This window comes from Saccopteryx leptura, chromosome 1 (genome assembly GCF_036850995.1).
Source record: "Saccopteryx leptura isolate mSacLep1 chromosome 1, mSacLep1_pri_phased_curated, whole genome shotgun sequence".
Classification (NCBI taxonomy): domain Eukaryota; kingdom Metazoa; phylum Chordata; class Mammalia; order Chiroptera; family Emballonuridae; genus Saccopteryx; species Saccopteryx leptura.
Window position 1 is genome coordinate 150032711 of NC_089503.1, and position 224736 is coordinate 150257446.

Consider the following 224736-nt stretch of genomic DNA (forward strand, 5'->3'; position numbering starts at 1 on the left):
GTTCCTAAACCTATAGCTCTCACAGGCTCAGCCTGACTTCCCGTGGTGCCTCCTGTCTCCCCACGTTGATGTCACAGGTCCTGGTTCTCAAGTGGTTTCAGAACTCCTGCTGAGCCTTGTTCCCCAGCCCAGACAAAACAACAGTTCTCACGGTTTAAGCCAGGGGTCTCAAACTCGCGGCCCGCCGAACAATTTTGTACTGATACTTTTTTTGTTTTCAACTACAGTGAGAAAAGTGTTGCGTAACAGTTGCCTTTTGTAGACCTAGTGCGGCCCGCTGAACAGCTGTGATCTTGCTCTGCGACCCACATGCTGAGTTGAGTTTGAGACCCTGGTTTAAGCTTTTCTTTTTTTAAAGTAATATTAAACATTCCTTCTAAGCTTTCAAAATATAAACAGAAAACGCAGTACAGCAAACTCTGCTCTATATCCATGTTTAAGATTGGAGCTTTAGCCTGATAGTAAACAAGAGTGAGAAAGGGGAAACTGAGGCAGGGAAGGAGACAGGAAGGCACTGCTGAGTCAGGTAACTAGCTTGTGTCCTGTCCATGCGCACGTAGCTCAGCGTGGGTGACCTGGAGACACCTTAGAGGGCTGCATGCTTAACAGCTTCAGACAGTTCTGTCTCCACTGAGGGGGGGAAAGCTACCTTTATCAAGTCCAACATTTATTTTTTTTAGATTATAGCTCTTTTGTCCCAACTGCTAAAGGTTGGAAAGAGAAGGCATGGCATTGTGTTAGAAATCTGGGTATTCAAAACCTGGTTCTTTTACACTTGTTCTTTCTAAGAGAATGTCATTTTGCATGTCAGAAAACAAGCTGGAATAGTATCATTCTTGAACATTTTTGTGTGAGAATCACCTCACGATGTATGTAGTTGATGAAATTGGAGCCTTAGTGGAAGAACCTGGTGAGGGAGGTCAAGGAGTCCTCCCACAAAAGTGGGCGGGAGGAAAAAAGTCCAGATAGAACGTTTGTCACTCCAGCTTCCACTTCAGCCAGAGCTAGGGATGGCCCTTCCAAGCCAAAGGGATAAGCGAGCAGAAGTTCATCCCCCAGGACACTTGTTCAAACACTAAATGAAACCCCTTTGGACTCAGGCCAGGCCCCCTTGGCTAGAACAACCCAAGGTTGTTAGTTCCAGTAAGGCAGGTACACTGTCCCAGAGGCAAGGCATGCATGTCAGTACCCTGTCCCTAGAGGGCGCTGTTCCCCAAGTTTCATCTCACGGGATTAAAAACCTGTCTACCAGTGATAGCTTGTAAATGGATCAATATAAGGTTCCCTGAAATTGGTTCTGTATGCTTCCAGGGAGGGGATCATACTTCTAAATGAATGGCCTAAATGAGAATATTTAAGTAAAAAAAAAACATACCCAAAGGGGCCCTGGCTGGTTGGCTCAGCGGTAGAGCATCGGCCTGGTGTGCGGGGGACCCGGGTTCGATTCCCAGCCAGGGCACATAGGAGAAGTGCCCATTTGCTTCTCCACCCCCACCCCCTCCTTCCTCACTGTCTCTCACTTCCCCTCCCGCAGCCAAGGCTCCATTGGAGCAAAGATGGCCCGGGCGCTGGGGATGGCTCCTTGGCCTCTGCCAGGCGCTAGAGTGGCTCTGGTCGCGGCAGAGCGACGCCCCGGAGGGGCAGAGCATCGCCCCCTGGTGAGCAGAGCCTTGCCCCTGGTGGGCGTGCCGGGTGGATCCCGGTCGGGCGCATGCGGGAGTCTGTCTGACTGTCTCTCCCCGTTTCCACCTTCATAAAAAAAAAAAAAAAAAAAAAAAAAAAAACATACCCAAAGGCCCTGAGATTCTAACAATGGAAAACTATTCTTCAGAAGCATCAAAAGAAAAGGCAGCCACTTGGCTGTAGGTCAGGGCCGGCATGCATTTTGCCTGATTAACCCATACTTCCTAAGACTGGGGTTGCCCAGCGGTGTCATAGCCCCAGAAGGGACCTCTCAGAAACCCCAAGTTCCACATTCAGAACTGTGGCCAGAAGTGCCCATGCTGCGGGGTGCGGGCCATTTCCTGCACACCCCAGGCATTTCCCCATCACCTGCTGCGGCCTCTTGTGGGTACAGGGTGTGCCAAGGTGAACAAACACATACCATCCATGAGATGTGCCTCTCGGGCCATCAAATCCTCAAAATAATCCTTGTGGGGTCACTATCAGAACCATTTACGGACTCATAGGCCCAGAGAGGTGGAACCAGCCAGGTCACATGGCTGACCAAGAACAGAGTGGGTGGGATTCCAACTCTCACCTGACCCTAGCCCCTGTGCACAGTTGCGCCCAGCGCTGTTCAGCTGGCATGCCCGAGGCCAGCTGGGACAGCCAGGCACTTGCTTCCCAGACCCTGCCTTTTTTTTTTTTTTTTTTTTTTTGAATCTGCATCCTTGTCTCTACACTGCCATCTAGTGCCCACAAGCTTCCCATACCCAACTGCCCACCTACTTCATAGTGCCCTTACCAACCTGCACTGCCCGGCTTCTCCCAAGCACACTAACACTGCCCGCCCCTGGCTCACACACAGCTCCCTACACCCAAAAGGGAGGGAACTGTGTCTTTCTCTCCTGAGCAGGATGCATTTGAACACAACCACAGTCTCATTCTTTAGACAAAGGAAAGATCCCCTAGTCATGGGATCTGGCCCACTGCAGCAGATGACAAAAGATGTATGGACTGTGCACCTTCCCTGAGGGCTCAGGTCACCCTCCTCCTGTCCCAGGTGGGTCAGCCGCCAAGTGCACACCTCCAGCCAAGCCTGACCACGTCTGGGGCTTCTTCACGTGGCTCCCACCATGCCCTGTCTGTCCACTGGGGGCAGCCTCGGCGGCAGAAAGGGCCCACAGCTGCCCAGCTCTTCAACTCCTCAACCACAGTGACCACACAGGCTTTCCTAGCTCCCCCACCTTCCCTGGCCCTGCTGTGCCCTGTGGCAGCCTCATACAGCCTCCACTCCAAATACACACTCTCTAGCTCAGGGGTCTCAAACTCGGGCCTGCGGGCCGCATGCGGCCCGCCCACCAATTTTGTGCAGCCCGCAGACTGGCCTGCAGACTAATCCACGAAGTTTGATTAGTCTGTGGGCCGCACAAAATTGGTGGGCGGGCCGCGAGTTTGAGACCCCTGCTCTAGCTTCTTGAGGATTCTTTGTCATTGATTTTTTGACAGTTTCATTACAATGTGCCTCAAAGCAGGAACTAAAGAAACCCACAAAAATGTGGAAATCAAACAAAACACATCTAAAAAATGACTGGGTCAAAGAAAAAATAAAAGCAGAGATCAAAAGACACATTTAGATAAATTAGAATGACAACACGACATATCAAAATTTCTGGGATGCAGCAAAAGCAGTAATAAGAGGGAAGTTTATAGCATTACAGGGTTATATCAAGAAACGAGATCCCAAGTAAACAACCTAACGTCACATCTTAAAAGACTAGAAAAAGAACAAAGGCAACCCAAAGTCAACAGAAGAAAGGAAATAGTAAAAATCAGAGCAGAACTATGAAATAAAGAATATAAAATAAAGAACAAAAGGCTATAGAAAAGATTAATATAACAAAGAGATGGCTCTTTGAAAAGATCAATAAAATTGACAAATGCCTGGCTAAGCTCAATAAGGAAAAAATAGAAAGGATTTATATAAATAAAATCTGAAATGAAAAAGGAAAAATTACCACAGTCATCATAGATATACAAAGGATCATAATAAAATACAATGAAAGATTATATGCCACTATAATTCAACAATCTATAAGGGATGGATAAGTTCCTAGAACTATACAATCTCCCTAGACTGAGTCACAAAGAAGTGGAAAACCTAAATAGACCTATAAGCAGGGAGGAAATAGAAACAACTATCAAAAACCTCCCCAAAAATAAAAGTCTAGGACCAGATGGCTACACTAGTGAATTCTATCAAACATTCAAAGAAGATTTGGTACCTATCCTTCTCAAAGTCTTCCAAAAAATAAAAAAAGAAACAATACTCCCTAATACATTTTATGAGGCCAATATAACCCTGTTATCAAAACCTGGAAAGGACAATACAAAAAAGAAAGAAAGCTACAGACCAATACCTCTAATGAATACAGATCAAAAGTCCTAAACAAAATACTATCAAATCAAATACAATACATTAAAATAATAACATATCACTATCATATGAGATTCATTCCAGGAGCACAAGGATGGTTCAACATATGCAAATTGATCAATGTAATACAACCACATCAACAAAACAAAGGACAAAAATCATGATTCTATCAATCGATGCAAAAAAGGCATTCAATAAGATACAACATCCATTTATGTTTAAAACACTTCATAACATGGGTATAGAAGAAAAGTACCTTAACATAATAAAGACCAAATATGACAAACCATCAGCCAATATCATACTCAATGGTAAAAAATGAAGACTTTTCCTCTAAAATTTGAAATAAGGCTGCCCACTCACCTCTCTTATTCAACATAGCTCTGGAAGTTTTAGCCAGAGCAATCAGGCAAGAGAAGGAAACAAAAGGCATCTCTATCAGGAAAGGAATCACTTTTTGCAGATGACATGATCCTGTATATAGAAGATCCCAAAGATGCTACCAAAAAACTATTAGAAACAATAAACATATACAGTCAAGTTGCAGGATACAAAATCAACACTACTCAGCCATAAGAAGTGATGGCACAGTGACATTTACAACAGGTATGGATCTTGAGAACATGCTATCACATGAGATTAGGTGTGATGCTGCAGACATGTCTGAGAGACATCCTGTGGACAGGGAGGGAAGCCTGCGGCTCTCGGTCCCAGGACAGCAGGCCACTGCTCCCTCCTCAGCACCAGCAAGCTTCTGTCCTTGGGTCACCAATGGATTGGTTTCAGGGGCCTATGCCCATGCCATATCCCCGCACCTACGAGCTAGGGAGGGTTCCAGAGTGTGTCTAGACAGGGACCTGACCCAGGGTGTCTCCAGGCAACCACTAATGGCAAAGAGCTGAGAAATACCCGGTTTCCTCCTTTAAGACAAGTCAATACCACTGCCTCATCAATACCTGCCTTCATCCCTCATTCCTGTATCCCCACATCATTGTCTCACTTCCCGAGAACACTGCCCCGTGACTGCAGCCCCATCTGATGGGTGAGGGGGCAACAGGGGAACTCCTGCCCCAGACATGCCCCAGGTTCACAGGACCAGCCCGGTTCACACCCAACGCCAGGTCAACCCTCCCAGTTACACAGATAGACAAGCAGGATGAACAAAACAAGCAAGGGTGCTCCTTAGAAAAAGCATCGGAGGTGCACAAACCCGGCCCCAGTACTCTGACCCATGTTTACCTCATCTGTAACAACAACCAGGCAATGGAGCCACCTGGAAGAAACAGACCAGTTCCCCAAAACACCCCCTCCCGAGACTGAGTCATGAAGAAACACGGTTGGAACAGACCAGTTTATCAGGACGGAGACTGAAGCGGTCATCAAAGACCTCCTGGCCAGCAAAGGTCTGGGGCCAGATGGCCTCATCGTGAATTCTACCGAACGCCCAGAGAAAAATTAATACCCGTTCTTCTCAAACTCTTCCAAACAGCTGAAGAGGAGGAAAGGAAGACAAACCTTGTTTTACAAGGCCAGTATTACTCTGGATTCCAAAGCCAAACCAGGACGCCACAGGAACAGAACGTCCCAGGCCCATCTCCCTGGTGAACAGAGATGCAAAGATGCCCAACTGAACGCTGGCAAATGAAATCCAGCTACCTAGCAAAGAGAGGAGGCACCATGACCCAGTGAGATTTATTCCAGAGACGCCAGGCTGGTCTGCATCTGTGAGTCAGTCACTGCGACCCACCACAGAAACAAAAGGCAGGGGGAAGCCGTTGGGTCGTGTAAGTAGATGCAGAAAACGTAATCAAGGAGGCAGCGGGCCAGTGAAGGACCTAATGATGCAGAGTAGTCAGCAGGCGATCAATGACCAGGTGTAGTGGTGTTGGTCAAATAAGTTTGTAAATATGATATATTTATATATGTTTGCTTGCTTATAGTTTGCATTGGATGTGAGGGACAGGCTGTAAGCAGGCTGGGTCCTTATAGCCTAAGGCTTAGTAGTTTTAAGACTAAGCTTTTCCACACACCCTTGACTGTTACATGATGTGGGGTGGTGCACTCTTATGAGGAATCCAATTTATGCCTCAAATAAGTGGCTTTGTATCAGAGACTTCCTTGTTTGTATATTGGATTAAAGGTTTTGATTTCTACACTTTAAAATGGGACAGAGGAGCCCATGCTGGGAGAGAGCAGAGAAAAGCCAAGTGAAGGAGAGGGGAAGCAACCAAGATGTCTAAGTGCTGAAGGAGAAGCCAGTTTGTGCAGAGAGAAGGAGATGGGGAACAGAGGTGAATAAGGCTGGTGAGGTAGAAAGTTTTGATTCTAGGAATACTCAGATGAGTCAGTGGCTTTGGGAGCCCTGAATGGAAAGGGAAGTGTTTTCCCACTGTGTGTATTTCTTGCCCGCTGGATGCAAGCTAGGATTAAAGCTAATGGCCCACCAGTTCTTGGCTCTGTTGTTTCATTACCATCTGTGTCTGAATCAGATGTGAACCTGCACAGGCCAGGCGGCTGTAACAGTGGCTGTGGCTACTGGCTTTACAGGTGGATACATGGGAGGGGAGGCCGAATTGGGGGCAGTCACGTCAGGTGTCCTCAAAAGTGTGCATGGAGGGGTCTAGAAGTGAGGGGGTTGCCAGGCTGGAGGCCCAGGCTCAAGCACCACAGCCAGGGGAGGGGGCGCAGGTCTTTCGATTTCTTACAGATGCATCAGGAATCCCTTTCCAAGATCAGAGAATTCCGAGCCAGAGGAGACCAGGGAGAAGTACGGAGGCCAAGACCCCGTGGCCCGAGCCCCCATCACGGTCTGCAGAGAACTTCCCCTGTCCTTCCCCTGGGGCAGAGGTCCCCAACCTTTTTTGGGCCACGGACCGGTTTAATGTCAGAAAATATTTTCATGGACTGTCCTTTAGGGTGGGACGGATAAATGTATCACGTGACCGAGACAAGCGTCAAGAGTGAGTCTTAGATGGATGTAACAGAGGGAATCTGGTCATTTTTAAAAAATAAAACATTGTTCAGACTTAAATATAAATAAAATGGAAATAATGTAAGTTATTTATTCTTTCTCTGCAGACCGGTATCAAATGGCCCATGGACTGGTACCAGTCTGTGGCCCGGGGGTTGGGGACCCCTGCTCTGGGGCACAGGAACCCTCCTTATGCCTGAATTTACCCTCTCACCAAGTCTCCAATCCTGATCTGGGCACCTCACTCTCCACCATCCCCTCCTCTCCTGCCCTGCCCCACAACCCAGTGTCCCACTCCAGCACTCCTGCAGTGATACCTTCCTGTCCGCAGGAACCCACAGGGGTCAACAGCCAACACCTGCCTCCTTCCCTCCCAGTCAGCTCTGTCTGCCTTCCTGCCCCCACACCTCCCCCTGCTGTCTCTCCCCTGCAAGTCCACCCCCTGAATGAACCCATTATTGGCCTCACTGTCTCTGAGCCAAACGTTTTGGGCTGACCGGCACCAGGACCGGCCAACCTCAGCGTCAACGCATTCATCACAGCAAGACAGTTTCTTACGTCCCCTTCACGACCAAACTTCCCCGTCCTTCACTCTCCTGTGACATGAGCCTGCCCCACATTCAAGGTACTACACAAACTAACCGTGTACACCAAATCCTGCTACATGAACCGTATAAAACATCATCAGCCCCCGATCAGCAGCGGTCACAGGGCGCTTACTCTGTGCCATATGACCCCCCCCCCCCGGAGGCGCCATTAGCGGTTCCATGATTTCCCCCACTTTATAGAGACTGAGGCTGGGGAGGCTGGGAGCTCACGCAAGGCCACAGGTGAGCAGGCCACAAAGCCGGCACTGGAAACAGGTCCCTCGGTAACGCTTGGGCTCAGGACCACCAAGCTCTCCCCTAAACTCAGGGTCCGTTTGGCTCTCCAGGGCCTCCAGGGGACTAGGAGCTGACGACCTCTGAGGAACACACAGCCCAGCACCTGGCGCTTGTTAAAGAAACTTGTGTTCAGTGTGAACTGTCTGGTCCTGAGCCGTGTGTCCTGTGGCTGGCCTCCACACACACAGTCAAAAGTGCCTGCGAGACTCACAGGGGGTGTGCTGGGGGAGCCCTTGGCAATGGCCGAAGGGTTAAGAGTGGGAAGCCCAGGCCCTCCTCATAGCTGGACACCCTTTGGGGTCCCGGTCACTTACCTGCAGAAGCCCCTGCAGGGTCAGGCTGCGCTGCCCTCCAAGACTGCATAGGAAATCCCAGCTGACTTGGCTTCTCCCAGAGGGCTTCGGTGCTCTAAGCTTGTGGGCCTGCCCTCTCCTGGGGGGTGGGGCACAGGTCTGCAAGGGGGCCCAGGTGATGTCAGGAAGTCTCCCTGGAAGGGTCAGGCTCGCTCACCTGGCTCCAGTTTACCAAACTGAGAAAGGGCCGTCGGGCCGCCGTCTGTGCACCCCACTTAACAGCCAGGCTCCGCTGGAATGTGGGCCGGGGTGGGGGGGGCACAGCTGGATCCTATCAGCCCCACGGCGCCGCCCACTTCTCTGCCGGGAGGAGCTGAGCCAGCCCTCCACCTGGAACCCCTGCCTCCACAGAACCAGCCTTGCCCATTGACTTCACGTGCTGTGTGAATGGCCTTGGCCTCCACAGCGGCTTTGCAGTCAGGGCTCTTGGCGGAGATGTCTAACACTGCCCCCAGGGGCTGGGTCCAGAGGGAAGGATGACAGTGGGCAGCAGAAGCCTTGGGTTTTATTGTGTTGTGCTGTTTGGTAGTGGCTCTTTTTAGACGTTTTTATGGGTTGTTTTTTTTTTCCTTTGGTGGTGGTTCTGTATTTTTTTTCTCCGGTGGGGGGAGATGTGCCAAGGGGACGGGGTTCTAGGAAAGAGAGAGGCGTGAAAACTGAGATGGAAAATATTTCTTCGGGTGTAAGAGACACTGGCTTCGGACAGAACATTCCTCTCCCTTCGGTGAAAGTGTGAAATGTTCCTGGAAGCCGCTGCTCACGGCCTCCCAGAACGGTCCGCCTTGGCAACTGCTGCCTCTCCGCCGGGAACCGGCACCAGCAAGCCTGCATCTTCCCTGGAACTCGCATATTTTCCGGAAAGACGGCCCGGATGTGATAGGACATATCTTGGGAGCAGCTGGACTTGCCTGCTGACTCACACAGAGAGAACATTTACTCCCGTGTGTAAGCCAGGATTTATGAATGATCTGGGAAGGCAGCTAGCTGGGCGCTTCCTCCCCGCTGTGGGTTGCTTCCTGTGAAAACACATTTGTGTGCGACTAAAGTCGTGGTGTGGACCCCCCCCCCAGCATCCCCGGTTGCCCACTAACTGGGGGGGCTTTCACGGAAAGCTGAGCCAGCACTGGCCAGAGCCCCTTGCTAACCCTGGGGTTCTGAACAGAGAGGGAAGTGCCCACCCGGGAGCTTGCTCTTGTGGTTCTGATGGGCAGCAGCCAAGGGCACCCCCAGGCTGGCTCTCTCTGCACCTTCTGCTGGAGCCTGGCCCTCGGGAGGACGAAGTGCCCCACAGGACAGGGGCCTGGCCCTGCAGCACCTCGACTGCTGTATCTGCTTCTGGGGTGACCCTTGCCATGCCCCTGGGCCTCAGACAGGGCTACTTCGTGAGCGGTGGACTGTTGTAAGGTACCAAAGGCTACAGAATTAATATTAATATTTTAGGAAGCTTAAAGAACATTTTTTAATTTGGGCTAGGCATGCAGAGAGATTTTATAAATGATCTCTGTACTTGAGTGATTAGCATAAAACCAAGATGGCCAATGGCTGTGCTGTAAATGCAGAGGGGAAGGAGATTTGGATTCTCTGACCTCCCCCACATCTATAAGGAAGCAAGTGAATAGCTAGCCAGGTGTAGGGAGAGAAAAATTAAAATAAACCTTTTCTTATACTAATGGGCTATTTACAGGCATTTGTCCCTATGGAAACTACCTCTCCCCTCCTGAAAGCATGTAGTTACTGTAGGTATCTCTGGACAAAGGAATAGCAAATGAACACTAGAAATTATAGGAATGTCTTTTAATATATAAAGTGACATTTTTACCATTGTGTTACCTTGTAAGTTTTAATGTGAAGAAACATCTTTTTATGAACCCTATAGACAGATGTTATAAACTTGCTAATGAATTCTGTCCCATCCCCCCTCCCTTCATCCTTTTCCCAAACCTGTATAGGAGAAAACAAAGGTTATAAGTTTATGCTGTGATGTCAGGCTTTTTCCCCACCCATGCATAATTAAGGGTATATAACCAGCCCCTAGACTATTATAGATGCACACAATTTGGGACTGCCCCGTGTAAGCTATATGCGGCCAGCATATTTAATAAATTTCCTCCTTTAATAAAACTCTTCAAAACTTATCTAGACTGGGTGTCTCTACGTGAACTCGATGAAATGAGGTACAGTGCCTTTCAGAATATGGGGTGCAGTACTTTCTAACAGGATGACACGGTCTCTGCCTGGGCTCGGCTCCCATCTGGGCCCCCTGGACTCTGGTCTCAGAGACACAGAAGTGGATACACACTGTCCTCTCAGGAGAAAGCGCACAGATGGCCCACAAGGCTCTGGCTGGGGCCCAGTGAACAGAGGGAGACATGTTCGGGTACTTGAGAGGCCTGGCTGGTGTTTTAGCTGTGTCCCCAAATTGTCTGCTTGGAAGTGCTTGCTCTCTGTAGCTCTAGAAAGTTCCAGCAGTGGAACTCTGGCTGGGGAAGCCGCTGGGCGCACGTGGCTCGCTCTGACCTTGGCCTGCCCGCAGGCTGGTCGGGGAGCGGCAGCAGGGGCCAGAGGGGTGAGGGCCAAGGAGCACTCCGTCCCCTTCCTCATGAGAGGGACGTCACCTGGGCATGTTCACAGGCTGAAGGCAGGGACCCATCTGGGAGAGGCAGGGAGGGTGGACGAGAGCAGGGCCACCTCCACGTCTGAGACCGTCCCAGGAGCCGGCCTGAAGGGCGGGGACACCAGCTGGGGGCACATCCTCCATGAAGTGGGGACCACATGACCCACCGAGAGCGGCAAGGGGTCCTGTGAGGGAAATTGAGGAGCTGGAAGGAGTTTGAAAAAGCTGCCAAGAGGAATGAGAGAGGCAGCTGGCGGGAGTGGGGGGCGAGGTCCGGCTGGGTCCCAGATGGAGGCAGTTCCCTAATACCTGGCCACCTGGAGCCAGGAATCTTCTGACCTCTCCCAACGTCCGATGCTTCATTCTGGTATCATTTTTAACACTAGAGCAGGTAAAATGCTAAAACAGGGATATTATAACAGAGCATAAGAGTGGTTTCACAGCTTTATTATTTGGAAGGTCAGACACACATGCCGTTAAGGAGAAGCGTGTTAAAGGCTAATCAGTCCCGTTGCAGTGGTCGCATTTCCTGACTCCGCCTGGGCATGCACAACCTCATGCACATGCTCACATGCTGCGCGCAGGAGTGACAGGTGCGGGGAGGAGACCACAGCCTTCCGAGGTGCTCCGCTGCCTCCCTCCTGGCACGGCCCCCGCTGCAGCAGCCTGGCTGCCACGTCCAAGTCCAGGCCTTGGGGCACCTACCTGGCACCTCACCCCATACCCAGGGAGGGACAGGACAGAGAATTCCATTCCTGAAAACTAGGTCAGCAGAGCCAGGCTCCAGGGTCCCTGAGGCCACCATCTAGGCTTGCTGGCCGCCCTTCGTGCTGCTATGGTGTCAGATCCCCCGCCTGTCCCACAGTCGTGCCACCAGCGTGGACGCAAACCTCGGACAGGACGGCCCTGCTCCTGAGAAACCATTCCTGCTGACCCCCATGTCCAGTCAAGGCCGCTGAGGGAACGGGGACTGCTAGTGACCTCGGTCACGCTCTGCTCTCTGGCCCCTCTGTGAGACACGGACCGCACCACACTTTGCTTACAGCCCTTGTCACTAAGTAACATCTACGCAAAACACACAAAACACATCGGTGTGAAACTTCCCTTCTAAAATGCCCCGCAAGGTCCACCTTTTATATAGCCCAACGGCAAGGTCCACGGAGTGCCCGAAGTCCTGCCGGGTACCTCCCACGTCCGGCTCTCGGTGCCCGGGAGGGAGCATAGAGGTAGAAGTCAGCAGGCAACACGCAGACAACAAAACACGGGTGGGGGAAGCTCGGCTTCCAAGTGATTTCAGCAACACAGACCACGATGACGGTTCACTCATGACGCCCAACCAACAGACGAAACCAGTTGCAGTCATAACAGCTGATGCTCAAAAGAACAAAAAGGTGCCTCCACCGTCTCTGGTGGCCCTGTGTGTCGGTGCAGCTCGTTTGGGGCACAGCTCTGCCACGTGTGACACTAACCAGAACACCTGCAGCAGGTGTGACACCATCCCTGGAAACAGCCCCCCAGCATTAGGGCAGAAGTGGGGATGCTATGGGGTTGAATCCACGTCACTTGCAATGATATGAAAGTGCACGTGGGTCCACAGACCATGTGGGGGGTGAGTTAGGAACAGCGTGGGTGACGGCTACTGAGGAGATTTTGTTGTTGCCATGCTGAGTCCAAAACCGCGGTCCACCCTGGTCGCTGAGTCACAACCACGGCTCGTGCTCAGGGGCCAGGACAGTGAGCTCAGCCAGCATTTCTCAACCTCACTAAGCACCACTGACATTTTGGGCCAGAAGATGCATTGCATGAGGGCCATCCTGAGAGTTGCCAGCCCCAACCCACCTGGGGCCAGCAGCACCCTGCCAACGCCTCCAGGACTGTCCACTGTCAGGGAGGGCAGAGCGCAGGATCAAAACCACTGATATAAGCGATCAAGAGCTACCAACCGTCCCCTTAGCAGTGGCAGGGACAGGAAGCGTGAGGACTGGGGGAGGGGGCAGAGTGAGTGCCCTTCTAATAGGAACGGTTCCTGAATATTCAGTTAGAAACACGAAAGGATATAGTTGCTCATTCCAAGTTAAAATTCTTTGTGGGCCAACACAGTGCAGGAAGCCCTGGAGTCTGCGGGCTGCACGGGGTCAGAGGACTGTTTCTGCTCCGGGCTGATGGTGTGTGAGGAGCTCCAGCCCACGGCTCCACCCTACCTTGATGGGAGGTGGCCCGGGGGTCCTGCCTTGTGGGGGAGGCGGCCCGGGGACTGCCCAGGAGTCTGAGCTCCATACACTTTCACATCCTTTGACATTATTCTTCCTTTGATTCTGTTTCCAGTGTTTTAAAACCTCAACAGTGTTTCAGGCTCACGGGCTCTGCAAAAACTTGGCCCGGTAGCTGGCTTGCAAACCCTGGGCCGCAGTGCACCTGCCGGGGCAGTGACAGGGCAGTGATGGAGGGGCAGTGACCGGGGCGGTGATGGAGGGGCAGCGACAGGGCAGTGATGGAGGGGCAGCGACAGGGCAGTGATGGAGGGGCAGTGACCGGGGCGGTGATGGAGGGGCAGCGACAGGGCAGTGATGGAGGGGCAGCGACAGGGCAGTGATGGAGGGGCAGCGACAGGGCAGTGATGGAGGGGCAGTGACCGGGGCAGGGCAGTCACTGGGGAGGCTGTCGTGGAGACAGGATCACCCTGCTGGCCCGGGGCAGGCAGACCAGTGGACATGGGCTTTCCCCACACAGGGACGAGTGGCCAAGGAGAGCCGTGGGGGAGCGGGGACCCCACCTGACCTTCTCCTCCATCACCTCCCACCCTCTCTGCCCCTCACACTGCCTCCTGAGAAACCAGATAGGAGGTGCACCTCTATGTTCACCAGACTGGCTTCCCTGCCGTTCCTGTAAAAGTCTCTGGTGTTTTTGTGAAAGAAAGGCCACTCATAGGACACCACCAGCGCTGTCTGCACGGCTCCCAGCCCCAGGAACCGGGGATTTTATCAGTGTCCAGTGACCTGGCGAGAACACACATTTTCCTGTTGTGTCCCCTCGATGTCTCTGACGAAAATAGAGAACGCATGACCGTCCTCAGCCACAGAGGTCTGACCCAGGATGCTGGGAAGGGGGCAGCACATGACTGCACCCAAGCACAAGAAGGTCCCCAGCAGCCTCTGCGTCCTGTGACTCTGCTCTGGACTGCTGGGCGTGGCCGCAGAGCCAGTTCCTGGGGTTCCCAAGGAAACTGCCCCCTCACAGGCGGGGAGGCTGATGTCCAGGAACAAACCCCCGCCCCTGGCATCCATCTAGAACAAAATAGCCCCAATTTCCAGCTCCCAAAGGCAGCAAAGTAAATATGGAACATGATTAGAGGAAGTGCTGGGAAGGGGAAAGGAATGAAAAGAAACAAGAAAAACAGGAAGAGCTAGGGAGACAGAAGCTGCTGGGAGAAAGTGGCCAGGCCAGGGGGGGAGGGAGGGCAGAGAAGGGAAGGGTGGGGGGCTTCGAGGGAGGGACAGGGAACCGCTGCGTCTCTGAAACCCCCTCACGGAGCCCCTGGGACCCTTTCTCTCTGCCCAGTCATAGGACCCCTGGAGTCTAGCTCCCAGAGCCTCAGCCAGGGGTGCACAGCCAATGCGGGGGGCACTACATCCAGGCACACTCTCCCCACCCCCCACTGAGCACAGAATCTGAGGAGGTCCCCAAGCCAGAGGTGGGCAGAGGGTCACAGGAAAGAGAGAACAGTGTGGCCACAAGGTTAGACCTCCCAACCAGTTCACAATCAGTGAGAAGGGCCCGCCTGGAACTGTGGGGGTTCACACTTGGGAGTGGCTGTATCCCTCAGTCCGGGTCCTTTCTACTCCCAGGCCAACGGGCAGGTCTGCAGAGTCTCCCCCAGACCTCCCCCATTCCCTGATCACCAGCCATCACTGCTCTATGGGTGAGGAGAGAGGGGAGTTTGGGGTGCTGCGGGCACTTGGGATTGAATGAGCACAGAACTTCGGGAAGCAGCCCTGCTGGCTTGTGCCCTCAGTTGGGATGCAGCAACTGGCTGAGGAGAGTGGCCAGGGACTCCGCAGGGCAGGTGTGTGTGTGTGGGGGGGGGGGGGGGGTCACAGGCTCCACTGACACCCTCGTGCTCAGAATCAGTCCCACAAGGGACGGAGGTCAAAATCTCGAGCAGGACTGAGTTGCAAATCAAACACTCAGAAATCACTGCTGTTCTGCAGTTACTCCCAAATGTTAGCGGCATGGGCCAGACACTCAGTTTAGTTACAAGCCCATGTCCACTTTACCAAGACGGTAAAGCGATGCTTCTGCACATCTGCACTGGTGGCCCAACTCCTCAAACTCTCCTAGAAAAAATGCCACCAGCCTTCTGGCTGGCACATGCCAGTTCCCCACACCTCAGCTGCCAGTGGCCCGAGGAGTCACAGCCACACGTTAGGGAGTCATCTGACAGCACTGTGGTCAGGGTCCAGCCTGGCTCTAGTCGTAAGTTTTGGGTCTGAGCAGCTGAATCCTGCTGTCGGTGCTTGGGCTCAGGGCTCCCTATCACAGTGTGGTGCTCGGCTGGGGCCAAGGCAGGAAGTCCTGCTGTTGGGCAGCCAAGTTGTCCACCACAGCATTCCTGGCACTCAGCTGCTTCTGGGCAGAGGCTCCGAGGGGTGTGTCCGGTCAGCTTCCTGGGCTCTGAGTCAGCTGTGGGGTCAAGCACAGAAGCCTCTGAGATGTTGGGTGTCTTTCTACTCCATGCTTGAGTGCAAGACAGAGGGACAGAGAGGCCTCCCAGTCAGTGTCCTGGGGTGGGCAGTGGCAGGCAGAGGGGGCAGACCTGCTGGCCCGCTCTACAGCCTGTCCCCAGTGCCCTGCGGAAGTCCACCCTCGGTCCTCGGTTCCCCAGCAGCCGCGTGCTATGAGCTAGGAGCAGGAGTCCTGCATGGGGGTGCTGCTGTGGTCACTAGAGACTTAATGAGGGTGACGAGGAGGCCCAGGCCACCGTCAGGGAGGCTCTTCACCTCCTGCCCCCATTTGAGGGACAAACAGAAGAAAGATGTCAGGGCTAACTCAGAGGTGAGCCCGGAGCCCAGGGGAGGCAGAAGAGAGACACTCCCTGACAATCAGACTGCCCAGGTGCCACCAAAACAGCTGTCCTCTGGCAACCTGGAGAAGCGCTCCTGGGACTCTGAGGAGCAGCCCCAGCTGTGACCCCAAACCAGTTCCTAGAGAAGGCAGATGTGGCCATTGTCCATCTGTCATGGGCCCACAAGAGCGTGTTAGCTGAACAAAAGGAACAAGTGGCTTTCCCTGTGCCCAGGGCTCGGGCTCATCCCGTCCCTGCCGCTCAAGCAGGTCACCCCTGGCCACCCTGGCCATTGAGAGGCAGGCGAGACTTCTAACACGAGCAGGGTGTGGGATGGCCGGGCTGTGATGTCACCTCTCTGCAAGAGTCACCTACCCAGACACAGGGACTCAAGCCGTGGTGGCATCTATCAATAGATTTCCCTCTTGGCTTGGCCTGGAAGTTTTTCCGACACAAGAAATTCTCGGGTCGTCACCGAGTTTTTCAAATACGGGTTTGGTGCTTCCTCCACACCGAGACCGGCCGGCCCCACACTCTGCGCGGGAGAGACAAGCTGCTCTCGGGCTTCGGGCCTTCCAGAGCCCAGGGGCTGGGACTTCCGGGCTGGGATCTCTGTTGAAGCGGGGGGCTCCATGAAGCTCTTTGTGGGGGGACAGTATGGCCTGTAGGGGGAGGCCACATACTCATTCTTCTCCCCTCCCAAGTTGTTGTCCTGACCCTTCCCAGACTCCTCCGTGGAAACATCTTCCAGGAAGTTCTCGAAGTTCACCACCAACTTGTCAATAAGATCACGGGGGGCAGGACATGGTTTTAGCACCCCGTCTTCTGTGTTCACAGGGTTGTCATACTCCTTCAGATAGAGCTTCTCCTGGAAAAGACAAAAGGACACCCCAAGTGGTCACTTGGGAGGTAATATGATGTAACTGAAAGCTCTTAGGCTTGGGACACCCAGCGCCAGCCTGTGACCAACGCCCCCCCCAGTCCTCCCTGAGGGCAGAAGCGGATGGAGGCCCAGCACCCCCGCATGCCCTTCTGTGAGAGGTGGCAGGAGGGGCCACGTCCCGAGGGAGGACACACTGCATCCGAGCAGTTTCTCCCCCCAGAGCCCTCGGGGCTGCTTTCCACACAGTCCTCTGCTCACAGACCCCCCGCCGAGTGACCACACACAGTGAGACCTCTTACAGACGGAAAGCCTGTGTCCCTGACGACAAATGACTTGCCCAATGGTGCCAGGAACTCAAGGAGGCCCTAAGGCAGGGACGTCACCTTTGTCACCTTCGTGTTGCCAGCACCCAGCTGAGCACCGGACATGCAGGGAGTGACTAAGGAGTGCTTGCTCTGAGGCCAGACGGACGGATCGTTCAGGAAGCATTGAGAGAGTCCTGCCTAGGACTTCATTTACTCTCTCAGTAACTATTTTTTTTTTTTTTGCACATGCATGAGAGAGAGACAGACAGACAGACAGACAGGGACAGACAGATAGGAAGGGAGAGAAGAATCAATTCTTCACTGTGGTACCTTAGTTGTTCATTGATTGCTTTCTCATATGTGCCTTGACTGGGGGGCTACAGCAGAGTGAGTGATCCCTTGCTCAAGCCAGCAACCTTGGGCTCAAGCCAGCGACCTCTGGGCTCAAGCCAGGGACCATGGGGTCATGTCTATGATCCCACCCTCAATCCAGTGACCCCACACTCAAGCTGGTAAGCCTGCACTCAAGCCGGCTCGGGTTTTGAAGCTGGATCCTCAGTATCCCAATGCTCTGTCCACTGCGCCACCGCTTGGTCAGGCTTAGTAACTTTTTAATAAGTAGAAAAGTAAACAGGGTAATGCAAAACAGAGAAAGAAGAGAAATCAAAATAACAAAAGCCAAAAATAAGTAAAACTAACAAAAAATAGTCCATGTTAAAAAGAGACTTCTGAGTTGAAACAAGGCCTAATAGTAAAAATTCCTGCATCAAGAAATACTGGAAATAATATTTCAATGATAAAGGTTTAAAGGGTATAGTTGATCGAGCTTATCTTCTCTTACGCAAAAAAAAAAAATCAACCTTAAAATTTTCGGAACAGTTTTCAATGTAAAAACTTATGAAAAAAAAGGGTTTCTCTATTTGTAATTCACCAGGAAACCCCATTGCCAGTTAAAGTTTGAGGATACCTTTCCTCATCTGAGAAAAGCAATTTGAGGCAGCCTTCCCCAGCCCCCGGGGGCCCTGTGCGCAGCGGTGTCCCCTCGGGGTCTGCAGGTGGCCTCTCAGTTAACTCGGCTGTTTTTCAAAGGGCCTCAAAGAGCCTGGCTCTCTCGCTCCCTAATTAGACAGTCATGTTGTTAAGGGTAGGGCTGGTGTCTTTCTCCCGTGGCACCCTTTGTAAGATTGGTCCATGCCCTGCATACTCTGGGTCCTCGTGAGCCTGGTCCTTCCGTCCAAAAAATAAGGACCAAGTCGTCCCGGGAAGTCTGGTCCCCTGTCCCAGCTATTCCCGGGAGTTTCCACCCTTGGGCTCATTCTGCGTGAACTAAGCACAAAGCTCCCCCAGCACGGCCCCCACCGCCCACAGCCCATCCGCCCAGTGACGTCCTCCACAAAAAGACATGCGTGTTTACCTTGAGATCGTCTCCATGCCATGTGGCTAGGCTGCTTTCAGCAGGGTTGGGGACATCAGGCCAACACAGGTGCTTCAAGTTGCTGGGGAGAGATGAGGTTTTCAAACAGGAGTGAGTCCCAAGAAGCACTTTAGGGGGACGATACGGCCAAGCCGAAAGAGGGGGGGATTTGCTGGAGAGAAGTGTGTGGCTCCCTGCCCGATGAGGGCAAGCTCCGGCCACCTGCCTCAAACTGAGAAAGCGGAGCAGGGTGGAGGTGAACCGCAGGTCACCCCTGGGACGTGACAGAGAGAGGAGACCTGTTCCCCAGTAAAGCTTTTCCTACCTTCCCACTCTCCTACCCCTGCATCTGACACCAGACCACCCAGGGCCGTTTCAGTGAGATTTGTTCTCTGGGGAGAACAGTGCCCTACACCTTCTAAGCTACCCACACATTGGTGCCCAGATGCCCCAAGCGTGGTCCCCACCACCACTGGCAGCAGCGGCAGTACCCAGGTGCTTGTTAGTCATGCAAAGTGCTCAGGAATTTGTGCTGGTAAGTTGGTTACAGCTTGCATCTGGGAGCTGAGGTTGACCACAGCTAAGCACACCTGCTTGGTAGAGCTGGCCCACACCTGTGCCATTCTGGAAAGAGAGGGCCACCAGGGAAGGGGCCCTTGACCTTCAGGGCAGCAGGAGGCTCTCTGGGGAGAGAAAGCACAGGACCCTGAAGACAAGCGTCCATGCCCACAGTGGCTGGGCAGGCAGGACACACGCCCTGGCAGCCAGCCCTGAGATGCTGCACCACAGTGAGAAGCAGTCTGCGCTGAGCGCCCTGTCTTTACGGGTCCACAGCTCCCGGCCCTGCCTGGGGTGGGGCAGCTCGTGGCCTCGAGTCCTCTGGCTGCTACCGGGGTCCCCTCTAGTCTTGGAGAGAAAGGGCCTTCTCCCCACCTCTGGCCTCAGATGCCCAGCACTGCAGGAAAAACCGATGGGGCTGTTAGCATTCCCCTGACCTCCAACAGACTTTGTGGCAGTGGGGACAGAACTCTGTGGCCAGAACTCTGGTGAGCCACAGAGTATGGTACACAGTGAACTCAACAGGTATGTACCAAACAATGAAGGGACACCTCCCCCTCACCTGGGATGCCTCCCACCTGTTTCCAGTCCTGGCTCCGAGGGCACACCCTGCTGGCTCTAAAAACTCACTTGTGTTTTTGGGGACCATATGCCACCATCAGGGCGATGAGAATGATCAGCCCTCCTCCAACCAGAAAAGAGATGAGGCAAATCTCAAGGACACCTTTGGGAAGAGGAAGACAAACGTCAGCAAGCTGGTCAAGCTCTGCGCCTTCTCGGCAAAAAAATCGAAGGTTAATTTCTTTCTCCGGGAGCACCAGCAACACGTTCCTTCCTATTTTCTTTCCGTGCGTTCACGTTTATCCAGTTAAAAACAAAACAAAACTTGGTGTTCGTGCGCCCCCCCCCCCCCAGCTCTCCCTGAATAACACCGACAGCCACGTGCTCACGGGGCCAACCTCCAACGTCGTGCCTTCAGTGACTAGTTATCGAGCATGATGGCTCACCAGGCACTGTTCTGTCACAAACCAGCGGCCATGAGCTGGCACGATGAGGCCCTGCCCTCCTGGGGCCTTACGTCTAGTAGAAGGATTCTGACAAGACACAGCACAGACTTCTTTGAGAAGTGAAAGCTGAGCTCATGTGACATAGGAGAAGGAACTGCCACGCCAACATGAGAAAGCGTCCCGGGCAGAAGGGACATGGAATGCGGCAGCCGGAACAGGAGCAAGGTAAGGAACAGAAACAGAAGCGCTAAGCGGTAGGACACGAGGTCAGTAAGGGGCAGAGGGCCAGTCTGAAAGTGCTGGGAAGGAGTTCGGGTTGTATTCAAACACAGCAGAGGCCACTAGTGGGGCTGTCAGCGGGGGGCCCAGGGGTTACATCCTGGGACCAGGTTGGAGGGAGCGGAGCAAGAAGCAGAGAGATCTGTAATCCGCAGACCATGCGTAAGGCGCTCGTAGGCTCCTAGGCAGGTTCTCGCCTTCAGTTTGACGTCCGGAGAAAGGAGAAAATGTCATTGAATAGATAACACAGTTTGTTCTCCGTGTTGTGAAAACACAGCACGATTTTTTAAAATGCTAAGTGCTATTTCAAAAGAAACAAACAAAACTCCAACACAAAAACAGACCATGTTTTCTAAGTAAAAGCATCTTCTAAACTCACATTTCCCAGAACTGTAAAGCTGTTGTTTCTAGTCTTCCAAAAAGTTCTTTCGGGGGAGGGGGGGGGGGGAAGAGGCTTTAGAGAATACTTAAGGCAAACTGGTTTGAGCTGTGACCACAAAATTTATTTCTTCACTTTCAATGTCAAAGGTTGTTCATTCCTTAAAACAATGTTCATCAACACATCCTTAAAAATGTAACCTCTTTCACTCCAAGACTTGGGGAAATGAATAGGTTTCTGTCCCCCTATCCGACTCCTCCGCCATCTCCCTCCCCACCCTGCCTTCTGTCCCTCTTGAATGTCGCCCATAACCTTCAGGTGACACTGCAGTGCCTTTTACATTTCTGTTGTATTTAGGACATTTTTCTTGTTTCCTATTTTTAATGTAAAAGCTGGTAAGTAGGACATATTATGTACTCTTTAGCTTAAAAAAAATAAATAGAACTTCAAAAATAACGAGGTTAAGCCCTTTCTGGGGCCGACAGTGCTTGTCCATCCAAGACGTTTCCCTCCGAGGCTCCACCGTGCATTGACCTCTGGCACATGACAGGGGTGACTGTGACCTTGGGGACAGCCTTGAGGTGAGAGCTGGTTTGGGGCTGAGAGTGAAGTTGGCACTCATGTGAGCCCTGCTCCTCACAGTGCCACGGGGCCGCCCGTGAAAGAGGAACAGAGCGACCAGCCTCTCCGGATTCAGCCCTCGGCCCACGGCTCTCCCTGCCCACAGCTCGCCTGCACGCCACCAGGATGGTCAGTGGGCCCCAGAGCAGGTGGCTCTGCTCACTCAGGCATGGACCGCCCATTTGGTGCCCCCGCCTTCGGCAAACACCATCTCTTACCGACCCCAGAGAAGAGCCGAGGAGGCGTCGTACCAGGTCTGGAAGGAAATACTCACTGACTGACGACGTGTTGAAGTTTACCCCGGTGCTGTTGGCTCCCCCCATACGATTGCTGGCCATGACACAAACTGCGTAAGAGGTGCCTCGTGTCAGAGACTCCAGGTCATACTGCAGGACGCTGGAGCTGACCGTCTCGGCTGAAGGAAGAATACAGACGTCAGGCACCTCAGCCAAGTTCAGAGGACACTGCTTCCATAGTACAGAAACATGAATGTCAGAGCCAGGCTTAGCCATCTCAGACCCCAACCCCGCTGCCCACTCTCTCTTTAAAATTAGCTTTCAAGATGGATCGAAGACCTAAATATAAGACTCACACTGTAAAACTCTTAGAGGACAACATAGCGTAAATCTATGTGATCCTGACTTGGGCAATGGTTTCTTAGGTAGGAACTCAAGCACACGAGCAACCAAAGGCAGTAGGTAAAACTAAACTTCATCAAAATTGAAAAAAAAAAGCTTTTGTGCATCAAAAGACACTATCAGGGTGAAAAGAAAACCCACAGAATGGGGAAAATACTTGCAAATCATGCATTTAATAAGGAACTATATTCAGACTGTATTTAAAAATATCTCTTACAACTCAATAATTGGAAGACAAGCCAATTTAAAAATGGGCAAGGAGGTTGCAAAGACTTTCTCCAAAGGAGATACACAAATGGCCAACAAGCCCATGGAAAGATGCTCGACCTCATTGGGTGTTAAGAAAATACAAATCAAAACCACATTAAGACAGCACTTTGCACCCACCATGAAGGCCATAATAGTCTTTTAAACAGAATATAACGAGCATTGGTTAGGGTGTGGAGGAACTGGAACTCTCATACACGGCTTTAAAACGGTATAGCCACCGTGGAGATGTCTGGTGCTTCTTTAATAAGATATTACATATATCTCCCAAAGAATTAAAAGCAGGAATTCAAACATATCATATTTGTACACCGATGTTCCCTTCAAGACCCCATTATGCAATGTCCCTAGCAGCATTGATCCAGTAACCAAAAGGTGGAGACAGCCCAAATGTCCATCAACTAAGGAATGGGTAAACAAAAAGTGGACTATCCACACAACAGAATATTATCTGGCAATAAAAGGGAAGGAGGTATGAATGCACGCTACAACATGGACAAACTTCGAAAACACTACACCAAGGGAGAGAAGCCAGACAGAAAGGCCACATCCTGTGTGGTCCCCGTTATGTGAAATGTCCAGAGTAGGTAAGCCCGTGGAGACAGAAAGTGGTCCTGTGGATGCCAGGGACTCAGAAGAACACAACAGGAAGAGACTGATGGATGGAAACAGGGTTTCTACTTGGGAAGGAAGCAGGTGGTGGTGGTGGTGGTGGTACATGATATCATGGGTGTGCCCCCTAATCATGCACTTCCAATGTTAAGGTGGTACATTTTAGGTGACATGGATTTCATCACAACAAGAATACTAGCCCACACAAAACTCTAAGCCTCGCCCAGAAATAAAGATGGCCAGCAGATATTATGGATTTGAGAAAATAGTGCAACTTCTCAGGGGACAGCGGGAGTCTCGGCAAAGGGCCCTCCACTGAAGCAAGTGCCACCAAACGGGTGTGTCCACACCCCACACTTGAGTCCATCAAGCCCCATCTGGAATAATGGTCAGGAAGCTCCCAAGAAGTGAACCCGTTCCCAGCCCAACCAGGGCAAATCATATTAACTTCTCCGGTTCCTACAGGACTTTCAGGTATTGAAACTTCACTCCCAATGGATGCCAAAAATCTGAAGAGGTAGGTGCACTTGGCCCCTTTTTCAGGAGGCCCAAAGAAGCAAAGTGATGCTTGCAAAGTTGCAGGATACCAACCATGACAGCCAGCCTAATGGTAGGTCTATCCATCATCTCTATTTGGGGTCTTGGGTTGTTTTTGGTTTTTTTTTCAACTTGGCTATAAGCACACTTACAGAATTCCTTCCCATTCTCAGCTTCATAAAATATGGTGTAGTTGCTGATGAAACCATTCCTCTCACTTTTGGGAATCTCTTTCCATACGACAGTGGCTGTGTTCACACCAATGTTCACCACCTCAACCACGGGACCAGCTGTTGGCTCTTTAGAAGAAACGGGAATAAGTCATCAACGCTGAACCATGCCCAGCAGGTCCTGCCTCCACTGAGTGGTATTCAAGGTAAGAAGGGAGGAGGGAGCTGAGGAATCAGTTCTTCTGGGAAGACTGTTCTTCTCTGGAGTGATTTGTCTTGGATGGGGGGGAGGGCAGGGGGGACTTCCTTACAGACCTCTCCCTCTCATTTACACCCGGCTCGTCCATCCCGCCCGTCCCAGCGATTACCAAACAGATGACTTTCAGTGATGAGATATATCTTCCACTGTCGAGTCTGGAAGATGTTAACTTACAAAGAGATAAAAATGAAGTCTGAGACTCCTGCTAATCGCTACACAATCGGAAACAATCTTTTCGCATCTCTGACTTTGGGATGAACTCTGTAGGGTCCCTAACTTGGTCTTAACGTTATTTCTCCTTACAGCACCGTTTGTTCTCAGCTCCTTTGCAGCTTTGGACAAGTCATTTCACCTGTCTGAGCCCAGTTTTCCATTGTGTAGTGAGCGGCTTGGCCTTGATCTCTGACGTCTACCCTGCTCTGGGATTCGGGGACTATAACCACCACCGTGTCAAGCACACGTGGCCAACGGCACGTTAAAGGTGCGGCAGGGTGAGCACGAGCCTGCAGGCCCACAGCCCTGGCTGGCAGCTGGACAGGCCCCAGTCTCTCCTCTCCCCCACGGGACCCTGTCTGCACATACTGTCTTCTGTGGAGTAAGCCTGGACAGAATATGGCTCGCCCACTCGGTCTTGCAACATTGGGTACACAGAGATGTTATAGCACTGGAAGGGTGCTAATTTATCTGCAAGAGGGAGAGAAAGAGAGAGAGAGAGAGAGAGAGAGAGACAAGCATTAGGGGCAGAGTGAGGCTTGTGGAGAGAATACTAGACTAAGAGTCTTACCGAAGACTTAAAGAAGATAGTCTCTCTCTCTCTACATTTCTACATCTGGGAAACAAGGAAGTTAGGTTGGGTGGTCTTAAATACCTATTCCAGTTCTCACATTTTAAATCAACTCTTAGAACTAAACCCGTGCCACTCTGACGAAATGACAGAGCCACCAGGAAGGGGGACATCCAAGATCCAGGCCCTTCTCTGTCACCAGTTTTGTTGTGTGGCCTGGGGACTGACTGCCCACAATATGCCACCCTGAAGAACACATGTACCCTGAGGTCTGCTTCTTCTATCCACCTGCATCCCTGCACGAGTAGAATTCTTTATATGCATGAGCTTAGGTACTGAGAAAAGTCTGGGCTGAGAGGATCGGGAAGGCAAAGCTTCACTTGTGTGTCCTACAGGGATCAGGGACTTCTTTGTAGAGAAGTCTACTTCCTGCATCAGTCACCTGGGGAAGGGGCCCAGCTCTGAAACTGGCCGCCAGAGTGGCAGGGGGTCCCCTGGGTAGGACAGACAGGACAAAAACACTGGTGTCATACACATAATCGAGATATCGGGGGAGGGTGCTCTGATGGGGGGTTTCCTACCTGGAAAGAGGCATGCCAGAGCCTGGTCTGATACCCATGGCTTCCTGGGTGCACGTCACTAGCTTCTCAAATACTACTGACCACACTCGCCACTTTGAAGCCAACATAAATGATTTTAAAAATGGATGGAAACAAAAGGGAATCCCTACATCAGAAGGAGCTCATGGGGTCCCCATAGGCTACCTTTCTGGATTGTCCAATTCCTGGCCCGAGACACCGATTCCCAGGACAAGGCGGAGATCTCTGGGTCATCCGGGAGCCATTCCACTGTCCACGTGTCCACGTCCCAAGAAGAGCTTTCCCAGGTGACCACCAGCTGGTCCTGAGTGTGGTGGGTGTTCACGACCGTAATGAGCCGGAAAGCTGAAGGCAGAGAAAGAAAAAAGTTCCACAGTCACCCACCACATCGGCATCCGTCGCTGCCCAAGTCATGAAGAACTTCAGAGTTCAGGATCTCCACGGCAGTCCCCACCCCTGCCACCGTGGTGTTTCCACCACATTTATTGTCCCTTCTCCTCACACTCACCTTGGATGATGAAGTGCCTTTTGAATCTTTCCTTATCTCCCCAAAATTGACTCTCATGCAGTACTGATGGCTAAAAGGCCTTACCTTCCACAGGGGTCTTTAATGACAGCAGGCCTGAGGCCAAGAAGGCATCTCCACAGGTGGAATTTCAGGCCCCAGGAATTCTGTTAGCAGGGAAGCCAGGAGACGGTGACCCAAAAATCATATCAGGGAGGTGGCTTCAAATTCCACCTGTCTACACTGGCTGTAGATTCCTACCAGAATTGTGTCCACACCAGGAAGAGACAGACACATCCAGCCAAAGCACCTGCTGTGGACCAGTCTGTAAATGACAGCATTTTCTGCCTGCCTGGCGGAAACCTCATGTCTGCAAACAGGCCACAAGGATGCCTACAGTTGAACATATGGCTTCCAATCCAGTTTCTGGGAGTTGATCAGAACTAGAGATCTACCCTACTTTGCCAAGGTTCCGAATACGCAGAGAACTGCTGGGTGCAGCTGGGCAGAGAAGGGATGGTGCTCAGGTACAGGTGTGGCTCCCGCCCATCCACTCCTCACCACCACAATGCACCTTACCACGCACAACACACCAGATCCTTCAAAATCAGAAGGAACACCAAAGATAGTCCTGGACGAAAGCAGAAGAGGGGACGGCATCCCTCATGCATCCACAAAGCCCTCTGGAGCTGGAAGCCTGAGTCAAGTGTAGGGTTCTGATGGCCAGGAGGACTGACTCTGGCTATTTCTAGGCAGCACATCCCGCCAGCTCTGCTCTGCCTGCCGCCCTTTTTAGATCCTCTTCTCCAAGTGGGCCCTGATGAGCCCCCTAGCTGCTGGTCCTAGCAGCAGGGTCAGGTGAGTCATCAACCCAACAGGGTCGCTCTGAGGAAGAGCAACTGAGACGGGGGGGGGGGGGGGGGGAGCACGGGACATGAACCTGGATGAAGTTCAGGAGCCCGGGCCAGGAGCACAGCGCCAGAAAATCAGTCCGCTAATCCCTGGGGCTCCCGGCCCCCAAGACAGGCACACTACCAAGCGCTCCTGAACCTCAGCCTCACTATCTGTAAACTGGATCCGAGAGCATCCATTAGATGCAGCAGCCACTGACTAACCCAGGCCGTCTTAGCGCGGCGTGTGACACACACTAATGGACAAAGGACCATGGTTGTACTTAGTGATTGTTGTACCCACAACAATGATCACAACTGTTCTCTAGCTGACTCTGCTTTATTAAGCAAAATGCTATAAAACATGACTTTCTTGTATGTCTAGGACAGGAGTCTGTAAACTTTGTCAAGGGCCAGGCAGTAAATATTTTAGGTTTTGCAGGCTGATTGTCTCGGCCACAAAGGCTTGGCTCCGCCTTTGTTGGGATAGAAGGGGACACAGACAACGTGTAAGCAAACAGGAGTGGCGGTGTGCCAATAAAACCTCACTTATAAAACGGGTGTCAGGCTTGGCCCCTCCCCTGCAAGCTGCAGTTTTCCTGCACCTGACCTGCGCCTGTTATCACAGTGATACCCTGGTGCTCCTGACACTAAGCTAGTACCTGCAGAATTGGGAAGGACAAAAACCCTGTGGGAATTCAGCCTGGTTTTAGGCAGGACAGACAGACAAATAAAGTGGGGAAACCTATTGCCCGCACTTCCTTGAATAGGAATCAAAGAAGGAATTTTATACCTGAAACAGGATATAAAACAAGTCTGCCTAGGAATAGTAAAATGTGAACAAAAGTATAATGAGCAATTTATCGGCTAAGTGGAAATATTAGGAACTTTCCTAAGACGGTAGGAAGTGGAAGGGGGATGGGAAGAACACAGCAGCGTGAGCAAGGCAGACACGAGCGAGCAAACCGGGCTGGGACGAGGTGTGAGCGGCCCGAGCAGGAGGACCCCCAATGGGAGTTCCAGCCCCTGAGGCCTGATGGGCAGACCTGGCCCCGCCTAGGGCTCAGCCCATAGACGTTCCCTCAGACCAAAACCAACACGAGCTGCACATGAGCCTGCAGGCTGGTGACTCGCATCCCGGTATTTGTGAAGTCTGATTGTCAACACAGAAGGATTTGTTCCCAGGGAACGTGATAGCCAGGGGCTCACTCATTACCAGAGGACTGTGCCCTTCCCGTCAGCACCTAAGGAGTCTCTACCTCATTTTTGTTTTGACTTGAGATGCAGCAACCCTTGAGAGAAAGAAGGGGGACCACCCCTTGGCCAACGAGGCAGGCAGGCAGCCAGGTAAGTAGCTTACAATCTACTCACGCTTTTCGCTGACAGCCGGGATCCTCAGGGTGGCCACTGGAGACTGTCCGAGAGAATTGTAGGAGGCCACAGACACCCAGCAGGCCCTGCTGCCCAGATACAGGTCATAGGAAGTGGTGTTCACCGTCTCTGTGAGGTTAGTGCTGTTCTCTTGAAAGTACCAGACGCGGTAGCCAAGGGTTTTCTCCAGGACCGGGGCTCCTCTTGCCTTCTGAACACAGAGAAAACAGTTTATTGCCAAAAAAAAAAAAAAAGAAAGGAAGGCACCAAGCTGGTGAGAACTGGTGGGTCATGTTAAGTCTTCGATGCTAAACTTCTCTCCTGGCATAAATAACACACCCTGGCCCTGGCCGGTTGGCTCAGAGGTAGAGCGTCGGCCTAGCGTGCGGAGGACCCGGGTTCGATTCCCGGCCAGGGCACACAGGAGAAGCGCCCATTTGCTTCTCCACCCCTCCGCCGCGCCTTCCTCTCTGTCTCTCTCTTCCCCTCCCGCAGCCAAGGCTCCATTGGAGCAAAGATGGCCCGGGTGCTGGGGATGGCTCTGTGGCCTCTGCCCCAGGCGCTAGAGTGGCTCTGGTCGCAACATGGCGACGCCCAGGATGGGCAGAGCATCGCCCCCTGGTGGGCAGAGCGTCGCCCCTGGTGGGCGTGCCGGGTGGATCCCGGTCGGGCGCATGCGGGAGTCTGTCTGACTGTCTCTCCCTGTTTCCAGCTTCAGAAAAATGCAAAAAAAAAAATAACACACCCCACGTGGTGACACAAAACCGTCAAGGGTCGGAAGAGGGGGTTTGCTAGGGGCCCCCTTGGTAGTGACACTAACATAAGTCTAATTCCATGAGGCCACGCTAGAAGAAGCCTGAGCCCGTGTAGCCTGACACCCCACTGCCTTTCGGCGAGATCGTCTCCTCCGACCCACAGACAGAAGAATGTGAGCTAAGAAGTGGAGCCAATCCCAAGTCTGTTCTGGTCCTGGGCTGCCTCTTGCCTGGCAGCCCCCAGGGTTGGAGAGTTCCTGTGCTTGTGCCTCTCACCTCCACACCCCGTTCTGAGGAAGGAGCACCCCAGGTCCCCGGACAAGGCACCCCAGCTAAGATGGGCTGCGCTATCGGTCCTAAATCCTTGGTGAGAAGCCCCAGGGGACCCCAGGAGCTCCTAACCAAACTCTTCTTTCCAGCCTGAGACTTGAGACCTCGAGGCAGATGCCTCGCCTCAGGGTCAGCACGCTGCATCTTTATTTAGCTGGCCGCTCACTTTCGGTTCGGATAGCATGCACGCAGGTGGGGCAGAGGGACCGCAGGGGAGGCCCAGACAGGACTTGAGGAGTCGCCTTGCCCCACGGCCCCCCGAGCCTGGGAACTTCCTTCCCAGCCCCCATGACGTGAAGGGTCAGTCAGAAGAGCCTTGTCTCTCTCCCCACTCTCATTTCCTCTTTAAAATAACGGCTGTATCAGGTTACAGTTCACAGACCACAACACCCACCACATCACAGGGCACTGTGCCCTGGCTTTAGCCCATCCACAGAGTGATGCGGTCACCACCACTGTCTACTATGAACCAACTCTAATTCCTGGAAAACTTCCCTGTTGCAGCAAAAGAGAGTGTGGTCACCTGTGTCACCAGCTGCCTCTGGACAAACTGCCATGTAACCGGCCACCATAGGAGGTGGCTTTCTTCTCACCCCACCCCCAAAGAGATGTTGTCCCTCTGCCACTGAGGGCACCCCGCAGTCCTGGGTCAAAGCATGCTCTGACCCCGAAGTAAAGGGGAGTGGAACGTCACTTGGCAAAGCAAGGTGATGCCTCCATTTTCCAGGAGTGTTGAACTTGAACTTGCCCGGCCTTTCACAAGGGTTTTAAACAAGAAAAGAAAGAAAGACCCCAGAGTGCGGTCACCTTCCATAGCAGCCTCACGGACCGTCTCCCGTCCTCCTGGGCTGGTCGCAGGACTCTCCACAGAGCTAGGCCAAAGGGAGCTGCAAGGAACGAGAGGGAGGAAGAGTTGTCATGGAGACAGTGAGAGGTGACCAGGCCACCTTCGGAGGAAGTGCGGTTGGGGAGGACTTGCTGGACAGAGCCGACAGGAGCAGCGAGTGTTGCGCTGACCCGTGAGGTTTGAATTTCGTGACTGAAGGATTGGGATCGACCAAAGGTAAAATAATAATAATAATAATAATAAACTGCTCTTGGACCCGATGACATAATATAAGGTGAAAAAGAAAGACCCTATTGTAATAGAATTTGTTGCTCCGATCTGGGTGGATATGTGCCATCTCATGTTCTGTCAGGTGAAGCATCTACAAAGGTTGAAGCTAGAAGTGACAAAGATAAACGATAAAGAAATATATGTGATTTATACCATATCTACTTCCCAACAGGTTGAACCTGCACTCTTTCAATGTTAAAAGAGAAAACGTTAGAAAGAACTAAAGAAGAAAGGAACAGAAAAATGATCTTCACGACATCCCACATTTGAGCTCTTACTTGAACGCTGGTCTTCCCGGCGGGAAGGGTCACAAGCAATGTGATTGAGCCACCCATTTCTCTGGGCCTGAGAAAAACGGAACAGGGAACTCAATGCAGAGAGGCAGGTACTTTCTGGTTGTGTGGGCACTGGATTCATAAATGGGATTTATATTTTTGATCCTTTCAAAAACGCACAGCATGTGTAATTGCAGTTGAGCAAAAGCACGTTTCAAATGCGAGGGGATGAGTCCCACACGAGCCCTGCACTTCTCCAGCGAGCAATGTAATCTATGACAACACAGCTCACCTGTGTTAGCTTCTGATGACCTAACCACACAGGGACAAAGTTGACAAAAATGAGAGCAATTTACAGGTCACTTGCTCTTTGGACTCCTCTCTCAAGCAAGTTTTGGCAAGGAACAGATTACTGGCAATTTACAGTTGAATGTTCTGACATGCACCTTAAAATTTCCAAATGCTGAGCTTTTCATTAAAGAACGACCCCCCACATACACACACACTCCAGCCGTGAGTGGAAAGCTGAGAATTCCAAAGGAACGTCTACAAGGCCAGAGGCCTGTGACTTCGGACAAGTGAGGATGCATCTCTAATCAAAGCTGCAGCCGATGACCCCAGACCTTTTCTTGGGGAAGTCACATGCCTGAAGGTAATGTCATGAGGTCCGCGAAGAGCAGGTTTGCCACAACACCTCAACTATTGTAGCAACAGGAGACTGTTTGCAGGTATCTTTTGGACATCTGGTGACAGTGTCTTAAAGTGGAATTACTGAACTCCAACCAGAGAGAACTTCACAGAAAAATGTGCCAAAGGCTGATTAAGTCAGCAACCCCATCCTGTCGTGAATGGAGAGCCGCATTTCTACAATGACCCTTGCAGAAGACAAAGTGTGGGTAAGTCAGTCCAGCTGTCAGGCCCCAGGGAGATCTCCAGAGAGATCGTTGTAATTCCATGTAAGGAAGTGGGAACTGTCTAGGGGTCCCATGTGACTTCATCTGCATTCCAGGGAGATGTTATCTGACAAGCTCTGCCAGGAGTTTTCTGATCTCCCAGAGGTCTGTATTGAACAGAAAAGAAAGACACTATTCAACCTTCTCAGACAAGGAGCAGAAGGCCAGTTTCAGCCTGTCTATAAGCCCACCAAATGTGAGAGAGACCGATTTCCTCCCAGAACACAGGCTTGACACAAGGCTCCGAGGTTGCTAGACCCTCAATTGGGACCCACACAAGTGGAAGGGCTTGGACTCCATCTCTTCCTTGCAGTCTCTCTGTCCCACTGATGTGGAAGTCAGTCTCAGGGATAAGAATATTGAGTCAGGAGGAAAATCTAAAGGGAAAATGTTCATTATGATCCAGTCTCAAATATTCATCTTGAAGGTTAAGGCAAAAAATAAACTGATTATTTAAAATTTGATCATTCCAGGCCCTGGCCGGTTGGCTCAGTGGTAAAGGGTCGCCCTGGCATGTGGAAGTCCCAGGTTCGATTCCTGCTCAGGCCACACAGGAGAAGCGCCCATCTGTTTCTCCTTCCCTACTCCCTTCTCTCCCTCTCTCTCTTTCTCTCTCCCTCCTCCTCCCACAGCCATGGCTCCAATGGTTTGAGCAAGTTGGCCCCAGGCACTGAGGATGGCTCCATGGCCTCGTCTCAGGCACCGAAGTAGCTCATTTGCCAAGCAACAAAGCAACGGCCCCAAATGGGCAGAGCATCGCCCCGTACGGGGATGCCGGGTGGATCCCAGTGGGCACATGCAGGAGTCTGTCTCTCTGCCTCCCCACCTCCCTGTCTCTCACTTAATAAAAAAATAAATAAAAATAATATAAAATAAAATTTGATCATTCCACTCACTTGATTAGAAATATCAGCAAAATTCCCCTTAGCTTCATCCTAGAGGCAGCCATTTAGTTTTAGCAGACGGTGATGCTGAATAAGCTTAATTGCATATTTTCTTTTCACCCTGAGGCTGCCAAATTCTGCAGATGGGGTTCAAAGACAATGTCTTCCCCATAGCAACTTCCCACCAATGCAGCTTGGTGAAGACACTGCCTCACTTGCTTATAAGTCTTTGACACAATTGTTTCGGCCAGTGTTCCATTATCCATGGGTCACCAATGGACTTGAAGTTTAATCAAAGGGAAAAAGGTAGTAATTTTCTGTATTTGTGAAAGAACAAAACCAGATTTTTCCAAATCTGCCCCCACCCCCAAAATCTACATATTCAAAAGCCTCTACGGTTTAGACCTGTAGGGTAACAATTTGATGCTACGCTGTTTCTGGTATCACCCGGGAAGCAAACATCTCCGATGCTCTCTGGTAAGTACCCTGCTGAAGACCAACAGTGGGAATAGCAACTTTCGGCACCTGTCACTGAACTCAGCACCTTACCTGACGCATCGCATTTAATCCCTACAGCCCTAAAATTAGGAACACCAGGGTTATTACCTCCATGTCTGAGCCACAACGCGGTGAAGCCACTGCCTGACATCATAAGCTTCTAAGCAATAAAGCCCAGATGTGAACATAGCCTACGTGTCCTGCAGTAGATAGGTATATGTTTAAATGTGGATAAAAAACCCGGATAATCAACATGTTGAAATCCAAATGAAAATAGGGAAAAGAGATAGCATTTCAACTTAGAAATTTTCAAACAGTTGGAAAAGATTTGAGGGGCTTTGTACGAAACAATGGCATTTCGTTGTGAAATACGGAAACAAGTTGTTGACGAGGGGGTGGACATTAGGAATTTTTGAGGGTAGAAGGGTGTGCTTTCGTTCCTTTCCTCTGGGATCCTAAAAATAAATTAAAAAATGAAGAAAAAGAAAAGCAAAAGTTCTCCAGTGGTGACTTTGCTACATGGGTGTTAGTTTGATTTAATGAGCCAAGGGCACAGAGAACAAGAGGAGCATGTGCTGTTTTGCTCATTAATCTTAATTCAGCCAGGCGGCTGTAATCACAAACCACCAGCAACGCCAAGTCGGGTTTCCGACAGAAAATCCAGCAGGTAAGCCCGACAGGAGACAGTGAGACTGTGATAAGCGAACGGGAGACACGGAGCCAAAATGGGCCAGGAGGTCACCCAGTAGAGTGACAGCTACCCTACCCCCACCAGAGGGGGCCAGCTTAGCAGGTGGGCCAGGGGGCGCCTGCGGAGAGGAAGGGTAGAGAAGCTCCCGACTCTGGGACTGTGGGATTCCCGGATCCCCAGGGGCAGCCGTTGACCAAATGCACAGAGCAAGGCCCGGAGTGGACAAAAGGGATTTGCGGGGGGACCATCTTGCCTTCTTCTGCAGTGGCTCCCCTTGCTTCTTGACTCCAGCCACTCCAGAGCTCTGAATTCTGGTCTGCACATTGCAGAGCTATCGCATATTCCGTGAATGGCTGCAGCCCGGTGAGGTTGTATGTTGTCTGGTCTTCATCAAACACGTGTTTGGTGAAGTTGACTTCCATCTACAAGGCAGAAGAAATAACCTTGAGCTGGATGGGAGACCACAAGTTATCTTTCTATTTCTTCTTCATGCCCCAACCCTCTCTCACCTTTTCAGAACGGGTAGCATTCTATCGTAAAATTTAAAATATCTAATTTTTATAAATAAACCTCCAGGCTTGGCTGGGGACCATTTGCACCCAAATAGAACCCACGAACCACCCCTCACTCCCTGGCTCTACGCTTTGAGCTGATGTATGTAAGCAATCTTGCATTTCTCAAAGAAGCGAGGCAGAGTCTGGGGCCCAGGGTGGCCTGGGCCTCAGTTCAAACTCTGGGAGTGATGCCCATATCTGGAGAGGGGGCCTCACAAGGTAGTTAGTAGGTGAGCGAGACCTCCACGCCGTGAGGTTCAGCCTCATGTCATGGCCGAGACCCAGAAAGGGTACGTGACCGTGGATTACCTTGTTGGAAGAACCAGAATCAGCACACAAGACTTCCTTACTCCTGGACTCTCTCCCTGGACCCAAATCTTTCATTTCAAATGCTCGGTCTTTGGGTGACCGGTCAGGTTGCTAAAGGCCTCAGCAGCCTGGAGGCATAAATCCATTTTGACGCCCTTTGGGGGTTGGGGGGTGGGATAAATAAAGCAGTTCTTCCTAGACCTCCGTTTCCTCATTAGTACAGGGAGCCTGCTGCTTTGTATCGTCTCTGAAATCCCTTGTGGACCCAACCCTCCAACAGAGACCAAACAACTTGGCCATTTTGCTCTGAGACGGTCATGGCTGCCGCACAGGAACTCTCAGCCATCGGTTTATGTTAACTTCTGTTGCGCCGGTTGATACAAGTGCAGCGCAGTAACAGGCACAGCCGTCTGGTGAGCCGGCACCCGGGACACATGGAACTGGTGAGAGAAGGGAGCCCCGATCCTGCCTGTGTGCATGACAACTGAAAACAGGAACATGGTCGTGGGTTCCAGATGTCCACTTGGGCAGAATGAGGATGTGTGTCTATGGCAACAAGCTGAGCATCAGCTCCAGGTGACGGGGGTTGGGGGGTCCTCCTGAACTCGCAGCCCACAGAGAGGGCCTCAGAGCCAGGAAGCAGGACCAGACGGGAGGGCCGTTTTGCTGCTGAGTCCCAGGTTCCCTGAGCCCCCTGGGCCAGCCGCCCCTGGAGAGGCTGGAGGGGCAGAACAAGGCAGGGGACACAACTTGGGACAAGCCATTGTCTCTGGGCCAGTTGCCCTCTCAGCTCCCAGGGCTTATGGGCCCAGCCGGAACCAGACTAAGACCGTGAGGAGAACCCCAACCACATGTACAGCAAAATTAGGACAATAGTAATCTATAAAACACGTGCAAGGAAGTCTAACCAAGTTCTAGTTGATGTCGCATGCTTCCTGACATACAGAACATGCGTTTCTTAAATCTTTCGAATGCTGTGTCCTGCTCTGCAGTCCCCTGGGCCTGTGCGTGACCTGCTGGCTGGGTTGGCTCATGCTCCCTGCCTGGTGCAGCCCCAAGGACCTGCTCCTCGCAGCCATCCACCCAAGGGAAAGGCCACCCAGCCCGTCACACCAGCTGCCTCCGAGGCTCCTGTGCTTTGGCTCTTTGTCCAGGCCAGCTGCCTCCAGCCATCCGAGTCCAGAGTCAATAGATCCTTCAGCCTATACGCAGGCTGAAATCTAAAACTTCCACACCTCAATACAGACAATGGACTCCAACCAAACCATGACTTCATCGGGTGTGTTTCTAACAATCTGTACTTTGTGCCAAATTCAGCTCACCCGCGGTGTTTACGTCTGAAGAGATGAAACAGAAGTTTTGGTGCAATGCCCAAACCGAGCTCTGTCAACAGTCCTGAGCTCCTTCTGGAGAGCGTGCACGCGGCTCGCTCTGCAAAGGGGCTGTCCCATGAGAACAGAGCCACGGGAAGGCACTAAGGAGGTTGATAAAGGCTGGTCAGATGAATGACTGACCTCAAAGTCAGCAAACCTGGGCTCAGTTCTGCCACTTACACACCTTGCGATCTGGGAGAGGTGACTAAAGCTTTCTGCATGGCAACTTCCTAATCTATAAAAATTAAAAAAATAGCAGTGCCCCGCATATAGGACATGTGCAAAGATTAAACAGTTTGGAGTAGAAGAAAGCACTCCGTAACCCATACAGTGTTATACAAATATGAGTCTTGCTGTTATGGACATATTGGGAGTTTAGAATTAGTCTTCATATGGTTTAGTTTAAACAAACATTTACTGGGCACAAGCGTCAGGCAATGGGAAAACAAAGATGAGAACCAAGGTGTCTGTGTTCAGGGAGAGATGACTTAGAATGACCATGCGGGTGACAGAGGGTAAGCCCAGGCGCAGGCTCTCAGAAGGAGACGTGTCAGACCTCAATCCTGGCATGGCAAGGTGTGGGGCAGGAGGGGAGGGTGTTCCAGGTGGGGCACAGAAGAGAGAAGCAACATGATCCCATGGTCACTGGCTTGAGCCCAAAGGTTGCTGGTTTGAAGCCCAAGGTCACTGGCTTGAGCCCAAGGTCGCTGGCTTGAGCAAGGGGTCACTGGCTTGACTGGAGCTCTGCAGTCAAGGCACACATGAGAAAGCAGTCAATGAACAACTAAGGTGCTGCAACTATGAGTTGATGCTTCTCATCTCTCTCCCTTCCTCTTTCTCTCTCTCCCAAAAAGAAAAAAATGTTTTATTCACCCAAACTCACCACAAAGAGTGAACAGTCAGACCACACAGTGAGAGATCTTTGCAGCACACGTAACAAATTAAAGACTCATAAACAGAATGCACAAGGAACTCCTACAAGTCAGTTTTAAAAAATCAGACAGACTGTCCAACAGAAAAGAAAAATGTGGAAAAGGCTTAAATGAACAGTTGACAGAGAAGGGCTTCCAATGGCCAAGAAACTCAGGAGAAGGTGTGCAACCTCGTTAAAAGTCGAGTGTGTGCAAAGGAAAGCCATGACTGCACCTTGCTCCTACAATGGAACACGACACAATAGGAACAAGTGCGGACTCCAGCGTTACATGACGTGAATGAATCCTAAAAGCACAACAAAATGAGGGAAGGAGACAAAGCACCAAATGCATGGATTCGAATCACAGAATGTCTCAAACTATGTTGTTCAGGGAGACTTATGCTTGAAACTGTAACAGAAAGCAAAGAAGTAACTACCACGAAAATCAGAATCACAGCGAGCAATGATTAGGAGAGCTTACATTCTTAAGCGGACAATAATAACAATTTGTTAAATGCAATGTTTATGTTGTTGTGTTTACTTTTTTTGTGTGTGTGTGTGTGTGTGTGTGCGTGCGTGCGTGCTTGCATGTGTGTGTATTTTTCTGAAGTGAGAAGCGGGGTGGCAGAGATACAGATTCCTGCATGTGCCAGACTGGGATCCACCCAGCAAGCCCACTAGAGAGTGATGCTCTGCTCATCTGGGGCGTTGCTTCGTTGCATCTGGAGCCATTCTAGCACCTGAGGCAGAGGCGACAGAGCCGTCCTCAGCGCCTGGGCCAACTTTGCTCCAATGGAGCCTTGGCTGCGGGAGGGAAAGAGAGAGATAGAGAGGAAGGAAGGGAGAAAGGTGGAGAAGCAGATGGGCGCTTCTCCTCTGTGCCCTGGCTGGGAATCGAACCCGAGACTTCCACATGCCGGGCCAACACTCTACCACTGAGCCAACTGGCCAGAGCCATGTTCACTTTTCTAAATATGCATTAGACATCACAGTTTCATGTAAGGTTGGGAAAAGGAAACAAGGGAGTAGCCGAGCCTCAGAACCTCTGGCAGCCAACACAGCCAGACACAAACCAGGTAGAATGACAAAGTAAACCTCCCACTCTACATTACGTCTGTGTGCTCAGAATGGAAGAGGCCTATAGTAAAACGCTTCTGACCAAAAATGCCCAAAGGGGACCAGGAAGGAAAGGACTCACTATTTTCTGTCTCCTATGTCAGTGTAGAAAAGAACAACGTGATTCCAGGTCAACAAACGCTGTCCAGAACTTTCTTCTCTGCGCCCTCTGACAGAAACCTTATAATGGGACAACTTACCAAGTGGGTACTGTTCTCTGTTCTGAATCGGAGCATGTAGTTTAAAGTAGACGAGACAGGGGCCAACATAGGCCTTGTCCAAATCACTTGAACCATCCGTTTTGCGCCCGAAAGGCGTTTCACGCTTAAATTCCCAGGTGGCTCGGTCTTGACTGAAAATAAACGTCATATAGTTCTCATGTTTGCAAAACAGTCAGAAAGGGCTAATAACATCTGCCGCAAATTGGAAAATAAAAAAACCTAGGAAGGAGATGGTCGGCTGTAAGCAGGTGCATTAGGAAGGCAGGGGCTAGGTAACGCTGCCCCCCCCCCCATATCCCCAGTAAGTGTCCAAGGAGGACACAGTCTATGGCTTCTCTGTAAATCAGCCTCCTCTTGACTGGGTCAGGTATGCAGAGCAGAATGGAGGTAAGACAGAGGTCATGCCACCAGAAATGGGCTGTTCCCCTCCCTCGGCCTCTTCCCCTGACCCCCGGATGGGGGAGTGCCCCATGGAGAGCCTCTCTCCTTGCCTCTGAACACCACAAACATTCTCGTCCCAAATATCTCCCTTTGAAAATATGTATTTTTTTCCTAGTTATATATGTAACATATGCTTATTCAAAAAAAATTTATTTTAACATAGAAAAATACAAAGAAAAACTTTAAATTATCCATAATGCCATCAACCACAGATAACCATTATTAACATGTATTTTCAGGGGTTTTTTTCCTATGGAACTATTTGCATAGTTTTCAAACAAAATTGATAGTGTGCTAAATGAAGCCTTTCTCTGTGTAAATAACATTATGCAATCAGCATAGGCCCCCTTGCATTAACAATTCTGCAAAACATAATTTTTCTCAGTGTTCCATCATGTTCCATGTTATAAATGAACAAAATGTATTTGACCTTTTCTCTCTTATTGTCCATTCACAGTATTTCTAATTTTTTATGGTAAATCTCCCCAAGAACAGAGGCTGGGTCTTGATCACAAGGCCGAGGAGTTCACACCTGGCCCTCGGGAGGTACCAGATAGTTGTTAAGGGAGTAAATCAGGGATGCTGGCTGCATCTCTGCCTTCATCTCTGAGGCTCCTTAGATCCCCTTAGGACAGATGACTAAGAGAAAGGGTGTGAACAAATGCTAGGGCTGCTTCCATAGCCATTCTGCTTTCCAAAAAAGCTACGCTATTGCAGCTTCCATCAGCAGTGTGAGCAACCCGCCCACCACGCCCTCTCTGCTGCTCGCTGGGCCTGAGCGTGACTGGCTCTCTCATCTTCGCCATTCCTGAACGCTTTTGGAAAGCAACACCCTTGCTTAGATCCATGCAATTAAAAACATTGGGTAAAAATATTCAGAAAGCTCATTGTAGCTACTAAAAAAAAATTATGTATTATTTTAGCTGGACTAAAGGGTGGTCATCAATCCATGTGGCCACTCAGTGGGTGGGACGATCAACAGTAGACATGGGGAGTAATATTTATATGACTGATTTTTATTAAGCACTTGGTAAGTATTTTCTGAGAGGAATCAATCATTTGGCTGACTCCTCTCAACCACCTAACATTTATTATACTTATTTTTAAGAAGGTAAAACCTTTGAAGGTTAAATAACTTTCTCCTAAGAAGCCAAGCTAGGATTCATGCACACCCCTTCCAAAATCCCTGCTCTTACACATCCCACTAGACTGCCTCCAGTCAGAGTAGGCACAAATCCCTATTGTGGCTCTATTTAATCCTACAATGATATCACCAAGGAGATATGTGATTTCTACCCCGATTAAACATGGATCTCAGAATTGCTCATTAAGAACTGATGGATAGTGAGTGATGTCAACAAAATGATGGACAAGGAAACTCCGAAGTTTTTATTCCCCCATAGAAACATTAAAAAAACAAAACAAAAAAACAAGCAAAGACTGCTTCATCTCATCCAGTTGGAGTTCTGGAAACCCACCCAAGGTTTTCAGCAGCCAAGGGAATCCCTAGCCAAGAAAAAGTCACCTCCGAAGTGGCAGGAAATGTCTTGCTTGTCTTTGTCCTACCTCCACCCCACATGGCGGTGGTCTTGGTCTCGGGGAGGCAGAAACCCAGTTCCTACTTCCCTTCCTCAAACCAGAGAGAGCACAGCAGACCTTACAACATTCTAACCTCCTGAGGGAAGGATGGGAAACTTGGTCTTGGTTTTGTCTCACTTGATCTCAGGTAGAAAGAGGACCAGGCTCTGCTCATGGAAGCTGCAGGGAGTCACAGACCCACACGAGCCTATGGCAGGAGGTCATTGGTAGAGAATGGGTCATCCAAAGACCCGAGGGGAGGAAGACAGTCAAAACCACCGTATGTACAGAGGAACTGAGAGTGCGACGTGCAGGCCAACGCAAGGCGCACACTCAGAAAAGACCTGGGAAGAATTCAAGCTTCCGCTTGAGACTGAGCCTTGGCTCAGAGCAAGCCCCGCTCACCTACAAAGACCAGGGGAAGAGACTCTGGTTTCAAATGCCCAGTGTCAACAACAAAATCACAAGGCACACAAAGAAACAGGAAGCGATGACCCATTCAAAGAGACAGAATACAGTGACAGAAACTGTCCCCGAGGAAGCCTAGACACCAGGCTTACTAGGAAAAAACTTTTAAAACACCTGTCTTCAGTATGCTCAAAGAGCTGAAGGAAAACATGGACAAGAATTTGAGAAGATCAAGAAAACCATATACAACCAGAGTGAGAATAGCATCGGCAAGCAGATGGAAATTATAAAAAGGAGCCAAACAGAAATCCTGCAGCTAAAGACTACAATACCCGAAGTACAAACTTTGCTAGAGCAATAAACAATAGATCTCGGCAGGCAGAAGGGTCAGCAAAACATGAAAAGAGGACAATTCAAAGTGTTGAGTCTGAGGAGCAAAAAGGGGGAGGAAATGAAGAAAAATAAACAGAGCTTGAGGTACTTGTGGGACACTGAATTCCTTTCTTTTGCCTAAGAATGTGTGTCCCTTCCCCATTACCTCCTTATCCCACCGCCAGCCCCAGCAACCAACGCTACTGCCTGCCCCTGTGGGTTTCAGTTATAGAGTCTAAGCATAAGTAAGAGCACACTGTCAATTTCTTTCTTCTATCCTTCCATCCGTTCTTCTTTTCCCCTCCTTCCCTCTCTCCTTTCTTTCTTTGACAAGAAGACAAATCTTATGTTTATCCATTCCATGCAGCTACTATGTCCTTGATCTTTGAGTCTACTTTTGAGCCCACAGATAACTCTTTGAAGAAAAGAGTATAGAAAATAGCCAATAACGCTTACTGATGTTATTTAGGCGCCAACGTGTCACCTCAGATTCAACTGTGCCAGCCGCATTCCGTGCTTCCACTTGAATGGTGTAATTACCCGGGACTGTTATTGTTGGAGGGAGGAAAGAGCACCGAGCACGATTTTCACTTGGGCAGTCATGGCTGTCACTTTGTCCATTATCTCTGTGAAGGAAGACATGATTCAACACCAGTTTAGTTCAGCAGTTTGGAAACATCGCTGTTCTCAATGTATTAAAGCATGTGTTTGTTGGTTTCAATCTGGGTCTCTCTTGAGAATGGTATAGACCAGAAGTTGTTACCCTTCTCTCCAAATCCTCCTTCATCTCCACAGAGAGATTCAGGTTCACCTCACCCTGCCTGAATGAGATGCTATGAACCCTGGAGACCTCCCTGGGACCCTAACAAGCCCATCAAAAGCTTCACTTGCAATGCCTTTCCTATTGGTAACAAATAATAAACAGGTCCCTAGAATCCCAGACGCTGACCTTCAAAACTTAATACGCATGTATTTGTACATTTCAACCTGGGTCTCTCTTGAGAACTGTATAGACCAGAGGATTTGTTAAATAAATCATGGGGGATACATAAATAGAATTCAAAATGATAGTTTTTAATACATCTATATATATATATTGATATGGAAAGATGCCTAGACTCCATTATTGGTTAAAAAGAGCAGGGTACATGTTATATGCAGAATAATCACATTTATGTGAATTTATGGTACATATCTATGTAACTATTCTTAGAGGTATCTGGAAAGGTCCTCATCAAAATGTTAAAGTTTTTACCTTTGGTGATGAGATTTGGGGTGATTTTTTTTTTTTTTTTACTTTCTTTATATTTTTGAGATTGTATTTTTTTTACCATTGGTATATATTGTTTCCAGAAAACTCATTAACATGACAGATCATTCAAATCCTATCAAGCAGTGACTTCACGGAAACAAGCACAGGTATGGGCAGGACCCAGATGGGTGGTGTAGCTATGGTGCACATGGCTCTGGGATTATGCAGAGATGGGGATGACCAAGGACAAAGACGGAGGCCCACATCACAGGCACCGTGTTGGCTGAGGCAGGGCCAGGGAGCAGCGCTCGGACATACAGAATCGTGGAATTTTGAAAGCAGAAAGAGTGCCAAGGGTTTTCTATGGTTATGGGCAGCCAGTAGCCAAGATGTCACCCCGAAGCTGTCACAGAGAGCATGTTATTTCATAAGCCACTGCCTCTTCCCCTTCTCCTTGTACTTACCGGGTTCTCTTAACTTTGTACCATGTATTACTGGCTTCTTTCTCTGGACTCCAGGTACAGGTAAAATTTCTATCATGGTATAAGATGCAAGAAATGTTCTGGGGCTTAGCTGGCAGGGCTAAAAAACAAACAAACAGGCACAACAAACACGATCACTTCAGTCCATGAATAACATCACCAGCTTTGAGCGTTCTAATGGAGACAGGTGACCGGACGTCAGTCTGTCAGCTGCTCAATATAACCGTTCGTCCTAACCCAGGCCGTGGAAGGGACCTCACCCCATCTCGTCAATGATTCCCTTTGGAGAGCTTGAGTTCTACTTTTTCAACACTACTTTTCACCGTCTTACTCTAATGCAACATTTAAGAATATAAAAAGCTTATTAAAAACACCAGGCAAAGGAAAGCATCAGATGATAGACCCACTCTGGATAACTGGACAATGGGTGATGTGGTGAGAAGGCAAAAATGAAAGTGTTGAGTTATACCCACCCTTCAACCTTCAAGACCAGTAATTCCCCCCAGGAGGGGGTATAGTGGAGAGCATTTCTGAGGTGTCTCCAGCTTTATTTTCACTTCTTATCATTCCTGCCCATTGTAGTCCCCACCCAGTGACACCCATTCCTGCCCAGGAAAAGCAAGTACTACCGTTAAAACAGGGATCCAGACCCTGCGGAAGTCCAGAGGTAGAATTCAGGGGTGTAGGAACTTAAATGAGAAGACTTTTTCACCTTTATTTTTCACTAACCTCTTGTTGAAATTTATAATTTCCTTCCATCACAAATTTAGTCTACAGTAACATCATTGCTTGTGACTTTTTCACCATTAAAGGCAGTTTTTTTCATATTATATGTCAGTGGTTGTGGATACCTTGAAATATCAAACACTATTGTCACCATCACTAAATGGATGTAATTATTAGGTCTGCTTATTTAATGTGTTAATAAAGAAGCACATATAGTACTATGTCACGAATTTGTTTTTAATAGTTTGATAATGTCATTTCAATATATTTGGGTTCCTTTGGAATCCCATGTATCTTATTTCTATATTTACAACTACTATTTTCAGAAGCGGTCCATGAACTTCACCAGATGGCCATGCGGCTCACCTTACACTTGCACACAGTGAAGAACAAAGGGCAACGTCCTGCTCTGTGACTCAAACTTTTTTTGAACCTTTGCTAAGACCACAGTCTTAAGAAGCCAGCATTTTTGAGAGAGGAAGGCAATTTCTTAAGTTACCTTTACTATCAAAACAAAGCTATACTGTGGCTGGGAAAGAAGTCCCTAACAGACAAGAAGTATTTTTGCCCATCACTTCCAGCAAGTCAAATATTGGGGGTGGGCAGGCAGATAAAAACTCAGGCACAGCAAACAGCTCGGGCGTCAACATTCTTGGTGGAACAGTACAAACAGGCAGGTGAGACAGATGAACCAAGGTTACCTGAGCTGGTAGCCTATTTCTCCAGGCACAACCTGGCAAGTTACAAGCCTATAGTCAGAAGCTTCGTGTTGCACCCAGCACAGCCTCCAGCAGGGCACAGAGGTCCTAAATGCCCTCGCAGAGGGTGGGGGCAGTAGCTCTTTGGGTAAGCTCCGTACAGGTGAGTGTAGCATCAGGGACCCAGAACTCTGTGTCTCAGGTTGCGGGGATGGGGGGTATAGATGTGTAGGACTGGCCTAGACCTGGGGTTCTGTGCCCAGGGGACTTCAGAACCACAGACCAACACTGGGGCATGAACTTCAGGAGTAGTTGCCAGTCTGATGCACCACAGCCCAGCTGACCCTCAGGGGACAGCAGAGGAGGGGTCAGACCACAGCTGCAAGTCCAGAGAGCAGAAGGTAGCACAGGGCTTCCTCACATACGTTCACCAGCCCATGCCAGGACTCTGAAGCCACGTAAGCCCTGCTCTACACCCAGACACCATCTTGAGGAGCAGTGGGGAGCAGCCATTTACCCCAGGGAGACTGAATTAGTGGGGAAACCCCATAAACCAGAAGAACTGAGACAATGCTCACAAATGTAAATGCTACCCACGCCTTCCCCTTCTTCAGCCTGCCTGGCTTCCCAGGGAAGAGGAGACTTTTGAAATTGATCACTTTGATGATAGAAAATAAGGATGTTATGTTATATTTTCTGTGCATATTTCTTTCTTTCTTTCTTTCTTTCTTTCTTTCTTTCTTTCTTTCTTTCTTATTTTTTAGCTAGAGAGAGAGGGACAGACAGACAGGAAGGGGGGAGAAATGAGAAGTATTAACTTTTTGTTGCAGTTCCTTAGTTGTTCACTGATTGCTTTTTCATATGTGCCTTAACCGGGAGCTACAGCAGAGTGAGTGACTTCTTGCTCAAACCAGCGACCTTGGGCTTCAAGCCAGTGACTTTGGGCTTCAAGCCAGTGACCCTGTGCTCAAGCCAATGACCTCGGGGTTTTGAATCTGGGTCCTCAGCATCCTAGGCTGACACTCTATCCACTGTGCCACCACCTGGTCAGGAAATCCTGTATTATTTCAACTCTGTCCAAGGTTTTACCTTCTCCCATGGAAGCAGTAGGTAGTATAGACTTCCGGAATGGGTGGTATTCATTGTTGGGTTTAGGTTTAGGATTCTCAGATTTGCACATACATGTATATACTTGGTCTGTGAAGTGAGCACTGTCCACAGGGGTGACAGAACCACTGGGAATGACAAATAAGGGAAAGGGAGAGCCTGGTGCCTCCTCCTGTGCCCACCTTTCCAGCTCCTCCCCAAGCAGCTGCTCTCTGAGTTCTGCAGGTAAGCCTGACCCTGCAGAACCGACTGGTCTGCTCAGACGTCAGCGCCTTCCTATCTCTGCGACTCTCAGGCTGAAAGATGGCAAAGCGGCTGATCTTCGCGTTCAAATGCTTGAAACAACCAGAGTTAACGGGACCTGAGCCAAATAACACCCCATGCTACATGGAAATCAGCAGCTAGACCAAGTCACACATTCACAGAAGAGCCCACACAGCCCGAAACATTCCCTGGGAGTCCAGCAACTGGCAAACAGAACATTCACAGATTCCACACTTCACAACTTTCAGTGGTAATGTGCAAAATCCAAGAGGGTGAACCAAGGGTCAGCCAACGATGTCCCCAGAGGAACATCTTTCACACTGACCAATGCGTGCACACACATGTGGGCCTGTCGTTAGTCCTGTGGCCAAATTTTTAACAAATATTCATAACATGTTGGCCTGCCCCAAATCTGTCTTCATGAATCCTCATTACTCTAACTCTTAGCAGGATTTCAAAGTGGATCCTCTGCTGAAGAACAGAACACAAGGGGTTTTTGCCTCTCTTCTCAGAATAGCCTGCGGTCTCACACTGTGCCCCCTGTGGCCTCCCACACTCATGCTTTATTTGACTCCTCCTCATTCTCCCTTGCAACTGGATGAACCCGAAACCAGCACCAAAAACCAACGTAGGAATAGATCCTCTTGGTCCCAAGTAGACCCTTGTCGAACCTCCATACCTTCACGCCCCTGTTCCTCTCAAACACTCTCCTTAGCTCCTTCCAAAAGCTGGGTTAACAATATACAAAAGCCACAAGCTTTTGGACAGGACAGGAATCAATCATCTGGTTCCCAGAACTCTACGTGTCATCACCAGGTATCGGGAGACGAGACCATGGTTCTAAACATGATTTTTCCACCTGAGCTTTTTCAAAGGAGCAACATTTGTCTTGCCCTTGCTGCTTAGCATATGATGAAAGCAATGCTGTTACCAAAGCCACATGACAATGGTGTAGAGGAGGGTGCAATTCCAGTGCCTTCCACCCTCCTAGGTTGCCCAGCTGGGGCCTCAGATGATCAGACCAACAAAAGACAGATTTCAAGAGAGAAACATTTTTTTTTCATGCATGCAGAGTTCATCACGCAGGAGAAACCTCATTGAAGAGTAACTCAAAGACGTCGCTAGAACTTGGGTTCACACAGCATCTTAATAGAGAATGTCAGGACAAAGGAAAAGGAATTTAGGTTTTCAAGGATGGCAAACTGTGGGAAGGTAAATATATGGGGGAATCTCATACCATAAGGTTGGGTGTGCAGGTCAATCTTAGTCCCACTTTCTTTCTCTTTCTTTCTTTTTTTTTTATTTTTTAAATTTTTCTTAAGTGAGAAGAAGGGAGGCAGAGAAACAGACTCCTGCATGTGCCCCGACTGGGATCCACCTGGCAAGCCCCCTATGGGATGATGTTCTGCCCCTCTGGGGCCACTGCTCCATTGCTCAGAAACTGAGCTATTTTGAAGCCTGAGGTGAGATTATGGAGTGATCCTCAGTGCCCAGGGCCAACTTGCTCCAACTGAGTCATGGCTGTGGGAGGGAGAGAGACAGAGAGAGGGATAGGGGTAGAGAAGCAGATGGGCACTTCTTCTGGGTGTCCTGACTGGGAATTGAACCGGGACATCCTCATGTCAGTCCAATGCTCTACTGCTGAGCCAACAAGCCAGGGCTCTCTGCCTTTTTCATGGCCATGAAACTTCCCCAAGAGAGGAGATTTGTGGCAGCCATTATTTTTGCAGCAAAGTCTCTGCTTTAGTTCAATAAGGGAAGCTCCAGGAAGATTTCATTTCCACATCTATTGATTCTCATTTGTCTCCAGACCTAAATAACTTATGTCGAAGTGGCATGTTTGGGGATGGCATATTCTGATCCCCTACCCTGGTATTATAGAAAGATGTTGTAAAAAATAAAATAAGTGTTCAGCAATATTCCCAGTCCTCAACAATGTCTCTTCTTCCTGGACGTGTGGGAAGACCTTAGCTTCGCACCCTCTTGACGTTGCTCTGGCCATTGTTGTGAGAGGAGCGTTTAGTGTGAGGTCAGGATTGCCCCTTCTCTCCTCCCTCTGCCCCTGCACATCAAAAAGCCCATGTTGAGATGGTGGTATCTTAGGATGGTAGAGGCTCCTTCAGCTAGGCTCCTACTTACCCGGGTAGACATGGAGAGTCTGTCTGTCTGAAATACACAGCCTTCTCCAAACATCCAGGATTCTAAGACCTGGGGAAGGAATTCATTTCCACAGCAGCTTTTCCTCTTCGTCTCTTGTGTCCTCCTGACAATCTAATTCAGCATATCCAGCTCAGGTCATTTTAAACTTGTTATGTTACACATTAGGGGGTCGGAGGGAACTTGGATAGAAAGGAAACCAAGTCAGCAGACAATGTTAGGCTGCCCTTTTACTCTCTTGCTTGACTTGTGACCGGCACGTCCAGCCTCGGTTGTCTGGTGCAGTCCCTCGCCTGTGGGCTACCTTTACTTTACATAACGCAGCTGCCATGGCCGGCCGACCCTATCTGTCACCTGCTCTGCCTTCTCCTTCTTGGCACCCGTGTGCCCATGTTATATCTTATTAGACTTGCCTGCAGTTGGCGTATCCACCCGACCCCAGAAGACTGTCCCCAATTGAGTGTAAAATGGTGACAAAACAACAAAGCACACTCCCCTTCTGTTATCATTTTTACAAAAATCCAGTAGTGTCAGCAAGTACCCCTCAAGACTGTCGAGATCTTGGGAAATGAGGAAAAACCACGACACTGTCACAGAACTTAAGAGACTAAGGAGACGTGACAGTTCAATCCTGGAACAGGAAGAGAACATCAATGGAAAAACTAGCGAAACCCAAATAAAACCTGGGATTTAATCAATCAATATCTGTTTCCTAGCTTTGTCCAATGGTCTATGGTATTATAAGATATTAACAATGGGGAATGGATGAGGGTACATAAGGACTCCCTGGACTCTTTACAAATTTTCTATAAACCTAAAATTATTCAAAAACAGATCTGGGGGAAAAAAGGGACTACTAAAGGCTAGATTGACCATTCGCACACATCCATCCTTCCCTCACATCTTCAAACACTGCCAAAACTACATTCCGCTTCTGTTGTAGAAATAACTACTTCCTCTATTTGTAGCAATAAAAGGAAACGTCCATTAACATTTCTGGATAAAAGATTGGGAGAAAAGTCTTGCTTCTTGGAGCATTTCCCATGTGCAAGAGGAAAAGTGTTCAAAATCCAACAGCTGTCCTCCATCCCTCTTCAACCCTCTCTGCTCACGCCACTTCGGCGCCGTTGACAAGTCAGCGGTTTAAAAAGTGCCTTGAAGCAGAAGAACACGTCTGAGCAGATGTGAGGGAGGAATATCTGAGAAGGGAAGCCGGTTGCCAACTGGAGCCAGTTATGTTGTCGGTGGTATAAGTAAAATGTGGTAAGGAGACAGAGATAGAGAATAGAAAAAGACAAACGGAGAGAAAGGGTGAGTGAATAGAAACATGAGGCACACCATCCTAGAACTGTACGTGGACAGCTGGGATAACTGTTGATGTCTGAGCTGGCCGGGAGCAGCTAAGAGAGACAGAAACACAGGCCTGCCTGCCCCTACTGTCTGTGAGGCTCCTGAGTGCCACAGCCACACCCCAGGGGCAGAGGAGGGGCCCTACGCAGGGACAGAGGTCTGGAATGCATTCTCATTATCTGCGGGTCACATACACCCTCTTGTCAACCCCTGGCCATGACATGCGATGGACTGAATTATGTTCCGCAGATTCCTGTGTTAAGGCTCTAACCCCCAGAAGGTGACTGTGTATGAAGAAAGGACCTTTGAGGAGGTACTAGTTAACATGAGGCCATCAGGGGGGTCCCTAATCCCTTCTGACAGGTGGCCTTATAAGAAGAGGAGATTAAGATATACAGAGGGTCTGACCAGGTGGTGGCATAGAGCATTGGACTGGGATGTGAAGGACCCAGGTTCAAAACCCCAAGGTTGCTGGCTTGAGCACGGGCTCACCAGCTTGATTGCAGAGTCGCTGGCTTGAGGGTGGGATCATAGACATGATTCCATGATTGCTGGCTTGAGCCCAAAGATCGCTGGCTTGAGCCCAAGGTCTCTAGCTTGAGCAAGGGGTCACTCACTCTGCTGGAGCTCCCTGGTCAAGGCACATAAGAGAAAACAATCAATGAACAACTAAGGAGACCAAGGAGCCGCAAGGAAGAATTGATGCTCCTCATCTCTCTCCCTTCTTGTCTGTCTGTCCCTATCTGTCCCTCTCTCTGACTCTCTCTCTCTCTCTCTGTCACACACACAAAAAAAGACACACAGAGGGATGACCATATGAGGAAGCAGCAAGGTAGAGGTCCTCTGTGAGCCGAGGAGAGACATGTCAGGGGGACCAGCCCTGCAGGCACCTTGGTCTTGGACCTCCAGCCTCCAGAAAATAAGAACGTAGCTGCCTTGCTGTGGCAGCTCTAGCAGACCAGTACACTCTGTGATGCCCTCTCTACCTTCCTAGTGCCCAATCCCCACCATTGCCCCTTTGGCCTTAAAGAAAAATTTTAGTGTACGATGTAATCAAATGAATGTACCTTAGATCTACAAGTTCCTATATGGATATTAGGCCCATCGTCTTGAGTTGGACCACTGTTAGAGATGTGTGTTTTTTTATCATTTTCCTTTATAGTCGGGATTTAATGCAAATAATGTGAAAATTATACATTTTTTTTTGTTTTTATGTGTGTGTTTTTATATGAAGCCATTACACTTAACACAAAAACTACTGAAATAGCACTTTTCAGCCCTGGTAGAGCATTGGCCTGGCATATGGACATCCCAGGTTCAATTCCCAGTCAGGGCACACAGGAGAAGAGATCATCTGCTTCTCCACCCCTCCCTCTCTCCTTTCTCTCTGTCTCTCTCTCTTCTCCTCCTGCAGCCGTGGCCCGAATGGTTCAAGTAAGTTGGCCCCGGGCACTGAGGATGGCTCCATGGCCTCATCTCAGGCACTAAAATAGCTTGGTTGTTCAGCAGTGAAGCAATGGCCCAGATGGGCAGAGCCTCACCCAGTAGGGGGCTTGCTGAGTGGATCTCAGTCAGGGTGCATGCAGGAGTCTCTCTCTGCCTCCCCTGCTCTCACTTAAAAATAAAAGCAATAGAACTTATCATTACTCTAAAACAGTGAACTTTTTCAGGGGGCTCATATCTCCCTTTGAAGATATGCTAGGCCACCTTGCCAAGTCTGCACATACATAAACATACATCAACATGCACACTCACACACACACACACAAATTCAGGGAGTTCACAGAACTCTCCCGCTCTCAAGTTAACAATTCTTGTCCACGGAAGGCAATAAGAGTCACATCATCCATGGAATGGCACAGCCAACCTACCTGCCAGGCTGAATCCGCAGAGCACAGGAAGCACCCACAGCGCCAAGGTCCCCATGGTCCCCAAGTTCATGCAGGCAGGCGGGGGGGGTGAGCTGAAAATGTCAGCAGTCAAGGGTTAGTTTGTTCTCATCTCTTCAACAATTCTCTTTCCTGTGACCGATTCTGAGAGTGTTGGGAATGAGTCTTTCATTTATAAATCTTATTTTATACATCTGACTCTGGTCCCCTAGGTCCCTTTATAACTACTCCATCAACCCTCGTTGACATTTTACTTTGTCTGCAATTCACTCTGCTGGGTAATACGACAAGTACACTGATGGCCAGAACACACCCCAGGAGGGAAGCGCGGCAGGGTCCATGGATCCGAGCCTGTCCTCTGACCTCTGCCTCCATTCCCAGGCACAAACAGCACAAACATCATTTCCCCAAAGCACCGGGACATCTCACATCTCCACACTCTGCCCACACAGCATCTTCTGCCTAGAATGTCCTCTCCCCCATTCCTGGCAAATCCATCTACCCTTCCAGAGCCATATCAAGGCTAAACCCCTCCCTGAACTCCCTTATGGAGCGCTGGCCAGCAGGTCCCCTGTCCCCATCCCGCTATGTCTGCCGTCTATGCCTTTGCGCCTGTCACACTGGAGTGCATTGAGCAGTGTACCTGTTGGTTGCTTACACAGAGGCAGCGTCTGCACAGTGAGGCTTCCCCTCGCCCTCTTGGAAGGCTGAGTATTTAAGGCCGTGCCTGGTGCATGCAAGACATCCCAGATCATGTGTGGAATTAATTAGAACCAAAGGTTGTGTGGCTCCTCCTCTTTTCCCCAATGAGGCGGCGGGATAAGGCAAATGCAAAAGCAATACTTCATGTCAGGAAGAAATAAAATGATGCTGCATTTCATCTGCCAGCTCGTTATGAAAAAAGAAAGAGAGACAGAGACAGAGAGAGAGAGAGCTGTCAACAAAATTAATCATCAGCGAAACATTCACATGCAGCATTTCTGGGGAAAATCACAACCAGCAAATTGTCTCATATACAAACCCATCAAAATACTTGACTAATTAAAAATGCCTAGAGCAATAAAACATAATGAGAACCTGGATCTATATTAAGGAAAATACCATCCAAAACAATGAGAGACTGGTTGTGTAACAGCAGTAGTGATCACCTATTACTCAATACTGTAGCTATTCCCTCAAGAATGGACCATTTTCATTTAAATGAGTTCCAAACCTAAAGGGAAAAAATTTTAATTTGCAATGAAGAATAAGTGTGGGCTTTAACGAATAATTGTAACACAAATAGCATTTTTTAATATTTAATTATTCAGAATGTTGTCTTAATTTTCTCCATCTGTTAACCAGAAGACATGCTTTTACAAGTCCTAAAAGCATTGTGAGAAGGAAGGAGACCCAAACATGAAGACCAGACAAGCCAGGATGCTCAGTCTCTGTAATTAACTAAATGAATAACACCAGATGCTAAAGCTAAAATGGTGATACTGAGATTAGGTTTTGCATTTTGTTAATTTTGTCAGGCCCTGGCTGGGTGGCACATCATCCTAGCATGTGAGAGAGAGGTCATGGGTTCAACCCCCAGTCAGGGCACATATGAGGAGCAATCAATAAATACATAACTAAGCAGAATGACGAATTGATGCTTCTCTCTCTTTCTCTCTCAAATCAATGAAAATTAAAATTAATAATAATAAAATTTTATCAATACTAAATATTGCCTAAATTATTGGTATATAAAATATTTGTAATTGGTGGTAGCTATTGCTTGACTCCTTCACAATGAAAATACTCACCTATTATTTGTGAAATTAAAAAAAAAAGAAGCATGACCAGATGGTGGCGCAGTGGAGAGTTGACCTGGGATGCTGAGGACCCAGGTTTGAAACCGCAAGGTCACCAGCTTGAATGTGGGCTCATCTGGCTTGAGCACGGGCTCACCAGCTTGAGTGCGGGGTTGCCAGCTTGTGTGTGAGATCATAGACATGACCCCATAGTCGCTGACTTAAGCCCAGAGTTTGCTGGCTTGAGCCCAAGGTCGCAGGCTTGAACAAGGAGTCACTGACTCTGCTGTAGCCTCCCAGTCAAGGCACATATGAGAAAGCAATCAATGAACAACTAAAGTGTTGCAACACTGAGTTGATGCTTCTCATCTCTCTCCTTTCTTGTCTGCCCACACCCCCCCCCCCACTAAAAGAAAAAATCTTTGAAAACCTCAATAGTAAGTTACACTGAGAGACAATGCTCACCGTTGTGGTGGTTGAAGACTGTGGCATTCTAGAGGTTGGCAAGTCCTGCAGGCTGACCCTGGCACTCTCAGGAATTAGCTGGTGACCTCAGGTGTTGTCTTATGCATTCAGCATGGTCTAGCCACACATGAGCTGCTTAGACTAAAAAAGAGCCTGTCCCTACCTCCATTCTAGTGGTCTCTAACAAAGAGAAGGGGGCAGAGGGGGCAGCAAACTGCAGAGTGAGTCACTGCTGCTGACAGCTCTACGTCCTAGCCCTGGAGAAGGTCTGAGAAGGAGGAAGACTTGATCTACCTGCAGAGATGAGCATGGATCACTAGTAACTGCACCTGCCACCTGGTGAGTACTGTAACTAGAGTGGAGCACAGAGCACCTGAGGGGAGGGGTGACTGAGGGGAGCCAGCAGCACCGTGGGGGTGACAAACCCCCCTCCATTGGAACGCTCTCTGGGCCCCCCGGGCCCTTGCTCCCGACCCTCACACTCACTCACCAGACGACCACCACGGTGATGACTGTTGGTGTAAATGGGAACAAACGTGGGTGCCTCCCAGCAACTCAGAAATAAGTTCAATCAAGAGTTTATCCACACAGTCGTTGCACAGGGGCCACCGGAGTTGTCGGCGGGTGTGCGTCAATCAAGAGGTAGGCGGCACCCTGCAGCTCACTCCAACTGCAGCCAAGGACATTGGGGAAACCTGGAGAATCACCACTGTCGTGGACATGCAGGAATCTATCTGGCCACCCACGGCCTGAGTGGGAGGAGATGGGGCGAACGGAAAGGAGAGGTCGCCATGAATGTAAGACACCGATAGGGAAAAGACACCTTCGGCAGCATTTCTCCAGGACTATCTGTGGCAGGAAGGGACATTTCCTGTGCCTGGAGGGACATGCCACCATCAGACCTCACCACGGCTGCCAGGAAAGCCACCAAGCCATCACAGGCATGCCCTGAGTCACCAGCAGCTTTGAACAACTGACCTTCACTGAGAGGTCACTTCCCAGACATAGACAGTTTCTCCTCAGTGGGACCTCCCTCGGGTAGAGCATTCACGGAGTCCTAGAATTCCCCAGCACACTGTGGACATTCCCTGCTGGACAAAAGGGCTCTTCAAATACTCTGTGACGGCACGTAAGGAACAGTGGTGATTATCTTTAAAGGTGTGACCCAGGCATCACTACTGTGAGGAGCAAATGGCTGGACACAAACTCGGGCCATCACTGCCAGCTGTGGACACGTTAGCAACAGGGTGAGGGAGAAACCGGAGGCAGGGACACTGCCGGTGTCAGGCCATGCGAAAAACTTCAGCATGTTCATGTTCCCCACCTTCCCACACCACGTACTGCATCAAGTGACCAAAACCAAAGAACAGAGTGTGGCCGTGGTACCCTCTGGTAACCTCCCATCGCACACAGTCTCCGTGGGCTGTCCTGCGGCAGTTCAGAAGTTCCCCTTCAAGACTGCATCCTAGAAGCTGAGTCCCCTGAGAGCACCTGCATAAAAGTGCACCACTGTGCATTTGGCGAGGGCGGACCTGCTTCCACTCCCATTCCTGCATTTCTCCACCAACACACACGGATACCCTGGGGCCACCGTGCAGCGCAGGCATGGGCTCTTTAAAGGACGGGCCAAGGAGGAGGAGTGGATTCTAGAGACAGCGCTCTGTCAACCAACTCCAGGGCCAGCAAGGGGTGAGCTGCCAACCTGGGCCAGCCCCCCGCCCCCAGTCCTCACAGACCAGTCCGATCTGGTCCAGAGCGTTAGTTACTCTCACTGGTCCAGCCCAAGGGGACCCTGCTCTCATTCTCTGTTAAGTAATAACAATAATAATGATGACGGCCTTATAGTTACAAAGCACTTTCATATATATATTGTCTCGTTTGATGTTGGTCACCTTTGAGATAAACGAGGCAGATTTGTAGGTCGGCTCTCATAAAATTACTATTTTTATGTCAAAAAACAGTCAAATATTGGCAACTGCAGCCCAATGAACTAATAGCACCTTTCTTCTTTTGTAGGAGGAAACTGAGTATGCACCGAGCCCAAGGTGAGAGTAAGAACTATTCGCCTGGTGGCCGTTAATAACACTGTATTGTATATTTGAAAACTGCCAAGACGATAGATCCTAAAATTTCAAGAAAAAAAAAAAACCTGTAATTATGTCTGGTGAGGGATGTTAACTAGACTTACTGTGGTGAGCATTTTAAAATACACACAAATGTTGAATTACAACAGTGTACACCTAAAACTAATATAATGCTATACTTCAATTATATTTCAATTAAAAAAATAAATAGAGCTGTTGGATAATGACACTGAGGTTCAAGCTGTACCACATTCGGTGCAGCTGCCTCCCATGGAGAACATCTGGGACAGCTGTCAGCCAGGCTCGTACAAACGCAACCGTGAGGCCAACGGCTTCACAAGATCACACCCTCATAAAGTTGGGGTTTTTTATCTCTATTCAACAGATAAGAGGTTGAGGCTTGGCGAGGTTATCTGTAACCAGCCCAAAACTGGTACAGCTTTTAAGTGGCCCAGCTGGGATTCCAACCCATGGCTGTCTTATTCCGGCACCTGGACTCTTCCCGCCAAAATCAAGCAGCAGTTTTCTGCCCTCTCAGCCCTCCTGACAGCAGATACAAGGGCACAAAGGGTTCTCTTCTGCATCTCCTACGTCTGGTTTCCTCTAGCCTTGAATCTCCAGATGCACACTGTTATGTTCATGTGTTTCTCCAGCCCCTGACACACGCTGACCCCCGTGACCCCTCAGCCCCACGCCAGCGCTGTAAGACATCAACTACCCAAAGATGTAGGTGTCCTGCAGCCATCAACAACCCAGGAATAATCCAATGGTTGGTTCTGACCCTTAACTTCACTGAGTAAAGCAGAGAGAGCCCCTCACATAACAGAAAAGAGAGGCTTCCTCCTCAGGGATTCATGTAAGTGAGGGTGGCACTCACCTCCCTGTATCTGGCAGTGACCCCAAGATGTCCTGCTGGTGCGAAGGATCTGCATCAAAGGCGCCCTGTCCTGGACAGCAGGAGCCAGGACCCGGAAGGAGGGCGGCTGGAAGCGTCCACACAGAGCTGCGTGAGTGTTTCCTCTCTGCTCCTCTGGGGTTTGTTCTGGGCTTTTAAAGCTCAGCCCACCCTGGGCCCACTTTTAAAGCCCAGGGTGCCACTTACCCCACTCAGGCTGGGAAGTGGAGTGCATTATTGTTAAGTGCAGACACCGTTCTGCTTCTGTGAGGCTGCTCACAGCACGGGGGGGGGGGGGGGGGGGGGGGGGGAGTGCCTCCGGAAAGCATCATAAACAAGGAAGGCAAAGGCTAAACGTCAAATTTTCTATTCAGGAAAGCCTGTCAAACACGATCAGCCCTGAGATGGTGGGACTACACATCTTTAGCTTGAAGGGAGAGATATGCAGTCATGCAATTATTTCTAAACAAAGAAAGAGGCAAGAAAAGAACAGAATAGTGGCTGGCTCAGCAAAGAGGTTTACAGCTCTTATTTATGTCTAAAGAAGAGCACACTGAACTGAGAGGTGGGACCCCCAGCTAAACCATTCATTTTTCAGCTTATAACAATAATCTGGGATACTTCATAATACATGGACCCCTTCCTTACGATGTCTCAGGCTGAGTCCTAAGAACTTTAATTATCTCAATCTTCACAACAATCCGATGACAGAAGTAATATTTTTATTCCCACTTCACAGATGGGGAAACTGAGACCAAAACCATTGAGAAGCTTGTCCAAAGGTGGAGCCAGGAAGAGCGCCAAGGCAGCCTGACCCACAGTCTCAGTTTTCTATAACTCAAAGGGTTAAATCTGATGATTTCTGGGACGCCTTCGAGCACTCTAATTTTGTATCCCTTTGTTATTTTAAAAATCATGAAAAAAATTAAAAAGACTGAGAGATTATAATATGAAAGGGAAGAAACCCAACCTAAACTTTAAAACGAGATATATACTGCCCAGGTCCTGGCCAGTTGTCTAAGTGGTAGAGCGTCGACCTGGCATGTGGATGTCCCAGGTCGATTCCAAGCCAGGGCACACAGGAGAAGCACCCATCTGCCTCTCCACCCCTCCTCCTTCTTTCTCTATCCCTCTCTCTTTTTCCCTCCCGCAACCATGGCTCTGATTCAAGTACGTCAGCCCCAGGCGCTAAGGATGGCTCTGTGATGGCTCTGTGGAGTCTCCGCTTGAGGTGCTAAAAATAGCTTGGCTGCAAGCACAGCCCCAGATGGGGGTTGCCAGGTGGATCTCAGTCAGGGCGCATGTGGGAGTCTGTCCCTGTATCTCCCTTCCTCCCACTTAAAAAAAATGATATTTTACCCAGTCTCACATGTTTCATAAAAACTGTTGAAGGGTCTGCCTCATTGAAGGCAAGGAGACTCACAAAACTTTGAGAAGGGCCCAGAGCAGACAGGGAGGAACTTCTAATGACCTGGATTGGAGACCAGACAGAAGCATGCCCCCCCCCCCGCCCCTCAGCACCACAACTGATGGCCACGGCCAAAGCAAAAATGTGTTTGTGATGTCGAAAGCAAAGGCTGGACCCGATTATGGTGCTGAGTCTCCTTCTGGCTCTGAGTGGTGTCCACGATTCATGAACCATCACCCGTTACACAGTGTAAAAGTGAGCGGTGAGTCAGCAAGTTGCTGGTGTGAAGGCCACTGAAGAATTTTGGGGAACTCTGGATGGGTTGACTGGAGGAAAATGACTCACCAGAGCCATCACTCCTGTGGATGGAACCTCCCTGTTCCAGAAACAGATGTTGGGAAGAACTTCCACGCATACAGAGGCCAAGTCAATGCCAGGTCTCAAGGCTTTTAAATACTGGTTAACAGTGCTCCTTGGGGCCAATGTCACAGCCTACAGATTGGCACCCTCTGTGACCTGGCACAGTGAGAAGCCCAGGGGCTTCAGGCACATTAGTGAGCACACATGGCCAGTGCCCTGCAGGAGCAGTGAGAAATCATGGATGTCTCTGTTCCTCCTCCATGAGGCCCTCCTGAATGGCCACACCAGTGAGAGGGAGAAGCACTGTTTGGAGAATCATGTGCCTTTCAAGATTTGCTCCATGCTGATAATGCTCCCGGCATCCTCCTTTTATTGGTGATCTTTATCCCCAAATCGAAATGGTGTTTCTCCCTTCAAATATCACCTCTCTGATCTAACCAATGGATTGAGGGGTGACGGCAGCTTGAAAGGCCTTCTTACTCTCTGAAGGGGACCTGTGACCAGGCTGTCACTGCACCTGAAGAAGACACTGAGAAGACACTGGTGACACTCCGGAAGGGCCTTAACATCTATGACTGCATCAAGGACCTGGCTTGGGCTTGGGGTGATGTCTCCAAGGAGCTCATGACCAGTGTCTGGAAGAAGACCCTCAAAGGGTTTGTCTATGACTGCGAAGGACTGGCCAAGGATGAGGAGGCTGCAAAACTCAGCAAGACCATAGTTGGGATGGCAACCCACTTCACCCTGGTGTGGACAGGACGACCCCGAGGAGCCCTGAGAGGAGGCTCCCAGGGAACTGACCAATGAGGCGGCGTTGGAGCTGGAACAGGACTGCCGAGCTGGGGAAGAGGCAAGACAAAGGCGAATAGCAACAAAAAAGACAAGAAGAGCCCCTGGGAAAATTCAGCAGGGGTTTGACAGGAGCTTTTGCAGGTGCCCCAACGCTGAAGGGCTTTCCTGAAGGCACAGGGATGTTCACTGTGCACTGTCTGCTTAGAAGGAAACCTACAATGAAAAAAGAGAGACAAACCAAGCAAGCCAACCACGGACACATTTCTGAACAGAGTGACACCTCCTGACGCAGAGCCCCAGGACTGGTCCCTCAGGAGACACTATGCGTTGTTGTCATAGGAGATGACAGCTCTGTGCGTGTTGTTGCCCATGGAGACCTCCTAGTGGGACAGGGTGCGGAGGAGGAGAGTGATACTGAGATCATGACCCTGTGTAGCTTATGTCAATGTGTGGGTTTGTGTCGCAGTTTTTACCAACAACAAAAAAATGTTTAAAGAGTAAAATAAAAAAAGAATTAAAATTTTAAAAAGGTTGTAGAATGGACGTCCTGGGTTTGATCCCCAATCAGGGCACACAGGAGAAGCACCCATCTGCTTCTCTTCCCCTCCCTCTCCCCCTTCTCTACCTCTTCCCCTCCCGCAGCCAGTGGCTTAGTTGGTCCAAGCGTCAGCCCCAGGCACTGAGGATAGCTCGGTTGATTCAAGCATCGGCCCCAGGTGGATCCTGATCGGGGCTCATGCAGGAGTCTGTTTCACTATCTTCCCTCCTCTCACTTAAAAAGAAGTTTTTAAATTAAAAAAAATAACAAAGCTTATAGAATAAGACTATAAAGAAAGTAAATATTTTTGTAGAGAGGTTAAATATGTTTGTGTTTTAAGCTATGCTATTATTACAAGAGTCAGAAAGTTGAATTTATAAGTTTATAAAGGAAGAAAAACATTTTTTATACATCGTGCACCTAGTGCGCAGTGTTAATAAAGTCTCCAGTCATGAACAGTATATCCTGGCCTGCACCCCCCCCCACTGCTCAGCCCCTGATGCACCCAGAGCTGCGTCCGGTCCTGCAGGCTCTGTTCCTGGTAACCACCCTGTGCAGTGCACCATTTCCATCTTTCATTCCAGATTGTTCCTGGACCTTCTCTATGGTTAGATATGTTTGGATGCACAAACCTTAACGCTGTGTGACAACTGCCTATAGTACTCAGCACAGGCTTGCAGCCAAGGCTAGACCACACAACCGAGGTATGCAGTAGGTATGCCACCTAGGTGTGTGTGAGTGCCCTCGGTGGTATTTGCACAACGACGACACTGCCTAATGTGCACTTCTCAGCTTACATCCCCCCCCCCCGCCCGTGAACAGTGACACATGACTGGACACTTGGATAAAGCAACACTGAGGTTGGAGGAGAAGAAGCTTGACCCACGGACACAATTCAAGGTCAGGTTCTGGGCTGGGTACAGTGGAAACAGGGTGGAGGAAGGCGGAGGTCCCACCCAGGAAAAATTCACAGCATAAGTGGGAAAACAGACCTGTCAACAGGGTGCTGTCCACCCGAGGGGCCAGCGCTGGTGTGCGCAGGGCGTGCGTAGAAAGTTCCCGGAGACGCGGAGGAGTTGGCGCCGCCGCCCTGGGGAGAAAGGTCCCAGAGGGCCACTGAGAGGAAGGGACATCTCAGCAGCGCACTTTACTTGGAGACAAATGTACGGAATTACAGTGTAAAGTAACAACGTTCCTGGTAGAGACATGCAGGAGCCAGGCATTTCCTGGCACGGGGGATGGGCCCTGCAGCGCCTTGACCACACCTCCTGTCGTGGGTCCCCATCATGTTGGACCCTAGAAGGTACCGTGCACCCAGAACCTCAGCACATGACCTTATTTGAAAAGTGGTCTTCCCACATGTCACTGAGGTAAGGATCCCTAGATGTGCCTGTCCTGTATTAGGCTGGGCCCTGCAGCCAATGACCACTGTCCCTATCAGAGACAGAAGGGCCAGACACAGAGACACACAGAAGCAGAGACTGGAGTAGGTGTCCCCACCAGCAGCGAGGACATAGGCCTCATGCAGAGTCTCTGTCTCAGCCTCCAGAAGGAGCTGGCTTGATTTTGGACTTTTGGCCTCCAGAACTGTGTGAGAATACATGCCTGTGGTTAGCCACCGAGCCCTGACACCAGGTGACATGGGGCTCATGGGCCAGGCTGGTCCGGCAGCTGCTCTCACTTGGGAATGCAGGCAAGGCAGCTGGACAGCCGTGGACAGTGGAGCATCAGGTCAGGGATGCTGGCTGCCATGTGTCAGGTGTGCTGGAAGGAAGGTTAACTAGAGAGCGGAGAAGAGCAAAGGTGACAATCCACGTGATGAGGGACAGTCCAGCACCCGACTTCCCAGGTGCCGTGTGGCGCACTGCCTGCCCGCCGTGTCTAGAACATTGCCTATGGTATCGCTGGGACAACCTGTGGCTGGTCACAGCTGGATCGAGCTAATGTTTGCTCCTTGCAACCAGAGCATTCCTGGGGTCACAGAGAGGATTGTGAGTAACTTGGTTTTGAGAAAATATAAGGAGGTGGAAATAAAATTGTAATGAGTCAACACAAATCATTTCCAAGTGTCAACTGATCGGGGAAGAAAAGGTAACAGCTGGGAGAGCGCCCAACAAAAAGGCTTTCTGAATAAAAAGCAAGTAAGATTTCTTTTATAATTGAGCATATTGATGGTTTCAGTCCTCCGTCTAGATTTTCAAGTCCGGGGAGAGAGTACAGGGCTTTGGAAGATGGAGCAAGTGCAGTCTACTGACCGCCACTTAACCCCTCCACTTAATCCCTCCCCGGGCAGGGCTCCATCTCCCACCTGCCAGGTCAGTTGCAGGACCCCTCGTTCTGTGAACAGCGATTAGCATTCTCTGCTGCTGGGGAGGCTGTGTGTGTTTGGCCTGCTGGCAAGATGACAATGTCATCGTAAGGCAGATGACATTGGACAGTCATCTGCCATAAGGCAGGAATGGACAGTCTCTCCTCAACGAGACAAGGACAGGAGGGAGGACCACACGGGAAGGCTCAGGGCCGGCATTTCCCTTTGCCGGGGCAGCTCAGAGGGGCCACACGGAGCAGTCAGCGTTTGAGCTCAGCCCTGCAGGAGTCGTGGACAGAGGCACGGCAGCAGGACAGGGGAGCAGACACAGGGCACACCCCGAGATGTACGAGGTCCGAGGTCTGGAGGGGGACAGGACGGCGTCTGCAAGAGCAGCCTTCCCTCACCCTCCCTTCTTCCTCCCCGGTCCCAGTGGCCCTAACTCTGCAGGACCCTTGTGTTTGGGGCTCCTGCAACAGTGAGACACCCCTCACACCTGTGGGGTCCCATTGAACCCCCAACAGGTAGGCCATTCCATAGGGGGGAGTATATCCGACGAGTTGTTCTGGTTCAGACACTGCACATTGCAGTGAGCAATAGTGGCGCTTTCTGGTGGAAGTCTGGGAAAACCCACCCATTGCCCATGAAGCCAGGGCTGTTCTGGTTTTCTGAATACTGAGTAGTTAGGGATTTCCCAGAAATCAAATTCTGCTTTGCTACTTCTCTCTTTTTTTTTTTAAGGCAGTATCCATAAAATGAAGGCTTCCTGTCACCGTCATTTGCATTGTTGGTTAACCCAGGACTCCAGCCCCTGGCGGCTCAGCTGCGCACCTGCCAGGACTTGGAGTCCTGGGACTTGGAAGGCACGGCTGGGGAACACCCGGGTCCTGAAGTCCGTCAGCCAGGATTTCCACGGTCCTGTTCTCCATCCCAGCCGGGGTTGAGCAACTGCTCCTCCCTGACATGGAGTGGGTGAACTGCTGGCCGTGACACACTCATGAATCAAGCGGGGGACAGCGCACGACACCGCGGATGCACATCGGAAATATGTGGTTCTCATGAGAAAGGAACGCGGGGAGGAAGCCCCCAGAGCTATCGAATCAAGGAAGAAAGTCTGAGTGACACAACGCCCCGTGGCTGGAACACTCAACCAGTAACATCTGCGCAGTCCTCACAGAACAGTCCCGTCCTCCAAGAATAGAGAGTGTCCATTTTTCACACTGAGGGACAATTTTTTTGTAAACCAGATGTGTACAGCAACAAATTGTTTCCTCTTCAGAGCGACATGTGATGGGGATATACGATTTTTTTTTTTTTTTTCAGAATTTCAACCTTGATTGTTTTGACTTTGTTTTCTTTTAGTTTACATTTCTCAACTCCAAACCAGTGGATTCTGGGAAGGGCAGCTGGAGTATTTCCCCCATAGCTGACTATCCAGGCCACTGCGTGGAGATGAACATGGACCTTTTTGGAGCTGCCGGCCACAGGACTTGGAAGAGGCACCTCCCAACAAAGGCAGAGCACCCCCCATGGTCTCCAGAGCTTCACACTGAAGGCTCATCAGGAATAATTTTGGAAACACAGGTTTAGTTTTGGAAGACTGGCTTTCCCTCATCTGTTCAGCTAAGTTAGCTTATTTATTAACCACACTCTCAACCCTGCATACGTTAACATGGGAGTGATGATGTTTTAAACCACAGATATTCCTCAAGCACTTTCCCCAGGGCCAGGCAAGAAATCCCTGCCTTCCCAGAGCTCACCATCTGAACTCAGCACCAGCTGGACGGTTTCACTCGTCCATCTAGAAGTCCACAAGCCCCACGGGGCTGCTGAGTCCTTGAAAATTGACCCGTATTCATCTGAGTTTAAATTTAAAAACCAAGACAGGACTCCGCCACAGGAAAACTTTTAATGTATGTTTGGAATGACTCGGGTGTGTGAATCATAAATTATGATGCGTTTGTATATTTTATAGCATCTAAATATCGAGCAAGTATCTCCAATGAAAACAGTATCCAAATTGAGGGGTGGTTGAATTGTAAAATACACACCGGATGTCAAAGATTTAGTTCAAAAAAAAAAAACAATAATTTTTTATCACTTGCAGGTTGAAATGATACCTGAGATGCACTGATCATAGGGGCTCACATATGTGTTCCGTTGACAGCGCTGCTCCAGGGAAGTGCGGTGCCTGAGGAGCCCACATGCAGGGCTAGTCGGGTACCCCTCAGCTCACGCTCACTCCTTTCGGCCCCCTTCCTTCCTTCTTCCCCTGCTTTGCCTCCCGTCCTCTATCAGTGATGAGCACTGGACTCTTTAAGAGCTAGAACAACGAGGTGACGCAGGGTTTAAAGGATTCGAGGCAATCTTTCTCTTACAACTGCTTGAGGATTTTCATCACAAAACAACACTGCGATGATTATAGCAACTCCCAAATGTATCCAGAGTGCCTTCGGAGAAAACAGCTTGCTTGGCATTTCCCCACGGACAGGGTTAGGAGCCGTTTGCAAATAAGTCACACACACACAAAAAAAAATTGCTTGACCACCTTTTTAAATTTTAAAATCACAAGGTCCTAAAATATTAATGCTAAGACAAAGTGATTTGATTACCTGATTCTAAATTACATTTATTTTCATAAGTATCTGATGTCAGATAAAATTGTAACGGGGAAAAGCTTTCACCAAAGCATTTTAAAGCCATCATGAAATGGGTTTTAGAAAGTTATTATTACTTGGACTTCTGTGGTCACTCTCCAAATCTTACGGAATGCAGAGAATGGGAGGAAGGGTTAAGATCCTCTTAAGCACTTGACAGATTCCTTGCTCTTTGAAGCAGATCAAAGAGGTTAGTCTTTGTCATGACTCAGATGAGCAGAGAAACCCATGGTCTCCTCGGCCCTGGCACACCACAGGCAGGCTCCCGGGTAGAAAGCTGCATTTTCTCTCTTAACGTTAGATGTCAGGACGCTCGCAGCAGTGGGATGTGAGAACAGGTGTACATGCCGTTTTCTTGTCTGACCCAGCCCCCTCCTCCCTACCCCACCCCGGCTCTCCCCTTTCTCTGAAGGGCCGAAGAGGAGCACAGAGACCTTGCAGGCACGTAGCAAAGCCTGCAGAGCCACATGGTAGTGGCCTGGAGTCCTACTTCACTATTTGAGAGGCCACCTACCTGCTGGGACCACCCTCCTTGGACAGTCAGGTGAGCAAAAACATACTTCCATCTTGCTAAGCCACTGACGTTCTGAGGATTATAAAAGCAGCTAGTGTCACCCTAATAAATATAATCAGTGACCCAAACGACTGTAATTTAGCCTCAGAATAAGCCATTTTCATGACCCTGCTCCTGTCTTCCCACCATCCCTGGATCCTGTCTTCTTTCCACCATGCCCAAAAGCCTCATTTGCAAGACTGAGACCGGGTAGACAGGTGAATGGGCTAAGAAAGAAATAGCCCGCAGGCACATGGAAAGGTGCCCAACACCACTGATCGCCAGGCAAACATGAATTAAACCCACAGAGAACAGCTAGAATAAATACACCAGCAACAGCGGGTGATGGCGAGGCTATGGAGCCCTCACAGTGTGGGCTGCTGAGCTCAACAGTACAATCGTTGTGGAGAAGCTCTCTAGCTGCTTCTAATAAAGGTAAACACACCTGCACTATATGATCCAGCAATTCCTCTCCCAGGTACATATGCACCTGAGAGAACTGTGTGCTACGTTCACCAAAAGAACTGTAGAAGAACGTGGACAGGAGCTTTAGTCATACTAGTGTAAAAAAAAAAGTAAGCTCAAATGCATCCACAAGGAACTGGAAAAATAACCTGGTGCAGAATACTGCATCATAAAAAGGAGTGAACGGCTGATACACACGGCAGGGGTGAGTCTCACAGACATTATGCTGATCTAAAGCCAGAGACAGAAAATGGGTATACTCTGTGATGCCAAGTATATACATTTCAAGAACAGACCAATCTAATTTGTGATGATAAAAACTAGAACAGCGGTTACCTCTGGACAAGGGGTTAACTGGAAAGGGACCGGAGGGTGATGAACATGTTACACAGCCCTATGGTTAATAAGGGATACACACAGGTAAACATGTAAGGGCACGCTGAAGGTTTGTGCGTTTCATTATAGGTAAACTTTATTTATAAGGAAGAACATTAAAAAGTTAACTTCTCCCTCAGTACACAGTTAGTTAAGAGGCTGAGCCGGGGCTCCAACTCAGGCTAGCTGGAACATTTTCTCTACAGCAAGGTTCATTTCCCTACTGAATTCTCCACAGAGATGAGAAATCTCTGGTCCTGCTCTGCTTCCATGCCGGATTAGTATCACTCCCTCTGCAGATTTCATTCAAGATGTCCTCACTACGATAAACTAGAATTACTCTGGCACTGAGATGTCCTCCATTCTCCTTCAAATGCTGGTATTAACTCTGTGGCACTACACAACAGTCATTCTGTTTATAGAATTAAAATGCATTCTCGGAAGCTAGCTTTCCACTGTCCCAGATGACCGGTAACCCAGTAAGGTAATTCAGTTGAAGAACAAACATGCTGAGACGGCACTGTCTGACTTGTGCCTGCAGCTGCCCGGAAGAGCCTGGAAGAACCCAGCTGACGAGCACACATGGGTTTCCACGGATACGTCCCTAGGCGCAGAGCATCCCAGAGCTGATGAGCGACCCATAGGTGAGGGCAATGAATGAGCATCGCTTACACCTGCGGGGAATTTAGACTGGAAAGCCAACCTCTGCAGCTGCAAATGTGTTCTCTGGCTTCTCAACTCTCTTCACGTTGATAAGCAGCTACTGCAGTCATAGAATCAGACTTGCACATTAAAAGATGAGTGTGCCAAGCATTCTGACCACAAAGCTGCCTCCCCCAAATAGTACTTTATTGCAACTGCATGCATTCTGCATTGGGTGGAGACAGATACGGAAGGTGGGGGGGGGGGGGGGAGACTCTGTAATTGTCTCTTTTATATGTAAGCAAATCAGGCCTGAAGCTGGTCACTGGTTGTGCCAGGCACCCCACAAGTCAAATAAAACCCATGTTTGGGCTCCACCTGCCATTTATCGTGAAAAGTAATGCTCCCTCGTTACTCAGGAGTCCTCCTCCTGCACATATAAGTTTCTGAATATTTTAAAGTGTTATAATTTCTGTTACAATTTTTAACCCACCAGACAGTAATCACCTTCCCAGCTCTAAGACAAAAATTGAAATAAATATATCCAAGACTTTGGGATAATTCATATGTTCATATACTCAGAAGAGGAAGAAATGTTTTTTTATTCCCGAATGGTGAAAAAGAATACCACCAACAGAAGGCCCCAAGCCCGACAGACACGAGCTGATGGGGACAGAGCTTCCCAGGAATTCTCACACAACCCCCCCCAAAGGTAAATTTCAGCATGCTACTTTACAGACTTGACTGTCCTGTGCCAAGTCACAACAGAGCAGGTAATAATGAGTGAGTCACTAGGCAAAGGATTAGAAGTTTACCTGAGTCCCAGCCCCGGGACCCAGGTGCCAGCGGGCGTGCCAGGTCCGGCCAGGACCGTGCTGCTCCCCGTTCCCTCTGGACACAGGTCCCACGCGACAACCTCTGCCTGTCCGGCTCCCAGGCCCCTGGGGCAGGTCTGTGAGCGGGTTTTAGGGGCGCTAAGAAGTCCCCGAGCCTGGCACTGCTGGTCGTGCACTAGGATGCTAATGTGAGCATAGGGAGGCCAGCGGTGCTGCTCACCTGGTGCCTCCCATGAGCTTAGTGGGCGGGGTCTCTGTCCCAGCCAGTGGCCAAGCCCCTGCCCACAGCCAGCTGTCACTGGGTGGGGTCGCACGGGCGGGGCATAGGGACCACCCAGCAAGCCGCCTCAAGCCTCCGCCCTGCGCCCCTCCCTGCCCTGGAACTCTTGGACACTGTGGGAGGCAGCTGGGGCTGACTTGGAATACACAGGCTCAGGAGCTGGGAGGGGGCCCGAGGCCCACGGTGGGCCCAGCAGAGTCTGCCTGGCCAGCACCAAGCACCTGGCATAGGGCCTCAGGAAGATGCTGTGAACGCTGGACAGGTGCCCGGTGTCAGCACGTGTGCTCTGAGCACAGAGGAAGCTGTCGTCTCTCGCATTGGGGGACGACAGAGGGCCCTGTGCAGACACTGAGTGTGTGGGTGGGCAGGGTGGCCAGGCTGCCCCGCAGAGAAGCAGTGGCTGCACTGATCGGGGATCCAGGATGGCCGGGGATGGATGGAGCACAGTGCATTACCCCACGGGACGCCAGGCCACTCCTTACCGAAGTCCCAAATGCCCCGTGTGGGCCGAGCTGCATGTCCCACTCAGGAGAGGCGCCTTCTCTCAGGCCAGAGCCACTGACTGATGGAGTCCTGGGAAGCAAAGCTACACATTATTAGCATTAGCCAAGTCCCCATCCGCGACCTCTTCGGAGAGGGAGACCTTGATGCGCTCAGGGGCTGAGGGAAGCAGCAGTCAGCTGGGGACAGGTACCCACGTGTGACAGGTTGCTGGACTTCACTAGCACCAGCATCAGTACACATCCTACAGCTTATAAATGGAAGCCTTAAGATTTCTGGTGCCAAACACCAGGAAAACAAGTGCTCAATGTATAAAAAATAAAAAAAATCATCAGTTAGTTCCAGGGATTAGAAAGTCATCATGAAGCAGAACATTGCACTAGTAAGCAACAGTTGGAAAAAACAAAAGAAAATAAGGGACTCTTGGAAATAAAAACTGCTAAAAATAATAAAAGGATCAACAGTAAAATTCTACCAGAACATAAACAAGATGAAAAAAAAAGAACCCAGAAGAGATCATAGAGATTAAGCCTACAATTCCACCACCTGACTAGTAGCAGTTCGTGAGAGAGCAGAGAAAACTTTGGAAAAGGTTAGCGAAGGTTAATACAGAACACTCCCCAGAAAAGGATGTTCAGCCTCGCCCAGTGGGTACCAGCCGGCACGCCTGGCCCACTCAGGATAAAAGTCAAGAGCACCACCGCCTTTTGGGATCACACTTCCAGAAGACACGGACTTTGGACATAGGAAAGTGATATGGTGAAGAGGAAATGTTTCTTCTCCCAGCAAGGAAAAGAGAAAGAGCCCATACAGTACCAACTGCTCACAGAGGGGAGGGGAGGGTCCAAGTTTAGAGCACACCAGTACATGGGACGGTGTTAGTTTTCATTTGACCCTGACATAGTAATTCTCCCTGGAAACAGAGAGAGAGGTCATACACCTGAGGAACAGGAAAGGAGGCGTGTCAGACAGGATTCCTTAGCCCGTTTGGAGAAGAGGAATTACATGTGAACCTGCTGATGGAACAAGGGGGTGTCACGGTTATGGAGGAAAAGGCAAATGTTACCTCTGGGAATGCCAAAGGTTTACAGGTGTTGCAATGAAAAACCAGAAATAAGGGGAAAGCAAGGGTAGGTAGGGCTTTATCATCTCACTGAATATACTTCTATGTCACTGAAAGCTACCAAGCTTTTTTTCTTTTGCCTTTGTTTACTCTTTTTATTGTCTCTAGGTGGCATGATGGATGCTAACTCAACTGATTGCGGTCGTTTCATATATTATGCTGTATGCCGTAAATTTACACTGTGATGTATGTCATTCTATCTCAACAAAACTGGAAAAAACATATAAAGTTACCAAGAAGAGGGGAGTTCAACATTTACTTATCATACAGAAAGTCATAAGCAGTCCGTACTTGGGGAGACAAAAATGAAACACATAGTGGTCCCACCAGGAAGGGCAGAGGCAGCTGAATGTGGGACGTGGCACAGCCATCTGGACAAGAAGAGGTCAGGCATGCCCCTTCCTGTCTCTTTTTATTTTCTAATCCTATGTCTATAGCATTTTATTTTCTAACCAAATGTGTGTGTTACTTTGATATTGTTTGAAGAAATTATTCAAACCTAGATGTAAAGATGAGGAACATAATTGAATATGGTGATGTTTACAATTGAATTGCGATGAAGTGGGCTGTGTGTGATTTTATTTCCCCTTTTTACCTTGGTTTCAGTAATGTTGTGAGGGTAACCTGACCCAGCGGGGAAGGATTTTTAAAGCAATCAGGCTGAGGCCAGGAAGCTCTTTGAGGAAATGATTTAAAAAAAATAGAAGTGGCCTACAAATGATTTCTATAAACAAAACAAACCGGAAGAGAAAATGAAGATATTACAGTAACAAAGCAAACACCTCCCTCATTTGGCCTTTTCCAGAGGTGAGAGTATGACATGTGAGGTATTTCCCGTGTTTCTATCAGCTGAACTTCCCTTCTGGGTGCTCTGCTGTCCTGTGCGCACCTGCCCTCCGGTATTCCCACCCGTGCGCACGGGAGGAGCTACATGGGGTGGTGCACTGCAGTCACTGGGTGCTTCTCCTTGCCTGCCGTTCGAGCTCCCGATTAACATGCTCTCAAAACTGATCGTTTTTGTCTAATATTTACACCTGTTTTATGTCTTAATGTTTTGGTTCCTTCTTTAAATGATTTAACTTACATTCTTGACATTGTAAGTTTAAGATATATAATAGTGGATGTGAGGGCGATCTGGCTGCGACATCTGTCACCCCATTGATCGCCAGGGTTGATTCGGCTGATCTGGCTGGCTAGGCGGGTGTCCCCTTCCTCCCTCACCACTCCATGTGCATCCCTCCCGAAGCTGCGCGCTCGGTCGAAGAGGACGACCTTCCCCGCTAGAGGAGAGGACCGTTCTTCGGTCAAGGGTATACGAGTAGCTGCGCTCCCCTGCTAGAACCTCCAAACAAGTCTCAAGCTCCATTTGTAGGAGAACGTAGGGTAGTCAAGCTTCCAAGACTCCAGACACATCCAAGTGAGGCGCTGCATGTGGCAGTCTGCCTTTCTTTAAAAAAAAAAAAAAAAAGATATATAATGGTAAGTGAAAAAAGGGTTGTTCCCCTCAATCTTAAAATATCAGAAAAATTAATTATGGCAAGAATAAACAACATTGTTTTCTATTGATCAAGCCTGAGTTCAAAGAGTGATTTTCCTCATTCCATCTGTATATCACTGTATATTATACACTAATATTTAATTTATGTAAGACTGTTCACTGGTTTCATAAAACAAAATTTCAAATAAAGTCGTTGAAAACCATGATATGTAAACAAAATTAAAAGTGCTGTGCAAAACTCAGGGGGAAGTTTCATCCTTTATTTTCAAGGAAAAGTCTGCATATTATACAAACATCTGTTGTCATTAAGTACAGAGCTCACACAGTCAACACGGAACTATGTCCTTTACATGTCTGATGACCTAGTATTAGAACCACCCTGAGAGGCGTTCTCTCACTGTGGCTTCGTGAAACCATGTTCTTCCATTTCAGTGACACTCCATAGCTGGAAAGCCTCCTTTTAAGTAAAAATGAGACCCAATAATTTTTAACCAAAAGTATATAATCTATCCTACTGCTTGTTAAGAGGATCAACAAACACTGCACTGAGACATGAAACAAGTCTCAACCTCTGAAGAACACACTGGAAACAGCAACACACTTCCAATGCCTTCGTCTTCCTGGGCAGCCCATGCGCATCAGCAACGGCAATGCTGTAACTTCTAGCATAACTGGTCAGTAAGGACTTTAAGGGTGGGAGCAAGAATAGAACGATAGGAGGCACGAGTGTGCTGGCTTCACACTTTTGTTAAAAGACAAAATCAAAACTGCTTCCTCCTCTGCGCGGACCGAACCACAGGCTGGAGGCTGGTTCGCGTTAGTCCCACGACTCCTCATCCACTGGGTGAGGGACTTGTGAAGAGGGAAACCCTGCTGTGCTCAGGATGCTCTTGCCCTGGTAATTCTTTGAGAGAAAGAAAGAAAGGTTTACTTGTCTGGCAGTTCCAAGGTGGCACTGCCCAGACAAAGGGCAGGGACGCGAGGTTTTCCTCCACGTCTATCCCAGACACAGTCCCGATAAACACAGCCTGCTGGAAGAGACCCATGGCCACCCGGGACATCTAAATTGCACCAAATATGTCAAGAAAAAACAGTTCAAGCCAACAGTTTTGGCAAATGCAGAAACTTAAGCTCTCTATGTCAACAAATAAGCATAAATAGTTAATGACTCAGATACTATTTCTCTTGCCCAATAAACTGACCCCTCAGGAAAAAACTACAACTCTACCTCTAGAATACTGTCCTAGGTAAAAGTGTGCTCAGGGTGCCAAAATAAAGAGCTCCCACACAAAGTTCCAAAGATCCCAAATTAGACTTTAAAATGCCAGCAAATTTGGTAAAGGAGAACATTTGAGCATAAATCTCAATGTAATTCTTCACCTTTAAGACCACAAATATCTATGTACTCAAAATTTTAAAGAAAGAGTGTTATTTTAGGTATATAAACAATGATTTACATAAATATTGAATATTATAGTTACTTCACAGTATTAGGCACATCTCCAAGCAGCAACTAGAAGCCAAGTTCTGAACTGTTTGTCTCAACCGACCTTTCTGGTATCCACCGAGGCAAACATGCTTCCTCGTGAGCTCCCACTGAAGCCAGGGACGTAGGTACTGAAGGCGACTTCTTCCAGCCATGCAGGCACATCCTGCTGAGCCTTTAGAAACAGACGAACCTCGTGTACAGCATGAGTCAAGTCTCGGTGGGAACAACGTACTTTTCCTGAATATACACACGTATAGCAGATCTACTGTCAACGCTAAGGTAGGAACACTCTCCATTCAGTGTTAAACTTTTATACTTAGCCCTGGCCGGTTGGCTCAGTGGCAGAGCATCAACCTGGCGTGCAGGAGTCCCAGGTTCGATTCCCGGCCAGGGCACATAGGAGAAGCACCCATCTGCTTCTCCACCCTTCCCCCTCTCCTTCCTCTCTGTCTCTCTCTTCCCCTCCTGCAGCCAAGGCTCCATTGGAGCAAAGTTGGTCCAGGCACTGAGGATGGCTCTGTGGCCTCTGCCCCAGGCGCTAGAATGGCTCTGATTGCGGCAGAGCAACGCCCCAAGATGGGCAGAGCATCGCCCCCTGGTGGGCATGCCAGGTGGATCTCGGTCGGGCACATGTGGGTGTCTGTCTGACTGCCTCCCGGTTTCCAACTTTGGAAAAATACAAAAAACCCAACAAAACAAACAAACAAACAAACAAACAAAAAAAAACCTTTATACTTACGTCCGACAGGACCTTCACTAGAGGCTGCGCCAGATGCCTGTCTGACTCGGGATCAAAGAAGGAGACGGCTCGGCCAGGGTTCCCACAGCGACCAGTGCGCCCGATTCGGTGAACATATTCATCGATGGCGGAAGGAAGGTCAAAATTGATAACATGTTGAACGTTTTCAATGTCCAGCCCCCGAGCAGCGACGGAAGTAGCAACCAGAACCGGGCACTTCCCGCAGCGGAAGTCCCTGAGAGCCTGCTCCCTCTCCCTCTGCTCCCGGTCACTTGGAAGAAAGGAAAGCAGGGATTTTAGGACAGCTCTAAGAAAATACAAAGAGAACCTTTAAAGGCCGACAGATACATTTCTTTTAATATGGTAGAAACAGATGCATTTAACATTAATGTCTACTCACATACCATGAATTATACTAATGCCCTTCAGCATATCATTTTAGTTCTTAGGATAGTTGGGGGCTGGAACAAGTATCCCCACTTATAGATGATGTACAGCTAATACATACAGCCAAAATATAAACTCAAGTGTGACAACTGTTAAATCTCACCTATTAATAACCTCTATTAATAATTCTAGTTTTGAAAATAATACAACTACTTGATTAGAATGCTTGCTTAAAAGATAACAGATTTTAAAAAACATACAATCTCAGAATTCTACATACTCACTAATATGTTATACCTACTAGTAAAATAATGATAAAGTTGTTTTAAAATTATGTTTTTAAGCCCTCTGTTAAAATGAAAGTCAGACATTGGCCTTGGCCAGATGGCTCAGTGGCAGAGCATCGGGCCGGCATGTAGAAGCTCCAGGTTCAATTCCCAGCCAGGGCACACAGGAGAAGCACCCATCTGCTTCTCCATCCTTCCCCCTCTCCTTCCTCTCTCTCTTTCTTTTCCTCTCCTGCAGCCAAGGCTCCACTGGAGCAAAGTTGGCCCAGGCGCTGAGGATGGCTCCATAGCCTCCCCCTGAGGTGCTAGAATGGCTCTGGCCGCAACAGAGCAATGCCCCAGATGGGCAGAGCATCGCCCCCTAGTGGGCATGCTGGGTGGATCCCAGTCACATGCATGCGGGAGTCTGGCTTCCTCCCTGCTTCTAACTTCAGAAAAATACAAAAATGTCAGACATCAAGAAGGTTTGATTCAGCAGAGGAAAAACTCAGATCTAAGGACCAGAGAACAGTGATAAGTTAACATCCCTCATGAGGAAGAGTCTTAAGATAAACCATTAGCACATCCATCCCAGCCACTCAGTCCTAATAAAACTTAAAGTGAAGATGAAGAGGAACGGTTCAGAGTCTGAGAATTCTGAAAACTAATCCTAGGATTATATCCTGTTAGTTACATATATGCATCTTTCTGAAGAAATGACAAAGAGCGGTTCCTCCCCCTTGGAAACCATAGTAATCTGCTCACCCGTGAATACTTGTTGTTGATATTTTTTCTTGACAAAGAAAAGTGGCAATAAAATCTGCTTTTTTCTTAGTTTCAACGAAGACCATGGTTCTTTCATCACCTACAAGACAGTGAGACAACAATTAACATTCAAACTGAAAACCTCAGAGGAAGTAAGAGGGGGTAAGGAGGAGGAAGAAGCCATGTCATCCACCACTTCGGTCCCAGCGCCTAGACCAGTCAACCAGCCAGGCCAGGCAGCTACAGGGGCACAAGTATTTCCCTAACAGAGGAAAGGCAAAGATAAAGAGACAAGGACTGTTTCTTGCTTTAGGGACTAAAGTAATCATCTCGCCCTTTGCCCTTCCCAGGATAACAGCAGGAAGAAAAGGCCGAGGGAAAGAGAAGTGATGCCCACCTACCTCTGCAGTTCTAAATTTGTCTTGGGTCCTTCACTTCCCTCTCTACAAATAAATGCCTTTGCTCTGTCCTTCCTAAGACAATCCGATCTTACATTCTGCCTTGATTTTCCAAGATATTTATAATAATGGCATCCAACCAGAGCTGATAAATAGGACATTTCATGTTCTAACTTTACCTCTTGATTCAAACTACTTTATTTATATAGGTATAGAGAAAATTAAGGAATAACTTTCTTCCAGAGTCTTAGTGCATCAAAGATTATTTACTTGCTAGCTTAAAGTATTTAATTGGAAGAAATTCAAGCATGAGCCAGAGATTTTTCCACACAAGGAATTTCCCTACCTTAGAAAGATGATAGTTACAGGCCCTGGCTGGTTATCTCAATGGATAGAGTGTCAGCCCAGTGTATGGACGTCCCAGGTTCGATTCCTGGTCAGGGTATACAAGAGGAGCAACCATCTGCTTCTCTTCCTCTCTCACTCTCCCTTCTTTCCCTTTTTCCTCCCCTCCCATACCCAGATGCTCAGCCAGTTTGACCATCGGCCCCAGGCGCTGAGGATAGCTTGGTTGGTCTGAGCACATCAGACTCAGGCACGAAAAATAGTTTGTTTGATTTGAGCATTGGCCCCAGCAGGACTGCCGGGTGGATCCTGGTCGGGGTGTGTGTGGGAGTGTGCCACACTATCTCCCCTCCTCTCACTAAAAATAAAAACCAAAAAACCCCAGAAAGATGATAGTTATACCCTTATAGCCTTAATGGAAGGAAGAATGCATTACTGTTGATAATCCCCCCTCCCCATCCCCCTACCATCTGGCTTCCTTTACTCAACAAACATTTAAATACCAAACACTTCTTCTAGATGCTGGAAATACAGCAATGAAGCAAAGCCCCTGCCCTCACTGTGGGGATGCAGATAATTAACAAATATTATGCATTAATTCCTAAAAAGAAAAAGATTAGCAGGATAAAGAATCCCAAGAGACTGTATCTTCTCTAATTAGATGACATCTGAGTAGACATAGAAATATAATAAGACAGTGAACAACTCAGATATCTGGGGAAAGAGCATTACAAAGGCTCGGAAGCACAGTGTCCTTGTTCAAAAAAAAAAAAAAAAAAACAGAGAGAGAAAGAGAGAGAGAGAACACATGCCCCCATGTGGTCTCCCCATTCTGGGAATAGTAAATGGCAAGTACAAAGACTGAGGTGAGGTGGAATGTGCCTAGTCTATGTGAAGAGAATGAGCAGTTGTGGCTGGGGACATGGGCTGGGGACTCAGCAGGGGGAGAGAATGTGACAACTAGAGACCCAGAGGTTGTTTCACGTAGGCCTGAAGGCCCCAGAAAAGACTTCCTTTGAAAAAGGAAGAGCAAGGCTTTCAGCAAAGAAGTGCTGCTATTTGTTTTAACTGAGCAGCTATTGGATGCTGTATGTATTTTGATGGTAGAATCAAGAAGATTTTGCTAACAGATCAGATGTGCAGTTAGAGAAAGAAATCAAGGACACCTCCAAGAGTCTGTCTGAGCAACTAGACAATGGATCCAAAACAAAGGGCTATCACTAAAGACGATGCCAGACAGCAAGTAGAGAAATCAAAAGGAAAACTGATTCCTGCAATAATAAGCTGTCTTAAAGACAGTCATTTTATTTGAGAATAATGCTTTTATCAGAATCATTCCTCAACAGTTCTGAGGTCATCCAGCGAGATGCCTGGGGCCAAAGCTGAGTCACTGGAGAGCCAGGCACAAAACAGTCTGAGCAGTGGGAGCCCTCATATCACCTTTCCTGGTTCCCGTGGTGAATCCCACCCGACAACCAAAACCTAGCTCTGCTGACCTCTTCAGTCACCTTTTCTCTCCCACTGACTTTGCATTTGCTCCAGTCAGACAAGCTACATCCCACTGGTGGTGGCAACAACTGCAAAGTCCACTGTTAGTTAGACTCATCTAAGAATCTAAAACAATTCCAGCTTCGACAGCTAGATTATCACTGTTTGTATTTAGTGTGTTCCTCCTTGGCCCACAGCTGATGTGATAAGACTGAAACTATCAGTGCCATGTGTGTAATTCAGAGTGGTCCTCACCTATAGTGATGTGTGATCATTATGTTGACACCTTATGGACAGTACTAACAAGTCAATTATAAAGTCTCTTGATTAAAGGAGCTCAATTCTTATTGGTTTAGAGAAATAAATAAAATAGAGAAGTAATTCACTGAGATAAACACTCCTAAAACTCCCAGAAAATAAACTAAACTAATATTTTAATTGTATTAAAGTTTTTTGAAAAATTCTTCCTACAGGGCCTGACCAGTGGTGATACAGTGGGTAGATGCTGAGGTCCCAGGTTCAAAACCCCAATATTGCTGGCTTGCGCACAGGCTCATCCAGCTTGACAGTAGGCTTGACAGCTTGAGCATGGGATTGTCGGCTTGAGTGTGGGATCATTGACATGGTCCCAAGGTCTCTGGCTTGAACCCATGGTCACTGGCTTGAGTCCAATGTCACTGGCTTGAGCAAGGGGTCACTGGTTTGGCTTGAGCCATTCCCACCCCCCAGATCAAAGGCATGTGTGAGAAGCAATCAATGAACAACACAAGTCACACAGCTATAAGTTGATGTTTCTCATCTCTCTCCCTTCTCTTCTCTTCTCTCTCTCTCTCTCTCTCTCTCTCTCTCTCTCTCAAAAAAGTCTTCCTACAGGAACTAAATTAGAAACATTTTAGAATTCCAAGTTCACATAATAAAATATTTGATAAACGAATGTAATAACTTTTAAAAATCTATGTCTTTTCCCTAGTTTTATCAGTGTTAAGAATACTATAGGCCCTGGCCGGTTGGCTCAGTGGTAGAGCATTGGCCTGCCATGCAGGAGTCTCGGGTTCAATTCCCGGCCAGGGCACACAGGAGAAGTGCCCATCTGCTTCTCCACCCCTTCCCCTCTCCTTCCTCTCTGTCTCTCTCTTCCCCTCCCGCAGCCAGGGCTCCATTGGAGCAAAGGTGGCCCGGGCACTGAGGATGACTCTATGGCCTCTGCCTCAGGCGCTACAATGGCTTTGGTTGCAACAGAGCAACGCCCCAGATGGGCGGAGCATCGCCCCCTGGTGGGTGTGCAGAGTGAATCCTAGTAGGGCGCATGCGGGAGTCTGTCTGCCTCCCCGTTTCCAACTTCAGAAAAATACAAAAAAAATAAATAATAATAATAGTATAAACACATTTTATTTGGATTTGTCTTTCTTAACAAATAGAGGTTACACCAGTCAAATCAACTAATGTCCTCCATAATGTTTAATTAAAACTATGAAAATGTTAATCTTTGCAACCAAATTTACTCATTATTTACCAGTATGTTTTTTAGGATGTCATCCTGAAGATTATTTCCAAGATCATGAGCTTTATGTATCTTAAAATAGTAGACTATATTGAGTTAATTAATTAATGGTCATCACTGAGTACAGACAGAATTCTCAAACATTAATTACTAAACACAAGTGTGTGTTCTTTTGCTTCTTGGTTTTCACATACTGTGAAGAGGCGATGTCTTTGAATCCCATTGAACAGATGTTCACCTTTGCCACCTTAACCAAATGTAAAAGGAATGTGCAGAGCAGAAGGCCACACAGCAAGGTCACAGGCTCTGGTGACCAGCTATAATGCTGTGTCTAGCACACCCCAGAGTTATCTGTGCCTTTTACTGTCTTTCTTTTCTTTTATACCTTTATTGCAACTGATAGCAATAAAAATACAAACATTCCTTTCAAATATGGTTGATTATTGTTTTGTAGATATCAACTAGCTGTGCATCTGTCTGTAAAAAGCCTCCCTGATATATGCATTCTTTGGATTCTCCCATGAACTACCTGTAACATTTTACTAGTTCCCTTGGTAATTAATAAACTCAGTAACATCTCTGACACCTGTTCATTTAAAATTAAAATTATGAAAAAAGCAGTTGGTTACAGTACTTCCACATAATGAAAACTGAATGTTAACGTCAGAAGGGGGAAAGTTAGCATATTTTAAGTTAAAAACAGAAAAGGACATAAACAGGATGAAGAAAATTATGTGAAATTTGAGGGAATACCTGATGGATATCCCATGCAAAGTAATGCAACAATAAATTCTAAACTGTAAAACAGTTAATAGTTTAATACAGAAATATACGAACAGTGCTCATGCACTAACCTCAAAGGCTTCTCAACAGCAAACCAGCACTTTTGAAAAATTCAGTTCATTAGGATTATTCTCTAAATAAACAGTATTCTACAAATCCACATATTAAAACAGTGAGATAATGATTATATGAGAAACATGCTCTCATTTCAGCAAAACCATAGTGTTTGTTTTTCCTGAGCCTGGAGCTTCCGCTTACCGAGCACTGACCTGACCCCTCTGCACTTCTGTGTCCTAGTCCTTAAAATGAGAGTGACAAAACCTACTCAGAGGTGTTCTGAGAACATGATGCTTTAACAAGCAAGAAGCAATCAGAACAGGATGTGGCCCACAGCAGTTACTGTTTCCACTTCACGTGCAACAGTGTATGTTATGAAACATCATGAGGCAAATCAATGAAATTCTTAAACTCAAGATGAACAAGTATTTTGTTTTAAAAAGTATTTATATATATATATATATATAATAAGACTAGAAACTGGATGGCTTCTTGCCTTAGCACCCAACACTGACACTCAACCGGAAACAGAATTCCACAAGGGAAGACAGGAAAGGGCTGCACAGCCCATAACCCTCCAACCAGGGAGGCAGAAGGCAGCACATGGCCGATTCCAACCGTATTCCCAGGTATAAGCTGCAGCTCTCTCGACCAACCAAAACACAGACGACTTTCTATAAAACTGTTTTGGGGGGAAAGGAACTAGTTTCCTCACCAGTATTGGGAAGAAATAGAACTAGATCTTTAAAGTCCCTTCTGGCGCCCATGTGCCCCGCGTCTATGACCACGGGCACCGTAGGAAGCAAAACCGGGAACCAGAGATTCAGCAAAGGACTCACTTTGGGTGGAGCAGAGTTTGATGTAAAAATGTTACTCAGCCTTACTATTTTCTAAAACAAAAAAAAGAATACGTTTCTGCTGGGTTAGTCAAATACTGTTAAGACTCAAATCCTTCCTATTTCTAACCTTATGGAGGAGAAAGGCCTACACTACTATGTAATTTACACGCAAAAAAAAAATGAACCTTAAAAACCCTTATAAAAACAGCTTTAGAACTAGAATCTATGTAAACACATTAAATAAAAAAACAGCTTTAGAAAAGGAAGAACTAATGAAAACAAACTTATTAAAACTTATGCCAAGCAATTGCTAATTTTTAAAAATCAAAATTATGACAAAAATAACTATAGCAATGAGAGATACCTATGTTCCGCAGAATCTCGACAAGCTTTTCTCTCTTCGAGTACTGGCCGACCTGGAGGACGCTCTGCTGCACATCCACACAGGCTCCGCCCACTTGTCCAACAGCAACGAACAAATAGTTTGGCTTTAAAAACTCCCCAGCCAACCTGGAAAGACAAAAGATTATTCCTTAACATAGCCTATTCCATGAATACACACATTTGCTGATCCTGCAAGGGCTACTTCAATATTAGACAGATTATAACAGCTCTGATATGATAAGGGGAATATTTACACCAGCCAAGCACTGTTTTCAAAGATCAACATAAAATGTTACGATTCTGCAAAATACGTAACTGCCAGTGAAAAGTCTGCGTCCAATAATGGGTATGGTCATTCTGACTGGATGTGCTGACCATGCAACCCCACAAATAAAGTGTGTACAGAACAAGAATAAAAAGTATGCTAAACTGAGTATCAAAGTACAAGGACAAATTTTTGCTAAAAACTGAAATTTATGGCAAAAATCTGTTCCTCACTCATGGTTTTCACATGTAAAATACTGTGTAAGTTACTCAACTTCACAGGAACAGTGATGAGTAAACTAGATCTCAGGTGAGTGCTTCTCACATGACGACACACACAGAAAATCAGATCTGTTGAGCAAAACTGTATAAAAGAATGAGACACAACATGAAGAGCCCAGAGGCCAGACAGGCCGGACAATGCTGGCCACCCCAACGGCGGATTCGCACATCTCTCACTGACAGCCTGCTTCAGGTCACACGGAGACCTGGGACATGGGGAAGGGGGTGCCGATTGCAAAGCTGAGTTTGGGGAAGAGGGCCGTTCCACATCTCTCTGCAGTCCTCTTCTCTCCTACACAGCTGCCCCTTGTCTGTAGCTGCCTTCTAGAACATCATGATCACACTCAGTGTGTCCAGAACCTCTGTAAATCTCTGCCACTTCTCCTCGCCTGCTCTCCCACCGTAACAAAGAGAACAGCTCTCCCTTCTGCTCTACCTCCTTACAGAGACAAGCACCTTGCACCGGGGCGCACACAGTGACGCTGTCTATAATTCTTCCCTGTCATCACCCTTACTGTCACTGTACATGTCACCATACAGGTCATGAGTGCCTGTGCCGGGCACGTACGCACGGTGAATGGCTCTGGGAGTGCAGGGACAAGCAGATGGCCTCTGCCTCTTGGGTGCTCACAGCAAGCAGGATGAATGTAGTTGTACAAAAATAACTACTACACTTTTAAAATATAGTTTAATGTGTACATGTTTTAATTATATAGTAAATATTTTAACATAATAATCTGGGGTTACAACAGCATCTTCTGAACACTTACTATATTCCAGTAAATGTTCAAAGGGTTTTAGATCATTTAACACAAGTTCTAGAAGAATCTTCATGTTTGAAGCTTGACTTAAGGAAGCAGCGAGTGAGTGTGGAACAGTAATGGGGAAAAGCACTCCATGCAGAAGGAAAGAAGAAATGAGAACAAGTCATGAGGAGGGAAAATTAGGCTTACCCAGCCAACAGGAAATAGTTTTAACAGACAAAAAATAAAGATTCCAGGTAAGAATGTGGCTGGTGAGGTACAGACTGTCACGTGTAAAAGGGGTTGAAATCTGATTCATCTGTGGAGATGGGAAGACGTGGCCATTTATTCTGAATAAACGTCTAGGAGGCTCAGACTTCACTGTGGAATTATTACTAACACAGAGGGAGGTCAGAGGCAGGGAGGCCAGAGGCAGGGAGACAGGTCAGAAAGCTCCTGTCAGCGAGCAGAGGGAAGCCAAAAAGGATCTAATTACCACAGGCAGAAGAGAAGAAAGTAACAGACTTGAAACATTTTAGGAATAACTGCCAAGTTGAATATTTTTGAAGGGCAGAGACTTAAAGAAATGAGAGGGAGGAGCCAAAAGATTCAAAGGACTCAGGCTTAGAAAGACGGTGATGCCAGAAAGAGAAACTTGAAAGGAGGAGGTGAAGAATGGGCCTGATTCTGGACGTGATGAACTGAGTCAGCACTAGTAATTCACTCAAGGAAAGCCTGCAGAAAGGTTAGGTCTGAAGGTGCAGAGCCCAGAAGAGAAATGAGGGATACAGGCAGTTAAGTGTGGGAGTTCCTGGCAGACAGCAAAATGGATGCTGCAAGGTTCAACAAGTATGGATAATGAGAAAAATGGACTCGGACAGAATAATGGGCAAAATGTGACATTTAAAAGCAGACAGTGAAGCAGCTGAGGGGTTGTCAGAAACTGAATAACATAAATAACTCAAGATTAGGGGCTCTACCTCATTTACCTTAGATTGCCAGGGCTTAGAATCAAATATGGCTCATAGAAGGTCAACAAACATTACTGACTGATGGTGTTATACGTGATCATTTGGGCTGGTGAATATCCAAATACTTTTCTATTTTAGGTAAATTGAAAAATAGACGGGCAGAAGGAATATTACTTGCTAATTAGGTAAGTAATTGCTAATATTATCAAGCATGACGATGGAAATGTAGATACCCCATTTCAAATTTTTTTTTTATAAATAAATTTTTATTTTAATGCGGTGACATCAATAAATCAGGGTACATATATTCAAAGAAAACATTTCCAGGTTATCTTGTCATTCAGTTCTGCTGCATACCCATCACCAAAAGAGAGATCGTCCTCCGTCACCCTCTATCCAGTTTTTTTTTGTACCCCTCCCCCTCCCCTTTCCCCTCTCCTTCCTTCCGTCCCCCCACCCCCCATAACCACCACACTCCTGTCCATGTCTCTTAGTCTCGCTTTTATGTCCCACCAATGTATAGAATCCTGCAGTTGTTTTTTTCTGATTCGCTTATTTCACTCCGCATAATGTTATCAAGATTCCACCATTCTGCTGTAAGTGATCCGATGTCATCATTTCTTCTAGCTGAGTAGTATACCATGGTGTATATGTGCCCCATCTTCTTTATCCAGTCTTCTATTTTTTTTTACAGTGATTAAAAGCCTTTAAGCAAACACTTGGCCAATACAGCAAGAATCCATAAAAGAGTAGTGTCCTTAACATGTTCACCAAGTCCAAGTTGGCCCCATCACCATGCCAAATCCCTGAGAAATGCAACCCAACCACAGTTCAGTCTGTTAGGAGCTGTCACAGGGAGCAGGAGTCCAGGAAGTCCACATCCAGGAAAAGTCCACATGGCGCTGGAATTGTTGTCACCATTCTATACTTTGCAGCTCATGTCCAAGTCCCAATGACAGCTGCTTCTAGCTGGTAATGATTCAGGTAGACTGGAAAAGCCACTTGTATCATGCGTGGATATGGAGCTTCTGTTCTCCTCTGCCTGGAGAGATGAGACCAGGTTGCTTTTCCCTGGAGCTCTGCGACTGTGGCATGGTAAAGAGAACCTTGGGATACACTAAGCTGGGTGGCAAAGGTAAATTCATAATACAAGTTGGCAAAAGGGGGAAGGAGAGCTCTACATTAGGAGTAGGTCCCAGCCTGAAATATGAGTGGGGTATTGTGGTAGGAGGAATAAAGGAAACACTATATACTAAGCAAAGCAGCAGAAAATAGGACTATCAACACCCACAACAGAGATCTTTGAGGGAAGAATAAAAAACCTGACTATTCAGGCAAAACATAGTTAAGTGGCCCTTGTACAAATGAGATCAGTTTACCTGCTTCTTGGAAGAAATACCCTAGGCTCGTCCACAGTGTCATAGATGGGGCCGACGGCCCTGGGCATCTTTAGCCTTCAGTGGCAAACCCCAGCTTTCTGGGCAAGGTTAGGTCATAGGTGGCTGGAGCAGGGCTGGAAGAGACTGAACCCTCCCTTAGAGGAGTGAGGGGGAAGCCTACCCTCCAGTGTCCCTGTTTCCTCACAAAAGAGGCATGTAAGCCTGGCAGGCTTTAGCTCAATGACCTTCCTTTTCACTATTGAAGCAGGATCCAGATGGCATCCTATGAGACCTCTTTGGGGCGTTGGAGCCTTTAAGGGTGTATCCTAAAAGCTGGTAGTTTCCCTGATCTCTATTGGGCTTTTTCTGCCTCTAGGTATCTTAAAAGCCATGCTCAGAAGATCTCGCTGAGGGGTTTGAGGATCCCCATCCGCCTATATAAATCTTTTCCATATATCTGGAGCTATTTGGATAAAGACAAAACAGTGTTATTAGCTGGATCTAATAAAGAAGGTAGTAGTTTGCAGGCGAAAAAGATTTGGTGTCTCCTGTTCATCAGCCTTCAAAAGAAATGTAAATTTTTTTTTTTTTAAGTAAAAAGCATGATATGGTAGACCCATAGGAGTCATTGGACTGGTGTGCAGGATTCCTGGGTTCGATTCCTGGCCGGAGCACACAGGAGAAGCGCCCATCTACCTCTCCACCCCTCCCCCTCTCCCTCCCCTCCGCCTCTCCCTCCCCTCCCTCCTCTCCGTCTCTCACTTTCCCTCCTGCAGCCAAGGCTCCACCAGAGCAAAGCCACCCCAGGCACTAAGGATGGCCCCATGGCCTCTGCCCCAGTCGCTAGAATGGCTCTGGTTGTAACAGAGCTACACCCCAGATGGGCATAGCATCCCCCCCTGGTAGGCATGCCAGGTGGATCCCGGTCAGGCGCATGCAGGAGTCTGCCTGACTGCCTCCCCATTTCCATCCTCAGAAAAATACAAAAAATAAATAAATAAAAGAAAAAATACAACAAAAAAAAAGAAAGAAAGAAAATAGAAAAAAAGAAAAAGAAAAAAAAAAAAGGGCATTCCCTTGTGCTAAAGCTCCAGGGAGCATGGAGTGAGCTTGAGTCTGTCCTATGAAACATGGAGCTCTATGTTGTCATATAAGTCTTTGAAGAAGAAGGAACTGCTGAAATAGTTCATCAGCATTTGTCCCTAAGACAGCAGTCTTTATAGTGGAAACACCATAAGTAAATATTTGCTGTCTGTCTATACATTAAAGGGGGAATATGGCAAATGCTGAAAAGCCATGCTCTTTGTGCCCCTCCCCTCCCCCAACCCCCTCCCTCTCCTCCCCCCACCCTGTACCCACAACACTGTTGTCCATGTCTCTGAGTCTCATCTTTATGTCCCACCTATGTATGGAATCATATATTTCTTAGTTTTTTCTGATTTACTTCTTTCGCTCAGTATAATGTTATCAAGGCCCATCCATGTTGTTTGTAAAAGATCCTATGTCATCATTTCTTATGGCTGAGTAGTATTCCATAGTATATATATACCAAAGCTTTTTAATCCACTCGTCCTCTGATGGACACTTGGGCTGTTTCCAGATCTTTGCTATTGTGAACAATGCTGCCATAAGCATGGGGGTACATGTCTTCTTTTCAAACAGTGCTATGGTGTTCTTGGGGTATATTCCTAAAAGTGGTATAGCTGGGTCAAAAGGCAGTTCGATTTTTAATTTCTTGAGGAATCTCCATACTGTTTTCCACAGTGGCTGCACCAGTCTGCATTCTCACCAGCAGTGCAGGAGGGTTCCCTTTTCTCCACATCCTCGCCAGCACTTATTCTGTGTTGTTTTATTGATGAGCGCCATTCTGACTGGTGTGAGATGATATCTCATTGTGGTTTTAATTTGCATTTCTCTAATCATTAGTGATGTTGAACATTTTTTCATATGCCTATTGGCCATCTGTGTGTCCTCTTTGGAGAAGTGTCTATTCATTTCTTTTGCCCATTTTTGGATTGGATTGTTTGTCTTCCTGGTATTAAGTTACAAGTTCTTTATAAATTTTGGTTATTAACCCCTTATCAGACGCTATGTCAAATATATTCTCCCATTGTGTAGTTTGTCTTTTTATTCTGTTCTTATTGTCTTTAGCTGTGCAAAAGCTTTTTAGTTTGATAAACTCCCATTTGTTTATCCTGTCTTTTATTTCACTTGCCTGTGGAGACAAATCAGCAAATATATTGCTGCGAGAGATGTCAGAGAGCTTACTGCCTATGTTTTCTTCTAAGATGCTTATGGTTTCACGGCTTACATTTAAGTCTTTTATCCATTTTGAGTTTATTTTTGTGAGTGGTGTAAGTTGGTGGTCTAGTTTCATTTTTATGCAGGTAGCTGTCCAATTTTCCCAACACCATTTGTTGAAGAGGCTGTCTTTACTCCATTGTATTTCCTTACCTCCTTTGTCAAATATCAGTTGTCCATAGAGCTGTGGGTTTATTTCTGGGTTCTCTGTTCTGTTCCATTGATCTATGTGCCTATTCTTATGCCAGTACCATGCTGTTTTGAGTACAATGGCCTTATAATATAACTTGATATCTGGAAGTGTGATACCTCCCGCTTTATTCTTCCTTTTCAAGATTGCTGAGGCTATTCGTGTTCTCTTTTGGTTCCATATAAATTTTTGAAATATGTGTTCTAAATCTTTGAAGTCAGTCATCGGTATTTTAATCGGTATTGCATTGAATATATAAATTGCTTTGGGTAATATAGACATTTTAATGATGTTTATTCTTCCTAACCATGAGCACGGTATATGCCTCCACTTATTCGTATCTTCCCTGATTTCTTTTATCAATGTTTTATAATTTTCCGAGTACAAGTCTTTAATCTCCTTGGTTAGATTTATTACTAGGTACTTTATTTTTTTGGTTGCAATGGTAAAGAAGATTGATTCCTTGATTTCTCTTTCTGACAGTTCATTATTAGTGTATAAAAATGCCTCTGATTTCTGAGTATTGATTTTATATCCTGCCACCTTGCTGAATTCATTTATCAGGTCTAGTAGTGTTTTGACTGAGACTTTAGGGTTTTCTATATACAATATCATATCATCTGCAAATAATGATTGTTTTACTTCTTCTTTTCCAATTCGGATGCCTTTTATTTCTTTTTCTTGTCTGATTGCTGTGGCTAGGACTTCCAGAACTAGGTTGAATAAGAGTGGTGAAAGGGGGCACCCCTGCCTTGTTCCTGATCTTAAGGGGATTGCTTTTAATTTTTGCCCATTGAGTATGATGTTGGCTGTGGGTTTGTCATAGATGGCCTTTATCATGTTGAGGTAAGTTCCCTGTATTCCCACTTTGCTGAGAGTTTTGATCATGAATGGGTGCTGGACTTTATCAAATGCTTTTTCTGCATCTATTGAAATTATCATGTGGTTTTTCTCCTTTCTTTTGTGTATGTGATGAATCACATTGATTGATTTGCGAATATTGTACCAGCCTTGCCTCCCAAGAATAAATCCCACTTGATCATGGTGTATGATTTTTTTCATATATTGCTGGATCCGGTTTGCTAATATTTTGTTGAGGATTTTTGCATCTTAGTTCATCAGGGATATTGGCCTATAATTTTCTTTTTTTGTGTTGTCTTTGCCTGGTTTTGGAATCAGAATAATGCTCACCTCATAAAAGGAGTTTGGAAGTCTTCCTTCCTCTTGAATTTTTTGAAATAGCTTGAGAAGGATAGGAGTTAGTTCTTCTTTGAATATTTGGTAGAATTCACTTGTGAAGCCAAGGACTTTTCTTTTTTGGGAGTTTTTTGATAGCTGTTTCAATCTCATTTGTTGTAATCGGTCTGTTTAGGTTTTCTGATTCTTCCAGATTGATTTTTGGAAGATTATATGATTCAAGGAATTTGTCCATTTCATCTAGGTTGTCTAGTTTTTTGGCGTACAGTTCTTCATAGTATTTTCTTACAATATTTTGTATTTCTGTTGTGTCAGTTGTTATTTCTCCACTCTCGTTTCTAATTTTATTTATTTAAGTCCTCTCTTTTTTTTTTTGGTGAGTCTCGTTAAAGGTTTATCAATCTTGTTTACCTTTTCAAAGAACCAGCTCCTGGTTTCATTGATCCTCTGTATTGTTTCTTTAGCCTCTATGTCATTTATTTCTGCTCTGATCTTTATTATTTCCTTCCTTCTACTAGCTCTGGGCTTTACTTGCTGTTCTTTTTCTAGTTCTTTTAGATGCAGGGTTAAGTTGTTTATTTGAGCTTTTTCTAGCTTCTTGAGATATGCCTGTAATGCTATAAACTTCCCTCTCAGGACTGCTTTTGCTGTGTCCCATAAATTTTGAGTTGATGTATGCTCATTATCGTTTGTTTCTAGGAATTTTTTAATTTCTTCTTTGATCTCAATGTTAACCCATTCGTTTTTTAATAACATGCTATTTAGTTTCCAAGTGTTTGAATGTTTTTCAATTTTTCTATTGTGGTTGATTTCTAGTTTAATGCCATTGTGATCAGAGAAAGTGCTCGATATGATTTTAATCTTCTTAAATTTATTGAGACCGCTTTTGTGTCCTAACATGTGGTCGATTCTAGAAAATGTACCGTGAGCACTTGAAAAGAATGTATATTCTGCTGTTTTAGGGTGAAAGGTTCTGAAGATATCTATTAAATCGAGTTGATCTAATATGTCCTTTAAGTCTGCTGTTTCTTTGTTGATTTTCTTTCTTGAGGATCTATCTAATGATGTTAATGGGGTATTGAAATCCCCTACTATTATAGTATTGCTGTTGATCTTGCCCTTTAAGTCCATCAAAGTCTGTTTTATATATTTAGGTGCTTCTATATTAGGTGCTAGATATTTATAATGGTTATATCTTCCTTTTGGATTGCTCCCTTTATCATTATGTAGTGACCTTCTTTATCTCTAACTATGGTCTTTGTTTTAAAGTCCATTTTGTCTGATATAAGTATTACTACCCCAGCTTTTTTTTCATTTCCATTTGCGTGAAATATTTTTTTCCATCCTTTTATCTTCAGTCTGTGTGCATCTTTTGATTTAAGGTGTGTCTCTTGTAGACAGCATATGTATGGGTCCTGTTTCCTTATCCACGCAGCTACCCTATGTCTCTTGATCAGATCATTTAATCCATTAACATTTAAGGTTATTACTGATATGTAATTGTTTATTGCCATTTTTTTTCTTTGAAACTGTATTCCTCTTTTGCTTTATTCTTTTTTTCCTTTGATCTGTTTACAACAGGTCCCTTAGCATTTCTTGCAGCCTTGGTTTGGTTGCAGTGAATTTCTTGAGGTTTTTTTTGTCTGTAAAGCTTTTTATTTCTCCTTCAATTTTAAATGATAGCCTTGCTGGATGAAGTAGTCTTGGTTGTAGGTTCTTGTTCTGCATTAGTTTGAATATTTCTTGCCATTCCCTTCTGGCCTCAAGTGATTCTGTTGAGAAGTCAGAAGTCATCCTTATGGGGGCTCCTTTGTAGGTGATAGTCTTTTTTTCTCTAGCAGCTTTTAATATTTTCTCTTTATCATTTAGCTTTGGTATTTTAATTATGATGTGTCTTGGTGTTGGTTTCTTCGGGTTTCTCCTTAATGGAGTTCTCTGTGCTTCCTGAACATGTGAGATGTTTTCCTGCCTTAATTGGGGGAAGTTTTCCGCTATAATATGTTTGAACAAAGTCTCTATCCCTTGTTCTTTCTCTTCTTCTTCAGGAACCCCTATGATGTGGATGTTATTTCTCTTCATGTTGTCACAGAGCTCTCTTAGTTTCCTCAGACTTTTTGAGTCTCTTTTCTTTTTTCTGCTCTGCTTCCATGCCTTTATTGTGTCTTCTAACTCACTGATTCGATTCTCTGCTTCATCCATCCTGCTTTTAATTCCTTCCATTGTATTCTTTATTTCAGATATTGTATTTGTCATTTCTGACTGATTCTTTTTTATTATTTCAATGTCCTTTTTTATATTTGTTATCTCTTTATTTAGGTTTTTGTAATGGCCATCTATGGTTGTTCTTATATCTTTGAGCATCCTAACAATCATTATTTTAAACTCTGCATCTGGTAATTTGGTTATATCTGATTCACTTAGGTCCTTTTCTGGGGATTTCTCTTGGTTTATTTGTGTTGTATTTCTCTGCCTCCGCATTTTCTCTTCACGGGAGTGGCTGTGATCACGTGCTCGGGTGCACAAGCATTGGTGGCCTTGGCCTTTGCTCCGCCCCCATGTGTGACATTATGCTCGGTCCTGAGGGCACTGGTGAGCACCTTTGCTCAGCTGTGGGTCTCCGCCTGTTTCTGGGCTTTCGCCCTGCCCTTGCAGGAGGAGCCCACTCGTGGAATGGCTGCTAGCCTTGGCTCTACCGCCGGGCAGGGCTGCGTGCCCAAGCTCAGCTCAGTAGCAGAACTCCGCCTCTACTGGGGTTTTGGCTCCACCCCCCGTGGGAGGAGCCAGCTACCAAGTCAGACCACAAGCCTGGGTTGCATGGGCGGGGTAAGGCTGTGCTCCTCTGCCCTTGCTCAGGGGCTGGTCTCCTCCCTTTCCGGGGTTCCCACCCTTCTCCCGCAGGCTGGATTACAGGCTGCTGGCAGCTGAGCTTGACTGCTTTTGCACGCCCCCTTCTCTCCAGCCAGGCAAGATTGAGCTCACACCTGAGCCCAGTGGTGGCCAGCTGGCTTCTGCCCCTGCCAGCAGAACCACGCTTTTGTCTCCCACTGCTGCCCGCCCTCCGGCGTGCCCTCAGCCATGTGGGTGGGGGCGTTGCAGCTCGGACTCTAAGACTCACTACTGTAGACCCAAAAGCTCTCTCCTTCTATGTGACTCTGCTCTGAATGCCGCAGGGGAGCTTGTTTGGCTGCTCTCCTGCTTCCCTTTGCTGGTATTGCTGTTTCCAGGGGAAATATTCACCTCAGCTTTGGGGGGGTGACTCGTCGCAGGGGTTAGGGTGGCTATCTCCCAAAATGCTTCTCCCTGTGCCTCCTAGATTACACTCTCTTCCTGTTACTCTGGTCCTCTCCTCTCTCCCCCCATCCCCAGGAGCCCCAGGTGGGTGGTTATGAGAGAGAGGTTCTGCGCGGTCCCTTTAAGAAGGATCCTGGGTCTGAGAAATCAGACTCTTTCTCAAAAACAGATTCCTGACTTGTTTCCAGCTAAATACTGTCCTTACGCCCCTTCTGGGCTCTGGGGCTGCAGGCTGGGGCTTTGTTCCTGCGGCTCTGGACCCTTCCCTCTCTGCTAAACTCACTTCCCGCCACGCAAGTCTCTCCCTGCTGCCGTTCGCTCCGGGGAGCTGGGCAGCCCTCTCCGCGTTTCCCCATTTCCACTTTTCCTACCAGTCTCTGTGTGGCTTCTTCAGTGTTCCTTGGTTGAAGAGTCCTCTTAGTTTAGTCCAAAGTTGGTTTTTCCAGATGATAGTTCATAAAATTAGTTTGTAATCCACTTTGGTTCTGTGAGGTAGATGTTGGTATGTCCGCCTACTCCAGCGCCATCTAACAACACCCCCATTTCAAATTTAAGACACCATTTAAGCCTGATTGGTGGCGGTGTAGTGGACAGAGTGTCGACCTAGGACACTTAAAGTCTCAGGTTTGAAACCCCGAGGTCGCCCACTTGAGCGCAGATTCATCTGGTTTGAGCGTGGGTTCATCAACATGATTCCAAGGTCGCTGGCCTGAGCAAGGGATCACTGGCTTGGCTTGAGCCTGCCACTTACTCATGACTCGTATGAGAAGCAATCGATGAACAAGTAAAGTGAGCCTGCCACTCACTCATGACTCGTATGAGAAGCAATCGATGAACAACTAAAGTGAAGCAACTGCAAGTAGAGGCTTCTCATCTCCCTTCCTTCCTGTCTCTTTCTCTCTCTCTCAAAAAAAAAAAAAAAGACACCCTTTAAATATAAAAATCTATTACTTTATATATCACTAAAAGAAACTACATAAAAAAAAAAAAAAAAAAAAACAACAACAAAAAAAGAAACTACATCAACTGACCGAATGCTTTCTTATGATTTAGATTTTTTCACCAACAAAGAGCTCTTTTTAATTTACATGCAGACTTCTAAAATCATATGGTAAGTAACACAAGTTGATAGCCAGCTCCACTATCCGAGGATCTGTGGAGGACCTGATCCCATGTGACTTCCTGTCAGAACAGGGGACATGCTTAGGGCCAGGAGGCCCACAGATCATATGGTCCCACAATACCCTGAGCTGCGCCCGACAGACACTGGAGCCGTCCACTGAATGTGGCTAACAGCCAGCCTGAAGTGGCTCTGAGAGGCTGGCACGCCAGCCAGTCACAGTGCACAGGGACTCTGAATCAACCATCCTGACGTGGTCCTGGGCTGGGGAACCCAGAGGCGCATGCCACAGTGGCCGCATCCCATCCCTCCCAGACACTCACATGGAAAGTCTGTGCTGCTCGCCCCCTACAACAGAGGTTCTGCAGGTTTGGAGGTCCTGGTCCCCAAGAGAGAACAGTTCTGCCACTGGGAACAGCAAGAGTCTCTCTGAATTAAAGCTAGAACTGCTGTCAGGGCACCTCAGGGTCCCCACGGCTACGGGACCAGCAGGCAAGAAGGAGAGTCACCACACGAGCAGTGATGTGTCCTCCTAACCTCACAATTCACCACATGTGTTAACAGCTGTATGCCAATTTTCTACCAAAGGCTTCCCAAGCTCTGTATTTTGATTTTAAGAATAGGCACGATTTTAAAAATAACTTTATTTGGTAGTCACGCATTAAATCCTAGCTAGCTGCTGTGTTATAACACACACACACACTTTAATAAAATGTGATGCTAATGCAAAGCTAGGAACAAAGGTAAAAAACAATGAAAAATATGGCAAACTTTTAAAGCAGTGGTTCTCAAAGTGTGCACCCTAGAAGATTTCCAGGTGCGCCCTATGGTATTCCAGAGAAATATGTGCCTGTTGGGGACCAAAAAACCAACAGGGTTTTTGGAGTTTAGATTTTGGGGGGACAGAGGTGTGGGGAATTGGCTGTAAGCTGACAGTCTGCCCAACCCCCCACCTCACTTGCCTGATTAGGTTGCAAAAGGCTGTTAAGCTGTGGTGCTGGATTGTTTATACTACCCCCCATGTTCCCCAAAAAGACTGGAGGCAAGTTTCTTCTATCCTTTGTTTGGTGTAAAGTTAAGATGATATGTATGGTGGGGGTTTTGGATTGATGATTAAACATAAGGAATTGTCTCTTGAAGCCTTTTGGATTTCTATAAAAGAATATGTGGCAATATCTAAAAAAGCTTTGAACATTTTACTACAATTTTCAACATCCTATTTATGTGAATTAGGGTTTTCCATCCTTAACACAATTAAGAGTAAAAAGAGAGGAATTCTTAAATGTATTGATGAGGAAATGAGAGTTTGCCTTTCAAATATATGCCCAAACATTGAAGAAATCGCTAAGACACATCGGGCTCATGTTTCTCATAAACACAAGAATAAAAAAACTTAACACATTCCTGCCAGGACCTGCCAAATTTACTAAATCTTACTAAGAATGTAGCTATATATGTAAAAAGATAACTTTGTTGTTTTTTTAACCCCTTTTTTACGAATTCTAAAAAGCATAACTCAAAAAATGTAACATAAAAATGTTTTTTAATGTCAGGATAAATTTAATTTTGTCATATTTATTTTGATTAATTACCATAAAAGTACGCTTGGGACTTTATTTTTTTCTTTAATATTTGACTTATTATAACACATTTCTCAGAAACTTGTGTATAGCGCACCTACAATTATTTGTAGGATTTTAAATGCGCCAACTTCAAAAAGTTTGAGAACCACTGTTTTAAAGAATATATCTACTTTTTAAACTATTTTAAAATTTAAAAAAAAATCAAATATGTCAAAAATAGATATTCAGATTGCTTCTGCTTCCATGAAAGCATCTCTGCACATCACAATTATCTTTAAAAAGAAAAGCAATTACCTCTGAATTTCTTCTGGGAAAGTTGCACTAAACATCAGGGTCTGGCGCTGCTCCTTTGATGGCATTCCTGGGCAGGAAACTAATTTCTTTATTTCTGGCCCAAAGCCCATATCCAGCATGCGATCAGCTTCATCCAAAACTAAATATTTGACCTGTCCAAGACCAACCTTTACGAGCATTTTCAAAGAGAAGAGAAGAGAATGCACACTAGTTAATATATAAAATAGCGCCCACAAGTCCAGCTATTATATTCTTAAGGATGAAGATTAGAAATCAATGCATAAAAGGAGAATTACTGTTTATTTCAGTTCTTAATTTTCTGTAATGTTGTAAAACATTCAATAAATTAAGACTCAAAGAAACTAAAACTACTAGATCACTATCGCACAACACTTTCATTACTTAAAAATTCTGTATCTTCGCTGTCTGACATGCTAGCCACAAGCCAGGTGCAGCTAGGAAGCACTTGACTGAGAACTAAAGTTTAGATTTCATAGCATCTGTAAAGTTACATCCACATGTGGCCAGTCAGTAGTGTTGGATGGCACAGATCTAGGCAGTGTTATCTGATCAAGTCAGATTCTTTAAGAAATAAAAATTGCTAACAGAATATAAATAAAACGTCTTATAAACGGCAAATTTTTTTTCTAACTCTTTTAAACCCTTAATAAATTCTCCATTCTCTAATCCCTCGGAAAAAACTGGGAAGGTCTCTGATCTTAAACACGTGTTGCTATAAATAGAAACACACATTTGCAAAAAGGAAATGAGTGGCTTGGGTGCCACCATGGACAGTGTTCAGTGAGGGCTCCTGGTAGATTTCTGTGGACGGTCTTATTAAAAGCTGTTCTAAGAAAGTGCCTTGATGCAGAAAAAGCATGAGTAACCCCTTTAGAGAAGAGCTAAAAAAGAAAAATAACAAGTCACGTTCATGAAAGTGAACTTAAAGTTCACTGAAAGTACTGACCTGGAGATGTAATAATGTGATGTGTGAAAACCTAAAATCAGTACACAGCCCTAAAATCTCCCCTTAAAGTCACAAAGAATTACCAGCCCTGGTTAATATCACTCCTACACTTACACAAGACACAAAATTACTGATGCCAAAGGCTTTCCTCCAGGAAAAAAATGTAATTTCATCAAGATATGAGGGGGTCCTTGGGTTACAACAGGGTCGACAGACGCCATTTCAAGTTTATGATGCTCACTCCCATAAAAACTTTAAAAAATTGAGACATGAGTGTTTAGCTTTATGTGGTTAGTTAGCATCACACTTACTGACTATGTGGGGGAACTAGTTTGGTTGTATTCAATGGGAGAATATGCAGTAATGCAGCATATGAGTGAGGAAGTTGGTGTCCCCAGTATGCTTACCTACCCCATTTTGGACTGTTAAAAGCGCAAGTGTTCTGTTTGTGTTAGGCTAGGGTGTGTCTCAATTTACACCAAAACCTGGATTATGTCACTGTTGTAGGAACAGAACTGTGTCGTAACATGAGGACCCCGTGTACATGAAATTACATAAAAGTATTTATTGCATCTTCCACCCAGTGAGGTTGGATTCTGGAATCAGGTCGGAGTCTGACTCTATCCCTATTATTTACCAGAGCTAACTGGGGGGTTTTAAATAAATTGTACAATCACACCGAGTTTGTTTTCCCAAGTATGAAATGAAAAATATTATTTATCTCCTGCTGAAATTATTTTAAAAATTATGTGAGAACAGAGTAAAAAATGTGAGGGGGGCCTAATACAGAAATGGTAATAAATGATGCTCTAATAAATATATTTTTACAACACAGTCTCCATTTGCCATGCAAAAAATTATTCATTGACTGCAAAAATATGACAGCCCTGGGCCGACCTTTTCTTTGGAGATGACATCCATCAGTCTCCCAGGGGTAGCACACAACACATTACAACCTTGGACGATCTGTCGGACTGAATGCCCAAACTGGGTTCCCCCATATATGACAACAGCTCTTACACAAGTCCTGTTAACAAGAAAAATAAATGTCATTTTCTAGTTACTTGAAAATTGGACATGTGTCTAACAAGATATAAAACAAAATCCGTAAAGAAAAAAAAAACAAATGCATTCAACAATAAAGAAGTTGATAAACAAATGAAAAATATATTTTGTTACCTATCAGATGAAGGGCTTTTCAAAAACACAGAAATAGAACAAAAACATGAACAAATGACTCATTAAAAATACAAATGGCTTTTGAACATTTAAGTTCACCATTATTTTAAAAAGAAAACAAAACGAAGACTAACAGTGTCTTCCCGCTAGTTTGATAGCAGCCTGTTCAGCAACGCAGGGGAATCCTTTACCAGGAGATAAAGGATGCCGCCCCTTCCATACTGCAGTCTCCATAGAAACTTAAAAACTTATTTCTCTCCCATATAGAAATTTACTCTTCAGTTATGTCCTCATAATGGGAAAAGACCATATGATAAGATTCATTGCCAACAATGTATTTAGTATACGTGGGGGAACTAGTTTGGCTGGGGTCAGTGGAAAAATACACAGTCAAGTGGCCTATGAATAAGGGCGTTGGCGTCCCCAGTACACTTACCTATGCTATTTTGAACTGTTAAACGCACAAATGTTCCATTTGTGTTAGGCTAGGGTGGTGTTTTGACTTACACTAAAGTGTGGGTTACATCACTGTTATAGGAATGGAACTGTGTTGTAACCTGAGGACCCCCTGTATTGGCAAAATGTTAAGTGAAACAGGCATTCCCAAAAACTGCTGGTAGAAATGGACATTGGCACAAGCTAAAATAAGTTTATATCTTTTAATCTTAAAATCTACTCTAATGAAATACTTAAAACATAAAAATAGAAAAAGTTTATAGCATTTGTTCATTATAGGTTTCTTTATAGTAGCTGCATATTAAAAACCACCTAATGCCCCAAAGTAGGAAAATATATACACATGGACAATCTTACAGTCATTAAAAATTAGGTGTGACTATGAAGTAAGCAGTTTTCCTTATTTATGTATAAAAAAAACAGAAAATTATTATGATTACCCAAAGTTCATTTTTTAAATTAAAAACTGCCAGAAAATATACAATATGTTCACTACTGTCTTATCGTTCTACTTCTATTATCATCTAATTTTTAATAAGCATGTTTCTTTATAAAAATCAAAATAAGCATAGATTATATAAACAGGATTATTAAAAAGAACATTTCAATTAAATAACACTAATTACATGACTGCTTTACAACTGAGCTCTTCCCCAAATAAGGAGCAACTCTGAGACAAATTTACCCAAAAGAGAACTTCCTGGCTTCCAAGTAGATCTGATTGATCAGCTCTCGAGTGGGGGCAACAATAATGCACTCGGGCTCCTGCAGCTCTCGGAAGCGGCTGGCAGTGACACCATCATGCATCATATGCGCCAAGATTGGCAAGAGAAAAGCTGCCTGCAAGTTAAAGGGCACGGTTTACAAATTTATCAAGCGCCATCCTTTGCCCTGGGCACACCTGCTCCTCACACCCTACAGCCTTAGTCTCCTTCCATTTGGGGAGTTTTTAACATTTAGGTCTTGATGTTCATAGTATACAATATATAGGATGTTTGACAAAGTTAATCTACTATATCAAAACACTTTTATTTCTTTTTAGAAAGCATACCTATGGATCCTACATAAACCCAGGAACATTAACTCACTGATAGAGAGAACGTAGCTATAACTTGATGAAAATTGCTGTATTCAGTAGTTATTCTGAGTCCTTTGGGGCATTAATAACTGTCACTCAGAAGGCATGACAAAAGTGACCACAATAGAGCAAAAACTGGAAAATCATACATTTGGATCACTAAACACATCACCCTTACTGAAATGACATCTGGAAAGACAATTTTTTTTGCTATAGTTTTCTTATTAAGCAAAAAAGACACTAAAATCTACCTCCAAAATCATGCTTGGGTCACACACCGCTGCTCTAGTACACAACTCATCCATTGTCCCTTCAACTCTACCATGCAGGCTATGACTAAAACACTGTGACCCAAGACTAAGATCCTGGAAGTGGCAGTCCAAGACCCAGCTCATGGAACCCTACTTAACAGACAAATCCCGGGAGAGAGGGAAAAATGATGAGAGAGTAGGCGGATGTTACGACTCCCACCTTCCAGTGGATTACAACTTAACTTAGGAACAATCAACTTGAAAAACCAAATCTGGACTAAACTAAGAGGAATCTATAACCAAGAATCACCAAAGGAACCACACTGAGCTGGTAGGAAAGGCGGAGACACAGAAAGGGCTGCCCTGCTCCCAGGAGTGAGCGGCAGCTCGGAGGGTCTCTCAAAGCAGGGTGGGATTCGCAGAAAGTTGTGGGCCCTCAACCACAGGACCGGAACCCGAGCCTGGAGTCCCATAGACTAGAGGAGGCGGACGAATAGTATTTAGCTAAAAGAAGAGCCAGGTTACTGTTTGCAAGAGAAAGACAAAACTCTCAGACCCAGGCTCCATCTTAAAGGGACCACGCAGAAAACCTCGTTCACAGCCACTTATCCAGGGCTCCAGGAGCGGGAGTGCCGAGAGGACTGGAGTTGCTAGAGGAGAGTGTGGTCTCCAGGACATAGTTAGAGACTGTGGGGGACAGCCACCCTGAACCCTGTACTGGGTCACTCCCCAAACCTAAAGTGGACATTCTTCCTGGGAGAACCAAGCCAACAAAGGGAAGCAATTACCCCACCTACCAGAGGCTCTCCTGCTCCAGTCAGTGCAGAGAGACACTTAGAAGAAGGGGGCGCATCAGGGACACAGGATTTGAGTGCTGAGGTCTGGGCTACATGGTACCCTCTGCTGAGTACCCTCCAAAGGGCGAAAGGGCTCAGCTGTGGCTGCGGCGACAGCAGCTGTGGCACTTGGCCAGCACGGCAGATGGGAGTGGAGCCCAGCGAAGTAGCCTCCCAGAAATCCAGGGAGTGGAGCCCGGAGAAGCCTCCTGCAAGCCTGCAGGGGTGGAACCCTGGGGGGTGAGGCATCCCCTGCGCCGGTGCCGGATGGACCTCAGGGGGGTGAGGCATCCTGCGCACCCGTAGGAGGCGGAGCCAGGCGAGGGGTGCTGCGTGCCTGCAGGGGGCGGAGCCAGGCAGCCCACACTGTGACAGCAAGGGGTGGAGCCCAGAGAGGCAGCCCATGCACCGGTGAAGGGCAGAGCCTGGTGGTCCTCACTGCAAAGGAGAGGGGTAGAGCCCAAAGAGGCATCCCTCACGCCTGTAGGGGCAGAGCCCAGAGAGGCAGCCCATGCACCTGCTGGGGGCAGAGTCCAGTGAGATGAGGAGTCCCCCATGCCTGCGGAGCAGCCTGGGCTGCAGCTTGCGAGCCTCCACTGGTGTCAAGTGCCTGAAGAGGTGGAGGCAGAGAGAGGCCGGTGGAAAAACCACACTTCAGGAATAGAGAGGCCACACACACTGGCCAAGAGTGGGAAAAGCCAGCGTAGGAGTGCAACTGATAGTTACAACAGTATCAGGACCCAACAGAGGTGAACACAAACTCCATTATCACCTGTAGCTCCAAGAACATTGCTAATGGCCAGTCAAAAGCAGTGACCACCACTGGTCTGTGCCAGGTTCCAGCTGGGGAGGTCCAGGGCTGGTACATCCAGCAGCCAGATATGAAGAGCTTCAGCTCAGGACCTAACAACCATAGTTAGAGTGGTATCTTAAGAAAAGGCTCCTCACACCTGACCCAGCTAAGGCATAGAAAATGCTGTAACAAACAGCAAAAAGAGTGGTAGTAGCAGACAAGTAGCCCACAGTGGATTACAAACAGCTGAAGCCATCCCAAGAAAATTTAGAAACAACAAAACTGAAAGCTGCAGACAGACAATAACAACCCTATCTAGCTACATAAACAATACATCCCAAGGAGCAGTCTATACAGAGACAAAATGGGAAGATAGAGAAATGCAATTTAAATGAATCAACAAGAGAAATCTGTAGAAAAAGAACTGAATAAAGTGGAAATAAACAAGATATCAGATGTAGAGTTTAGAATAATGATTGTTAGGATGCTCAAGGATCTTAGAGCAACAACAGATGGACAAAATGAGCACCTAAACAAAGAGATAGCTGGCATCAAAAAGGATATTGAAATCATAAAAAAGAATTAGACAGAAATGACAAACACAGTATCAGAAATGAGGACCGCACTAGAAGGAATTAAAAGCAGGCTGGATGAAGCAGAAGATTGAATCAGTGATTTAGAGGACAAGATAAGCAAAAGCATGGAAGCAGAACAGCAAAAAGTCTGAGGAAGCTCTAAGAGAGTTCTGTGACAACAAGAGAAACAATGTCCACATAATAGGGGTTCCTGAAAGAGAAGAGAAAGAACAAGGGATAGAAAACCTGATTGAAGAAATCATAGCTGAAAACTTCCCTAAATTGATGTAGAAAAAAGTCACACAAGTTCAAGAAGCACAGAGAGTCCCATTAAAGTGGAACCCAAAGAGACCTACACCAAGACACATCATAATTAAAATACCAAATCTATGAGATAAACAAAGAATACTAAAAGCTGCAAGAGAAAAGCAGTCAATCATCAAAGGAGCCCCCATAAGGATGACATCCGACTTCTCAACAGAAACACTTGAGGCCAGAAGGGAATGGCAAGAAATATTCAAAGTAATGCAGAACAGGAGCCTACAACCAATACTTCTTTATCCAGTAAGGCTATCATTTAAAACTGAAGGAGAAATAAAAAGCTTCCCAGACAAAAAAAAAAAAAAAATCAAGGAACTCATTACAATCAAACCAATGCTGCAAGAAATGTAAGGGGCCTGTTGTAAACAAAACAAAGGGAAAAAAGAATATAGTAAAAGAGGAGTGTAGATTTAAAAAATAGAATGGCAATAAACAACTATATATCAATAATAACCTTAAATGTAAATGGATTAAATGCTCCAATCAAAAGACAGGGTAGCTGCATGGATAAGAAAACAGGACCCGTACATATGCTGTGTACAAGAGACCCACCTCAAAACAAAAGATACACATAGATTGAAAGTAAAGGGATGGAAAAAAATATTTCATGCAAATGGAAATGAAAAAAAAAGCTTGGGTTGCAATACTTATATCTGACAAAAGAGACTTTAAAACAAAGGTTATAATAAGTGATAAAGAAGGTCACTACATAGTGATAAAAGGAGCAATCCAACAGGAAGATAAAACCATTATAAATATCTATGCATCTAATTAATATATGAGCACCTAAATATACAAAGCAGATTTTGATGGACATGAATGGCTATATCAACAGCAATACTATAATAGTAGGGGATTTCAATAACCCACTAACATCACTGAATAGATCTTCAAGAAAGAAAATTAACAAAGAAACAGCAGACTTAAAGGACACACTAGATCAACTGGATTTAATAGATATCTTCATAACATTTCACCCTAAAGCAGCAGAATATACATTCTTTTCTAGTGCTCATGGTACATTTTCTAGGATAGACCACATGTTAGGGCACAAAATGAGTCACAATAAATTTAAGAAGACTGAAATCATATCAAGCATCTTCTCGGATCACAATAGCATGAAACCAGAAATCAACTACAACAGAAAAACTGAAAAACACTCAAACACTTGGAAACTAAATAGCATGTTATTAAATAACAAATGGGTTAACAATGAGATCAAGGAAGAAATAAAAAATTTCCTTGAAACAAAGAAAAATGAACATACAACAACTGAAAATTTATGGGACACAGCAAAATTAATCCTGAGAGAGAAGTTCATAGCATTACAGGCATACCTTAAGAAGCTAGAAAAAGCTCAAATAAACAATTTAACCCTGCATCTAAAAGAACTAGAAAAAGAACAGCAAGTAAAGCCCAGAGGAAATAAAAGGAAGGAAATAATAAAGATCAAGGCAGAAATAAAATAAAAAAATATAGAGGATCAATGAGACCAAGAGCTGGTTCCTTGAAAAGGTAAACAACATTGATGAACCTTTAACCAGACTCACCAAGAAAAAAAGGAGTCAAACAAAATTAGAAATGAGAGTGGAGTAACAACTGACACAGCAGAAACACAAAGAACTGTAAAAATACTATGAAGAACTGTATGCCAAAAAATTAGACAAGCTAGGTGAAATGGACAAATTCCTTGAAACATATAATCTTTCAAAAATCAATCTGGAAGAATCAGAAAACTTAAACAGACCAATTAAAACAAAAGAGATCAAAACAGTTATCAAAAAACTCCCAACAAAAAAAGCCCTTGGTCAGATGGCTTCACAGGCAAATTCTACCAAATATTCAAAGAAGAACTAACTCCTATCCTTCTCAAACTATTTCAAAAAATTTAAGAGGAGGGAAGACTTCTAAACTCCTTTTACAAGGCAAGCATAATTCTGATTCCAAAATCAGCCAAAGACAATACAAGAAAGAAAACTATAGGCCAATATCCCTGATGAATTTAGATGCTAAAATTCTCAACAAAATATTAGCAAACCGGATCCAGCAATACATGAAAAAAATCATACATCATGATCAAGTAGAATTTATTCTGGGGAGGCACGGCTGGTACAATATTCACAAATCAATCAATGTGATTCATCACATAAACAAAAGGAACATGAAAAATCACATTATTATATCAGTAGATGCAGAAAAAGCATTTGATAAAATCCAGCACCAATTCATGATCAACACTCTCAGCATAGTGGGAATACAGGGAACATACCTCAACATGATAAAGGCCAACTATGACAAACCCACAGTCAACATCATACTCAATGGGCAAAAATTAAAAGCAATCCCCTTAAGATCAGAAACAAAGCAGGAGTACCCTCTTTTACCACTCTTATTCAACATAGTTTTGGAGGTCCTTACCACAGCAATCAGACAAGAAGAAGAAATAAAAGGCATCCAAATTGGAAAAGAAGAACTAAACAATCATTATTTGTTGATGATATGATACTGTACATAGAAAACCCTAAAGTCTCAAAAAACTACTGGACCTGATAAATAAATTCAGCAAGGTGGCAGGATATAAAATTAATATCCAGAAATCAGAGGCATTTTTATACACCAACAATAAACTATCTGAAAGAGAAATTAAGAAAATAATCCCCTTCACTATTACAACAAAAAAAATTAAGTACCTAGGAGTAAATTTAACGAAGGAGGTTAAAGACTTGTACTTGGAAAATTATAAAACATTGATAAAAGAAATCAAGGAAGATACAAACAAGTGGAAGCATATACCATGTTCATGGATAGGAAGAATAAATATCATTAAAATGCCTATATTACCCAAAGCAATTTATAAATTCAATGCAATTCCCATTAAAATACCAATGACATACTTCAAAGATATAGATCAAACATTCAAAAAATTTATATGGAACCAAAAAAGTACACAAATAGCCTCAACAATCTTGAAAAAGTAGAATAAAGCGGGAGGTATCACACTTCCAGATATCGAGTTATACTACAGGGCCATTGTACTCAAAACAGCCTGGTATTGGCATAGAACAGGCATATAGATCAATGGAACAGAACAGAGAACCCAGAAATAAACCCACACCTTTATGGACAATTGATATTTGACAAAGGAGGTCAGAGCATAGAATAGAGTGAAGACAGTCTCTTTAACAAACGGTGTTGGGAAAATTGGACAGCTACCTGCAAAAAAACGAAACTAGACCACCAACTTACACCATTCACAAAAATAAACTCAAAATGGATAAAATATTTAAATGTAAGGCATGAAACCATAAGCATCTTAGAAGAAAACATAGGCAGTAAGCTGACCGACATCTATCGCAGCAATATCTTTGCTGATTTATCTCCACGAGCAAGTGAAATAAAGGATAGGATAAACAAATGGGACTATATCAAACTAAAAAGCTTTTGCACAGCTAAAGACAATATGAACAAAATAAAAAGACAAATCACACAAAGGGAGAACATATTTGACAATATGTCTGATAAGGGGTTAATAACCAAAATTTATAAAGAACTTGTAGAACTCAACACCAGGAAGATAAATAACCCAATCAAAAAATGGGTAAAAGAAATGAATAGACACTTCTCCAAAGAGGACATACAGATGGCCAATAGGGAGATGAAAAAACGTTCAACATCACTAATCATTAGAGAAATGCAAATTAAAACCACAATGAGATATCACCTCACACCAGTCAGAATGGTGCTTATGAACAAAACAACACAGAATAAGTGCTGGCGAGGATGTGGAGAAAAGGGAACCCTCCTGCACTGCTGGTTGGAATGCAGACTGGTGTAGCCACTGTGGAAAACAGTATAGCGAGTCCTCAAAAAATTAAAAATGGAACTGCCTTTTGACCCAGCCATCCCACTTTTAGGAATACATCCTAAGAACACCAAATCACTGATTCAAAAGAAGACATGTACCCCCATGTTTATGGCAGCATTGTTTACAATAGCCAAGATCTGGAAACAGCCCAAGTGTCCATCAGTGGACGAGTGGATTAAAAAGTGGTGGTATGTATATACAAAAAACATTTCATGTTTTTGTTAATTCCACTTTACATATTAAAGTTACTTTACTAATATGCCCCACCAAAAGTAACACCCAGATCTGTGCACTACCGCTTAATGGAATCAGGAACAGCTCCTGCAGGCAGTGGTTTTAAAAGCATCTCATCTGTCCCTTTTTAACCGTGAGATACAAATAACTCTGACCAGCAATGATGGCTCATTATCCACAGGAACTGCGAGGTCTCCATGCCTTAGAAAATCACTTCCTAAAGACATAACTTTCTCACATACTTAAGAAGCAGAAATCCTGCATCTCTAGAGAATCCTATGAGGCCTTGAAAAGAAGGAAATCTTACCTTTTGCAACAATATAGAGGGACCTGGAGACTATTATGTTAAGTGAAATAAGCCAGGCAGAGAAAGAAAAATATCAATTGACCTCACTCATTTGAGGAATCCAAAGAACAATGTGAACTGAGGAACAGAGTAGACAGAGGCGGGATCAAAGGGACCAGAGGGAAAGCAGTCAGAGGGAAAGGGGAAGAGAGGATGGGATCAGAGAAGGGAAAGAGATGGGTGAAATTATATATACATAACACAGCATTATAGAGAGCAGGACAGCAAATCCTGGAGGGAAGGGGGGAGGGCACAGAGGGGGACGGGGGCAAGGGGGATGTTGAGGGGAACACGGGGGTGGGGGGATGTATTCGGTGGGACACTTGAATCTATGTAAACACAATAAATTTAAATCAATTAATAAAAAACAGACAAATCCCACAGATCAGTCCTAAAGTCAACCTGGTCTCATCTGTTCTTACATCATAACCTGCATTTACTTCATAGGGTGCATATCTCTCACTCTCATTCTTTTGACTCCAAAATGGAATCATTTACATTACATAAATGCTTTTCTCCCTTTTTCTGTGCTGTGTAACCTGTAGTCCTTCACCTGCAATCATTTTGTTTCAGATAATGCCAAATACCAGATGGAGTTTAACACACTTATAAAAAAGTAAACATCTATTAACTGCAAAACTACTCTAAAAAGTTCAAAATTCTTTCTTTGGAAGTATGCAAACCCTAATAAAACCCAAAATCAGCAGCGAAAACATAGATACATATGACAGTTCACTGAAATCATCTTCAAACCTCTACTCTGACAAGAGACTCAAACTACTTGGAAGAACCAAAGTTCAAACAACATTAACCATGTGAATGTGGGCAGAACATACGTGGAAAATGACTCACAGTTTTCCCCGACCCTGTCTGGGCACAAGCCATCAGATCCCGCCCTGCGAGTATGATAGGTATACTGTACTTCTGCACAGGAGTGAGCTTGGTATAGCCGGCTTTAGCAATGTTGTTACTCAGAGTCTGACAGAGTTTGGCTTCTTCAAAGGTCTAAAAAACAGGACAGGTATTCAACTCCATGTATCACATGCAGCTCATTCCATAAACATATCGCATTTGAATTCATTTCATGTTTTTGTTAATTCCACTTTACATATTAAAGTTACTTTACTAATATGCCCCACCAAAAATAACACCCAGACCTGTGCACTACCGCTTGATAGAATCAGGAACAGCTCCTGCAGGCAGTGGTTCTAAAAGCATCTCATCTGTCCCCCTTTAACTGTGAGATACAAATAACTCTGACCAGCAACGATGGCTCATTATCCACAGGAACTGTGAGGTCCTCACACCTTAGAAAATCACTCCCTGAAGACATACTTTCTCACATACTTAGGAAGCAGAAATCCTGCATCTCTAGAGAAAAGTATCCTCTTTAGTCAATTTAAGTAAAATTTTCACCGTGATTTGGAGAGGTCAGGATGAAATACAGTCTCCTCTCTTTCAACTTAGCAATTAATTCTATTCTAGATGGTAGACATGGCTCTAAACTTCCAACCTAACACACTACATAATAAAGATGAAATTTTCATATTCTTACAAGAATGGATCGCACTACTAGAACCAGTCGATACAGGAATGACCACCACACTGACCAGGATCGCTGGAGGTGCGTCGTGTCCAGAGACCTCTACCAGAATGCTGTCGTACTTGTCAAAGTTGATGCCCGTCTGGTAGTGTGCGAAGATGGTGTCCTCGTCCTCGGGCGGGGCAGGCGGCACGTAGGTCACCTTTGGTCCTTGGAATTCAAACAGTAAACAGAAACTACATTACATGACTACAAGGAAAGAGTTAGACACACAAAAACTGACAGTCAAATTTTAATGCTGCAGAACTTCCCAGTACTGACCATTAAAGTTTTCACTTAAAATTTTAAAAAGTTAACTCTTTTAAGCATTCTGCACTTCTATTAACATGCGATAAACATTCTGTGGATCACACAAAAATTGTTGTACCTTGAAAGTCACCACCTTCTGCTCCTTCAGCTCCTGACTTCCAAAAATCTTAAAGGGAATCAAACCCAAGAAGAGAGAAATGTTTTTAAAAATTGAGGGGTGAAAGAACCCTCACTAGAAGAACCAAATACCTGCTCTGAAGTGAGACTCACTCTTTGCGGAGCCTGTTATTACTTCTTCGTTCAAACCTTTGTAACCACCTAGGAAGGAAAACCATAGTGACAGTGTCAGGACACAAGGCCGGCACATCTCCATTTCCCTGCTTGTCTGCAGAGAGAATGAGTTCCAGAGATGGACAGAAATCTTTTAAGTCCTTTTGTACAAATAATACTTGAGACTATTCAGTAGGATCCTGAATATTATAAATGTCCTTAGTATTCAAAATGCTGATTTCACACCAATGACCCTGCCATAGATTACTATTTCTTGTGCTGTCCGTGTCTCCTAATTACTATATCCCTCCGCAAAGGATCTACTTCCTGAAAGGAACTCCTCATTCATCTCTGTGGGAGTGTGCACAGCAGCACCTCCCGTTCTGCGATTTCCTAGGTCTCATGGCGATGACTTATCACAGAGAAAGGACAGAGAGGATGATCAGCCAAGGGCCAAGTCACAGGCAACCAGGCCCAACTTCTGAGTCCTCTCCCCTGGTGTCACATAGGACAAGCCCCAGCAAGAAGCTGTGACGGGACTGGCCTGTGGTGGCGCAGTGGATAAACCTACGGCCTGGAATGCCAAGATTGCCGGTTCGAAGCCCTGGGCTTCCCTGGTCGAGGCACATACAACAAGCAAGCAATGAACAACTAACATGAATCAACTATGAATTGATACTTCCCATTCCATGCTCCCCTTTCTCTCCTGTCTCTGTAAAACTAATAAATAAAGTATTTAAAAAAAAAAAAAAGAAGCTGTGACGGCACGCTGGAAGTGCCGTCTCCCCAAAGAAGCTCAGCAGAGACTCGGGACCCAGGTTTCCTACAGGACAGATGATGCAGGCACCTGCTGCCTGGCACACACCCAAAGTCTAGACCCCCAGGGAAAGCAGGTGTCCGGCACAAACCCCGATGTTGTACATACAGGTGAAGCGCAGTGGGCCACTCTTAGCATTAGGGGGTGAGAACCCTTCCCAAACCTAACTTCCCAGACCCCAGGGCCAGCCTCATCCCGCAATGTTCACTCCTCTCTGCACACCTGCGACCCTTCCCTCTCAGACCACGCTGCCGTGCACCACCTCTCCATACGGTCACAGCGCAGAGCAAGGCTGCAGGGAAGCTGACAGCATGGGAAATCCTCGCATGGCAGTCCACTAACTTTCTTGTTCACAAAATGGTCTCTCAATCCTTCTTCAAACAACATGTGAGAATTTGAGGAATGTATAGGTCAACCAGCCATTAATAATCTCTTTCTAGAATAAGAATCCAAGAATTGGGTGGGGAGTGCCACTTTGAATGCTCTCAGTCTAATACTGAGCCCTGAGAATTTTTCAGAATCATCTAACAAGCCTTACTGTTTTACTAATCTAGAAAGCATTTTACCTTTTATATGATATTTATATATTTATCACTGAAATAATTTTCATAGTACCAAATCACATGTGCTAAACTTTATCCCCTATGCCGAATCAAATAACTATCTCACAAGAAAACACGTACTATTTTAAAATAAAGATTCAGACACATAGATGTCTCTCAACCTTTAACATTTGCACAGTATCCCATTTTACAATTATATTACTTATTAAAGTTATTCATTGATAAATGTCAGGTGCTGAGCAAATGCACATGCAGGGCACGGCTACCAAAATGGATTCCTGGTTCGGAGCAGGAAAGAGCTCCGGAGCAGCTGCGCACGTGCGGGCTCCCCAGCGTGCACCAAAGCAGAGCAGCTCTCTCTGGCTCAAAAACGACCCCTAGGCTACAGCCACTTCAGCAACTCACCTCGTCCACTCCCACTTCTGCTCTGGTAAGTGTCATCATTACCTGTAAGACATTGTTGTGCAGAATATTTAGAGAAAAAACAGCTTCTCCTCAGCACATAAACCACCGATCTCTTTCTATTCAAATGCTGAGCAACGACTCAGGATTCCTAGCCTCTTAGTCCATGTATCTCTTAAGTCGACATTTAATTTAAACCTGTTTCTCATCTGAATATTTTGTTTAAAGACTTCACTTTTTAGAGCAAAATTGAGGGGAGGGTACAGAGATTTCCCATTTCCTTCGGTCCCCACACCTGTATACCTTTCCCCATTATCAACATGCCCCCTAAGGTACATCTGACACAACTCATGAACCCACATCGACACCTGCTAATCACCCGAAGCCCACAGTTGGCTTCAGAGTCAGTCTCAGTGCTGTGAGTTCTAAAGGTTTACATAAATATGGACTGATGTGTATCCACCAGTATCACAGAGATTTCTGCTGCCCTAAAAACCCTCCACGCTCTGCACCCCTCGCCGCCGATCCCTGGAAACCACTGATCTTTCACTGTTCTCCAAGAGTTCCTCCATTTCTAGCATATCCAACAGCTGGAATAGGACAGGATGCAGCCTTTCAGACTGACTTCTTCACGTGGTCATGTGCACTTAAGGTTTCTCTCTATTTTCTCACAGCCTAGTAGCTCATCTCATTTTAGTGCTGAATAATATTTCATTGTCTACATCAGGCATGGCCAACATACGGCCCATGGGCCGAATCTGGCCCACATGATGAGTTTATGCGGCCCACGATTAAATTTTTAATATTCTCCACTACTTTAAAATCTCAGCTACTCAGAAGCAGAAACATCTTTGATTATTGGAAATCGAGATATTTAAGAAGATAATAATACGCGGAAAAGAATTCCGCGTGTGAATAATCTAGGGTTAAATTCTGATAATTGGTCGAATAAATTCGCAATACTTCATTTTTTTTAAAAATTCCATTATAAAGATTTACAACTTTTGTACTCAATATGAACTGATTGACGTTTAGCAGCGATGTGAAACCCACATTCTCTTAGGTGGAGTTTGCCAGTGCGCACCCAAGGTCAAACAATTCATTATTTTTGTGGTCAAGTGTGCTGAATCAAGTGGCATTGTAGCATAGACAATAGCTGCAGTTGATAACTGAAAACATGTCCAGGCTGTTCGTAAAACGAAATAATTGTTTATTTGCAATATAACCCCTTCAAGCTCATTCTATTAATTAAATATTGTTTCAATTGATTGCGATAGTTTGGATATTTATACAGTATGTAATTATATTTTTATTAAAATATTGTATATTAAATTTTTTCCCTCACATTTATTCATAAACAAATTACATAATAAAATTTTGTTTACTTAAACAAGTCATTTTTGTATTTAACATTTTTTAATTTTAATATTTTGTCCGGCCTGTGAAAAAAGTTTCTAATCTGGCCTGGGGACAAAAACTGTTGGCCACACCTGGTCTAGACGCACAGTTAGTTTATTTACCAACATTTGAACATTTTTCATCAACAACTATATTCCTGCCTGACCACGTGGTGGCGCAGCAGATAGAGTGTCAGACTGGGACGCGGAAGACCCAGGTTCAAAACCCTGAGGTCGCCGGCTTGAGCACTGGCTCATCTGGTTTGAGCAAGGCTCACCAGCTTGAGCCCAAGGTCACTGGCTTGAGCAAGGGGTCACTCAGTCCGCTGTAGCCCCCCCTCCCTCTCATATGTCAAGGCACATATGAGAAAACAGTCAATGAACAACTAAGGTGCCGCAACCAAGAATTGATGCTTCTCATCTCTCTCCCTTCCTGTCTGTCTATCCCTATATGTCCCTCTATCTCTATTGGTCTCTGTCACACAAAAAAATTAAAAAATTGTATACTATTACTTCATTTTCTCCTTAAATACCCTACCTCAGAATCCCTTCTTTAAAACCAATGCAAACTTCATTTTTTCTTTTTCCTTCTTCTAATTAAAAGTACAATTTACACCTCAAATGAACTGGTAAATAAGAGGAAAAAATAATTGACAGTGTACAAATTTAATAAGGGAGGCAAAATTGCCCATGTATTTTTGCCGACAGAGCTAACGAACAGCAGACCAATAAGCCGTACACTCAAACATGTGTATTAGGTTCACTAGTCCCAGAACCAAGCACACAAAAGCACATCTGAGTGACGACATTCAGTAACAAATTCTAGTTCTCACCTGTGGCACCTAACGCTGGTCTTCTAGACCCAAAAAGGCCACCAGCACGCTGGGTCCCCTCATCTTGTTCATACTCACGGTCTAGGTCTGTAGATGATAAAATCAGATGATGTTACTTTTAAGAAGTTTTTAAATCATGACTAAAAAAAAAAAATCAAGTTATAGTGCCAGAAATTAAAGGTGTGGGGTAAAATAGTTTAAATTTAACAGGAATCACGAGTATTTTTCTAAGTAATGCACAAAGAATTTTTATACAAATTATTTCCTTCAATTAAACATTACTTCACAAAATTTTTATTTCATTAAAATTTTTATTAAACTTTATAAAATTCTTCTATTTTATAAAGTAAGTTAGGGCAAAATGCTATGTCCAAATACAATATAAGCGAAGTTCAACCACCTCCGAAGAGGAGCCCTGGGTCAGCCCAGACACCACCCTCTGACTGCATCCTGCCCAGGCCGGCACCGGCTCCCACCGCTGCCAGGGCGCCCTCACCAGTACTGCCCAGCTACCCCCAGGCCCCTGCAGTTCCAAACAGTGATGACTCACTAATCAGCCACATATCTAGTAAATCAGTATTGCAAATTTGTTTTTAGCTTCCAGAACCACTGATCTGCCCTCGTCTGTCAGCAGAGACGGGCCATCCAACAGGGAGTCCTGAGACAGCACATCAGCTGGCGACCTCAGGGTTTTGAACCTGGGCCTTCCGCGTCCCAGTCTGACACTCTATCTGCTGCGCCACCATGTGGTCAGGCAGGAATACAATTGTTGATGAAAAATGTTCAAATGTTGGTAAATAAACTAACTGTGCATCTAGACCAGGCACAGGGTAGCAGGGGAGTTGGGCCAGCAGCCGTGCTAGTGAGAGCAGGTGCAGGGGGCACAGAGCCACAAAGAGGCCACCAGTGTCTACAGTCAGCCATGTCAGCCAGGCTCTAACACTGAGTGACAGCTAATGTGAAACAAGGCAAATGGACTTCTACGAAGATTCAGATACTCCAACCTAACCAGGATGCATTCACACATCTAAATAATGGACATACAATACAGGTGATTATGTACCCACCTCTGCGCTAAGCTATGTTCATATAACCCTCATAACAACCTTCTGCAGCCCACTACTAACTTGGACTTCCCAGACCAAATCCTCCCCGGCCGCCACCGCTGCCGCCACGGAAACCTCCTCTTCTCCCTCGCCTGGACGGTCCCGAAGCTTCCGGGTCATGTCCATCTTGATAGCCTGAAACAGTGACACACACACGGACAACAGAAAACAGAGACAGTGTGGAGACACAGTGACCCAACTTAAGTCCTGCATAACCGAATGACTTTAAGTAAATATTTTAACGCAGTAACAAATAGTTACTAAAAAGAAATACCATATTTGACCTATAAATATTTCATTTTACTACTATAAATATATATGACTGTTTTTTTTTTTTTAAACCACTGCTTGTTTTGGGAATCAAAAGTAAAAACGACCAGAAGGAAAAAGTGTCACTTGTAAAAATATTGAAGGTTGCCACAGTTGCACCATTCACAGGATTTCCACAATCCACAGCAGGGGTCCCCAAACTTTTTACACAGGGGGCCAGTTCACTGTCCCTCAGACCGTTGGAGGGCCGCATACAGTGCTCCTCTCACTGACCACCAATGAAAGAGGTGCCCCTTCTGGAAGTGTGGCGGGGGGGGGGGGCTGGATAAATGGCCTCAGGGGGCCGCATATGGCCCATAGGCAATAGTTTGGGGACACCGATCCACAGGATTAAATAAGTGTAGGCTTATATTGGCTCCCTACAGAAAACAGTAAACATCATACTCAAAGCAAAGACATGTAGGTGTACACAAAGTCTCATTTCCTGTTATAAATATTTTTCACTCAATTAAGTACCAAAAAAAAAAAATCAGCAGAAGCACTTCAAGTGAAATGGGATCCCACCTACAGCAGAAGAAGATTATTTTTCATTGCCTTGTTTATTAATTTGACCAATTATATACTTTACTGAAGACATTGTTTAGTTTGCCTCTGGACTTTATATGAGACACTCACACAGAAAAAGTTCTTTGTCTGGCTCCCTCTATCCCCTTGGTTTCCGTTGCTACGGGAAACTACCCACTTTTACTGCTGAGTAACACTCCACTGTACTTCTAGTTCACTCACGTCTACTGTCTTTTTACTTCCTCTACTCAATTTTCTTCCTCCATTTTTATGATTGAACATTCATCTAATTTCTTTTCTAATGGATATATTTAAGACTACAAAATGCCCTCTGAAAGCTAGCTGTGTTAGCTCTACCTAGTAGGTTTTGATGTGTTTTGACTTTGTCACTCAGTTCTAAATATTCCATTATTTCCATATGCATTGTTATTCATAAACTAAAAAACTCGGTTCCCAAACCTAACAGGGGTTAGGTTTTTATATATTGATTTCTAACTTTATTATTCTTTAACAGGAAGACACACTATTCAGTAATTTAAAAGAATATATGCACCCTTATGTTCACTGCAGCGTTATTTACAACAGCCAAGATCTGGAAGCAGCCCTAGTGCTCATGCTGAGTGGATAAAAAAGCTGTGATATATTTACAAAATGGAATACTACTTGGCCATAAACGAGAAGGAAGTCTTACCTTTTGCGAGGGCATGGATGGACCTGGAGATTATTACGCTAAGTGAAATAAGCCAGTCAGAGAAAGAGAAGGACCATATGTGGAATCTAATGACCAAAATGAACTAACAAGCAAAACAGAGACAGACTCAGAGAGAGCAGACTGACAGCTGTTGGGGGAGGGGAAATCGCTAAGGGGGGTGAAGAGTTTGAGTAAAAAAAAGAGAAAAAATTCGTGGACACAGACAACAGTGTGGTAATTGCTGGGGGAAGGGGAAGGTGGAAGAGCGTAGGGGGGTAAATGATGATGGAGACTTGACTCAGGGGTGAACACACAGAATGGTGTACAGAGATGTGCTGTAGAATTAGGCACCTGAAACCAGTATAATTTTGTTAACCAGGGTCACCCCAATAAACTCAATTTAAAAAGAAATAATTACTGAACAATGAAAAAAAAAGATATGGCCCTGATATAAATTCTGTGACATATTCTGAAACTAATTTTTGGTCTTAATAGATGGTCAAATTATATGTATTTTCCTGTATACTGGAAAAGAACATGTAATTTACACAGAGTTAGCCGGTGGGGGCACATTGCTGAATGGGCGCAGCTCGGGTAAAGAAGCAGGTGGAGGTACAGGGGCCACCACCACACAGCACTGTGAATGAACTTAATGCTACTGGAGGATGCATTTCAACAGAGATAAAAGGCAAATTTCACGTTATAGCTATTTTCTCACAATAGAAAAAAAAGAGAAGAATCCCAAATTTTTTGAAAAATATCTATCAGCATATCCAAGAAGAGTAAACTCCACACAGGACAGATGTAAGAGATTTACACCTACAGACATCATGATAAGACAGACACCTGGATGTCTGCAGGCAAAAGAATCAAGGGGGACCCCTTAGAAAATATACAGAAAGGAATTGAAAACTGATGAAAGACTTAAATGTAAGAGCAAATACTATAAAATTCTCTGAAGGGAATGGGTGAAAATCTGCACGGCTTTGGAATAGGCAGAGGTTTTCTAGATATAACACCTGAACCACAAGCAACAAGAAATAAAAATAAATTGGGACTGCCCCAGAATTTGAAACTTTTGTATTTTAAAGGATATCATCAAGAAGGTGAAACCTACCCACAGAAAGGGAGAAAATATTTGCAGATATCTGATGACATTTGTATCACAAATTCATAAAGAATTCTTAAATAAAAAGATAACCCGACCTTGGCCAGTTGGCTCAGCGGTAGAGCATCAGCCTGGCGTGTGGAAGTCCTGGGTTCGATTCCCAGCCAGGGCGCACAGGAGAAGCGCCCATTTGTTTCTCCACCCTTCCCCCTCTCCTTTCTCTCTGTCTTTCTCTTCCCCTCCAACAGCCAAGGCTCCATTGGAGCAAAGATGGCCCGGGCACTGATGATGGCTCCATGGACTCAGCCTCAGGCGCTAGAATGACTCTGGCCGCAATGGAGCAATGACCCAGATGGGCAGACCATCGCCCCCTAGTGGGTATGCCAGGTGGATCCTGGTCAGATGCATGCAGGAGTCTGTCTCTCTGCCTCCCCACTTCTCACTTCAAAAAATACAAAAAATAAAAATAAAATAAAAAAGACAACCCAATGTGTTAAATGGACTAAAGGCTCCAAGAAGATGCACCACGGCCAACACCCTCAGGAAAAGCTCCTCAATGTGATAGCAACCCACAGATGCCAATAAACACAGGGAGATACCACCTGATGCCCATCAGGATGGCTGGAGTTAAGAAAACAAATTCTCCACCTGCCATGTACCCTCCACAGAGAACAGCCATCAGGGAGGCCCGAAAAGGTGACTGTGTCCCTGCGCATCACCCCAGATAGTCAACAAGCCAAATCAAGCACACAGAGCTGCAACTCGGCTTCCTCACTTGAATATGAATTAAACTGATTTAAAGAAAATGTAATGGTAAGGAAGATACTCACTCTTCTGCAAAAAACAACTAAAACTTTTTAAATAAAAGTAATGTTTTATAAGCATGAAGTCTCAAAAACTGCTCATTAAGGGAGGAGGAAAGGAATGCTAAAAGTCATCTGTTTCATTCCTTAGCCAAATTTTCTCTCATTGTTCCACAGCTCTTGCATTCTGACACAAACAGCCTCCCCTTGTTCATCACCAAGCACCTCCCTCCACATGGCTACCCAGAGTCCACAGCAAGTCCAGCCTCACGCAGGAGGGCCGTCATCCACAGAGCTGACCATCTAGCAAGCAAGCAAGGAAAAGGAATGGCCCCATGCTGCAGCAAGAACACTGGTGTATCTGCCCACCACAAGGTCCAAAACAACACACACTCTTATCCTGAGGAGCTCTGGATACCAGTGTTACAGGTCCTGCTATCTGGACACATCTGCCCACAGACAATCAAGATTAGGCATCATGGTTTCAGGCCCTCTCACCCCAACTTCAGTGACGGCAGGATCAGCAGAGAGCGCAGAGTGCACTGGCCCTGAACCACCAGTGATGGAAAATTAATTCTTCCCTACCCACGTCTCCCACGATCCCATTCAGACCGACCCCCAGCTCACCCACACTGTGGCTGACCAGGAGTCACCCACCCCGCTGTACGTCACAGCGTGCTCTGGATCTTAGGGAACCCCAGTGATAGCAGAAGGTGGATTCACCCGAGTCTTCACAGCACAAATCACACACCAAGTATTTCCCTTCAAAGGTTTCACTGCTGCAATTTCCCTTTTTTCCATCCCACCCATGGCCAGCCCGTCAGTTCAGCACTGACCATGAGCAGACTGCCCCCACGCGCAGTGGCCTTACCTCCTCTCCTGGAGAAGCCCCTGCTCCGCATCCGACTGTCTTCGCCGTCATTGCTAGACTCTAGAATGAAAATGTGACATGTGGGGAGCGTCTAACGTTAACTTAAGATGTTTCTAAACACCAGCACTGTCATCATGTGCTGTACCCCTGAAAGCAGTAAGGCTGTAGGTCAATGGTGCTGGAAAAATAAGATAAATTAGTAAGAAAAATATTTTCATAAGTTAGAATACAAACAATTCTTGATATAATTTTAACAGAAATACAAAGACATTATTCAGTCAATTCCCTAAACAAACTACCTAATAGAGCTAAATATTAAAAGGTAAGTTTATAACAGAACCTGCTACTTACCAAGTGTAGACACAAGCAAAAAATAAGATTTCTTTAAAAGCCAATTTGACTAAAAATGGTTTCAGAAATATCTAAACTATCAGTAGTCTCAAATGTGGCCCGCAGACCACAAGGAAAACATGACTGTTCTCTTAACGTCAGCCTTGTTTCTGTAACCTGCCTGTCTGACAAGCACGAGAGATTAGTGTGTTTTTTGTACAGGTCTCTGCACTCATGCTGATGACGCATCGGGTAACATCCTGGCTTATCTGTTTTAACGGCATTATCAAGTAACCATACCAGGGTGTCTAAGCAGGTAAGATGGTCACCACACTGATGGCTGCCTAGGAATGATCTGGAAAGTTGACTAAAAATGAATTCCCAGGACCCAGTCACAGAGATGCTTATGCTGAGAGTATGAAGTGATAGTAAGGAATTTAAAGTGATGTGTAATAATATGTGTTACTCTCGAGAATATTTCAGCAAAGCTCCATTTGGGAAATACAGAGATAGTTTCCAGAAACCGTGTACCTGTCATTGGTGTCTAGTGTCTGAGAACTTCAGGTCACAGTGATGACACTGAGCAGCAAACACTCAAGAGGCTCTCCTTCGGTCCCTGTGCAGGAGGACTAAGTACCCAACAGTGAGTACTGATTTTACAATAAACAACCCCGAACTCTTGTTGCAGGCGCCTATTCGAGCTGAACTGACAAATATTTCTAAAGAACCATCTAACATCGAGGCAACTATCTGAGCAGCAGAATTTAACACTACAAGGACTGAGCAGGAAAGAGAACTTCAGAAAGAAGGTTAGCCATGAAATGATGATGATGAAAGCTAACATTTATTGTTTTATAAAAGAAGAACCTATGAATTAATTAGGAGCATGGTAAGAAGAAAGAGGTCTTACATTATCTTTGGTCAATTACTCCCCTAAAACAAACCTACAGTTATTTCACTGCACTGGGAAGTAAAATAGGTACATGATCTTAGGAGAGCTAAAGGTACAAACAATTACATTAGGAGGAGAAGGGTGGAAGAGACCCTCTGTTCTACTATCCTCAACTTCATGTGAGTCTCAAACTATTCCAAAATAAAGAGTTACATATGTATATACACACACACGTATACACAAATATATAAGAATTTCTTTAAAGTTATAAAAGCCAAACACAAACAAAAATTCAATAATAATCCCAAGATTAGTTACAACCTATTAATTATGTAAAAACTATAGTAATAACAGACACCACTTAGTACATGTCCAGCACTGTTCTAAGTGAGATTACATGTGTTATCTTTTTAAATCCAAAACCCTGTGAGGTGGATATTATCCTCATTTTATAAATGGAGAAAATGAAATACAGAGAAGTGAAATGTGTTTTTCAAGATAATACAGCTGAGAGGAAGAGAATCTCAGAGTTCAATTTCAAACCCTATGCTCCTTACGGCTACCCCACCCCCACCAGGGGAGAGCAGGCCCCAGGGCACAGCGGCCCAGATATCACCCACTGGTATGCCCTGCGTGCAGTGCACAGGCTCCTAGCGTGCTGACAGAACCTGCTGTTGGATTGGCCGACAGGCAGTACGAAAATGAAAGGACTCACTCACTGCAGGCCCTGGTCAGTGGCTCAGCAGTAGAGCGTTGGCCCAGCTTGTGGATGTCCTGGGTTTGATTCCCAGCCAAGGCACACAGGAGAAGCACCAATCAGCTTCTCCACCCTTCCCCCCCTCTTTCCTTTCTATCTCTCTCTTCCCCTCCCAAAATCACGGCTCCACTGGAGCAAAGTTGGCCCAGGTGCTGAGGACAGCTCCAATGGCCTCCACCTCAGGAGTTATAATGGCTCCAGCTGCAGAGGCAACGCCCCAGATAGGCAGAGCATCGCCCCCTGGTGGGCATGCTGGGTGGATCCCAGTCAGGCGCCTGCGGGAGTCTGTCTGACTGCCTCCCCACTTCTAACTTCGGAAAAACACAAAAATTTAAAAAAGGACCCACTCCACACCCATACTTTTCAATTTCAGGGGAACTAAGAGCGAGGACAGAAGAAGCAGAGCACGGGTGGGCACAGAGCACTGGAGGATTACACTCTCTTGCGGGCCATGAGCGACTGCATGTGGTGCTCCCAAGCACTCCACTGCAGAAGTCACCTCAGGGTTAGCACGGTCTGTGACAGGTGGGAATGGTCTTGACTATCCCCTGGTTAAAAACTAGGAAATAAGTTTAGTAGAAAGAGAAAAAGCTAAAACATTTTTCTCTACTCAAAGATTAGTTCTATGCTGTGCATGTTTTCATCTGAATAGGACAAAGTCTGACAATAGTTTTGCGAGGGGCAGTCTTATTTGACATATTAAAACCCCACCTTATTTAAAAAGGGTTTGGTTTTTATTTTGAGGATCACTGCTAAAAGTACAAGATCAAGTCTCAAATATTTAATGACAATAGGCAGCATTCATTGTTTGCCATGACTGTTCTGGTTGAGCTGATGCTGTGACACGCATTTATCCACCTGACGACCTATAAGACAAACAGCCTCCATTCCACAGGACAGGAATCAGCAGCTCTGATAGATGAAGCAACTTTCTGCAAGTCATGCAACTATGTAGCAGGCTACAGAGCAGGGACATAACACAGGGTCTGCAGCTCCCAAGTGCATCATGTTATAAAGAGCCCATGCCTTGGTGGTCATCAAACAAGAGGCAGGAGAAGGGCCAGGTAGCTTCTTTAATACCAGTCCCAAGGCCACACCCGAATCAACTTTGTCAAGTGCCCCGGGAAAAGCGCTGCCCCTTACTGAAGCCTGTCTTCCAGAAACAGCAGTCCAGCCTCATTGTTCTCCATGCTCCTCCCGCTGGTGTCGGACCGCTGACAGAGATGCCTGGGATCTCAGCAGTGATCTACACGCTCATGACTCTTCAACTGTCATGACTTATTTGATCTGAATAGGGACCTACATGTCCCCAACTTTATATCTGAGAGTGTAACTTTCATTCTTGACTTACTGTTTCTGCTATCACCTTTTTATTAAGGTAATGGAACATTCAAACATTGCACCTTACAGAGTAATTAAGGCAATAGGCCGAATCAGGATACCTGCATTCTTGGTAAAGGCTCTGACTATAGCTGCTTTATAAAACTGGGTTTAAGTAAAGTAGAATTAAAACACACTAAAACACTTAACCTTAGTTTCTCTTTGGCATGTACTATAGACATTAAAATTTAAAAGTCACTACAAAAAACACTGAACTTACCTCTCCAGAAACCAGAGCTATCACTTCCTTCAAACTTGTTACCTGAAAAACCTATACAAAATATAAAATTAAACTTGCAAATTTCTGAAAACAATAATCACCTATACTTCTGTGGCATACAATAAACCTTACAGGAACTACTTATTATGATGTCCCTTTAAAATGGGATAAACCACATAACTATATATATGAATAGTCAACAACTCAGGGATTGTATGACAATTTCTGTCTTCTGTCAATTTATTAAAGTTAAAATGTTAGCCACTGTCATATTACCTCAAATATCATATACCCTCTATGTGTACGTGAGCAAAACAGGGTATTTGTATTACCACTATACACTTTCTATTCAAAGTATGACAATTTTTAAAATTTTATAAATTAACTCATAATTTCTTCATCTGCCAGAGGACAGTACAACTAAATTATAATCCAATATACAGTAATTTTTCCCTTATCAGTAACAAGAAATTTCTGCCAAATTCTTTTCTGTTTATAAATTTTTTTAAAATCTTTCACCAAGCTCTGCATTCAATTTTCTCATTTAATAAAAACCTGTATCTAGATTTATGCATCTCTGGAGCATATAGACATGTCTGTAAAATTAAGTTTAAAAGCATCCATCAGTAATGTTTTTATAACATTTTTAAATGTTGACTCTTAACAGAATATTTAATGCAAAGATATTCAAGAATATACATTAAAAGTTAACTGTCAACATAGAGTATCTGTCAATTAGTATTTAATCTTAAATTATAAAGTGTTAAATTATAGTTTCTGTAATTCAGAAACTGAGCAATTACTGTTTGATAAATGCTATATTTATATGCAAAATATATACATATCAAGTCACTTAAGAACTCAGATTCAACCAAAATGGACCATCACTTTCAGCATAAATCTCCATGGAAATTTAATACACAATTGCCATGTAAGAGTAAGTATCCTATAGCTTCCATATATGATTGGATGACAAAAAAGTTTTCCTTGAGCAGATGTATAATTTCAAAATAAAGATAACCCCTACAGAAAGAGCGTACTATCACAAAATCTAAGTTTTAGTTACTATACTTTATTCCTTTAAGTATTGGCAAGCTTTGAAGCTGGTTCAAAAGAGGACTGTACTCTGCTGCCCTCTACAACTGCCCCTTCCCCTGTGTCGCCCTCCAAAAAGAGTCAAGTGCTGGGTTTCCAAAATGCTTGGGAAAGTCTTCTGCCTATGTACTGTTGGTCGTGAACATAAACTCTATTTTTTGATCTATAGTTTTTAAAGTTTTTTAGGGAAAACATTTAATTTCAAAGATCCTACTGGTACTTTATTCAACTGAAGATGGAGACTCAAATTCACCTTGGAAGTATGACAGGGACCTCTTGTTTGGGAGGTGGGGGATCCTGAGTACAGAAGAGAAGAGCTGGGGTCACCTGTGGGGTAATGCAGCCTGAGGAACGCTGCAGCCAGGAGCATGACCAGTAAAAATCTCCACGGAAGAGCAGACACACCTGATGGGCACACGCTGCTGCTCTGAACTGTGAGCACAGTGTGAGTGTTCCCACGACCTGCATAATTTTCGGAAAAGGCACATGCTTTCTACGTGTGTCACAGGGAAATGTGAACTCAAAGATGGGAAAACCTGTGTCACTCAAGTTCTGAATGTAAGACATCACAAGCAGGTTACCTCTGTTTCCAAAACTCCGTCCAGCTCCAAAACCCCCCACTGAGGAGGCGTTCTCCCTTCTATTAGACTCGCCAGCATCTGGGAAGGGCAGGGTGAGAGGTCTTTAATGCAGAACATTACACATGTCATCAATCTAGAAATGAACTTCTGTTTGAACAGAAATGAACTCCCTATCCTTACGACTTTTAAGGATAGGGAAAGAGTTTCACAAAAACTCATAAAGATATAACTAATATACCCCAACTTCTTTTTTTTAAAAAAAAGCTCTTAAATTATTATATACAGGTAAAAATATAATTAGACCACTGAAATACAGCTTTAGATGAGTTGTTATTTTACTAGTGACCTGAAATCAGAAAGTTCAGCTGGTTTTCTGTGTATTAACCTCATCTCAGAGAGCTCTTTCCATGGTGCCCTGTGTGAAAGTCACTGCTATTGAGAATTGTATCCTCTTGTTCCATTTCAAAGCATTCTGGTTATTGTTTATGCATTGTTCTAGTACCTAAAGTGCTGGCAATCTTTCAGTCTAAATTGAAATTAGGAAGGGACTACGTGATAAAGAAACAAGCTGAGACCCACCGCCCTGTGCATCCCCCCACCACAGGTGTCCCCTTATTAGCCTTCCTCATGTTACTCTCAATGCCCAACATTCTAACCCAGTGGTCCCCAACCTTTTTGGGCCACAGACCGGTTTAATGTCAGAAAATATTTTCACTGACAGGCCTTTAGGGTGGGATGGATAAATGTATCACGTGACCAAGACAAGTGTCAAGAGTGAGTCTTAGATGGATATAACAGAGGAAATCTGGTCTTTTTTTTTTTTAAATAAACATCGTTCAGACTTAAATATAAATAAAACAGAAATAATGTAAGTTATTTATTCTTTCTCTGTGGACCGGTATCAAATGGCCCACGGACCAGTACTGGTCCATGGCCCGGGGATTGGGGACCACTGTTCTAACCCACACCAAACACCTCCCCACACCCCAAGTGTACCCCAAGTGTGAGCTCCTGACATCCGTGACCTCCTCCATGCCTGCTCTGCTTTGCTATTTTCCTGTCAAAATCCACTCCCCCCTCAGGAGCCTCGCTCACGGGCCACCTGTCTGTGAGCCTTCCCTCAGTGCGCTAGCACACCATCTGGGTCTCTTTAGTAATGTCTCCTTTCATGTGTCTCTGTACTGTCCCATTAAGAATCTGAGGGCAAAGTTGCTATGGCAAGTAGCAGGGTTATTTAAAACAAAAACTGTACAACGGACATCCAGGCCGGCTAGACTGCCACTTTAGGGAAAATTAAAGCGCTGTCTTGTGAGCCTCAGGAACGTCCTCACTCTCTGTAATGTCCTAATACAAGGAACCAAAGGATCTATGGGACCCTAATGCCACATGCAACTATCAGTATTTTCATCTGATTTCAATGATGTGTGTGACTCAAGAAGTTAAGGCTACTTAGGTCATACTACACAGAACAGGAAAAGCCAATCAGTGTTATAATTTAAGTAATTAAAAGTCAATTTCAAAAACAAGCTCTGAGAAAAAATACCATAGATACTGACACTAGCTAAAACGGCAGATGAATTATAAAGGAAAAAGGCTATACTCATGGGTCTGTGGGTTTTCAGGATTATATGTAGTCTAAAGAAAAAATTTTAAAGTAGTAACATTCAAAACAAAAAGTTTGATCAGAAGTTTAATGTGTATTTCAACCTAAAGCATATGAAATTAATAATTTGTAGTAAAATTTGTCTCAGTTATGGTTTTCTCATTGGAAAATAACTTATTCAACAATATTTACAAGCCTGTACCAGAAAGTATCACATAACCTATTCCAAAATGGGATTTTAAAATATATCTAAATACTAAATATTCCCTTGACTGTGGTATTAAGATATTTATTTCTAATGTTAGTAAAGCAAACACAACCCACACTTGATCCTCCTAGCAGAATGACAGGATCCAAACCCTCAATGCCACTGACATAATAAATTACATATGCATATTTAGAGAATAAGTTATTTCCATTAGTAGCAAGAACATGTCAAAATATAAAATTCACATTTGTGTTAACTGTAACTAAAGAAATTAAGTTTTCCAAATATCAAATGAATTACCCTACACACATCTTTAATTTCCAATGAAAAAAAATCTAAAAATATCAATAGTTTTTCAAAAAATAATATCTAACAAATTCAGTAAGTGGTATGTATATTTAAAACTACCAATTAGCCCTAGCTTATGGTATCCCATAAAAAATGGTCATATGTATAATTTGAGATTCTAATATTTTATTGCACTATAATAAACCACAGTGCAGAATGTTTTCAGCATTTTACTATCAAATCTAAGGAGATACTGTAAGAAGGTTTTTTTTGTTTTGTTTTTTTAAGAATCAGAGAGGAGTAACCAGGGTGTTGCAAGCCCTGATCACTCAGAAACATTAATCACAAATCATGCAATCTCCAATCATCATATTCTAGTCTGTCCTCCTGAAGGAGGAACAGGTAAGGATTATCCTACCTGGCAATACATGTATAATAAGGTATTTTGTTGTTTCATTACCTGTCAGATTCACGTTCTGGTTGTTCTAAAAGTAACAATAAAAAATTCCAAGCTTGAAAAAATAACCTCTTAAGGCTAATGAGATAGCAGAAATGCTTCCCATACTGCCTTATCTTGAGAAATACAAAACTTGTGAAAGAGGTTCTTCTCACCCTAAGTCTGAAGCTTTTACAACCTTCCCATATCGAATGTTGGAAAACAACAATCATAAATACATTAAGGAGCTCCATGAAGCAACTATCTTTTTTTTTTTTTTTTTTTTTTTTTGTATTTTTCTGAAGCTGGAAACGGGGAGAGACAGTCAGACAGACTCCCGCATGCGCCCGACCGGGATCCACCCGGCACGCCCACCAGGGGCGATGCTCTGCTCACCAGGGGGCAATGCTCTGCCCCTCCGGGGCGTCGCTCTGCCGTGACCAGAGCCACTCTAGCGCCTGGGGCAGAGGCCAAGGAGCCATCCCCAGCGCCTGGGCCATCTTTGCTCCAATGGAGCCTTGGCTGCGGGAGGGGAAGAGAGAGACAGAGAGGAAGGAGGGGGGGGTGGAGAAGCAAATGGGTGCTTCTCCTATGTGCCCTGTCCGGGAATCGAACCCGGGTCCCCCGCACGCCAGGCCAACGCTCTACCGGTGAGCCAACCGGCCAGGGCCTGAAGCAATTATCTTTAACCAATCTAATCAATTAAACTATTTCCTGCTATCCCCAAAAAGTAAAATGGCAAAAAGTACAATGGCACTTGAAAAAATGAACCCATTATCCCAACGAAAGCCATACTACACTGATTGACAATTCGGCTCTGCATGGCACGGCCATAAAAGTCCCTACTCATCCCACTGCTCAACAGCTAAGATGACGATGGAAAGATAATGCCACTTACCTCTGCTTCCCACGCTCCTCCTGGAGGCAACTCCCCTTCTCATGAAATGATCTTTTTGAGAAGGTCCATCATCCATTTCTAAAGCAAATAACATTATGAGGCAAGTCAGAATAACAAGTATCTCGGAGATATGCAAGCTTTACTCCTTTCCAATGTGCCACTAACATGGCAAAGGAGGAATTTCATTTAGCAATAAGATGAAAAGGGCCCTGATTCGTTAGCTCAGTGGACAGAGCACTGGCCCAGCATATGGATATTCCCGGTTTCATCCCCAGTCAGAGCACATATGAGAGGCGACCATCTCCTTCTTTCCCTTTCCCCCCTCCTCCACTCTCATAGCCAGTGGCTCGAATGGTTCAAACTCTGGCCCCAGAGTGGAGGATAGCTCAGGTGGTCTGAGCGTTGGCCTCAGGCACTGAGGATAGCTCAGTTGATCAGAGCATCAGCCCCAGAGGTGGCTGGGTGGATCCTGGTCGGGGTACATGCAGGAGTCCATCTCTCTGCCTCCCCCTCTTCCACTTAAAAAATAAATAAATAAATAGCCCAACTGAAAAAAATGGGCTAATAGTTCTCCAAAACAAAAATAAATGGTGACTAAATCTCACTCATAATTGTAAAAATTGGAAATCAAAAGGAGATGCCTTTTTTCAACCACATGATTGACTCAAAAATAGTTTCATGTTTGCTAATACCAAAAATAGTCACAAGAAATAAGTGAAAATCACACACAATATTGAAGTTATAAACTAAATAGATCTTGATCCTAATACTCAAAATATGTATTTTTGAAAGTATACTAGTATGAATTTCTCTAGATACATATACATGGTAACACGATTAGCAAAAAAATAAAACCAACAAAACAACAAAAATAAATGGATCAGAGGAAAACACGTCATCCATAGAACACACACAGTGCATTTTCACAGAACTACAGAGCACCCAACATTAAAGAACTATTTTTCAACAACAGATAAAATGTTTATAAAATCTGACCATGCAGGAGTTCACAATGCAAATTTCAAAAATCAGTATCATATACACAAAATTCTCTAATCACAATGCAATCAAATGAAAAGTTATTAAACAAAAACAACTTGTTTAAAATTCTCTTACATTTGGAAATATATTTTTTAAACACTTCTATATAGCCCACAGCTCACAGAAAAACAATAACAGACCTTTAAAACTACTTAGTATCATATGATAAAAATGTTACTGATGAGTACCTAAATTTTTATACTAGAAAATAAGAACTCAAAGTTAACAAAATAAACAGCCCTCTCAATTAGAAAGAATGTTAGGGGAAAATAAATAAATAAATCACAAGAAAGGAGGAAAAAATAACAGTAATTCATAAAATAAGAATAAACATATCAGAAATTGATTCAACAAAGCCAAAACAAGGTTCTTCAAAGAAACCCACGAAAACGTGCCAGTGTGAGAAATCCCTAGCAGACAGAGTAGGGTGGGAGGCAGGGGCAGAGACAGAAGACACAAACAGCACTAGGAATACAAGGGAACAGGAACACCCTCAGGAACAAGGGAGGTGCTGTTCAGTGAGCATGAAGGATGAAGAGTTCCCAGTAAGAGGTGACAGTGTCATGGGTACAAAGGGTCAGTCTGGGAGAGAAAAGGCTCTAGAGTGGATTGTGGTGGCCGCACAGCAACAGAAACGTGTCTGTTCCACCCGAGGATGTGGAGGGGTGACCGTGCTCACTGGTCTGTGCTGTTTTGGATGAGGGACTTAGGCACCATGGAGGTTTGACCATGCAGGCGTCAGTGCCCCTAACTCCCACCTTGTTCAAGGTCAACTGTACTTAATGCCTGACCTAGACACTTAAAAATGGTTAAAATGGTCACTTTTATGTCACAAATATTTTAACATAGTAGAAATAGCATCTCTGCCTGCTTTGGACTTTGACAAAATGCAAGGCCGCTGGCATGAGGGCTGCTCTGAGCCCGAGCCCTCCCAGCCCATTCAGCCTCACCCGTACAGTCCGAAGTCCCACTCCCTGACATCAGGAACCCTGGCAAGTCCACGCAGCCTGAGTGCACAGCAGGCAGAGCACAGCCTGGGCACTGGTCCAGCAGCAAACCCTAAACCAAATAAACCGTCTACAGCACTGTGCTCTCTCATCCCTTCTCTAACCACCGTGGCCCCTGAATATCCACGTAGAACTGGATTCTCATGAGAACATTTAAAAACACTTCTGCAAGACATCTGCCAGGCGGTTGCTCTGTCCCAAGATGAAGCCCTTCACCTGTAAGGTGCCGCCTTCTCGCCTCTGCACATACCTGACGACGAGGCCCCAGTCCTATTAAAAGCATCTCCATTCGCTCCGGAAGAATACCCATCCTGTGAGGAGGAAGGAAAGACTCGTTTTCCACTTTGAATAATAAGAACCTGCCACCAATATCACAAATACTGCAAAATTTTACCAACCGGGCTTTGTTCAAAACAAAGCAACAGTTGACTATAAGATGCCATGGGTCACTGGGTGTTCCTTTGTCAATTACTCCAAAACCTTCCCACTCACACTGTACGTATAAAATATTAAATCATCACTTACAACAGTGGTCAGCAAACTAGAGCCATGAGCCAAATCTGGAGAGCAACCAGTTTTTGTAAATAAAGTTTTATTAGAACACAACCATCCTCTTTTGTCAGGGTCTGTCTATGGCTGCTTCCACACCACATCCACAATGCAAGAGAGACTGCAAGGTCTGCAAAGTCTAACATATTTACCATCTGGCTTCTTACAGAAAGAGTTTGCTCATTCCTGAACTGAGGGTTTAGCCACCCATATATCTGAAAAGTATAATCAAATACTATTATATAAATAAAACTGACCAAAGTGATACATGAATAAAGCAATGCCTGCCAACACATACCAGTTTATAGAGTTTGGTATTTCAGAGTATACCCATCAACTCTGTGTGGGACCAAGCGGAGCATGGACCAAGAGGAGTGGGGAACAGTTTCTACCATAACGCACTACAGAAGTTTACTTTCAAAACTTCTACTGTGTTTATATGAACTGAAACGATGCATCCACGCCCTTTATAAAGGAATTCACCCTAATGTAAACTCACTTGTAGGGTGCCCTTACCACTCCTTTATTTCCTCTTACATAAGTTGCTTCTACTTACGGCAAAACTTTCAGAATAAAGCTCTGAAACTCTTGCACATGAAAATCAGAATTGGCCCTGGCCAGTTGGTTCAGCGGTAGAGCGTCGGCCTGGCGTGCGGGGGACCCGGGTTCGATTCCTGGCCAGGGCACATAGGAGAAGCACCCATTTGCTTCTCCACCCCCCCCCCCTCCTTCCTCTCTGTCTCTCTCTTCCCCTCCCGCAGCCAAGGCTCCATTGGAGCAAAGATGGCCCAGGCGCTGGGGATGGCTCCTTGGCCTCTGCCCCAGGCGCTAGAGTGGCTCTGGTCGCGGCAGAGCGACGCCCCGGAGAGGCAGAGCATCGCCCCCTGGTGGGCAGAGCATCGCCCCTGGTGGGTGTGCCGGGTGGATCCCGGTCGGGCGCATGCGGGAGTCTGTCTGACTGTCTCTCCCCGTTTCCAGCTTCAGAAAAATACAAAAAAAAAAAAAAAAGAAAATCAGAATTCAGTACTGTAATTTAAAAATGAAAGGCGACCTAAGGTACAGGTGACACCTTATTAACTGACTGCATTAGAACAGTTGGTATTTCTTCATATCTGTTCCTCTAAATAAGCCCAAAGATGGAAGGAGTGCACCAGGGTAGGCAGCCTCAGGTTGTACTTATTTTCTAAAATTTCCTTCACAAAAGACACTAAAATGGCTTATAAAACTACTTTTATAAAGCTTGAGTGTCTTCCAATTATTTTTCTTAAGAACAGAAAGACAATAGTATCCCTGATATGCCTGGGCTTTTGGTTCAGTAGAGTTTCAATTTATGATACCATAGACATTAAAACAAACAAATGATCGAGTGAAAACTTTTTCTCTCTAGGGGCCCAAGTGTTAAGGGTGAAGAGCGTACTCAAGGGCTGGTCTGAGAGTGCCACACAGCTGATGATAGGTCATGAACAGCAGCAGTCAAGAATTGAAAAAGTATTATCTGATGATCCTCACACCGTGCAATTTCACATCCCACATATGTGGGACTTGTAAATAAATGTCAAGATAGATTTGGACACAAGACATCAGAAAATGTTTTTCAATATAATTGTTTCATAAAAGTCTTAACCTTTTTCAGTACCCTAAATCTAACTTCCTGTTTCCTTCCAGCTGCCACACCTGTCCTCTGACCTCTTAACCACACGTCTGGTGTCCAGCTGCCGCCCACACCTTCTCCTTTTCCTTCAAGTCCCCAAGTCCAGCCTCCGTCCTCACCTCTGCACACAGTGCTTTCAAGGAGGAAATGATGTAATGAGATTACTACACAGTGCTTCACCCAGCAACATCTAAAATGGCACCACTTTCCTCCTCTCTACAACATTCTTCTCTTGGCTTCAGGAGTACCACGGCCCCAGTTTCTGTGTGGCCCACCAGCCACACCCTCCTAAGTCCCTTCTGCTCACTCCCGCCGGACCTCTGAAGTCAGTGCCCCAGCACTCAGGGCAGAGCCCTCTAATTCTACTATATCAAAATTTACCCAATACCATATCTTCAAATCCCACTGACACACAGATCTCTTCCAAGTTTATATCTATAACCCTGATCCTTCTCCTAACCAAAGAATTCTTAAAATCTACTGCCTAGAAGCCTTACTAATATGTTTCACAGGCATCTGAAATTGAACACAACAAACAGAGAATTCTTAAAATGTCTTTTCTTCCAAACTTGTTCTAGTTTCAGAGATTCCTCTCAGTAAATAGGAACATCCTCCATCTAGTTGCTTACATTGAAAAACCAAGCTACAGCCCTGGCTGGTTCGCTCAGCGGTAGATACTCAGCCCAGCATGTGGATGTTCGATTTCTGATCAGGGCACACAGGAGAAGGGACTGTCTGCTTCTCCACCACTCCCCCTTCTTTCTCTCTCTCCCTTCCCCTCCTGCAGCCCATCCCCATCGGTTGACTAGACTCCACTGTCTGTAGCCTACTGATCCTTTTCTAAGAGGAAATCACTTTCCTCTATCTCTGGACCTGCTCAACCAACCTCTCTGCCATCTCTTTAGCCTTCTCCCTCACCTTCTCGCACCTTCTATCACTCTGCCCTCGACACCACCCTTTAGAATCTGAGGACGAGCATACCCTCCATCTCTCACAATCCATTCCCACAATCCAGGACACATGCTCTTCCACACTCACTATCTTCCCACCTCTCTTTGGTGACTAGAGGCAGAAATTGCTAGCAATCTTCCTCGGGCTCCAGCACTTCGATTTACTTAGGTCTGCCAACTCAATGACGTCCAAGGGGAATCTTTTTTCTGCTACTTCAGAACCACAGTATGGATGCGAACAGAGAAGGTGCAAATCTTATTTCCTTATCTAAATAACTATTACAAACTTTGCTGTTCCTGTTTTTTAAAACTGTAACTGTGGATGGACTAATTATTTCAAGCTGTTTCCACTTTAGTCATAAGGGCATTCGCCTTCTGAAGTATGCCACAAAAAAGGCACATAGATCAGAGAGAAGTGACCACTGTGTAGACTCACTCTCACGGTCCCCTAACAAGAACATTGCACCCAGTAAGCAAACCCAAATCCTGTTACACTCACCAACTGACCCATTCCAACACTCGTCCCAACAAAGTTGTATGCGATGCACAAAGGCCTTGGCACTGAGATTTCTGGTCTGCATGCCTGTGAGATGAACACATTTTCCTTCACCTCACACCTGTCACTGTCCTATCTACCCCGAGGTGGTACTCTCACTATTAAAGTGAAAATCTAGAACTGGGAAATTCTAAGAGCTACCAGAACGGTGGCCAATTATTCAAAATTATATAAGCATGTGTCAACATTAAATCTTCAAACAAAATCCTGAGAAGCATTCAGATAAGACTGATTACAGATATTAATTAAGATGATACCAATTCAAGACGGTCTCAGAGCAAACTCTAAAGTGAACAAAAGGGAAACCCAGTTGTCTCTACAAACGGAAACTCAGTCAAAAAGGGCAATCAAAATGGTGCCTTTAACAGAAATTAAGCTGAATAAAAGACCTCAGATTTCTCCTATACAAGTGTGATTTTAAAAAGTCATAGTCATCCTTAGTTTTCACACTTTTTATACAACCAAGGCAGGCAAAAATAAAAAGAAGCTGTCAATTGCACCATGTTCCTTCAAGGCAAATAGGCCAAATAACTATTGCAAGACCAGCACCTTATGTTGTCTGCAGAAAAATGCAAAAGTTTTACTACAAATTGGATCCACACAAGCATATATAAAGAATCATAAGGTGGATTTGTTAACAAAAATTATATTCAAGTTAGTATTCCCAAAATCATGAAACAAGGTATGTTACTAAATAGCACAAAAATTCTAAAACTGTACATTTAAAAGACTTGAGTCAGCCATACTTAATTTCAAATACCTCAAGCACAATATGCAACGGTGCAGTGTACTGTTTGAAAAACACTTACTGAAGGCACAATCTCAGACAAAGGAAAAATAAAAATTAGGTGACTATAAAAGTCCACTGAAGAAAATGTATCTGTGAAATAACTTTATAACAACTCTATTGTGAATCAAGGGGAGAAAACCATAAAATATCCTTTGACCAAGAATTCCATTTTTGGAAGAAAAAAAACCTCCCAAATTAAAACAAAGAATAAGCTGTAGATATCTGTGACACTATTACAGCTAATGACGTCTTAAATTCACACCAACAGAACTCAATTATGGTAGGTCCTTTCAATGAAAGATTATATAACCACAAGAAATTATTTTAAGGAAATATAATAGAGAATAGTGAAAAGTGAAAAAGCTGGCATCAAAAATTGTAATTTTACTATCTTTACAATCTATAGAAAAACGTGTATGTGCAAAACAGAAGCAAACACACTTAAAATTTCAAAGTTCATCTGAAACCTTCCCACCACAGTGAGTACGATCAAACCTATATCATTTGAGTAGTACGAACGTTCATGTACGTCCTGGTGCCTCCTGACCATCCAGAGTACGGTCCTAACAAAAATTTTTATTTTAAAAATGTGTAAGGCAACATTTAAAAAAAGCAAATGTATGTTCTTCTTGTTTCCTTAAATTGGTTATAAAACAAACGAGATTTTAAGTTAATAAAACTGGAACTGGAACTAATTTCATTTTTTGGAAAAAAAAAACCTCACTTCCAGGGGGTCAGGGAGCATGAAAAAAATCATTATTCAAAGGGTTAATAAACTGTAACCTTTCAGTGTTACTACCTTCTCAAAGACAGGAACGTAGGAAGACAGATGGGGTTTGATTATTTCTGCTTCCCAGTCTTCATCCCCCATGGTGGTTTCCTGCTCTACTTTTTGAACAAAAACACAAGGAGACACATTGGGCCTCGATTAGATCAGACCTTGCTTTCGGAAGCATCAACCTCCAGCTATCTCCCAGACACCTGGAACTTCTCATCCAGGTGCTCTCCTCCCGCCTAGGTTTCCGTGCAGAGGGGACTCAGCTTTGTTTCTCAGGGTGGAGGTGGCATTGGCGCCCATCCTTGGGTCTTTAGAAAGCGGATGGACCGAACCGCTCAAGCGCTGACTCAGCAACCACCGGGTCCCCAAGGGGATCTCTGGTCACAGGTGAACCCCCTCCCGCGAAGGGGCCCCGAGCGGCGGGGAGAGGACATCCCCAGGCAGACTAGCTGTCGGGTTGGAGTGCTGACAAGTTTATGGGGGGAGGGAGCGGAGCCAGGGACCCACGCCTCGGAGTTGGCGGGCAGGCGACACGCGTCTCGAAGGAGAGGAGGCCAAGGCCCCAAAAGAGAGACCAACGGGTTCGCAGAGATGTCCGTGTGCACGCCCGCCCGCCGCGTCCCGTCGCCCCCCGGACGGGCCCGCCCCGCGGCTGCGGGAGCCGGAGCCCCGGCCCGCGGCGTTCCCCTGCCCAGGCCCGCCCGCCGCTCACCCCACGCCGCCCGCCGCCCCGGGGCCCAGGTCCTCGCCGGCGCCTCCACCCCTAAACGGCCACACGTGCCGGACGCCCCGCCTGCGTCCGGGCCGCGCTGCAGCAACAAATGGCACCGCGCGGCGCGCGCCGCCAGCCAATCAGCGCCCGCGCGCCGCGCGGCCCCGCCCACAGGCCCCGCCCACCGCTCGCCGTCGACGCTGCGGGCCGGTTGGACCTCGGCGGACCGGGCGGCCGGCAGTCCCCACGGGCTAGCGGAGTCCTGCGTGGGCCGGCCCCTGGGCTTCCCTGGGGCGAGCGCTGCCATCCGGTCGCTCCCCTCGCGTGCCAGCGCCCAGCCCCGCGCTCTCCTACCCGGGAGCCCTCCTTGCGCTGCCCCGCAGCCCGGCAGTTGGCCCGCTTGGGTGCCTGAGCCCCCTCCCGCGGCACGTCCGGGGGTCCGAACCTCTGCAGCTCAGCCCTGGGGGCAGGGGTCGCTGTCTGCGGAGCAGGGGTCCGCGTCCTTGGGAAGGAGCCGCCTCCGAGCCAGAGGAAGAAGGGCGGGCGGGCTCCCGCGTGCGTGGTCGTGGGTAGTCCAGGCTCTGACCTGTGACCGTCCTGACCCCAAGGTCAAACGACGGTGACCTCGCGCCCCATCCGTCACATGATCTGCAGGTGCGCCCTCGGCATCCCCCATCCCTGCAAAAAGCAGGACGGGTTGCTTAGGAGCTGCCATCAGTCTTTTCCATCATGTCCCGTGTTCTGAATCTTTGAAAAAATGCGCAGAATCCACGGCCTGGCCTTGCGTTCGCACCCGAATGAGGTGCTTGCAGCTTGATGCTGAGCATCTCTAGAACCGCGTGTTGGTCCAGTCTCTTCTTCCACCAACAATACGTCAGCATCCACCTTGTTGATTTGGAGCCCTACAAATCGACATAAAATGGGAGGGGAAGAGGTTATAAGTGTCTCTAAGATACCAGGGTGCTAGGAACACCACATATGGCTAAGGCAGTGTTTACCAAAGCGTGGTAACACCACTGGTTTTAGGCACTTAGTGGGCAGTTTTCATTACGACAGTTTGTTTCATGATTGATGCGTATGAGAAAACGTTAACTGAGACCATCAAACCTATGATTCCAGAAAATCATTGCTCGTCATGAACCTAAATGAAGTATTATAGTTTTTCAGTGAAAAGAAATTTTTTTTGTTTTTTGTTTTTTTATATTTTTCTGAAGTTGGAAACGGGAAGGCAGTCAGACTCCCGCATGCATCCCACTGGGATCCACCCAGCAAGCCTACCAGGGGGTGATGCTCTGCCCATCTGGGGCCTCGCTCTGCTGCAACCAGAGCCATTCCAGTGCCCGGGCCAACCTTGCTCCTATGGAGCCTCGGCTGCGGGAGGGAAAGAGAGAGACAGAGAAGAGGGAGAGGGGGAGGGGCGGAGAAGCAGATGGGCGCCTCTCCTGTGAGCCCTGGCAGGGAATCGAACCCGGGACTCCTGCACGCCAGGCCGACGCTCCACCACTGAGCCAACCAGCCAGGGCCTCAGTGAAATGTAATTTAAGAACGAAGTATTAATAGTATCCGGGAATGGCAAAAATCATGAAGGTGGCATTCAGAAGACTACAGTGTGGTCAACACTGGTGCGAACGGGAAAGACTCAGATCTGGGCATAAGCCACTCGTGGGCTTTTCTCCACGGTGAGCTGAAGCTATCTCGGCAACTGTTCTGATGCCGTGCTCACTTAGCAGCTTCTTGTTTAGGAATTCTTAACTCCCCCAAGTATTTTGATAATGAGAAAGGAGGTCCAGTGTTTAAGAATTATTTGATCCCCATTATGAATTAATACACTGAGATTCTGAGAGTCTTGTTTGAGTTGAACTGGTGTTCCTGAGATGGCCTGCTTATAATCAACCAGACCTCCTAAATGACATAATACATTCAGTGGTCCCTAAGCACTTTTACAGATATATTTAAATAAGTGCTGAAAATGAGTAAAGGGTAAAAAGTCAAATACTATGTCAGGTTTCGTTGGACAATCCTTTCTTAAGACCAAGGGGTCTTCGTAGCCATTTGCTGCAAAAGTGTTTCATTAGTGAATTATGGAATTTGGTAAACAATTACTAAGAAAGCATAGTATACCAAAGTCTAGCCCTTTTCATTCCCCCTAAATGTTAGTTATTCCTAACAAAGAAAGCTGATTTTCTGAGTTACAAATGGCAAAGGAAACGCAATTTCTGAATCTCATCACAGTCAGTCATCTTGAGTATAAACAGAACTAATTCACCCAGAGAAGTAGTGACCAGGATCTGTCGATGAACAGTGATGAATCTTTTTTTATTTACCCTTCTTCAGACTGCAGAGTTGGAGCTTTCAGTTACAGAGGAAGAAATTACTAGCAATTGGCTGAGAAGTCAATGTTGGTCATCTCTGGTTGTCCATTTATTAACCAGTGATAATATTCACAAAGGAATAGAACCCAAGGAGGGGGTCATGGCAACCTCAAATCTATAGCTGGTTGGTCAGAAGTACATGTGACAATTTAGACTTTCCATCGGTGTCTGAAATAGGGGGTGGTGTGGGTGAAATTCTTGCAAGCTGAACTCTTAATCTGTGGATCTGATGCTGTCTCCAGGAATAGTGTCAGAATTGAATTAAATTGTAGGACACCCGGCTGGTGTCCAAGATTGCTCAGTGATGTTAAACAACCTGCCCCCTACCACACATTCCAACTGGCACCCTTAGTTAGCATCAGTCAACATCTTGTGCTTCATAATGTGATGCAGTAAGAAAGATGTTATCATGCTCATGTCTTATTCTTGTAATAAAAAAAATGCAAAACTTGAATCTAATCATGTGGAACCCTTGGATAAATTTAAATTGAGGGTCACTCTACTAAATGACCTATACTCTTCAAAAATGTCAGTCATGAAAGAGAAAGAAAAGCTTAAGGAACCATTCAAAATTAAAGGAGCTTAAAGATATATGAAGACTGAATACAATGCATGATCAATCTCATGCTGGGCTCTGGGTGAGAAAAAAAATTCCTATGAAAAACATATTTGGAACTATTGGTGAAATTTGAGTACGGTCTGTAGATTGACTAAGCATTCCACAGATTTTTTAAAATTCTAACTTTGATCATTGTACTGTGAAAACCCTTGTTTTTGTGAAATATATGCTGGAGAATTTAGGCCTAACAAGTGGGGGTACAGTGAATAGAGCACTTCCCTGGGTTGCTGAGGTCCTAGGTTGAAAATTCCGAGGTCGCTGGCTTGAGCGCAGGCTCACCAGCTTGAGAGCAGGGTCATCAGCTTGAGCTCATCATCAACTTGAGTGTGGAGCATCAACATGATCCCAAGGTCACTGGCTTGAGCTCATGGCTACTGGCTTGAGGGCTTGAGCAAGGGGTCACTAGCTTGGCTTCAGCCCCTGGTCAAGGCACATACAATAAGCAGTCAATGAACAACTAAAATGAAGCAACTACAAGTTGATGCTTCTCATCTCTCTCCCTTATTACCTGTCTCTTGTTTCTGTCTTTTTAAAAATTAAAAAAAGAATTTAGGAGGTGAGGTATGTTGTCTACAACTTAACCTCACATGATTTAGGAAAAAGGTGTGTGTGTATGTGTGTGTGTAGATAGGGTGGAGACAGAAGGAGGGAAAGAATGGTAAAACAAATATGGCAAAATGTTCACAATTGACAGCTCTGAGTCAAGAAAATATGGGAATTCTTTGCACTGTTTTTGCAACTTCTTCGTAAATGTGAAATTATTTTAAATTTAAATATATCTTCAAAGAACTAAAACACATCAAATATATTCTTTAACTCTATAAGTTCATAATGGTACAGAAAAAAACCATCAGTCATCTTTGCAAGATGCTAGGCAACCAACTCATTTTGAAAACTTGTGAAAAAGAAAAACATAAGTGTTTATGTGACATTTTGGGATAACAAAACTGTTGAGGAAAAATTCTTCTCCTTAGAATTCCAGCTAATGAATGAATATCTCCACCTTGCATCCTTTCAGCCAGGCGTCAGGGAACTGGGGTCCTGGGGACAAATCCAGCCCAATAGCTGCTTCTATAAATAAACTGTAATGCAGCTGCCCCATCTGCTTACATGCAGTCTATGCTGGCTGCATTGAGTTCACCGACACCATGTGGCCACAATATATACTATTGCGCCTTTTACAGCAGTGGTCCCCAACCTTTATTGGGCCACGGACCGGTTTAATGTCAGAAAATATTTTCACGGACCGGCCTTTAGGGTGGGACAGATAAATGTATCATGTGACCAAGACAAGCGTCAAGAGTGAGCCTTAGATGGATGTAACAGAGGGAATCTGGTCATTTTTAAATAATAAAACATCGTTCACACTTAAATATAAATAAAACAGAAATAATGTAAGTTATTTATTCCTTCTCTGCGGACCAGTACCAAATGGCCCACGGACCGGTACCAGTCTGCGGCCCGGGGGTTGGGGACCACTGTTTTACAGAAAATGTTTGCCAATCCTTGCTGTAGGCCGGAAAATAATGGCTGAACTGTGACAGTACCACAGGAATCTCACAGGAACACCAGGGCATTTTAAATTTTTAAAGAAAACACAGCAACATCTGTCAGACACTATGTGAGTTACCAGCTTGAGGTAACTCACAGTTTCAATGTCAGATCAAGTTCATTCTTTTGGATAACATCGTACTTTTGCAAAGCTGAGTTTTCAGCAGTTGCTATGACCTCAAGTAAATGTTCTACAACATTCAATGTGGAACAGGAAATGTGCCTAGTGGTGTCCCATCTGATATCAAGGTTTGAGAAGTTATGCAGTGCCCAGTTGATGTATGTATCCCATTAGTAAGCAACTGTGGTTAAGAATGAAATAAAATGTTCTTTTTCTTTCAGTTTATGTATACTGTATGTTTCTAAATGGATACTAAGTCGTTAAGACTAAAACATATATTAATTTGTTTGGACCTAACTACTTAGTAAGCAGAAACTAAGGACACTGAGAAAAGAATTATTCAGACACTAAGGGTGACATGAACCTGACCTAGCAGGTGACCATCAATGGCTGGTGAAAAGCAGAAGGGGAACTTTGTAAGAGGCAGTATTTGAGCCCACCAAACAGTCTTAATATCACAAATGAAAGACCTTGTGGGCTGCCTGGTGTGATGGTGTAAAGCCAGTAGCCAGGGCCAGGGCCACTATCAAAGCAGCCCAGCCCATGCAGGTTCCCATTGGATTCGGACAGTCGGTAAAGAAACAGCGGAGCCACAAACTGGTGAGCCATAGTCTTTAATTCTAGCTTGCACCCGGCGGGCAAGTAAAAATACACACTGGGCTCCAAAACCCAGTCACATTCAGTGCTCACAAAGCCACTGACTTATCCGAGTTTCCTAGAATCAAAGGTTTCTAGCTCACCAGACTTATTCACCTCTGTTCCCCATCTCCTTCCTTATCCCAGATACAAACTCTACACAAACTGGCATCTCACTCAGCACTCCGCCATCTTGGCTGCTTCTCCTGGCCTACTCCATGTGGCCTCCTTCTGCTCTCTGCTCTGCTCTCTCCTCTAATGATAATCTCAGGAACCAAGAGAGCCCAAACTCCCATTCTGCCCCTATTTTATAGTGTAGCTTCACAACCTTTAATCCAATATACAAAATAGGGAAGTCTCTAATACAAAGTCACTTCCCTGAGGCATGATTGGATTGTACCGCCCCACATCAAAAAGGGTGGGAAAGGCTTGATCCCAAAACCAAGCCCCAGGCTACAAGGATTCTGCCTGCCCAGAGAGACACACATTAATATCACGTGGGCAACGGCCTCCCCGTGGGCAGCGCCGTCTTTAACAAAGTGAGCATAATATATTTTATCTGCCCAACAGATGGGAAGTACAAAACATCTACTATTGGGCAGATAAAATGTATTATGCTCACTTTGTTAAAGATTACGCTGCCCACGAGGAGGCCATCACCCAGGTGATATTAATGTGTGTTGAGAATCCTTGTAGCCTGAGGCTTGGTTTTGGGATTAAGCCTTTCCCACCCTTTTTGATGTGGGGCGGTACAATCCAATCATGCCTCAGAGAAGTGACTTTGTATTAGGGACTTCCCTACTTTGTATATTGGATTAGAGGTTGTGAAGCTACAGTATAAAGTGGGGGCGGAATGGGAGTTTGTGCTCTTGGTTCCTGAGATTAGCATGAGAGAGCAGAGAGAGTAGAGCCAGCAGCAGGAGGAGGCCACGTGGAGGAGGCCAGGAAAGCAGCCAAGATGGCGGAGTGCTGAGTGAGATGCCAGTTTGTGTAGAGTTTGTATCTGGGATAAGGAAGGAGATGGGGAACTGAGGAGAATAAGGTTGGTGAGCTAGAAACCTTTGATTCTAGGAAACTCGGATAAGTCAGTGGCTTTGTGAGCACTGAGTGTGACTGGGTTTTGGAGCCCAGTGTGTATTTTTACTTGCCCGCCGGGTGCAAGGTAGGATTAAAGGCTATGGCCCACAAGTTTTTGGCTCCATGGTTTCTTTATGGCCCATCAGTTTTTGGCTCCGCTGTTTCTTTAAAGGTAGGATTAAAGGCTATGGCCCATCAGTTTTTGGCTCCGCTGTTTCTTTACCGACTGTCCGAATCCAATGCGAACCTGCATAGGCCAGAAGGCTGCTGTGATAGTGGCCCTGGCCGTGTGTTGGGCAGATAAAATGTATTATGCTCACTTTGTTAAAGAGGCCGTTGCCCAGGTGATATTAATGTGTGTTGGGGTGGGCTAAAGGCAGGCAGAATCCTTGTAGCCTGGGGCTTGGTTTTGGGATTAAGCCTTTCCTATCCTTTTTGGTGTAAGGTGGTACAATCCTATCATGCCTCAGAGAAGTGACTTTGTATTAGAGACTTCCCTATTATGAATATTGGATTAAGGGTTTGGATTTCTACACTATAAAATGGGAACGGAGCGGGAGTTTGGCTCTTGGTTCCTGAGGTTAGCATGAGAGAGCAGAGAAAGTAGAGCCAGCAGCGGAAGGAGGCCACGTGGAGTAGGCCAGGAGAAGCAGCCAAGATGGCGGAGTACTGAGTGAGATGCCAGTCTGTGTAGAGTTTGTATCTGGGATAAGGAAGAAAATGGGGAACTGAGGAGAATAAGGTTGGTGAGCTAGAAACCTTTGATTCTAGGAAACTCGGATAAGTCAGTGGCTTTGTGAGCACTGAGTGTGACTGGGTTTTGGAGCCCAGTGTGTATTTTTACTTGCCCGCCGGGTGCAAGGTAGGATTAAAGGTTATGGCCCACCAGTTTTTGGCTCCATGGTTTCTTTACCGACTGTCCGAATCCAATGGGAACCTGCATGGGCCGGGTGGCTGCTCTGATGGTGGCCCTGGCCGTGGCTTCTGGCTTTACACCGTGCCTTCTGGCTTTACATCTACAAAGGCTTGACTTAAACAAATTTAAATGTGATCAAGGTTTTGAATTTGACCGCCAGTCTACTAATTCTCTAAAGTCTGCATTCTTTGTTGTGTGGCCACTGAGGTCTCGGTTCCATTAGCTTAGTGGTCAGCTGGTGAATATTAAATGCTTGGAAGCAGAAAATTAAAATTTTTTTTTAAATAGCCAAAATATAATAATATTATCTCAGTCTTTGCCAATTAGCTATGTTTTGGGGTACTCCTTTAATGCTTCAAACAGTGTACCACTCTGCTTTCGCCTTCACTTCCTGCTTGCACAGAGCCTGAAGGTCAACCAGGGATGAAAGCTTACAGCGGTTCTCAACCTGTGGGTCGCGACCCCGGCGGGGGTCCAACGACCAAAAACACAGGGGTTGCCTTTAGCCGCTGAGAAGCCGCGCTACCGTCTGCAGCAGCGCTATTTAGCTTGAACGCACTCCATTACCGATGTGCGTTCCAAACTGAATACCTGCGGTCATGCGCAGACGTGATTGATTGCATCATCCCTCCGGGGCCTAAGGGGGGGGCGCTCCACAGTCCATAGCAGCATAGCAGCTCATTACGTGTGTGTGGCGCTTGCTGTCATCTGTTGGCGGGTGCCGCAAGCGCCGGAGGACAGAAGCCTAGGAGGCTGAAAGGCAAGAGGCGGAGAGCCAAGAGAGCCTGCGAGACAGCCTGCTGGTGTAAAAAAGGTTAATAATGTAAAAACAGTACACACACCATACACACAATACTGTGTCAGTGTAAGGTGCTTTGTGTGTAATCATTACACAGTACACAAAGCAGTTTACACTTACACAAAGCACCATACATTTACACAGTGTGAACTACATCGGTCTTATACTATAAGAGACCACTATAAGATGTAGTTCACACTGTTCCCCAATGTATAATTATCTCCCATATTTCCCACTATTTTCCCATATTCTGAATGAGGAAACTGCTGAAATCAGCGGTTTCCGGCATTGAATCTGCCTTCTATTGATTTCATTGGGAGTGTGGCGGATTTTGTGGAAGAGAGCTCCCGAGAATCTCGGGTTACCACACAATCCACCGCAGCCTCCTTTTGATTTCAATAAGAGGCGGAGAAATGACAGTGTCCAACACATTTCTTCCTCTCCTGTTCAAGTCAATGGGAGGCCGCAGCAGATTCCGCTAAAATATAGAGCATGTTGCTTAATTTTTTCCACGCTAGAACTTTTCCTAGAGCAGAAAAATTCCAAAGGTGGAATCCATCACCCCCAATAGACTGAAAGAGGCCTCACACTGAGGAATCTGCTGTGCGGATTCTGCAGTATAAAAGATCTGCCTCCTATAGAAGTCTACAAATCAAACATAATTTAAACATAGTGATTAATCACAAAATAATGCATATCAGGTATTTACATGCAGAATCATAACTGTAGCAAAATTACAGTTATGAAGTAGCCACCAAAATTATTTTTTGGTTTGGGGTCACTGCAACATGAGGAACTGTATTGCGGGGTCACGGCATTAGAAAGGTTGAGAACCACTGGCTTAGGGTCTTCTCAGTTGTTTTCTAAGCATCTGTCCAGCCCAGGGCATGCATGAGGTCTTCTTGATCCTCCAGGATAAGAGGGAGCTTTTTCAAAATCCTTATTCCTCCAAGTATCTGCTTCCCAGCCTCTTTCTTCCTAGGTTCTTTGGCCTGTTGTTGCTTGCTCTGACTTCTATGCTTTACTCCTGGTGGCAATGGGCAATACATTTGCTTTAAGTACTTTCAACAAACACTGCCTGGAAAGCAACCGGTGGTGATCTTGGGTAAGTCACTTAAATTCTCTAGGACTGTTTCCTTATCTGTAAAATAGGGATAATAGACCCTTCTAGAATCATAGCATAGACTTACGATATATATAAAATGCCTGGCACTCAACATTAGCTATTTGTTAATTTGAGTTTATTAATTTGGGTTATTACATTACAGTACCTAGTTGAGTCTTTTCTGGTTGTTGTTGTTTTTTAAGGTCCACCGGCTTCCTATGGAAGATGGGTCTAAGTGTTGATGTATGCTCTCCAGAGGACTTACCTTGAGCCAACTTTTACATGAACACACTCATTTTACTCGGATTATGTTTTTTTGGGTTGACTTTGGAGAAATGGCTAGGGACAGATGGGAAGAGGGTGCTAAAATCCTCCCAAAGCTCCCTTTTAGCCTTTTAGGTTCATTTGTCAACACATTGAAAGGAGCGAAAAAGAAAACTAAAGTGTCCAGACACGGGAGGAAGGGTGCCAACCCCGCAAGTGTCTCCAAACCAGCGTCCCTCGCGCCCACAGGGTTCCAGCACGTGGAGAGCGCACAGAACACCCCCAGAAAGGCCTGAGCGACAGATCACGTGAGGCCATGTGGCCTCCGGGCCAAGGGGCTGCAGGCGATGGCGTCCCCAGAACCGCAGGGAAGGATGTGACACTGGTGGGAAAATAGAGACAGAGAAGAACCCCGCAGCCCGCGCGCCCCGTGCTCTCCGAGACCCGGGGCGGGGCGGGGCGGGGCTCCCCGGCAGGGGCGTGGCTCCCCGCCAAGGGCGCGTTGCCCTTGCGGAGCACTCTGGGAGTTGTAGTCCCCATGCCGGCCCAGCACTGTCGGAACTACATTCCCCGCCGGCCCCCGCGGGCAGGCCTGGGCCTCTTCCTGCCGTGGGAACGGAAAGCGGGGCGGACCAGTTTCCGAGTAACCCGGCAGGGTTCCCACGTTCCCGCGGGGCGCGTGGGCTGACAGCTGGGCCTGCTCAGGTAGGGCGCTCTTCCTGGGGTGGCAGATCGCCTGGCGGAGGGAGCGGAGGGGCAGCGGGAGGGGGATCGTCCTGGGGAGGATCGGACGGGCGGAACTGCCGAGCCGGGTCGGGGAGGTTCTTGGTGACACGCGTGGAGGTGGAGCAGTGGCTTCTCGGGTGGTGGGGAGGGGCGATGGGGCCCGAGCCGGCGGGAGATCGCCCGGGAGGGGGGCGCGCGCGCTGCTGGGGGCGTGGGCAAGGCGGTGTCACCTGCTCTGTGCACCTGGCCGGGCCAGGGATGAGTGAGCCGCGCAGGTGCGGTGAGCCCGGCAGGAGCGGCCTGCCCAGAGCGGACCGAGGATGTCGTGACAGCCAGGTGGCTTGACCTCCTAGCTGTCAGAGAGTGCCGGCAGGCCCAGACCTGGCGGCTGGGGATAAATGAAGACCCCTTCCCCCAGCAACAAAGCAAGTCACGTGAATTTTGTGGTCTCCCAGCGCGTGAAAGAGCCATGCTTTCTGTGGACTGTAGTCTGCTAAGTGTGCAATAATATACAGCATTACGGCTAAAACTGCCCAGACATTAATCGAAACTTGATTGCTGCAAAAGGCGGACCGTCGTCTGAGCGTCCCCGGGTGATGGTCAGCATGGTGGTCACTCAGGATTGGGGTGGCTCTGACCGTTTCTTAGAACAGCAGTGAAGTTTGCCACTCCGACTGACTTCCTTTCAAGAAAGATTTCCCTGTCGCACGTGATGCTGCTTTTGTTTTTTGTGTTTTTTTTTAGCATTTTGCCCACATTAACACTTATTTAAAAATTGAAGTCAACCCTCTCAAACCACTCCTTCCTCCACAAAGTTTATGGAAGCTAACTTACATATCAACATTCTTAACAGCATCTTCACCAGGAGTTGATTAAAATTCAAGAAACCACTGTTTTTGCTTGTCCATAATGCAAGTCCTCATCCATTAGAGTTTTATCGTGAGATTGTAGCAATGCAGCCCCATCTAGAAGAGGCTTTACTTCTAGTTCTAATTCTCTTGCTGTTTCCATCACTCCTGCAGTTGCTTCCTCCATTGAAATCTTGAACACCCCTCCCCAGTCACCCACGGGGGTTGAATTTCTTCCAATCTCCTGTTGATGTTGGTATCCTGACCTCTTCCTGTGAATGCTTTTAATGGCATCTAGCATGGGGAATCCTTTCCAGAAGGTTTTCAGTTTAGTTTTCCCAGATTGTCAGAGGAGTCACTATCTATGGCAGCTGTGGCCTTATGAAATTTACTTTAAATAATAAGAATTGACAATTGAAATTACTCCTTGATCAATGAGCTGCAGAATGGATGTGGCCTTAGCGGGCATGCAAACAATGTTAATCTCAGTGTCTATCTCCATCAGGGCTCTTGGGGGACCAGGTACATTGTCCATGAGCCATAGTATTTTGAAAGGAATCTTTTTCTGAGCACTAGGCCTCAACAGTGGGCTTAAATTATTCAGTGAACCACCTTGTAAACAGATGTGCTGTCGTCCAGGCCTTGTCTATGTATAGAGCACAGAGTAGATTTAGCATAATTCTTAAGGGGCCTAGGATTTCTGGAATGGTTCATGAGCATTGGCTTCAACTTCAAGTCACCAGCTGCATGAGCCCCTAATGAGAGAGTCACCCTGTCCTTTGATGCTTTAAAGCCCTAGATGGCATCTTTTCCCAGTATGAAGATATTTAGTCTGCATAGAAAATATGTTGTTTAGCCACTTTTTTTTACTTATCTGAGCTAGATCTTCTGGAAAACTTACTTCAGCTTCTCCATCAGCACCTGTTGTTTCACCTTACATTTTCTATTATGGAGATGGCATCTTTTTAAAAAAAAAAATTTTGTTGTTGTTGATTTTAGAGTGAGAGAAAGGGAGAAAGAGACACAAAAACATGGATCTGTCCCTGTTTGTGCCCTGACCAGGGATTGAACCCGCAACCTTGGTGCATCTGGACAATGCTCTAACCAACCGTGTTATCTGGCCAGGGTGTGATGGCTTCCTTCCTTAAACCTCAGGAACCAACCTCTGCTGGCTTCCAACTCTTCTTCTGCAGCTTCCTCGCCTCTTTCAGCCTACATAGAATTGAGGAGTGTTAGGGGCTTGCTCTGGATTAGGTTTTGGCTTGAGGGAATGTTGTGGCTGGCTAGTTGTGTCTTCTGTCTCAAACCACTAAAACTTCCTCTGTATCAGCACACACAGTAAAACAGAGAAGAGGACCATGACTGAACTCTGCAATTTTAAGAGGTCTGGGAGACAAGGAGCAAACAGTAAATGAGATAGAGAAGAGAAGGGACCAGAGAGGTTAGAGAAAACCTGGAGCCCTAATGAATCAAGTTATTAAGGAGGAGAGTGACCCCTTGTGGCAAATATTTCTGAGAGGGCAAGTAAGGTAAAGCTTGAGAAATGACACTGGGGTTTACCCATCTGGAGGTCATGGGTGATCTCACAAGAGCAGTTTTTGTGTAGAGATGAGGAAGATAGCCTGGTTAGCATGGTCTTAAGGAAGAATGGAAGGGTCTTAACTATACTTCTCACAAAAAATAGGCGATATTTTATTGCTTCATACTCATTTTGAAATATTCCCTAATTTTTGTGAGCAGTACATTTTATGTCTTACCTCTTTAATGTTCTCTTTTTCTCCTTTCTTGCCCTTTTTTAGGTCAATTTTTGTCATTCTCCTCCCCTCCCACTAGATTTTTAGTTATACATTGTTTTCTGTTATATCATTAGTCAACTTTATTTTATTTTATTTATTTATTTATTTATTTTCATTTTTCTGAAGCTGGAAACAGGGAGAGACAGTCAGACAGACTCCCGCATGCACCCGACCGGGATCCACCCGGCACGCCCACCAGGGGCGACGCTCTGCCCACCAGGGGGCGATGCTCTGCCCATCCTGGGGGTCGCCATGTTGCGACCAGAGCCACTCTAGCGCCTGAGGCAGAGGCCACAGAGCCATCCCCAGCGCCCGGGCCATCTTTGCTCCAATGGAGCCTTGGCTGCGGGAGGGGAAGAGAGACAGAGAGGAAAGCACAGCGGAGGGATGGAGAAGCAAATGGGCGCTTCTCCTGTATGCCCTGGTCGGGAATCGAACCCGGGTCCTCCGCACGCTAGGCCGACGCTCTACCGCTGAGCCAACTGGCCAGTCATTAGTCAACTTTAAAGTCACAGCATACATCACATCAAAGTGCACCGTTGATCTGGACAATACAAGGACCTTCGAACATCTTAATGCCAAGTCCTTCACCAAACTTTTTTTTCTCTTTGATCAGGATTTTTTTTTCCTCAACCCTAGAATATTATTATTTATTAATTATTTTTGGAGTCTTTAAACTTCTTGAGCCTGTAGATTGTTATCTTTTATGAAATATAGAAATTTCTCAGCCATTATCTTTTTTTTTTTTTTTTTTTTTCATTTTTCTGAAGCTGGAAACAGGGAGAGACAGTCAGACAGACTCCCGCATGCGCCCGACCGACCGGGATCCACCCGGCACGCCCACCAGGGGCGACACTCTGCCCACCAGGGGGCGATGCTCTGCCCCTCCGGGGCGTCGCCATGTTGCGACCAGAGCCACTCTAGCGCCTGGGGCAGCGGCCAAGGAGCCATCCCCAGCGCCCGGGCCATCTTTGCTCCAATGGAGCCTCGGCTGCGGGAGGGGAAGAGAGAGACAGAGAGGAAAGCGCGGCGGAGGGGTGGAGAAGCAAATGGGCGCTTCTCCTGTGTGCCCTGGCTGGGAATCGAACCCGGGTCCTCCGCACGCTAGGCCGACACTCTACCGCTGAGCCAACCGGCCAGGGCCCATTATCTCTTGATATATTGCTTCCACCGTAGCCTCTCTGGTTCTCCAATTACGTGCATGTTAGACCTTGTCACCCTATCTTCCATGTTTCTTCACCTCTTCCACATTTTCCGTCTTTTTTCCTTCTCTCTGTCACTTCTGGGTAGTTTCTTCTGATGTAATTTTCCAGTTCATTCCTTTTCTCATTAACTTTTCAACCTATTCATTGAGTTTTAAATTTGGGGTATTGTATTTTATTATTATTATTTTAAATTTGGCCTAGGAATGCACTATGGTCCTTTTCAACCATGCTGTTACTTTTTGAAAAAGCACCCTTTTCCTTGATGTATTTAAAAAGGAAATGTATCATTCTATTCAGATAATTCCTATAGTTGAAGTCCTTGTGGATCAATTTCTACTGCTGTTTCTTCTGGTTCTCACTAGCAGTACCTTATTTCTTCAGGTTATTTTTGACTGTGTGCTTATTCCTTGTCTTTAAAAGCTTGTCAGCAGGTCTTCTTTGGGACCAAGGAAGAAGGTGTGTCCTCAAAGAAAAGATTCACGTTCTGCCGGTTACCCAGCAGCCCTTTACGTGTTCTCTGACCGCCTTGCGAATCCACCTGAGGTGCGGGTTGTGGTGTGCATCATCTCCCCCACCACACTTGTGCACAGGCACACGCACAAACACACGCTGTGCTCCGTGTTGAGAGAATGTGTCTATAGTCCCCATGAGAGGCAGTGAAGCAGTTTTACGTCTTGTTAGCCCCTAATCTGATGATAAAGCTATGTGTAGGCCCAGCCATACTGTGGCAGGTAGGGAGAGGGGTGACTTCTTACTACAGTCATCCTTACTTTGAGTGAATCTCGGTTTTGTCTCCTATTTCTTAACACTTCACAGGGCCTTGAAAATTTCAGCCCACGTTCTCCCAGGACAAGCAAATACGCACAGCACAAGCAACTTCTTTACACTATTTACCTCTCTAGGTTTCCTACCTTTACCTACAAATGGCCTGATTTTTCTCACTATGTTTGAAGCTTTCAAAAAAAAAATGTTTTTAATATTTTATCGAGTATTTTTAGTTCTTTTCTGCCAAAAAATGGGTCCATAATAGCCTAATCTGTTTTATTGCTGGATATGGATCAGTCCACTTATGTTTTAAGCTGAAAAATAAACAGTGGCTTCAAGTTTCTGATAAAATAAATGACTTAGGCGTACACTGCATTAACGTATCTCTAGCAAATTCCTGTATTTTTCCAGTTTCTTGGGCACGCAAAGTTATTATTTATAGTGAAATAATTTTTAATTGAACCTTAAATTATCTATCTTTCCTGATTTATATAGGACTTTTTCAGCGCTTAGAGTCTGAGAAAAATGGCAAATACGGATAGCGATTCTAGGCATCTTCTCATCCCCGAGACAGACCAGGAAGTACATCCTGGACCTATGAATATCCAGTTTGATTCATCAGATCTAAGATCCAAAAGGTAAGTGTTTAAAATAAAACACTGGTTTCATAATTAAGAGTTTCTAATTATTAAAATGGAATTAGTTACAACCAAACATATATAGCTTTATTATAAAAATCCAGTTTCTTATAGGATCTGCATGTTTGTAGTGGGAGGGAATGATTATGAATATTATATCTTCATTTATATTTGACTTTCTCAACTAAACTCAGCATCGCTGTTGGGTGTGGGGGTGGTAAGTTTTATGAAATACAATGCATTTATATCATTCATTAAACAAATCTATACTGATTACCTGCTCCATGCAAGGTGATCTGTCAGGTGCTGAGCATGGAACAGTGAAGGTGACACATGTCCTGACCTTCACTAAGCTAAAATCCCAGCACACAGCTTAAGATTTGAGTTTAAGACTTATTTCATTGCATACTTGAAAAACCCAAGAGTGTACCCACTGAAAAATTGGTATAAATAGAGAATTTACCGAGGTGGCTGTTTACGCAACAGGCAGAAATAAATAGCATTCTGATGAGAAAATGTAATGGAAGAGAAGATAAAATGTCTTAAGTAAAGAGATTTTTAAAATCTTAAGGAATAGTCTTAAAATTGTGCAAAATCTGTACGAGAGAAACTGAAATTCTACCGAGGGACTTCAGAGTAAGATTAAGAGTAGTTCCTCAAATCTGAGTGCTGATGGGAAGTTGCGCCATTTTTATTTATCTGCAGATAAACTGCTGCCAATCCCTCTGATGCAATATTCTCTTAGGACGTAGCTTTTTCTTGTTTTTTATTTACTGAAGGAACTCTTGGACTTATCTGGTATTTTGTCCTGTGTCATCTATCTTTTGTGAAACTACCAAAATGGAAATAGAAACAGTATTCTTTGCATTTTGGATGAGTCTTCCAAATCACTTTCTGGAGTCATCAAAAGCCGTGCTTCTCCCCCCCGCCCCAACTCCTCTGCACCCCTGTATAAAATTGTCCTTTGTACCATTAAGAGCATTGAAAATGGAGCATTTCTTGAAAGAATTTTTTTCCAAGTCATGGACACTCTTACAGTTTCAATGCTTGCAAATTCCCAATCTTACCAGAAGGTGTCACAGGTGGTTTGCTAACACCGTGGCTTCTATTTCTTCTTCAAATAGTCCTCAGATGTTGTGATGGCTGAAATGACCGGGGATGACATTTATCTGTCATGCCACCAGGAATAATTACTGGTTCACAGTGCTTAAAAGCTGTCCTGGACTATATGATGCATCCATATGTTAGAAATATTTAAATGTGTATACTAGAGTTAGTGAAATATGACATGTAGCAAAAGGCTATATTCTCCTCTCAGAGGGAAGACTTAAATGAAATGTCCTGCTCTTTAAATTTTAATTCATAAATTTAATGGGATTTCCCCCTTGCAATGCCTGCAGCCAATTCTAAAGCTTCTGTGGCCCAGCAATTTCACTTCACTTAATTCTCAGTGTCAAATAATATATGTACAAAGGTCATTTAATACAGTATTTTTTATAATAGCAAAAGACTGCAAACAACCCAAATGTCTTTCTTTACAGGACTGGATAAGTAAATTATGCGATATGGAGACAATGGAATATTGTCACCCATTAAAAAGAAGGAAGTGGCTTTATTACTTATCAAAATGGAACAAGTCTTTAGCTTATTTTGTTAAGTGAAAAAAGTGAAGTGCAGAGCGGTGTACGGTATACCACCATTTGGGTAAAAATAAGTCAACAGATTAAGTAGAATGTGATATGTCCCAATGACTCTGCAGGAATGAATAGGAAGCCATGACAGTGGTGGTGTCCTCAGCGGGAAACTGAGCGCTGAGGTGCTGTTGGGTAAATTCAGCAACACCACCTATCACCTGCCAACAGAATCCTGGTCTTGCGAAGGGTTGCAGTAAGTTACAGCCCAGGAGATGAGGAGTGTTGTAAGCTAGTCTCGATCACCTTCTTCATCTTCCCAAATCATGTGCCGCCAAACCACGGGGATGCCTTCTGAGAAGCGCACCGTTAGGTGACTTTGTCGTGCGAGCCTCACAGAGGCGCTCACATGTGCCGAGGTGGTCTAGCCTGCCGCATACCTGGGCTGTGTGGTACAGCCTAATGCTGCTAGATTCTGAGCCTGTTCAGCATGTCCCTGTGCTGAGTGTTGTTGTACAGTGATGTTGTTAGGAGATAGGAACTTCTCAGCTCTAATATCATCTGTTGGGATCACCATCATATACAACCCGTCTTTGACCAAAATGTTGTCATACGGCACATGACTGTACTTTATCTTTTAGTCTTTCTTGCAGCTCGAGGTGGCAGTGTGAAATTGATCCCATGAGAAATCCTTTATAGTGGCCATCACAAAAGATAACAAAATTAAACTGGTAGTGCCTGACCTGTGGTGGCGCAGTGGATAAAGCGTCGACCTGGAAATGCTGAGGTCGCCGGTTCAAAACCCTGGGCTTGCCTGGTCAAGGCACATATGGGAGTTGATGCTTCCTGCTCCTCCCCCCTGACTCTCTCTTCTCTCTCTCTCTCTCTCTCTCTGTCTCTCTCCCTCTCTCTCCTCTCTAAAATGAATAAATAAAATTAAAAAAAAAAAAAAAGAAAGAAGTGTTCAGAAAGGAGCTTGCTCGTGCCCTTTAAAAAAAAAAAAATTAAACTGGTAGTTTTCCCTGCTCTACTCCATCAGTAGCTACAAGAACTAATGGCTGCAGAACAAGTGCTGAGGGCTTCTCCAACACCTCTAAATTCTATGATCAATAATTGACCACTGTGACAAAGGAATTTAGGTCATTACTGTACATTCTATTGCAATAAGGTGGCAGGAGTTCGGACAGTTTTCTGAGAGTTTGTTGAACCTGTGGAGATTGAATGGAAATACATTTTCTGTGATGAAACTTGTCAAAATGAAAGGGTAGCCAGCCATTTACAATCATGGCGTGACTGCCTAGGTAAGCATGCTTTAAGGAACGCAGGTATTTATACGGGCTCAGCAATGTTGAATGTTGATCTGCCTGTGAAACAATTTATGTTGAGAACAGAAACTATTATTTGATGAAGAAAACAATAGGTGTACCTTAAAACATTGTTATTTCTATACAAATATGAGTTACTTCACTTTATGTTTATAAATAAGACTCAGACACAGAGAGGAATTGATCTTCCATTGGAAGAACTGGCTTAGACAACTGTTTTGAAAATGTCAATCATTTTAGAGTGACCATCAGACCATATTATCCCATTGCCACCTGCACAATATTAGGATTTAATGTATTTTTAGTTATTATATATATATATATAAAACTTTAAAATTAGGATTAATTAGAAAAAAGTATAATTTTTCTAATATGCATTGCAATAAATACCAGAGACTGACAGCTGTCAGAGGGAAGGGGATTAGGGGCTGGATGATAAAAGTGAAGGGATCAAGCAAAGAAAAAAAAACACTTATAGACACAGACAGCAGTGTGGGGACTGTAGGAAGAAAAGGGGGTGGGGGAGGTGAAGGAGGGTAGAGAAGGGATAAATGGCAATAGAGGGTGATATGACAGGGGGGCGGTGAACACACAAGATGTTCTACAGATGATGTGGAATTGTGCACCTGAAACCTGTATAATTTTATAAACTGATGTCACCCCAATAAATTCAGTAAAAAGTTAAAATAAGTAACTAAATACAAAATAGTTACCTGACCTGTGGTTGCACAGTGGATAAAGCATCAACCTGGAATGCTGAGGTCACTGGTTCAGAACCCTGGGCTTGCCTAATCAAGAAACATACAAGTAGTAACTACTAAGAGTTGTTGCTTCCCACGCCTCCTCCCCTTCTCTTTCCTCTCTCTAAAATCAATAAATAAACTCTTTTGAATACCAAATAGTTAAAATAGCATTCATCCTGTGCTACCTAAAGCCATCTTACATATAACTGCACTTTGGAAACTGTCCTCAGCTGTCAGAGCTATTAAAGAACAAAACTCAACTGGGTCAAAAGATCTAATTGCCTTTATCAATGGTTCTTGAATTGGGGCAGCATCTCATCTAGCACACAGAAAAACTGAGGCTTTTATAGTCAGGAGACCAGACGAGGAAATTTCTATCGGAGAGCAAATCATTTCAGACAAGCAGAGTCACCCTCCTTTAAGGGGAAAGGAGGAGTCTCTCAGGAGGTGACCTCCCTGGTGTTGACCAGGTAATTCCAGATTGACGGGTTAGAGGTTACTTTCCTGGGAGGGGCCAAAAGGCACTTATGGGTATTAAGTTGGTTTGCTGAATGGGACTTAGCAGCCGTGACTTCATTTTGGGTGTGTTTGTCATTTTTTATAGATGAGAGAAAACAGCACTTGACACTTGGGAGCTGCCTTGCCTTCCACTTAGCTTGTGGTTAATTGTCTCTCGTCCACTAGGTGGCCGTCAAAACCATACATCAGTTCAAATGAAGGCAAAGACACAGCTTATCTTGTGGTGGAACTGGGCGATTCATAGTTAGATGGTCACCGGGGAGGACAGAGCTTGTCATCGTCCTTTGGATCATTTGGGCAACTTTTGCAAACCACACGGGCCCCTTTGCACTTTGCATGGCTCCCCCACCTTCCGTCAGTGTTGCACTGGGTGTGGGGCAGAGTGAGGAATGTGGGGGAGGGACAGAAGGTTTAGAAATCTCCTCTGCTGTGTTTGATACAGTCCCTTGGAATCAGTGGTCTCAGAGGTTGTTTTCCTGCTTTTTCAGGCTTTCTGGTAACCATAGATAGAGCTGGTATTCGGGATTGCTTCACACTGGGCTGCGGCTCAGGGGTTAGCCAGCCAGCCTGCCAACCTGAGACCGGACTCTGGGTGGTTGGTTTCCTCTAACTCCTGCTGGAGCTGCAGTCTGTGTGCCCCGTGTCCCCAGGGCAGGAATTCTCTGGGGAGTTCCTCCTGCAGGGCTCTGTCAGTGTCCTCTTCTGACCTTTAGTCACAACCCCTGACTAGCAACTGACTCTTCTAGGTCCTAGGAGAGAGAATGAAAAACAAAGCAGCGTGAGAAGTCTATCCACTGGCCCAGTAAGAGGGATTGATTGAAGGGATTACTGAGGCTTCGTGGTTTCATAATTGAGGAGTATACCAACAACAAAAGACAGAAAAGTAGTTTTTCCAGGAGTGTTGGTTTCCAGAGCTGCACCACTTGCATTTTGAGGAAGTTGACATCTCTACGATATAGGTGGGATGAGGGCTTGACCGTTGTCGGTGCCCTGCAGCTGATGGCCAGCTGGCTGACGATGTTGCTCCTTCTACACCTCGCCCTCCCTCCTCCTCTGCTCTCTTCCCTTTCCCTTGCCTCCTCTTCACTCCTCTTCAGCCTCTCTCATCTCTCTTCTCCCCACTTTCCATCGTAACTCTTTCTGCTCAATGCTTGAAGAAGACAGTCCTGGGCACGGTGTTAGAGAAGCTGTCAATATGTACATACTTGCACGACTATGACTTTGTCCAGATGGGGTCCAATTCTAGTCCCGCCAGAACCCTTTTGTTCTCTCCAATTCACGGTGTCTTATATATTTGCCTTCTTCCTCTCTTCCCAAATGTCTCTGTTTGCCTCCCTGCTCTCTCATACCCGGAGCTGCCTGGTTCTTGTGTTCTATCTGATTTTGCTGTTTGTTTCTATTTTGCCCATAAACTTGATGTGCTCTATTTTCTTCTCTCTCTTCCTCCCTCATTAACATTATTTGGAGAAGCCGAAGGACTGAGGGATCCTAGTTGAGTTTGGTTGGTGTGCGCTTTAGGGCCAAGTCAAAAGTGTATTTTCTTAGAAGATCTGAAGAGTCGGCTGTGAGGTGGGAAGAAACTCTCCTTGTCTAGTCTTTGCCAGCTGGTCCAGAGATTAAATCTACACAGGAAAGATTAGTGAGAAAATGACTGAATTTAATTACATACCTAGGTATAGGAACCCCACACACAGGAGAGAGCCAGAGACCCCACACACGTGAGTGGTCAAGACACAGAAAGATGGAAAGAGGCATGCACGGCATTCTGAGCTGAGGATAAGTCAGGGCACCCTGCGGCTTCAGAGGGGAGGAGGGTCATTTGCAGGATAAGAAGAGCAGATGCTCAGTAATTAGATGTTAGCCCTGCCATAAAAAGTTATCTCTGGCACTAACTTCTTATGGGCAAGTCCTCTAATTTAAATGCTTTTAGGTAGCTAAGGGGGACAGTAGTTTATCTTGAGCCCACAGGGTCTCGATGGCCTTTAGCTCAAAATAATTCACATGCCAAAGGAGTACATCTGGTGGGGCCTGTTCCGAACCATTTCAAAGACATGGGGGAACTAGTATGACAATGAAGAAGGGAATGCAGAAAGGAGGGTCCAGCCAGCATTTCCTCAAGGGCATCGGCCAGTCCTTGTTTGTGGCCGAGCAGCTGGCAAAGTGAGCAGAGCTTCTGACAGCTTTTAAGGCTAAAGGGAGAGAAATTGGAATCCAGGCTTCACTGGGGCCGCAGTACAAACTTTGGGTTGGAAGCCCTAAGCTCTAGAGGCCCAGAAATATGAGTATTTGAACTTTAAATAGAATGGGCTCACCGGGACTATAGCTCAACCTGAACTGATCTCATTCCCCAAAACTGGATGAAAGGAATCTAGGATTGCTAAGAGTTTCAGATTGGCTCCAAACATCATTTGAAATGAAAATTTCTAATGAAAATATAATTCCTCTAGGTTTCACATTATTTATACTGCAATTTCAATAAGTACAATGTCAAGCACTTAATAATAGCTAGACAGAAGAGGGTCAGAAATTAAGAGACCTGTTTGTTATACAGTAGAGATTGGCAGGCAGTTCAGATGATGGCATTATCAGAAATAGACTTTTAAAGCACTGTGTTCAATGTGTTCAAGGAAATTAAAATAAGGTTGAGAATTTTGGAACTGAATTCATGGAAAATGTTTGGTAAAAAAAAAAAAGCAAATGGAGATTTTTTTTTGGAACTAAAAAACAAAATCACAGTATCCAAAATTAAGAAATCAATGACAATAACAGACAGTTGTTAATCCAAGTGAGCTGATTGGACCCAGTTGGCAGGGCAGGTTTCACATTGGACTCTTGCTTTCATTAGTCTATGATCAGTCTGTGACCGTCTGCCAAGTAACATTCATCCTACCAAAGGTGGATTCTGGTCAGACTGCTCTTGTATTTGCCATCTGGGCTGTAAACAGAGCGTTGGACAGCTGAGAGACCACTTTGTGTACACCAGGGGTCAGGAACCTATGGCTCGCAAGCCAGATGTGGCTCTTTTGATGGCTGCACCTGGCTCACAGACAAATCTTTAATAAAATTAAAAAAAATAACGTTAAAAATATAACACATTCTCATGTATTACAATCCATTCATTTCCTACCGCTCATGTTCATGGTTGCGGGTGGCTGGAGCCAATCACAGCTGTCCTAGGGACAACATCAAATTTTTATTGGATAATGCGTAATGTGCATGGGTCGTTGTATGACTCTAATGGAATTACATTTTAAAATATGTGGCGTTTATGGCTCTCTCAGCCAAAAAGGTTCCGGACCCCTGGTGTACACCATTTGTTGCTAGTGTCTTTCCAGTGATAAAGCAGACATCTTAGTCATCTTCCCTGAGAGAGCCACCGTGAAAATTTCTAAGGCTTCCTTAAGTTATGGAAGAGGAATAAAAGAGAGGGTTTTTTCTTTGGTGATCAGTTTAAAGAGTAGATGAGTTTTGTGTGTGTGTGTTTGCAGTTTCTCTGTAACTGGACTACGATAGTGAGGAAAGCAATTCAAGTATACATTTGAGAAATCACATGTATATATTAAAAATAAGATTTATCTCACTGTATCTCCATCCCGCCCCCAAGCCCTTCCCCTTTGACAGCTGTCAGTCTGTTCTCTGTATCTGTGAGTCTGTCTCCACTTCGTTAGTTTATTTTGTTCATCAGATTCCACATGAAAGTGAAATTCTGTGCTAGTTGTCTTTCTCTGACTGGCTTGTTTCACTTAGCATATTACTCTTCATTATTACTCTTCATAATCTTACCTTTTGCAACAGCATGGACCTCCAGGTGGACAAGGAGAGCATGATCTTACTGAATTCTTTACCTTTTACATTACTTGTCCAGTGTTTAAGGAAAGGAAATTTTAGTTAAAGCTCTGGTCTGGCATTGTTCTTCTCTCCTACCTGCTTTTTTTTTTTTTTTTTTAAACTGGAGACTAGATTATATAACTAGAAAAAAAAATTTTTTTTTTTTTCCCAGAAACTGTTTTGATACATTTGTGTAAGAGAGTAATAATTGGCATGACATTATAGGCTGTAGCCTACCCTTTATCTATAATTAAGACAAGTTCTTTATTTCCAAATACTAAGTTAATAATTTTAATTTACTGTCTTTGAGCTAACTGAGACCATTTGTGATTTATCTTGGTGCTTTCCTCCAGTAAATAAAAGGAGGAGCTGTTTGGAAAACTGTGCCCTCTTGGGAACATTCCCACATTCCTAATCTTTGTTAGATGTCCCTCGCCGTGTCCTGTCTGGGGCCACTTTTTCTAGAGAGACGATAGTCTTCTGGTGGTAGTGCTCTCACCGCCTTTGTCAACCCAGAGAGAAACTGAGGAAACTATTACTCACAGGTCCTTCTAGCATCTTACCTCGATTGACATGTCCCTGGTGTTCACATAAGTCTTTTAGCTCATTCTAGTGCCATTTAGTAAAAACGAAACAAAAACCCTTGCATTTCTGTCGCTGGTCACTTTGTAGTCATAAGAGAAGAGAGTGTTTGATTTTTCCAACAGTAGAATTAAAAACCAAAATTTGAAAGCTTGAGTTGCATTAAAAGAATTTGGAATTCATTTTTAACAAAAAATCTGTATTTAAGATATAGGCCTGAGAAATAATATTCGGGACAAGTTCTTTGTCCACTTGTTGTTGATGAAGATGTTTACTTGCAGCTAACTAAACTTATTCTAAAATAAGGAACCCACAATCTTAAACCAGGGAATTACCAACATTTATTTTTTCATCACACCACCCTTATCAATTAAAAAATAATGCCTGATCAGGCAGTGGCGCAGTGGATAGAGCGTAGGACTGGGACGTGGAGGACCCAGGTTTGAGACCCCAAGGTCACCAGCTTGAGTGCGGGTTCATCGGGTTTGAGCAGAGTTCAGCTTGGGCCCAAGGTCGCTGGCTCGAGCAAGGGGTCACTCACTCTGCCGTGGCCCCACGGTCAAGGCACATATGAGAAAGCAATCAGTGAACAACTAAGGTGTCGCAATGAAAAAAACTGATGCTTCTCATCTCCCTTCCTGTCTGTCTGTCCCTATCTGACCCTCTCTCTGACTTTGTCTCTGTCAAAATTAATAATAATAATAATAATAATAATAACAATCTTCAAAAGTTGGAAGTGCATATCTGTGTGTGTGCATATGCATCTGAAATTTTTGTACAGGTACTTTTATACTTATAGTATGTACTTTATAAAATATGAAGATGGAAATTTTAAGATTATAAATTGTGATCTTGATAAAATCACCTTTTATTTATTAACAGTACATTAAAACTTTTGCTTTCACTTTATAATATTATCAGTAACAACTGAATGTACCTTTTATTTTGAAAAGCATTTAACACTTTGCTACACAGTAATTCAGACTGATTTGAATTCCATTTCAGTCACATTCAACAATTGCATCAAAGCATTTGTTGCAGTTGCCTGGTACACTTTGCTTTCTCAGTCATTGTTAAAATTTTGTCTTTACCTTACAGGGAGGCAAATTAAGAATGTAGGGGCTTTTTAAGGCCTGCTGTGAACCTATGTGCTGTACTGTTGATAGTCACATGTCATCATAGAAGAGGCCCACAAATTTGAAATAGCCGTCCCTATACCAGAAGAGTAGATACCTTGTATCTGAGTTTGACAAGTCATTATGGTATTCTGCCCATGATAAGGATCATATTTTTTGTAGAGTACAGAGAGTTTTTTTGGTCCCTCTAGATCTCATTATTAAATTTTAAAAGAATATGTTTACTTAAATCCGGTTTGGAAAGTCTAGCACATGAGGTATTCCATGTATAGTTTTTAAGTGATTATCAAGCCAACACCAAGGCCTAGGACTAGCAACGCCCCGAAGTTCCCGGTGTCTCCACTGAGCACATCCCCTTCCTCATTCAGCTGACCACTCCCCTGGCATTTGCACGATCATTTCCTTCATAAAGGAGTTCATCGTCCGCATGTCCCTCACACGAATTCTGTCTTACCTGTTTTTGCACGTCACGTAAATGAGACCATGCTGCATGCGCTGCTTTGTGGTTTCTGTTTCAACCTCGTCATTGTCATCTGCGTCATGAGCAGCTGTAGTGGTGTCTAAATTTTATTCCATGAGCACCTGCACTTATATTTATCATTTGCTGGTGCTGGGCTTTTTGGCATGTTTCCAGCATGGAGATCTTACCAATCAACATTCCTGTATGTGTGCCCAGGGATGCATGTGCAAGAACTCTAGGACTGTGCCTGAGAGTGGGCTCCCTTGGTAGTAGTGTGTGTGTGTGTGTGTGTGTGTGTGTGGGTGGGTGTGTGTGGGTGTGTGGGTGTATGCGCGCACACACACACAGCTTACCTGGAGGGTGCCGCAGGGGTCATACCGGCGGGTGGGAGTTCCCGTTGGCTCTGCTTCCGACGAGTGGTTTTTGCCAGAGACTGAGGTTGGCCGAATGTTGTGGGTGATCCTGGTTGTGGGACTACAGGTGACTTTTATATTTTTTACATTTTTTTATGCTGTCTAGAGAATCTACACATAGCCCTTCTAGGGAATGAAACATTCCCCACATTCATTTTTACAGGAAACCCCTGCGAAGGTAACATACACTCACCATATCCATTTTTTTCTCCAGAACCCAAGTTAGAGGCTTCTCTGCCCTTACCAACCCCCTAAACGGCTCACACCTAGGTCACCAGGGGTCATTTCATTGATCTATCCTCGTTTCCTGTGACACAATCATTCTCCACTTCTGAAAGCAGTCTTTATTTGGCTTGAGGACACCTGGCTAAACTCATCCTCATAGGTTGCTGCTTCTGGTTTTGGGGTAGCATTTGTTTACTCCTTCCAGCATTTCTCCTCCGAGTAATTATTTTTAAAATTTTAAGCCTACACAAAAGTTGAAAACATTTTCCCCATAAATGTTCATTAACTTTCTTTCCTGCTGATAAAAATAATACAGGTTTTGCCATGGCTAGTTAGCTCAGCGGTAGAGCATTGGCCCAGCATGTGGAAGTCCCAGGTTCGATTCCCAGCCAGGGCACACAAGAGAAGTACCCATCTGCTTCTCCATCCCTCCCCCTCTCCTTCCGCTTTATCTCTCTCTTCCCCTCCCACAGCCAAGGCTCCACCGGAGCAAAGTTGGCCCGGGTGCTGAGGATGGCTCCATGGCCTTCGCCTCAGGCTCTAGAATGGCTCCAGCTGCAGCAGAGCAACACCCCATATGGGCAGAGCATCGCCCCCAGGTGGTCATGCCGGGTGGATCCCGATCAGATGCATGCAGGAGTCTGTCTGACTGACTGCCTCTCGCTTCTAACTTTGGAAAAATGCAAAAAAAAAAGTAATACAAATTTTGATGATGATACTAAGGTTATTGAAGATGTCGTTGTCAGGGATACCTGAGCAAAGTATGTAGGGGAGCTCTCTGTACTGCTTTTTCAACTTCTGTGTGAGTCTGTATTTATTTCAAAATAAACTGCTCTTCTTAAAGTAGTACACCGTATTATTCATCATACGTTACTTATTCACCTTATTTTGTTGAGTTCCTATGACATGCCAGGTACTGTTGTGGGCCCTGAGAAAGCAGTGGTGACCAGATTCACAAAGCCTGTCCTCACCGCAGGCGCCTGGTAATAAGTATATGAAAGGTGTCTGTTGTGTCGGGTGGTTCAGATTCCGAGGAGGTGATGTACAGCTGCAGAGACGTATAGGAAGTGACCCGGGAGAAGGGGCTGACACTTTGGCTTAGGTGACAAGGGGAGCCAGATGACATGTTGAGAAACAGGCCGCACAAGTGTTTAGGGAAAGGCCTCAGAGCCTCGGTTTTTCACCTGAAATGAGTGACAAAGGTCCTGGAGGGCATGCCGCCCACGACGCCTCAGGATGGCCAGGAGGCTGGTGGCCAGCGTAGTGGCCAGCAGCCAGCGTGGTGGTCGAGGAAGCCCAGAGGGTAGGGGAAGGGGAGTTGGGAGTGCAGGCGGAGGTAGAGGTTTGAGTGCCGTCACCATGCATAGTAATGCTATTTAAAGTCACATGACCAGGGGAGCTCCCTCCTGTGTGCCCTGCCTGTGCCCACGCAGCGTTACGCCAGCCTGTCCACTCTCCCCCACGATAGCTCAGAAGCCCCTTCTCTCCTCCTCTCGTGACCGGCGTTGCTTCCTTACCTGTCTCCTCTGGCAGGTTGGCACCCTGGTCATCATTCAGCATGTCGTGCAAGGCTTCCCATGTGCTTGGCACTCAGAGCATATTTAATAGATTTGAAACCAAATAGAAATGAACGAACCGTAAGAGAAAGAAGAACCTTGAGCAAGCTCAGCCTTTGGAGACAGTGAGTGAAGTCCACGTGCAGAGCAGTTCTGTGGAAGGGAGTCGTGTGGGCACCGGAGGGACGGGAACCATGGCAGAAGCCCGAGGTCACCCGTGACTTCTGCAGCCAGGAGTCTCTGGTGACAGTGGCCGGTTAACGTCTTCCCTGTCACCTGGACGGGAAGGCGGCCTGGCAGGCATATAGTAGACTCCAGGTCAGGGGCTTGTTATTTCGAATGTTTGTTTGCACGATATTATTTGAGTACCTGATCCCTTCTCATTATTTTGAACAGACTACCCCAATCTGGCAGGTGTGTGAGTGCTTCAGCGGTCAGGGGTATGAACAGAGGAACAGTTTTAAGTTGAGGGTCTTCACATTAAATCCGAGTCTCTGGGAGAGTCATGGGATTGTTATTAATTAAGCTTCAGAGGGGCATAGCTGGTCAGTCGGAGGGCGGAAACAGAGGAAAAAGCCAAAAATGTTTAAGGAATTTAAGCAGTGGAACCGGGAAAAGGCGTTGGGTTAGAGAAATAAGGTTTCTTTGTTTATATGTGTATTAAATGAAAATATGGGGTTTTGAGTCACATTTTCAAATATTTTTAAATTTTTTGCTGACTGTTAAAAGCATCCCCCCCCCTCCCGTGGCATGACCATAAATATTTATAACAGGAGACAAATATAACTTCTACATGAAACATCACAATTTATTTTCAGTGTGGGACAGTTGAGCTCGGCCTCAGACGGGAAATAACATGGACAGGGAGCCGTCACCTGGAATGGTCCAAAAGAAAAGCCCACGTTTCCGAAGTCTTTTTTTCTGAATATTGTTCTCTGCGTCAAGGTTTCGGTTTAGAAGTCTCATTTACCTCCTTGCTCTCTCAGATGACGCTTAAAGCATCTGTTTCTAATGATTCTGTTAAAATATGCTGAGTTGTGTATTTTTCAAGAGAATCTGTTTTGAAAAGATTCCCAAATATTTGTTTGAACAGGCACACAGCATCTCGATGAAAAACTGCTGGAAAAGAAACACTCTCAGTCATTCCATTCTCAGATTCCTGGGCCAGCCAGGCTGGTACTGTTAACACTTATGAACAGGTCCAGCAGCCGCAAAGCACAGCCATTCCTGGCCCACCTCCTGGCCGGCCTGCCAGCCAATGCAGTGGTCGATATGGATGCCATTGAACTTGCAGAGTAATAAGCGATGAGGCGCTCTCTCTCTATCAGCGTCATGACTTGTTAGTCCCTTCTGTAACCCAGGGTTGGTTTCCATCTCTGCTTCATGTTGGCATTGAAGATCTAACTCCTTCTTGAACCCTGTGGGGAATCTGTCATTGTTGCAGAAGAGGTAGGGGATGCCCTTGTAGAGGGCGACCTCTCCTCCATGTGATGAAACTGTTTCCTGGACCTAATTAACACTGCTTCTTAGTACTACTGAGTGTCACAGGAGAGGTGTAAATTATAGAGACCAGCCCAGTACTCTGAGAGGATGGGTAGTGATCTCAGGCTACTACACGTATGAGGAGGGATGGTGGATTCTGCCTCTGACCCTCCATTGTCACCTTAGCCACTTGAGAGTTATTGGCACCCCCTGATTCATTCAGCAAGTCTGTGCTTAGTTTAGATGGTATGTCATGCCAGTGTCTATAGCCACGTATTTGCTCTACTCAGAGAGGTGCCGGATTAAACTAGAAGGTGCCCACCGTGTTTAAGTGTTGGGCTGGAGAAGAAATAGTCAAGGAAGGGGTCAGAGATTCTGTATGCTCACTGGACCAGAGTAAATTTACCGTCTGCACCACCTCTTCCCTAACGCCACAGCGTCAGAAAACAGCAGACACTAAAATGTTAGTGCCTTGGTTCTTCGGTGCTTCCCACAAGGTCTGGTGAGCAGTGTCTCCAGGAACAGCGGCCATGCTGTAGTCAGCGGGAAGCGTCTTTCAGAGCCGTAAGCGTAGAGAAGCAACGTGAAGTTAGTGGTGGCTCTCCACGCCTTTCATTCTCTTCCTTATTGGATCTGTGTGTATAACCTGATCTAGCAGGTCACGTACTGCTTGGGGCACAGGAGGGAGTGTTTGTGACTTGATGGAATCTGAGCATCCACAGCAGGTGCAGTCATCCCCTAGTGTGCGTGGCCACCTGTCCTTGCTGTGTGGGGTGAGGGTGCCGCAGGAAGCTGAGAAGGCAGGGAGGTCCAGTAAGGCCCTGAAGGGGGTCAGTGGCCGAAATGATTGCAGCACAGAGCCTTCCAGTGACCGGGACGTAGTTGTGAGAAGGAGGTGTGTGCACAGTGTGCTCGGGTGTGTCACTGAATTCCGGGGACAGCAGGCTATGGAAGCAACAGGCTCTCTCTGGAGTCCTGATGTTCCACTTGATAGTCGTCAGGGTGAGTTTCCCATGGGAGATGTTGGAGATTATGAGTCCTTAGTACATGAACCAAGAATAGGAATTCTGTCTGTAAAGGAAGTAACTTTAGCCCATAAAGAAGGACTGCAGAGTCTTTAGAACAGGGACACTTTTGTCTGTCATTTGCTCTGATGTAGTGTCAGAAACTTTCTGACAGAATATTTAAAACTGTGTCTCTGTTTTATTACTGAACATCGACAGCTGCTCTATTTCTTTTTAATAACCGACGGAAGCTCTTTCTGTTCTATCTCCTCTGTTGCTCCATGTCTTAAGTTCAGAAAAGTATGTTTAAAGTCATGATATTACAAGACAGAAGCTTTCCTCTGTGGATTGCATAATACTCCTTCTGTGACATTTTCTCTCCCCCCACCCCGTGAGAATTGAATGCTTTCTTCAATATCTCCCATTTCTAATGAAGGACAAGAAGTTCTTTTCCACAGGGGCTGAATGTCCTGTGTCACGTGTATCTTCCCTCCCCTAGGCCCTTCTGCATAGAGCCCGCAAACATTGTCCGTGTGAATGACGTCGTTCAGAGGGTCAGCGACCATGCCTCGGCCATGAACAAGAGGATTCATTACTACAGCCGGCTCAGCACTCCTGCAGACAAGGCGCTGGTAAGGGGCGAGCACGCCAACCGTCCGGGGTTGACTAGCAGTGCGCAGGGAGCAGCCCGGGCTGGGGCAGCGCCCAGTGGCTGAACTCTCTGCTGCTGGGCATGTTCCAAGGATGGCATCACGGAAAAGTCTAAGATGGTGACTCACTAATACACTCCTCACAATCTTGGGCTGGTTCATTATTGCCCAGCCTGGCATTGGAAACAGTCTCTCCACATTGGCAACAGCCCAGAGATGTGTTGTACTAACATGCTGCTCATCCCTGGTGCTAACAGCTCGGAGGAGGATCAACTACATTTGAAGTCGTTGAGGTCATTGATTATTAATATAAGTCATAGCAGGTTCTAATTCTTCTGTTTCATGCTGAAGTTCGAAGCTGCAAAGGGGAAGGTGTTTGTAGACGTTTCCTACAGGAGCAGGAGATTGAGACATCTGCATACGTCTGTGTGATCTTTTCCTTTTTAGCAAGAAGCAGAAACCAGGTCGAAGAGCAGGTGCTGAGCATTCTAGTCTTTGCAGGATGCACACTACTGCACATTCTCCTGACTTCTGTCTTACATTACCAACATAAAAATTGCTCTTAACAAAGGGCAGTAGAAAAACAGGCTGAAAGCTAGATTTGGCCCATGGGCCATAGTCTGTTGACTCTTAATCATTCAAAATCTGTTATTATTAGTATTATTTGAGGATCAAAAATATTGTAAATAATTTGGTTGCTTATGAGACATAGCACATATGAGATACTTGGAAACTTCAAAGCTTGAAGAAAAATGGAAACATTCTGGGAGAAAAGATAACGATTTTCTTACAGGTAACAATAAAAGGGAGAAAGGTAAACAACATTCTTTACATTTACCAAGGGGGCAAGGATTGTGCTCATCACTTCTCATCTTAAGCATGGCGAAGTATTAGGATCTTTTGTATCGCCAACATAGGGACTTCCAGCATATTCTGGGTGCAGTGAGCTTTTCATTTTTTCCTCCCCAGGACCTTCACACTAGTAGTTGTGATCATACATAAGTCCTCTGGAGAGTTAGCAGTGACCCCCACATCCCTCTTCGGGTCCAGTTCAGACCTGCAGGTTCTGCTTATGGAAGTAGATGTCAGCAGTGCGGGCTGGGCTGGGCTGGGCCTCACTGTCTGCTGTTTACTGAAAATGAATCCTCTTTGTGAGCTGACTCTGAGCTGACTCTAGAGTATCAAAGCATGTAGGCAGTGATCTGAAATGAACATGGGGACAGGGCCATTGTTCATGGGTGTGTTTGTATGTCCACATCATCTCTTGAGAACCCCAAAGTTGTCAGAGGATGCAGGATGTCCCCTACCCACGGGGGAGGCAGATTCAGAAAGACAGGCCAGGATCAGGTAGGAGCTGTGCGGGGAGACACACCTGCTGGCCGCTCGCTTTGCACGTCCTCCTCTCTGTAGGCCTCTTCCCTCCAGTCTGCGCCCTCCCTCCTGAAGAATCCTGGCTTTGCCTTCTCCCAAAGCCATGGTAGCTCACTCACCTTCTTCTGCAGCTCCTAAAGCTTGTTAATAGTCCATTGTTCCTTCCTCTCTTCCATTGGCTTCTCAAGTAGTTCGAGTTTCCCACCTGTCTCTGCTGAAGCCGCCCCTCATGGGAGTTCAAGGGCCACCTGATTCTTGAATTTCCCCTCAGCCTAGGCCCACGTCTCCTCCACCAAGAACCCCTCCTCTCAGTCACACAATTGAAGAGAAACATGTCTTGATGGTTGCATACTCTAGGAATTCATTCTCATTTCAGATAAACAGTTTGCTCTTCACAAGCCCTTAAATTCTTGCCCCTTCAGGTCTTTGCTGCATTTAAAAGAGAGTTTTCTTACTTGTTAAGCAGTGATGTATACTGTTACTTGTTCGTGATATGTGGAGATGTGTCTAGCATCAGGGGCTCCGATGTACAGAGAACACTCCATTTGGCACAGGGACTGGCTCTGACTTTCCTGCTCGTCTCACCAGGTTGCCCCAGACCATGTCGTCCCGGCTCCAGGGGAGTGCTACGTGTACAGTCCGCTGGGTTCTGCTTACAAACTGCAGAGCTACTCTGACGGGCATGGCAAAAACACCAGTTTAGTGACCATGTGAGTAAGGCTACTTTGTGGAGCATATATTAAGCCAGTGGTTCTCAAACTTTTTGAAGTCGGGGTGCATTTAAAATCCTACAAATAATTGTAGGTGCACTAAACACCAATTTCTGAGAAATATAATAATTAAGTCAAATATTAAAGAAAAAATATAAAGTCCAAGCATGCTTTTATGATAATTAAACAAAATAAATACAATTAAATTTATTCTGACATTAAAAAACATTTTTATATTACATTTTTTGAGTTATGCTTTTTAGAATTCATAAAAAAGAGAGGTTAAAAAATAAAAAATAAAAAGTTATCTTTTTATATATATATACACATTCTTAGTAAGATTTAGTAAATTTGGCAGGTCCCGGCATGTATGTGTTAAGTTTTTTCATTCTTGTGTTTATGAGAAACATGAGCCTGGTGTGTCCTAGCAATTTCTTCAATTTTGGGCATATATTTGAAAGGCAAACTCTCATTTCCTCGTCAATACATGGAAGAATTCCTCTCTTTTTACTCTTAATTGTGTTGAGGGTAGAAAATCCTAATTCACTTAAATAGGATGTTGAAAATTGTAGTAAAATGTTCAAAGCTTTTTTAGATATTTCCACATATTCTTCTTTTATAGAAATCCAAAAGGCTTCAAGAGACAACTCCTTATATTTAATCATCAATCCACAATCAGTGGATATAGCTGCCAGTTCTTCCTCTTCTGTTAATGTTAAACCAAAATGACTTGAAGCTTCAATGAATGGGTTTCTAATCCAATCGTATTGTTCAGTGTTAAGTGATAGAAAATGCTATAAATTAAATTCTGCCCATCAGCCTTTAAGTCCTATTTTATTTACACTTAACTTTTGTTCACTTCCAGAATTAGATTCTTCAATATCACGCTTCCTTTTGAGAAATTTATCCATTTTATTTGAGTGTATTTATCTAAAAATAATATGATGTGTTAATAATAAATATAATAATGATGTTAACAAAAAGAGTGGTATTTCCATAATGAAATGGTATAATAGAGTAACTATATTTATTTTTATATCTGGGCACATGCCATGAACCAGCGCAGCTAGTAATTCCAGGTCCCAAGTGGGAATGGTGCAGAATTAAGAAAATAAGTGGAATTAAGAAAATATGGGGTCAGGAGGGCCCTGAAATTGCTGCTGGCAAGAACAAAGCTCGCCCAAAAACTGCATCTTGCTTTATTTATAGGGCAAAGTGGGACATTAGCAAATCAATGAGATCTTTGATCATGTTTCCAAGGCAACCCAAGAATTTTACCATATGCAGAAAACCCCCACCATACATATCATCTTAACTTTACACCAAACAAAGGATAGAAGAAACTTGCCTCCAATCTTTCCAGGGAACATGGGGGGTAGTGTAAACAATCCAGCATCACAGTTTAACAGCCTTTTGTAACCTAATCAGGCAAGTGAGGTGGGGAATTGGGCAGACTGTCAGCTTACAGCCAATTCCTCACACCTCTGTCCCCCAAAAATCTAAACTACAAAAACCCTGTTGGTTTTTTGGTTCCCAACAGGCACATATTTCTCTGGAATACCATAGGGCACACCTGGAAATCTTCTAGGGTGCACCAGTGCACCCTGGCGCACACTTTGAGAACCACAGCATTAAGCTATTTGCAAAGGAAGATAACCGATGACTTTAACTTTTGTCTTACTCTCATGTTTGAGTAGTGGAACTCCCTGCTTCTCACCGCTGCTGCTCTCTGTGCTTACAGCTTTATGATCTGGAACACCATGATGGGGACTTCTATCCTGAGCATTCCCTGGGGCATAAAACAGGTAATATCATTTGTTGGCATAATTTTAGCCTGAAATACTTTTTATGTATTTTACAATAGAGGTTTTAATAAATCCACATCTATTTTTTTAAAGAAATCATATTTAATTTTATGTGAACTATAATGGCTTTGATCATGATCGTTTACAGGTGTTTAGCACCGTTACGTCTGGTAGCATAGTACAACAGCGTTGTGTTTATTCCAGTGCAATGATGACATATGTGTCTTGGGTATCTCTGTCCCCACGCAGGCTGGATTCACAACAGGAATGTGTGTCATTGTGCTGATGGGCCTCCTGACACTGTACTGCTGCTACCGGGTGGTGAAGTCGCGGGCCATGCTGGGTAAGAGCACGTGTAGTGAGGACAATTGTGTCAGTAGGTGTTTCCGCCGAGGTGGCTCCGAACCTGTGCATTCTGCATGCATGCCCCTCTCCGTTTTCTGCCTGAAGGCTTGCTCCTCTGTTCCGTGGCGTTAGGCTGAACCAATAGGGGCTGCCCTTGAAATTTAGATAGGCTGGGTGTGCTCTGTGGAATGCCCTCCCTTCTGTGCTAATTTCCTTATAAGAATACTTTTTAGAAGTCACAGTTTTAAAATAAGGTCCTGGCGAGAACTACATTGAGATGTGTTGGTTCTTACTCAGTTCATGGTGACTTGTTTTGACCTGTCCCTATGGGAAGACCTACATGTTGGAATCTCCTCAAAGAATTATAACTAGGAAAAATATGAAAATGGGAGCAGGGTGTTCTTTGTAGTATACCACCAACACATCCCCTCCACACGTCTCTGTAGATACCAGTTTGGAGAAAGACCTTCATAGATTGTTTTAAAGAAAATTAGGGCCCTGGCTGGTTGGCTCAGCGGTAGAGCGTCGGCCTGGAGTGCAGGGGACCTGGGTTCGATTCCCAGCCAGGGCACGTGGGGGAGGCACCCATTTGCTTCTCCACCCCCACCTCCTCCTTCCTCTCTGTCTCTCTCTTCCCCTCCCGCAGCCAAGGCTCTATTGGAGCAAGGATGGCCCGGGCGCTGGGGATGGCTCCTTGGCCTCTGCCCCAAGCGCTAGAGTGGCTCTGGTCGTGGCAGAGCGACGCCCCGGAGGGGCAGAGCATCGCCCCCTGGTGGGCAGAGCATAGCCCCTGGTGGGCGTGCCGGGTGGATCCCGGTCGGGCGCATGCGGGAGTCTGTCTGACTGTCTCTCCCCGTTTCCAGCTTCAGAAAAATACAAAAAAAAAAAAAAAAAGAAGAAAAGAAAATTAGGACCCAGGCAGATACACGTTGTTTACTTGAACCTCAGCGAGTAGGAACTGGCAGACCAGGCTTTGTCCCCAGTTTTCTTCTGTCCCTTTTGAGCCATGGTATATCTTCTCATAACTGCCATTTTTGTTCACACTCCTTGCCCTTTACCCACAAACCCCTGGGTGCTCTTACAGACCCGCCCTGTTCTTGACACAGTGTAGCCAAGAGCCCTTTATCTGTTACATCTTGCCCATCTTTTTCCCAGTCAGGATTTGAGCGGCTTTTGTAGTCCACCAGTTGGTTTATTTCTGCCTGTCTTTTCCATCACTTTGATTACTGTCTTCTGACTTTTCTGTTACTTAGTTTCTCAACTCTTAACTCAGTTGTCTAAAACTTCACTTGGCATGAGTGGTATAAACCATGACTCAAGAATACTTTTTTTCCATATTGTGATTTCAGTCTGCTGGCTGTTATTACGTGAGGTCTTCTCTACCTCCCTGACGATTTTGTCTCACTTTGGCTTCTCACTTGTTTTCATTAATTACAAAATTGTCTTCTACTAGAATCTGTTTCTCAGGTGATCTGAACTATAGTATTTTATTGACCCACATTTCTTATTAGGTATTAGTTCAACTGTGCTTTCACTCTTGTTATTTCATAATATGGTCTCATATCTGGTGTTAGAATTACCCATCATCTTTTACTATTTTGAATTAATTTGGGGAAAACAGATTATGAATTTCATATATGTAATTGATCTTTTCCTTGTGTTTTTCTGCAGCATCGTTGGACACCACGACATGGGAGTACCCTGAGGTCTGCAGACACTACTTCGGCTCCTTCGGGCAGTGGTCGAGCCTCCTCTTCTCCCTGGTGTCTCTCGTTGGAGCTATGATAGTCTACTGGGTGCTGATGTCTAACTTTCTTTTTAATACGGGACAGTTTATTTTTAGTAAGTATCTATCCACGTGCCTTCACACAGTTCCTATCGGGTACAATAACTGCGGTCATGTTTTGGTTTCAGTCTTAAATCCTGGACTTGGATCAAGTAAAATGTGCTATTTGTAATTCTGGATAATACATTTGATTCATTTTTTTTTTCCTACGAGTACAATCGCAGGTGTAATGGGTATGTTCTAATATTCCTTCAAATTCTCTAATTAATATTAAATAGGCCTAAGTTCCAGTGGATATTGTAAGCATTGTCTCCATCTTTACCACAAAATTTTAGTGTAACAGAGTTTATGAAGTTCATTGGTGTTTGCTCAAGGACTTGATGTGTGTAGAGTCTTGGGAAACACACATCAGTCACTAATTCTCAAAATATCAGGCCCCAAATGAGGAAACACTGAGTGATGAGCTCACATAGTAAATATATTCTTTACAGAATTTGTTATGGGATATTTGTCATACCCTTTAAGTAAGTTAAAGATGTCCCTGCCTATTGTTTTCCTAAGTACTTTTATTAATATATGCTAGATTTTATCAAATACGTAATCTACATCTTAACATGATCATAAGCTTTTCTCCTTCAGGATCTTAATATGACCAGTTAAACGAATACATTTTATAACCTTTAAATCATTCTTATGTTCTGGGTAAACAAGTTATTTTATTAGTCATGACATATTTTTTTAATTTGTTACTGGATTCAGTTTACTTTTGAGAAGAACAGAGCTAACGTTTTATGTGGAACTTTTACATCTTTTCATAAGAGTCCCAGAGGGGCCTGTAGTTCTTCTCTCTTGTCCTGTCCTTGGTGACCCTTGGGGTGTTAGGGCTTCTGCATGTCTTAAAACAAGAGAAGCTTATTCTCTCACTGTCCTGCAGACTTGAAGTCCAAAATCGAGTGTCAGTCAGCCCTGCTCCCTCTGGAGCCCTCAGGGAAGACTCAGCCCTGCTCCCTCTGGAGCCCTCAGGGAAGACTCAGCCCTGCTCCCTCTGGAGCCCTCAGGGAAGACTCAGGCCTGCTCCCTCTGGAGCCCTCAGGGAAGACTCAGGCCTGCTCCCTCTGGAGCCCTCAGGGAAGACTCAGCCCTGCTCCCTCTGGAGCCCTCAGGGAAGACTCAGCCCTGCTCCCTCTGGAGCCCTCAGGGAAGACTCAGGCCTGCTCCCTCTGGAGCCCTCAGGGAAGACTCAGGCCTGCTCCCTCTGGAGCCCTCAGGGAAGACTCAGCCCTACTCCCTCTGGAGCCCTCAGGGAAGACTCATCCCGGCCCTCTCTGGCCTCGGGAGACAGATGGCTGGCAGTGTGGTCCTCGCCCTCCTTGGCCTGTGGCTGAGTCACTGCAGTTCCCGCCTCTGTCTTCCCGTGACCATCTCCCCTCTGTGTGTCCGTGTCCGGGTTTTCCTCCTCTTATTCAGGACACAGTCGCTGAATGTTGGGCCTCATCTTGAATATAGCTGCAAAGATTCTGTTTCCAAATAAGCACAGTCGAAGGTCCCTGGTGGACATGGGTTTGGGGAGACACAATTCAAACTGGTATACTCAGTATTATGATTTTACTGTTTACCAGCCTTGTGTAGCTCTGGGCATCAGGAATTACATTAAGATTCCTAATGAAAGGTGAACGTCAAACAGGGTAAAGCGCACACTGTCAGTCTAACAGGAAGACACATCCTTTCCCCGTTCTCCCGGGACTTCAGTGTGAGTGACAGAGCCGGGGCCCATGTGCTTTTTGCTGTTACCGCTTGAGACGTGACTCTGACAGAGCCGGGGCCCATGTGCTTTTTGCTGTTACCGCTTGAGACGTGACTCAGCCTGCGGTGTAACTCAGTAGGCTTGTGAGCCAGAACAGCTGAGTGACCTCTGGTCGGTAAAAGCATGCACCATGCTTTCTAAAATCTCTAAAAGGTTTTCCAAAGTCCACCATTTTGAATGTTGATTCCCCCTTTTACAGACTCTAGAACTTGATATATAAGATGTAACTACACTTGTGTAACTCAGTGAGTGTGTAGGGGAAAAATTGCCCGTATTATCTTTATTCCAGGACTTTCAATTGAATTCAGCCTGTGGGTAGATTTTTAAAACATCCTCAATCGCGTAAAAATTTCCCACAGTGGGACGGTGAGGCCGATGACATCACCCTGTGAGTGGAGAGAGCTGAGGACGGGGCAGCTGTGTTAACAGAAGCGGTCCGGGTTCAGTGGGTCAGCCAATAGTACCGTGCACTGGACCAAGAAAGATCACTATGGGTCAGTACTGCAGTGGTGGTCAATGTAGCACCGCTCATTCGGTATTAAGCTGTATTTTTTCCTTAATTTTTAGATTTTATTCATCACATTAATGACACGGATACTGTACTGAGTACCAATGACAGCAACCCTGGTAAGTAGTTTGGAATTTAAAGTTTAGTCTTTTTTTTTTTTTTTTTTTATTCCCCACTTACTTCAAAAAGGATTTCAGGTAAAACTTCTGACTTTGTTTTGGGGAAGTGATGAGGGAAAAATCATTACCACTGTGTTAATGAGGACACTTTATATTGTTGGCAGTCGGTGTGGTTAAAAACAAAAATCCACAGGATGTTGTGTTAATGTAAGCTGAACAATATTTAGTTCCTATTACAAGTCCCAGTTGTAGCTCACATCTATAGTATCCATATTTGCCTGTGAATAATCAGTACTTATTTTCCAGAACCTATATCATTGCTTATTGTTTTGGTCTAGATTAGAAGCATAGTTCTCAGTTAACTTAATTTTAGACATTTGTTGTTTTAGTGCCTAATGTCTAAGATACACAAAATCTGTATCCTTTGGAGTTGTTAATTTCCTAATGACATTAGTTAATAAGTACAGAAAAATAAATTAAAGACATGGCAGGGGGAAAATCTTATTAATTTCTTAGGAAAGTTTCATTAATTAATTACTAAAAAATAAACCTTTGTGGCCGAGGGGTTTATCCAGGATGGCAGTCACAGGGGAAGTGAATGTAAACACTAATGTAACCTTGTGAACAGTGACACTGGTGTCAGAGACACTAAGTCGATACCATTTTGGTGGAGACACCCTCTGATCACTCAGAGAACAGCCCATTCTACACAGTCCTGAAGCCTGGGACGTGTCAGGGTCTGTTCCGGGCTCTGGGGTGAAACGCACGGACAAAAGCCTCCCCTCTTTTGAAGCATCCGTTCCAGGGTGTGCTCTTCAGTGTCCAACTCTGGCCCTTGCTGAACCTGTGTAACCTTTTTTTTTTGTTAACACCAGAAAGTAAAGTGAGTGAAGTACAAGTACTAGTTTTTATTTCTGCAGACACACACACACTCACTCTCTCTCTCTCTCTCTCACACACACACACATACACACACACACCTTTGAATAATTAGACTACAGTATTTTAATATAATTTTTAAACCTATCTCTTGCATTCTACCCCTCATGTCAACATTTTCAAGGGAGCAAGCAACATCCTTGTCTTTAGTAAGCCATTGTACTGTCGCTATTCCGATAGCAGCTGATGACACTGGTTTGTTAATATCTAACAGGATTTCTTCTGTAAGGAGTCAGTTCCTTGTGGAGTGCACAGGTATCACAGTTACGCACAGGACGTGGAGAGCACCAACAAGCTTACTTTGCATAGGGCTCACTTAGGCTGGTCCTACCATTTCCTGTTCTTCTTTGTATATTTTCAACAACGTGTTAAACAGTGGGAGCAGAGGACAGCCCATCTCAGTCAAGGTGACAGCTGTGTTAACTAGGTCCTTGCTGGGCACAAACATGGTTCCGAACACTTGACAGCAGGGGTCGGGAACCTATGGCTCGTGAGCCAGATGTGGCTCTTTTGATGACTGCACCTGGCTCGCAGACAAATCTTTAATAAAAAAATAATAATGTTAAAATATAAAACATTCTCATGTATTACAATCCATTCATTTCCTATAGCCCATGTTCATGGTTGCGGGGGCTGGAGCCAATCACAGCTGTCCTCCAGGACAACACCAAATTTTTATTGGATAATGCTTAACATACACAGGTCGTTGTATGGCTCTCACAGAATTACATTTTGAAATATGTGGCGTTCATGGCTCTCTCCGACCCCTGCCTTACAGCAAGTCTGCCAGGCTTCTGTCCTCACTTCTCTGCATGTAGGAACCAAGGCACAGAGGAGTCAGCGACATGCCCAAGCCTGCGGAACTATGAAGGGACAGGGTCAAGGTTTTTTCTCCCCATCAGCTCACTTCCCTAGCCTGTGTTCCTCGGCCCTGTCAGTACTAACACAAGAAAAATTCAAGTTCATTTACTTCTGTCTAGAGCCCAGAAGAAAGGGAAAAAAATACATGCTTAAATGCTGACTAAGAAAGGAGGAGACGGAAAATGAAGTTTGGCTTTGTGGCATGCCAAATAATGAAGACAGAATAAAATTAAAAACAGAACTTAGAGTGAGCATATCCCTTGCCCTTTGAATAGGGATGAGCAGGACTGTTGCTTGGTGAGAGTCTTTTCACCAGCACTGAAAGTCCTTTATAGAGAGCTGATTATTAGCAGTGCCATTTACTAGCTGATTATGTGAAGTGCTATTAGGAAGTCAGACACAGGAAAAATGATTTGTATTCCACCTACTAACAGAAGTTGCCCTTAGTAGTCAGTATTCAGAAAAATAAATTTTACTTCCCAGTTCTCTGGATAAACTTCTGGGCTCCTAGACTGCTTTTCTAAAGTGTGGTATATACTTCCAGGACAATTCCTCCAGATTGCTGAAATTCAAGATTTTTAAGCTATCATCAATAATTAGGTTTTGGCAATACGTTGACAGCTGTTCCAACGGTCTGCTTTTTATTCCGAAATAGTAGAGTTTATTAGAAGGAACCTGTTCTGGCCCTGGCCAGATGGCTCAGTGATAGAGCGTCGGCTTGGCGTGCAGGAGTCCCGGGTTCGATTCCCCGCCAGGGCACACAGGAGAAGCGCCCATCTGCTTCTCCACCCCTCCCCCTCTCCTTCCTCTCTGTCTCTCTCTTCCCCTCCCACAGCCAAGGCTCCATTGGAGCAAAGTTGGCCCAAGTGCTGAGGATGGCTCTATGGCCTCTGCCTCAGGCGCTAGAATGCCTCTGGTTGCAACAGAGCAATGCCTCAGATGGGCAGAGCATCGCCCCCTGGTGGGCATGCCGGGTGGATCCCGGTCAGGCGCATGCAGGAGTCTGTCGGACTGCCTCCCCGTTTCCAACTTCAGAAAAATACAAAAAAAAAAAAAAGAAGGATCCTGTTTTTTGACCTTTGTATGGGTTCTTAGTACAACAAGCAGTTCCTCTTGACTGGTATTTCCTATTTCATTGTATACGTAAGGTCAAGGCCATCCAACCCAATATTTTCTCTCTGGCAAGAGAGCCAAAGGGTTTTTGGTGGGATAATTTTATAGTTTCCAGTAGAAATTAAGGATACACCCCAAAATTATCTAACATTCTTTCCCCCTTTAGTTGTCTATGGGTAAGAGATTTCTAATAGATCTAAATATAAGCCTCAATTTTTTTTCCAGAAAGAGAGAGTGTTGGGGTAAAGGCGGAAGCTGGTAAACAGGTGACGTCTGAATGGTCGTGTCTGTCCCCTGTGCTGTCCTCTGACCTCACACTTCCTGTTGCAGTGATTTGTCCAAGCGCAGAGAGTGACCGTCCGGACAACAACTCTGCAGTGTTCTACGCCAATGACACGGGACTACAGCGTTTTGAACAATGGTGGGACAAGTCCAGGACAGTGCCCTTCTACCTCATAGCGCTCCTCCTGCCGCTGCTCAATTTCAAATCGCCCTCCTTTTTTGCGAAGTTTAATATCCTAGGTGAGCCAGGGTACTGCCGAGGGGACATGCCTCCCCCCTGGGGGGAGGGCTGCCTTCTGGGCCTGTCCTCGGTGTTCAATGTGGTCCCTCTCACGTGACCCAGCCTCTGGGTTTTCTGTGGATGGTGGCACAGAGAACAAGGTGGATGACCATTGCAAATCCAAGTCCCTCTGACGAGGAGTCACTGGGTGTCCCATTGTGTCATCACTGAGCAGTGTGCCTCAGGTCCTGGAAGACAGAGACAGGGTTTCAGGAGGAGAGAGCTAACGTGGATGTTACCAGAGTCCTCACCTCCAAAGGTTGGGAACATCGGAACTTACTGAGGGAGGCTGTGGGGTATTTTTTCTGCGGCTCCTGTTTAAGAGTAGGGCACAGAATGGTCACCACCTTCGCCAGGGATGTTACCTCCAGCACACACTCCTGCTGTCTGTCCTGCTTTTGCTCTTCCTTGGTGCCTTTTCTCTCTCAGAACACTTTTGACTCTGTAGAGGAGCAGACTTCTTTCTGTGAGCCCTGTTTTTCAGAAATTTCTGAAATTGCTGAAATGATGTTTTGGCCCTGTCTTCTCCTACAGCCGTAAGATGACAAAAGGAATCCCCAGTGAAAGCTTGGGTCTGGTTAACTGAGCACAGGGGTGTCACTCACAGAGAACTGAGGTTTCAAATAGAGCACGGGGCTTCCCCTTCTCTATAAGTTTGATCTCCTGGTAGCAGCCCCGAGTATAAAATAATTAGATTACCTATCACACTGCAGTGGTGGCTTCAGGTTTCCAGCAAACCAAAGGACAGGCAAGTTCCATCCACATCGTACTCAGCCTCACGACAGGCTGCACTGCCAAAGACTCGAGAAAGGGAAGAGTTCTGGTTATAAAAGCTTTGGGTTCTCATTTTCGCCTTTCTGAATCATCTCATCTGCAAGCCTACGGTCGGGCTTAGAGAGCTCGTTCGTGGTTTCCTGATTCTCTTGCCGACTTTCCTATGGGACTGATCTTTCAGAGTTAGTGTATGAACTTATGGAAGAATTGGTTCAGCAAATTGGGCAAAGCAATCACCAGGCTTCTAACCAGGTTGATTATTTTCCACCTCCTGAAGGACTGTCTGCTTTTGCCCCTTGCTCTTGGTGCTTTCCTTTTAAATTTACAGCTTCTTCAAAAATTATCTTACTCCTCTAGAGACCTTCCTGGACTAGACGCCATAGTGACCGAACTTAATTCCTCAGCAGGAACCGTCCTCTGAGTTTCAGACCACTAGCAGATTCCAAATGCCCCTGACACTGGGCCAGTGCTGGGGAATGGCTTCTGGAGTCCTTTCCCCGGCCGGCGGGCCACCCAGCCAGCACCTCCCCCAGACACACAAGACCCGATCGGCTGCCAAGTATTGGGCTTGTCACCTTCCTCAAACAGTTCATGACCCACATTCCCTGCTCTGTCCTCATCCACTGAGTGTCGTGACAGACTTTTCCGACCTGCCGACTGTCCCTGGTACTTCCCGTGCAAAGAAAGATAAGTGGGTTTAACACCGTCTGTCTTCTCCTCCGTCACCCAGCGGCTTTGCGGCGGGCTCTGGGTGTCCTCTGCTAAACTGGGCTCGCGCATAGACCGGCGATGTACAAGCTGCCTTCCTCTGGCTCTTCCCAGGCCGGCCGCAGAGATTTCTGCCGTTTCCTGACCGTCACAGAGCTAGGTTCTGTTCTTTACGTCCCACCTGGGCGTTAATGGGCATCCCCGACCAAGGTCACCATGTCCCAGTCTTTGCTGGGAGCGTCGAAACTTGGAGTCTGTGGACATAAAAAGGTGATGAATGGTTTCTGCTTGCTTCTCTCACAGGCACGGTGTCTGTCCTCTATTTGATTTTCCTCGTCACCCTGAAGGCCGTCCGCTTGGGATTCCACTTGGAATTTCATTGGTTTACGCCCACAGAATTTTTTGTACCAGGTGAGCTGTTTGAACCAGGTAAAGAATGAACGAATGACAATGATGTGATCTCTAGGTTGTAGCTGTCTTTGACTATGCCATTTCTAAAACAAGTAATTTTTTTTATGATGATCCTTTAAAAATGCTGTCATGGTGAACACAGGAGCTCAGTGGAAATTTCTGTAGTTTTCCTGCCGTTGGGGCGAACCGGGGCCCTTTGTCATTTCTGCCCGGGAGCTGAGGTTCCTTCACATTACAGTGCAGTCGGAAAATCAAGTACACATCGTCTAGCCTTTTCAGAGAAAATAGACCCCTAGGATTTCAGAGACTGAAAACATGGGTCAGTGATTGATACTATGTGGATAATACGGCTCATAGGTATCATTGTTCCCCTTCTGGTTGTTATTTTTTTCCCCATACTGCTGTTTTTCAGGCTAATGGTGATTATTAAGCATTCCCTCCCTCCTTTCCCATGGGTATAACTTGGCAATTTTTTTTTAAGTTTCACCCGAATTTAGAGGTTTTTGGACATGATTGTGAGGCAATGAATAGATAATGCTAAGTGAGTACATAGACAAGAAAAAGAAAGTGACTGTTACACTGGTGTCTTGAGAACGAGTGAGGAGACAGACAGACTTCTGTTGCTGGGGTAGAAAGACAGCTTTCTTTCTCATCTTCACCTGCTGGCCCAAGCGGTCTAGAGTTTCAGTTCCCCGTTCAGTCTCTAGTGTTGCTGTCCAGCGGCTGCAGGTGTCTGCCACACCTCTGCCTGTCCTGTGATCACCCTCCTGGGTTCTGCAGGTGCACTGACTTGTGACCATTGGAAGTAGTTGTTTACCTTAGTTACCATGGAGAACGGGGTTCACGTCAGCCGGCTGCGTTAGCTTTGATTTTTTTTATTTTATTTTTTTATTTTTACTGTAATTAGAAGCCTACAAAGACTAAAAAGTCAGTGTAGATTCAGGAGAAAGGAAGTCCTGGGACTTGAAAGGTGTCCTTCTCTCCCAGAGGGTATTTAAAACTGGACACTGATAGAAGTGGCCCCTCTAAGCCGGTTCTCCCATTGATTGATAAAAAAACAGTCTAGGTTATTAATTTCTAAAATTAGGTTCATTTTGATTTCAAATCTTCATTGAGAAAAGCGTCTGCTAATGGTAGGATGTGGGAGGTAACTATGATGGGAAGGAGGAATATTTATTTAGAAAGCAAGAAAGAAAGCCTCTTTGCCTGGTTATCACGCATTTATTTTACTTCCCATCTAAATGACGTGAAGAGGAGGATCATGAGGACCGTGGAGGCTCGTGCTCCTATATTTATGGTCCTGAAATAAACTACTTGATTGCGATGAGAATTTCTCAAAGAATGGAAATACATCATAAGTTCTTTCCCGTAAAAGCTAATTGAGAATCTAATCTGTCCCAATGAAGAATTCACATCAACTTTAGTTCTGACTGAATCTTTTATTTTGTGAGTGTGTGTACTCTTGTTTTTAAAAAACAATCTTTTCTATGCCATAGATCAGTGGTCCCCAACCTTTTTTGGGCCACGGACCGGTTTAATGTCAGGAAATATTTTCACGGACTGGCCTTTAGGGTGGGACGGATAAATGCACAAAATAAAATTATGCAACCGGCATAAAAACTGTGGTATTTTTAAATATAATTGTTGAACTTATGAGACAAGCATCAAGAGTGAGTCTTGGCCTGACCTGTGGTGGCGCAGTGGATAAAGCGTTCTGGAAATGCTGAGGTCGCCGGTTCAAAACCCTGGGCTTGCCTGGTCAAGGCACATATGGGAGTTGATGCTTCCAGCTCCTCCCCACCTTCTCTCTCTGTCTCTCTCTCCTCTCTCTCTCCCTCTCTGTCTCTCTCTCTTCCTTTCTCTCTCCTCTCTAAAATGAATAAATAAAATTAAATTAAAAATTTTTAAAAATGTGTATTTTAAAAATAAAATAAAATAAAATAAAAAGAGTGAGTCTTAGACGGATGTAACAGAGGGAATCTGGTCATTTTTTAAAAATAAAACATCATTCAGACTTAAATATAAATAAAATGGAAATAATGTAAGTTATTTATTCTTTCTCTGCGGACCGGTACCGGTCCGCAGCCCAGGGCTTGGGAACCACTGCCATAGTTCTTATCACCCTTCCTCTCAGGCAGTGGAAGACTATCGAGAAAGAGCCCATTCTGGCACTTCACCTGACCCCGTCCTGCCCAGAACTCAACTTGACAGTCACGCCTTCTTCCTCCTAAAACCACATGTCACCATCCTTTTTACTGAACCGTTCCTGTCGGTGTAAAACCTGTCTCCTGGTGTCCGCAAAACAAAACCTCAACTGACTCGTGTCCCTTCCTAGCAAGTGCCTCTCTCTAGAGAAGGCGTCTTTCAGAGAGTTGTCCACTCGCTCTCTCCTCTTCTCCTCCCACTAGGCCTCGAACTTGCTTCCCTTTAGGCCTCTGCCCCCGTCTGTCCCCCGACAGCCAGCGACTCCACCGCCTCATCCAGGGACCAGTTCTCACGCTCATCCTGCTCAGCCTGCCCGCAGCATGGGCCACATGTGGCCACTTCTGCCATCTTGAACACCAGCTTTTCTTCTGAAACCCCACTTCTCTTGATTCTTTGATATGACTGCACCTTCTCATATTTCTGACCTCTAAAGGATGACATCATCTGGGCTTTGGCACTCAAACCTCTCTTCTCTCTATCCTTGTTCCCTAACTCATATCATCTGGTCATCTGGCTTTGTGTATTGTCAGTCTCGCGTCCTTAGCCCAGATCTCTCCATTGACATCCATACTCGTATCCACCTGCCCCTCCCTCATCCCTACCTGGATGTCTGCTTGTGTTGTGAACTGAAATGTACAAACACCAAGTTCTTGTTCCCTTTCCTGTCTACCCCGTCACACTGACTCGACTGGCTCTTCCTCAGGCTTCTCTATCTCAGAATGTGGTGGCCACTATCTTCCACGTGATCAGACCCAAAACTTCAATTATACTTGCCTGTTCTTTTTTTCACCTGCACATCTGCAAAGCTAGTGAGCTCTACTTTCAAAATAAATCGGGAATCTGACTGCTGCTTGTCATTTCTACCAAAAAAACTGTGTCAAGCTGCTGGTCTCATGTCACTGTCTGCACTGCCCCCCCCCCCCACCCCATCCCCTGCTCTGCACCTAGCAGCCCGGGTGATGTTTCCCACACGCCACCTTCACAGCCTGTGACAGTTTTCCGTCTCACTCAGAGTAAGGACAAATCTACTGTGGTCTGCAGGCCCTGGGGCATCTGACTCCTGGCTTCCTCTTCGATTTCATCTACCACCATCCGACATACTCAGTCCACTCCAGCCACACTGCCCCCTCGCCCTCTGCAGAAATGCCCGGCATACCCTGCCCAGAGTCTTCGCACCTCCTGATCTCTGTGCGTAAGGTGCCGCTCTTCTCTCAGGCACACACTTAGTGGCCTCGAGAGACTCTCTTCACTTTTCTCGTGCCTTGTCCGTGCCGCATCCTTCCTTAGAGCTCTTCATCACTGACAGATCTTACATGCCAGTGTCCCCGGTCCTGATAGAGTTGGAATATTGAGGGGTAGCTAGTATTCTCATCGACTTAGTTCCTGACTTTCAGATAGACGGGAGCAGGAGTTAAGATAACAAGGGATTTATCCAAAAAGGGTTCCCAAATCTATTTGGCTCTCGAATTTGGACAGTGAAAGTTCAGGTAGTGAGGAGTAAATAGTAAGGCATTTATTTATTGCTTGTGTGTCTGTCTCCCCTGACTAGAATTTTAGCTTTCTGAGAAAAGGAGTGTTCTTCGTTTTGTTTTTTATACTTCTCTATTCCTATTGTATTCCCAAGGCCTGTAATGTATAGTATTTAGTAAACAATCATTGAATGGATAAGTGTTTTTCTCTCTACTCTCCACTATAACAACAATAAAGAAGTAAATAAGAAACAAAGAGATTGTAGAAGTGAGGATCGCAGACAGGAGATGGTAGGTGGTTGGTGACTGACAGCAAAGTGCAGAGTGTGAGGACCTGTAGGGAGGTCCCAGCACAAAGAGGACCCGTCTGAGCTCCCCAGTCCTTAAACCTCAGCATCAGAAGCATGTGGGTAACTCTGAAAGCACGGGTAAGGAGAGGGCTTGACATAGGAAAATTCCTTAAAGGTTTATATCAGGAAGAGCTAGATGTAACCCTCCCCCCTTCCCTCCTTATCCTAGCAAGAGGTAGAAGACACTGAATCAGGCCCTGCATTCGAGTTTGCCAAGCACATCAATGGCGGGAAGAAGGCTGTAGTCTCAAAACAGGGAGCAGGTGAAAGGGCAGATGCTGAAGGGGGAGGGAGCCCCTACTCCCTCCTGGCACCCCTCCAATTCTCTCTTTACTCCTTGGCTCCCAGGATGCTGACAGCGTCGGATGACAGAGAGTCTGGTGCTAGAGAAACGGGCAAGCCCAAGAGCAAAGACCTCGAGTCTCAGACATTTGGGTTCTTTGATAGAACTACAGAATGTACTCCACCGAAAAAAAGTAGAAAATCAAAGACATTCCCAGAATGGTGGTGAGACAGCTATGCAGTCGTCCTATGAGCAGCCAGCCCAGCGCACAGCAGCTAGACGTAAGGCACTTATTCCAACAAAAAAACAAATTGGGAAAGATTATTTATGTTTCACAGATAGAGTGGAGTTTTACCATTCTTTTGGAGATTTTGGGGAGGAATGATTGTTCTCCAGAAAATTAGGCGGCCATAAAGGAAGAAGTCAGTGATTACATCCCAAAAAACGGGCAAACATACATATTTTTATATAAGAAAGGAAATGTAATAATAATACATGCTATGAGTTAACTATGAATAATAGATAATAATGATAAAAATGGAAACATTGAATATCGGTTTTGCAAAGTCACAATTACTGTTCTATTGCAGACAGAAGTGGGGAAGCATGCGTGGCGGTCGTGGCAGAAAAGTAGTCAGCCTCGTGACCGACAGTTTGAGGAGTGTGCCCAGAAATAAAGAAAAAGAAATGTAGGCATTTAGGTTGAAAATAAACTAGAGTATAAATTTAAAGTACACTAAATGATTAGAGTTAGAATTAGTACAGGATTCAGGATGGGAGTAAGGAAACAAGAGAGTCTTGGTTTTTATTACTTAAGTCTTGGTTTTTATTTCGAACCTTGTAATACCTTTAACTTGTAACAATTCATACACATTTAAGACTGCAATCAAGATTATATTTTTTAAATGAAAAATTTTAATGCTTGCAAACTGAATTGAAAGAGATTTCAGACACTGATTGTTCAAGAATTATGGGCGAATTTTCCCTTTGATAGCATCATTGTGTTCATTCTATAACAAGGGGAAAATTTTTTCTCATGTCGACGTAAGAAACATCCAAACCTGTAAAAATTTTTTAGTTTATTTGAGCTGAACAGACGACAACTGTGGGAGAAAAATGTCCACGGACTGAGAACTCACTCTGGGGGACGGCAGTTCACGCTTGACTTTACACGTTACAGTCAGAGGAGGGGACGTGAGGGGCACATGGAGTCCGTGGGCGGTAGATTAGGGGGCAGGAGAGAGCAGGGCGTGGAGATCTCTGGGCTGGATAAGGAAGGAAAGGGGAGACACATCCTTCTCTCACATCGGGGTACGGGGCAGTTCACAGTGAGCACCGCAGTGCGCGGCGATGGTGTGCGGAGAGCAGGGTCACAACCAGGGGCTCTGCCCTGGTGAGGGGTTGTGCCCTGAGGGGTCCGGAAAGGAAGAGGATGCTGACATTCCGAAGGCGTGTTGGCTGAGATGCAAACCAACTGTAGGCAGACTCAGTGAGGGTCAAGACTGACCTTTGTCAGGGAAGATACCAGCCTGGGACACGACCACCTGTCCCGACTCGCTTTTAGCTGGAAGTTTTCATTTCAGACCAGCCGGTGTGGTCACTTTGGGTCTCCGAGTCTGCAAGGCCACCGTGCTGGCCTCCCTTGAGCATGTCAGGTTAAACATGTAACCCCTTTTTCATCCGCATTCACCATATATGCCTTACATAATTTTATTACTCACTTTCTAACGAGGAGCGGATTACATTTCACCACCCACCTGTTGGTACTTAGCTATGCCTACCAGTATCATGCAATTTCTCTCTTCTTATTTTTATGGGTGTGTTTCACCTTTATTTTATTTTTTCCTTTTAAATTTATTTTGTCTATATATAAAAGTGCGCACCTCATAAGTACACAGCGTGATTAATTTTCACCAAGTGAACACATGGGATACCTAGCACCCAGATCAGAAACAGAAATTACTAGAACCCCCCCCCAGAGGACCCTCTATGCTTCCTACCACTGGCTCTCGCCCTGCAGAGATAGCCACTGTTCTAACTTCTAACCCCAAAGGGTAGTTTGCCTGGTTTTTAAACTCAATGTAAGTGGAATGTGCAGTGTGTAATCATCTGTGTCTGGCTTCTTGCAACCAACAGGATATTGTGATATTGACCCATATATTTGTAGTTCATTGATTCTCGTTGGCATTTCACTGTAGAACTACACCCCAGTTTGCTTCCCTTTTGCTGCTGAGGGTCATCTGTATGGTTTCCAGCAGTTTTCATTCCCATGAACGTGGGGCTGCTTTCTATGGAGCGTAAGCCTAGGAACAGCTGTGCTTAGGTCAGAGGGGATGCTCATGTTCCCCTTATTGATAGGTATGAACTTACTGTTGCAGTTTTGTTAGTTGACTCCTGGTTGTCTTGTAATTCCTTTCTTCCTTTGCAATTCTGATGACTTTGAGTTCTTACTAAAGAGATTTCCAATCGTTTCTCCAAAAAGGATATCTGCAAATAATGTCCTATGTAAATAATTTTATCGTCTTTCCAAAATTGGTCCCTATATTATTATTCTATTTGCTCTTCTTATTTCAAAGTAACTTTGTGTTTATTGCAGAAACTTTAAAGAATATAGGTAAGTCGTTAATTTAAAATGAATCCCTTTAGCCGGAGATCACCCCTAGTTACGCTTTTGACTGACCCCCCCAGTCTTTCCTCTTTGCACACGCACACACCCACTTTTTTAAGTAAAAGTAAAATCACACTGTACATGTTGTTTGAATCATGAACATTTGCTGTAACATAAATCTTTCTCTAGTATATTAATTCTCACATACTGCATGTCACTGAACAACTCATCATAATGTAGCTATTCCCCTCCATGAAGACGTTTATTTCCAGTGTTTTTGAGCAACGCTTTTTATATTAGCTGTTAAAACATGTGAAATGACCAGTTCTCCCTTCCAAGAGTCCTTTTCTGAAGGCATTTTTCTGGCAAAGTATCACAAGAGGAGGGACTCTATAGACCCTGGATTTGAACTTGCTTGCCATACTGGTTAGGCGGCTTCAAACAGGAATAACTGACACAGGGTGGGGCAAAAGTAGGTTGGCAGGTTTATATGGAAAATAATACAATAATTAATAAATAATGACACAAGACTCAAGTCTGTGTTCTGCATGCTCACAACTGTACGTTGACTCCTGCTCTAAGTGACCTCCAGCCGGAGTAGCTGGTGCAAGTCCCCACGCAGCAGTCATTTCTTGACTCCTTCCTTTCCCTTTTCAAGTAGTTTGCTCATGTAGAATGCTAGCCTTGAGGCTCACTGCAAAGATGCATAAATGGTCTCCTTCCCCGGATGAACAGAGACAACTGGTTTTTCATAATCAACTTTTGGCAACTACATTCATTTTCTAGTTGTCAGTTTTAATATGGTTTCCTCCCCCTTCTCTTTTTCTCCTAGAGATAAGATTTCAGTTTCCACAGTTGACTGGAGTGCTTACCCTTGCTTTCTTTATTCATAATTGTATTATCACACTCTTAAAGAACAACAAGGACCAAGAAAACAATGTGAGTAATTATCTGAGGAATTGATTTTTGTTACTGGATCGTAATTTTTAAATGTAAACCACAGAAGAGTGGCCAGCACACTTTTACTGTAAGGGCTCAGAGGGCAAATATTTTAGGCTTTGCAGGACATATGATCTTTGTTATATTAACTACCCAAGTCCACTGTTGGGGCACAAAGTGCCATAGAGACTCTGTAAACAAATGGTGGTGGCTGTGTTCCAAGAAAACTTTATCTACCAAAACAAACAATTGGCCAGATTTTCCCATGAGCCATCGTTTGCCAGTAGTGGTGATAACATCTTCCAAAATACTCAAGTGATCTAAAAGACAGGAAAAGGGAAATCAATAACAGATGGCACAAATAGAAAACAAATAGGAAGATAATAGATATGCACCCCATAATGTTGATAATTACATTAAATAAAAATGGTCTAAGTACTGCAATTAGAAGATAGGAATTATCAGACTGATTTAAAAAATAAAACCTAACTGTAAGTTGTCTATTAGAAACTTATTTTAAATATAAAGATATACCATACAGAGAATGAATATGAGGCAGGTAGAGTGGCTTTTTTAGTAGGTAGGTAGACTTCAGAATGAAGAATATTGCCAAAATATAGGGGAGCATTACATAATGATCTTTAGGGATCGATTCATCAAGAAGGCACAATAATCCTAAATGTGTGTGTACCTGATGGCAGAACTCCCAGATAATAAAGCAGCAGTTGTCAAAACTGGAAGGAGAAGTAGACAAATCCACAGTTATAATTGGAGATTCTCTGACCTGTCCCTTAATAACTGAAAGAACAAATAGAAAATAAGTGAGGTTATAGAAAACATGAAAACTCCTTGATCTAATTGGCTTTTATAAAAGTCTTCTCTCAGACAACAGCAGGATGGACACTCATTTCAAATGCACACGGGACATTTACCAAGATAGACCATGTATTGAACAAGTCTCAATAAATTTAAAAGGATTGAAATCATACCAAGTATTTCTTTGACCACAGTGAAGTTAGACATCAATAACAGAAAGAAACTTGGGAAATTGACAAATATGTAGAAGTTAAACAACATATTCTTTAAAAAATACCCATTGGTCAAAAAAGAAATTACTAGAGAAAAATAGAAAATACTTTGACATTACTGAACATGAAGATAAAACATACCAGAACTTATAGAATGCAGCTCTAAAGCAGTGCTTATAGGGAAATTTATAGCTATAAACACCTACATCAAAAAAGAAGAAAGATCTCAATTACCTAACCTTCTATCTTAAGACACTAGAAAAAGAAGAGCAATCTATGCCCAAAGCAGGAAGAAATTAACCAATTACTTGTGGCCTTATCTACAAATTTTAAACTCAGTTTGGTATCTTATTACAATGTAAATAAAAATCATGATGAAGCTCAAATAGAGGTCAATACAATTGTTACTGAAATATGGAGGAAGGAAGCATTCACTGTGCCTGGGGATTCTGAGAAGGCTTGAAGTAATGTTTGGCAGAGTCATTAAGAAGGCAGAAATCTTTCTAAGTGGAAGGGCAAGAATGTAGGTCAAGCTCTTCAATTTTCATCTTTCTGTTACCTGGTAGCATGCATTTGGCATGTTACCTATGAATGGAGGTGGAATTAAGTAAATCTGAATTTTCCAAATTTTCCAACTTGGTGACCTTCAGATTTCATTTTTTTCCTATGAAATAATAGTGTTATTTGATGCTGACCACTCAGGGTTTTAATCATAATTAAATATTACAAAGTAGGAGAAGTGTTTAACGTGATCTGGCATATAATAGGGGCTAGACCTGTTTGGCTTTCTCTGCGCCTCATACCCTTTCTGTCCTGACATTTACAGACTGGATCTTTGTTAACAGAGAGACTGTCTCCCCTCAGATTCTTTCCGGGGCCTTTAAATTTGTTTACACTGAGAACACATTAATTCTTCCCCCAGGATTTCTTCCTGTGGTATTAGTAAGTTAGACACGCCCAGGAAAATGCATAACTGAACCCATCAGTTCTGCCTTTCTCTCTTCCCTCACTGCTGCTCTAGGTTTTAATGTTGAACCTGGCTTTTCACGAGGTTTCACAGTCAATAAGAAAGCCACGTGTAAAACGTTGTTTCATTGTTTTACAGGAACTGTGAGCCAGTCTTTGTTAAAGTGCTCACTCTCCCTCACACAGCCTCACACAAAGGCTGTGAGGAGGGAAGTCTTCAGTGTCCATGTCTAGGAAGAGGTTTCTCTATTGAACTGTCTCTTATTATTTGACAAGAGGGTCAAGTAACTCTTCTTGGTTCTGATTTTGCTGTGTTACTTGAAAAACTCCAGGATTAAATTCTCTCATCATTTGCTGCAACTTTTCTTAGGCAAAATGTATTTTTAGAGATTTTATTTCTCCTCCCACTTTAGATTTTGTTTTCTCTTGGAAATGTTTTGTCTTTTTGTACTTGTACTTACGTCTTTTGAAAAAAAAAATAGGAAAGAAAATCTTATCCTAGTGTTGAGTTTTACAAGTTCTTTATAAATTTTGGTTATTAACCCCTTATCAGACGTATTGTCAAATATGTTCTCCCATTGTGTAGTTTGTCTTTTTATTCTGTTCTTGTTGTCTTTAGCTGTGCAAAAGCTTTTTAGTTTGATATAGTCCCATTTGTTTATCCTGTCTTTTATTTCACTTCCCCGTGGAGATAAATCAGCAAATATATTGCTCCGAGAGATGTTCGAGAGCTTACTGCCTATGTTTTCTTCTAAGATGCTTATGGTTTCACGGCCTACATTTAAGTCTTTTATCCATTTTGAGTTTATTTTTGTGAGTGGTGTAAGCTGGTGATCTAGTTTCATTTTTTTGCAGGTAGCTGTCCAATTTTCCCAACACCATTTGTTAAAGAGGCTGTCTTTACTCCATTGTATTTCCTTACCTCCTTTGTCAAATATCAGTTGTCCATAGAACTGTGGGTTTATTTCTGGGTTCTCTGTTCTGTTCCATTGATCTATGTGCCTGTTCTTATGCCAGTACCAGGCTGTTTTGAGTACAACGGCCTTGTAGTATAACTTGATATCAGGAAGTGTGATACCTCCCACTTTATTCTTCTTTTTTAAGATTGCTGAGGCTATTCGTGTCCTCTTTTGGTTCCATATAAATTTTTGGAATATGTGTTCTATATCTTTGAAGTATGTCATTGGTATTTTAATTGGTATTGCATTGAATTTATAGATTGCTTTGGGTAATATAGACATTTTAATGATGTTTATTCTTCCTAACCATGAGCACGGTATATGCTTCCACTTGTTTGTATCTTCCTTGATTTCTTTTAACAATGCTTTGTAATTTTCCGAGTACAAGTCTTTAGTCTCCTTGGTTAAGTTTACTCCTAGGTACTTTATTTTTTTGGTTGTAATTGTGAAGGGGATTGTTTCCTTAATTTCTCTTTCTGACTGTTCATTGTTGGTGTATAAAAATGCTTCTGATTTCTGAGTATTGATTTTATATCCTGCCACTTTGCTGAATTTATTTATCAGGTCCAGTAGTTTTTTGACTGAGACTTTAGGGTTTTCTATATACAATATCATATCATCTGCAAATAATGATAGTTTTACTTCTCCTTTTCCAACTTGAATGCCTCTTATTTCTTCTTCTTGTCTGATTGCTGTGGCTAGGACTTCCAGAAATGGGCAAAAGAGATAAATAGACACTTCTCCAAAGAGGACATACAGATGGCCAATAGGCATATGAAAAAATGCTCAACATCATTAATCATTAGAGAAATGCAAATTAAAACCACAATGAGATATCACCTCACACCAGTCAGAATGGCGCTTATCAACAAAACAACACAGAATAAGTGCTGGCGAGGATGTGGAGAAAAGGGAACCCTCCTGCACTGCTGGTGGGAATGCAGACTGGTGCAGCCACTGTGGAAAACAGTATGGAGATTCCTCAAAAATCTGAAAATCGAACTGCCCTTTGACCCAGCTATCCCACTTTTAGGAATATACCCCAAGGACACCATAGAACGGCTCGAAAAGGAGAAATGCACCCGCATGTTTGTGGCAGCATTGTTCACAATAGCGAAGATCTGGAAACAGCCCAAGTGTCCGTCAGAGGACGAGTGGATTAAAAAACTTTGGTACATATATACTATGGAATACTACTCAGCCATAAGAAATGATGACATCGGATCATTTACAATAACATGGATGGACCTTGACAACATTATACGGAGTGAAATAAGTAAATCAGAAAAAAAAAAACTAAGATGAATCCATACATAGAAGGGACATAAAACTGAGACTCAGAGACATGAACAAGAATGTGATGGCAACAGGGGCGAGAAGTTGGGGGAGGGGGGAGGGGGTGAAGAAGGAGAGAGGTGTTAGGGAAGGGGAGGGGCACAAAGAAAACCAGATAGAAGGTGACAGAAGACAATTTAACTTTGGGGGAGGGGTATACAGCACAATCAAATGTCAAAATAATCTAGAGATATTTTCTCTCAACATATGTACCCTGATTTATCAATGTCACTGCATTAAATTTAATAAAATAAAATAAAAATCTTATCCTGAGTCAACATTTAGAACTTCGGATAGAGAAGAAAAATTGAGGGTACACTTAATGCCCTTTACCGTTCACCCCTTCCCTGCTCCCTCACAAGTACCCCAGTGGCACATGGCCACTGAAACTGAGCTGTCTCCCCGAGTGTTAGGAAGTATAGGGAGACGTGTGGAAAGTATTTCATCTTCACCGGAAGAGTGCATGTCATTAACAGTGCATACCTTTGTGCCAGCTAAGTAAGCTGCCTATCCTTATCAGCCGTGCTCTTGTGCCAGCTTAGACCAGGTGCCCCAGAATCCCATCTTGTGAAGTAGGATTCTCACGTGCTGGCTCATTCTACCCGTGAGGCACACTTCTCAAACTTCACCACTGGTTTCCTCAGTGACTGAGCAGAGAGCACCTGTATACCTCGGGAGCTGGTCTCATGTCTTTTATCTTAAGCACTCATGTGTGTTTCTATTACTAGAACCCAGGCTTAAAACAATGAGTTAAATTCCAGGCAGCCATCACTTTGCACAGCTCCTGCATACATGAGTGTCAGCCTGGTCTAGTGAGATTACCTCCATGCCCCCAACAACATGGCTCAAATTTTAGCCACCCCAGGATGTGAACTGTGAGTGTTTGCATTAAGTAGCAGCTACTCACCCTTCCATTCACAAATCACTCCATAAATACCAGAGGCAGGTTGTGATTAGTGACACATCACTTCTTTCCAAGTCTGTTGGTAATGGGTCACTGTGCCTGTCACTCACCTTACACAGACTGCAAGGCTCCCAGACGATTTGCTTCCTATGCCCCAGGTGTAAACCCACGTGATATTTTTTAAAAATAGGGACTTAGAAGAGAGAATGGCAAACAGAGGTGAACGTGCAACAACAGGAGAATAAACAATGATAGCCCTCTAAGTCAGTGGTCCCCAGAGTGGGACAGAAAATGTATCACGTGACTGAGACAAGCGTCAAGAGTGAGTCTTAGACGGATGTAACAGAGGGAATCTGGTCATTTTTAAAAAATAAAACATCATTCAGAATTAAATATAAATAAAATGGAAATAATGTAAGTTTATTTACTCTTTCTCTGCGGATCGGTACCAAATGGCCCATAGACCGGTACCAGTCCGCGGCCCGGGGGTTGGGGACCACTGCTCTAAATGACGTCTGAGTCAGACACAGGCACAGGTGGGAGCCGTGACGGAAGTATCCAACTGTGGGAATGTGGACCCAGCCGCCATTCAAGAGCCTCTTGGTGTGTAGCTGGTGGGGGGCTGCACAGACCCGCCAGCGTGGATGAGCAAGTTGATCGCCATGGAGAGAGAGAAGATGCCCCAGAGCGAGTGACAGAAAGAACCTTCCCGGGGATGGTCACCAGGGGACGAGTCCCAGAAACACGTCACAGCATAAAGAGACAGTGGGAAATGTCAGAAGCTGACTCCAGCGTCAAAGAAACGACCAGGAGAGTTGGCCAAGGCGCTGGAAAACGTCTGCACTACCCCATCATCACACCTGGAGGAGGGGAGGCCCCATCATCTACCCAAAGACACAACACCTCCATTCTCAGTGTTTCTGAAATGTTGTGTTAGCATCCTGAGTAAACCTCAGGGTGACTGTGTTCTTCAGTTTTTGTACATTTGTAGCTGACAGTGACAGAGTGTTTAATGTTTGGAGAAGGCACGGCACAGTCATAATTTTCCCGTTGATCATTGTGATCACACTGCACAGTCATTTTTTTTTAACAACTGACGATCAGTTCACTGAAACAGCCCTGTGAGCATCTGCAGTGGAGACTCCAGCTGCTCGGTGCTGATGGAAGTGGGCCACCCATCTCTGAAGGACGGACCATACAGGTCCACGAGTCACTTGTGGACCATTGTCCAGAACCTTTATCCAGGACCAACTGGCAAGCTTACAGCCTCGGAGCCTTCAGCACCAGGGTCTGCATCAGCTCTGCTCTGGTCCTTTCCCTTGCATGACAAGTGGAGACTCGTTTCCTTTGTGTGTCTGGTCAAGCACACACCTTCTGCAGGGACTTCACACTGCGACTGGTGAGGGTCTCTGTCATCCGTGTCTTTCCTGACCGAGCTGTTCCTGGTGAGACGGACAGCCTCGCGGTGGGGGCAGAGCCTGGGCCCCGCGCAGCTGCGACCACAGCTTCCTCAGAAGGTCCGAGCGTTGTGACCATCCCACATGCCATGCTGTGGGGATGGCCATGCCCCCTGAAGCTCTGAAGTGGAGGTGCCTCTCTGGCCAGAGGGGAAGCCCGTCTGACTCACACCAGTTCAGAAGCTGGACAGTGCCTTTTTCTTCAGTTTCGTGTCTGTATTTAGTGTTACGCCCTGCTTAGTTCTTTAACGACACGCTGAAAGACTTCATGTCTTCATTTACTTACGTTCTGTTTCTCAAGGGTCTGTGTAATTTACGTAACAATACACCGGCACAAGCTTTTCTGTAAATGTTTGGGGTGGTATGTGTGGTCAGTTTCTGGTGTTGTCATGGGTAAATGCCTCGCTGGACAGGACCGCACTGTGAATGGCGTGTGGAGCACATTAGAGCCATATCTGACAAGCAGGGACGTGCCCCAGCCCTTTGTGCCATGGAGTCCGAGGTGACATTCTTCCTGTCACTCCTCTGCGACCAGCCTTGCAGGCCGGTGCTCACGCAGGACGCGGAGTGCGGTCTTTCTTTACGGGTGGGACTCTTAACACATTATTCAGACTATCTGTCATGTGTACCTCTATTTAAATACATATTTTTTACTTGGAGCCTCATTTTCTAAAGATGGGTTTTTCTACCATTTTCAATGAAGTGGGCTTCTCAGGGGCTGTATGTCCTGGCCTCCCACAGGGATGGCTGGTGTCCATGCCGGAGAACAACAAGCCCACAGGGGCGCATGCTCTTCATACTGTTCATAGGTGGCGTGTTCCCCGGGATCGTGCTAAACCTCAGCTGCATTTATACTAAAACAGCACTTCTGGTCCTTGGAGTATTTTCAGATGAAATCAGATATGCAACTAACTCCAGGCCTGGTTCTCTCGAATGTGCATCTGGTCTACTATAAAACAGGGCTTTCTGGTGTTAGTAGTTCTCCTGCGTCTGTATGTGTGCCTCATGTGCCCTTTGTTATCCGTGACCTGTTAGCCCTTTTGTTCTTTTCTTGATTGTTTTTTATTAGGGTCAGGGTTAGCTCTGACACAACGCATAAGAGACTATCAGTTCTCCATCGTTGTAGCTAAGGGCGTGCAATTTGGAGCCAGAAAGACTTTGGTTTGGAAGGTGACTTCACCAGCTGCTCAACTTGGTATCCACCAGCAAGCTCTGGAACCCCACTGCACTGGTGGGCTCCTCTATCCAATGAGGAAAATGATTGTACCCACATTAAATGAGGTAATACCTGCAGCGCCCTTAGAAGCACAAATAATTGTAGCCAACGTCGTTATTAATCTTCTCTGTGTTTCCTGAGCTTCTGCTCTGTGCTGGGGGGTCCTGAGTGATGGAGACATGGAGACCCAGTGTCTGCCTCCAGGGATCTCACTGGCTAGTCAGTGGTGTGGGCCAGCCCAGAGGTACGGTAGTTCAGATACCAACATGCCATGAGAACTGCTAACCTCAGCTGTGTGGGCCCCCGACTTCCATTCTACAAGACTACCTTGTTCTTGACTGGCATTGAGGAGGTTGAGGGGAAACATCATGTTCGGAGGCTGCTCCTCTTTGATAGGAAAATAAGAGTTTCCTGCTTCATTTCTGTTTAACCTGCACAAGCTCATGAGGCCACCGTAGTGGTGACTAAAGCCTGGTCTGAGATGAGCCTAGTGCTTCATGAACTCAAGGGGAGAACTTGGAGCCCCTGGAGGTTTGGTCAGTGTGTCCTCCTCGACCCTAAATGACCAGACGCTCTTTGAGAAGATGGGACCCCACCTGCACCATCCAGGTTCCCAGGTCCCCCACAGGCCAGTCCGTTGCCTAATGGATGTCAACTTAGACCTCCTTTAGGGATGCTCCTAGCCCATTACTGGCTTTTTGACTGAATTTATCAACACTCAAAATGACCACTCTCTGCTGTTGCTGTAGCCCATTGAAGAAGGGAGGGTATCCCCCAAATCATAAATGTTCCCCTAATACCAGAAAATATCCAGTTTTCTGCTTGTGTTATCAAACTAAATCTGAAAAAAATTTTTTATCCTATCTGTGTTTTCTTAGGTTTCAAAGTCATTTGTGTTTAAAATGAAAAACGAGCTGTTTTATGGCTGTCATGAGGCCAGGCTGAACTGTTCGGTCATCACATTAGCGGTGATGGGGACCAGATTGTGTGAGCTGGGCGATCTGTTCTGTTTGGCATCGACAGCTGGCTGCACTGAATGTCCCGGACTCTGCGTGGGAATGGGAGGCTGGGAGGGTGGGGACTGCATGGAAGGGAGCCGGCCCCTTGATTCCGTGTCCTGCATTTTTTGCTGATTCCAGTAATGACATTATGCAGCTGTTTGAGCAGCTGCCTTTTCATTTCCTTGTGTTTACTGTTTAGGTTTATTAAGCTTGTCTTTCATGCCTGCCTACTGTCCACTCTTGAACTAGTTTTCCTTCCTTATTTAATGTATTTTATTGTGTACCAGTCTCTTTTTGGTTAAAGATTTGCTTTGAAGATTTTTAAGTTAATTTACTCAAAGAAAAACATTTTTGTTCTATAGGCCACACTAAAGGGTCCTTATCCTTGCTTTCTTGTCATCTCTGAGCTTTATTATTTCAGTTAAATATTTTATAACTTGGTAAATAAATTACTTCTTTGAAATTAAGCCAGAATCACCTGACTCATGATGGTGCAGTGAATAAAGTGGACGTCGACCTGGAACACTAAAGTCGCCAATTTGAAACCCTGGGCTTGCCTGGTCAAGGCACAGATGGGAGTTGATGCTTCCTGCTCTTCCCCCTGCCCTTCTCTCTCTCTCTCTCTCTAAAATGATTTTTTTTAAAAAAGAAAGAAATTAAGCCAGAATTTCTATCATGCTAAAACACCATTTATGTTAACTTCCTTAAGTCTGCCAATAGGTAGCTTAGGGTGCAGTCTACAGAATGGTAAAAAAAAAAAAATGGTCAATCGGTCAGGTATATGAATTTTGTTTTAATTACTTTCTTTGAACAGCTGGGACGCTAGAAGGTTCATGTATACACACAACACACACACACACAATGCAAAAGATAAATCTCGTAGTTGGCAGTCTCCGTATGCACCCAGTGGAGACAGAATTCTACACGTGTGTTAGTATGGTGACAATGGCCTTCTCTCTTTCCAGGTGAGGGACCTGTCCATTGCCTACATGCTGGTGACACTGACTTATCTCTACATTGGAGTCCTAGTGTTTGCTTCTTTTCCTTCACCACCGTTATCAAAGGACTGCATAGAGCAGGTGAGGGCTGTGTACCCCTCCGTGTGACTATGTACCCCCCGTGAGGATGGTGTACCCCCCATGTGACTGTGTACCCCTCCGTGTGACTGTGTACCCCCCATGTGACTGTACCCCCTGTGAGGATGGTGTATACCCCATGAGGATGGTGTACCCTCCCATGTGACTGTGTACCCCTCTGTGTGACTGTATCCCCCTGTGTGACTGTGTACCCCCCCTGTGAGGACTATGTACCCCCCCATGTGGACTGTGTACCCCCTGTGTGACTGTGTATGCCCCCTCGTGTGATTGTGGTACCTGTGTTCGCGCACAGCAGGCAGGTGACACCAGAGCACAGACTGAGGAACCCTCACCCACTTTCCCTGATCTTGATTCCTCTTCCATTAAATGATGTGATGCAGCTGCCATAGGTTTTTCGATGGGCTCTCTGAGAAAACCTGCCTCGTGCTGTCTGTAACCTGAGACACTCTAACCCAGTGGTCCCCAACCTTTTTTGGGCCACGGACCGGTTTAATGTCAGAAAATATTTCACGGACCGGCCTTTAGGGTGGGATGGATAAATGTATCATGTGACCGAGACAAGCGTCGAGAGTGAGTCTTAGACAGATGTAACAGAAGGAATCTGGTCATTTTTTAAAAAGAAAACATCGTTCAGACTTAAATATAAATAAAATGGAAATAATGTAAGTTATTTATTCTTTCTCTGCGACCGGTACCAAATGGCCCATGGACCCATACCGGTCCATGGCCTGGGGGTTGGGGACCACTGCTCTAACAGATGATTCCTGTCCCCACACAGTGTTTTCTCTTGTGTGGAGAGGGTTGCAGTAGTGGATTTACAAAACCTCCATGGAGGATACACTTGACTCCCCTGTGTTCCAAAGCCCAGCTCTAGAGGTGTCCCAGACCAGTGGTGTCCTGGTTCCCCAGCTCCTGCTGTCACTTACTTTGGTACCACATGGACAGCAGGCAGCAGACAGAGGGAAAGAATAGCATAAACATCTTTTTACTAAAAGGTTGCCATACATGGTAATATTTTCTTTGATTTGACCCATTGTTACGTTAACTTAGGCATAAAACATAGTCCGTAGTTGAATGTGACTGCCGAGCTTCTCACAAAAAAATAACATTTCACGGGTGACTACTTCTGGCCAGAAAGACATCTGTCTGATGGAGAGCAGTGGGTTACACAGTGTGACTCATCACAGACAGATCGTGAAGGTTACTTCAGCATCACAGTGTCCATGGTGTTCTCGTCTTCATAGGAGGAATGGCTTTGAGTTCCTGCTGTTAGGACAGCTTGAAATGTTCTCTTGGTTCCCTTGATTCCAGAAGTTCTTTGGCAACCAGATATTTGCTGAAAATTCCCCCGATGTGAACAACCCCATGGAAAGTTTGCTCCCTTGGGAATAGGAATATCTGTGGTATTTTATTTGAAAAGGGGGGAAAAACAAGTGATTAACTATTTTTTTAGATACTGAATTAAAATATAGAAAAGAATCATGAAAGAAAATAGAAATAAATCCTTTTCTATATAGTGACAGATGGTGAATAATGATACTGAATGATAGGTTAACTCACCTCATTGTATAATCTTGACTTTGAAAGGCTACTGAGCTTCAGAGCTAGTAAGGATGGAATAGCATTCCATTAAATAAGTTATTTGAATATATTCAGACAAATATATGCTTGAACCGTGTAGAGCGTATTGTCTGAAGGACAAGGTTTTTGGGGTTTTTTTGTTCCATGTCAGATCAATTACAGACGGATACTTTTGTAAAATAGAATAAAAATATGGCAATGTCATATTTCTGTAAGGTTTTTTTTTTTTTTTTTTTTTTTTTTTTTGTATTTTTCCAAAGCCAGAAACGGGGAGGCAGTCAGACAGACTCCCACATGCGCCAACCGGGATCCACCCGGCACGCCCACCAGGGGGCAATGCTCTGCCCATCTGGGGCATCGCTCTGTTGCAACCAGAGCCATTCTAGTGCCTGAGGCAGAGGCCACAGAGCCATCCTCAGTGCCTGGGCCAACTTTGCTCCAATGGAGCCTTGGCTGTGGGAAGGGAAGAGAGAGACAGAGAGGAAGGAGAGGGGGAGGGGTGTAGAAGCAGATGGGCGCCTCTCCTGTGTGCCCTGGCCGGGAATCGAACCTGGGACTCCTGCATGCCAGGCCGACGCTCTACCACTGAGCCAACCGGCCAGGGCCGAAAGTTGCTTAAACACCATTAATTTCTGAACTTCATTCACTGAAAAAGAATAGCAAACTGTTCACGGACAGACAGCAGTCCACAAACCATAGTTTGAGTGGCACCTATGTTCAGAATAAGCAGAAGTTGTTTCTGTGTTATCAATGTGTGTGTGTTAGATTTGCTCTTTAACATGACTTCATTATCTTTCTTGGATCAGAACTTTTTAGACAACTTTCCCAGCAGCGACATCCTGTCCTTCATCGCGAGGATCTTCCTGCTGTTCCAGATGATGACCGTGTACCCACTGCTGGGCTACCTGGCTCGGGTCCAGCTGCTGGGCCAAGTCTTCGGCGACGTGTACCCCAGGTGAGGTTCTTCTCTTGACCAAGATGTGTGACAGCCAACAGCTGTGTGGACGGGTCTGCTGAGAGTGTGACGGACCCTCTTGCTGTAAAAATTTCCCTGCTGAGATTGGTTACTAAGGTTAGATCGTTACTGTTCTTTTTCCCTGAAAAACTTTAAAAATAGAAGATACTCCCTCATCCAGACCTATTTAAAGTTCCTTCCTTCTGATAGAGTGATATTAGGTCTGAAGCCAGTTTTATTTATTTTAGAATTTAGTTGCTGTTGTAATCTACACATCGCCAAGAAGCTAGCAATGTGTAGAATCCACATTAGCTAGTGAGAAGCTGCTCTTTTATTTGAATTACTGGTTATTGCTGTATCCTTGTGTATTTATTAACATTTGTGCATTTTTACATAAATGGTCATAGATCATTGGAGGTGAGATACATAGCAAGTTTAAACTCTTTGCTTCTGAAACGGCTGCTGTACTTTTCAGTCTCTTATTGGTGATGGAGGAGTTGTGAGTCTGTGTGGAAATCTGTTCGCACTAGTCACCCTCACCCCAGAGAAATTTCCATAGGCTCCTTCGGGGTTCCCTGAAACTTCCTCGTGGCCCCGGTTAACCCTCCTCTCAGGGTCAGTTCTGCCATAGATTCATCCCAGTGAAAAGCACCAATCCTAACCATTTTATTGGGAATAAATGATCATAAATGAGGAAAACTTTTGGATAAAATTAGAAAAAATGACATTTACAGTAACCAGCCAACAAATGGTCTTCATTAGTTCTTATTTGAAGTGAACAGATACAGTCTGTCCCCCATTAATAAATAGTTATAAATAGTTGTAAATGTGTTGGTTTAAAAACCATACAATTTCAGGAGTCACCAGGCCTCTGGGAACTAGCAGCAGCTACAGTCCTCACCAGACTTGTCTGAAAGAGTGGATTTCAGCGAACATGAGACACTTATTACATTTGTACCCCAGGCTGTGCTTATCTTCACCAAAGTGAAATGCATACAGTGACGTCAGAAAAGGAAAAATTCTAGGTAGATAGCTATGTCTGTTGTCTGCCATTATTTTGCATAATGTGGGCTGTTGGAATGTTTCTTCTTGGAAAAAGCCTGTAATTTCCCTTGTGTTCACATTACACTTCTTCCCCTGCCACCAAGAACACTGTCATTTACCCTCCGGTTACGGGGACTCCACACACTACATACTTTGGGCCATACTTTTTGGTCTTGGGACCCCTTTACACTCTTGGATAAATCTTTAAAGTTTATTGAGGACCCCCGAGGAACTTTATAATTCAAGAATTTAAAAAACCATGAATTTCTTGAAAAAGCAATAATAAAACCATTGCTTGTTAACATAAAAGAACGTTTATGAATAATAACTGTTTCCAAAATAATTTTTGTGTTTTCAAAACTCTTTAAGGTCTGGTTTATAATAATTGGATTCTTTTATCTTCTTCATTCAAACTGTTTTCATATGTTGTTTCATTTAACTATATGAAGAAAATACGCCCCACCTGGTTGGAAAAAGGAGTACTTTTAATAGCCTTTTCAGATAGTTGTGGATAGTCTTCTTTGATATTCTGCCAAACTTTGACAAATAGTATTTCTTTTAAGATTAGTTGAGTCTGAAACTCAGTTACATTAAAACCCATTGGTCTATCTTACACTTTGGATTGTTTATCTATGCATGACTTTGTAACATCATGTTTAGTCAGTCATTCAGAACATATTGGTTCACTGAGTTCTGCGGATCTTCCAAATGCTGACACGCTTCGTTATAAAGCATCAAAACACACGTTTGTTAATACCACCACCAATTTCATTATAAAAGTCTTTAGATATTGGAAAACCTTTGCACTCAGGGTGGCAACTGCAAGCCCTCCAAATTTTTATCATTGGCAACACATACTACTAACCAGTTTTTCTCCTTGAAATGACAAGAATCACTCAATTCATATCAGTATTTGTCTGCCAAATACTCAAGTCAGAAGAACCTGGTCTGCCTTTCGGTAAAAACAGCGTTCTTTGGGGAAAGCATCAGCTTGCCCTGCAGCTACAAGCACTTCCCTCAAGACCACCTGGACCTTCAAGTACACAGCAGAGGTGAACTTACTGTGTACTTCCTGTTGCGTCGCACAGAGCAGTAAAAAGATATGTGTTCCACACGGGAGGTATACTAATAATGTTTACTTCTTCATCAGGGACCATTTCAATACAACTTTTTGTAGAGTGTCTGGCACGGAAGAGCGCAGGATAGCACACATGGCTGCTCCTGCCCTGCCCGTGCTGCGGGCTTTCTGTAGAGCAAGTCATGTCTTGGGTGATTATGAAAATAATTTTTACCTCTAGGACTTCCTGAAAGGGTGCTGGAACGTCTCTGGGGTTTGTGGTTATACTTTGAGAACCACTACTTTGGAAAAGACACAAAGTTGTTTCCTATCATAATACAGAAGTAACAAAGGCCCAGCCAGCCTCTAAGAGCTCAGAAGCCTCTTTAAGGGCTGGAGTCTCAGTGTCTTTGTGATTCATCATGATCGATGACTAACCACTTACTTGTATAATCTTCTTTGTCATCTTTATCTGGGGTTAATTAACCTCCGATAACTTCAGCTCAGAAGTTGCTTTCATGTGTCCGTTTGGCTTTTAAGAATCATATCTTTGGGAAATGGAGTGATTTCTTGATGCTGATTTTGTCTACATCAACTTGTGTCCAAATTGACTCCTAGACCTTGAATTGTTAATTCTATTCATGTAGTTAGTCGATACTCAATTCGTGGTAGACACTGAATTAGCAGTAAGTGGCTGACTCTGAAAAATAAAAACCTGCCCATTCTGCCATTCCCTTAATTTAATTTATCTCATTGTAAAAGTAAAATAAACCCCTTAAAAAGTATTGTAAAATATAGAAACTTTGTTAGATATAGAAGAGAAAAAAGAAATCACCCCAAATCCCAAATCTTAACACAATCTCTGTAGCCTTTTTTAAGTGTATTTCCTCCCAATATTTTTTTTCAAGTGTTCTCAGATTATTTTGTAGAGTAAAAAAATCTAACTAGCTTTTTCCCAAGTAGCCTAGATGGATTTTTTGTTGTTGTTGTTATCTGGGTAAACAAAGGTAAGTATTTTTAATATCATCCATCAAGTAAGTTGTTACTTTGCTATGTATGTATCTAGGATACTTCTGGGGTTTTGTTTTGTTTTTTCATAAATATCTTTAGCAGGGGTCCCCAAACTTTTTACACAAGGGGCCAGTTCACTGTCCCTCAGACGGTTGGAGGGCCGCCACATACAGTGCTCCTCTCACTGACCGCCAGTGAAAGAGGTGCCCCTTCTGGAAGCGCGGCGGGGGGCCAGATAAATGGCCTCAGGGGGCCACATGCGGCCCGCGGGCCGTAGTTTGGGGATGCCTGCCAGTGATAGCTTTCTTCACGAGTTGACTGTTCTCTGAGGGTTTTCCAAACAGAATTATGGATCAGAGTGTGAACTCTGACCCATGTCTCAAGTTGTCCCTGACCGACGGCCCGGCCCGGCCCGGCCCCGACGGGGCTGGTGTGGTGCCTTCTGTTTCTGCCGTGACTTGATTGCCAAGTTGAAGGCATTCTGATTTTGAAGATGTTACTAATGAATCACATTCTCATAGGAATGGTCATAATTGGCCCGTTTCTGTTTTGTTTTGTTTTTTTTTCTTTCCTCCAAACTCTCGGCGACGTCTAGCATTTTCCACGTGCTGATTCTTAATCTCCTGATTGTGGGAGCCGGAGTGACCATGGCCTGCTTCTACCCAAACATCGGAGGGATCATCAGGTACTGCCTGGGGGGGACCGTGCCTGTGCTGCGCCAGCCCCTCCTCTCCTGTTTCTCCTACTGCTTCTGTTTCGGTTTAATGCAATGATGTGAGATTTCAATGTTAAAACCAGTAGCACGCAAGGGGAGCTCCCTGGCACCCATTCCGTGCTTGGCATCTTCCATTCTGCAAATTTCTAACTAGAAGCACCATGATCCCTTAGCTGTGGGCACCTGTTTCTTTTTTTTTTCTTTTTCTCATTATTTTCTGTTGTATTCCTTTCTTCTTACCCAAAACAATCAAAAAGAATTTATGTTTAATCAATAACATATAACTTCTTGGGGCACCTGGGAGGTCTCTTAGATGTCAAGGTTGCATCCCAACATTTTTAACTCATTTCTACTCAGGAACCTAGTTCAGTGTTGGTTGTAGTCAGAAGGAAGAGTGCAGGTGAAAGGTTAGATCCAGGCGGCTCATTCCTCAGAAACACCGTGATGTGTGGAGAAAGCACTGAGTAGACCGGGGGTAGGGCTGCGACCTCCGGTTCTCGTGGACACCGGGGTTTAGGGGGGTCTTCTCTCGGCCTACGGAGAGCAGGGCCAAGCCACAGTTTCTGAAGAACCTTACCGAGGAACGTAGCCAGAAACAAAGTGCTCCCTGAATATAACCTACTCACAAGTTCCTAGTAAACCACTCCCGGGGAGACCGAGGAGGAGGAGGAGAAGGTGCGGGTCCCCGCCAGGCTTGTGGTTAGGTGTCTTTGTTGACATCTTTGACATTTGTGCTGCATGCGGGAGTCCTCGTCTGTCTTCATGGTTAAGCAGGATGCTCGCAGCCCTCCAGAACCCCAGAATGCATCATCAGTTCAGAAAGATCAGAGATAGAAAGCCCATCTGCAGATGTTTCTGAGGAAGTAGCCACACCCCGGAGACTCAGGAACGACAGGGATTTGAGAGAGGAATGAAATCTCTCTGTTGAGCAGATGCCACAAAGATGGACAGGAAACAATATCTTATATTAACTTAGCAAGCAAAATGACTTGAACTCCAGCGCTTTCTGTCAACAGCTTATGAATCAGGTCATTTTGTTACCCCAGACTGGGGGGGAGGGGTTGAATTGTGTGGTCTCGACCTTACTTGTACACCAGGGGAAGCAGAAGGCAAGGGGCTATTTACCCCAAGAGCTTTCTTTTCCTCTTGCAGATACTCGGGAGCCGCCTGTGGCCTGGCCTTTGTGTTTATCTACCCGTCTCTCATCTACATAATTTCTCTGCACCAAGAAGACCGGCTCACATGGCCCACCTTGATCTTCCACGTCCTCATCATCCTCTTGGGCCTGGCCAACCTGGTCGTTCAGTTTTTTATGTGACTCTCCTCCGAACGCTCGCGGCATTCTAAACTTTTACAGTGCTTCCACATAAATTTACTTGTCCATGCCGACGCTGCTGTGCTTCTACATGTCTTCCTAAGGTGACTTGCAAGCAAGAGAAGTGGGGATCACCCACAAGTGATTCTGGTGAGCGTGGGGACAGGGGCAGTAGGAATGGGCCCTCTGTCTCCATCTTTCTTGTCCTCACTCGCCTCTTTGTTCTCCTCGCTGTCCGTTCTGGGGAGCGTGTCCGCCCTCAGGACAAGCAGGCTGGGTTCTGCTTTCAGGCATAAGGCGGGTGGGTGTGCTGTGGCTGCAATAAAGAGTCTCAGGGCGTCACACAGCCGGGCACTGCCAGGGCGTGTCTGTTGAATGTTTCATTGTAGTCACTTTCATTGTCTTACTTGCCAGACCGTTTTTTAGCAGTTTGTCCAAACCTTTACTGTTTAGGACAGTAAGCCAAATACCTCATTTTTTAAAAAGAAATCTCCATGATGGAATTTTTAACAATGTCCTCAAGATCTATATGAAAAAAAAGAGAGAGAGGAAGAAAGGAAAGAGGGAAGAAGGGAGGGAAGGAGGAAAGGAAGGAAGGAAGGAAGAAAGAAAGGAGGGAGGGAGGGAGAGAGAGAGGGAGGGAGAGAGGGAGGGAGGGAGGGAGGGAGGGAGGGAGGGAGGGAGGGAGGGAGGGAGGGAGGGAGGGAGGGAGGGAGGGAGGGAGGGAGGGAGGGAGGAAGGAAGGAAGGAAGGAAGGAAGGAAGGAAGGAAGGAAGGAAGGAAGGAAGGAAGGAAGGAAGGAAGGAAGGAAGGAAGGAAGGAAGGAAGGAAGGAAGGAAGGAAGGAAGGAAGGAAGGAAGGAAGGAAGGAAGGAAGGAAGGAAGGAAGGAAGGAAGGAAGGAAGGAAGGAAGGAAGGAAGGAAGGAAGGAAGGAAGGAAGGAAGGAAGGAAGGAAGGAGTAACCCATAGTCATGAAGTTGATGCAGAATAAATGAACTAATGGAGTTTGTTGCTGTCTGACTGTTCTTTTGTTTCTAATCCAGTACCAGTGACTCAGGTGGGCATTCTGGTCCCCCCAGCCAGATTTTGCATAGGGTCAATTGTGATTGTCCCCCTAAACCTGGGGGGGTGTATTGGGGTGGTGGGGTGTTTTGCTTTTGACATCCCTGGGCATTGTGTAGGATGTTGCCACAGGACCCGTGGGGAAGTGTGTAGGAAGCATGGCCGAGGGTACATGAGGCCCTGCGGAGAGGAGGGAGTGGAGGAGGGAGGTCCCCTTCCCAGTGCGTCCTCTGGGGATAGGGGTGTCATGACTGCAGGGAAGGATTGATGCTGTGCAGGGTGTGACCTCCAGGACGGAGCCGCCCCCACTTCTATAGCTGGCAGGGCAGAGGTTAAATCCCCCAAAGAAAAACTTGGTGGGCCTGACAAAAGAATTAGGGAATCTGAATTCTTGGAATTGACACTCTCCTCTTTTTTGTTCAAACTAAAAGCTAATGCAGAAGCAAAGCCCACGCCTTCCCTATAATACAGTCCCCTTATTCTGCTGAAAAGCCGCCTTTCCCTGATTCCAGGCTCCCACACTTCCCACGTCCCCAGAGGGCGTGTGGATATGTGTCCTTTCCTTTCTGGGAGAAGAGTGGGTGTGACAGCTCTCTGCCCACAATGACCTGGGCCCTCCATCCTGCCCACAGACGCAGCAGTACAGACAGACGCATGGTCCCCAATGCACTTCGGCAAAGCCTTGCTGTGCCAATGCTTGAGCCAACACAAAGGCAAAGAAAATGTACGCTGACTCCTCCCACTAAGACCCAGCCCCCAGATTTAGTCACCATAAGACTGCTGCGTCAGCAGTTTCCTTTTCCACTGAAATATTTTACGCCAGTCTTGGACGTTCTGCGTTTCATCTCTACAGACTGTAGTGTGCATTAGCTAGCATTTGGACTTAGTCACGTTTAGTAATGGAGAGAAAATCTCAGGAGCATTTGTTAGCGGGACCTGCTGTTAGAGGTCAGGGTAATTAGACACTTCTGCGTTAGGTGCCTGGTTCTCTGTTCACCTGTCGGTGGACAGGAGTGTGATGCGTGGAGAAGGCGGGTCTCTTTCTGCTCGGGAGTCGTGCCTCCTTTTGTGGCTTTTGAGTCTTGTTCAGTTAGTGACCTGGAAATCCAAAGCCAGGTCCCTCCTTGACAGATCTGCCAGGCCTACTGCCCCTTACCCCTCATTGCCTCTCTCGTCTCTGAACCCTGCCGAGTTCTCATTGCCTCTCCTTCAGTTATGCTTGAATGTTTGAACACGTGGAAAAATGATTTGATCATATGTTTGCCCATTTAATGATCAAAGCAAATCAGACAATGAATGCATTATTTACTAAACTAGAAAGCAATGTGGACATTGGCTGCTTGTTTTCTTCAAAAGACCTGATAATTTAGAACTTCCAAAATCCTACTTAGACTTCCGCTGAATGACTCTGCCTCCTTTGGTGCTGTGTTTCTGATGTTGTTGCTGCTGTTCTCCCTGTGTCCTTGACCTTGCTCAGAGACTCCTTCTGCAGGTGTGTGTGGCCTGGTTCACACAGTAGTGTGATGAGCTATGAACCCGCTTAGACCCTGCTACAATTAATTTTAGACTTTCTCGACTGTCAGCTCTTTGGATTTTCTAATTAAATTTCACTTTTTGCTCTGATGTGGTAAACTTTAGTTTCTTTGAATTTAGCTTATTTAACACACAACTGAGGACATTATAAAATTAAAAACAGGTTGGTTTTTTGGGGAGTTTTTGAGTTGTTTTTGTTTGTTTGTTTTTTTTTGAGAACTTCCTCAGAATGGTTCTGGGTGAATACTACGTCAGAAAGGACAAAGAAATGTCCTTTGATGTCCGACACCTATGGATGACCATCTGAAGCCAGTTTCATCATCACACCCAAAAATATGCTGGAGCAAAGAATAAAGTGACCCGCAAAAGGGACTATATTAAAGAAAGATGTTTATTTTATTTACATGAAGTATATTATGCAAACACACTACAACTACTGTATGTAGAGGCAGAGAGTTTTTTGTTTTTACTTGGAGTCCATTAGGAGAACGTTCTGTCTGTATGTTGACTGGCTTCCATAAATAATGGAGTAAACTGCTCAGTGCTTTGGAGGACGCAAAGATGCACAAGACACCCCTGTCATAAAGGGACTTTTAATCCGGTAAAGGGACGATGTGCACTGTGTGTGTAGGTAACTGTATGCAAGGAGCTGTTAGAGAGACAGACCCCTCCCTGGTGGATGCTGCATTTAACACTGCATTAACTCGCCTAGGTAACTCTTAGCCAGCAACACACCATTGTTTAATAGGGGAAATAATTTGTAACACACAGAAAGATGCTATAAAGTTTTTTCTCCGTACAGACTCATTTAAATATCTGTATTCATTGTCAAATGTTGGAGGTCATCGACAAGAGTAGGAAACATCGACGCTGCGTGTTTTCTTGACAGATCATTGCTTGTTAATCCCAGATCGAATGTCCAAAACAAAAATTGAGATCCAATCGAGATCTAAACCATAGACTGGGACATGAGTTTGTGGTCCCGAGTGAAAGGCGCACAGGCGGCCTTGGCCCTGGCCCCTGGGGACTGTCCCGCCACCCTCACTTCAGGCCGTGTAAGCACGCATTGCAAAACCGCTCTGATGGGAACCTCGTCACCTAAACAGTGTTCTCTGAAATGTAATGTGTTGTTTTTTTAATACAGAAGAAATTAAAATTATTTTGAAGGAAAACCACTCTGGGATTTTGTGTCATTGCATTTGCCAGGAAATGGTACCTCCCGCCGCCCCCCCCCACCACCACCACCACAGGGCAGAAAAGAAGCCGGAGTTCCTCTTTCATAGGGTCAGGCTTCCCAAGTGGCTTTGAGTGTGCCCTGTCAGGTCGCGCATGTGACTGCCACCTTCTGTCACATCAGGCCACAAAGAGCCCTCCTTCTTGCTCTGATCCTGAAGAGAAGCATACACTGCATTATGCTCACCAAACCTAAAAGGATCACCCCTTTTGGACAAGATGCTGCTGTGACCTCGCCCTCTGAGAACATTTCAGAGTGAATGTGACACTGGGGGTCGTCAGTGCAGCCCAGTTTCTGGCACTGAGCTGGCTGTCACCATCTCCCCAAGCCAATTAAGGCAGTAACTGCCTTCCCTAAGTCAAGTTCCTTTCTTTCCCAATGTCATTTTTCTGTATTTTCCAGCTCCTCTGCCAAGATAAAATAAGCCTGTCTTTTAAAAGATTGGAAACTCCTCCATCCTCCTCACATGTCCCAGGCCAGGGGCCCCGGACGGGGACAGAGAACAGGATCAGCACTCTCCAGAGCTCTCCTCCCTTGGCCTTCCTCAACCCCAAGTGAACCAATTATGTTTGCAGGCACTTAATACATGCTTGTTAGCTAATCAATAATGAACGAGGCAGGCTTCTACTTTAATGGAAAACATAAGATTTTGTCCCATGGCTCAAAAGAGAAAGAAGAAAGGGAAGGAGGGGGGTGGGGGGAAGGAAGGAAGGAAAGAAGTAAGAGGTAGGAAGGAAGGGAGGGAGGGAGGGAGGGAGGAAGTTGGTTCAGTCTGGTTCAGGATGAGTCCTACAGTCAGTACTAAGCACCTAGTGGGTACTGGACCCCGGGTTAAGCATATGGTGGTGAGTGCCTTTCCGAGCACTGGCAGCTGGGCATTTCCCATAAATGGCACCAGAGTGCCAAGCTTGGACCCATTCCCATTGTGCATCTCGGTCGAACGCTGCGAGGAAGCCACGTCACCCACATTCTGGAGAGATGCATGCAGGATGGCACTGCAGTAAATGCGACTTTGGGAAGTGAGCCATGCTTCTGAAGAGAAAACTTTTAACATCATAGGCTATTTATAATCACATAAAATTACAAAGACATGTGGATGAACACTGGAAGGGCCACCGAAAACGACATGGGGGACCTGTTGAGGTGATGAGGGTCCAGGTAGGTGACTCGTTTATTTTGTTCCTTTATTGTTTGCATGGCAAACTCACTAAAAGTGAACCTAGGATAAATCGTGGAAAAGAAGACTTGCAGACAAAGTGACAATCCACTTGTGTGGTAAAGACCACCCTATAAAGAAAGAACCTTTGGGACAGGTGAGAGAGATCGTTGGTTAAAGGGGCAGACCCAGTTTTTGTGGAGCCTGATTTGGAGTTTCCTCTCAAATAAAAAACATACAGAAATAGCAAGGTAAGTGAGGAGCATCATCTTTAGCATCTTTAGCTTTAAGGTAAAGATGCTCAAAGTCAGGGCTTCTGGGGTGGACGCAGAAGCCGGTGTTTGGTGCACGCTGGTAAGTCAAGCTTTGAGTTTCTCTTCTTTTTCCCAGACCTGAGCTTTTCTTTCTGCAAGTCCATCTAATTGGCTTTAGCAAAATAACATGGAGTACTTGTTCCGTAATGGTTAATTTGGGATCAAAATAGCACTTTTTTTTTAATTAGAGTTTTTACTTGAGGATAGGCTTCTTTCCTTTGAACTTTACAGAGATAATAACGAGTTCAGAGAATGCTGCCTAATTGTCAAATAGCTGTTGACTGTTGACACTTTCTAAGGGCCCTGACGTAGAAGACAAGCTACGTTTAATTGTTTTCACCCCACCCAAGCTACGTTTAATTGTTTTCACCCCACCCTGTTGCAGAAAGGATCAGTTTCTACCACAGTAATGGAGGACCAACTTTGAAGGGTTAACTTTAAAAAAAAAAAATGCTGAGAATAAATTAGAAATTTATGACACTTCAGAAATGAAATTGATTCAGATACTTACCCTTCACGGCCATATTATACTCCCTTATTATGTGTCAGTCAAGCCTAGTCCAGTGCAATAAATGTTTACTGACTGACGGTCCCCGGTTTGGAAATGCAGATATGGAGGTATTCTTCCCAGCGCTGTCAGAACTCTGTATTTGACACTGATTCTGTCCCCCTCTAAAATCCTTCGGTGCCCCCCATAGAAAGACGAGCAAAGGCCTTTGTAACAGCCAGCTCTCTGAGGGAAAACTGCAGATCAACAGGAGGAGAAAGAAAGTCCAGGGTTAAACTACTGATCTGTGCTAAAGTAGAACCTCAAAAACATTGTGTAAGTGGAAGAGGCCAGGCACAAAAGACTGTACAGACTGTATGGCCCCATTTATATGAACTGTCTAGAAAGGGTGAGTCCATAGGAACAGAAGCCAAATAGTTGTTGCCTAGGGTGGGGGCTGGGAGCATGGATTATCTGTAAATGGGTCTGAGGCAACATTCTCAGATGATAGAAATGTCCTAAAACTGGACTTTAGTAGTGGTCGCACAACTATCGAATTAATAAAAAAAAATGATTGAGTCGTATTCTATGGTAGGTAAATTATCCCTCGCAGCTGCTTTTAAAAAGTTCAACCTCTGACCCTGGCCAGCCAATTGGTCAGAGTGTCGTCTGGGCATGCCAAGGTTGCAGGTTCTATCCCCAGTCAGGGCACATAGAAGAATCAACCAGTGTCTGACCAGGCAGTGACACAGTGGATAGAATGTCAGTTTGGAACACTGAGGACTCAGGTTCGAAACCCCAAGGTTGTCAGCTTGAGCGTGGGGTCACCAACTTGAGTGTGGGATCATAGGCATGACCCCATGATCGCTGGTTTGAGCCCAAAGGTTTCTGGCTTGAGTCCAAGGTAACTGGCTTGAGCAAGGGGTCACTGGCTCAGCTGGAGCCCCCCCCCCCATCAAAGCATATACAAGGAAGCAATCAATGAATAACTAAGATGCCACAATGAAGAATTGATTCTTCTCAGCTCTCTCCCTTCCTGTCTGTCCCTGTTTCTCTCTCTCTCTCTCTCTCTCTCTCTCTCTCTCTCATACTAAAAAAAAAAAAAAATTAACTAGTGAATGCATAAATAAGTGAAACAACAAATCAATGTTTCTCTTTCTCTCCACCTTCTCTCTCAAATCAATAAATCAAAATTTAAAAAGTTCAACCTTTCTATCAGAAAAGGAAGTAATGTAAAAGGCTTTCTATTCATCGGATACTAAAATAATGATGGTAATAATACCCTGACAGAGGTGTGGGGAATGGACATTTATACAAGAGAGTGGTAGATGTCAACGTGGGTGCAGACTTTCTGAAGGTAACGCGGCAATTATATCAAAGGCACACGGGCCTCGTGGTAGCCCTGACCATGTCGCATTGTGACCGCTGGTTGTGTGTATCTCCGTCCCCAGAGGGTGAGGAACTTCATCGTTGTAGCCACTGGGTTTAGCACTTTGCACCGCGGGAAGGGCTTGGAATAAATCTCAGTTGGACCAGAACAGCGAGAAAGCCACCACCCTTGCCCTTTAATACAGTCATCATCTAGGGAGGGAGACAGATGAGGTCTTCTCCATGATTCGTCCTGTGATACAAGATGGCAGTAAGCACACAGAGGGGATGGTGGTTAATTTGGGGTGATTAGGAATTGCTTCCCAGAGGAGGGACCACTTGAATTAGACCTATGTTGACAAGAAAGAAGCATAAAAACCCAAGATTCTTGCTAGACCTGAGATAGTCGTTCCATAGAAAAGTGGGGAGGACTCAGCAGCTACCCCTGAACCTCCAGCTCCCCAGCTGTCCTCAGCACTGGCTGGCCCTGGGTCCCACTGTCCAACTTCCCTTTCCTCTCATTGTCAGGATCCCTGACAATACATTTCCTGCTTAGGATGCTGACTTGACAGTCCAATCTGGCAAAGAGTTTGCTAACCTGGCCTGATATCTTGTTGGGGTGGCAAGCAAAAAAATGTGTGAGGTGCAGCCCAGACAGACTGCTTTCTCCTACCGGCTTTACCTTCAGCCCCCTGAGTGGACCGGCTGGGTGGCACACACCAAACCTCTTGACCCTCAGTTTCCCCTTTTGCAAAATAGAGGAGGTTATAATGATACTGCTGTCACCTAGCTCACAGGACTGAGGACACCGTATGCACAAGCCCTTCATTAAACTGAAGTGCGCTGTGCAGATGCTCAGTTTTAGGACATCATTACATTCCTGAAGACACCTCATGGGATCGGCCAGACCCCTTCTGGTAGCGGGCTTTGCGGCTTATGTACAAAGAGACGCGTGGATGGGAAAAGAAACCTTGTCTCCCTCGTACCATCAGATCAGTGATTTTCCAGTGAGTGTGAGGAGTGAGACATCTGGAAATCATTGAAACAAAATATTGGTGTATTAATTACGTCACACAAGTTGGGACTATCGAGTCCTAGTTTCACTGGCAAAACCACGACTGTATTACATGCAAGTAAAAGGTGATGCCGAAACCCTACTCCCCAGTTCATGCTTCAGTGCTCAAGCTGTTAATCATAGCCGTGGTCAGCTTGCTCCCAAGAAACTGAACCAAAATGAGAGAGAGAGAGAGAGAGAGAGACCTTAAGACATTGTCTTGTGACCAGAGCGGCTGGTATGTCCAAAGTCTGTGGGCCAGTTGAAGCCTGGAGGCCTAGGAGAATACATGTTGTAGCCCGAGCCTGCTGGCTGGACCCCCCTTCCTCCCAGAGGTCAATCTTTTTCACAAGGCCTCAAGTGATTAGAGGAGGCCCACCCACATCATGGAGAGTGATCTGCTTTACTCAGTCTATTGACTTAAGTGTTGATTTCATCTAAAGAAAATATCTTTACAGCAACATCCTGCCGTGTTTCACCAAATATCTGGATAGTGAGGGTTAGCCATCTTGACACATAATCAACTTACAGACCTCCAGGCAGGCTGGAAGCAGGTTCCCCTCCGTTTCCTGTCCGTCTCCCAGCAGTTCCTGACGGCTGTGACTGACCAAGGGTGTGCCACATTAGGCGCCATGTGAGGACCTCTCGGGGGCACGGAGGGATGAGGCCCAGCTGGAGCAGCGTACCTGGCCCACGCGCCCCGGGGCCTGGAGTGAGGTGAGAGCACACCAGAGCAGACAGTGCCCCGGGCCAGCACCTCCCTGCCTCAGGCTGACCCCAAAAGACAGCATCGGCTCCTGTTTAGGTGACAACTCCCTCCTGGGAGGTTCAGAGACTCTGACTGCAAGGGACATTGTTCTCTCTGTCTCTCTCTCTCTCTTTTTTTTCCCCACATTTGCTGGCCATTTTGAGGTTTCCTTTCATTGTTTACTTTGCAAAGGCCAAGTGTAAATCATCTCAGAGGGCCCGGCTTCTCTGAATCACCATCTGACATCTTGCATCTTGGCCAAGGTATGTTTTGTTGTTTTGCTCGGTCCTGTATAAATAGTTCTCTTGGTTCCTTTGTTTGCGGTGACTCTTGGCCTGATAGCTGGGCCATGATTAATGCTCCCTGCTGAATCAGATTCCGCCTGCTGCAGAAATCGTTTTCGTTCTTCTAGTTCACTCCCGGGAATTCAACTGAGAAAAAGAAGCTTAGGCTGGAGGAGGTTCCAGGGGTTCTCCACCTTGACCCACTTCAGCAGACTCGGCTCTGCACCACGAGCAGCCAGACGGCCCTCCTCAACTCTTTTTACTTTTTCTTCCTTTTGTTTTAATTTCCCCACTGAATTGAGAGAGAGAAGCATCAACTCATTGTTCCACTTAGTTGCTCCATTCACTTGTGCCCTCATTGGTTGCTTCTCATACGCGCCCCTGGGGGGTTGAACCCATGACCTCTGGCGCACCAGGACAAGGCTTTATCCACTGAGCCACCTGGCCAGGGCCCCTCCTCACCTGTTTGAAACAACCTATTGCTCCTGGCTCCTCTCTCACACACTAAGTGCCTTGCTTGCTATGTTATCCCCAACGCCTCATCAGACTTAGATGGGCATCCAGGAAGGACTTGTCAATGGAATGTGTAAAATACCAGATAGTCTAAGGCTCTGCTGTGGCAAATCGAACAACGAACAAAATAGAAGAAACGCAGGGAGGGGTTTCTCTCCGCTCTGCGTGGGTAAGAACTCTCCTAAAGTTTAAGAGCCATGGAGGAAATCACATGGAACAAGGCTGGAGAGTTGATGACATACAACTGTCAAACTCCAGGGACCCAGGACATCATAAACTAAATCACAAGAGGAACAGCAGACTGCGAAAACACTGGCTTACCCACGTGGCACAACAACATGGAAGAAAATAGAAGGCCATCTAAGACACCAGTTCAGAAACGAGAAAAGAACATGAAAACAGACAAGGCACAAAAGAGGAAGTACAGATGCCCATAAAATGACCAAGGAAACCATTTCCCCAACAACTAGCTTTAACACAGAGAGAAAACAATCCATTACAGTTCACGTTGCTGACGAAGGTGCGGTGAGCTGAGCCCACCCCTTCCTTCATGCTTGGCTCTTACCTTCAAAGCCACGTTTAAAAAAAGAAAACACAAAGCTAGGTAGCAAATCAGTTTCCTTTTCTGCATTTTAGCTGTGGAGACTCTCTACCTTAAGGAGCAGTGTTTAACAAAAGCCCTCAGGGCCACTAATATGATGAGAGAGGGAGGCGGGCAAACAATTAAGAACTGCAGCAGAGTAGATTTAAGTGTCACTCTATCACAACTAGGTAGAGAGCAAACGTATTTTATTAATTTGAGGCCTCTGCCATAGGTGTAGTCCACCAACATTTACCTTCAAGGAAAGAATCCTCAGTGACTACAGATAACTACAAAATTAGTCGATAACTGCTTTTTATTGGGTGTCATGTCCCCAAAGGCCCAGGGAGCAAAGGAATGCAGAGTCAACTCTGTCATATACAAATGACGATGAATAAAAATGCTTTCTCTCAAAATCTTTTCTCTCTCTCAGAAAACTATCAGCCTATTCTCTCTGAGTAAATCTTAATAAGGAGTGTATCCTAGCACAGCCCTCAAAAACAGAAAATTTTTAAATCGTGCCAGCTTCAGAATCTTTTGTTTGTTTTTCCACTTTGCTAATCACAAACCCCATCGTGAAATCCTGGAAGAGCAGAATATGCCACGTCCCGTAAGATGGATCTGGCTTCGGAGTCTTCCTAGTCCCTCTGCCCAGAGGACAGATGTTTTTTCTTGAATCGGGACCATGATTTGCATCAGCTGAGGCCACGGGCCATGCTGTCCTCCTGGACGCACTCAGAGCTACGTGGACAGCAGCAGCTAGGGCTGCTCAGAGATCGAGGCCAAATCAGGCTCAGCCAGTGTGGAGTGAGGCCCGATTTCCAAATGGAAGCAGTCCAGCGAACATCCAGGGAAGAACAAACTAGCTAGCAGATTTGGAAATTTCCTTTAATATTTCTTGAAATTTTCCTTTGAGACTTCCAGCCCCAGTGGATGAAGTCGTTCCAGACCCCGACGAGCTCCGGAGGCCTCTCTGGCTGTCAAAGCAGCAGCCCGAAATGATGGTCTATACTGGACCCCGACTGTCTCAGGCAGCAAACCGTTTCTCGCTGTGCTCCACTCCCTGGTTCCCTGAGAAGCTGTGTCCCCTTCTGTTTCCAGAGGGCTTTCCTAATAGTCACCTAGCCTTCAAAAGTAACCCAGACCCTGGACCTGGCCAGTGGCTCAGCAATAGAGTGTCGGCCCTAGCGTGTGGATGTCCTGGGTTCAATTCCCAGTCAGGGCACACAGGAGAAGAGATCATCTACTTCTCCACCCCTCCCCCTCTCCCTCCTCTCTCTCTCTCTCTCTCTCTCTCTCTCCATATATATATATATATATATTCTCCCCTCCTGCAGCCATGGCTCTGTTGGAGCGATTTGGCCCAGGGCTCTGAGGATGGCTCCATGGCTCCTCAGGTGATAAAATAGCTCAGTTGCTGAGCAACAATGCAACAGTCCCAGATGGGCAGAGCATCACTCCCCTAGTGGGCTTGCCAGGTGGATCCCAGTTGGAGTGCATAGAGGAGTCTGTCTCTCTGCCTCCCCTTTTCTCACTTCAGAAAAAAAAGAGTGACCCTGAAGGATGAGGCAGACGTTCCATACCTGCTTTCCTATGGGGAAGCTGGAGGCCCGGAGAGGTGAAATCACGTCCCCGCATGCAGCACAGGAACCCCGGGCCCTCCGGCGGTTGTGGAGGTCTGGTCACCCTGGAGGCGGAACTTCTGCTTCCTCAGGTAATCTTTCCTGCTGCTGGAAACGTAACCCTTTCCATTTCCGTGGTTCCTAGGGGACTGTGTTTGAGACACATAAACGTGGGGGCCCCTCTGATGAGAACCAGTTTTCTCCAGGGCACCCCAGGCGTGGGTTATGGGGATGTAGCCTTCTGCTGGCTGAGCAGATCCTTGTTGATAGATTTCACCCATTTTATTTAGAGAGTAATTCATTTCATTTTAATTGCTAGATCGGGAGTATATTGTCTTTGAAACCCACACATTCAGGGTTGGTTGGTTGGTTGGTTGGTTGGTTGGTTTTTCTTCTGAGAAAAGCTGTTTGAAAGTATATAATCCCAAGTTTCTTTATTTACTTTTAAGTTCCAAGATATTTTGATCATTGGAGAGAAGGAAAGTGTATTTAACCTCGAGAAAGGAGAAAAAAAGTGGAGAGAGAGTCATTGGTTTTGTGAATTTTAGGTTTTCTTAAGGGCAAAGATGGACAAGGGGCAGTTCTGTGTTTTAGGAGCACTGAATTCTTGAGTTAAATTGACACTCTTCCCTTTTCATATTGTAGATTGAAGTTGGAAGGAACCTTTGAGATTTTCATAGTCTGACCTCCCCTTCTGACAGATGGAGAAACTGAGTTCAGTTAACCTGAGCCATGCATTAGAGCTATTTTCATCTCAGTATGTGTAAATTTGCCTTATTCTTTTGAAAGCTGTGTAACATTCTTCAAGCATACATCATCATTTTCTTTGAGGCACGTTTTGGTCATTTCCCATTTTTCGCTATTTTAACAATGCCCCCACGAATAACCTTGTATGGGCCCCTGAGTTCAGCGTGTATTTTTACAGGATAGACAACCAGAAATGTAGCCCAAATTTTGGGAGAAATAGTGGTCCTGCCAAGGCACCCAGGGCGGGCACCCTCGCCAACACCGGGCATCACCAAACTTTTAATATGATTTACATGTTTTAAATAATATGAGTCTTTTACAATCTCATCCGTCTATCTGAAATTCACTTTTATGAATTGTGTGAGGGAGGGGCCTAACATACTCATGTTGTAATGTTTACCGTGAGGGGAGAAGGCAGGGCTGCCGGTGTGGAGGGGACGCAGCTAGAGGCAAACACTGGGCTCCACCATCCTCTCGGCAAAATCAAAGCCCTGCAGCCCCTCAGCAGGCTGGTGAGGGGCCCTGCGCTGTTACAATAGAGTTGTACCCTTTGAGAGTTTATTCAAACGGGCTTCTCAGCTTCTGAGTGCCCAGACACTGGTGACGTTAGGACATTCTAAGAGACGTCAGTTTTGCCTCCAGTGATTGTTACCTTCCGTGCTGACCACAGAACCGAGAGTGTTCTCCCCCACCCTTCCCCCACCACAGATGCACCCAAGATGTGGCAGAGCGTGCTGCCTTCGACAGGTACACTTTGTCCCCCGCACACAACCTCTAAGGGTCATGTAAAAATATTCCTTCCAATCACAAATGCAGACACAGAGAATGTCGCCGAAAGGATCTTGTAAAGACAGTTTTCTTCACCCTATTCTATCGGGAGTTTTGAAGTTTTCTACTGACTTTATTTTGCAGCCCTTCTGGGTTGGTACCCAGCCAACAGAGCCATGACCAGCCCCCTTTTTCTCCCCAAGCTTCAGAATGCTTCTCAGCACAACCCTCCTGGTCAATGGGCTCTGGTGCACAGGTAGGGTCCGCTGGCCATCCCCGGCCCCGGCGCTGTTAGTGAGATTTCTGTCTGAGTCTGCATATGCTATCGCCATGATGGGCACCCCTGGTCTCACCCACACACGCTGCAAGGCGAATGCTGGAGGTGGTGTGGCCACCCATGGAAAGTAGGATGTGGCTCTTTGTGGGGACAAAACCCTTCCTTTTTCCTGTAAGGGCGGAGGTGAGTCAGTTCTTCCTACTTTCTATACCTCAGGGAAAAGTCTGCGATATGGCATCATGTCAAGAGCTCAGACGTTGCAGAAGGGGGGAGAGCAGATGCCTTTGGTGGCCCCCACACATCCCCCCACACTCCCCATTGTAAAAGCAGGTGGCTCCCTGACTCTGCCTGAAGACCTGCTCCAGCTGCAGCAGCTCACATGGCTGGTGCACAGGGCAGGTGGCAACCTCTGGGCAGTCCATGCTGTCAGGGGCAGGACTCAGTCTCCAGTTGATGGGAACTAGGGTACAACATGCAAGGGGGTAGTCTTTGCAAGGCCCCATGGGGACAGGCTCTTGAATGCTTCCTCTCTGTGGGAGGCCTTCTCTTCTGTCTCATGTCCCCGTTCCCCTACTGAAATTCCCTTCCAAATAACCTATGTCTCGGCACCTGCTTCTGGAGAACCTAACCTAAGATAGGATGAGACCTCACCTCCATAGTAGGGGAGTGACATGCCCTCTGAGAACTGTAGATAAGAAGCATTGGCGAGAGCTCCCTGTGAGTAAGTACAACTTTCACTCTTTGTTCTATAAAAAGATGCCAAGACTCTGCTGGGAGAAGCATCCCTTTTTGTTGAAACAAGGGATCCACCAAAGGGAGGGTGGCTCTCAGAGTCCTGTCATGCCTGAGACCGTCCAGGTGAGGCCTTCAATGACAGAAGTTGCTAAGAGAAGCCCCCAGGACCCTAGGACCCCAGGGACAGGGTCCAGGCTCAAGCACCAAGAAGAGAAAGAAAGAAGGAAAGAAAAAAGGAAGGAAGGAAGGAAGGAAGGAAGGAAGGAAGGAAGGAAGGAAGGGAGGGAGGGAGGGAGGGAGGAAAAGGAAAAGGAAGGGAAGAGAGAGAGAGAGAGAGAGAAGAAAGTGATAAATAACATATTCCAGATTTTCATTCATTTACATATATAAAGAAAACAAATGGATGCAATTTTTCCTATATAGTTTTACATACTCAGATATTTTCATTTGAAAAAAAATTATCACTGATAGATATGTGAATTCCAAACTGCCCTCTTGATGTTCCACTTATCTGCCTGACCTCACCCTTACTTACTGGATAATCGCCCCTGAGGCAGAAGAGTTCCAGAAAACTGGTCAACCACCCCAAGAAGAAGCATTCCAAAAAGCTGAAATCGTAAAACCATAAAAGGGAACATACCAGAACTTTTGACTCAGTACCCCCTCAGGCTCTCCCAAACACTATAAAATTCGCCCCTAGTCTGTACTGGTGCCCTTCTCCCCAGCAGGGTTCCTTTCTTCCTTTCAATAAAGCCTGTTACTCTGGTCTTTTCGGACTCCTATAGATTCCAACATTTGGTGCTAAAACCGGGGACAAGGTACTAACTGCCTGGATGATCCCTCTTTGCCATCCAAACTTACAACCAGGGAAGCAATGGGCAGTGGCAGCTCGTCCTGGGCTTACTCCCTGATTCTGTTTGGACATGTAATTGTAGGTTGATTGGCCGGCAATCTGTCCCTGTCCTGAACCCCTGCTGGACCAGAAAGGTAAGGAGTTTTCTCCCCCCCCCGCCTTTTCTCTGGTCAGACGGTTTTCTCTGACACGCCTCAGCTTTTAAGGGGTTTGACTTTCAGTCTCAGTAGACTGCATGAAAGGCTAGGCACCTAGCCACACCTCTCCACTCTCTCTCTCTCAGAACTCCCTGACAGGTGGTGATGACCTCTATCAGGGACAACTCCCCCACACAGAGATTTTCTCCTCTTGGAACAGTGACAAAAGGCGGGGACACCCCCTCTTGCTCACCTGTCTCCACAGCTCTTCAGAGTCTAAGCCTTCAGACCAGACCCCTCTAGGATGTCTTGTTAAAAACCTCACTAAGTTGGTTGGGCCTCTCTGACCTTAAGCCAGGGGTCAGGAACCTATGGCTCGCGAGCCAGGTGTGGCTCTTTTGATGGCTGCATCTGGCTCGCAGATAAATCTTTAATAAAAAAGTAATGTTAAAAATATAAAACATTCCATGTATTACAATCCATTCATTTCCTACCACTCATGTTCATGGTTGCGGGTGGCTGGAGTCAATCACAGCTGTCCTCTGGGACAACACCAAATTATTATTGGATAATGTATAATGTACATGGGTCGTTGTATGGCTCTCATGGAATTACATTTTTTTTTTAATTTATTCATTTTAGAGAGGAGAGGGAGAGACAGAGAGAGAGAAGGGGGGAGGAGCTGGAAGCATCAACTCCCATATGTGCCTTGACCAGGCAAGCCCAGGGTTTTGAACCGGCAACCTCAGCATTTCCAAGTCGATGCTCCATCCACTGCGCCACCACAGGTCAGGCCTGGAATTACATTTTAAAATATGTGGCGTTCATGGTTCTCTCAGCCAAAAAGTTTCCCGACCCCTGCCTTAAGCCAAAAAACCTCATTTTCTTCTGTAATGAGTGGCCCCAATACAAATTAGACAATGACTCCCATTGGCCTGAAAACAGGACATTCGATTACAATATTCTGAGGGACTGAGGGACCTAGATAATTTCTGCCACTAGACTGGGAAGGTCTCAGAGATTCCTTATGTGCAGGCTTTCTTCTCCCTTTGCTCCTGTCCTTAATTTCTGTGCCACTTGTTCTACACGCAGGTCATTTTTGGCCAAATAAACCTCACCTAAAACCTCCGCTCCTAATCTTTCCTTCTCTGCAGACTCCCAACTCTCTCTCCCTCCTGCCTGACCCCTGGGGCACCCCCTCTCGGGACCCCTTTATGGTCCCTCTACAAATCTCTTTCGCTCGAGTCTCTTCCCTCCAGAAAGCCCCCTCCCCTCTCTTCGCTGAATCCTCTTTCTCATTCACCTGCAAATACCAGTCTCTCTTTCTCCTCTTCTGCTGGCCAGAGACCCCTCCCTTCTCCACTGTGTTCTTAAAGCCCTCTTCCCCCCTCACAGGCTGAAGTAATTTGTCTGTCTCTTTGTTTGTCAGAAAATACCTCTAGTATAATTTTAATTGAAACAAGTAAAGTGCGCTCATTTAAATTTCTTAATTCATAATCTGTATGTGAATTCTTTGTTTAATGTGTAACTGTGTCTGTTTCTAAGGCCTTAATAATTACCTGCCTCTTAAATCAAGGCTTACTCATCCCCATGGACTCTCCCTGCAATACCCCCACCCTTCCTGTTCGAAAACCTTCAAGGGCTTATCGCCTCATACAAGACTTATGCCTAATCAATGAGGCAGTAATTCCCCTCCATCCAATAGTCCCTAATCTCTACAGGTTACTGTCACACATTCCCTCAAACACCACTCACTTCAGGGTCCTAGACTTCAAGAAGGCCTTCTTTACCATTCCTCTACACCCTGACTCTTACTTTCTGTTTACCTTTATTTAAACTGACCTGGACACTAATGCAGCCCAGAAACTTATGTAGACTGTCTTACCCCAGGGGTTCAAAAACAGCCCACACCTGTTTGGGCAGGCACTAGCTCAGGATTTAGCAGCATGCAATCTCAAAACTAGTACTCTCTTACAATATGTAGATGACCTACTCCTATGTAGCCCCTCCCTGCCTGCCTCAAGGAGACATACCTCCACCCTTCTTAACTTACCCACTGTGAAGGGATATCGCGTCTTCTCTGCTAATGCTTAATTAACTTCATTCTCAGTCTGTAGCCTATCTAGGCATCGCCTTAACCCCACCACCTGAGGTCTCACCCTAGATCGAACTCAGACCCTCCACAGCCTCCAATCACCTACCACCGCAGATCAAATCCTTTCTTTCCTTGGTCTAATAGGCTTCTTTAAACACTGGATTCCCAATTTTGCTCTCTTAGTCAAGCTCCTTGGCTTTGAAGGTCTATAATGGCCAAAGAAGTAACTGAAAAGGAAAATAAGGCCCAAAAGAAGTCAGGAAATACCAGCTTTTGGCATACGCTCTTAAAGACTCCAGCGCTCTAAAGGGCTTCATAGGATTCCATCAGGGCCCAGCTCCAGAGTGGAAAGAAAGATCATTGAACTGAAGCCTGCCAGGCTTCCCAGCCCCATCAAGGAACACATCATTGCTGTGGAAAGAGGGACACGAGATGGTAAGCTGCCCCCTTGTTCCATGGAAGGAAGGTTCAGTCTCTTCTAGCCCTGCTCCAGCTACCTGTGACCTGACCTTTCCCAGCATGCTGGGAATTGCCACTGAAGGCCCAAGGACATCATTCAGGAGCCTAAGGTATTTCTTCCAAGTAGCAGATAAGCTAATCTCATTTTTTGTAAACACAAGGGCCATCTACTATGCCTTGCCTGAATATTTGAGTTTTATTTTTCCCTCAAAGATCTCTACTGTGGGTATTGACAGTCTGATTTTGTTACTTTATTTAATGTATAGCATCTCCTTTATTCTTCTTGTCTCTATGCCTCATGCCTATTGTAGGCTGGGACCTGCTGCTAATTCCAGCTAGAAGCAGTGGTCACTAGGACTTAAATTCTAACTGCAAAGTGTAGAAATGTAACCACCCTTTCCTTAAGTACTTGCAGAATTTACAGGTTACTCAGCAAACTGTTCAAAGACTGTCCAAGAGGCGCTTCCAGCATTACATCACCCAAGGACTGACTTTCACATGGACAGGTCCACATACCATGATCCTGACAACTCCCACTGCTGCTAAGGGTGACTCTTTCCTCCACCTGACCATCTGGAGCTCAGAAACAGAGAAACAAAACTGACCCCTTGTCCTTCTATTCTCTATTCACCTCTCACCCTGCCTCACCCAATCAGGGGCTTTCTACTTGTGTGGGACCAACACCTATATGTGTCTCCCTACTAATTATACAGAAACCTGTACCCTAATCTATCTCACCCAAAATATCAACCTAATCCCATCCCATGAACCTCTTCTAGTTCCTAGTACACTACTCATCAATCTAAGGACCAAACGAGCTGTACAGGTAATCCCTCTTCTTATTGCTTTAGGAATCTCTATAGAAGTAGGTCTAGGGGCAGGGGGACTGGCCACTGCCCTGTATTATTCTCTCTCTCTCTCTCTCTCTCTCTCTCTCTCAAGCTTAATGAATTCATAAAAAACAAATCAAGCCATGGAATCAGTGGTTTCACACAAACTGGGTGTCTTGACTATTGCCTTTCATTGGTCCACTCACTCTCCTATTTATTTTTCTAACTTTTGGACCCTGCCTCTTACGTTTGTTCACTAGTTTCTTACAGAACCGCATACAGACCTTCACCAATCATAAAATTGAAAAAAATCTACCTAACCCTATACATCAACCCTGAAACCTGCCCTCATGAAACAGACCCTATATCAGCAAACCTCCTAAATCCTATCTTTCAACCCCTACAGGTTCCCTAACCCTAAAGCTCTCCTATATCCCTGAAGAACTAGGAGAATGAATAACATTCACCTCTTAACGCTTCTCAGTCTTTTTACCCTTCACATAGTAAGAGGACAAGATCACTGGGTCTTCTTGGCTAAAGAAGAGCCTACAAATGGACATGAAACATTTATTTTAGCTCAAAATAACTGCTCTCTCCAGGGCTGCCAGGAAAAAATATCTCTAACTTTACCATAGAAGAACTTTCATCCCCACTATACAACCCTCCTTATCCAAACACTTGCCCCCTTCTTTATCAAGTTCCTACAGGCCCGGATGAGAGAAATCTCTAGGATTACCTACAATCAAACGTGCTTACACTCCTATCCTTAATACCCCAAGGAGAACTTCATGAAGGAAATATCAAATAGGTAGGGATGACAGCAGGAAGAAGCCGCCCCTCAGCCTGAGAAGTTCCCTCCTGAATGTTCTCCAAACCCCCTTCCTTTTAAACCACACATACTCAGTCCTTCTAAAACTTACACCAACAGGTTCCCTATCTCTAAAAATCTCCACATGTCCTCCCATTTGAGAGGAACCAGACCAGCACGTCTCATGAGGCTCATCCAGGAGACCATGTATCACCATGTCACTCTGTCCACTTGGCACTCGCAGCAAGCAATTCACAATTATTACCTCGCAAAATTTTTTTACTTCCTCACTCAGGTTTTTGAAGACATCACCTGGTTCAGACCTCACAGCACGAAAATTGACAACCTCCTTAACTGGATGGGGGACTTGGCTTGGCAAGGTTCCCTTCTTGAGTTCTCTCCAGAAGAAGCAATAATTTTCTAATTTTTTCTCCTCTTTCTCCTCATCACCCCTCACCGTATATTATAAAATTAATAACTGCCTTTCTTTTATATGTAACCACAGAGTTGAGAAATGATAGATACATGAATTCCAAACTGCCCTCTTGATCAGGGGTCCCCAAACTTTTTACACAGGGGGCCAGTTCATTGTCCCTCGCACCGTTGGAGGGCCGGACTATAAAAAAAAACTATGTACAAATCCCTATGCACACTGCACATATCTTATTTTAAAGTAAAAAAACAAAACAGAAACAAATACAATATTTAAAATAAAGAACAAGTAAATTTAAATCAACAAACTGACCAGTATTTCAATGGGAACTATGCTCCTCTCATTGACCACCAATGAAAGAGGTGCCCCTTCCGGAAGTGTAGCGGGGGTGGATAAATGGCCTCAGGGGGCAGCATGCGGCCCGTGGGCCGTAGTTTGGGGACCCCTGCTCTTGATGTTCCACTTATCTGTCAGACCTCACCCTTACTTACTGGATAATCGCCCCTGAGGCAGAAGAGTTCCAGAAAGCTGGTCAACCACCCCAAGAAGGAGCATTCCAGAAAGCTGAAATCATAAAACCATAAAAGGGAACATACCAGAACTTTTGACTCAGTACCCCCTCAGGCTCTCCCAAACGCTATAAAATTCGCCCCTAGTCTGTAACCGGTGCCCTTCTCCCCGGCAGGGTTCCTTTTTTCCTTTCAATAAAGCTTGTTACTCTGGTCTTTTCGGACTCCCATGGATTCCAACAATCACTAGATCCCTTTCACAACAAAATCGGTCATGCCAGGATTGCCAAATGTGGTTTTATTGGAAAGGTTGTCGTTATTCCTAGGTTTTATCTTTTTTGATGAATTAATTGTTAAAATACTCATATTTTATGAAACAATGGTGATAGAAGACACTATTTTTTGAACAGCCCTCTTCTTGGGCAGAATCCAAAGCAGCCAGCCATTTGTCGGTGCCCCTCTCATATGGAGAGAGGAAAGGCCATGAACTCCTGAAGTGAGAGAGCCACTGACCACACACCCACCCGATGGCCCTTTCGGTGATGGGGGTTTGTGCACACTGCCTTCCTCACCTATGTCCTCCCAGTAACGCGGGGCCATGTCTTGTCTACCTTGCTAAAGTGTCATTCATCTCAAATAAGGAGCATAGCTTTAGACGTATAGCAGAGGATAGTCCTAAGCCAGGAATGTTCTCATAAAACAAGAAAGGCCAGTTGATTTTTTTTTTAAAGAGACCAAGACACGTACAGTCATATAAAAAGAGAATATCTGTTTCCCCGGGGCTCTGAGCAGATGAATTAGACAGGGGCAGCTCTCAAACTGAATAAGATGGGGAGAGGTGACAGTCACCCCTGCTTACACACCTGGATTCCAGCACAGAAGGCAAGACGTCGCTCTTCAAATTCTTAGACACATTGTCCCTCTTGAGAAGTCCTCTTATTTTCCATAACTAGTGAAGTCACAGTACCTCTCTAGTCTAGGGGACAGTGTGACCAGGGAGCACTGGGCAGGGGACTCAGGAGACCCACCTGGCATGGCCATCCTAGAACTGAGTTCTAGGTGTGTGGCTTTGCAAGGACTGCTGTGACCGATGCCCACAAACGGAACTTTAACACAAAAATGTAGGTGTCACACCTTCACAGGGTCCACAGGGCTGTTTTCTTCTGAGGCTGTGAGGAGGGGATCATGCCTGGCCTCTCTGCTCAGCTTGTAGATGGCCATCTTCCTGGTCACAGAGCCTCCTCCCTGTCTGCGTGTCTCTGTGTCTAA

At 45.4% G+C, this 224736-nt stretch overlaps 3 protein-coding genes and 1 non-coding gene across 10 annotated transcripts; 1 reads left to right on the top strand and 3 right to left on the bottom strand.

Annotated features, from left to right (window-relative positions):
- Window positions 1-15053: 15053 nt before the first annotated feature.
- On the bottom strand, window positions 15054-50819 carry IL31RA (interleukin 31 receptor A). Of its 4 annotated transcripts, none has more exons than XM_066360832.1 (15): window positions 50757-50819; window positions 42567-42683; window positions 41600-41630; window positions 41306-41460; window positions 38030-38181; window positions 33818-33986; window positions 29954-30033; window positions 28062-28272; window positions 25461-25640; window positions 24495-24596; window positions 23636-23782; window positions 21704-21844; window positions 19774-19867; window positions 18586-18667; window positions 15054-16851 (listed from the first exon to the last, which is right to left on the bottom strand). In XM_066360832.1, the coding sequence occupies exons 1-15, from the start codon at window positions 50809-50811 to the stop codon at window positions 16393-16395; spliced, it is 2175 nt and encodes a 724-aa protein (XP_066216929.1). In that variant the 5' UTR covers window positions 50812-50819; the 3' UTR covers window positions 15054-16392. The 4 variants fall into 4 exon arrangements, with proteins under 4 accessions (XP_066216929.1, XP_066216928.1, XP_066216930.1 ...); XM_066360831.1 differs by lacking the exon at window positions 41600-41630 and having other exon boundaries at window positions 15054-15601; window positions 16359-16851; window positions 41306-41475; window positions 42566-42683; XM_066360833.1 differs by lacking the exon at window positions 41600-41630 and having other exon boundaries at window positions 42566-42683.
- Window positions 50820-70695: 19876 nt separating this feature from the next.
- DDX4 (DEAD-box helicase 4) lies at window positions 70696-131948 on the bottom strand. Of its 3 annotated transcripts, XM_066360834.1 has the most exons (21): window positions 131868-131948; window positions 126823-126883; window positions 124525-124602; window positions 121092-121169; window positions 119416-119466; window positions 115837-115896; window positions 111551-111664; window positions 110424-110504; window positions 108197-108238; window positions 106412-106459; window positions 106260-106307; window positions 105900-106042; window positions 105142-105294; window positions 96676-96830; window positions 95253-95382; window positions 93389-93555; window positions 79754-79899; window positions 73979-74078; window positions 72561-72831; window positions 71883-71993; window positions 70696-71227 (listed from the first exon to the last, which is right to left on the bottom strand). In XM_066360834.1, the coding sequence occupies exons 1-21, from the start codon at window positions 131937-131939 to the stop codon at window positions 71150-71152; spliced, it is 2187 nt and encodes a 728-aa protein (XP_066216931.1). In that variant the 5' UTR covers window positions 131940-131948; the 3' UTR covers window positions 70696-71149. The 3 variants fall into 3 exon arrangements, with proteins under 3 accessions (XP_066216931.1, XP_066216932.1, XP_066216933.1); XM_066360835.1 differs by lacking the exon at window positions 115837-115896; XM_066360836.1 differs by lacking the exon at window positions 111551-111664.
- On the bottom strand, window positions 123480-123615 carry LOC136389776 (U8 small nucleolar RNA). The gene has a single exon (XR_010748350.1). It is a non-coding gene; the product is annotated as a U8 small nucleolar RNA (small nucleolar RNA).
- A 10679-nt stretch (window positions 131949-142627) lies between the features above and the next one.
- On the top strand, window positions 142628-203221 carry SLC38A9 (solute carrier family 38 member 9). 2 transcript variants are annotated; one of them, XM_066377661.1, is made up of 16 exons: window positions 142628-142723; window positions 144592-144718; window positions 147854-147996; window positions 163400-163532; window positions 165510-165631; window positions 167373-167436; window positions 167686-167779; window positions 169453-169623; window positions 171939-171998; window positions 175242-175433; window positions 177259-177366; window positions 185114-185220; window positions 195052-195165; window positions 197571-197719; window positions 201427-201516; window positions 202699-203221. In XM_066377661.1, the coding sequence occupies exons 3-16, from the start codon at window positions 147884-147886 to the stop codon at window positions 202862-202864; spliced, it is 1683 nt and encodes a 560-aa protein (XP_066233758.1). In that variant the 5' UTR covers window positions 142628-142723; window positions 144592-144718; window positions 147854-147883; the 3' UTR covers window positions 202865-203221. The 2 variants fall into 2 exon arrangements, with proteins under 2 accessions (XP_066233758.1, XP_066233748.1); XM_066377651.1 differs by lacking the exon at window positions 144592-144718 and having other exon boundaries at window positions 142632-142723.
- Window positions 203222-224736: the final 21515 nt, after the last annotated feature.

Excerpts from the sequence above, each read along its gene's own strand:
- DDX4 (XM_066360834.1), bottom strand. The coding sequence starts at position 131,939 with ATGGGGGATGAAGACTGGGAAGCAGAAATAATCAAACCCCATCTGTCT. Across the intron at positions 126,884-131,867 it reads ACGTTCCTGTCTTTGAGAAG|GATGGGTATTCTTCCGGAGC; the intron begins GTAGTAACACTG and ends TCCTCCTCACAG. Across the intron at positions 93,556-95,252 it reads ATGTCATCTCCAAAGAAAAG|GTTGGTCTTGGACAGGTCAA; the intron begins GTCGGCCCAGGG and ends ATGCTCGTAAAG.
- IL31RA (XM_066360832.1), bottom strand. The coding sequence starts at position 50,811 with ATGGGGACCTTGGCGCTGTGGGTGCTTCCTGTGCTCTGCGGATTCAGC. Across the intron at positions 33,987-38,029 it reads CAGAGAACAGTACCCACTTG|ATGGAAGTCAACTTCACCAA; the intron begins GTAAGTTGTCCC and ends TCTGCCTTGTAG. Across the intron at positions 19,868-21,703 it reads CTTCAACACGTCGTCAGTCA|GTGTCCTTGAGATTTGCCTC; the intron begins GTGAGTATTTCC and ends CTCTTCCCAAAG.
- SLC38A9 (XM_066377661.1), top strand. The coding sequence starts at position 147,884 with ATGGCAAATACGGATAGCGATTCTAGGCATCTTCTCATCCCCGAGACA. Across the intron at positions 147,997-163,399 it reads TCAGATCTAAGATCCAAAAG|GCCCTTCTGCATAGAGCCCG; the intron begins GTAAGTGTTTAA and ends TCCCTCCCCTAG. Across the intron at positions 201,517-202,698 it reads AACATCGGAGGGATCATCAG|ATACTCGGGAGCCGCCTGTG; the intron begins GTACTGCCTGGG and ends TTCCTCTTGCAG.